The 253,598-nt window shown below is 42.6% G+C and overlaps 2 protein-coding genes across 2 annotated transcripts; both read right to left on the bottom strand.

Moving 5' to 3' along the window:
• Nucleotides 1-15,929: 15,929 nt before the first annotated feature.
• On the bottom strand, nucleotides 15,930-75,020 carry LOC126088228 (monocarboxylate transporter 13-like). The gene is made up of 5 exons (XM_049906356.1): nucleotides 75,011-75,020; nucleotides 50,860-50,957; nucleotides 40,248-40,374; nucleotides 29,439-29,582; nucleotides 15,930-16,450 (listed from the first exon to the last, which is right to left on the bottom strand). Exons 1-5 carry the CDS (start codon nucleotides 75,018-75,020, stop codon nucleotides 15,930-15,932), a joined length of 900 nt encoding a protein of 299 aa, XP_049762313.1.
• Nucleotides 75,021-81,592: 6,572 nt separating this feature from the next.
• Nucleotides 81,593-210,017, bottom strand: LOC126191458 (monocarboxylate transporter 1-like). The gene is made up of 8 exons (XM_049932335.1): nucleotides 210,001-210,017; nucleotides 193,859-193,956; nucleotides 147,331-147,457; nucleotides 129,735-129,878; nucleotides 112,857-113,333; nucleotides 100,453-100,764; nucleotides 96,015-96,206; nucleotides 81,593-82,118 (listed from the first exon to the last, which is right to left on the bottom strand). Exons 2-8 carry the CDS (start codon nucleotides 193,946-193,948, stop codon nucleotides 81,997-81,999), a joined length of 1,464 nt encoding a protein of 487 aa, XP_049788292.1. The 5' UTR covers nucleotides 193,949-193,956; nucleotides 210,001-210,017; the 3' UTR covers nucleotides 81,593-81,996.
• Nucleotides 210,018-253,598: the final 43,581 nt, after the last annotated feature.

The following is a 253,598-nucleotide window of genomic DNA, read 5'->3' as shown; positions in this document are numbered from 1 at the left end:
TACTTACAATTCACATTTAAAAAAATCTAAGCCGGAAAGGCGACGTCATGAATAGTTGTAAATAAGATGGCGAGCCGCTAAGGGCTCCTCGTACTTGAGTGAACAAGGGTTGCAACAAGACTGAAGTGCCCAAGTCAGACAGTGTGGGCAAGTAAACATGGTGTTGCTACGAGCGCCATCTAGTAGCCGCAGAAACAACCAGCCTACTGTAAATTCAAAATTAGACACATGAAATTGTGATGAAGCTGATTCAGGCGTAACGTAAGCACTAAAAATAATAGGATGAAGTTACATATTTATCTGCTTCAAACAGAGATACATTTTGGAACGTAAAAAAACATCAGTTATGACATACAAGAAAACAGCAAAGATGCAACAGGAAAATAACATTTCGGCTAACTGCATGAGGAAATCTGAATCAAGGATCAAGCAATAGCTTTATGCAGTAGAAAAAGTTTTTATTTCGTAGCAGCAGTTGTTCGTTGAGAATGAGGCCATCATGACGGGAGATATGTTTGAAAGTCTCCAATTCCTCTAAAACATCTAACCTACGCCCCTTCTTTTCGGTATGCAGAATATTGCTATCGCCTAGGGCTTTAGGCACGTGTCCAGTAACGAAGAGATGGCCGGCAAAGGATGAATTTAGGGGACTGGTGCCGTTCTTCCTCAAAAGATGTTCTTTATATCTGATGGTGAAAGCACGTCCAGTTTGCCCTATATAATAGGAAGAGCAGGTATCACAGATGATCTTATAAACGCAAGAACTCTCTGCAGGGGAGCGAATTGATTTCAAATTATGAATGAAGTTTCTCTTCAGATTATTATTAGTAGAGAAGGCAACATTGCAATTTTATTTGTTGCAAAGCATGTGCTGAATCTGATAGGAAATAGGTCCTACGAAAGGAATAGAAAAACGTTTTTTTGGGTTAATTTCAGTGCATGAGGTGTCGAGCGTGGTAGTTTTTGTTGTAATCAGGTATCACCATTCAAATTGAATGAATCGATACGTCTACAGTTATTGATTATGGGGCTGTCATAACGTCGATCTCGACCATCTTATCAGACAAATATCTGCACACGATAAAAGGCCAGTGCAGCCTGTGAAGCCATGCAGAATCCTAGATTTCAGCATATGCAAAGTGAAGATGTTAAGATGCAAACCCATCTGGAAGCAAAACTTAAACAGGTGGAGTGACTCGTCATTAATTTTTCTGACAGCCTGATGGCTGACTGGATGCTAAATGCTGATTTCCTTGAAGAGAAGGACACAATGATAGACTTTTCTGTAGAAGCATTCGTTTAATATAAAGAATCCGTACAATGGTGGTAAATTTATTAGTTTCAGACGAATGCCGCTTAAGTGGGTGCAGATGGTGGAGACCAAACCCTAATCTACATGTTTGAGCACCTTAAACACTCGCTTTGTCAGTCATAGAATAACAGTCAATGAATATCAAGTATTTCAATCGTGTCGGGTTAATGAATATCAGTGAGTCAATCCGCAGGGCATTATAACTAAATGTAGTGATCTTTTTAGTAGAAGGCAGGAGAAATTAAATGTTGTTAGTGCAAACTATAAACTACACCTCACCAAGCATTCAGTCTGCCATCACAGTCTATTTCATGGGCAAAAGGACCCACTGTTACCAAAAAGATAACCCAGATACTAAGTTGGGGAATAAATAAATCATCTCAAATTTCTGTTGTTCCAACCAAACAAATAATAATCGTCGCCATCGACATTTGTGAGCCTCAGGAGTCTGTTACATGGTAACACTGTATGAAAAATTTAGCAAATCTTTACGATCTCTGCTGTCAGGTATGTGACCAATATGACCCTGATTAGATTAATATATGCAGAATATTTCGTGAGAGCTGGTATGCCTGAAGCGCTGCCCTTAGACAGTGGTACCTCACATACAAGCGACAAGTGGGAAAGCTTTTTCCAGGACAATTACATAAAACAAACTTTTATTTCAGAATACCATCCCAAAGGTAATCGTGTCACGTGATGCTTCTGTAAATCGTTTTTATTTACGCATACTTACGTAGCATGAGACTGTGCGCAAACTAAGTGAAAAGACAATTATAGGTACCATCCAAAAGAATAGTAGATGATAGGCCAAACAGGACAACATGTTACACACCATGTGAGTTGCCATCTGACAGTCCATAAGACAACGAATGGTGTGAACTGATTCCAAAAGCTGTGTGAAATAAGCAATCTTGCGTGGGTAGAGCAGCCCTGAGGAAATCATATTTCGGTAAAAATATTACTGAGGCCAGTGATAGTAAATTCGGTGACATGGACTTCATTTGACATCATCCAAAATCTTCCCAAACAACTCAAAAATAAAGAACAGGGAATTTCTGTGGAATGGACCATATGAAATTATGCTTTCCCAACCCCCAGGATTGTATTTACTGAGCCTCCCCAGCTCAGTTTGAATAAAATGATTGCATCCGTATCAGCGTACTACAAGGGAAAGAAACGTGAGACATGATTCTTGTCTTGCACTGTACATAAATATTTCACATGGACATGAGTTGATATGATTTATGGCGTTGCATAGCAGCACTTTTCATGTTTGTGTCAGCAAGTAACCTGTTTGCTACGCATTAGTACTGTATAAGAATAACTTATGATAATAATTACGATATCTACATGTTGTTTAGCTAGACAGTCTTTTCCATAGATAACCTTACACTAGGATTAGGATACAGAAGGGCAAGGTAGTTACATTCCTTGTCGTTGTTATGTAGGTGCAACACTGATGAACGGCTGTTATGGTTTATTTACCGGTAGTTTGCTACCTTATTTTTGTTGGACGTGGCTATATCCCATCTTTCCTTATTGCAGTTTCGCGAATAAGCTCAGTGCAGAGTTTGCCATTGAAGTACAAAGTACCTGTAGAAAGTGCCATGTATGCCCACGTCCTACTTGCAAACATCTTACACATACTTAATGTGACTCTACCTGTTGATAAATAAATAATCTATTTGCTAAGAGGTGTGGCTGTAATTTAGAATTGATTTTTTTAGATCATTACTGTTCAAAGTTGTTTACTATGACAAAGTTTAGTTAGGTAAACGTGTGTTGATTTTACGCTTTTCATTGCAGACAAAGCGTTGCTAGTAAGAAATATGTACTGGGGGACTACGATGTTTAATTTGTAAGTGTACATTGCGTCTCACACCAAACGGGAGTGCATGTGTTAACTGTACTGCCAGTATGTAGTGCTTAAAGAATTCCTTGTATTATATGTTATGGTTAAATATGTGAGGTTTGTGGGTTGAAGACTATGGGATGTACACAGTTGTTGAACTTATGAACAGTCTCCAATGTGCCATAACGAACTACTTGGCATATAACTTATTGACACGCTTCCTCAATTCCATGGAAATTGTTAACCTCCAACAATTTGTTCAGGAATAGTGTGTGTGTTAGCAGTTTCAGCAGAGTGTTTGCGCTGCATTTATCCAAAAATTATGCAGGAAAATGATTGCGAGGGACGAACTGTTAATTCAAAACTTAAATATGAAGTATAAAGTGACGTGGAAATGTGTAGAACCGTCTGTGATTCTGGGATCAGTCACTCTAAAATACAGTATCAATGAGTAAAATGTAATATGCAGACTAATCTGTTGGACAAAGAAGCAATAAACATCTAGTCTACAACTTTCGACCTCGTTTTAGCGGTTAGCAGTATAAATTACACCATGAAGTTAATTTTACTGACAGTACTTGTTGTTCTATCTTGTTATGCCACCGCTTGTGTATATTTATATGATACATTAAGTGTACTGCTATGTATGTGTCTCTGTAGAGGTATGGGAGACCAGTACATTATTTGTAATTAATTAAGCTTTTTTCGTTAAATCTGTTATATGTACACTCATATACAGAAAAAAAACCGGAACGCTTTTAACGACTAGAGATGGGACATTTATATTCACAGGATTTGTACATCAGCATGTTCTGCAGAGATAATTAGTATTTGAACCGTGTCGACCGGCCGTCTCATGTTCAACACTTATATCACGGGCAACACCATCTGCCGATAAAATGAACCTTGATCAGACGTGCAGGATGCCTTGCTGCCATGTGTGTTTACCGTACTCTCAAATCAATTTGTTAGAAAGAGGGCGCATTATTGGCATGAGAGAATATGGTGCATCCATCTGGTAACCTGATGCACGTGTACAATGAAGCTTTTAAGCAGTGCAGCGTGTGTGAGCAGAATGATTCGCAGAAGGCTGTAGAACACGACGAGATGGGTCACGTTGCACCACCTAGACCACCCCCCCCCCCCCCTCATCTGAATGGCATTGCATCTCGGACCTGCGTCGTCCTCGGCTCTGGCGCAACAATGGAACATTGTAACATATCGTACACTATCAAGGGTGTCAGTCCGTCACCGTTTATTACGGCGTGGGTTACATCCATGTCGTCCACTTCTAAGGCTATATTTGACGAATGTACAGAATCATGCTGGACGACAATGGTGTACGGGACGATTTCACTGGGGACAGGAATGGCATGAGATAGTGTTTCTGGACGAATCCAGGTTCTGTTTGTTTAACAATGATGGCCACATTTTGGCGCCCCGCAGACAGGATCAGTGGCGTCACAGTCATTACATTCGTAAAAGACATACAGTGCAACTCATGACGCTGCAGTGTGGGGTGCTATTGGGTGTAACCGCAAATTAGAACTGGTGTCCAGGGTACTGTGACCAGTGTGACCTACGTGAATGACATTTGCAACCCACAGCGGTACCCTCTCTGCACAAAACCCCAGACGTCATTTTTCAGCAAGACAATGCACGACCAGATCTTGCTGCATAAACACGTACCTTCTTGGTGTCCAGGATATCAGCTTTCGCCCTGGACCGCCTGATCACCAGGCTTGTCGCCAATCGAAGTTGTGTGGGATGTGGTGAAACAACAGGTGCAGCACTGTCACCCAATGCCAACCACCGCTGATGAACTTTGATACCAGGTGAATGGCCATTCGCGCCTTACACGCACCGATGCCATCATGCATGGAAGAAGTTATCAGTGCCCATGGCTTACCCTGTGCTTACTAGGATACAAGACACTTGCCGAACTAAGGTGACTGAAATGCTAAACATTTCTGCTGAACATTGTAATGTACATGTCCTAAGAATATGAACGTCCTGTCTCTAGTCGATCAAGGTGTTCTCTTTTTTCTGAACCTGAGCGTACGGCATCGTGAGCTACACAGCGGTAAAGCAGACCCACAGTCTAATTGGCAACACTTCCTGTCGTCCCACACTGCAGTTGTCAATACCTCCCAGTGCCTCATGTTAAATCTGCATCCCAAATCGTGTATGCAACCGGAGAAACGATGCCTGATATCGCTCTGCTGTTTCGCACAAATGTCATGTTGAAGATGAAGACATTCTTCCCAGACAAAACGAGCATATTAATTTCTGATATCTAGAAGAAAACTGTGTACTGTTAAAACATTTGTGTAAAAACAATACACTGCAATAACTTGAACATTATTCATTGTACTTTAAACAGAATATTTGCAAAAACTTGTGAACTGTGACCTGAAATAAAGGTATATGAATGTCATTTTGAGATGGAGCTAAGCATAGAGTTGTGTTCTATGTTCATTGTTTTGTGTATTAGTATAGTTGAAAAAGAAATGAGGTAGAGGCTGGAAAAAGAAAACCGCTGAAGAAATCGATATATCATTGCCAAAAAAAGAAGGTACGGTCCTCATAAGTGCTGAGGCCCCAAACTCGTAGCTACGAAAACATGACGACACCCACGTGACGACACGGCAAGTATGTGCACTCGCCGACCGTCCACTGCACCCAATCGTGCTGAAAACATGGAAGAGTAAGAGCAAAGGAGCATAGTGGGTTTGCGTACAGCGGAAAGAGCGTACGAAATGAAAATTAACCGAAGTATAGTACAAGCCTATGGAGAGCACTAAATTCACGCTTTTCGTCTTCTTTTGAAGCCTCTATTTCTTGCTTTTAGCATGGTTGACTACAGTGGACTGTCGACGCATGCATGTGCTCCCTCTATCGTCACATGAATGTGAGCCAATGTCCTTCTAAAGGCGAATTTATAGTTTCAGCGCTCTTATAGAGAACACACCTTCTTCTGCAGGCAACGGCATTACGATTCATTCAACAGTCTTCATTTGGCAGCCTCTGGCTAGTTTCTTTCTGAATGAATTTCATTTTACTTTTGAAGAAATCTATTTGAAACCATGCGCCACCGAGAAATATTCTTGTAACAGTGGGTACAGTGTCATGTATAAAGAAACATTTTCGTTCATGTTTGATAAACGTTTTAACAGACTCTTGAAAAGTTGAAACCTTCATGTGCTATAAACCAACTATGATGTAGCAGTGCTATATTTTGGATGTAAACATTTGCCTGCTGATGTCTATCCTTCTATCAAAGCCATTTTTTTATATTATTCTTTTTATATTTTTCAAATAATACTTCAAAATCTCACGATCTCCATCCAAAAGACTGAACGATAACTGTAATAGACAAAGAACATTGAAACCTTAACAGTAGGCTTTCAAATACATACATTTGTCATTCTTGTGTAGTGAATGTGTAAAATTGTACACATAAGCCGTATATTTTGAAATGACAAAATGAATATCTCACTCATGGTAAATCCACGCTAATCCAGAAAGTTAGATACAAACGTAGGCAGAAAAGATCCTAAATTAAAGAATTTTTACCTACACTGGGGGCAATGTAGTATCTCAGTTTTATTTTCTGCCCTCCAACGCAGTGAAATTCATGTCAATACATAATATTAAACAGATACTATCAAGTATAATGTTGTGCAGCAAAGATTTACATTACTCGGCATGTTCTACTATCTGCTTCTCTAGGAAGTCGGAGATGGCAGCAAAGAGGTTCAGTTCTCGTTTATCAGTAAAAGCAGAAAGAGGTTTTTGGTTAGAAATTCTGCAATTACATGTGGCTTAATCAGTATGAAAATAATGTGGTGCACTCAGTTGTAATGTATTTATGAAGCAATGTATAAATACTGCATACTTGGAGAAAACTTTACGATACTCAAAGATGAACAAATCAAAGCACATTAATCTAAACTATGCTTTTCTGTCTTCGGTTGTTAATTCATTGCAAATGTCTTTCATGTAACCGAAGGATAAATAATAATAAAATTTATAACACTCCATGAGCCATGATATAGGCAGCACTGTTATTAGTCATTACTATATTTTCCATGAGATTAAAGCAAACTACAACTAACCAAAAGAACAATTAATATTTTAAATCATAAAAGAATTCAAATGAAGACAGATGTCGATTGGGTGCTAGCTGATGTCTCCTTATCCACTCAAGCAAGAATATTTTGTTCTAAGTCGAGAGTTCAGTTATTGATTTCTTCAGTCATTGTATTGTGATACCACTTACTCTGCTTCCCTGGATTGTTGCTACTGTCTTGAACGTATGTTTTGGATCGGATGTCGCCTACACGGTTCTATTCAATGTGACAGCTTCTCTATAGTTCTTATTAGCATTTCTGAGCATTGAAGATATATTTACTGCTACTGAGCGCCGTAAATCGCAAGTTCTCCAAGACAGATCTACTGTACACTTCAACTTGCACACATAGGTTGAAGTTTTAAAGACGTTTCCAAAATCAGTGATAATGGCAGTGTGTCTACACTCCTGGAAATGGAAAAAAGAACACATTGACACCGGTGTGTCAGACCCACCATACTTGCTCCGGACACTGCGAGAGGGCTGTACAAGCAATGATCACACGCACGGCACAGCGGACACACCAGGAACCGCGGTGTTGGCCGTCGAATGGCGCTAGCTGCGCAGCATTTGTGCACCGCCGCCGTCAGTGTCAGCCAGTTTGCCGTGGCATACGGAGCTCCATCGCAGTCTTTAACACTGGTAGCATGCCGCGACAGCATGGACGTGAACCGTATGTGCAGTTGACGGACTTTGAGCGAGGGCGTATAGTGGGCATGCGGGAGGCCGGGTGGACGTACAGCCGAATTGCTCAACACGTGGGGCGTAAGGTATCCACAGTACATCGATGTTGTCGCCAGTGGTCGGCGGAAGGTGCACGTGCCCGTCGACCTGGGACCGGACCGCAGCGACGCATGGATGCACGCCAAGACCGTAGGATCCTACGCAGTGCCGTAGGGGACCGCACCGCCACTTCCCAGCAAATTAGGGACACTGTTGCTCCTGGGGTATCGGCGAGGACCATTCGCAACCGTCTCCATGAAGCTGGGCTACGGTCCCGCACACCGTTAGGCCGTCTTCCGCTCACGCCCCAACATCGTGCAGCCCGCCTCCAGTGGTGTCGCGACAGGCGTGAATGGAGGGACGGATGGAGACGTGTCGTCTTCAGCGATGAGAGTCGCTTCTGCCTTGGTGCCAATGATGGTCGTATGCGTGTTTGGCGCCATGCAGGTGAGCGCCACAATCAGGACTGCATACGACCGAGGCACACAGGGCCAACACCCGGCATCATGGTGTGGGGAACGCTCTCCTACACTGGCCGTACACCACTGGTGATCGTCGAGGGGACACTGAATAGTGCACGGTACATTCAAACCGTCATCGAACCCATCGATCTACCATTCCTAGACCGGCAAGGGTACTTGCTGTTCCAACAGGACAATGCACGTCCGCATGTATCCCGTGCCACCCAACATGCTCTAGAAGGTGTAAGTCAACTACCCTGGCCAGCAAGATCTCCGGATCTGTCCCCCATTGAGCATGTTTGGGACTGGATGAAGCGTCGTCTCACGCGGTCTGCACGTCCAGCATGAACGCTGGTCCAACTGAGGCGCCAGGTGGAAATGGCATGGCAAGCCGTTCCACAGGACTACATCCAGCATCTCTACGATCGTCTCCATGGGAGAATAGCAGCCTGCATTGCTGCGAAAGGTGGATATACACTGTACTAGTGCCGACATTGTGCATGCTCTGTTGCCTGTGTCTATGTGCCTGTGGTTCTGTCAGTGTGATCATGTGATGTATCTGACCCCAAGAATGTGTCAATAAAGTTTCCCCTTCCTGGGACAATGAATTCACGGTGTTCTTATTTCAATTTGCAGGAGTGTACTTTCAATACATTAATGGAGTTTCCTGTGTTTAATCCCCATAGTGATGATCTACATGTTCGTCAAGTTTGTCTTCCTTATACAAGCTACATCCAAAACATATCAACTCATTACCTCATACAAAAACTATTTGTAGGTTCTCCAATTCCTCAAAAAGCAGTTTGCTTAATACTTGTTGGCTCAGTCATCTTTAGTCATAGGGTTTGTTAACTGAAACTGATATACATCACGTTCTCTATAATCCCCAAACAACTGTGTCATCATGATGGACACAACCTGTAGATTTGCATTTGCTTTGGGATTTGTAATGTGTTACACATGGCAGTACGCTCTAATACAAGGTTTTCTGTAGAACTGTTGAGTGTAATTCTGCATTACAGTAAAATTAAGCTCTTCAAGTATAGTGTCTAATTTAATTGTAAGGTATCTTAAACCTGTACAGAACATCTTTTTGTAACACTTTGAAAGTCAAACTCTTGAACAGCCACACAGCTTCACAGATCCAGATTAAAATTTAATGAGCTCTCTTTTGTATGATTTAGGCTGAACCGGAAAAATCGAGATACTATAGATATTACTTTATGTGCTACTGCATATTGTTTTTAACTTTAGATGTCGCAGATGTCAAGGCATGTGACTCTAAAATTTGAAGCAAATAATTTTTATATTGTGTACTGAGATGTTTTGTGTTAGTATTACATCATATTCTATTCTTTTACGTGAAGAAATCCTTTTCATATTACATCATTGAAAAAATATTATACATACATGTGTATTTCGTAATGGATATTTTTTGTATATTACAATGATTGTTGTATGTTTCTAGGGTCTCACAGGAATGCATTAATAGGCAAGTCTGTGAAGATCTTGATCAATGCTAGTCTTCATCTATAGCGTAATGTATGTAGCTGAATAAGTTTTGCAATAAACATTACAAAATTTAATGATTTAGGTCACCCACAGAAACCATGAATCTTGTGAAGGATAGGTGGTTTGCATGCCTCTGTGTTACAGATAATCGACCACAGCTGCAGCCACATAGGAGGGATATATGTGAAGAGACAAGAAAATGGTTTTTGAAGAGTGATAGCAGTCCTTTCAGTTGTTGCAGAGGCACCACTCTGCTAGGCCACCTATCACGTTGGTGTTGCAAAAAGTTGAAGGAAGGGAAAACCATGGACGTCTTACTTCCCGGGGATAGCAGCTCTACTGTATGACCCGCAGAGCTTCATCGAACCAGTTTTCAGACTGAACAGTGCAACATCAGGAACAACAACAGCCACAGCAGCAGCAACAACATCGGGTAATCTAATAAGTACATAAAGTATAACAATGTTTTATCTTTGGTATTTAATTGAATTCTTTTGGTATTACGGACTGTCTTTCCAGCAGTAACTTACACAAAGTTTAAGTTTTTTAGGAACAGCGAATAAAACTTTTTTGAGAAATTCTGTATGGTATTGAAAATTAATGCATGCCAGTCACTTTGAAACATTATTTGAAATATAGAAACTTGCATTCTTTTCAGTATGAATTTGTAAAAAGTTTGATTATTTCAAGGAAAACAAATGCACCTCCCTTGACAACTGCAAAGTATTTGATATCAATCCTTTGATTACAACTGCAAAAGTAGGGCTGCAATAGAGTTAACAAGCGTTTATGCTGCTATGATGAACTGCACTAGTTGGGTCAAGAGACAGATCCTTCCTCACGAACCTAGACACGAAAATAAATCTGACAAGCAGTGGACTGAATAAGTTAACAGAGAGGCCTCATACATTAGTTCTGGGTCATGGTTCTTACAAAATTCTTTGCAAGTTTATTTATCTAGAACTGGTTCCTTTACCAAATGAATAAAAAGCCTTGGCTCAAATTGGTCTCAGTTTATAATAATTACTCCTCACTAGCACATGCATAATCAAGAAAGCAATAAATGTCACAATAAAGTCATTAATAAAAGGCAGAGTGAAAGGAAGTGCCAATTCGGGACTAAAACTAAACTAAACTGAACTCCTCTCGAACAGGCCATGAAGACCCAACGGTACTGACCGGTCGCCGTGTCATCTTCAGCTTATAGGCGTCACTGGATGCGGATATGGAGGGACACAGGGTCAGCACACCGCTCTCCCAGCCGTATGTCAGTTTCCGAAACCGAAGCCGCTACTTCTCAATCAAGTAGCTCCTCAGTCTGCTCACAAGGGATGAGTGTACCCCACATGCCAACAGCGCTCGGTAGACCGTATGGTCACCCATCCAAGTGCTAGCCCAGCCCGACAGCGCTTAACTTCGGTGATCTGATGGGAACCAGTGTTCACCTTAAACCATATTTAAACCAGAACTAGGCTGATTTGGCGAAGTCCACAAAGAACACGTGTGATGTGAGTGACTATCGTTATAACTACACATTCTCGAAAAAGTATGGATGAATGTGCAGTGATTGCTCTGATCATCTCAGAAAGTTGTATGAAACACACACACAAATTGAAAACCCTGTTTGGAGATGGATGATCCCTCGAACGTCTGACCGAGAGTTAAATAACGGGACCTAACCAACTGCGCTCCATCCTGAGTAGCCTGGATTGCCAGATATTCCCACCACAGCTGACGAGCTGGAGAGTCGAGTCATGCATGCGGTCGGGCCTGCTGCTAAGTGTTATTCATTAGCCACAGAGTGATGGGCTGCCCCCTAAAAATGTAAGTCTGAATTTTGCTATATCTCCAAAGTCAGTGTCCTCACAGTGTCCGCTTCTCCATGTCTCAAAATCCAGAAAAACGGCTTCCACGTCTCCACCCAGAGTGTCCAAAAAAGTGTGTCTTTCCTCTTTACTCAGAACAGAACCCACACAAAAGATATTTCGCAAACAGAAGGGTCCACTAAGAATCACTGATCATAATATGTCTTAAGACCTAACGAATGTTTTATAAGGTTACCAATGAGCTGCCCTCAGAAGTAGACACCTGTGAGAAAACTAAGCTTCAAACTCCACTTCTCATATATCTTTTTATGTGCCCTGTGATTTGTTTTCCTGCATTTGAAATTTCGAAATAAATGGACATTTATTGATTTTTTTGTAGTTCACCCAATGACCTTCCTTCCCGCCTTGCGAATGAGAGAATTTCTCGCTCCATGTGGAGTTGTGCCTATCTGTCGTACTTCCCACAGGGGAGAAGAAAAAACTTTTAGCAATAAACAGCTAACAAGCTTCCCATGAGAAAGGAGACCACCCAGCGCACTGTCTTAGTTTTGAAATGTTCTCTGCTCACGCCATACTAGCGCCGAGGCAGACAATACAGTACCCGTAAACGTCTATGTGGCGCTCAGTACCCAGGTCGCTGTTCCCTGCTCCAAGCGGCCTAATGTTTGGAAGCTGATCTCTCCAAGGGAGCTCTGGGGGCTGGTCGCCTTACCACACCTATCGTGGAGCCTATCTAAGACTCCATCAGATTCCTACTACACAATGCATATCGAGCAAATAAGTAACTACACAGATAGGAGGAAATAAAGACCATTTTAGTGGCTCACTCTTTGCTGTCACTGACATCACGAATGTTATCAGCATCCAATATTCGTCAACTGACTGAAATATGACATGGATCTTAATTAACTGAATCAATTGCAACTATATATGAGGCATGGCCGTCCACCAATAGACTCATACGTTTCACAGTGACTGAAATATCATTGGACTGCGAGGAGGTAAGAAATTTCACAGAATGAAGTGACTGTAGGTTTTACAGAAAATCTTAAAAGGCAGTCAGAATTCTGAATTTAAAGTTTCAGTTTTAACTTGGGTTCAAGTATGTCATTTAATTTAAATATGAAAGTTATTAATAAGTTTCCTTCTTTTTCATGATATTTTAAATGAGGGATACAGTCCTAGAGCCGGCCGCGGTGGTCTAGCGGTTCTGGCGCTGCAGTCCGGAACCGCGGGACTGCTACGGTCGCAGGTTCGAATCCTGCCTCGGGCATGGGTGTGTGTGATGTCCTTAGGTTAGTTAGGTTTAAGTAGTTCTAAGTTCTAGGGGACTTATGACCTAAGATGTTGAGTCCCATAGTGCTCAGAGCCATTTGAACCATTACAGTCCTAGACAGTAATGTTTTCAACGTTAAGGATTGTTTGTAGATGGTGCTGTCATTTACCATCTTGTACAGACATAAGATGACGAAAACCAATTGCAAAGTGATTTAGACATGAAATGTCACGTGGCGAGTGCCTCCCGCCACGTAGACCTGATCACTCGGTGCAAGTCTTTTTCTTTTGAGGTGACGCCACTTCGACAACTTGCGCGTCGATGAGGATGAAATGATGATGATGGAGACGACACAGAAACCCAGTTCCTGAGCGGAGAAAATCTCCAAATCAGCCAGGAATCGAACCTGCCCCCCCCCCCCCCCCTCCGGCATGACAAGCCGGCGCGCTGTCCACTCAGCTACGGTGGCGGACTTTTAGACATGATATGTGCATGGTGCAAGAAGTGGTACTTTATTCTAAATAATGAAAAGTGTGAAGACACCCACTTGAATACTAAAGGAAATCCGTTAAATTTTGGTTGCACTGTAAATGACACTGATCTGAAAGCTGTAACTTCAGCTAAATGCTTAAGGCTTAGAATTACGTAAAACTTAAACAGGAACAATAACATACATAATGTTGCGGAGAATGAAAATCGAAGACTATGATTTATTGGCAGAACACTTAGAAAGTGCAACAGATCTATTAAAGAAACTTTTTACACCATGCTTGTCTGACCTCTTCTGGAGTGCTGCAGTGGAGTGTCGGATCCGTGTCAGACTGGATTAATGGAAGGCACTGAAAAAAGTTGAGAGAAGTGCAGTTCGTTTTGTATCATCGCGAAATAGGAAAGAGAGTGCTACGAACATGATACGTGAATTGGGGTGGCAATCATTAAAACAAAGGCATGTTTCGTTGCGGCACGATCTTATTGTGAAATTTCAATCAGCATCTTTCTGCTCCAACTCGAAAATATTCTGTTGGCGTCCTCTTACATAGGAAGAAATTATATTCATGAAGAAATAATAGAAATCAGAGCTCGCACAGAAAGATTTACGTGCTCCTTTCTCCCGCGCTCCGTTCGAGAGTGGAATGGTACAGAAATGAAGTGAAAGTGGTTCGAAGAAGCATCTAGTCGTGATCTGTAAAATAATCATGTAGATGTAGTTGGAGCTCCTCGTTTAAACAGTTTCTTGTTATTGAATATAAGCTTAGATCAATACAATTTAGTAAGGTGATAATGGTACCACTTTTAATGTAATATCTCACAATAAATAGACCATTATTATATGACATATTATGAGACTTACATTGTCATAGGAAAGCCATAAGGACGTATTACTCAGGTTCGTTAACATGAGACGTTGCAAGAAATTATCTGTATCATCAGGATACACAAACTGTTTCAGATACACATAAAAACTGATAAATAGTTAGTTTAATAATTTGTATTATTTACAAATGCAACAACATTCTGATGAATGTTAGCATGTTCACGGTCCAGGAACCATTATCAGATCTATAATGAGCATGGAAGAAGTCTATGTAGCAGGCTATTTTAGTATAAATTTTCAGATGTTAGGTCCATAAGTTACAATTTTGTAAGTTGGTTTCAGTTGGATAAATCTCATACAATATTCTTCATAATACACAGCTGCCTTATCATTTAGTTACTGCAGGGGAACGTTTCCAACAAGGAAAGAAGACTGGTACTTATTACCCCATCACCAATGAGGTCATTAGAGATTGGCTTTTCCAAGGGGGTAATGTAGGTGATATAAGTAACGAAAGGAACAAGGACACAGTAGAAACTTGATTTCAACTATTGGTTAAGGTGGATTAAGTATGAGAAGCCACTTACCATAACACTACTTGTAGATTAACATATAGTACCAACTTCATATGAACTCTAAAATGTGTTTTTGGTTCTTTTGTGATTAATAAAATATTAGTAGTAAAGACTAACAACGACAGACATACAATATAGATCAAAATGACAGTTTGATGTCGGTTATGTCAAAATCAGATGCCGAAACTTCCGACATATGTTATAGTTCCTATTGTATACTTATTTGAGTAAAGTTGGCATTGATTGTGACAAGTGGTTGCATGGAAGATTCCATGGTTATAAACTAATAACTACAAAATTGGTTTCCAACATAGTATGTGAGATGAATCTACCGTTTACAGAGATGATAACCAACTACATGGTAATTTATTTGGGAAATCCTACTCAGGCATTACTTGTTATGATATAACGTTTCCGGTAGTAATTAATGAAAGCTATTACCCAAACTGCAAATGTTTGTAATTGATTGCGTTTTTGCCTTTTTTTTTTTTTTACTCTTTGCGAGGAAAGGTTAACTGACTTTTACGAGGACACTTCACAAACTACCGTCAAAGTGGTAACTGATGAGGCCAGTTAATAATGACACAGGACTCAAATGTGTAACACATATTGGATCCTTTGTCTAAGCACTTTCTATTATTTCAGGCAAACAGAACGTAGTATACAGCAACATTGGATAGAACGCGAGAGGTACCTGTATCTAGCTTATTCCGAAAAAACAGTTGAGGTGGATCATGCTTCCAAATATAGACAAATAATTGCATTAGACCATTACATGAACAGCGACACAGCGTAAGAAAAGCAGTAACTGGAATTCACCCTTAATAAGGACAGCAAGATTCAGTTCAGCATACCAGCTGGCCATTGTGGGGCTGGCCCAGAGGACGCATTACTCATGTATTGCTCTATTCGGTAATGGACTGAGAATCACTAACGTCACAGCTAGTAGAGCGACAAGATGTTGAAACATATCCGTCGGTACTCACTCTGCTGGATAGGGCCTGGGTCCTCTTCGCTAGCGGGAGGTAGACACTTCTTGTTATCGACAGGTATGGCTTCGCTCATGTCGCCCAGCTCGGATGTGGCTAGTGACGCCACGGACGCGAAACGCCTCGGTTGCCGGACCTTGGGCGACTCCTTGTCCACTGCAGTGCGATCTGTGGAAGTGTCTGGCTCGCCCTTCAGCGGCTTCAGCTCACCGGCGACTAGTCGGCGCTCGGCGTGCCACTCCAGCGGCTGGTAGAGGAGGCTGCATGCCGGAAGGTGCATCGCCACGCCTCCCAGCACCAGCATGGCGCCGCTGAAGCCGTAGTTCTCCAGCAGGAAGCGCACCAGGTGTGGCATCACCATCTGCCCCACGTTGCCACCCGCCATAGACATGCCGACGGCACGCCCTCGTGCTTTCAAGAAGTATGATTTCACTGCTATGAAGCTAGAGGGCGCCACCAACCCACTGCCGAGACCTGTGCAACGACAGTTGTATTTTATTTGCTAGAAAATTTCTGTTGAGAGGCTACAGCTATGAAGACAATTACGTTGTTTTTAAAATTAAAAGTTAGTAATTAGGTTAATTATCCGAGGTACATTTTCAATTGCTTGCAAGGAGTAATGACGGTATAATAAACATACTAGCTAGGTAAAGAGGACATTCCTCACTAAAAGGATCCTACTATCACAGCTCTTAATTACAAGAATAAATTTCTGGAAATATACACTTGGAAAGAAGAATTGTGCAGAAGTGAATCAGTTTGTCAAACGAACTGGAAAGGAAGACAATCGAACCATTTGTGGAATTACAGAAGGGCTTTGATGATTAAATGGGCTTATTAGATATGAAATGAAGAGCTCCTGCACAGAGCAGACGAGGTTAAAAATACGTTGTTAACATGGAGTTGAAGGAGGTGATGGTAGGACATGTGCTAAAACACAAGGTAATAACTCTTATGTTACTAGTGGGAGCTGTAGAGGACAAAAAATGTAGGGAAAGATAGAGGTAGGAATACATCCAACAAGTTATTCAGATCATTGTGTAGTAGTCAGAGATGAAGGTACAAGAGGAGAAACCATGACAGTCAAGATCAAACTAGTCTGAACACTCAAGAAATTCCCAGCAAAAGAAACAGGGCAGCTAATTTACAGACATCTACCCACAGGCGTGTATCATCTTGTTACATGCCCGGAAGCACTTCTTCCTATGTAACATAAAATTTAATTCGATGGACTGGGGTCATGTGATCTCTGAGGATACATCATCACTCTCCTGACAGTGGAGTGTTTCTTATACACTATGAATCATCTCAGGGGGAACACCATGCTCTAGAACACTTCTGGAACGATAGCGTGATACATTGTCTTGTTGAAGCTACAGGGCACATATGACGTGCTACAGGTGAACCAACAAAATGGCTCTGAGCACAATGGTACTTAACATCTGAAGTCATCAGTCCCGTAGAACTTAGAACTACTAACCTAACTAACCTAAGGACATCACACACATCCATGCCCGAGGCAGGATTCGAACCCGCGACAGTAGCAGTCGCACGGTTTCGCACTGAAGTGCCTAGAACCAACAGATACACATTATTGGACAGTAGATTCAAATACCATAGGCTGGTGAGAGCAGATGGCACATGTTCCAGGAGCTCCACCTCACCCCTTGTTAATGACCCTCACGCGAGAATACTCCCCTATCTGTCTGAATGTTGCCCTATTGGCAAGTCGATTGCATCGTTCTGTGTGGTTCTAGAGGTAACTGTAGCCACACGTGTGAACGAACATGTACCGTGACTCACCAGTACAAGGGTGCTTTTCAATGTGCTCCCAACGTCCCATGCCCGTGTTACTGCACCCATTATAATATCTCTGCAGTTCGGCGTACAGTGGGCAGAAGTGCCTTTGTTGGTCAATGACTCCTCTATTCTGGAGGTTGGGGCGACTAAGGCCATACGAAATACATCCAGGTGAAGATGAAAGCGGGGTGTAGTGCGTTATCAGTTGAGGAGCAGAATAAACATATTGTCACGTAGAAGAAGGTGTAATTAGATGAATGACGAACACTAACTTCACTTACCGAATGTTTATTCAGCACTTGCACGTACAAGAGCCGAAGCAAACTGCCTACGGCCAGAACACATACGGTATATATACAGTCACAGAACATTCCAGTACAATGATTCTTGAGATTTGTGGGTACTCGAACCGAATATAGAAATTAAAATTTTACAGTTCAGGTGAGTGTTGAAATCACGACCCTCCATGCAACAGTCTAACATCATAGCCACTACAGCACGGTAATAGCGCCATTGCTCCCTCCATAAGAGAAAAGCGTCTCGGTGTTACGTCCTCCTAGTTCGGGATTGAATCATCGGTCCTGCATACTCCGACTCCAAATCACTGACGTTCGCCCTGGCGGTGGTCTTATAACTTCCTTTGCCGCAACGCTTGTAACTCCAACATCATGCAGTCAGTGGCCAACAGTTGTACAGTCAACACCGTGGGTGCCAAGCGAGGCTTTCGGAAGCCGATTTATGTTGAATTTGCCTCGAACGCGATTTTGGCTGTAATATGGTGCTCTTGTATTATGGAATGGCTCAAAAATGATTAATACGTCGCCAAGGAGAAATCTGAAAAGAGTCTTAAATGTCTAGAGGTGAGACCAGATAGTTGCCACGTGCCTGCCGCCACTATTGTGCCACTGCTCCACCAACTAAAGGAAATCAGATATGTATCTTAGTATGGACTAATATCTTTGTGTGCGCGCTTTTTCAATAATAATTCCAGTGATAAAAACATGTGTGTGAACTTTGGAATTGTCCTGATCATAAAACCGTTTTAGGGTCCTATCCTAAAAGTACAAAAGACCGAGTGTCTTGTTTCTGGATATAATTGAACAGTTTCTACTTTGAATATGCCAAAGCTTCAGTGCTAAAGTGTATAAATATTGCTAGTTAAACCACATGCTTCACAGGTAATGGAAAAGCCACATAATTTGACTTACAGGAAAATTGATTTTTGCTTTGAATATTACCATGAACTAATTTCTGAAGTTTTATTTGAGAATAACATTTGAATAAATTACTATATAGTGTTGAAATATAAACAAATTCAAGTTAGGTTAGAAATTCACATTAGTGTGATGCAATTTGTCTCTGAAGCAGTTACAGAATTTGCCTGTAGATACTTTATGAGCCCCAATATATTCTTTTCCATTATGAGAAAGTTAAATTAAATATTACTTTTGAAAAGAAACCTAAAGAATTTCCATAAATGAGACAGGGTAAAAAAGAGTTTTTACAGTGTTATTTATCTGCATTTGTGGTGTGTGTGTTAGTTAGACCAGGACTCTTTCCACGCCCAATTTTAGTCTCGTGATGTCATTGATAACATTGTGCTGCTGAATTAATTAATGATTGAGATAGTAATTACTATCAATAGGAGGAAAATGCTATTTATCTTTCCGTGATTGCCATTTCATACAAATGATAACTACTGCTATATACTGTTCAGTTCGTCCGGTAGTCGTAGAATTAAAGTCCCTTTTGCAAAATTATATTTAAATTTCTTGAACGTCATGTTTCAGATTATTATGCCTAATTAGGCTGGCGACCGTTTGGTATTTCATTTACGCGAATTTTACTAGTTTCATTACTTACAAAATTAAAGCCTTTCAGTTTTCTCCTAATTGCCACTTATATGAAATTCATGTTCATTAGCCTCTATCCGATAGGTAAACACAAGCTCAAATACAAAATTCCTCCCATAGGGTAACGTTAGATGTGATGTCGTTATACTTGGCGCTAACGTGCAGAAAGAACGTTATACGCTCTTCGTCGCCTTTCCGCTTGTTGCCTGTCGCTGGAGCTTCAAATTTACCCTGGGTTGCAGGATCCTTATAGGGCTTCATTCGAAGGACACGGACCGTATCTCTGATCTTTCGTCGTCTTGTGTCGGGGTCGAAATCTTCAACTTCATAAGTAACATCAGACAACTGCCTTACAACCTTGTAAGGTCCAAAATAGCGCCTGAGGAGCTTCTCAGAAAGACCAACCTTCCGAACAGGAGTGAAGATCCAGACGAGGTCACCAGGCTGGTAGACAACAGGGCGGTGGCTCGCGTCATACTTTCGGCGATCGTTTTCTTGAGCTTGCAGCGTGCAGAGTCGAACTAACTGCCGAGCTTCCTCAGCTCTGGTTAACACCTGGCCGATGTAGTCGTCGTCCACGTCATCAGGATGTAACGGAAACACAGTGTCCATCGTCGTCGTAGCCTCTCGCTTATGTACCAGGAAAAATGGCGTAAATCCTGTGGTGTCTTGCTTGGCGATGTCGTAGGCAAACGTCACGAAAGGTAGCACCTCATCTCAGTTGCTCTGCTTAACATTGACGGACATTGATAGAATGTTGGCCAAAGTCTTATTAAGGCGTTCAGTAAGCCCGTTAGTTTGCGAATGGTAGGTAGTCGTCATGTGATGAGTAATTTTGCACCGACGGTTTATGTCTGTCATAAGATTCGATTGAAAAACTTTTCCTCGATCCGTAATTAACGACCTTGGGGCACCGTGTTTTAATACAATGTCTTCCATGATGAATTTGGCTACCTCGAACGCTTCGGCTGTTTTCACGGCTTTTGTAATGGCATAGCGTGTTAGATAATCAGTGCAAACAATAATCCATCTATTTCTACCAGCAGACGTTGGAAATCGTCAGCGGAGGTCAATCCCAACACGCTGGAAAGGCGTTTCGGCTGGTGGAATTGGTATGAGGCGGCCATATGGTTTCTGAGGAACTGTCTTTCTCCTCTGGCACTCTCGACAGTGCGACATATAGTAACGGACACTCCAAAATAAACCTGGCCAGAAAAATCTCTAGCGGATCCTATCGTATGTATTAATAAACCCTAAATGTCCGGCTTCAGGTGTGTCATGGAATTGCTGTAGAACATCTAAGCGCATGTGTTTAGGAATCACTGGTAGCCACCTCTTTCGAAACGGATCAAAGGGTTTTTTGAGAGACAGTCGGCATCTTTCTTCCTCTTTTGTACACTACGGTAATGTCATACTCTTGAAGACGTAGTGACCACCTAGCGAATCGTCCTGTTGGATCCTCTACACCTGCCAACCAACAAAGAGAATGATGGTCTGTAACAACTGTGAATGGCTTTCCATAGAGATACTGTCGAAATTTGCACGTGGCCCACATTACAGCAAGACATTTTCTTTCTGTAGTTGAGTAGTTTCTCTCGGCTTTTGTAAGTGTCCCAGAAGCCTAGGCAGTAACCTTCTCTTTTCCATCCGAAATTTGCACCAGAACGGCAACGATCCCATACCCACTGGCATCTGTGTGTAATTCTGTAGGTGCTCTCTGATCATACAGACCAAGTACAGGGTCAGTAGTCAGAGCTTTTCGCAGCACATCGAAAGAATCTTGTTGAGCACCACCCAGACAAATTTAGCATCGGCTTTTAACAACTCTTGGAGTGGTCTGGCTTTGATACAAAAATCTTTGAAAAAACGACGGTAACAAGAACATAATCCGAGGAAGCTTTTCACATCTCTAATACTTTCAGGAACAGGAAATTCCGTTACAGATCTCACCTTTTCAGGGTCTAGCCGCACACCTTCGTTTGACACAAGGTGTCGAAGTATTTTGATTTCTTTTGCTCCAAAGATACATTTTCTAGGATTAAGTTTCAGTCCGCTTTGTTGGAGACACTTTAGAAAGGCCCTCAGTCTTTTTATGTGTACATCAAATGTCTCTAAGAACACTGTAATTTCGTCTAAATAACAAAGTCACATCGTCCACTTCTTGTGACTAAGAAGATTAGCCATCATCCGTTCAAAAGTTGCTAGTGCATTAGACAAGCCACTCGGCATTACCTTAAACTGATACATTCCCTCAGGGGTGATGAATGTAGTTTTCTCAATCAGCCTCATGTACTTCGATTTGCCAGTATCACGAGTACATGTCCATGGCTGAGAGAGACTTAGCCCCCTTCAGACAATCTAGTGTATCGTCAATTCGTGGAACAGGGTAAATGTCATTTTTAGTTATTAAGCTTCCTGTAATCAACACAAAAGCGCCAACTGCCATCCTTCTTTCTGATGAGAACCACTGGTGACGACCATGGGCTCTGTGAAGGCTGAATGATGTCATTCTTCATTATTTTCTCTACCTCATCGGGAATTATTCGACGTTCCGTTGCTGACACACAGTAGGCTCTCTGGCTTAGTGGTTGATGGTCTCCAGTGCTAATTCGGTGCTTCACCGTCGATTGTGTCTAATTTGTTCTTCACCTGGGATTGAGGCATTCAGAGAACTCTTGAAGAATGGCAAGTAGCTTCTTCTGTTGTTTCTTAGTGAGATCTGGTGATAGTCGAGCTAGAAGATCTTCTCTCGTAGTGGTAGCGGTATTTTCGCCCACAGACGTGGCATGGGAGGCTTCTATGATGCTCAGCTGTTCTGCAATTAACGACTCAGCGTTTTCTATGCACATGTGTCTCAGAAGGATCTGCGGTTCTCGGTGACAGTTAACTATTAACAATTCACCGATCCGTTCTTGAATGAGTCGGCAGAGGCTGGGATGACCAGGTAATTCTTCAACGGTATGCTTCTCTTACATTCCACTACAAGATCCATGGGTTCATGCGTGACATGACACGTGACAGTTACCTTTCTAGCGCTGACTGCAGGAATGATCACTTCATCCAGCACACATAGTCTCCACACACTCGGATTCGCATCTTCCTGTTCACAGTATCTCATATTGTCTAGCATAATCTACGAGCGACCCCAATCTATAATTGCCTGAGAAGCTTTAAAAAAGTCCCATCCGAGAATGGCATCATGACTACACTTTTGTAAGACGATGAATTCTAAGGGCTGTGTGTGGCCACTTATACCCACGCGAATGACACGTTTTCCTGCCGGTTTTACATTTCCCATTAGTCACCTTCAGCAAAGATGTTTTGCTGTCGACGAATACGGTTTTCTGCAACTGGTGACGGTACTTCTCCGAAACGACTAAGATGATGCTCCAGAGTCCACAAGAGCTTTGGCTGGTCGTCCATCCACGAGGATATCGACATAGTTTCTTATCATTCTTGTAGTGATCGATGGCGGAGTATTTTTCTCTTCGACGGCATCACCTCCAAGAAAGGTCGCACCCTTTAGTTTGCCAGGTTGCGGCGGCTAGGTGATCGGCTGGAGCTTCTAAATTGCGATGGAGACCTTGATCGGCGTGTTGGCGAGCGTCCTCTCCAGCAGCTATCTTGCGGCGATGGTGACCTACGTCGTCCTGCGCCCACATCTTCTTGTTCATCTCCGTCGTCCCGGAGTTGGCGTCGGCTAAGATCGGTCTGCTGTCTTCTGGCGCGGGCATCATCAAATATCCACCTCCTTTCTCGACAATAGTGCACCACATGTCCCGGTTGTCCGCAGTAGAAACATACTGGTTGATTATCCTGGGTCCTCCAGACGTCAGTCTTCCTTGGTGCCCAAACAGGTTCCTCATGCGGCATTTTAGGAATGTAACGTCGCCTGGGTCTCGACTCTTTCACCATTTTAAAGGGAAGTGAAGGACGAGGTATTGGGTTCAATGTCTGATCCACTTCCTCCCTTATGACCTCTTGAAGCGTCTCAGTATTTTGCTCGCCGTGCAATCTAAGGGCCTTCTGAACTTCCTCCCTCACTATCTGACGAAGAACACTTGTGAAATCAGTTTCTTCCCCCATCTCTGAAATCTATACGACGTTTGAAAGCCGCTCAAACTTCTTGCGCGTAATTCTTTTACGATGCATTGTCTCGATATACTGCCAACATTTTATGAAGTCGTCTGCTGTCGAAACTTCAGGAGTAGTGCTTGATACATATCCTCAGCAACACCCTTCATGACATGTGCAACCTTTTCTTCCTCCTCCATTCTAGGATCCACTATTTTACACAGCTCCAAGATGTCTTAAACGTAGGATGCTGCAGTTTGTCCTGGACGCTGTGCCCTGCACTTTAATTTATCTTCAGGCTTGCGCATCTTTCGTTGTGTTTCGCCGAAATAATTTCTCAGTTCCGCCTGGAATACTTCCCAGCTCGTGAACGTCTCCTCGTTGTTCTCATACCATTGCTTGGCAGTGCCCTCCAAGTACGTTAGCCAAACATACGATGTCATCCCATTTGTTAAATTTGGCTATACGCTCATACACCTTTAGCCACTTGTTTGGTTCTTGGCCATCGGCTCCAGAGAACTCGGAAGGATGTCCCATGTGGAGGCACACAGTTACTGTCATCTTAACGTCCTCTCCTTCTTCTGTCTCCAATAGATTGCGATCTGTTGAATATGGCTCTAACTCAGATTTCTCGCCACGTAAACGCCGGCTCTGTCGTGGCCTGATGGGAGCCACTGTGTCGTCGACAATGTGCGCTATCACAAGTTCCAATACCCAGCGTATCCACCAGAATAATGCCATGTAGAAGAAGGTGTAGTTAGATGAATGACGAACACTAACCCCACTTAACGAAGGTTTATTCAGCACTTGGGCAAACAAGAGCGCGGAGCGAACTGCCTACGGCCTGAACACATACTGTATATACCATCGCGTCTGTCACATACTTTGTTCTTCCAAAGATATCCATAGCCCGCTTTAGAAACTATCGCTGGTGGGATATTTGTCTGTGTTGTTGCTTCTTCTATAGATTCAGCTAAATAGCAAGATCGTCTGCAGAAGCCGAGCAATCAATAATCCTCAGATTATCACCCTCTCTCCCAGTTATGATTTTTAAAATTCTTTCTTCTTCTGTTATTTTCGTCAATGTCTGACCACCTTTTCTAGGACACAATTCAACATGTATGGGCACCATCCATCTTACACCAGTTTTGATCTCAAAATGTTTGAAGATTTCACCTAAAAATGTAAATTAACATTTTATATTTATCAGTGTGTCTTTTATTATTGCTGATGATTTGTTATCACTCCTAACACGTTTGAGATAGTGAATACTGCTTCTCTGTCATTCGATGGTTCTTTTGTGGACTACACAATTTAAAAATGCTTTTGATTCTAATTCTTCTATAAAATACTGTAAATATCAGATTTAAAATTTGTACAGCGCAGGATTGCCCATTTTTAAATCAAAGTTAGTACTCTCGCAATTGCTGACTCTGTCAGCTTTCCAGTCCCTTATGTAATTCATTTGAAAAAAATTTGTTTGTTACTTATAAGTTTCCAGGGTCAGTTTTATATCATTTTTTTGTGAATAGAATGACTTAATGGCTTTTCCCAATCTTCTGGTATAGCTTCTGCTTCCCAGATATTTTGAAAGCCCCCATTTAGTTTCTTTATTGTCCCAATATCTGCAGTTTTCTACATTCCCTTCCTGGTTGCCTTTTTTGCTTTAATGTTATTTTGTATTTCAGTCATGCTGGGTGGCTCTGAATTTGTGTAAAAACAGCCGAGATTTTATTGGAGAAATTTTTTCTTTATTATTTAACTACTCGATGAAATAAATTATTAGTACTTCGCAGTTTTCTTAGTTGATTAGGGCTAATTTTGTATCCACATTTTTGAAGCTGAAAGTAGGTGATCTTTTGGAGTGTTTGTTTAAAAGTTTTGTAGAAGTTCCTGATATTGTTCTTTTAGAAGTCTTCCTCAGACAGTGATGCCTCGCTGCTTTCAAAATTCCTTTTATGTGTTCTTATCTTGTTTGATTTTTGACACATTTGTTGTTTGAAGCTAATACATTCTTCACTGGTTTCTGGCGGAGTGCCACGAAAGCCAAGACCGTTTTCTAAGCAGTGATGCATTTTCACAATGTTCATTCCGCATCAGTGCTCTTTGTGTCTTTTAAGTGGTGCTGTTTCATGGGCTATTTTAACTACTTCTGTTTTAATCTCTTCTGAGTTTAGCTTTGGCCTTTCCTGTATTACATGTATGCTTACATTTACTACAGTGACAGAGATGGCGTCGTAACTTCTAACACGACGACGAGACAGTGGTTTGCGATGTTGTTATCCTATTATTATTTGATTATGTTCCACACAATTCCTCTTCAAGAACATGCCAGTGCCACAGAAAAACTATAGAATTTCATTTAGAAAAGTCTGAGTCATAAATTAGAGGGTGTAAAAATAAAAAATAAAAAATGTTCCGTTGAATGACGATATATGTCATGAAATAGACACTCCTGCGAATCAGTTCAGCAACGCGTACGAAATCATCACCTTCTCCAAAGAAATTTAAAATAATAAAAGTATTACAATTATGAATAAAAATCAGAAACACCCTTTCGGTATATTCAGGGACTCAACAGCCCTGCTCTAAGTATTAACAATATTTATTGTCAGCCATATCAACATAAAGCATCATATTACAGAACAATGCTGAAGCGGATTGCTTAAGATACCGCGTGACACAAAAGAGGAACTAAAGGAAATTAATAATATTAAAGCAGTAACGAAGAAGAATAGTTACAGCCATCCCCTTTTTGACAAATTTTTGCATATAACAAAAACTAAATACAACACATCTATCGCATCATTGTTGCCACTACAATTTGCTAAATTCAGCACAAAACATGCTCTATGTCCTTTCTAGGAAAGCCTGTTCTGTAAAATAGCCAATACCTTCAAAAGTATAAATAACAGAATATGATTTTTCATAAACAATAAGCTGCGTCTCTCAGCTATTCGTTATATGTACTTCCATTTATTCCCATAAGGGAGCTGGCAGATGCAAACTACTATGTGAATCCTGCCCAAAATACTACATTGACCAGACAGGCAGAAGCTTCGACATAAGGTTTAAGAAGTAAGTCAATGCAGTTTGGGTAAACAGTTTATGGAAAAACTCCTTTGCTGTACGTATTGCTGAACGTTCCGTGCAAAGCACTGAAAGCAAGCTACAGATTCTTCACAATGCAGTCTAGGACAATATTATGAGTATCTTGAAGAAACAGAAATATTTCCAAATAAAAGCATGTTAGCACAGAACATCCTTAATGAACAAACTAAACTAGCTAACAATCCATTTCTAAAATACTTAAAAAAATACTATCTCATAGGACACAAAAATAAATTTCGCGAATTGCTAACATAGAAATGTACCTCATATATTTCTAACATGATTTCTATGTGATAAAAGTTAATTGTAAGAACTATTTTCATTATAAAGGATTACTTCATGTGTATTTTAAAGGACAAATATGTTAAATTCTTTCTGATACATAGCTGTTATTTACCTTAGCGAAAACATGTCCTTGTTAATCACATATCTTTCGCCTCATATCTGATACCTAATGTAAACAATGAATATTTTTGCATGCAAGTGTCTTTGTAAGCTATCAGAACATAGGAATTGTATGTAAAATCGGATTATCTGTTGTAAGAGAGTTAATGGTGATCCATGTTCTACTCTACGTTTTCGTGGTGTTATAACACCAGGACAGGTTGAACATGATACTACTGCATGTTATACGTAAAAAAAATGTAAAATAATAAAAATGAAAGGTTTTAAAGTTATCAAGACACATTCACTTCAAGTACTTGTTCTAAACAACTCTTATTCAATTTCCAAATGTTATTTTCGTCAAGTCCTTTATGAATATTGGTCCGTTAATATGATTTCACATGCGGGTAGCATGGCACGCAAAACAACCAATATTTGACTAGCAGTTCATCCCGTAAAGCAGCTATCGGTTGATGAGCAAAAGTTTGAAGCATTTAGTGTCCAAAAACAGTACAATGTGGTAAACAAAAAGTTAATTAACCTATTTGCTGGTAGTTGCCCTATAGAACTTGGTACGAGAAAAGCCAGGGAGCTACAAGTGCCTCATACCTCTGGTGTCTACTATTTGATCGCAATCGAAACTACTGAAGTCGCCCATCCCGCTCTCAACTGTAACGTAGACGCACAGTAGATCTCCATATTCGATCACATTACACAACGAATTAATCGATTTGTCATAGGATTAGGAATGCTCAAAATTCAACACTATTTCAACTTGGTCATGAGAGAAATAAGTACGATGACACAGGATGAACGAACGAATACTAAGCACAGAGACTACTCATATGTTTACGAGAAACGCAAGACTGGAAAAAATCATATACAGGTACAGAAGAACAGCATGCCACGCCAAACGTTAGACATGCTAGACATGTGAAACGAAAGGTGTAGTCTTAAAGCAAGAACTGATTTCACGGTTTTGGGTTGTTCTGTGTTGTTTAGGCGACATGTTGGTGAACAAAGTAACAGCAAGAACACACCCCCGTCTGACCTGGAGATCTAGGGCTGACCTGAAACCTAAAGCTACACTAATAACTGCGAAAATCGCAACGCCATCATCTGACTAGAAACAACGTTATGGGACAGATAAAATAAATTTAAAAAGAAAACCAGGATCATTTGGTCCTAGGGATGGACAACAATCACTGCGGATGAACATTGTGAAATAACGGTCCAGATATCTATTCAGGACAAACGAAGGGGTGTTGAGCCGCCATTTATTGTCCTGCTGCGCGATCAACCGACCAGTTTCTACAACTGTTCAGAAATGAGATAGTGTAGCAGCTTCTCCACCATTCGGATTTGTTAGCAAGTGTCTAACACACAGAAGCTTCCTGACACATTAAAACAGAACTCCAGGCTGAGACATTTCGCTTTCGCGCGTAAGTGTTCACCGACTGAGTTATCCAAGCACGACTTATGACCAGCCCTCACAGCTTCTCTTGCCTTCGAAACTCGCTTTGAGTGAAAGGCAGAGACGAAATTCATTTGAACATGAACCACCAATGTTCATCTATGACAGAAGTAATCGATACAAACAAAAGTGAAGGTAAGATATTTTTGCCACCTAACTGTAAGCTGCTCTATATGTGTTGATCTTGTGGAACAATATGCTCTACTAAAGTCGTGGTGCCATATCTCACACTACTAACTTGTTGTTATTTTAGAACACTGTCCCCGGCCTTTCAGTCACCAGAAAGATCATCATCGATGATCAATGGCTCCTTTTTGGAGAAAAGAAACAGCTACTCCTTTGAATGACGAATTACATAAACTTTCTCATATCAAGAAACCTGGAGAGTGAATTGAAACAACTGTGGTCCTAAAAGTGGGTTGCCGTATCAAAGACTAAAAGTGATCCAACAAAAGATATACTTTGTTCCTGGTGGTTTTGATTTGATAGTCATACGAAATTGCAGTAATCAAAATAAAACTGATTTCAGCCCTTTCTATTTCAAATTGTCCGTTTAACAGTGATTGCAGGATAGAGTTCAGAACATAGATAAATTACTGGAGACTGGCAAAATACTGAGAGAAAACAATACAAAAACGAAAATAGGAAATCAGACAGTGAAAGGATGAGACGGGCAAGAAAAGATTAATCGGCATGGATAACTGCAAAGAGGGAATTTAATTGCAGAAGAGGAATTTTGATAAAGTGGGTAAACTGACTCACTAACCTAAGAAGATGCTGTAGGTGATAATGAACTGGATGAAGGAATTGGCGAAGCTGGTGAGGAGGATCCCAGCCACCACAAAGCAGCCCCCGCTGAAAGCCACTTGACGTACACTGAATTTCTTCAGCAATGGCCCCGTGAGAAGACCTGAAAAATATGTACATAGTTACATTTAGAAAATTTCTACGTACAAAGTATTCATTATTTCCTATTATGTGACGGCAGTTACCAATTACCATGAAAGTGTGAAGAATTTTGATTAAATTTCACAAGTAGTTTTGTTGAGAATGGTTGTTTACTATATTTACTGGGCTTACAACACACAGATGCACGTAAGCGTCGCTATCAACATGGCAGCAATCGGGGCAGTAGCCGACTGGCGAATTCACACCTCGCCGGCTGTTCGCTGCACACGAAACTACAGAAGTTGGACAAAAATATGGAATCATAAAACACAACACATTAAAATGACGAATACGGCGCCATTCAAAACATCCTCAATCGTTTCTTAATGGATAAATACAAATCCTATATATTTTCGAAGGGAATTTTATTATATTCTTACTGCAAAATTGTGACACCTTGAGGTGAGTATGATGTTTAAGGCGATCACACATTCTTCCCTCCAGAGTAGACCACTAAGGCTCAGTAATACTGAATTACAGTGATTTTGGTAATAAGAGGAAATGAGAAAATCATCCTCATGCTCAACAAGCCAGTTGTGGAACATGTCAGCTCCTGAACAGGGGGCCTGTCATCTTGGAAAACGGCATCCTCTTGAGGAACAAATATTTTACCATGACACGGACCTGAAAATCCCAGATGGTTACACTGACCTCGATAGTTCAAAAAATGGCTCTGAGCACTATGGGACTTAACATCTGAGGTCATCAGTCCCCTAAAACTTAAAATTACTTGAACCTAACTAACCTAAGGACATCACAGACATCCATGCCCGAGGCAGGATTCGAACCTGCGACCTGCGACCGTAGCGGTCTCGCGATTCCGGACTGAATCGCTTAGAACCGCTCGGCCACGGCAGCCGGCGCTTCGATAGTAATGTGGCCTTGCAAAGTAGCGGTGGGGTCCAAGAAATGGCATTATATGGCTGTGAAAATCATCTCCAAACTCCCCCCCCCCCAATGTTTCGTACTTGGGGTACAAACACGACCTGATGTTGGAAACAGTGTAAAATAACACTCGTCCGACGAAGTGACATTTATCCATTGGTTCATTGTTCAATGGTTTCTTCACCGAGTTTTCCTGTTACGGATATTTGCATGAGTGGTTCTGAAATCCGAGTTCGTCTTGAAATTACCTCCTAATTGAGCGACCTTCGTGTTGTTTTGGTACTGAAAGGGTTCGCCTCACAGTCATTCAAAATACTGAATGAGATTTTCACTCTGCATTGGAGTGTCCGCTGATATGAAACTTCCTGGTAGATTAAAACTGCGTGTCGGACCGAGACTGGTACTCGGAACATTTGCCTTTCGCGGTCAAGTGCTTGCACTTGGCCGCGAAAGGCAAATCTCCCGAGTTCGAGTCCCGGTCCGGCACACAATTTTAATCTGCTAGGAAGTTTCATTCAAAATACACTTTCGTCCGCTTTGTGAAATAGTAGATGATATTTTCCCACTTTTCCTGTATGCGGTGTAAATCTTCAATACGATGCCTCTTGAAACACCAATATTTTGGTTCTCTTGGTTACAGAAGCACCCAGCATATCAGTCTTGAAACACCAAACATTTCGGTTCCCTTGGTTACAGAAGCACTCACCACATGAGCACCAACAACTTTCCTACCTGTAGGCTTGGGCAGCACCTGCATTGATGTTGGAGCATGCTTTTCTCATAGAGTTTCCATATTTTTGTCCAACTCTACTACATCGACAAGCGCCATTAATGTAAATCGATTATGACTAACCTATCATTAGGAGTTGATATTTCAGCTGTGTCATGTTGTCAATGGAGAGTCGTGACTTACGAATTAGGTTCTGTTCTGGCTCTCAAATTCTTCCTTTTCTTTACTCGTCGTTGACATTAAAGGGCGTACTTGTCCGCAATCTCATTATGAAAGCTTTCACCAGATATTTTGTTTCATTTTCGTTTTATTTAGCACGACAAGGATAGGTCTTTCAGGTCCTCAAACACTTCTGGTCGAGAACTGTAAGTGTTGGAAACTTTGTTTTTTCCTTTTACCTATTAGAAAATATTGGCGAAAGTCTGCAACTGAAGGAATAATCTATATTTCGAAATCAGTTGTTCAGCAGCCAGAGATGATTTTCTTTTATTTAATTCTTGGACGATAGTTTTCGGCATATAATTCCAGTTTTCACGTGCGTTTTTCTGTGTACTGTCCTGTTTAGTGTGATGTTTTCAATGTATGACCTGCAGTATTAATTGCTGCCTTTACTGTAATATATAAACAACGTTCCATTTTATAATTAATTGTGAACACAACGTGCAATTTTATAGTTAATTATGACTATTTTAGCTAATATCGAATTTGGGAAAAAAAATTTACGATTTCTAGTAGTCTTCTGATATAGACACTCACACATGTTAAGCATCTCTCACACAATTTAAAATTCAAGGTACATGTTGCAATATGTTAACGTACAAAAACAAGTACTCACGAAGATATTTTGCGTATAACTGTTGACGCAACAGGTCGTCCACAGAGAACGAAAACTATTCCATAGGTCAGAGGGTATTTTTTGTATCGGAATCATTATTTGCTTTTATCACAGCCTACGAAAAACGGTCATGAAAGTGAACAGGACAAAAGAATGTAACATTCTGACAGTTTAGCGATGCTCTAGCTCTGCAAGAGCCTGGCATGTAGTAACAGCAGAACGGCTTGATTTCACTCAGAAATTGCTATTTTTAATGTTGTTACTTCCAAATTTCCCAACCACTGAAAGGGGAGCAGTTTTTTCCGATACTATTAGGAAAATGTAGTGAAACCAACACCCATCATCCTGTTAATGTTGACATATAATAGTATATCAGAGTGAAATGCAATTTATACAGTTCACAGTAACCAAGTGGTGATCGTGTCATCGAATACACGAGAAATGAATTAGATCTGACGTGTTAAATTTCAAAAGCGACTGCTTATGAGTATATCCGCGTACTTGTCACGTACTTTCTGATGCTTTTCGCCTATTGTAATTCATTTCGAGGTCTTTTTTTACAATTGTCAGACTCATTTTAATACACTCAGAAGTAAGCAAAATTTTTATATTCTTGGACATTAGCTGCCATTTACAAAAGAGCATTTGGCCTTATCCTTGCTCTTATGCTTTCCGTGAACTTGTGATGTTTATCTGTTCTGCTTCCCAGGTATCAAAATACACTCCTGGAAATGGAAAAAAGAACACATTGACACCGGTGTGTCAGACCCACCATACTTGCTCCGGACACTGCGAGAGGGCTGTACAAGCAATGATCACACGCACGGCACAGCGGACACACCAGGAACCGCGGTGTTGGCCGTCAAATGGCGCTAGCTGCGCAGCATTTGTGCACCGCCGCCGTCAGTGTCAGCCAGTTTGCCGTGGCATACGGAGCTCCATCGCAGTCTTTAACACTGGTAGCATGCCGCGACAGCGTGGACGTGAACCGTATGTGCAGTTGACGGACTTTGAGCGAGGGCGTATAGTGGGCATGCGGGAGGCCGGGTGGACGTACCGCCGAATTGCTCAACACGTGGGGCGTGAGGTCTCCACAGTACATCGATGTTGTCGCCAGTGGTCGGCGGAAGGTGCACGTGCCCGTCGACCTGGGACCGGACCGCAGCGACGCACGGATGCACGCCAAGACCGTAGGATCCTACGCAGTGCCGTAGGGGACCGCACCGCCACTTCCCAGCAAATTAGGGACACTGTTGCTCCTGGGGTATCGGCGAGGACCATTCGCAACCGTCTCCATGAAGCTGGGCTACGGTCCCGCACACCGTTAGGCCGTCTTCCGCTCACGCCCCAACATCGTGCAGCCCGCCTCCAGTGGTGTCGCGACAGGCGTGAATGGAGGGACGAATGGAGACGTGTCGTCTTCAGCGATGAGAGTCGCTTCTGCCTTGGTGCCAATGATGGTCGTATGCGTGTTTGGCGCCGTGCAGGTGAGCGCCACAATCAGGACTGCATACGACCGAGGCACACAGGGCCAACACCCGGCATCATGGTGTGGGGAGCGATCTCCTACACTGGCCGTACACCACTGGTGATCGTCGAGGGGACACTGAATAGTGCACGGTACATCCAAACCGTCATCGAACCCATCGTTCTACCATTCCTAGACCGGCAAGGGAACTTGCTGTTCCAACAGGACAATGCACGTCCGCATGTATCCCGTGCCACCCAACGTGCTCTAGAAGGTGTAAGTCAACTACCCTGGCCAGCAAGATCTCCGCATCTGTCCCCCATTGAGCATGTTTGGGACTGGATGAAGCGTCGTCTCACGCGGTCTGCACGTCCAGCACGAACGCTGGTCCAACTGAGGCGCCAGGTGGAAATGGCATGGCAAGCCGTTCCACAGGACTACATCCGGCATCTCTACGATCGTCTTCATGGGAGAGTAGCAGCCTGCATTGCTGCGAAAGGTGGATATACACTGTACTAGTGCCGACATTGTGCATGCTCTGTTGCCTGTGTCTATGTGCCTGTGGTCCTGTCAGTGTGATCATGTGATGTATCTGACCCCAGGAATGTGTCAATAAAGTTTCCCCTTCCTGGGACAATGAATTCACGGTGTTCTTATTTCAATTTCCAGGAGTGTATATGTATTCCTTCTAGATTCACTTTCCCGGCTGTAAGATTCATCCCACTAGTATATTCACCTGTGACGCTTTCCCATTGCTGTCCATATCTCACCCTACAGCTAGCACACCTTCCAATATATTTAGAGCCAAATCCAAACTGTCCACTTTCGGCTACCACTGCTGCATCATCGCGTATTGTGCCAATTTTCTGTCCCTGTCGAAATGCAACAGTTCTTTAATTCCCTCATTCACTTTTCAATCCACAAATGAACATGAGCGGTGAGAATGAACTTACCTCACACCTTTTCTGCTTTTGATTTTTTATACAAATCTGTCAGTACAGACTGTTCTAACTCGCTTTGAAGAAACAGAATGGTTTTTCCATCTCTCTGTAATCGATACCAAACTACCCGAAAATTTTAAAAAGGATTTCAAAATTCATAGCTCACCTGCGTTTTCGGCGTGCTTCTCCCCTCCGTATACTCAATACACATTCGGTTCACAGCATGTTTATATACACCATCTGCTTGTTGACGCTTCAGTAGCGACGTTTCAGAAAACGGTGGGAGTATCGCAAGCCACAGTCTTGGGCACCGTTTTAATCGTACCTACAGATTACATACGAAAAATATCCTCTGCGTATATACTCCGTGTACTCCCTGTGGCATCATTTCTGTTGACTCTGTGTGAAATATGTTTATAACCCGTTTGTTAGTGTACGATCCTGTACGTAGAATAACGCTCTCGTCACCCTAAAAAGCAGTCAAAGTGCTTTGCAGTGGTGATACCTGACTTTTTAAATTTTTTACGCCTTGTGGAAAACGTGTGACGTCGTCCATTGACTGATTAGTTGTTTCCAGACCACAGAGGTACTCATGCCTATTACCTCCTGTCACAAAACTAGATGAACAATAGTCTTTATAGGCTATGAACGGCTTAACATGATAAAACATTAGTCTTTATTGGCTCTGAATGCCATATCGGCAGGTGTCCTCCTGTGTCTGTGTCCTCTAGATTGGCCCATAACAGCTACCTCCCACACACAATCCTAATGCAAATGTTTCCATCAATTTCTATTTGACAAAGTTAATTACGTTGGTTCTTCATCGAACTCATTGACTCTGACATGCCTACCACCACGACCTGACCTGTACTCTTGCTGGTCGTAGGTGATTGCCTTGTACTGCACTGTTTGCCTTCAATTCTTGTATACCCTTCTAGTAAACATGCTTTGCATCCATTTCACTTACTTTTAACCCTTGGGTGAGTCACAGGGCCTTTAAGGTCAGAGAGTGAATTAATCATGCGTTTAATCATATTAAAATAACAAATAATTGAGCAATATCTTATGTAATCCTTAAAAATATGTCTAGAGCTAAGAAAGATGATAAAATTGTATTTAATATAGCAACGATTGTATGAAAAAGTGTATTGTAAAGGCTATGCACGTAATGTATGTAGGGGAATTTTAAGACATGTTGTAATCTAATTCTTCAGCGAGCGACTTTCTGCCAGTCTTTGAATTTTGGTACTTCTGGTATTTTTATACTGCCAATTATTACACCGACTAGACTCTAGCAACAACAATATTGGACTTCCTGCTCATTGCCGAAGTTGACAGAAGTGAAAGGGATTGCTCTGATAGCTGATGTAGGTAATTATGTTAGTTATTTTCTGTCTTTTTCTTGCTTCTTTTTTTCTCTGACTAAGTAACCATTTAGACTTCCTTTCTAACCAAGAAACGTTCGTTTCTTACAGTATGGAATCATCTAGTAGTTCTCGAACAGGACAACCTGCTTATATAATGAATGTAGGTGGTCCTAATTCTTCAACGATTATTTCCGAATGGTTGGACGATGGTGAATCTAGTATTGCTTCCGAAGTTTAAATTTATCCTGCATATCGGCTTATGTAGGGCAGCGCAGAATCTAAAGAAAGTAGTGATGAATCTTGGGATGTAAATGATGCAGGCTTACCAAGGATAGACTGGCCTGCTAATACAGCGCAGCCTGAAAATTCACATAACATAGCAAGTAAACTCCAGCCTGCAAATACAAATAAAATACCAAGCACAAAACAGCCTGAAAATGCAAGTAACGTAGCAAGTTCAGCCAAGTCTATAAACTTTTTATCGGACACTTTGAAACTCAGTGAAGCAAAGCACTAACTCCTTCTAGCAGAACGCTTAGTCATCGTATAATGAAAGATTCTCCTGGTCCTGCCAAAAGACGCTTGGAGTCATCACAAATAAAGTTGAGGCTGAAATAGTTCATTGCACAAATCTGGAAGGACGATACACAGCAGTTGTAAAAGGCCAAACATGCTGTAATGTGACAAACGAGGAAACATTTTTTGGAATGCACCTATTAACTGGCAGTTACAAATGCTGGAATGTTCCTATAAGGAAATTATCTCACAACTCTACTGGGAGTCCTGTTTATGTGGCAACTTCGTCTATAAACAACTTCGAAGAAATAAAGTTCGACGATAGACGGACCCGACAAGCTAGGAGCCAAGATGTTAATGTGATAGCTTTCGCAATGCGTGGGAACCATTCATAAGCAACTGCAGACAGAGATCACATCCAGGAGAGAACACCACAATAAATAAGCAACTAGTGTCTTTCAGAGGGCACCAAAGAACAATAAGAGTGCAGTGCTGCAACGTTCCATGCATCACGACTCCACAGTTGATGAGACTCACAGAAAGAATAAACGAGAAATCAGGTGTGGATTCTCTTGACCAAACGACTTGCGAAAGACAAACAAGGTGGTGGTAGTCGACTTTATAGGCTCATGTAATGCTTGGTGCAGCTATAGACGCTTTCTTTTTATACACAAACTAATATCCTCAATATCACAATGGAAAATCACGTAAAAGAAGGATTTCCTTGGAAGACTTGGCCCTAGAACTTAATCATCCACATATGGAGCTCAGAATCAGAATTTTAAATTTGCAAAGAAAAGTCCTGTAAGCGTTGGCTAGATGTGGCCACAAAAGTCGCTGGAAATGGACATCATCCATCAAAATGTCTAGAGGAAGATACTTTTTGCGTCCAAGTGAATTCGAAAGGTAAGTCACAAGTGTTGTTCAAAACAGACGTAGCAATGTATACAATGAAGTTAGTGAAAATTGTTTCCTGTAATGTGTAGTGCTTTGCGACAGGCAGTGTAATCTTTATGTGGATAAAATTCTGTGTAGTATAATTTTTGTTGCACCTACGTAGCGTGCAAGTTAGGTTTTTTCATTTTTTCTGTTTTGTATTTAGATGCTTTATGCATATTGATATGCACTGAATCCCATCGATGTGCAATTCCTAGTTTATACAGAGTGGTCCATTGATCGTGACCGGGCCAAATATCTCACGAAATAAGCGTCAAACGAAAAAACTACAAAGAACGAAACTTGTCTAGCTTGAAGGGGGAAACCAGATGGCGCTATGGTTGGCCCGATAGATGGCACTGCCATAGGTCAAACGGATATCAACTGCGTTTTTTAGAATAGGAATCCCCATTTTTTATTACAATTTCATGTAGTACGTAAGGAAATATGAATGTTTTAGTTGGACCAATTTTCGCTTTGTGATAGATGGTGCTGCAATAGTCACAAACATATGGCTCACAATTGTAGACGAACAGTTGGTAACAGGTAGGTTTTTTAAATTAAAATACAGAACGCAGGTACGTTTGAACATTTTATTTCGGTTGTTCCAATGTGATACATGTACTTTTGTGAACTTATCATTTCTGAGAACGCTTGCTGTTACAGTGTGATTACCTTTAAGTACCACATTAATGCAGTAAATGCTCAAAATGATCTCCGTCAACCTCAATGCATTTGGCAAAACGTGTAACGACATTCCCCTCAACAGCGAGTAGTTCGGTTTACGTAATGTTCGCACATGCATTGACAATGCGCTGACGCATGTTGTCAGGCGTTGTCGGTGCATCACGATGGCAAATATCCTTCAACTTTCCCCACAGAAAGAAATCTGGGGACGTCCGATCTGGTGAACGTGCGGGCCATGACATGGTGCTTCGACGACCAATCCACCTGTCATGAAATGCTGTTCAGTACCGCTTCAACCGCACGTGAGCTATGTGCCGGACATCCGTCATGTTGGAAGTACACCGCCATTCTGACATGCAGTGAAAGATGTTGTTGTAACATCGGTAGAACATTACGTAGGAAATCAGCATACATTGCACCATTTGTAGCGTTCTCGCTTCCCGAGCACGGGGTCCCGGGTTCGATTCCCGGCGGGGTCAGGGATTTTCACCTGCCTCGAGATGACTGGGTGTTTGTGTTGTCCTCATCATTTCATCATCATCCAGGAAAGTGGCGAAATTGGACTGAGCAAAGGTTGGGAAATTGTACGGGCGCTGATAACCACGCAGTTGAGCGCCCCACAAACCAAACATCATCATCATCATCATTGCACCATTTAGATTGCCATCGATAAAATGGGGGCCAATTATCCTTCATCCCATAATGCCACACCATACATTAACCCGCAAAGGTCGCTGATGTGTCATTTGTCGCAGCCATCGTGGATTTTCCGTTGCCCAATAATGCATATTATGCCTGTATACGTTACAGCCGTTGGTGAATGACGCTTCATCGCTAAATAGAACGCGTGAAAAAAATCTGTCATCGTCCCGTAATTTCTCTTGTGCCCAATGGCAGAACTGTACACGACCTTAAAAGTCGTCGCCATGCAATTCCTGGTCCATAGAAATATGGTAGGAGTGCAATCGATGTTGATGTAGCAATCTCAACACTGACGTTTTTGAGATTCCCGATTCTCGCGCAATTTGTCTGCTACTGATGTGCGGATTAGCCGCGACAGCAGCTAAAACACTTACTTGGGCATCATCATTTGTTGCAGGTCGTGGTTAACGTTTCACATGTGGCTGAGCGCTTCCTGTTTCCTTAAATAACGTAACTATCCGGCGAACGGTCCGGACACTTGGATGATGTCGTCCAGGATACCGAGCAGCATACATAGCATACATTTTGATCACAATAGCCATACATCAACACGATATCAACCTTTTCCGCAATTGGTAAACGGTCCATTTTAACACGGGTAATGTATCACGAAGCAACTACCGTCCGCACTGGCGGAATGTTACGTGATACCACGTATTTATACGTTTGTGACTATTACAGCGCCATCTATCAAAAAGCGAAAAAAGTGGTCCAACTGAAACATTCATATTTCTTTACATACTACACGAATATGTAATAAAAATAGGGGTTCCTATTACAAAAAAACGCAGTTGATATCCGTTTGACCTATGGCAGTGCCATCTAGCGGGACAACCACAGCGCCATTTGGTTTACCCCTTCAACCTAGACAAGTTTCGTTCTTTGTAGTTTTTTCGTTTGACGCTCATTTCGTGAGAAATCGTCCGGTCACTATCAATGGACCACCCTGTATAAGTTTTAATATAAGTTCTTATATGCCCATGTAATGAAATTCCGGAAGTTCTAATTGAAACTTATTCCACTGAAGTGAATGCCCAAAAAGTTTTTTTAAAATGTTTTCCTGTTTTATACTAACGACGGATATGTTTTATGACACTGTATTTACTCATTTATAAAAGTAATTGCTCATAATAAACGCAACAAGGCTGAAAAATAAAGGTATTTATAGAAATCTCTTGCAGTAACATTAGGCCGAAGGCTCAGCATCCACGGTTTAACAGCATTACTACAGAATAGTGATGTTGGACAGTTTGTTCTGCTTCTTTACCAAGAACCTAGTGATACCGCGTTGATCCTTTCGGATCCAAATATAACATCAGAAAGCTCCGAAAATTATTCTCATACTTTTTGTGCAAAGTAACTCACTCCAATTGCAGCTGAATTTCGAACAACATAGATTTGTTCATTTACTTCAATTTGTAATTTCTCGTATTTTGTACCCAGACACCATCCCTTTCTACCATCCATATTCTGCAGATTCTGTTTCAAGTGAAACACCTTTCCAAAATTATTTCTGTCAATAAGACATGAAGCAGTGTTTGCATTTCATAATAGACTCACCGGAGAACTGCATCACAGCCATCATGGTGTTCAAGATGACGGCAGCGCTGGTCGTGTTGAGGCCCAGCGACTGTAACTTGTCTCCAAACAGCAGGCTGAATGTTGCCACGAGGCACTGACCAGTCATCTGGTGTGTAACACAGAAAACACGGTGGTGCTGAGAATGACGGTAACATGTGAAGGCAAGGCCAAGGGGATGTCAAGAAGAGCCAATGAAGGCCTGAAAAGATGAAAATTACAAGAGCAGCTACCTGACTGGTACCGACAGAGCATCGGCCGCAGAGTTAACAATTTGTTTCCTAACGCTCTTTTCTGAGTTTTATCGAAGCACTGATGTTATGAAAACTCAAACATAACTTATGTATTACTTTACAGGAGCATGAATAACGAAAATAATTAATTATCAGTTCCTAATACTTACACATTGAAGGAGAAAGAATCGTAACACAAAGAAGTAGTTGTGCGACATATGCGAAGGTTAATAGGAGCGTTTCTACATCTGAAAGATGTTGTGTACTCAGATTCCACGCCAGTCGCATAAGAGTGCCATACTAGTGCCACTATGATGACGCAAATCAGGTTTACTTTAAATACACGCTGTAACGGTTGCGACCGTTGGTTACCTTTGAGATTGGACGTCGTGATTTCATGTTAGTCAAAAATTCATTTAAGGTCACAAAGAAGTTGTCGCAAGTCATGTATTGGTCACACTACATCAGCCGAGCAAATGCGCCATTGCGGAACATAGTCTTAGAGCCGGTCATCATACGAAATACACTCCTGGAAATGGAAAAAAGAACACATTGACACCGGTGTGTCAGACCCACCATACTTGCTCCGGACACTGCGAGAGGGCTGTACAAGCAATGATCACACGCACGGCACAGCGGACACACCAGGAACCGCGGTGTTGGCCGTCGAATGGCGCTAGCTGCGCAGCATTTGTGCACCGCCGCCGTCAGTGTCAGCCAGTTTGCCGTGGCATACGGAGCTCCATCGCAGTCTTTAACACTGGTAGCATGCCGCGACAGCGTGGACGTGAACTGTATGTGCAGTTGACGGACGTTGAGCGAGGGCGTATAGTGGGCATGCGGGAGGCCGGGTGGACGTACCGCCGAATTGCTCAACACGTGGGGCGTGAGGTCTCCACAGTACATCGATGTTGTCGCCAGTGGTCGGCGGAAGGTGCACGTGCCCGTCGACCTGGGACCGGACCGCAGCGACGCACGGATGCACGCCAAGACCGTAGGATCCTACGCAGTGCCGTAGGGGACCGCACCGCCACTTCCCAGCAAATTAGGGACACTGTTGCTCCTGGGGTATCGGCGAGGACCATTCGCAACCGTCTCCATGAAGCTGGGCTACGGTCCCGCACACCGTTAGGCCGTCTTCCACTCACGCCCCAACATCGTGCAGCCCGCCTCCAGTGGTGTCGCGACAGGCATGAATGGAGGGACGAATGGAGACGTGTCGTCTTCAGCGATGAGAGTCGCTTCTGCCTTGGTGCCAATGATGGTCGTATGCGTGTTTGGCGCCGTGCAGGTGAGCGCCACAATCAGGACTGCATACGACCGAGGCACACAGGGCCAACACCCGGCATCATGGTGTGGGGAGCGTTCTCCTACACTGGCCGTACACCACTGGTGATCGTCGAGGGGACACTGAATAGTGCACGGTACATCCAAACCGTCATCTAACCCATCGTTCTACCATTCCTAGACCGGCAAGGGAACTTGCTGTTCCAACAGGACAATGCACGTCCGCATGTATCCCGTGCCACCCAACGTGCTCTAGAAGGTGTAAGTCAACTACCCTGGCCAGCAAGATCTCCGGATCTGTCCCCCATTGAGCATGTTTGGGACTGGATGAAGCGTCGTCTCACGCGGTCTGCACGTCCAGCACGAACGCTGGTCCAACTGAGGCGCCAGGTGGAAATGGCATGGCAAGCCGTTCCACAGGACTACATCCAGCATCTCTACGATCGTCTCCATGGGAGAATAGCAGCCTGCATTGCTGCGAAAGGTGGATATACACTGTACTAGTGCCGACATTGTGCATGCTCTGTTGCCTGTGTCTATGTGCCTGTGGTTCTGTCAGTGTGATCAGGTGATGTATCTGACCCCAGGAATGTGTCAATAAAGTTTCCCCTTCCTGGGACAATGAATTCACGGTGTTCTTATTTCAATTTCCAGGAGTGTATAACAATACGGAGATTTTGGCACTCACATTCAGCTTTTGGGATAGTGTTTTTAAGGTAGAAGTTGAAATAAAATTAGCAAGTAATCTTATAAATAGAGACGGAGGTTTTTGTTTAAATTGTGGATGGAATCCAGCCCTCCCACTTTTCGATAAACAGAGGGACAGAGTTTACGATACCTCACCCGTTGATTATTAATTTCACTATCGATAACCTTTGACTGCGGTCATCTTTGATTTGTGATGAAGCTAGCGTTTACAGAGTATGATGTGTGTGTGTGTGTGTGTGTGTGTGTGTGTGTGTGTGTGTGTGTGTGCGTATGGGCACGCGTTATCTTTACGCAGTTTCTCTGAAAACCGGGGTTTTAAATTCGCATGTTCAGCAATTACTTGCCGCGGTTTTGCTTTGAAAATGGCAGGGTCATGCTCCTGCCGAAATATCAGCGGCTGTCGACGACCTCCTCCAGTTGCATTCTCATAAGTCATTTGAACATAGCATACTCAAAAATAAAAATTATGATATACAAATTGTGATACATTAAACTGTTTGTATAAATTGATAACACGCTTTAGAAAAGCGTGCCATCAGTATCATGACCTGCTCCATATCTTTGCGTCAGTGACCGTACAGCTGAAGCTGAGCAGGATTCAGTTACATGCTGGTGCCGTGAAAAGCATCACTGATGCAGGAAATGAAATTATCTTAGGTGACGACTGGAGTGATGTACACCGCTTCCTCAACAATCCACCGACGAAGAAACGTCAGTGGTCGTTGAATCAGGCGCGTATATTTGATAGGTCCCAATAGACTCACAGATTCTTAACGTTCAATTATTAGCTGTGCTCAAGCAACAACACCGAAACATGCTGTGAGCAGCAGTTCTCTAAGTGTGGCAAGAAGACAGGCACGTTATGCTGCTCGAGTTAAAAGTTCTGTCATCTAAAGCTGTTGTTGGGCTCTTTCAATCTTTGACTTTATCCTACGATTGCGAGAATACTTTGTGACTCCCATCCACATAGGGGCAGATGGTCAATCATAATGAAATCTTAGCGAATTTATAAAGTGTTTTGGCTAAGGAACGCAGGTTTTGCACCTCCTCTCTGCTGCTGGCTATTTCCCACACTGCGAGACAGTATTTGTGTCATATGATGCAGGCAGTGTAACCAGGGTTCACGATACGTCCATATGTATATAGTACTCACAAGGTAATGGAGGTGATGATTTAGCAATGACACAGTAATTGAAAACCATGCTGCATTTTCATTGGCTGACAGCATCACGAGATCGACGCGATGGGACGTTTTATTGACGTGAGAAGCCGTCGAGAGCAGTGATTTCTAACTCGAGTATTTAGGTAAAATGCATTGAAATTTCGGAAAAACGTGGGAAAGTTGCAAAATTGGTGAAAAATACGTAAAACTGAGGAAAAATATGACAAGAATATGTATAAATGAGGATAGTTACATGTTCCTTTGGGTATATGAAAATCATTCCATTCCACTCTTCTCCCGTTGTGGTGGCTCTGAGCAACGGATGTGAAACGAGGGTATTAAATAGCGTGGTGCAGCAACATATGTCGCATTCATTGAACCATGGATCATTCAGGCGATACTGTAGGAGAGAGTGCGGATGGGAATATACCGATAGTGGATCGGAATATGTCAATAGCCACTACCTATCACATCTGTGTATGACGATACAGCACTCATTGTGAACTCTGGAGACCGATCCATTTATTTGTGACTTCCAAAGAGCAGAATACCTACAGACTGTTCTAGATTGTGACTGGCTGGAAGACCTATATGTCAAATCATTTCGTGGAAGCGGCTAAATGGAGACATCTCGTGAGGATGAGACTTCAAGGGGGCTGAGGTGTCGTATTCTTGGAAGTTTAGTGGACCCTTCTAAATTGCTCTTTCTACATTAAGTGTTTCAGTTCTTCCTGCTCTGGCATACGCTGACTATTATGAAATAAAGTATGTAACATAAATAAAAGAGCCAAGGGCCTTTTAATTGTAATCATGCCCTTTACTACTCGACTAATATGCGATAACGACGATGTGGAGTTGGGGTTTAGCTACTGGGAACCTTTGGTAAACCTTGCAAAACGACACCTAGCTGTTGTGAATGTGGCCATACCATAATTTTTGGGACGCAATGCACCTATAAATGATAATCACGCTACTTGTCGGGAATGTTATGCTGTTGGGACACAAGGTTACTGTGGTTAGTGTTCTGACATACCACTAGACATGCGTGGGAAGTGAGTAGACTACTATTCCTGTAAAAAATTACGTATGTCTAGCTGTAAGAGGATAGATTTAACGTGGGGAACTGACGAGTGTATCCGGCTTAAGGAGTGGTAGGCTCATTTCATAAACATATGCACTATATACCAATGCAAGGTTTGAGCTGAATCTGTTGCAGTGTACAGACAAACAGGCAATATGGGTACAACATCATGGGTTATGCAGTCCTCTCATCGGCTCCCCTAAATAGATCCTCACATGTTCTTTGCCGCATTACTGATTGCGACATTCATTACAGTGCACCAACCCATATCAGTGAAGTCTTCCCAACCCTTTCGTCCGTGGAAGGGCTGTTGATTATCATATTCTCCAAGGCGCTTGTGTTTTACAACGCTTTTTGGAGAGAGTCTTCGTGGGATGCAACACATTCCTGAAGTGATGAAGAGAAGTACTTACAGTCTGTACTTGGTTCCGATTGGCTGGAAGACTTAAATGTTAAGCAGTTTCTTACAACTGAAGAGAATCGAGACACCTAGTCGTTGTCTATGCAGACATACCATAATTTTTTCGGACGCTATACACATATAAACGATAGTGGCACTGCTTGTCTGAAATGTGTGTGTTGGGGTCTAAAGCTACAATGGTCAGTGTTCTGATATGTCCAAAGAAAATGATGTGGGCGGGACTTTATCTGGTCATAAGGGAATATAGATTTGCCGTGTGAGCTGACGATTTCAGCGCATCGATAGCTGTATGAGACACGAAAGATTCTATGTGGAAAATTATGTCCAGTCATAAGGAGGATATGTATTTATGCAGTAATTTGAAATTTTCTGATCCACAGTTGTCAGGAGGAGGAATTTCCAATACTTTACTCACTGATGAATGTCACCAAACTGGTGCTGCAATTGTATTATTTAAGTGTGATTAAACCGATGAATGTGTGGCTGGTTTCCTAGGACGACTCCCCTTGGTGTCTGTACATGTGAGGCAGTAGCCAGTGGCTGAAACGAATTTATATATCTGGCTTAGGGCACCAGCCGCTACTGAGTTTCACTATCTGGTCAGGCTGGGTATGAGGGTGCAGTTGACCTAGCTGTGTCGCCCTCTTGGTGGGCGAATAGAGAAATAATATTCAGTATGCGTTGGTCACCCTTCACGACTTCATACACTGGGAGTATTCTCCGATTTTTACATGGATGTTTGAGCAAGTTCAATATGGCTAGTGATTGCACTGGATGATATTCTCCTCCTCCCCCATGTAAACTGATCAATTAACTTCTTGGCGGTCATGGCGACAGCCTCTGGGCGTTTGTTACGGATGGGGATGAGTGGTGGTGGTGGCATACGAAAGTTCCCACGATCTCCAATGATTAACTGTGAAAACTACTACAGAATGGATCACGGTTTAACTGTATGTATTTACAACGCGCCGTGATGACATAATTTCAGGCAGAAATTTGAAATTACAACTACCATTTTATACAGCACTACTTTCAATCACGGCCTCAAATTCCTAATTGATCATTTTATTGTTTGCGATAGTGGTATTACTAGCATACTCCAATCAAAACCCTGACATGTCTCATGAAAAATGTTTCAGGACATAGCGTAATTGAGCTGGAATTTAAAATTCTCGCTATCATTTTGAGCTACCTCCAACGAAACGGATTTCTTGCCAATTGACCGAACTATGGCAGTATCCACAAATAGGAGGTAAGGAAAATCCAGAACAGGAAAGAGTAGGGTTTGCAAACTACGTAGTTGTGGGATTGAATCCTGGACAGCCCAAGAATTTTCTACAAAATATTCCTGTCCTAGTATCCACCAATAGAAAGCATGAAAAACAATTCCACACACAGGGAATTGAATGGGGCAGTGGAACTGGACTATTTCCAACACATCCACAATCCAGCATTTTGGGGAGGGCTGGGGATTTAACAGGTATCTGCTACTTTGTTCAGGACGAAGGATGGGTTAGTGTGGTTTCAAATGACATGTGACAGATGCTCGCTGGTCAGGAAGTAACAACTTTAGAGAGAGAGAGGGGGGATGAGATAGATAGATAGAGAGAGAGAGAGAGAGAGAGAGAGAATGTGCTTTTGATAGGAGTTCCCCAGGTATCAGTGGCAAAGACATGGTGCCACTTGATGTTTCGTCTGACAGGAAGTACTTGGAGGGGGGGAGGGGCTTAAAGGGAGGACGGATGGGGAGGTTGCCCCTCAGAGAGCCCTCTGCAGGTGATACTGTCAAGCAACTCAGTGTCTGCACAGCCGTGCAAGCACAATGAGCAGCTGCTTCCACCGACCTGGTGTGGAAAGTGTGTATTTGGGAACAAATCTGGAAGTGAGTCTGCCATCAGATTTCAAGGGAAGATTACATCCAGTATCAAGCATTCCTCTGCAGGCGACCACTGCCTTCCAGTCCACTCCTCTTGACACAAAGGGTTGCTGGTGGTCTGGCTGGTGTGATACAGTGTGGCACTTGCAAGACACGATGGGGATGTTTTTTTGTCAGATACATTTAGTGCGATCTGTAACAGTGTAATTATAATTATATGCAGTGAGTATTTTATGTTGATATTGATTTCATGATGGTATTTCTTGCCTAATCAGAAATAAACAATCAGTTTACCTATTTAATTACATCTTTTCGACGTATTTTACAAGACCAGCATCTTCCAAAATTAAAAAAAACAGCATAGAATGATTAGCTTTTTTCCTGTAATATGCTACACTAATTAAATTTTATATACAATGTATTTCCACCAGCTCTGCACAGATTATGCTATTTTTCCCACCAATTCTTTCAGGGGGTATAGGGAGGTAGGGGACAAGGAAAGGGTAATGGGGGTGATGTCCTCTGTGGTGCCATTGTGCAGTATCTCAGTCAGTCACTGTATGTCAACATGAGCACATACACGAAAATTTCCCAACAAGATGACAATTCTAATCTGCAACACTGTAATTACATAACTGGGACATTTAGTTTCTGCACATAAGGTTTCCCCACCACTGAGACTGATTAAATCAGTAATCAGATGAGGCAGGGGGAATGGCAGAGAGGGTGGGCTGGGAGTGTGAGAGTGGGAATGAGTGGATGGGTGATCATTTTAATTAATTAATCAATTAATTTTTGGGGGAGGAGTTAAGTGGTGAGGTTTATGAAAGGGACAGTTTATCCCCAGGGGGTCATAAATCAGCCCCAGGGGGTCATAAATAAATCAGCACAACAATGAGTTATATGGAGGCAGCTAATTTGGACCTGAATGTATGCTTGGCCCTGAATGTTTGCATGTCCCTGAATGTATGCAACCTGAACAAACATAATGACTCAGAATTCGCTTTTCCCTACTATTACTTATTCCTTTTCAAAAAGTGCTTTTTTCACTGCACTGCTAAATCGCCTGGTCTTTGTTTTTTGTAATATGCAGATTACACCTGTGCATGTCATTGATACCTGCTGATGAACTTCAACTTTAGCAAATCTCAGCACAAAGGTGGAGATTAGAGATCTTAACAACGTAACATGTATGGAACATTATGAAATCCTAACAGGATAAAAGTGTTAGAAACCACTGTCCCACTGTCAGGCGTACAGGTCCTACAAACATTTGCACTACTGTACCAACCTCCCCAAATCTATAAAAAGCTGCACAATACTTTAAATAATTTCCCCAAAATAGTAAGTGCTTGTCTCTAATTGGTGCAAAATTGTAACAACTTGTCCCAAAATTTCAAGACACTGCCCTAACAATGTAACAAATTACCCCATGCTTCCCCAGACTGTAACAAATTGACCAAAATCTGTAGCAACTTTCCTCAAAACTGTGAACAAGGTGCATGATGTTAGTGCACTCCATACAGTACGAAATGAAGCCAAAGACATAGGTAGTATACGCTGTGGGATGGTTATGATTGCTACACAAAGTGCTCAACATGATGACTTGGAGCATTGAGACATGTTTAAAACTGTTCTTGACGAACAGTGTTGCACATTAAATTTCATCTAGACATTGCAGTATAAGTCTGTGTTAAATCTTTGTATACGTCTTGGCTTTATACACTACTGGCCATTACATGTGATTACAGTTTCAGCAAATTGGGTGCATAGATCCTGAGAAATCAGTACCCAGAACAACCACCTCTGCCCGTAATAACGGCCTTGATACGCCTGGGCATTGAGGCAAACAGTGCTTGGATGGCGTGTACAGGTACAGCTGCCCATGCAGCTTCAACACGATACCACAGTTCATCAAGAGTAGTGACTGGCGTTCAGTTGCGTGTTTAACAAACACGGGCCACGGTCGGCGAGCAGCATCTGCAGGGACGACCGTGTTTACGAGTGTGGCTGTAGTGCATTGTTGTGGTTTGGTCTAGCTGTCGCAGTGTCCGCATGTAGCGCTTGCTGCTATTGTTATTCTTCATTCGTCTCGGCACGCAGACCAACTGTGGTACACCATGTTACCAGACGTCTGTGACAGTGTAGTGTTGTAGGAAATGTGGCCATGGTGTATTCGAACTCTGTAAGGCGGAGATGATACTCTTCTATGGCGAGTGTCGACGAAATGCAGCTGAAGCCTGCGGGGTATATACAGAATGGTACCCGGAACAGAGAGCATCCAACGTGCCGCACATTGCAAAACATCTACCGCCAACTGTATGCAACAGGTATGGTCGTAGCACGCAAACGGGTCCGTAACAGGCCCGTCACAGGAGAAGCGGGTGCAGTTGGTGTGTTAGCTGCTGTTGCCATGAACCCACACATGAGTACGCGGGACATTGCGAGAGCCGGTGGACTGAGTCAAAGTAGTGTCATGCGCATACTGCATCGTCACCGCTTTCACCCGTTTCATGTGTCGCTACATCAGCAATTACATGGTGATGACTTTAATCATCGAGTGCAATTCTGTCAATGGGCATTAACAGAGAATGCGTTGCAGTTCTACCTGTTTACCGATGAAGCGGGTTTCACAAACCACGTGGCAGTGAATTTACGTAACATGCATTACTGGTCCGTGGACAATCCTCGCTGGCTCAGACAGGTAGAGCGACAGCGACCATGGACTGTAAATGTATGGTGCGGAATCATTGGCGACCACCTCATTGGTCCTCACTTCATTGCAGGGGCCCAAACAGCTGCAACATACATCGCGTTTCTACAGAATGATCTACTAACGTTGCTCGAAAATGTCCCACTGGAAACGCGTCGACGTATGTGGTATCAGCATGATGGCGCACCTGCACATTCCGCAATTAACACTAGGCTCACCCTTGACAGGATGTTCGACGGGCGTTTCATAGGACGTGGAGCATAAATTGGCCAGCCCGTTCTCCTGATCTTACACCTCGGGACTTCTTTCTGTGGGGTACGTTAAAGGAGAATGTGTACCGTGATGTGCCTACAACCCCAAGGGATATGAAACAACGTATTGTGGCAGCCTGCAGCGACATTACACCAGATGTACTGCGGCGTGTACGACGTTCATTACGCCAGAGATTGCAATTCTGTGCAGCAAATGATGGCCAAAACATTGAACATCTATTGGCCTGACATGTCGGGACACACTCTATTCCACTCCGTAATTGAAAACGGAAACCACGTGTGTACGTGTACCTCACCCCTCATGGTAATGTACATGTGCGTCAGTGAAAAAGACCAATAAAAAGGTGTTGGCATGTGGGAGTTATGTGCTGTTCTAGTCTCTTCTGTACCTAAGGTCCATCACCGTTCCTTTGGATCCCTACGTAATTCGGTGCTCTCCGATACACACGATCTAACAGCGGAGGACTGGTACTCAAGCGCCAACTTAAGGTTACAATATCTCCGGATGTAATTAACATTTTACAATGCAACAAATGGCACTGATTACGTATTTGTTTATATGTTCAGATGTGCTGACAAAACTAACCGGGTTCCATTTAAAAAAACGTAGGTTTGTGTTAAAAAACATACTTCCGTGCATTTTTTTATGGTTTATATTAACCAATCACATTAGCCCCTCTCCTCACGTTCGGTCTGTGGAATCGATTCGTCAGTATTTGATGTGGTTTACGAAATATATCCAGCGGTAATGTTAGGTGACTCACCCTGTATATATATCATGCAGTCATTTCATTACTCTGAAAGATGTTCGATAGATGCAGTACATTGTCTTTGGACTTACATTGCCGAGCGCGACCCCTAACACAATCATCCAACCCCATCCTCCATCGGGTGGAACTAGTTCATACTCCATAGTTTCCCCTCCAGTCATCTCTGCATCTGAAAATGAGAACAGGAATAATTAGCTGAAAAATCCATGTGTGTATTATGAAGTTAGATGAACTTCCTAACGAAGGCCATGCGTCCTTCAGCTCTGAGGCTTGTTTGTTGTGTACATCTACATTCATAACTCACTGACTATTAAGAAGTATGTGATAGAAGATCCATTCAATAAAACCATCTTTTAAAATATCTTCTCCTTCAGTTTGCAGATGTAGCGCGAGACTGAAGTGATAAGTCCAAAACCTAAGGCCTTCAACCTTTCTGTAAGCAAAATTACAGTGACCTTCTGTATATGCACTTAAGGTCTATGTTAAACAAACGTGATATAGGTTCCAAAATGCTGCGCAGTGTTCCTACGTAGGTCTTGCAATTGTTTTGAAAACAAACTTCTCAGTACCCTCCACATATTTGTTATTCACACGCCAAGCATATTTCGATTAAACATTATCTGAATTTTATTGTGTGACAGTTTTTACATATTCCGTTAGGTATACATGCAGGGAAAAAATAAGATATTATTCTAGGCTGCATAATTTGCAGAATAGAATATGAATGTAGATTTTCCTGGCGCATGCTGCTGACAAAATCTTGCTCACACTTGCATTCATATAGCTTCGTTCAAATTCGCGGTGTCACTCTCATCATCTTCTGGCTAAGTGTCGAGATTGCGTGTGCGTCCCATAAACAGCGTCCACCTTTTCCCCCTAAACCCTTGCATCGGTGATAAGCGTCTTATGCTATGGGGTGGAACGCATTTCGACTCTTCGTGACTGCAGGTCCACCTCGCTCCTCCCTTCTCCTTTGAGCACGCCCTGTGAGTGCAAGTGCTAGAGGCCTACGTATTCTCGACACTTCACCAACAGATCATGAGAGTGACAATCATCGAAACATCGTGGGATGTCAACAAACACACTTGAACAAATCCTGAGATGATTTACTCTGCTCATAGGAGTATTACACCAATCCACTGACTTGAAGAGTATGTGTTTTTACTATCGAAAATCTCTTTCTCAGCTAGTGAACGGGAGAACATTTCTTGCGTGCGCTGTGCAATGTGTCAACGTGTTTTAAAGGAACATTTCAAACTTATGTCTTGCATTCATTATCACTTCATGACAAGAAGTTTTGAGAGCATGGAAAACTGGTTGCTAGTTTGAAGAACCGCGTCTGAGGAGGTGCTGATGACTGTTACTTGTGATTTTTGGTTCGTAGGTAATGTGGAGAACATGCATTCTGATGCATAAGGGGCGATCTAAAAGTTCCCGTTTGAGAGCGTTGCTGCAATATCTATGCAACGTACCGCGACTCCAATGCGAATATTTAAGCCCAAGGCAAGGTATCAAGCCATTTATGTGTTTCTGAAGTGTGTGCTGTAAACGTGGCAGTGTGAACTATGGCGACGTTATTCCTAAATGCGTCTAAACAGGACCAGCATGCTGTCAATATTTTCTTGGTTTCCAAAGGACGTACAGATTACACATCCATCAGAGGATGAAGAATGTGGTTAGGGCAGCATGTCGGTCGAAAATCACCGTCGTGGAATGATGAGCTAAGTTCTATACTGGTGACGATTCGACACAAGACGACAGTCTATCTGGGAGCCAGCTTTACTCAAGTTGGAGATACTCGTGCATCCGCCCTGTGGTCCTCTCCCCATGCCATTATAACTCTTTCAATCCCTTAGAAAAGGCCTTGAAATGTGAACAGTGCCTGACAGATAAGGACACCCAGCAGGCTGTTACGGACTCCTTCAGCAGGACACAGAGTTTTACCAAACACGAATCTTCAAACTGGTGCGTCAGTAGAGTGATTGCCTCAATGCTTACAACGATTTTGCCTGATTGGCGTACCAATTGTGGACAGAACAGCCTTCGAATGTACACTTTTTGATCGCCTTTTATATCCAGTCTGCATGATACAGTGGGGTGTTACGCAAGTACATAGATCCGAAAATGGTCACATATGGTCGAAACTAGACATTTGTAGAGAAATGTGCAACTTAGACGGAAAATTAAACGACATATAAGTTTTTTATAAAATATAAGGTGCAGTACATGCCGCCACTGTAGAGACAGCTGCGGGGCTATGTTAACCTAGACAGTATCCAATCATGTCCGCACAAACAATTTCAAACCGTAGCGTCGATCACGAACAACAGAACTAAGCTCTGGTGTCATTCTATACAAATAACGTAAGCAATTATACGTCATGAACGAAGTATTGATCAATAGTGGTGTCCAGTATGTAACACAGAAGATTATAGTATACATATCATATACCTGAGAACTGTTGTAGAAGAGTATGGTGGTGGCTGTGTATCACCTCATGTTTCAGGCATGATATCCTTGGGTACAACACGGACTTGGACCAATCATGCTCACAGCTGGTACTAGGTGTAGACGTCGGGGTCTCATATCACTGGCGATATTAATTTGAGGTCTGTATATTGTCAAGACAAGATCCTCCAGCCAACTGTTCAGCACAACAGTCAGTGTTATTGCAAAGGGTTCGTCTTTTTAAACGAGAATGCTTGAGTGCTCGGCGTGCAACTCGCAAAACACATTCATCCAGCAGGAAGAACCCGAGCAAGGTTGTGTTTAGTTCAAACTTCTTGGGCGTCGTGGCAACCCTCCCCACTCACTAATGACCAGAGAACAAGTGGCACTGAAGAGTGAGACAGTGAGTACGTGAATGCGTCCTAACGGATGAAGCTGAAGTGTAAGAAATGTGAGACGTGTCTATATTTACAAGGAAGCAACAGAACACGTCTATGATGTACAAAATGACGGGAAATAGGACATGCTGCAAAACCATAACGAGACATAAATGTATGCGGACTTGTACAAATCCACTTTCAGTGCCGGCCGCGGTGGCCGTGCGGTTCTAGGCGCTCCAGTCCGGAGCCGCGCTGCTGCTGCTGCGGTCGCAGTTTCGAATGCTGCCTCGGGCGTGGGTGTGTGTGATGTCCTCAGGTTAGTTAGGTTTAAGTAGTTCTAAGTTCTAGGGGACTGATGACCAGAGCAGGTGAGTCCCATAGTGCTCAGAGCCATTTGAACCACTTTCAGAATTAATATAATGTCAGAAGTAAATCGAAGACCGCAGAAGATGGTACCGTGCCTCTTAAAATGGCTCAAATGGCTCTGAGCACTATGAGACTTAACAGCTGAGGTCATCAGTGCCCTAGAACGTAGAACTACTTAAACCTAACGAACCTAAAGACATCACACACATCCATGCCCGAGGCAGGATTCGAACCTGCGACCGTAGCGGTCTCGCGGTTCCAGACTGACGCGCCTACAACAGCTACGCCACGGCGGCCGGCCTGTGCCGCTTCGCGACACATTGTTGTTGAGGTGAGCATTCTGATGTTTGGTTCCTTGCGGTGGCTCCCCCTGTATGCCGAAGCGGACGCGATAGGCCGAAGCGGCCGCGAGAGGAGTCGGTTGTGAGTCTACGAACCGGAAGGCCCTGAGGTGACAGTAAACTGACTACGGGAGCTGGCAGTGTGACCTCCGAGTGTTACTGCATTGTTTATAAGGAGCGGCGGCGCCGTGGCGTGCTTGTTTACAGTGGTACTTGCAGCATTCAGTTTTTTTTGTCTGTCCATCTTCGGATTAGCGCCTGTTGCTGTGGATGTTCCAAACCAAGATTCTCAACGAAACCTTGGCGTACCTATAAGAGAACGCTCGAATTCCCAGGAAGGAATGTATTGTCGGTAGATTTACTTTGCTCAACGAAATATCATGTTATCATTGTTGTCTACTATTGACTCCTTAACTGCAGACTGTATTTTAGGTGGGTCAGCTCCCTACAAATAGTGGACTTGGAACTGCCGGTGTCTGCGAAGGGTTTGTTCCCAGACTCCTGGTGTTCTGACTTGGGCAAATGAAGTAGATCAGATCGTATAAGGTGCCGTTCCAAATTGGTTATAGTCATAATGAATACACCTGCGTCGATATTGGGTCAGTGCTATTGAAGTTTGTTGCTGCTGCGCGTGTTGTGTGTGAATGAGAAATAGGTCATTCATAAGGAGTGATACACTAGCCGAACATTTAACTGAGTGTTCCCTGCATTAAACCTATTCAAATTTCCTAGCCACAGGGGTGGGCAGGAAGGGTTATATTAGTCTTTAGTCTTTAATTTAAATAAGTATTTGCTGTTGTTGTTAATTACACATGACACACTACATGATGTATGATTTTGTCTTGGGGGTTTGCAAGCACAGTGGTTCACTATGCATATGGCGGTTGGGGGGGGGGGGGGATGGTGAGGACTGGTGGCTCAGCAGCATCCATCAGCACTTTTTTCTGGTATCATCTTACAGCTGACGCAACTGCACCTGCCATAAACAGGCCATGTGTCAAATTTAGAGAGGGGAAGCCCAGCATCTGTGGTGCTAAGATAGTTATGCTTGTTATATTTCACTGACATCTGGAATTCTTGAAATTTTATCCACTGCTGCCAAGGTAATGGAGAGGGACGAAGAGACCCTATAGTGGCATGTCACGACAATTTATAAAATCTGTGAGGTGGTTACCAACAACTTTGTTCACTGTTTGTTTCACATATAAATATATTATATAACTGGACGTCATGCACGTTAAACAATTAACCCCATTGTATTTTCGTAATGTATAACCCTAGGTGTCGTAAAATGTGTTATAATCCGCAAGTACTGCAGGTATAAACGAAACCGTGTTATTACACATTAGGTCCACTGAAGATGCCTTAACGTAAAAAGTGAAACGCGTCTGGAGCTAAAAAATACATTGCAGTAAGAAAACGGCATTTAAACGTATAAAATACGTACTTAAATCTATGTTTTTAAACTCTGCCTTCTGTCTAACACAATGAACTTTTTTTTTCCTATTCGTCCTAACATGTTCCGACATCTGTGTACTCTACTACAGGTTGGCAGTGGTAGCGACAAAGAGGTTAATAAAAAGCAGAATGGCTGAATCGCATTTTTAATTGTTGTTGTTGTTGTGGTCTTCAGTCCTGAGACTGGTCTGATGCAGCTCTCCATGCTACTCTATCCTGTGCAAGCTTCTTCATCTCCCAGTATCTACTGCAACCTACATCCTTCTGAATCTGCTTAGTGTATTCATCTCTTGGTCTCCCTCTACGATTTTTACCCTCCACACTGCCCTCCAATGCTAAATTTGTGATCCCTTGATGCCTCAAAACATGTCCTACCAACCGATCCCTTCTTCTAGTCAAGTTGTGCCACAAACTTCTCTTCTCCGCAATCCTATTCAATACCTCCTCATTAGTTACGTGATCTACCCACCTTATCTTAATTAATGTATTACAATGGAAAAGAAGCAAAATTTAAATAATTGTCTGCCACTTAAATTGAATACTTGGCAGTTTAGAATATATGTCTTGTTTCATTCTTTTAAAGAATATCCCTTCACAAGTTACAGTCAGCGAATACCTAGGGTTGTTTGCAACTACTTAGAAAATGATATATACAATGTATACTCTGATGATCTGAAAAATAAACTACCTTAGGACATGGACAAGAGGAAAGGAATGTGCTGATTCAGCATCCGTCAGCACCTTGCTTCCGGTGCCATATTACAGCTGACACAATTGTGTCATAAATTAGACATGTGTCAAGGTTAGGGATGGCAGGTTCAGCATTTGTAGTGCTGAAGCGGTTATGCTTGTTATGTTTCACTAACATGTGTTATTCCTGGGATTCTATCATTACAAGCCATGGTCCTGGAGGGAGACAGCCCTCCTGCCACAGCCCACCTGGACACTCTCATCATCATGCTGTCAGCCAGCTGCATGCAAGCCACCCATCCTTTGAGAAATTTCTAGTTGCCTGCTGCGCAGCAACCGTTTCTCATGTAACTGGCTTTGATACATTTCACTGCCATCAGCAACTACTATATCTTATCGTCAAGGCAAGGCCACCCTACTACCCCACCCCCATACCACTAAACCGCAAGTGTGCTGGAACTTTCGTCAAATATGTTTGCATTACTGACTTCCAAAAATTCGTTTAAGGACTGACTCACAAGACACATCGATAAATTTCCTTCGAATCTGTATATCACCTTCTTTGGTGTACTGCAACCTGCAATTTTGTTTAAAAATGTAAATAACGGTTTAGGAATTCGTGTTTCTTGATCATGAGTTTTACCGTAATTACTACTCCACAAACCCTGAAAACGCGAAATAGAATCAAGTCCTGTTTCACATTCTAGTTGCTTACTGTCACCAATAGATGGATTCCCACTTAAAAAAGTGACAAACGTTCATTCTCTCTACCATGAGTCATTATCACTGTCACCAAAAGTTGTCTGTACTGGGCAAACACATTCAAAGTTCACTCTATGAACCACACTTGGTTTAAGACACAACAGAGCCTAAAATTAATTATTTTCTATAGTGTCAAAGTATTTTGAAATGTCTTCAAAATTCGTTGGCAACACGGATCGAATGTCTACGACGTAACTGACGATAAGTACAAGAAAAAAACGCTGTAAGCCTCAAAGCAATTAATTTACGACATCTATGATGTCACAATATTCTAAAACACGTCAGGATATGAAATGATTATGTTGCAGAAATATCTACATACGTGAAGTGTGTATTCAGTCTGAGTAGAAAACGTGACGCTTATGTGGGTCATCGCAGTGTGCCTACATCAAAATTACTTTGCTCACGTATCTCGTTATGACTGTGCATTCCAAGGGTGTAAGGGGTAAAGGGAGAGTGAAGAAAATATATCACTATAACAAGTAATCGATGACAAATAATCCAAAAATGATTGGAACCTAGCTGAGGTTAGGTACAAATGAAGCATTGTAAGGCTTAAATTAATTATATTCCGACATCTACGGTACCGCAACTTCTAAAATGCGTCAGAAAATGTAATGTTTACGAATGGACCGAGTGTTTGATCCCTGTGCGAGACTGTTTAGGTACATACACGATGACTTGCGTCTTTGTTTTCAGCTACTCTGTTATGAAATGTAATTACTTCCACGATTATACGTAATTCCCCATCGATATCGCTGCAGTAGTCACATTATTTCGTTTCTGTTTTCTATGTATTAAGATGTCGATATTATCTTCTCTGCAAACCGGCCATTTCATGCTGTCACACTCACACACATACTATAATGTTCATGTACCTCACTTCGCAATATTTACAGCTATTTTGTTTGAACTTTGATAATTGGAGGTTTTAACCATGAGCTGTGTGGCTGAGTACTTGATATTAATACTATATTTCAGCTGTAGCAGCATTAAGAAATGGTAGAATCTCTCATGCCATTTTTGGTTGTGGCCCCCTAAATTGTGGAACACTACCACTTCTGCATCTGCATCTACATATCTGTACGTTATAAATAACTATTTCCGTTTAATAAGGGTTTTCGCATTTGTGTAGCACTTACAGCAATGGAGGATGGTCACACAATCGTATGCTCACGTGCAATGTCTTGTGATATGCAGTAGGTGTTTTTTGGTCATATTTTCGTAGATGTCCTGCATAATACGATAAGCATCAGACTTTGTAGGTATTTTAATGAATTACACAGACAATTTAAATGCGGCTATATTTAATTTGAAGCATCATTATCTTCCTGCCTGCATTATCTTTACACCTCCCCCCCCCTCTCTCCCCCTCTCCCCCTCTCCTATCCCTGCTTATTCTGTTGATGAATGAAAGAAACGTTGGGTGATGACATTGCACACATTATCAGACTGAATACACTTTATGTATTTAGATGCTGTTACAACGTAAACATTACATTTTATAACGTAATTTAGAATATTGCGGCATAATAGATGTGGTAACGCAGTTAATTATAGATTTTCAAAGCTTCTTTTGTACTTAACTTCTAGGTGGCCAATAATTCTTTAGCGTCTTTTAGTGATTTTTTTTCTGGTGATGCATTTTCTCCCCCTTTCACATGACACATACTTCGGAGTTCTCAATCACAGTGAGACATGTGTGGAAAATAATTTTGATGTTAACATTCTGTGATAATGTACATAAACATTACATTTTTTATAGACACTGAATACACTTTGCGCATTTAGATACTGTCACAACATAGAGATTTCATTGTCTGTTGCATTTTAGAATATTGTCACATCATTGACGTGGTGAAGCAGTTTATTAGCGGTTTACAGCTTTTTTCTTGTACTCAACTCTACTAGGTCCTAGATAATAGATGTAAACATCGCACTGTCCGTGTTCCCAACTAATTTTGCCGACATTGTTAAATACTGTGACACCATAGAAAGTGGTTAATTTTAGGCTCTTGTGTTAAACCAAGTGTGTTTCATAGAACGAACCGACAGTGAGAATAATTCGTGGTACAGAGACAAACTTCTGGCGCTTTTTTAACAATGGATCCGCCTATTGTGACTATAAGCAACTGCGATATGAAATAGGATTTGACTGTATTTCGCTTTTTCAAGATTTTCAGAATAGTGTGTAAGGCGAAACTCAAGTTCAACAAATACTAATTCCTAATTCGTTATTTATGTTTTATAAGCAAATGTCGGGTTTTAATTATTTATAGAGAAATATGCTACTACTCACCCAAATGTTCCACGACTTCGGCACGTGTCGACAGAATTCCAGGAATACGAGGTGTCACCGAAATGTAACAAGCATAACAGCTTCAGCACTGTGGATACTGGGTCTCTCGTCCCCAACCTTGACATTTATCTTGTTTACGACATGTGCAAATGTCGCAGCTGCAATATGTCACTGGAAACGAAGTGCTCACAATTTCTGAGTGAGCACTTTTCTTTTCCCTTGCCCAAATTGTAATGTAAGTTATATAACATTTTGTGAGTGGTTACGAACAACAAGAAGTATTCGCTGACTGTAACCAATGAAAGTATGTATGTTCTTTCAAAGAAGTGAAACAAGCCATTCATTGAAAACAGACTTCTGTTTAAATGCCGTGGCAAGTAATTATTTATATTTTGATTTCTTTGCCACTTAATACTGTAACTAAAAATGTTAAGCATCCATTCTGCATTTTATGAACCGAAATGTCGCTCCCACTTTGGACCTTTGCTGGAGTACATTGATGTCGAAACTCGTTACGGTACACAGAAAAAAATACATTTTGTTTGGCAGAAGGAAAAGTTTACAGACCCAAATTTAAACACTCATTTTATAAATTTAAATGCAGCAGTTCTTTCTAAAATGTATTGTGTTTTCTCGAGACGCGAAAACAGTTGAGATCCTAAGTTTTACGTAAATTAATTACTACTTACAATTACTCGTTTTCCAGGCTGAAATCTGGTTTCCTCTCATCTGGTCATAGATAAGAGGTCACACTATTACTTCACTTATGAAATATAGACACATTTTCAAGTCACATTTTTTCTCTTAATTCCATATTTCGATAAGCTAACTGCTGTAACACACCACTACTAATGTAGCAGTTACTGCAGATTTTCTTTCGAGAACTATAATTTCTGTTGTGGCAATGTTTTCATTTGATGTCTCTTTTCCGAATATCTTACGTAAATACTGTTAACCAACCGAAGGACATAATAACAACTGTTCCCTTCTGGTCTGTTTGTAGCTATGCATGTATGAATGTGTGTGTGTCTGTGTATGTGTATTTGTATGTTTCCAAGTGAGCATCAAACTAATATTTTTTTAAATATATAATATAATATTAAGATATTCGGGAGGGTAGGGTTCTGGGTAGTCAGGGACGAAACTGTAGAAAGCTGAATGCGGATCCTATAGTTGTCAGACTGTAGACCAAAAGTCATGGGGGTTTGTATGGTTGGATTTTTGGTTTAAAGGTTACTTTAACCATGGAAGAGTGAAGGGAAAGAATTGCGAGGTATTATTCTTATGATCATTTGTTGGCGTGTTGTTCTACTATCTTATCTGTTAATATAAATTGTGAGTTGTTTTACACTTAAAAGTAGTCAGACAAAAGGGTTTTCTTCTCTGATTTGGTTTCTGTATATGATAATTCTCTTTTAGTATCAGGGAGGGTCTTTTATTGTATATTTTGACTATTTTCATGTCTCCTTCTCTACAGATTGTCTTGTGATTATGTTCTCTGAGATGTTCAGCAAAAGTAGAGTGGTTTGTCCCGTATTTCCATGCTGTCATGGGTTCCTCGTATCTGTCATCGAAGTTTCTACCTGTTTGCCTCAAGTACCTCCCATCACAAGAGTTACATTTCAATTGATGTATACCTGCTTTTTTGTACGTGTATGTCTGTTGTTAGTTTTGGGATGATATTTTTTCATAGGTTTGTCTATTGCGTATGCTGTGTATATGCCTTGCTTTTGAAAATGTTAGTGATTTTATGTCTGAGTTTGTGTTTGTATGTCACTGAGTTCGATATTCTATCTTCTCTCGTATTTTCCTGCTTACTCTGCAGATTTCAACTACAGAAACGAATTATTATAAGTAGTATCTAAAAATTAGGATGTGAGGTGTTTTCTAACGTACAAGTATCGCTTGTAAAAACAAAACTGTATTTTCCATATTAAATCCACTCAAAATGCCTAAATGTAAAGTGAAAAGCGTTTGGAGCAAATAAGATAGATTGCACCAAGTAAAAGGCGTTTGAATTTGTAGAATGAGTATTTATGTACTTGCTCACGCAAACGAACCTATCAAATTTAAGTGTTTATCTATGGAGTAGAAGGACCTGTCCAGAAGAAATGATTTCAGAGTAGATTTATAATCTGCTTTGCAGCTGAAGAGAACCACAGGATTGATGCAAGAGACGTAAACGTAAAATATTTCTCAGGAAGGCTTCTGTAGTCTAAACACAGTTTTTAATCTGAAATTTTATATATATCTGAAATGAAAAGTTTGCAATGAAACTGTGTTATTAGTTTTGACTTATGGGACTGAAGAATGGAGTTTAAACACATAAAAATTAAGACCGTGCATTGGAAAGTTGCATGTTTGGTAAATATTAGGAGTGATGGGAAACACACACAAATGCATCTGAGGAAACACTGAGGTGGACGACGTCATTACGAAGATTATGGTGGAAGGTGGACAGATGATATTTTAAATCATGCTTTGACTAACGAATTTCAACAGTAACGGTAGCTGGTCGTCGTGACTGTCCACCAGTCGCTCTTTATCCTGCCTTAATGTCACTGCACACTATTGCGACAGTCTACCGGTCGCAACATCACAGATTTATCGTACAGGTGCTATCCAAGGCCGTTCTCCTCTTGTTTATGATCAGAACCAGGTAGCAACTTATCCGTGCAGCTGCGATTACGGACGGTGATAAATTCTCAACAGCTTTCAACATCAGATTATCAGTCTGCATTGGAGATGTACACTAAGGTCTACTTTATTTATCGACGCGTAAGCATAGCTCCATTCTCATTTATTAATCGCGTGTCATCATTCTGTCATTGTTAAAATACATAGTAACAATGTGTTTACTTCCTAGAGTCTGACAACAGTATCCTGCCTGCAGTGTTATAACTACAATATCGCAGAGTGCTGCAGTAAATGACGATCTAAATCACAAACAATCTTCCGGTGTGTTGCGAAGTGTACTTCGTCTGCTGCTATCATTTGCCGTCTTCTTGTCCCATTTGGGAGTCGGGCGGATGGGTTCCAAGTTAAGCCTCTGAATAAGCTCGAATTCTCTGGTTTTCTTTTCATGGTCGTTTTGCAAGCTGTGATTCCATGGGAGTGATACGTAGCCTCCCTTATTGGAAAGTACTCTCTCAGAATCATACACTTTTGAATACTGCAAGTCTTGTAGGGTCTGAGACGTGAGGTGGATGGCCATTTCTGCGATGCTTTCCCGCTTACTGAACGAACCACTGCTGTAACACACTACTGTTATTTACAACTTTCTATTTCCTACACGATTATCCAAGAAAAGGTGTTGCCGGGAACGCGTATTGGAATCAGTAATCACCTACTGCTGACAAATTTTTCAACACAGTGAGTTTTCTTTCCTTTCAACTGTTAGTTTTAGATACGGTGACTGTTACAACGTTAGCTCGCACCAGATGTCTCATAATATGTTTTAAATAGCTTCCTATTGTTGACTCTCAAAATCTTCAAAAATTTCGTCCTTTGGATAGTTTAATCATTCCAGTTTTCATCTGCCAGGAAGTTTCACATCAGTGCCCATTCCGCTGCAGAGAGAAAGTTTCATTCTAGAAATATCCCCCAGGCTGTGACTAAGCCATGTCTGCGGAATACCCTTTCTCCCAGGAGTACTGGGCACCTCTTCATTGACAGTTTGAATTCCTATGGACCCTGTATGGAGCCGTCTGTATGCAACGTATGATGGACAATGCAACTGGTGTGACGTCACAAGTTCTTTGCAGGGCCCGTCTTTCTTGTGAGTTTGGGGACAAGTCCACGTGAGATGTTCGCAGCAGCGTCGGAGCATTTCACCATAGCAAATTGCGATGGTGCTATGAATCAAAATCTGACCTTTCCTCCGTATCGATGACAAATCCTAATCACTGTCAGATACTAAATATACCATTCGTTTCTGACAGCAGAAGTATTCCATACAAAGTTTCTTTCATGTTGCCTCAGTTGTTTTGTTGTAGCATCGTAACCACATCAGGAGGAAGGTAAGCCATGGTTATCTACCAGTAACGGTAATTTCGCGTGATGTATGTGGAAGGTGCTTCCCTCTCTCCGTAGACTGCACAGTTTTTGCACTTTAGCAACCACCACACTGTCACACTGTAACATACGCTCCAACACTCATAGCGTTCGATGCGGAACGCTGATGAAAGTTTTTGTGATGCTTTCCCATTTGCTAAACGTACCACTGGTGTCGGATCTTCTTATCTCTTCCATAAATCCTACTTTTTAAGGGTCACAGACGGCATACCAGCGTGGATCAGTAGAAAGAAGTCACTATTTTATCGGTGAGCTACTTTTTCTTTGGACCTCAGCTCAGTGTGTCATCTGCCTTTGCCCTATTCGCTTCGTGTGGTCATACCACTCGCTGTACACTCCTACTTCGGCACATCTTACGCTTGTATCTGTTTCTCATGCTTGTAAGCGAACAGTTATCATCGTATTTCCCGTAAGACCATGTCACGAGTGTACCGTGAATATCACAAATCCGGTAAAACATAAATCTTCGACATCACTGCGGCTGGAAAAAGATCCTGCAAGAACGGTACCAATGACTGAAGAGAAACGTTCAACGTGACAGAAGTGCAACCCTTCGGCAAATTACGGCAGATTTCAATGCTGGGCCATCACCTAGTGTCAGCGTGCGAACCATTCAACGAACATCATTAATATGGGCTTTCGGAGCCGAAGGCCCACTCGTGTATGCTGATAACTGCACGACACAAAGCTTTACGCATCACCTGTAGCGCTCCTCTAACACCATAAAAGATCCAATGTGATACCATAATGAATACTTTTTTTGTAAGAATTTGATAGCTAGCGATGGAAACAGACTGACATTGCTACACTACACACCGCAAAAGAAGTTTTGCATCACCCCAGTTCCCAGAACTACTGAAAATAGACGTTGACTGTGGATATTGTATCACAGACATAGTCCCTTCGATTGTTCAGAGATGTCACTAAACCCACCCAAAAATGAAAACAACCATATACGAGCAGCGTCTATTAGACGGAGGGGGTCCGACAGCCGATCAGTTACAGCCATTCCACCAGGGAGGAGGTACACGGCTCGTTTTGTCTGTAGTTCAACGATGCCTAGACGGTCAGTACCGCGGTTATATCGCATCTGCATTGTTACTTTGTGCCAGGAAGGGCTCTCAACAAGGGAAGTGTCCAGACGTCTCCGTGTGAACCAAAGCGATGTTGTTCGGACATGGAGGAGATATAGAGAGACAGGAACTTTCGATAACGTGCCTCGCTCGGGCCGCCCAAGGGCTACTACTGCAGTGGATGACTATTACCTACGGATTATGGTTCGTAGGAATCCTGACAGCAACGCCATCATGTTGAATAATGCATTTCGTGCAGCCACAGGATGTCGTGTTACGACTAAAACTGCGCGCAATAGGCTGCATGATGCGCAACTTCACTCCCGACGTTCATGGCGAGGTCCATCTTTTGAACCAAGATATAATGCAGCGCGGTACAGATGGGCCCACCAACAAGCTGAATTGACCGCTCAGGATTGGCATCACGTTCTCTTCACCGATGCGTGTCGCGTATATCTTCAGCCAGACAATCGTCGGAGACGTGTTTGGAAGCAACCCAGTCAGGCTGAACGCCTTAGATACACTGTCCAGCGAGTGCAGCAATGTGGAGGTTCCCTGATGTTTTGGAGTGGCTTCGTGTAGGGCCGACGTACGCCGCTGGTGGTCATGGAAAGCGCCGTAACGGCTGTACGATACGTGAATGCCTTCCTCCGACCAATAGTGCAACCATATTGGCAGCATATTGGCGAGGCATTCGTCTTCATCGACGACAATTCGCGCCCCCATCGTCCACATTTTGTGAATGACCTCCTTCAGGATAACGACGTCGCTCGACTAGAGTGGCCAGCATATTCTCCAGGCACGAAACCTATCGAAGATGCTTGGGATAGATGGACGACGTTACCCACCAACCACTCTGAGGGATCTACGAGGAAACGCCTTTGAGCAGTGGGACAATCAGGACCAACATTGCCTCGATGAACTTGTGGATAGTATGTCACGACGAATACAGGCATGCATGAATGCAAGGGGACGTGCTACTGGGTATTAGAGGCACCGATGTGTACAAGAATCTGGACCACCACCTCTGAAGGTCTCGGTGTATGGTGGTACGACATGCAATGTGTGGTTTCCATGAGCAATAAAAAGGGCGGAAATAATGTTTATGTGTTTATGTTGATCTCTGTTCCAGTTTTCTGTACAGGTTCCGGAACTCTCGGAACCGTGGTGATGCAAAACTTTTTTTGATGTGTGTATTATAAAACTCTCGTGCTCTCAACCAAAAACTATTAAATTAGCAGTAACAGCTTAGACTCGAAGAAAACAAATAATTAAAGGCCATGGAAGTCCTTACGTACGGCGCACCAACTTGATTGTGCTAGAAACGACGCAGGGAGGAGAGGACTAACCAAGGCATTGCAGAAAACATCCCAGCATTCAGTTGTAATGACTGCAAAAAAGGTGTCGGGATTTTCCAGAGAAATTTTGATCAACACTCCTTAAAACGACAACAATGCATGCAGCGTTTTCACGTGATAATGATAGAAACATTTAGGGTATATACATTCTCTATTGGTTTCATTTGCAACAACGATCTCCACAAGAAAAAAACTGTATACAACAATGGATTCAAAATACATTTTCGTCAAATACGACATGCCAATTGTAGAACATTCATTGACGTTTACTGTTTCTCACCTGTGAATATGGTTGTTATAACTGAAAATGGTGGAGAATAAATATGAAATTGTACACCTGATGGTGCAAATGCACTCTTTCCAGTAGTCAATAGCCGTAGAAAGACACCGGTTAGAAGTTTCATAAAAGTTTAGTGGTTGTGGAGTATGATAAATGTGCCAGTATGATTTAGGGATAGGTGATCTGTTTAACGACAGAATCCAGATTTGTAAGAGAAGACGAGGAAACTCCCTTCCACCCAGTACTGCTTCTTACGTGTGTACCGTGAAATCGCATAAAGATGTCTCAAGTTACGTGACATGAAGTGAACAGCAGAAACGTGATAACTGCTATGATAATGCCTTGCTACTTTACCTGGATGTAAATGCTCAGCAGGACCGCAGCACCGGGGGCTCTGGAGATATCATTCCACTGTCACGACTCCACTCACTGTGTTGCCTGAAGCAAAATTCGCTGCGTGTTATCAACGCGGATACCACTCGAAATGACTCGTTCGATAATTACCTGTGATCAGTGAGACAATCGATAGCATGGTGAAATATGTTTGTCCTCCAGTTAATGTAGATTTGGTTCACATTTCCTACACACAGATTTCAGGCAGCAGCTCTCGCTATTATTCCTTTCACTGAGGACAGCGTATATTTTATCCTTCCTTTTTTTCCAAAGCCGGCCGCTGTGGCCGAGTGGTTCTAGGCGCTTCAGTCCGGAACCGTGCTGCTACTACGGTCTCAGGCTCGAATCCTGCCTCGGGCGAGGATGTGTGTGATTTCCTTAGGTGAGATAGTTTTAAGTTGTTCTAAGTCTAGAGGACAGATGACCTCAGATGTTACGTCCCACAGTGCTGAGAGCCATTTGAACTATTTTTTTTCCGAAGGAGCACCATACCAGCCTATGAACGTATTCTAAATGTTTCTTTACTACCTCGTTCCCACGTGGCATGGAGTTTTTCATCAGCACATATACAATAGTCGTGAGCACTGGACAAACCTGCTCCAGCTGTGTGGTTACTTTATTTAACAAGCACGACCTGTTTCGTAACGTTAGTTACCTCATCGCGTGAAGGCAGTTACAACACGATGCTGGAGTGAAATAGCTTTCCCCCGAATCCTGGAAGGCGCTGCTACGGTCGCAGGTTCGAATCCTACCTCGGGCATGGATGGGTGTGATGTCATAAGGTTAGTTAGGTTTAAGTAGTTCTATGTTCTAGGGGACTGATGACCACAGATGTTAAGTCCCATGGTGCTCAGAGCCAATTGAACCATTTGAAGCCTGGAAGGCGCTTGGCCGTCACCTGCTGTGAACACGTCTGAACTCAGGTGACAGCTGCACGTGAACTACATCCACAGCTTCACATGCCGCTGTCACCGGCCCGTAGCTAAATTTCACAGTGTGAGCAACCACGCGCCTCATGGTTCTTGTACAACTGAATATGGGGTTATAACTGTGAAAAACCAGTCGTGATTTTGAACCTGTAACACTATTTACAACTGAAGTGGTTAATTATCTGACTCTACAGAAAAATATAAAAATACAGTAAATGAAGTAAGCAAATGTGGATGCTCACAGTTGAAAAATTAGACTGACAGAAAATGCAAAATGGCAAAGCAGGGATGCATAGAGGACACGTGCAAGGCTGCAGGGGTATTGAAGCGATCTTTCGAACGAACAGAAGAGACCGAATGAATACGCAGCGCTTAGATGCCAAGCCAGTACTAAGCAAATAAAGGAAAGCTGAAAGGTGGAAGGAATATATGCATGGGCTTTACAAGGTAAATGATTTTGAAGACAAAAAATGGTTCAAATGGCTCTGAGCACTATGGGACTTAACATCTGGGGTCATCAGTCCCCTAGAACTTGGAACTACTTAAACCTAACTAACCTAAGGACATCACACACATGCATGCGTGAGGCAAGATTCGAACCTGCGACCGTAGCGGTCGCGCGGTTCCAGATTGAGGCGCCTAGAACCACTCGGCCACACCGGCCGGCTTTTGAAGACACTCTTATAGAAAGGAAAGAGAAAATAAATGAGGATAGGATGGAAGATATGATACTGCGAAAAGAATCTAACAGGGCACTGAGACTCTAGGTGGAAACAGGACTCCTGGAATAGATGACTTTCAGTCAGAATTATCGAGATCCTTGGGAGAGCTAGCCGTAACGAAACTATCGCACCTGGCATGCAAGATATATGACATAAGCGGAACACCTCAGACTTCACTAAGAGTATGTCAGTTCCAGTTTCAAAGACTTTAGGCGCCGACTGTTATGAATATTACCAAGTTACTAGTTGCTTAAGCAGTAGTGCAGTCTTTGATATTGTAAGGCATCGGTATTGTACTCCTTATTTATCGCTGGCTTCTGGACCTTCGAGGCTGAGCACGCCTTTACTCTGAGAGAGAACTGTCTTGCTGTATAATGCTTTTGCGCATAGCCCCGTCGCTATTAAACAGTATGAAGGAATTGATAGAAAGTGTAATTAAGAGTGAATGTGTTACGTCTTTTCGTAGAAGATAGGTGCTCGGGTAATTCAGTTGTTCCGAGAAGAGGCGCGCGGGATTAATAATAGGATTTCTGAGTAAAAGAGTGTATTGTGAGAGAATAAGTAATTTTGGTGGAGAAACGCTTTGATAGTAGAACGTAAATGAAAAGGCTTCGTGATCAGTTGTTACCTGCATAATCCGAATGAAAGTGCAATGTAGAAATGGTTGCTTCAGTGTGAATATAGAACAAGCCTAATTGTTACTAAGGGACTCGATGGGCGTAGGCACTGTTAGTGAAGTGCGTTACGTGACAAAGGGAAAATGAAACAAAGAAATTTTATTTGTACAACTTTAATATTTACAAAGTACACCGAGGTGACGAAAGGTGTGGGATACCTCCTAATATCGTGTCGAATCTTTCTTCGCCTGGCACAGTGCAGCACCTCGATGTGGCATGGACTCCACAAGCCGTTGGACGTCCCCTGCAGAAAATCTTGGTCCACGCTACCTCTGTAGTTGCCCATAATCGCGAAAGCGTTGCCGGTGCGGAATTTTGTGCACGAACTGACCTATCGATTATGTCCCATAAATCTTCGATGGAATTTATGTCGGGCTATCTGGGTGGTCAAATCATTCACTCGAGTTGTTCAGAATGTTCTTCAAACCAATTGCGAACAATTGTGCCCCGGTGACATGGCTCATTGTCACTCATAAAATTCCATCGTTGTTTGGGAACACCAACCCCATGAGTGCCTGTAAATGGTCTCCAAGCAGCCTAACACAGCATTCTCCCTTCAATGATACGTTCAGTTGGACCAGAGGACCCAGCCCATTTCACATAAACACGGCCTACACCATTATGGAGCAGCCACCAGCCTGCACAGTGCCTTGTTTACAATTTGGGCCCACAGCTTTGTCGGGTCTACGCTACATTTGAACACTACCATCAGCTTTTACCAACTGTTACGACTTCTGCACCACTTGTTAGCAGCAGACACAGTGGCTGCGCCAAAGACTGAGACGGCGTGGAGTTTTACAATTATTTATTTATTTATTTATTTATTTATTTATTTATTTATTTATTTAACCTGATCAGATTAGGGCCATCAGGCCCTCTCTTACATCGGACCAGTGTTTCACACATGCAGCATTTCACACATCAGAGTTACATCATGAACATAGTTTAAATGAGAAAATTAGCTTACTCTAGTGACAATATGAATAAAGAGTAGTGACTAAGACCTAATAAAGTAAATGCGGAAGTATTTTTACAACAGTTGCTATACATACAGATTATGATAAAAGCAATAATAATAACAGTAAAACAAAAAATCAAATAATAATGATGAATATGACTAAGACCTAATAAAGTAAATGCTGGCAGTATTTTTACATCAGGTGCTATACATGGTGAAAGCAATAATAATAACAGTAAAAAAAATCAAATAATAATGACAAACATGAGAAAGAGTGGCAATAATAATGAAGGTTTGTGCAGATGTACATTAATATATTGGTGTGTAAAGTAGATGTTTACTAGTATAGCGAGTTTTGGGTAAGGGAGGTTTAAGGAGGGGGAGAGAGGGAAGTAATGAGGTGAAGTGCACTCATGTACAGAGGAAGGCATTACTGTTGCTTAAGTAGATACGTCATTAACTGTTTTTTGAAGCCAGTCATGTTTTTAAGTTCTCTAACATAACGAGGGAGGTTATTCCAGAGTCGGGTTCCCGCTACTGTAAAGGACTTGGAGAAGGTGACTGAGCGATGCAGTGGAACGGAGAGGATTTTATTATGATGGGAACGTGTGTTTCTGTCATGTTGTTCCGACATGAGTGTTAGGGAAGAGGAGAGATATGAGGGACAGTGTACATTTATAAGGCAGTAGATGAGACAGAGTGTATGGAAATCTCTGCGTTTGTCTGCACGCAGCCAGGACAATTTTGCATATGCTGGTGAAATGTGATCAAAAAGTCGAACGTCACAGATATATCGGACGCAGGCATTCGTGACCAGTTCTAGACGTCGGGAATTTTCCTGAGAGAGGCCTTGTAGGATAATATCGCTGTAGTCAATGATTGGGAGTATAAGCGTTTGTACTAATTTCTTTTTCAGATCGAAAGGGAAGAGTTTTTTATATTTTTGTAGGACATGAAGGGATGCTGATGCTTTTTTGCACACTGCAGTTACGTGCTCTGTCCAATTTAGATTTTCATCAATTATTACTCCCAAACTCTTTGCTGATGGCGAGAAGTTAATATTTGTTCCATTTAGGATAAGAGGTGGTACGGATTCCCGATGTTTTGGGCTAATGAGCTTAGAGTGACCAACAAGTACCGCTTGGGTTTTAGATGGGTTTAGTTTTAGACCTATGTCCTGTGCCCAGTTTGACAGCGCATCGAGGTCAGTATTGAAATTTTCAATAGCTTTCTTGAGATTGCTTGGTTTCGCACTTAGATACAACTGAAGGTCATCAGCATACATATGGTATTTGCAATAGGTCAGGACCGATGACACATCATTGACATAAAGAGAGAAGAGTATAGGACCTAATACTGAGCCTTGGGGAACGCCTGACACTACCTGCCGCCATTGTGATTTTATATCCCCAGACAGGACGCGTTGCTGACGAGACATCATGTATGAGCGAAACCATTGCATTGCGCTTTGTGAGAAATTTAGACCGCTAAGTTTGGCTAGTAAGATGTCGAAGTCGACAGTATCAAATGCTTTGCTGAAATCTAAGAAGCAAATAATAGTCGCTTCTTGTCTGTCCATGGCAAGTTTCAGGTCATCTGTCACCTTTATCAGAGCGGATGTTGTGCTTCGATGTTTACGGAAACCTGATTGGTATTCGTCTAGTAGGTTGTTAGTAGTTAGGTAGTTGGTGAGCTGGTCATGAACTATATATTCTAAGGCCTTTGATAGTGCAGGAAGAAGGCAGATGGGGCGGTAGTCAGAGGCTGCTGTGGCGATGTCCTTTTTAGGCAGTGGCTTAATTTGTCCCAGTTTCCAGGCCTCAGGGAAAACACTTGTGATTAATGAATCGTTGAAAATGTCTGTTATAGAGGGCAGTAGTTGGTCAATAATAAGTTTTACCATCTGGATAGTGATACCATCATGTCCAGTAGATGCTGATCTAATCCGCATTATGGCTTTCTTGACAGTACTGCAAGTGACGTGCTGTAGATAGAATTTTTCTTTGCTACAGTCGTTCATCCCAATGAAGTAATCAATGATTCTCTGTTTTTTTTGCGGATCAATTTTGGTTGCAGGTAATGTGAAGAATCGGTTTAGTTCTTCAGCTGGGACCATGGGATTTTCTGCAACTTTTATTTTGCCTAAACCGAGACTACGGAGATTTTTCCACAGGATAGCTGGTCTACATCTATTGTCAGCTAATGTACGGGCATGTCTGAGCTTAGCGTTTCTCACCGCTTGACTGACTTTGTTTCGTTTCTGCTTGTATACAGCGTGATTTTCAGGTGTAGGGTGTATCTTGTATGCTCGATGTGCAGCATCTCTGAGATTCATGAGCTGTTTTAGTTCATCAGTCAGCCAAGGTGCAGGTTGCCTTTTTACTTTTCTGGTCTTTATTGGAGCATATTTGTCATATAGCTGAGTAATTTTGTTTGTGAAATCGTGGAGTTTGTCGTTTATGTCCATGAGGGGAGTAGAGGTCATCCCCCAAACTATTTTTTGTGCCTCAGTTTCGAGTTCAGGCAAATTTATGCGTTTGAGGTCTCGGTATGTAGACAGTTTTTGTTTCTTTCTAGGACATTCTAGTGAATACGTCATGGAAATGATGTCATGGGCAGACATGCCAGGCGCAGATATTTGAGAGGTGCGGATTATTCTGTTCGGAGATTTCGTTGCGAATATATCTATGAACGTGTGACTGGTAGTCGTGTGATGAGTAGGTGCCAGCTGAAGTAGCGTCATATTTGAGGAAGAAAGCATCCTCTTAAATTTCCCAGTGGAAGGACTATTGCACAGAAAATTAATGTTAGTGTCACCAGCTATAATTACATGTTCATATGACGATTCGAGACTAGAGAGGGCAGTTTCGAAGCAGGCGAACCCACCTACTTTAGGAGGTTTGTAAAGGACACATATTAAGCACTTTCTGTTAAGTGATTTGATCTCTATGAACATATATTCCACTTGTTTATCTACATTGTTGTCGGATGTGTGTAGTACTGTAGGTGACAAATCAGAGCGTATGTACGCCCCTACTCCGCCCCCTCGTCTGTTGCATCTGTCGTGCCTGAGAAAGATATAGCCATCTAGGTTTACGGAAGTTGTAGGAATACTTGGTTTCAGCCAAGTTTCTGACAAAAGTATTACGTGTATATCAGCAGTTTGAAATATATATTTGAACTCGTCGAAGTGAGCTGGCAGAGACTGGACATTTGCATGTGCAATATGCAGCTTGGTGCGTTCGGGTGTTGATTGCCCGAGGAGGCTGCCGACCGATATTTGCGGGTCGTGGTTGGCGGTGACAAGAGGGTCTGGCATGAGGAATGCGGAAAGCGTGTGAAGGAGAGGCGGGTGAGGGAGTGTCCTCCCAGTTCTGTGCAGTGAAAGCGGCCGGGAGGGGGTAGGTCCCCGGGGAGACAACGGGATCTGCGGCCAAGGTCAGCGAGGTCTGCAACGGTTATGGAAGTAGCAGTGGGCTGGCAGGGGAAGGAATTTCGCTAAATACAACGGGAGTAATCTGCACGTTATGAAATAGTGTGATATTAATTGCACTTATGAGGATAACAACTAAAGTATGATGGTGGGTTGCTAATTAAGGATGGAAGTGAGACTACCTAATGCAATAATTAACAAAATTACATGAGAAAAACAATTAAAAATGAAAATAGTTATGTGGAGAAACGAAGAGTTGATAATACAAATGCCCGCATCTCGTGGTCGTGCGGTAGCGTTCTTGCTTCCCACGCCCGGGTTCCCGGGTTCGATTCCCGGCGGGGTCAGGGATTTTCTCTACCTCGTGATGGCTGGGTGTTGTGTGCTGTCCTTAGGTTAGTTAGGTTTAAGTAGTTCTAAGTTCTAGGGGACTGATGACCATAGATGTTAAGTCCCATAGTGCTCAGAGCCATTTGAACCATTTTGATAATACAAATAATAACAAATATTACACGAGAAAAAATAATTAGAGATAAAAAAAATAGTTATTTAGAGAAACGAACAATTTGATGATACATTAGTTACGATATGGTTGACAGTGTAAACAATATAAACATACAGGTTAGTGGCAGCAAGATTAGACATGATTTAGCTTCTAAAGCACAGGCTTTCGAGTTCATTAACACTGCAAATTGTTTTCTTTCCGTTTTCGGTCTTAACCATTATCCTGCCGTCATTTGTCCATACGTTATGTAGCCCAAATTTCGAAATCGCGCTCTTCAAAATGTTTAGTCTTTCAGAGGTCAGATCCTCGCGTACTGTCAGACCCGACTTCGCGAGATTCTTCTTTGCTCTGAAGATTTCAGATCTCTTCCTATACGACATAAATTTCACAATTATAGGCCTTGGTTTTGTAGAACCTGGCGACCTACGACCCACTCTATGACTTCTGTCAATGTCACTCAGAGTCACCTGCACGCCTAGCTTTTCTTGGACAAGGTTTATCACAAGCTCATCTGTGTTCTCTCTGCTGCTCTCTGGAATGCCGAACAGTCTGAGATTATTGCGTCTCTGATATTGTTCGAGCTTGTCCGTCTTCTCGATCAATTTCTGTTCGAGCAGTCGTGCTTTCTCCTCACTTGCTTTTAAAGATGTGTCCAGTGCACGGATCTCGCTCGCATTCGCCTCCAGAGTTTTCTGTATTTTGTCCGTCACTGCTGCAGTGACAGCATCAGTGATGGTTTGAACAACGAGCCCGAGCGTCTCCTTAGCCTGCAGCGCGGCACTCACCTCAGCCTTCACGAGTGCGGCGATGTCAGCGATCCCGGGCGGAGCGGCCGCAGCTCCCGGTGTGGACTCCACACCTGCGCTGTCTCCGGCCTGGCCGTTGGCTGCACTGCGCGTTGTTCGGCGATTTTCCATTTTTAGTACGATTCCGTGTAATTGGTGCTCAGTATGTGATGTAAAATACGACACTCGGCAGTAGATATACGGCTTTAGTATATGTAGACTAGCCTAACTGCTTAAAACACCTCCAGATTTCACGTAAACTTGCGAGCCAAGCTAACGCACGTCACTCACTCGCCGCCATGTTGACTATTCAACTTTCTTTACAATTTATCCCTCGTCGTCGCCGCCCAGGCCTGCGGATCCTTCCGCCTGGCTGCTGCTGTGTAGATTCTCCGAAAATGCGCGCAACGCGCCCTGCTGATCACACTCGGGAGCCTCAGGCCACCAGTCTCCGCTGAAACCAGGATGCCCTGCGGTTGAGATGAACTCGTCGCCGCCCGGCGCCCCAGTATGGGCACGCCCACGGAGCCGCGTCGCCATGACGTCAGCTGCCGACGCCTGCTGCACCGGCGGCTCCGAAGCCGTCAGTCGCGATGTCCGCGAGGTCCCGTCATGGAAGGACCACGCGCCGTGGGGCCGGGTTGACGTGAAGTCCGGGCGTTGTCCCCGGCAGCGCCTGTGACAAAGACCGCGCTGCGGCCGGTCCTACTGGAAGTTCTCGCTGTAGTTAGTCAGCCATGGTGTCGACCGAACTCGGTCCGACCTCCAGAGCTGAAGCTGACATCTGGCGGCGAACGGATGACTCCTGCGAGCTGGAACAGACTTCTGGAATCATCACCTACGAAGACTGAACATTCGGACAAGGACCACGTCCGTCCTCTGATCCGAACTCCTTCCTAATGGCTTCTGTCTGTTGCTGCCTGCGCTCCACTATTTATATCCAGCCGGAGGACTTTTTTACCCTCGGTGGTAGCTTTTTGTTATTACTCCCGCAGTATATTGCAGCGTAACTTAATGTGCTGACCTCACTTCCCCTTACTCAGCACTCTCCAGGCTTTGCTTGGCGCTCGGTCTGTGTGCGTCCTTGCGTCAATCTATTGGTAGACTGGTGTTGTCAGGAAGGCTATCTGTGCTAGCCTACTTCGCAACGCCTCGGTGCCGGCCGTTGTGGCCGTGCGGTTAAAGCCGCTTCAGTCTGGAACCGCGTGACCGCTACGGTCGCAGGTTCGAATCCTGCCTCGGGCATGGATGTGTGTGATGTCCGTAGGTTAGTTAGGTTTAATTAGTTCTAAGTTCTAGGCGACTGATGACCTCAGAAGTTAAGTCGCATAGTGCTCAGAGCCATTTGAACCATTTGAACGCCTCGGTCACCGGAGTGCTCCTGTTTTGCCATTCTCCACTGCGTGAAGCAACACTTACTACATGGGGCCGCAACACAACGGAAAACGGGTCTTATATGACCAGACCACAGCTTCCCAGTCCCAGTAGTCTAGGGCCTAACTGATATGGTCACGAGCCCAGGAGAAGCGCTGTAGTCAATGACCGGCTAGCCGCGCGGTCTAACGCGCAGGTTCCCGAGCGGGAAGGCGTGCCAGTCCCTGGCACGAATCCGCCCGGCGGCTTTGTGTCGAGGTCCAGTGTGCCAGCGAGCCTGTGGGTGGTTTCTAAGGCGGTTTTCCATCTGCCTCGGCGAATGCGGGCTGGTTCCTCTTATTCCGCCTCAGTTAAACTATGTCGGCGATTGCTGCGTAAACACTGTCTCCACGTACGCGTCCACCATGAGGCGTTCCCGGGGCATCCACTGAGAGAGAAAACCACACAATAACCTGGGTTCGGTGTGGACCACTGAGGGCTAGGGTGGGGACGAAGCCTCTCCATTGTTTCTAGGTCCCCGGTTTAATACACATAGGTACTCGTCTGCTGCCACAGCCTATTAACGCCAAAATACGCTGGTCTCTCTTAATGGATACAATCATCGTACTTCCCACACTGATTTCTGTGGTTATTTCACGAAGCGTTGCTTGTCTGTTAGAAATGACAACTCTACGGAAACGCCACTGCTTTCGGTCATTTTGTGAGGGCCGTCGGCCACTGCGTTGTCCGTGGTGAGACGTAATACCTGAATTTTGGTATTCTCTGTACGCTCTTGAGACTGTGGATCTTGGAACACTGAATTCCCTACGATTTTAGAAATGAAATGTACCACGCGTCTGTCTCGAAATACTGTTCCCCGTTCAAAGTCCGCTAATGTCCGTCATGCGGCCTTTATCACGTCGGGTACCTTTTCACATGAATCACCTGAGCGCAAATGACAGCTCCGCCAATGCATTGCCCTCTTATACCTTTTGTAAGCGGTACCGTCGACATATGTATATGTGCATTTCACTACCCCATGACCATTGTTACCGCAGTGTTTTATGAAGCTCAGTTGCAGATGTCCCTCTAACCAAATATTTGAACAGTTTGTTCAGCATTCCACTCGAAGTGTAAATGTCTGGGAAAAATCACTCGCGACAAATAATCCCAAATAAATAGGGAGCATTATGACGGATGCAGGGATTACTGATCACAACGTCGTTGTGGCGAGACTGAATACCGTAACACCAAAACTCACCTAAAATAAAAGCAAAATATATCTATTTAAGAAACCAGATAAAAATATCAATTGACGCCTTCCTACGAGACAGCCGCCTTCCCCTCTGAACTATGTAAGCGTAGGCCGTATGTGCCTTAAATTCAAAGAAGTAGTATCGGAAGCAATGGAGTGACTTATACCAAATAAATTAATGAAAGTCGGACCTGACTTGCCTTTATACTGTTGCAGAGGCGACGAAAAGAGCAAAATCTCTAGAACTGGCGAAGCTCGAAATTTAGCGCTAATTTCAGTGCGAGACACTTTTAATAGTTCCAACAACGAAACTCTACCTAGAAATCTGATAGAAGATGCAAAGAGATTCTGGACGTGAAATACACCAGCGGGAAGACAGAATCAATACCTCCACTAAGGGATAGTGATGGTAATGTTACCGATGAAGTGCCACTGAAAGGAGTTATTAAATTCAATTTTCCTAAGTTCCTTCACCAAAGAAGACGGACGTGATTAGTCCAGAATTCGAATTAGGAACTGCTACCAACACGATTAGCTTAGAAGTAGAAGTAGATATCCTGGGTGTAGCAAGCCAGTTTAAATCACTTACTAAACGCAAGTCCTCTGTTCTAAAATGCGTACCAATTACATTCCCTTCAGAGTATGCTGATATAACAGCTCCGCACTTAATTATACACAACCTCTCGCTCTACGAAAGATCCGTATTAGAGACCGGAAACTTACACAGGTCCCATCGATACTCAAGAATGAACGTAAGAGTAATCCGATGTATTACAGACCCACATCACTCACGTCGATATGATGTGAAGTTGCAGAATATCTACTGTGTTCGAACATTACGAATTACCTCGAGGAAAATGATTTGTTGACACACAGACACCGCGGATACAAAGAATATCGTTCTTTTGAAACACTGAAAGCTCTTTATTCTCACGAAGTAATCTTGCTATCGGCAGGGAAACTCATGTTGATTCCTTATTTCTAGATTTCCAAAAGACATTGGATACTGCTCCTCACAATCGACTTCTAATCAAACTTCGTTGCGATGTATTGTCGTCTCAGTTGCGTGACTTGATTCGTGATTTCCTGTCAGAAAGGTCACAGTTTGTGGTAGAAGTGATCCCTGCCGTTCCACAAAAGAGTGTTATGGGCCCTCTGCTACCTATATATATGATTCCGGATACAATCTGAACAGCTATTCTAGATTGTTTTGGGATTATGCTGTCATTTACCATCCAGTAAAGTCATCAGAAGGTCAGAATTATTTCAGAAATGATTTAGACATTGCATTTGTATAGTACGAAGAGAATCAGTTCCCCATAAGTAATTAAAACCTTGAAATCATCCACATAAGAAAAGGAATCCGTTAAATTTCGGTAACACGATAAATCAAACAAATCCCAAAGCTGTCAATCCAACTACATACCTAAAAATTGCAGTTAGAAACAAACTGAAAAGCTCACTTAAATAATGCTGGTGGGAAGACAAACCAGAGTCGGCTTTTCGTTGACAGAATGCTTACAAGATGCAGCACGTGTACAAAACAGACTGCCTACACAACCTTTGTTCGTCCTCTTCTGGAGCTTGCTACGCAGTTTGATCCCCACCTGATAGAGGTGACAGAGGATATCCGAAAAGTTCGAAGAAGGACAGCTCGTTTCGTATTAAAGCGAAATAGGGGAGAGAGTGTCACGGATATGATACGCGATTTGGGGTGGCAATCACTATAGCAGGAGGGGCGTTCAGTAAGTAATGCAACATATTTCTTTCTTGAGAGCAGATTGATTTAATTCGAGATTCCAGTACACCGTATTCCCGACAAACCCTTTTTTTTTTTTTTAAAGAAAACCCCATTCTTCAACATAATTTACGGTGAGTGCGACGGCGATACGCGAGCATACAGTGAGGACCCGAATGTGCGCATGGTATCACTCTACTGGTCGATGTTCGAGTCAACAACTTTCTGAAGCAATAAACTCCCCATACCCCACGCACTGCTTTCTGTGGAGTGCATTCTTCACTGGACTAGGTGCGAGATCCAAGGTGTAGGCTGGATGAGGAAGAACAGTGGAATAAAGTTTTGTAAGCTCCTCTCTGGAGTGCAGACTTGTGTGAGAATCCACGTTACGGAGAAGGAGAATTTCGGTTGCATTTTTGTGGAGACGAACACATGTCAGGAGTCACGGCTGTACGAGTATGCGGCCGGCCGCCACGCGGGAAATCGGACGTGTTTGAGAGGCCTTGTTGTGATGACGACAGGCGTCTCGCCCAACGACTGACCGTGCGTTTGTTCACAGCCAGGTCTCCATAGACCTTGTGCAAGTGCCTCTTAATATCTGCGATGCTCCGCTTTTCTACCAAAAGAAACTCACTGAGAGCTCTCTGCTTGAAACATCTCCGTTACAGACGCCATTTTGAAGGCTACGTACGGCACTGCCACCTACTGGAAGTTCATGCATCTATAGGGGCTGAAGCGGGAACAACCTGCGATGTTCCACAAATTCCGCGTTTTTTCTTCCGGAATTGGGAAAAAAATATTTATTGCATTTATTATTGAACGCCCCTTGAATAACATGCCCTACTGGAAACGGCAAAATCTTGATGCTTAAGAGAGAAGGTTTAAGTTATACAGAATCGAAGGTAAACATCTTCTGTTTGATTTACATCGTCACTTACTGATACGCTAATACTGCAGCAGCAATTGGCTGAGGAATGGCAATCATCTGTGGACTTGGACGCACCAATGCGTTTTAGCAGTCAGTACAACTTTATTATAAAACAAAACTGAGCTTTTCGTTATACTCAAGAAATGCTTTAAGGAAACAATAAAACTACAACAAAACAGTAAAAAAATAAAGAAACAACAATAAATATCAAATGATAAAATAACCACAGGTGCTGAACTTCAGGCAAAGAAAAATTAAAAAAAGAAAAACAGGAAGGACGTTTTAACTTCTTTACTTAAGCTGTTGTATACACGTATCTACTTAATATAGTTTCACACGACTGGTGAGTCTTAGTCATGCAGACGAGTCTCAAAAGCTATAGATGCCAACATGCCCGACTATTTATTAGCAGACCTGGCAGTTACGAAAGCGAGCACACGTACGTGCAAGCGTCAAATTTAAAACAGAATGTTCGGTGAATGTGGTAATGGTCATTGTTGAAACTACTGTCAAGTTCTTGGGCACTTCCGTACTTAAAAAACTAACTGTCATTTGACATAGAGAAATAAAGCCATTTCGGATAACATGCTCGACATTGTGGGGGAGTAAAGTTTAAATACAGAGAGACAGGAGTGAAATTTATTCAAGTATAAGGAGGTGGAATTAATGTAGAAGTATAGAAAGGCTTACTCATGCTAAAATGGTTCACCCCGTCTGCAGCTGAATTTAGACATTTATATTGCAACAAAGCAGGTAACAGAAATGCTTAGAACAGTGACAAAAGTAAAACAATTTTCTAAGATAACGTTGAAGTGTCAGTAATACAGATCAGAAGAAAATTTAATTGACGACCTGCTGAGTAAAATGTTATATCATCAGATAAGAAACAAAAAATAACGTAAATGTTCTTGACGGGATAAGATGTGAAAAAAAGAATGTGATAAAAATAAATCTGGGACAGACAAGTTAAACACAAGATCTGCAAAAGTAAAATCGTTCATGTAACTTGTAAGCCAGACAGCGCCAGATACTTCCAGTAAAGTAATCATCGACAGTGAAGTGTCTAAACTGAAAGGACCTGCGTCGTGAATAGAACTTTATTTATTTCAATACTTTTCTTTGAATTAAAGAAAAAGATTTCAGTATTGCATTTGGACCACAGCATTCAAGGATAAAAAGAACAGTATTATGTTTCGAAAAGAAGAGCAAAGGGATAATGTTTCATAGGCCGCCAAATACGTTAGTATTTAGTAGGAGAATAGTCATTGATGCAAAACTGCGAATGTAGAATTAAGAGTCATCCTAAAATCAACGTGCGGATTATAACAATGAATCTGTGGAAATCAGGAAGGAAACCAATATTGTACCGGGTAGGCGCTCACCTACACACTGATCACCCTACTGAATACGTGTTTTGTACAATTCATACAGAACTGTCTGTTGGACTTCCATATTTATACTGTAGTCAAAGACAATAGTGTAATTTTATAATTCTAGAGATACTTTGATTTATGGAACATTTACGTCCAGATACATGAATTGCAAAGTCGTAAAATAAATATTTATTCTTCTAGTTTACATGGTAAAAACACACTGAAGAGACAGATTGATCTGGGTAAGAGCTCCATGTCCATATTTTACATTTTGTAGTTTTACAGAACTTCGAAAATTCTACAAGTATCTACAATGTACGTGATCATCATGCCATACAACCTCGTACCTCACGTACCATCGTAGGTACTGAGAAATTGGTATTGTTATTGTCCGTGAGCAGTCATACAGAAATTGGAGAGTGTAATACGATTAAATATCAAATTATCACATGTCAAACTAAAACTCGTTAAATTAACACAGTGTTTATATCTTCACTTCATAATGAGATTTCATAAGATGCTGACAAATTTGCAATAATGTTTCGTATACAAGATTCCTCTCCAATTTAAAGAGAGACACCATCGTTCTCCGTGTGGTATCTCTTCATCGCTAACTCAAGTCTTGAATCATCACTTTCGGCGGCACCAATGCACGACGCCCTCAATTAGCCAAGACATCATGGCGACGAGCATCAACACAGTCAGTAGATGAATACACAGTGGGTAGTCTCCTGTCTCGTCACGGACGTAGCCTGAAAAATGGAAGAGGGGTAAATAATATAATCACGACTCCACTTACGTTAAACCAGTCACATCAGTGGGAAAAAAGCTAACCATAAAGCCAAGTTATATAATTTCCTCAATACTTTTACAGCGCAGCGAATTTATTTGATACCCGCTAAAACTTCACTGAAGATTCTATCTTCATTTGAATGAAAATCGACCCCCTTTTTTTTTACAGAAAAAGTCGAAATGTTAAAAAAATATATTAGTTACACATTATTATGAACTTAAAATAAAAACAAAGGAGAATTGGAGGAGACTGGTTGGATCTCTCCACATACGCAACTATCATCTTATCCAATGTCCCCGATTTATATAGCTTTCGAGAACCAGCGTCCCAGGCGACTTCTTTCAACTCTGACCATATCGAAGGAAATATCTTGGATGTACAAACTGAAATTTGGTTCCCCTCAGTCGCAACATTCATGCAGCGTTCGATGTTTGAAAAATTTTGTCGGTTTACGCCATACTCAGCTACAAATATCCAAAGAGTGGGTGCGCCTATAGATAAGCTGCTTAGACTTCCTCAATTGCTTCTAAATTTTTATGACCGTAAACGATGTGGAACTATACGCGCTTTGTCTCATTTGCCAATACAAACTTCTACACTAATATATTTGTGCCAGAAGTGCATCGTTCGTCTAGTACACAGTGGTTGTGCATTCACAAGGTGCGTGCAATAGATCCCTTGCTAACGGTCAGAACATTGTTTCGGAAATCAGTTAATACGAATGCCGGTCTGTGAACACGGAACAAATGAAGTTAGGTTGTATTATATGAACTTACCTGCACAACTAGCAAGTAACTTACGAGTGTTAGGGTAATGAGTTTCTAAGACTTATGAAACTTTTTCGGTTTTATCTCACAAAAATCGCACTACACTTCATAGTTTTTTTTAATTATTTAAGAAGCAGGCTCTGTTTTTGAAATAATATAGGTTTCTTCACATGGTCCTCACTTCTGACTCAAGTATAACTGTCGCAAGTTATTGTGATAACATTTTTACACTCATGGACAGTGAAAATTGGCAACGTATAACGCGATGAACAATGGAATAATTATTCTGCCACAACACAGGTAACGAGTGAACAACCATATATGCTGATACAACAGGAACAAAGGTTAGATACTTTTAGCCACACTCAACAGCGGCAAATTTGCTGTCACAAAAGAACAATATTGGTGTCACAGGAAACGACTGATTTTTGCTCCTCATTTAGCAATACTATTTAGCCTCGGGCTTATGATCACAAGTTTTTAATATTTACTAAAACATTTAAAAGTATCACAGAAGTTAAAAGTGTCACCAAAGAATGCTCACAAGTTTCATAGTATCATAAAGGCAAGGTAATGCTTTCGGGAGTTACACCAGCAGTTACTAAGTTATTTCCGTCAGACTTAAGACGTTTTACAGGTTTTAGTGACAGATTAGTTTTTGTTTTCCTTTGTCCTAACGTGGCGGACTGTGCTCTAAATTCTGCAAAGTCTAGTGGCATTCGAGACAATCGGACCACATGTCAATAGAAATTTCCAACCTCTCTGTTGCTTTCATTTTTAAAAATCGTCATCTATAACAAACGACAGTATAAGACAGTTAAGAAAATGACACTGCAGATCATCATGTTGAGTATGACACGGCGTTAACATAATTCGCTAAATCATTCTATGCCAATGCTAATAAGCAATTGCTTAGGGTGTAGGCAACCCTCAAACTGTTTCCCCCGACTGGCTTTCACGTGCAGCTTACACTCGTATGTCGTAGTTAGTAATCAGATAACGTTAAATTTGGCTCTATAGTTCTTAGGACACTGGAATAATCGGTGGAGTACCTGAAATCATCAAAAGTAACGTACAAGTATTTGTTTTGGGAGTGGAAACATACCATGCTATTTGCTACAACTTATTTAGCAAAAGGTAATATTTATTTGCTGCCAGTCTCGAATCCTGTTCAGTCACAAAGTTTCGTCTCCAACCAACAACTGGTAGGAGGGCTTTACGGGGGAAGAGGATATAAGTGTTTAACGTCTCGTCGACGACGAGGTCATTAGACACAGAGCACAAGCTCGGCCTAGGGAAGACTGGAGAAGGAATGCGACCGCGCCCTTCCGAAGGAATCAACCCGGCATTTGTCTTAAACGATAGAGGGATATCGTGGAAAACCTAAATCAGGATGTCGAACGCGGGTTCGAACCATCATCCTCCCGAAAGCGAGTCCAGTGTGCTAACCATTGCGCCACCCCGCTCGTTGCGATCTTTACGGCTGAAGGTACAAAATAAAAAATAGCATACATGTCGATTAATTCCATTAAACTCCAGCATTTCCTTTTTCTTTTCTGAAAGAAACTTACTGGAAGAAACAGCATCAATAGTTAAAATTTTTTGAAATAAATTTTTGTTAAAAATTTGTCGATAAAAATGCACACATTTTCTGTAAAAGAGAGGTGTTTTTACTAACCAGAACTGAAACGAGACATGATGTAGCGAACATTACTTTTTCCTCATCAGGACTTTGGCAGTATTGTGTAATACGTACACTTTTCATCCTTGACCTACCAAATAGATTGTTTCTCAGTTTATCTTTTGTGGGAATGTCCTAATCTTCTCTTTCTGCATATCACAACCGTCTTCCAAATCTTATCACTTTCGTGATGAGAATCTTCATTTCGTATTGTACATTCTTTGTTGAGGAATTCGCCGTTGTTGGAATATCTCCTGAAGAAGATTTTCTACCGAAAGTTACCAAAGAAGAGAAATTTATGTTTATAAAAGAAGAAAATCACTTTGAATCAGACTGTACCTCTTTGGTTGATTTTTTTCTCCTTCGTTTTCATCTTCGTCTCCTCCTAGGATAACTGCCATCATGTTTGATTAATCAACTGTTGCAACATCATGCAAGGTTAGCCTAAATGACTCATCGGAATTCAAAGCACTGTTTATTTATAGTATTCGATGAACAAAGACGGGCGTTAAATGAAAAGAAGTTTCTGGTAAATTCTACCAACTTTCGATGTGCGCACCCTTGGTCACCCGGCACACATCCGAACGCTAATACAGTTCCTTTCATACGTTCACTAACAGTTTCACTGTACAGCAGCAGTTGTCTTCATGGGGGTACATAAACTTTGTTTTGAATATAACCCCACAGGAAGAAATCAAATGGCATGACATCCCCCGACCTGTGCGATATAGCAAAACAGAGGAACATCACCTCAGCACAGAGCGCCACATCCATCGATGTGGCAGTTGCCAGCTAAGGGAGGCGTGAAAAATTGTGCTCTTGTGAGATGGAGCTCCCCCCTGCTGAAAGATGAAAGTCAAACAGTGAGCAATCAGTTCTGGCAACACCCACAACTGTAATATGTCCACCAAGCGAGGTGGTGCAGTGGTTAGCACACTGGACTCGCATTCGAGAGGACGACTGTTCAATGCCGCCCCCGGCCATCCTGTTTTAGATTTGCGTTATTTCCCTAAATCGCTCCAGGCAAATTCCGTGACGGTTCGTTTGAAAGGGCACGGCCGACTTCCTCTCCATCCTTTCCTAATCAGATGAGACTGATTACTTCGCTGCTTGTCGTCATCCCCCAAACAAGCCAACCCCAACCCTGCAACATGTCCAGCTACACAGAGCCTATCGTCGTCTGCTCGATGAAGTAAAGATGCCATATGCCTTTTTCTTGGATATGTCGTAGTGTGGCAAGAAGCTCAGTTGGCAGCTGAGTCAATACTATCCATATAGGATGACCTAGATTGAATAGCATTAGTATTAAATATTTTTGTTGTAACTAATATATTTGAACTGTACACTCAATGCTCTGTTTCTATTCTGTTTCAAAACGAGGAAAGGCACCATAATTTGCAGTCGGCAACATCTTCGACGCCGCCGTCAATGACCGTGAGCTGGCCGCTGTTGCCCTTCGAACAAAGTCCATCGTGTATGAGAAGATCCTATCGTCGCGTGTTATCACCTTTCGACTGATATCAAATTAATGAATGAAAATAATCGTTGAATGTTTTGCAATACGGGAGAGCTATGTTTGAAATACAAAAACGTGATGTTGAAGAGCAGAACTTGATTGAACTTGATACTAAGGATATCTGTGTCAGTATATGAATACAGATGTGCAAATATACGTCGTTAACTGTGAAAGTTGACGTGTTTCTCGGTCAAGAATATTGATATATTGGAGTAAGATAAAGATGTGTACGAACTTTTTTAGTCTGTCGTCATCATGTGACGACTGATATGAGGATGGAATTTTATTGATGAATTTTGGAGGGTCACTGAATATTAAAGTGAGGTATCGATCGATATATTGCGAGTTACCAGCAGAGATGTTTGGCAGTTGGTGCAATTTTGGGAAAGCAAAGGAGTTTTATAAATCTTTGACAAGCAAAAATCTGGATCTTCCTCTCTCTCAATTTGTAGAAACTTAATCAAAGCAATCCTTTGACTTAATTCAATTTTCGTTGTAGCGACCCACTGGAAAAAAAGCCTGTTAAGGTCAAAATTTAGTACTATCCACATGTGATCGAAAGTGTTGATTGCTGTAGCACATAACGGTGTCACAACCTATTTAAAAAGGAGCTTTGCGCCACAATGTAACAGAAGACGTTCCCTTTTGGCGAATCCCTTTCCAACTCCGAACGGACATGTGACACTTCAGTTTCCCACACTCTCACACTGTGACGATTCACGTTTTCCGAGGAATGGAAAGTCGCCTCGGCGATTAATATCGATGTCCCTGCAAAGTCATCAACATCTTCCATAGCTTGCTGCGTTCGGGTACAAAACTCCAATCGATGTGATTTTTAATCTTGGTGAGTGTGTCTGTCTCCTCATGTTCAAATGGTTCAAATGGCTCTGAGCACTATGGGACTTAACTACTGAGGTCATCAGTCCCCTTGAACTTAGAACTACTTAAACCTAACTAACCTAAGGACATCACACACATCCATGCCCGAGGCAGGATTCGAACCTGCGACCGTAGCGGTCACGCGGTTCCAAACTGACGCGCTTAGAACCGCATGGCCACATCGGCCGGCTCTCGTCATGTATTACCCGTGTTTGTACGATGTATACGTGTCAATAAACGTTGCTTACAAACCCGATAAATCATTTAGGCTACCGGTAACCCTATGTAACTATAGTCACACACTCAGGAAGTGCTACAGACGATTAGAAATAACGTCATGTAAGCCTTACAATTTTCAGTTCCAGGGTTCAGAAAATTTATCTATTGACTCATGACCACGAAATCATGGTTGGGTGTATTAATTTCATATGATGGGACAAACCAGGCTTATTGCTACATTCTGGTAAGAAAAACACCTATCCCTCTTAAGGAGTTCTTCTCCCACTGAGATAACTGAAACTGAACTTAAAAGAGAGGCGTATGATGAACATGGAGACTGCGTTAGATATCCACCTAATATGACTCACAGCTACTGGTATGCGAAACGATTCCCTGTTCTTCATAATGCCGCTCCAAAATGCTCCATTGTCCTCTCTCTTTTGTTCTGATATAGAGAGTTGGTGTTCAACAAATCTTTGTGGTAGAATGGGCGTCATCCGGCTCTTCCTGAGGAATTCTGTCCGTTTTTCCTGTAAATTTCGTGGCAGTAAGGGGAGCGGGAGGCATACAACAGATCACAGATCACGATTAAACAATTTTTATTGATTTGTGCAGGGGCCATTTAGTCTGTCTACACTCTATATCGATTCCTAACACAAGCAAATGTTTGAATTTTGTCCGTTATACTCCCCTTATTCAGTTTTTGCTCTTCTTTTGAAGACGCTGAGGTTTCAAGGAGGGACATAAGTTGTGCAGAAATTTTTAAAAGAAATTTTCGCCGTTTGACTGTAGATCTGTATTCACATTTATTTCACACAATAAATATATCTATTCTCTAGGGCGATGTAGAATTTCAGAAGATGTTATTCCAACTATGACATGTCATTTAGGCAAGTCGAAAATATATTTTGAGGTTACAAATAGCACCTGAGTAGGATTATAAATCAGAAATCATGATTCACTGAAATTGCTTCTTTCCTCCAAAGGTTAGTATTATTGCCAGTATATCGCACTTTAGATAATTGCCAGTGCTGGGAGCAGCACAATACTAATCATTGCCAGTTGTTAGGTTCAGATCTGTGTCTCAATTCACGGTCTCACATTTTCCTAAATTTATTTCTGTATCTTTGAAGAGAAGTAACATTTATAAGTGAGTTGTATGCATCATGTCTCAAAGCTTTTTAACAAGCATTAACACAGAAATATAATTTATGTAAATGATCTTGCAGTTACCAACTTATGAAATATCTTATGTAAAAATCATGAAGTACCTCAACGTGTTTGCTCGAAATGCTGCCAGTCTGTGCTGAACGGTGATAGATTTTTTTTACTAGAACGAGATTTTCACTCTGCAGCGGAGTGTGCGCTGATATGAAACTTCCTGGCAGATTAAAACTGTGTGCCAGACCGAGACTCGAGCTCGGAACCTTTGACTTTCGAGGGCAACTGCTCTACCATCCTTTTTTTTCTTTATTAAACAATCATATAAGCACATAAGCACAAAAACAAAATAATGAAGTACTGGAACTGTTTGAACAGGAATTGTATTCTACAATATACTCAAGAACACATGTAAATTTACTTAGTGCAACTTTTAAGCTTACAAAACATAAAAAAAAAATTAAACTGGCAATAGCATCTTCAGTCCAGACAGAGACATAGAACCCAGACGCAAACAGACTATCTAAACTAGAATTCCAGTTGTGTCAGTTGATTCACAACCGTCCAAACTCTTCGCAGAAAGTCATTTGGAGCAGACAAACGAATAACAAAGACATGCACAGGCAACATAAATTAAGGAAAACCGTTGAGAAGTCGGGAGCAGCCTGAGGAACAGGCGTAACCCTTTATTTGTTGTGTATTTTGTCCGCTACATCGTCGTGCATGTGATTTGTGTCCTTACCGGCGTCGAGAATTACCCTACTCGCTGTTTTTCAAAAATTATGTCTAACATGTTACCAAACATCGTCCTGAAATTTGGGTAACGTTTCATCTTCCAACGTGCCGTTCTCATGTAAGCCTCGAAACTAATGAGATTATCTTCACTATTGTGATGGTATATGTCACACACTGTCCTAACAACCCATCACGGTGTTGTTCTTGGTAGCGGGAAAATGTTTCGTGTCTGGCCAGAGCAGGATGTCGGTGCAGTGGCTGGCTGGGCTGCTGCAGGTAAACAGGCCCAGCCTCTGCTCCACCCATTTCCAGTTAATGAGATGACCGCCACAAGTGACGCGATGGCGCAAGGTGTCGACCAGACCACAGCGGACGTATTTATCACTGTCACATAAGCCGATTCTATGCAACCTTTCATTAGTGGGTAGAAAATCGTTTACCACTTTATACCATGTGGACGCCACCTCAGCAGTGTGGACGGTTAAACTTATGTTGTCCCAAACTGCCTTCCAATCAACACTCGGGTATTTAAGTTCAATAGTATTCCAGACTATTGGAGATGACCGTCTTTTTAATAACAGGTGCGTCGTCGGTAAATCCTGCGTGAGATAGTTTCCATCTATATAGCTTACGTCAAGAAAAAACTGCTTGACATGTAGTTTGTAATGCATTTTACCTACATAAATGGGTGGGTGCATATCGGTGGGTTGTAAGGTTCGGAAGAGCCAACTGGTTACGCTGAGAGGTTCCTTGTGCAACAAATGGGTGACTCGTTTAATATATAACGCAGTACACTTTCGGGTAATGTCAGGCATGTTGAGTCCGCCGGCCTGTCTGGAAGACGTCAGCGTGGTGTATTTCACTTTAAACAGATGCCCTTGCAAAATTCGATAAACAGCAATGCGAGATTCACGTTTGTGACTGACGCTATGGGTATTAAATCTCTATATTCCGATAGGAGCGTCATAATAGTGCGACCAGGGAAGAATGATTGATGGTTGTGAATAACTTGCTTCATTAATGGAGACAATCTGCCGCTGAGTGCTCTGGCAAAGGTTTTGTAATCAAAACTGAGTAATGCAATAGGTCGGAAGTTATCTAAGGTTTCTCGGTGTTTGCTTTTTGGTATCAATACAATTCGACCTTTCTTCATTTCGGCCGGCACGTCACTCCCTCGCATCAATTCATTGAGAACATCTGTAAAAGCGTGTCCCATTATAGGCCAGAAACGCACATAAAATTCCCGTGGAAAACCATCAGGGCAAGGGGATTTATTCGGTGGTGAGCCAGAAATCAGTTCAAGGACTTCGCCTGGAGCAAAATTGTGCACGACCGCCGAGTTCTCCACAGGCGTGACTACGGTGGGCAGAGCACGCACGATATCGCCGCCGTCATCTCCATGTGCATCGCATTGCGAGTACAGATCCGTGAAGTACCGGTAAACTACAGTAAGGATATCACTCTGTCGGGGCAAACGGAGTCCATCATCTAAGTCCAGCTCCCCGATAAAAGCTCGCTTGCGATTGGCACGATGTTTTATGAGGTGGTACAGCGATGCAAGTTCGTCCTCTTGAAGCGATTTTGCTTTAGATGTGATCTTCAGTCCTTCAAGCTGCGTTCGCTTTATGCCTATAAGCTTCGCCTTTATTTGTTTGATGGTCGCCAGCTGCGTGTTGGTTGGTAACGTAGTCGCATAAAACTCTCGCGGAACTGTCTGGTAAAAATCAATCGTGCGCTTGACATCTTGCGCCCGTTGCCAACAGTAGTTTTTTTTTTTTAAGGATAATCGCATTTTCCGTTTGACCACAACATTCCACCAGGCTATCTGGCTCGGATATCTGCAGCACTGCTTGAGACAATCCGCCCATGTCGTGGAGATGACATCTTGTAGCGCGGCATCGGCGTGAATACAAAAATTTTGGCTCCACGGAATCCTATGCCATTTAGTATGCTGTTTGGTCAGATTTATCGTGACACAGAGGGCGCAGTGGTCGGAGAAACTAGCCGGAGTGACATCGGCGTCCAAACATGTTGGCAAATGTTCTCAGAAATATACAAACGGTCTAGACGGCTACATGCGGTGGAGGTCAGGTACGTGTACTTTACCAGGGTAGGAAATTATAGTTCCCACGCATCCTTCAGCTGCAGGTGACGCACCAGATCATGTAGTTCCCTACAGTAATTAAAGTTTGGTGATTGATCTTTCCCGTGGATCACACAGTTAAAATCACCACTAATTACCTGGGTTGGGTTGCGGCGTAACATGTAGATGATGTCTTGTTCAAAGAAGTTAGTTCTTTCTGATCTTAGAGTCGTTCCAGATGGAGCATAGATATTGACGAGGGTGGCGTCACAAATTTGGCACGCTATGCCTCTACCGGAGTCCCACATTTCAATATTCCTCACTGGGATTCCGTCTCTTGATAGAATGGCCGTACCTGTACACCCGTCCGCCGCGGTGTTTACGATTGTTGCAAATCCTGATACATAAAAACTTAAGATAGACACTTCCTATAACAAAACTCTATCAACTTCGGACTCGTAGATAGAATTGCTAATTTTAAATCTGTCCTATCTCTATTAATGTTCAGGGACAAAAACTTATAAGCTTCACTCATGATTGTCAGAGACGTATCGGTGTTGGGAAGCGTAGGAAGCCCAGTCCATCTCACCATCGGACTTCGAACCTACATCCGCAGATTTTGTACCAGGTTTTGCGCTGACTTTACTCTTTGACTTACGCACAGTCGTCCGAAGCGTCTTAGAAGGTGGCGGAATCGACGAGTCATGGCTGTAAGCAGTAACTGAAAGTCCTTGCTTCGGAACTGGTGACGGCAAGTCCGAAGACGCGGCTTCAGTAGGCTCACTGTGTTTGTTTGGTGCCGCACTGGCTGTTTGTATACAGCTTTCCGGTTCCTCGCGTTGTTTGGAAGCAGTTCCGAGGTGGCGGGTGTTTCTGTTATGTTCTACACCGCGTGCATCATCCTCTGTGTTTACGATTTGCGGTTGACTGACTTCCGACTCTTGTGCGTTGACCACCTGTGGCGAGTCGAGAAGCGGCATCGGAACGGATTGCTGTAAACACTCGACTACACTCGTATTGACAGTTTCTGTGTCTGGAGTTTCAATGTGAATTTGACGGGTCGTAGCTGAGCCATCCGACATATGCGTGTCATGCGTGGAGGCTCGTTACTCCGCGTCATCGGTTTGATTTTTTACGACCTGGTCACCGGAGCCACTACCGTCACTAGTACGTCGTCGTTTGTTACCGACAGATAATGCAACACCGGCGGCTAAGGAGTGACTGGCCACGGGTTTCTGAGGTAAGGGTGGGAAGGCGCCGTTACCGAGATCGTTGTCCTCTGACACAGATGCACTTGGTTGGGAGTCAATCACAGAAGGCGTCTGATTTTGAGTTAGGACATCAATCAGTGTTAATCTCTGACGTTGTTGCAGATTGTTTCGAAGTACGTAAACGCGCCGTGGGTAGTCATCTCGTAAATGGCCACTCGTGTTACAGATAAAACAAGTGCCTACTTGTCCATCGAAAATGACATGAGCCTTATAACCGCAAACCATTATATAGGATGGGATATTAACTTTAACGGCCGTGTCAACTGAGCGAACCCCACTATAACATTGGAGTTTGCGACGGCTCTACCATTTTCGTTTCTAATCTGTCGGATGTCACAGTATTTGGTGAGGACATCTCTAAGAAAACAATTCTCAATCTGAGGTAGCAAACTCAACCCTCGCACTTGTTTATATTCGATGTGAGCGTTAGTAATTGAAACTGTACTCACCAACTGCTCACGACGTCGGAACTCTGCTTTCCCACCAGTATTCACCAAAATTTTCTCCAGTTGTGCCTGATCTAAAAGCTTCACAAAGATACAGTATTCCGCCATGTCACAGTATGCTGTGTGGACCTGGTCGAACATGATGCCAATAATATCTACTATCCAGTCATGGATTTGTAGAGAACTCGGTTGCAAATTCCCGGAAGATTTCTCAAATGCAAAACACAGGGTACTCTTACGAGGTAGACAGGGAGCCTTAACTGCACTATATGAGCGGCCGAGACCGCCGTGAGCGAATTGAGAAGCGTGTTTACGACGGTGGTGAAGAAGCACTGAGAATATCACAGATCACAATCCAAGAATATCTATAATCACGGCTGGCGGCGCTACGACTACGCGGAAGTACCGGCACGTCCGGTCGCTGTCGCTTCCCAAGCGGAACTCTACCATCTGAGCTACCCAAGCACGACTCGCGCTCCATCCTCACAGCTTTACTTCCGCAGTACTTCGTATCCTACCTTCCAAACTTCACAGAAACTCTCCTGCGAACCTTGCAGAACTAGCACTTTTGGAAGAAAGGAGTGCTAGTTCTGCAAGGTTCGAAGGAGAGTTTCTGTGAAGTTTGGAAAGTTGGAGACAAGGTTACTGGCGGAAGTAAACCACTGAGGACGAGACGTGAATCGTGCTTGGATAGCTCAGATGGTAGAGCACTTGCCCGCGAAAGGCAAACGTACCGAGTTCGAGTCTCGGTCCGGCACACAGTTTTAATCTGACAGGAAGTTCCAGATTTTTTACTTTCTTCGCCACCGTCCCTGCTTTCCCTGGTTGATGTCATATTACCCGTTTGTTGTGCACAGGACTAATGTGTGGTGAAACGTTGTTATAAGGGCTTTTCAAAAGAAAAGGTACGGAACAACACTGTGGGTATAGCTGAAGTCTTTAGTCAAAAGTAATCACCAGAGGCCTCAGCGTAACTCCCCCTCTACTCCACGAGCCGAAGGATATCCTGTTCGCAAGGTTTCAGTGTCTGTGTTTGGAGCCAGTCCTCCACTATATCCTTCAGTTCGTCATCCGAGATCACGTGCTTTCCTTTCTGATGTTTTTTAAGTGCACCAATTATATGGAAGTCGCAGGGCAACATATGCGAGGTGTAGGGCGGCTGCTCAACCTTCTTCCATTTTTGACATGGCCATTACACTTTGTGTGACCTCGGAGACGGGTAAAAGCGAGTTGTCTTGAAGCAGAATCACTCTATCCATGAACAACCCACCCCGTTTGTTCTGGTTGGCCTTTCGTAGGCTACCGCATGCCTCACAGTACACGTCGCTGTTGATTGTTTTCCGTGCTTGAGGAATTCGATGGATATCGGGCCTCCGTCGCCGAAAAAGACGGTGATAGCGGCACAGCATTAAATTTTTTAGGGGGAGACGATTCATGCGCACAACCGCTTGGGAACTACATTTGCATCTTTAGATGTCTCACTACATTATCCCAAAGCGGCATGTGCTAACTTCAACCGGTTTGGTTGTTACGATATTTCGTACCATTCTGCTTGAACATTTACTTCTCGCAATTTCCATCCGAAAACGAATCATAATCATTCTTCTCCGTGTTCTGGTTTTCGCTCCGTACTAAGAACGGAAGTCGGTTATTCGATTAGAAGTTGCAGCATTAGGCAATTCGTATCCGTGGGTTTTTCGTCTGTTTCAGTGCATCTCAGTAAGCTATGTCGAAGAGACCGTATATCATTTCCACAAAAAGGTATTTTGTCCAGTTTCCCTTCTCTCCAGTTCTTATCAAGTGTTTTTTGTAAATCAGTGTTTTATCACATACTTTGAATATATTATCAGAGGCGTGATCGGTTCTTTTATAAGGAAAACATGTGCTTTTACAAAATCTGTAAGCTTTTTCAATCTCCAAGTCTGGGATACATTTTGTTTTAAACTTTAAGGCCGTTAGCGTGTAGAAGACAGTATAGTAGTATAATGCACTTTCAGACCTGAAAGATAACTCCATCTTAGTTGTAAAATATGCAAATGAAGCTCATAAAACTGTGAATAGTACACAAATTATAAAATACATTTATGAAATGATAATAATGAAACAGCAGTTCAATTGATAAACTGATGTAATAAAGATTATCAAAAATTGCAGAAAACATATAACATGGAGAGATATGGGGTTACTTCAGAATATCTTATTAACAATTAGTCGCACGCATCTAAATACAAATACTGAATACCAATTAGAATAAAGACAAGTCATAATGTTTTGCATTACTAGTGCTTAACAGTAGCTGCAAATCAATTATTTCAACATATTTATCTGAAAAAATGACCTTACACTTGAATATTTCAGAGGTTCATAGTCTTCTGGGCGTCATTTTGTAATTGTTTGATTGAACTTACAGAAAATTAAAAAGTAATTACCATCCTATTGGTCACATGACAAATGTGGTGTAGATTACCAACAACGAAGAGCATGTGTACTGTTTCATAAGACAGGAGTCCGGCCTGGTAGCTGAGTGGTCAGCGTGATGGAATGGCGTCCTACGGGCCTGGGTTCGAGTCCCAGCTGCGTTGGAGATTTTCTCCGCTCAGGGACTGGGTGTCTTCATCATCATTTCATCCCCATCCAACGCGCAGGTCGTCCAATGTGGCGTCGAATGTAATAAGACCTGCACCAAGGCGGCCGGACCTGCCCAGCAAGGGGCCTCCCGGCCAATGACGCGAAACGCTCATTTCTTCTCCATAAGACAGGAGAAAAGTATTCGTAAAACATCTAAAGCAGCATAGTCATAGTGAAACCAATGTCCATTTCACTACTCCTCAAGTCTTAAGTATCAACTAAGTATTATGCAATATAACCATTACATAAAATTAAATACATATGTCGGTTAGAACTGACTAAGCCTGCATTCCGGTGCGCGCGCGCACACTCACTCACACACACACACACACACACACACACACGTGTGTGTGTGTGTGTGTGTGTGTGTTTGTGTGTGTGTATGTGTGTGTGTGTGTGTGTGTGTGTGTGTACGTGAATATGTGCATGTTTGTGCACGCATTCCTGTGTGTGATGATTATTTCCTTACCTATGGCAGGTCCGACAGTAAGTAGCAGGACGCCGCAGGAGACCATGTTGAATCCTATGCCGGCCGGCAGTTTGTGCTCGGGGCACACCTCGGCCACGCACAGGTTTGTGTTGATCATGGCGGCACCTCGGGAGAAACCAGACAGAGCGTTCCATATGCACAGAGCCACCATGCCAGAAGACGTGGCTATCACTGTGGGAAAGGAGAGTAGCCAATAACAAAGAGAAGTCAATGGCAGTAGTGCATGAAAGCTACGTTCCACCTGGTATAGTAGTAGATGTAGTGTGTTAAAGTACTACCTGGCCCACATTATAAGATCACATGTGTGGGTTGCCAAAATGCAGGTGCAGGGCAATGAAATAGATGATGGATTCAAAAAAGGTGATGTCAGAAAATTCTAAAATCCTAAATTGCGAGATTAGCTCCGTTTTTTCTTTGCAAACCCCTCCAATGCAACAATGCAAGATAGCACTTGTGTTAGCAGCAGTTAAACTGAAGCAGCCAGTCAGTATGAACCTCAGGGCTACCATCTCGCCCACCTATGTCTAAAGGTATACGACTGACCTGTGTTGTGTAAATCACATTGATGTTCAGTAGTATCTAGACAATGTGAGTTGCATAGATTAGTGTCGCGTTGATAAGTATGCAAACTACCGGAACTATGTTCCGTTGTATCCTACAACCCGAATGGTATAAATTGGTGCCACGTTCAAAATTATCCAACTGACCCAAATTCATAATTTTGCGCCATGTTGAAAACCATTACTTGGTCCCAAGTTCAAACCTATATGAACATCTTGAACTTCGTAAATTTGTGCCAGGACCAAAAGTATCAAAACCTGAACTGCGTAAACTGGAACAGTCTTCAAAACTATCGAACTGGAGAACTTTTGTAAACTGGCGCCGTATTCAGAAATATATAAATGGCCTGAATTATGCATATCAGTAGATGCTTCATTGGTATCCGAATGATCTAAATTGCAGAAACTAAATAGTCAATCAAGTCGACATCTTTGAAATGATAGTTATCACTTTATGTTTGGTGCAGTATTTTTCTGAAATTACAAAAATTTATCCAGAAATGAAAGATTCTTCAAACGACGGAGAACTGTTTCAAAGTACACCCTGATCATGTATGTAGGAACAAATATTTTGCTTAAATTATTGCAACCGAGAAAATCTTGGCAATTCAGTAATTAATAGTCTTTATATTACATTACTACTTTACTACACAACAATAATCAGTAAGTGAAATCAAATTAAAAGGAAATACTATCGACAACTACATGTCAGAAGCATTTTGAACAGGAACTAATGACAACTAATGCAAATTTTAATTTTTAAGGGAGGGAAAATGTTAACGGAATAAAAAATCTCATATCGGTTGCAAATATTACATGTTCTGTGATACATGACCTGCATCTATTTCAAGGAAGAATATGGTGCATGACGAATGAAGTGCAGCTTACCTGTTTTATGTAACGGTACAGAACTGAATCGCCATAAAATTGTGTAATTAGGCAATTGACAGTATCTTCCAAATAGGTTTCGTACATTATACACCACTTAAATAAGTAGAACTCGTAAATTTGTAAACGCTTCACAAATCATAACCTCGGTCTCACACTAACTAAAACAGTAGAAGCTGACAGAAACTGCTTAAAACAGTTTCAAGTGCACTTTACTCCGCGTGATTCTAAAATCAGTCACTAGACTGAAACAGCATCCAGGATATGTAACGTGACCGTAGGTACACTTTCCTCCAGAACATTCATCCCTATAATTACTTTGTTGCCCATATCTTACTATGAAGTATGAAAGAAGATAATGAAATAAAAAATTCAAAGTAGCCGTTATGCATTATGTATCCATCAGTGCCGAAGGAAACGTCATATCATCATCATCATTATCATGGGCGATATTGTATACTACAGTATACAGACACTAAACAGTCTACCTTAAACAAAATCCTTCCTACTCTCGTATCACCTCCCATTTTTGCCCTTTTCTATGATATTCAAGTTGTTTTCCTAGATTTGGACATATTCCTATAATCCTCGCAGCCTTATGATCTTCGATCTTCCCCACTGTGTCCTTCGAAAAAAATGTAAAGTCTCTCATTTCTTCGGTACCCTTAAATTCTTCTTATTTGTCTCCATCTCTGGAGTTCAGTTCTGTTCATCAAGATACCTAATAGCCTTGAAATTGACTGTATGACTTGCCTTCATTGTCCATATTTCTGTAGCATAAGACTAACTGATGTGTAACACTTTTGACTTTTAGGTAACTTCTGTGTTCCAGATTTGGCTTCTCAGGCTTTTGAGAATTGTACCGTTTTTCTACTTCTACTACCATCTTTTTGTTACTGTCACCTCCCTCAGTCACACTGTCTACCTACTTGAACCTCTCCATATTCTCCTAGTGCCTCTCCAGTGCAATATTGTTCTTTTTGTGGTCTTCAGTCCAGAGACTGGTTTGATGCAGCATTCCATGCTACTCTATAGTGCAAGTTTCTTCATCTCCCAGTACTTACAGCAACCTACATCTTTCTGAATCTGTTTAGTGTATTCATCTCTTGGTCTCCCTCTATGATATTTCCCCTCCACGCTGCCCTCCAATACTAGATTGGTGATCCCTTGATGCCTCAGAATATGACCTACCAACCGATCCCTTCTTCTAGTCAAGATGCGCCATAAATTTCTCTTCTCTCCAATTCTGTTCAATACCTCCTCATTAGTTATGTGATCTACCCATGTAATCTTCAGCATTCTTCTCCAGCACCACATTTCGAAATCTTCTATTCTCTTCTTGTCTAAACTATTTATCGTCCATGTTTCACTTCCATGCATGGCTACACTCCATCATACAAATACTTTCAGAAACGACTTCCTGTCACTTACATCTATCCTCGATGTTAACAAATTTCTCTTCTTTAGAAACACTTTCCTTGCCATTACCAGTCTACATTTTATATCTCCTCTACTTCGACCATCATCAGTTATTTTGCTCCCCAAATATCAAAACTCATTTCCTACTTTAAGTGTCTCATTTGCTAATCTAATTCCCTTAGCATCACCTGATTTAATTCGACTACAGTCCATTATCCTCGTTTTGCTTTTGTTGATGTTCATCTTATATCCTCCTTTTAAGACACTGTCCATTCCGTTCATCTGCTCTTCCAGGTCCTTTGCTGTCTCTGACAGAATTACAATGTCATCGGTGAACGTCAAAGGTTTCTTATTTCTTCTCCATGGATTTTAATTCCTACCCCGAATTTTCCTTTTGTTTCCTTCACTGCTTGCTCAACATACAGATTGAATAACATCAGGGATAGGCTACAACCCTGTCTCACTCCTTTCCCAACCACAAAAGCGAGAAACGTAGGTTTGCCTTTCCTTAAACTATTTTCTAAGATATGTCGTAGAGCCAGTATTGCCTCACGTGTTCCAGCATTACTACGGAACCCAAACTGATCTTCCCCGAGGTCGGCTTCTACCAGGTTTCCATTCGTCTGTAAAGAATTCGCGTTAGTATTTTGCAGCCGTGGCTTATTAAACTGATAGTTCGGTAAGTTTCAGATCTGTCAACACCTGCTTTCATTGGGATTGGAATTAGTATATTCTTCCTGAAGTCTGAGGGTATTTCGCCTGTCTCATTCGTCTTGCTCACCAGTTGGTAGAGTTTTGTTAGACCTGGCTCTCCCAAGGCTGTCAGTAGTTCTAATGGAATGTTGTCTACTCCCGGGGCCTTGTATCGACGCAGAATCATATCTCCTATTTCATTTTCATCTATATTCTCTTCCATTTCTATCATATTGTCCTCAAGAACATCGCCCTTGTATAGATCCTCTATATACTCCTTCCACCTTTGTGCTTTCCCTTCTTTGCTTAGAACTGGGTTTCCATCTGAGAATTGTCTTACCAGGCAAAATAACCAAGTCATTCTGATTAATTACCTGGCCAAAGTGTCGAAGGTGGTCACATTTGTGCTATCCCTAAAAGAAAGGTGCATTATCTGACAGAAACGACTATTCTTGCTTCTTACCTCGCTTGAATTAAGAGATAAAGAGAGACAAGAGATAAAAAAAATTCAAAAAAATTATTTGCACCTCATTTGCCGAAAACCTCTATCCGTCGTTCTTCATTCACGAAATAAATGTGGTCCATTTATAGATGAACTTCCGAGTATATGTGCACACACACAAGAGACCTTCAGTAATATGACATTGTTGCCGAAATTTCGCTGCTTACAGTCAGCATAGTTTAGCAAGATATGCCTTCAGGGCTCAGTAGTTCCTCTCGGTTCTATGACACTATCTTGATCTCACAAGATACAATGTCTGATTTCATCAGACATTTCTGTAAAAGGAATCTTAGTGGAAATTCAGAAGTAATGCACATTTGTTGTTAGTGTTTTTAGCAAAGCCTGCTGTGCTGACCTGAGCGGGTGAGCCCACAGAAGACAGTACCGACGAAGAACGTGAGGCGCGGCTTGACCTTGAGGCGGTCAGTGAAGGTAGGCAGGGTGAGCCTGGCCACGAGGTCGCCGGCAGCCAACATGGTGAGGCAGAGCGCCGTGTCTGACATGGAGAGCCTCAGGTGGCGCTGCAGGTACAAGGGCAGCAGCAGCGAGAAGTTGATGGCCGCCGTGATGGTGCACGCCGAGCCGAACATCACGTTCAGGTACACCTGGTTGCGCAGCAGGTCCAGGTCCATGAAGGCGATCACACGACGCCACACTGGTTCGGGCTCTGAGAAGTCGAAGACCAAATTTGACTTCAGATTCGATATGATTCTGCCGAAAAAGTCGCAAGCATTGTTTCAAAGTGGTAAAAGTTTAGTTCAGTATTCGTAAGAGTTTAAGATGAATTGGTGTCGGGACTACGAGGGAAAGAAAGTCAATGAATACAACAGAAGGAATGAGTGAATTGGATACTGGCAGGGCGTTTAGGTTAAAAATAGAGAAACTGGAAAGTGCCTGCCATTTTCTGGCTGACTCATTTGCTGCTGATTAATTTTTTCCACCGCTTAAGATTAATTACGCCAGCTGATTCGGTATCAGAATGAGAATATGTAAAATGTAGCTCAAAGAACTGCATTCCAACAAGTAGCTAGCACATTATCCTGCCCCTTCTGAATACACTACTGGCCATTAAAATCGCTACACCAAGAAGAAATGCAGATGATAAACGGGTATTCATTGGACAAATATATTATACTAGAACTGACATGTGATTACAGTTTCACACAATTTGGGTCATAGATCCTGAGAAATCAGTACCCAGTACAACCACCTCTGGCCGTAATAACGGCCTTGATACGCCTGGGCATTGAGTCAAACAGAGCTTGGATGGCGTGTACAGGTACAGCTGCCCATGCAGCTTAAACACGATACCACAGTTCATCAAGAGTAGCGACTGGCGTATTGTGACGAGCCAGTTGCTCGGCCACCATTGATCAGACGTTTTCAATTGGTGAGAGATCTGGAGAATGTGCTGGACAGGGCAGCAGTCGAACATTTTCTGTATCAAGAAAGGCCCGTACAGGACCTGCAACATGCAGGCGTGCATTATCCTGCTGAAATGTAGGGTTTTGCAGGGATCGAATGAAGGGTAGAGCCACGGGTCGTAACACATCTGAATTGTAACGTCCACTGTTCAAAGTGCCGTCAATGCGAACAAGAAGTGACCAAGACGTGTAACCAATGGCACACCATACCATCATGCCGGGTGATACGCCAGTATGGCGATGACGAATACACGCTTCCAATGTGCGTTCACCGCGATGTCGCCAAACACGGATGCGACCATTATGATGCTGTAAACAGAACCTGAATTCATCCGAAAAAATGACGTTTTGCCATTCGGGCACCGAGGTTCGTCGTTGAGTACACCATCGCAGGCGCTCCTGTCTGTGATGGAGCATCATGGGTAACCGCAGCCACGGTCTCCGAGCTGATAGTCCATGCTGCTGCAAACGTCGTCGAACTGTTTTTTTAGATGGTTGTTGTCTTACAAACGTCCCCATCTGTTCACTCAGGGATCGAGACGTGGCTACACAATCCGTTGCAGCCATGCGGATAAGATGCCTGTCATCTAGATTGCTAGTGATACGAGGCCGTTGGGATCCAGCACGGCGTTCGTATTACTCTCCTGCACCCACCGATTTCGTATTGTGCAAACAGTCATTGGATCTCGATCAACGTGAGCACCAATGTCGCTATAGTATAAACCGCAATTGCGATAGGCTACAATCCTACCTTTATCAAAGTCGGAAACGTGATGGTACGCATTTTTCCTCCTGACACGAGGCATCACAACAACGTTTCACCAGGCAACGCCGGTCAACTGCTGTTTGTGTATGACAAATCGGTATGAAACTTTCCTCATGTTAGCATATTGTAGGTGTCGCCACCGGCGCCAACCTTGTGTGAATGCTCTGAAGAGCTAATCATTTGCATATCACAGCATATTCTTCCTGTCGGTTAAATTTCGCGTATGTAGCACTTCATCTTCATGGTGTATCAATTTTACTGGCCAGTAGTGTAGACGTACTTCCTTCTTGTGAAGAAGGGGGCGGAGGAGGTCCGTTTACTTCGAATTTCTGGGAGAGCCACTAACGAGGACGATCCCCTTTCATGTAATAAGGTGTCAACAGGTCAAATGCTTTGCTGACAGGATTTTAGATACGCTATAGTTTTCGCATTGATGCTGGGAAGACGGAGAAGAAAATTTGTTAGTCACTAGGCATATAGGCTCAATGAGGTCCACACCTAGCCTGGATAAGCGCTGCTTCACCCCTATCGTTGACTTGGACCAGTAGTTTTAATCATGCTTCGTTTGATTTTAGTGTCCTCAGAGAAATGTTTGTTTTGTGTAGTACCACGCCAGGAACTTCCTTTTCTTCGCAATTTGCTTGTGGTCTTCATCTTAGAGAATCTTCGTGCTCATGCTTCCACATGATTGATCATTACAATGCCAGATGCACTCTACTAATACCACTGCATGCGTGATTACCTCCCCTCTCCCACAGTATGATCAGTAGAACTATATCTGCTGTTTCGGTGGGTGATTCCTTGAGGCAATATCTTTCTCTTCGAGTCCTCAGTACCTTGCAGTCCACTCGTATGTGTCTCAGAATACAGCTGCAGGGTGTAGCGAGGCTGATCTAAGTGCGGGGGAGGCATCTATACGCATATGTAATTTAAAGTCCTATGCCACGTTTTCCTATCCATATGTGAAGCAAATACTAGGAACTGTTGTAGGGATTTTTATATGGTTTTCAGTAATAGATGGACTTATGCGTTGGAAGGTTTGTATATTTGATTTATTTGTTGTTTTATGAGGCAAGTTGTCCTGCTATATATACTTACAAGGGAAGTATGTAATGCGACATGTCGAAACCTGAGCTCAATTTTTTTATACGGGAAGATGATGATGATGTTTGGTTTGTGGGGCGCTCAACTGCGTGGTTATCAGCGCCCGTACAATTACCCACTCTTTGCTCAGTCCAATTTCGCCACTTTCCTGGATGATGATGAAATGATGAGGACAACACAAACACCCAGTCATCTCGAGGCAGGTGAAAATCCCTGACCCCGCCGGGAATCGAACCCGGGACCCCGTGCTCGGGAAGCGAGAACGCTACCGCGAGACCACGAGCGGCGGACTTATACGGGAAGGTTCAAATGGTTCAAATGGCTCCGAGCACTATGGGACTCAACTTCTGAGGTCATTAGTCCCCTAGAACTTAGAACTAGTTAAACCTAACTAACCTAAGGACATCAAACACATCCATGCCCGAGGCAGGATTCGAACCTGCGACCGTAGCGGTCTCGCGGTTCCAGACTGCACCGCCTAGAACCGCACGGTGTATACAGGAAGAAACACCGAAAGAAACCCAGTGTCAAAATTTTAGTTGCTAAGACGTACTGCAATTTTTTTTTGTTTTTAAATTTGAGAATTGGCAAATATGTAACTTACGAGGCGGCTGCAGGAATGTACACCCCTGCCATAGCTGAGGTAAAAAGAGCGTAGCCTTGGTTGACGGCAGAATGCTAAACGGATAAGAAGGAACAACGCGATCGTAACATCTAAAGTGAATTTCAATTTCCATTGACAGTTTCTCTGACATAATATTTTTAGCAGTTACAATTCACTGGAATTTGCAACTCATTTAATTGATATAATAAAAACAGTTGCCTTAGCGGTATCGCTAGGTGTTAACAAAAGAGATAAAACTGAATTAATTTTCGTAGTGTATTTTCATATATGCTGGCTAACAGCATTTGTCTTTGGGCAGATTTCAGAGTTCCACAATAATGTAAAATCCAGTTACCTTTCAACCTTGTGAAGATGAAATGCACTGATCAGCCAGAACATAATGACCATCGAACCACTATCGATATGAACCCATCCAGGCGATAGCAGCGTCACATGGCGAGGAGTGACTGTTAGTCAGGCACACGCACAGTGCATGTAGTATCGGTGAGAGCGTTGTCCGTGTGTAGAATGGGGAAGGCGCTCTATCTACCTGAGTTTGATCGAGGGCTGATTCTGACGGCCCAGAGGTTCGGCACAAACATTTCAGAAACTGCACAACTTGTCAGGTGTTCGAGAAGTGCTGTGGTGTCTTCAACACGCGGCGAAACCAAGGTGAAACCACATCCAGATATCGTGGGCTGGATGGCCACGCCTTATCAAAATTGTCGGACGTCTAGGCTAGGCAGACTGGTAAAACGGGACTTGCGGTGAACTGTGGCGGAACTAATATCAGACTTTAATGTTGGGCAGAGGAGAAGTGCGTCTGAACACACAGTGCATCGAACGCTCTTAAAGCAGGGCCTCCGCAGTAGACGACCCATGCATGTGGCAAACTTAACACCACAAAACCGCCAACTACGACTCAAATGAGCATCTGACCATCAGCACTGGACGTTGGCGCAGCGTCAGAGCGTTGCATGCTCTGATCAATCCCGATATCTTCGTCATGATGCCGATGCGAGGGCGTGAAGCCTTCATATTCCAGGGAACACCTCCTTGGAACCTTTACTGTGGGACAGAGACAAGCTAGTGGCCTCTCCATTATGCTCTGTGGAACATTTACATGAGCATCCATGAGTCCAGTGGAGTTCATGCAGGGCACCACGACGGCCAACAAAGGAGTTTCAATTGATGTGCTGCCCCGCCAAATCACCAGACCTGAGCCAGATCGAACACATCTGAGATGTGACTGAACGTAATGTCAGAACTCATCGCCCCCCTCCGTTACATGACTTGTGTATGCAGATGCGCTGTCGAGTCCCTCCAGCGATCCACCAAGGCCTCATTGCTCCCGTGCCACGACGCGTCGCCGCTGTTATCTGTGCCTAAGGACGACATATCAGCCGTTAGGTAGGTTGTCACAATGTTCTGACTGATCAGTGTATGAACAATGTGGTATTCAATCGAAATCGTCACCCTTCTACTGAAGACCTAAATATGTATTATTTATTAGTTAATTTCTTGGACATCCATCTGAAAGATGTCGACATCTTGTTAGAAATAACGGAAATATTAGAACGAACAGAAAATAATTGACGATGCTGCGAATTGTGGGCCTCATGATGCTAATTAAAGTCCAGAAAAAAAAGCAGAACCATCCCAGCCCGAGGAAAACATGTATGGCAATAGCTTCTAGTTTCAAAAGAAAAGCTGGGGATTTTTTGTTAAACGATGGAGAGAGAAAACGCTTAAAGCTGAGCATTGTGCAAAGCCAGTTCCATGTCGTAAAATCTGAACGTGACTTGTTGAACAGTACAACGATTTACACGAAGTACGAAATACATGCCAAAATAAAACTCATAAAATTTTGAAATAGAAGCTATTTAAAGATTTTGAACTGCTCTCAAGAGTTAATGCACAGTTACCGAGGGAGATTTACGTGGCTGGGCCCCCTGAATTGCAAGTGAGACGAACGTTACTAATTATCGGGTTTCTTCGGCCCAGCTAAACAGACGCAGGAAATTATATGGGAAAGGAAGTCGCAAAATTAAGTAGGTTACTTCAGGTAAAAGAGTAGAGGAATTGTGATTGATGACTAATACTCTAGAGAAATTCAGTCGGGTTTCGTGCAAGAACTGCACGGTGTAGACCGCACTATATCATTTCAACCGAAACATAAACAAAGTCACTTTTGCATTCGATGAATGTTATGATACCTTATTGTTTCCACAGCTTCAGGAACCTCAACGCAAATTAGGACAAAAATTTCAGAGAAAGGTACTCTTTCCTTTCAAAAATCTTGTAATCGATGTATCAAATTCTCCAAAATTGAAGAGATTTATTTTCTATATTATATCCGAAACTTCTTTTTACCAGATGCAGCAAATAATTCATTGCTTTTGTTGGCTACTTGCCCTGGAGATAACAGACACCTGTGTTTACGGGGATCACGGAAAGATTCAGCGTCACGACAAAGAAATTTTTCGACACCGTAAGGAATTTTTGAGAAAATGGTGGCTGATAGCTCTTTGTCATTTCAGGTTTATCGGCGGTATAGTATTGTCTCAACTTCAGTCACTTGTACATCACCAAGTTTTACGGATCTGATCAAGGATGCCTGGTACGTAGCACAATAAGAGAACAATAGCCACGACCGTTTCTTACTCCATCCCATTTCTTTCTAAAAAAAAAAAAAAAACTATTAATTATTGTGACTTGCTCAAAATGATTAATTATCCTCTCCCAGGTGTGTCTGGTGTAAGCAATTTTTTAATTTTTTGTTTCTTGTTTTTTTAAGTAGATACTTCACTTTTTTTTTGACGATTACTTGAAATTATCAAGGAACTTTTTCATTTTTTGTAAAATACACATTTTTCAAAAACTGCCAAAAGAACTGTGCTATAGAAATTGTTATAAAATATTTCATGGCAACATATAAAACTACTGGCTGATACAAGTCATCTGTAATGTAACATCATACACTGCATCGATTTTCTTTCCTTTGGTAGTCAAGTATGTAACAATTGCATATTCAACAGTTTAGTTGACGTTATGAGCTGGAATTATTAAAAAATTAATGATTAGAGACAGTTTTGGTCCGGTTAAGTGCTTAAAATTCGTCTTTGTGCACTTTGCACTTGACGTTACGCAGCGTGACGTGCTCTTGCCGTGATTATGTCTGATTATTCGCCGATTCGAGAGCCAAGGAGTGTGGGCTGTACAAACAGGTTATGAGCCGTTCTTTGTGCGGTAAAAATGAGTTACTTTAATAATTTCTTTAAAACGAACTTGCTGTGCGCCTTAGCAACTAAAATTTTGACAGTGTATTTCTTCCGGCGTAATTCCCCTGTGCGAAAAATTTCATGTTAAGTATGTTAGGTTTCGACATGTCGCATTGGACAATTCCCCTGTTAGTGCCACCCATGCGAAGCCGAAACGGGTCGCTAGTATTACACAATATTTATTAATATGTTGATGGCATAAAACGGTCCTTACTGACTCTATTATTTGATCTGTGACAACTACTTACCTATACTGCACTAGTACTGTTGCACAGAATTTAACTAAGTTTGTACATCGTTGGCGTAAACCACAAAACTTCATACTTTAACTGACAGCCTTAAAGGAATCCAATATTCTCACGTCATTGCCTATATTGCATCAACAGTAAGAGTTAGTTATACCGTCACAGCTGCATAGCACCTTAGGATACAACATTGTTACACCAAACCCATTGATCACACTTAATTCAAAGTGTCACGACACTATCACATATTTAGCTTCACACAGATTGCTTCACGTCTAAATAAATATACCTACGAAATCGTCTGATCGCTAGCTTTCCTCTTAAATTTAACTCGGACGTGCTACACAAAGCTCTCACATACAAATTCACGTGCGCTCTTACAATAGTTGATCACGTATGGTTTTCAAGGCAATCTTAGACCATTCTCCCTGCAGAATATTTGCGTTTTCAGTTGAGGATGATGGAGACAGATGGCGGTCAAAGCATACTCGTAATTACCTGTAATGTAGACCACTAAGGCTCAATAATATTGAGATTGGTAACTGTGATTCTCGTGCTCACAAAACCAGTCCTGGACAATGAAAGCTATGTGAACGGGGCCCCTATCATCTTAGCATCGCCATGGGGAACAAACATTGTACAATGGGATTGACCTGATCAGCCAAAATAATCACATAATCCTTAGTAGTATTGTGAACTTGCAGAGTAACAATGGGATCCATGGAATCATGGAATACTACGATATTGCTGCCCAAATCAACACCGAACCCTGCCATGTTTCACTCTTGGGTCGTAAACTGAGTGAGAAGATGGAAACAGTATGAAACAAGACTCATCCGACAGATGAAATCCTTTCATTGCTGCATAATACAGGTTTCACGACTTTGGTATGACGTTTACCTGAAAAGGGCATTTGCATAGATGATGAATGGTTTTTGAGTTCGAGCTCGCCCTGAAATGCCCCGCTTGCAGTGCGCCCTTCTTGCCGTTTTGGTGCTGACAGGGTTCGGCAGTGAGATATTCAGTTCTGCGTAGACTTTTGCAGCTAACGTTCTCTTATTCTTCGTCGCACTCATCTTCAGTGACCATCAGTCACGAGCACTCAGCACAGACTTTCGTCCGCGTTGTCACTTTCCGCTTTCTCTGTATGTGGTACAAACTACCATGTTTCCGGAAGCACGCACCATAGGAACACCAACAATTTTCCCACGTTCGAACTCACTTAGCCTCGGCATAATGCACTCACTACCACACAGAACAGTGTCCTGATCACGACCGACACTTACAATGTATCGACGACTTTGCACAGGTGAAAATGCAACAGCACAAGAGGAAACCTTGGCTAGCATCTACGTTTAAGGTGGAGTATACACATCTAGCGGTTTTTACACTTTTTGTGCAACCCCTTTACATACAACTTACATAAACATACATCAGAAGGTCTGTTGTGATCATAATTATTCAAATTTGTTAGTGGAAGCGGCTATTACGCCAATTACATCAATTATGCTTGATGTAGTATTATGAAAAGAGGAAGTGGGGGAATATGCACCACTGGCATATATAGGCTGATCAGTACTACGTAAGCTATTGAGATCGAAATTAAATGACAGAATTCCGACTACTGAAAAAGCATGTAAGGTGGCGTGATCTCCTGACCTACATTTCTTACATATTCCGTCCTCACAATGGTATTCTGCACATCAAGACGCTTCATTAGAACCTAAACTCGATATGGTAGATTCAGTTTTGTATGAATTTATGTAAGCAATATGCAAATCTAATAAGTAAATCGCAAGTGATCACCAAGGTTGAGAAAGTCGAGGGTGGCGTACACAACATGACGACCACAGGAATTTTTGTTCTAAAAGAGGCAACCAGCCTGCTGGGAGGCCCGTCCCTTCAGAGGGCTGGGTCAACAACATACCTACTTCGGCTGGAGCGACCGCCCAGAGAGAGGACAGCTTTTGCTAGAGTGAAGGGATAACGACCCCATGTTCTACTTAAAAGCAAATTCTGCTACATTGTGTGGGAGCGCCAGGAAGACACAATTTTTGATGGAGTTCTCACGGAGTTCTCACAGGAGGACAGTATACACCTAACGGAGATGCTACATGATTCCGCATTGGTCCACTTAAATGAAAAGTCATTCTCCCATTTAAAAGGGCAACGCTGATTGGCGGAATATTTCTGACGCAAAGAGCCAGCAAATGATATACCCTTGCAATTTTTCCAGAAAAAGAGGCCATTCCATTGTCGCTATTGGAGCAGGAACACATAACGAGAGCGAGTGCGCTCGTACGTGTACGCAGAGAGTGAGGAACTAAGTCTCTCCTCAGTACTTCACTGGGAGAGCACGTCTGTCATTAGTGAATCGGAGCGATACACTATATTGAGTCGCTCGCAATTAAGTGTTGTTCACTGTGTTGGCCGCAATGCTTATTGTGCAGTGTGAATACGGACAGAGTACTAATTAAATGCCTGCGAGTGAATATTGAGTGGCATCGCAGTGGCCTTGTTATCTGACCCGTGTACCACACCAATAGTTAGACTAGGGGCGGATAGCAGTCCTTGACATCATCAAGGCATATGGAGAGTTTGATTGACGAAGGTCAATCCAGATAGAAAGAGATAGTTGTGTTATTTGTCAGCAGCGAGCGACGCAGGCAGCAGTCGTCGCAGCTTACGATATTGTGCGCTACAGTGTATGCGAGCCCCATCTTTCCTCCCTAACAGTAGATTCCATTACGTTTCTCATGTGACAGCCTTGACCGTAACTAGAAAAGTTACTCAAGTTGTTTAGGTGTGGTTCTCAGCCGTTCTGCTTAGTAAATAACATTCTTAAACAAAAGGGAGAAAAGCCCCTTTCCATGCTTTGTAAAATAATAGCATTCCTATCCATAAGAAGCAATCTACTTTCCAAAAAGTGCCAGGAAATTTATTATTTTATAAGAAAAAGTTTCACTTGATTTCCAGGAATTTTTTGCAATAAAGAATATTTTTCATTCACTTAATGTTTTTCTTATACTAACTAGGAATACTCCAGTACCCAAGTATTCCACTAGTTACGTAAGAATGTAGAATATTTTTGTGTCATTTCCTTACAATGGACGACTCCAGAAGATATTTGTTGCTGAATGTTTTTCAAGCAGTTCTTGTTGGTACATTAGGAGCATCTGTCTGACTTCAGTAGTAGTGTGAGATGGAAATTGTTTCTTGCAGGAGCCAAAGGGTACCTGATGGATCAATCCATTGCGCAACTTGACAAAATAAAACGCACACACTCACAAGAAGGTTGTGCATGAATGTGCAAATCTTGACAAGTATTAGATTTTTGCAGTCAATAACACAAATAACACGAATTACAAAAGAATTTCTGAATGAAAACCTAAGATCAAAGCTGCTGGCAAGCGGAAGTCATATTTTTGATAATTTCTGTAGTAGGACCTGTTAAATATTGTCTGTAACCTTTCTTTCTGAAGAAAAATTAATGTCGTTCCTTCCATTTATATCTCAAAACGTAGAAATACAATGTGGTAACTTATACACTCGCTCCAATATCTACCAAGTTTAAGTTGGTATGGTTGCGAAGTCATACTGCGAGAGAGAGTCACAAGTTGCTAATTTAATTAATTTTGCAATGAATTTCAATTAGTTATATTTATTAGGTGGTGCTAACACTGTTTACCTTTCCAAATTTATTTAGTAACTTGTCGAAATTCTACTTTCAGACCTACAAAGCAGTTTAAAACCGTTTCGGTGCAGGATTCTCCTCACCGGAGGAGGAACACCCCTCTGAAGATGTCTAGCGCAGCTCTGGACGGAACGTTAGGAGCTGAAGAGTTTCATGGACCACGATCTTACATCCCGGAAGGTTTACCAGAAGATATGTCATCCGGTCGTGAAAGCCTTCATACTTTGACACTGTACCACACAAGCGGCAGGTAGTAAAATTGCGTGATTATGGAATATCGTCTCAGTTACGTGACTGGATTTGCGATTTCCTGTCAGAGACGTCACAGTTCGTAGTAACTGACGAAAAGTCATGGAGTAAAACGGAAGTGATTTCAGGCGTTCCCCAAGGTAGTGTTATAGACCCTTTGCAGTTCCTTATCTATATAAACGATTTTGGAGGGAATCTTCGGTTGTTTGCATATGACGCTGTCGTTTATCGACTAATAAAGTCATCAGAAGATCAAAACAAACTGCAAAACGGTTTAGAAAAGATATCTGAATGGTGCGAAAAGTGGCAGTTGACCCTAAATAACGAAAAGTGTGAGGTCATCCACATGAGTACTGAAAGGAACTCGTTAAACTTCGGTTACACGATAAACCAGTCTAAGCTAAAAGCCGTAAATTCAACTAAGTACCTAGGTATTTCAATTACGAACAACTTAAATTGGAAAGAATAGATAGAAAATGTTATGGGGAAGGCTAACCAAAGGCTGCGTTTTATTGGCAGGACACGTAGAAAATGTAACAGACCTACTACGCTTGTCCGTCCTCTTTTAGAATACTGCTGCGCGCTGTGGGATCCTTACCAAGCAGGACTGACGGAGTACATCGAAAAACTTCAAATAAAGGCAGCACGTTTTGTATTATCGCGAAATATGAGAGAGAGTGTCACAGAAATGATACGGGATTTGGGCTGGAAATCATTAGAAGAAAGGCGTTTCGCGTTGCGACGGAATCTTCTCACGAAATTCCTACCACAAACTTTCTCCTCCGAATGCGAAAATATTTTGTTGACACGGACCTACATAGGGCGGAACGATCACCTAGATAAAACAAGCCGCGCGGTCTGAGGCGCTGCAGTCATGGAGTGGGCGGCTGATTGCGGCGGAGGTTCGAGTCCTCCCTCGGGCATGGGTGTGTGTGTTTGTCCTTAGGATAATTTAGGTTAAGTAGAGTGTAAGCTTAGGGACTGATGACCTTAGCAGTTAAGTCCCATAAGATTTCACACACATTTGAACACACACACACACACACACATATATATATATATATATATATATATATATATAATAAGGGTAATCAGAGCTCGTACGGAAAGATATAGGTGTTCATTCTTTCCGCACGCTATACGAGATTGGATTAATAGAGAATTTTGAAGGTGATTCAATGAACACTCTGCCAGGCACTTAAATGTGTTTTGCAGATTATCCATGTAGATGTAGATGTACTGTCTCCAGAATGGCTATGTAGGGAAGAGTTACCGATGGCTGCAGCTGACAAGCAGTTCTCTGGGACAGCTCATGGAATTGCAGTCACTGAATGAGACTGAATGCTCAAGAAAGTTCTAGTAATTCACAGGAATCTGTTCGTTGGTACTCACTCTGTCGAACTGATCTCGTGTCCTCTTCGCCAGTGGTGGGCAGACGCTTGCTGTAGTGTACGGGCACGGCTTCGTTCACGTCGCCCAGTTCGGAGTTGGCTAGTGACGTCACGGAGGTGAAGTGCCTCGGCTGCCGGAGCTTAGTGCGATCCACGTCCACTGTAGCGCCGTCCGTGGACCCGTGTGGCTCGCCCTTGAGCGGCTTCAACTCGCTGGCGACGGGTCGGCGCTCGGCGTGCCACTCCAGCGGGTGGAAGAGGAGGCTGCCCACGGGTCCGTGCATGGCCACGGCTCCCAGAACCATCATGGTGCCGGTGAAGCCGTAGTTCTCCAGCAGGAAACGCACCACGTGCGGCATCGCCATCTGGCCAACGTTTCCACCCGACATGTACATGCCGACGGCACGACCTCGCGCCTTCAAGAAGTACGTTTTCACTACTATGAAGCCGGAGGGAGCGACCAGCCCAAAGCCGAGACCTGTCGAAAGTGAGCTGAACATAAGTACGTTTCCCGAACCCTGTAGTCCCACCAATATCAAAAAACATTATTTACAAAATTTTGACATAATTAACGCTCATTATCAGGTGGCGCAGTGGTTAGACACTGGACTCGCATTCGGGAGGACGACGGTTCAATCCCGCGTCCGGCCATCCTGATTTAGGTTTTCCGTGATTTCCCTAAATCACTCCAGGCAAATGCCGGGATGGTTCCACTGAAAGGGCACGGCCGACTTCCTTCCCCATCCTTCCCTAATCCGATGAGACCGATGACCACGCTGTCTGGTCTCCTTCCCCAAACAACCAACTTAACGCTCATTATCATAGTAAGGATGGTCGAAGTAGAGAGGATATAAAATGTAGACTGGCAATGGCAAGGAATGCGTTTCTGATGAAGAAACATTTGTTAACATCGAGTATAGATTTAAATGTCAGGAAGTCGTTTCTGAAAATATTTGTATGGAGTGTAGCCATGTATGGAAGTGAAACATGGACGATAAATAGTTTGGACAAGAAGAGAATAGAAGCTTTGGAAATGTGGTGCTACAGAAGAATGCCGAAGATTAGATGGGTAGATCACGTAACTAATGAGGAGGTACTGAATAGAATTGTGGAGAAGAGGAGTTTGTGGCACAACTTGACTAGAAGAAGGGATCGGTTGGTAGGACATGTTCTGAGACATCGAGGGATAACCAGTTCAGTATTGGAGGGCATCGTGGAGGGTAAAAATCGTTGAGGGAGACCAAGAGACGAATACACTAAGCAGATTCAGAAGGATGCAGGCTGCAGTAGTACTGGGAGATGAAGAAGCTTGCACAGGATAGAGTAGCATGGAGAGCTACATCAAACCAGTCTCAGGACTGAAGACCACAACAACAACATCATAGTAAGCAAACCATACAAGAAAGAATTGGTAAAACCTTAGCGCTCAGTTGTTTTAAGTTGGTCATTTCATTTTGGAATATAATTTTAAAATTTATTTCTCAAAACTAATATTACGTAACGAACAAAGAATGTGAGATGAAACTGGCAAAAAGTAAACCATCAGTATGTTTTAAGGAGGTGGTTCAGAACTTCTGGGATATACAGTTCTGAACTACCCATCATTTCATGCTATACATTTGAAAGCATAATCTTCTTTTGCACAGACATAATTCCACATCTAGTAGGTGCCGTGAACGTATAATGCCTAAAACAAGTTATAGTCCAAAATAAGAAGCAAAACTGGTTCTAAATTTTAAATAAATTGTCTGTCAAAACTATAAACTGCCCCATTGGTTTCAAATCCAAACTACTCATAAGAGCAGTAGTGCATAATTAATATTACAATAGCTTTAGACATACTTGGCAACGACCTTATGACAATGGATACACTGGTTCCCGTCAGATCACCGAAGTTAAGCGCTGTCGGGCGTGGCCGACACTTGGATGGGTGACCATCCGGGCCACCATGCACTGTTGCCATTTTTCGGGGATCACTCGGCCTCGTGATGCCGATTGAGGAGCTACTCGACCGAATAGTAGCGGCTCCGGTCAAATAAAACCATCGTAACGACTGGGAGAACGGTGTGCTGACCACATGCCCCTCCTATCCACATCATCAGCTGAGGATCACACGGCGGTCGGATGGTCCAGATGGGCCAATTGTGGCCTGAAGACGGAGTGCTTTTTTTTAGACATAATTTCACTGTCAATGATCTCCTAAAATCATGAAGCACATTCTCTGAGCCGACCCTATAAATGTCTCCCACAACGCATTACGTTCATAGAAGCACCTCAGCGTACCACTAGATGTCTCTTTACTGCAACGGCATCGGTGATTTCATGTTAAAGGCACGGGTACTTCAACAAAAAATAAAATGGAAGTTGCAACCGAAAACCACTGGTACCGAAAGGGTAAACAATATCGCTACTTCAGGAGATGGAAGTAACTAATATTGATCTATTCTGTTTGCCATAAAAGATTTCATGAAAGCCTGGAAACACAAAATCAGTCATGTTGTTTATAAAATTAAGAGCGAATAATCAGGATAAACAATTCAGTTGTTGTCAAAGAGCAAGAATTGTATAAGAAGCTGACTAGCGCAGAAAAAGATGGCATTTATCGCTAAAAGTAGTCTACCGTATGTAGATAAGGACTTCAGTCGATACTAACAAAAAAATTATAAAACCGTCGTATCTGTCTGTTTGTGTATTAGAATACGCTGATCCCCAAAATTAATTGACGAATTTTTGTGGGTATTTTGCAGGTACCGTGAGAGTAATTTGGAACAGCATATATGCTTTATTTCATCAAAACTGGACTGCGAAAGCATATACCGTGGTTTAAAATTTTATCTAAAAACATCATGTCTGTCTATTTGTCTGTTTGAACAAGCTAATTTCCAAGAGTACTACTCGAATTTTCATGGGGTTTTCAAAGTTAACGGGAGCTTAGCTTGAGGCAACATACAGGCTTTACTTCATCAAAATCGGATCACGCAAAAAAACATATCGTAATTTATTATTTTATATACATGAATGTGTGTTTGTTTGTGCCTTTTCGCGTCTAACCGCGGAAACGATTTTGATAAAATGTAGTACGGATGTTGCTTGAACACCGAGGAAGAACATAGGCTACTTAAGAAAGCAGTATTAGGTATTTATTGATTTGTAGAATATTACGCCAATTAGGTAAATATAGTTAATCTTTGGAAAAGCTATTTCTTCTTTCACTTTTGAACATCATATTAGTGAAAACGCTTTTGCTGATTGGTATGTACTACACAGTAAGTTCCAACATAATGTATACAATACTTATCTGTCCTCAAGGTGTTTTATCCATACTTCCATACTATAAGAGGAAGACTGCACTGTAGTTCCGTCTCTAAATTGTCCCACAGCCGGCCGCGGTGGTCTAGCGGTTCTAGGCGCGCAGTCCGGAACCGCGCGACTGCTACGGTCGCAGGTTCGAATCCTGCCTCGGGCATGGATGTGTGTGATGTCCTTAGGTTAGTTAGGTTTAAGTAGTTCTAAGTTCTAGGGGACTGATGACCACAGTCGTTAAGTCCCACAGTGCTCAGAGCCATTTGAACCATTTTTTTTTGTCCCACAGATGACAAAATGGTAGATATCGAAATAGACGACAGAGGGATAGAGAAACAATTAAAATCGCTCAGAAGAGGAAAGGCCGCTGGACCTCATGGGATACCAGTTCGATTTTACACAGAGTACGCGAAGGAACTAGCCCCCCTTCTTGCAGCGGTGTACCGTAGGTCTCTAGAAGAGCGTAGCGTTCCAAAGGATTGGAAAAGGGCACAGGTCATCCTTGTTTTTAAGAAGGGACGTCGAACAGATGTGCAGAACTATAGACCTATATCCCTAACGTCAATCAGTTGTAGAATTTTGGAACACACATTATGTTCGAGTATAATGACTTTTCTGGAGACTAGAAATCTACTCTGTAGGAATCAGAATGGGTTTCGAAAAGACGATCGTGTGAAACACAGCTCGCGCTATTTGTCCACGAGACTCAGAGGGCCATAGACACGGGTTAACGGGTAGATGCCGTGTTTCTTGACTTCCGCAAGGCGTTAGATACAGTTCCCCACAGTCGTTTAATGAACAAAGTAAGAGCATATGGACTATCAGACCAATTGTGTGATTGGATTGAAGAGTTCCTAGATAACAGAACGCAGCATGTCATTCTCAATGGAGAGAAGTCTTCCGAAGTAAAAGTGATTTCAGGTGTGCCGCAGGGGAGTGTCATAGGAGCGTTGCTATTCACAATATACATAAATGACCTTGTGGATAACATCGGAAGTTCACTGAGGCTTTTTGCAGATGATGCTGTGGTGTATCGAGAGGTTGTAACGATGGACAATTGTACTGAAATGCAGGAGGATCTGCAGCGAATTGACGCATGGTGCAGGGAATGGCAATTGAATCTCAATGTAGACAAGTGTAATGTGCTGCGAATACATAGAAAGATAGATCCCTTATCATTTAGCTACAGAATAGCAGGTCAGCAACTGGAAGCAGTTAATTCCATAAATTATCTGGGAGTACGCATTAGGAGTAATTTATAATGGACTGATCATATAAAGTTGATCGTTGGTAAAGCAGATGCCAGACTGAGATTCATTGGAAGAATCCAAAGGAAATGCAATCCGAAAACAAAGGAAGTAGGTTACAGTACCCTTGTTCGCCCATTGCTTGAATACTGCTCAGCAGTGTGGGATCCGTACCAGATAAGGTTGATATAAGAGATAGAGAAGATCCAACGGAGAGCAGAGCGCTTCGTTACAGGATCATTTAGTAATCGCGAAAGCGTTACGGAGATGCTAGATAAACTCCAGTGGAAGACTTTGCAGGAGAGATGCTCAGTAGCTTGGTACGGGCTTTTGTTGAAGTTTCGAGAACGTACCTTCACCGACGAGTCAAGCAGTATATTGCTCCCTCCTATGTATATCTCGCGAAGAGACCATGAGGATAAAAACAGAGAGATTAGATCCCACACAGAGGCATAAAGACAATCTTTCAGTCCACGAACAATACGAGACTGGAATAGAAGGGAGAACCGATAGAGGTACTCAAAGTACCCTCCGCCGCACACCGTCGGGTGGCTTGCGGCGTATTGATGTAAATGTAGATGTAGATAATGTAATACGCGCGAAAAAGTGAAGAGTTTGTGAAGTAGAAGACAAAACACATTTTTTCACATCACTGAAAATAAATTATGTTAAAAAATTATTAAATTTGTTGTATATTGTAACGTTGTATAATGCATGGCTACTTCAGTAGCACACTACATAGATGCGCGTACCTGACAAGACCCCTTCACATGCACTGATCTGCAGCATCACGGATACATACCACGTCATCATGTTTGCTGTTACTTAGGGGAGGAGGGGCATCCGGTCATTGTGCTACGCTTACCTGAAAATACAGACATGCGAGAGCAGCTGACGTTATTGCACGTACAATAGCTTACTTGCTTTCCATCACTCGTCATAAGAGAACTACTCATATGCGAGCATAGCTGCGAGTATTAGCTACATACATATAATTTGAAACCTTTAGGAAACCCTCCTACATTTTCGCTGTTCATGCTGCATAACTTCAGCATCGGAAATGATTATTTAATTTAACTTAATTTTTTATTTCTTTACTACAAACTCCATTCGCAGCACATTTTGGCCCAGTGACATGGTGCATTGTCATCCATCTACATCTACATCTACGTGATTACTCTGCTATTCACAAAGTGCCTGGAAGAGGGTTCAAAGAACCACCTTCATGCTGTCTCTCTACCGTTCCACTCTCGAACGGCACGCGGGAAAAACGAGCACTTAATTTTTCCGTGCGAGCCCTGATTTCTCTTATTTTATCGTGATGATCATTTCTCCCTGTGTAGGTGGTTGTCAATAGAATGTTTTCGCAATCGGAGAAGAAAACTGGTGTTTGAAATTTCATGAGAAGATCCCGTCGCAACGAAAAACACCTTTGTTTTAATGACTGCCACTCCAATTCACATGTCATGTCCGTGACACTGTCTCCCCTATTTCGCGATAATACAAAACGAGCTGCCCTTCTTTGTACCTTTTCCATGTCATCCGTCAGTCGCACCTAATAAGGATCCCACACCGCACAACAGTACTCCAGAATAGGGCGGACAAGCGTAGAATAAGCAGTCTCTTTGGTAGACCTGTTGCACCTTCTAAGTATTCTGCCAATGAATAGCAGTCTTTGGTTTGCTCTACCCACAATATTATCTATGTGATCGTTCTAATTTAGGTTATTTGTAATCGTAATCCTTAAGTATTTAGTTGAATTTACAGTCCTCAGTTTTGTGTTACTTATCGAATAATCGAAATTTAGTTGATTTCTTTTAGTAATCATGTGAATAACTTCACAATTTTCTTTATTCAGGGTCAATTGCCGCTTTTCGCACCATACAGATTCCTTATCTAAATCATTTTGCAAGTCGTTTTCATCATCTGATGACTTTACAAGACGGTAAATGACTGCATCATTTGCAGACAATCTAAGACGGTTACTCAAATTGTCTCCCATGTCGTTAATATAGATCAGGAACAATAGAGGGCCTATAACACTTCCTTGGGGGACGCCGGATATTACTTCTGTTTTACTCGATGACTTTCCGTCTATTGCTACGAACTGTGACCTTTCTGACAGGAAATCGCGAGTCCAGTCGCACAACTGAGGCGCTACTCCCTAGGCACGCAGTTTGATTAGAAGACGCATGTGAGGAACGGTGTCGAAATCCTTCTGGAAATCTAAAAATATGGAATCAATTTGACATCCTTGTGGATAGCACTTATTACTTCATGAGTATAAAGAGCTAGTTGTGTTTCACAAGAACGATATTTTCTGAATCCGTGCTGACTGCATGTCAATAAATCGTTTTCTTCGAGGTACTTGATAATGTTCGAATACAGTATATGTTCTAAAACCCTACTGCAAATCGATACAGGCCTGTAATCCAGCGGATTACTCCTACTTGCATTTATGGGTATGGTGTGACTTGAGCAATTTTCCAGTCTTTAGGTACGTATCTTTCTGTGAGCGGGTTGTAGTATATAATTTCTAAATATGGAGCTATTTTATCAGCATACTCTGGGAGGAACCTGACTGGTATACAATCTGGACCGGAGGCCTTGCCTTTATTAAGTGATTTAAGCTGCTTTGTTACACAGAGGATATGTACTTTTATGTTTCTCATCTTGGCAGTCGTTCTTGATTGGAATTCAGGAATATTTACTTCGTCTTCTTTGGTGAAGAAGTTTCGTAAAACCGTGTTTAATAACTTAATAACAGTGGCACTGTCATCACTGACTTCACCGTTGTTATCGCGGAGTGAAGGTATTGATTGTGCCTTGCCACTGGTGTGCTTTATATATGACCAGAATCTCTCTGGGTTTCCGAGACATAATTTCGTTGTGGATATTATGAAAAGCATCTCCCATTGAAGTACGCGCCATATTTCGAACTTCTGTAAAACTTTGCCAATCTTCGGGAGTTTGCGTTCTTTAAAATTTGGCATGCCTTTTTTTCGTTGCTTCTGCAACTACGCTCTGACCCGTTTTGTGTACCATGGGGGATCAGTACCATCACTTATTAATTCATGTGGTATATATCTGTCAGTTGCTGTTGATACTATCTCTTTGAAAACATTCCACAACTTTTCTACACTTACATGATCAGATCGGAAGGAGTAAAGACTGTCTCTTAAAAAGGCATTAAGAGCATTTTCATTAGCTTTTTTAAATAGATATACTTTGCGTTTCTTTTTGATGGTTGTAGGTGTTACGGTATTCAGCCTAGCAGCAACTGCCTTGCGGTCGCTAATCCCTGTATTCGGCACAACACTCACTATTTGTCCAGGATTATTTGTTGCTAAGAGGTCAAGTATGCTTTCGCAACCATTTACGCTTCGAGTGGGCTCATGAACTAATTTTTTTTTCTGAGAAAGCATTAAGTACAATTTCGGATGATGTTTTATGCCTGCCGCCGGCTTTAAACGTATAATTTTTCCGGCATATCGAGGGTAGATTGAAATCACCACCGACTATAATTATATGAGTGGGGTACTTATTTTAAATGAGACTCAAGTATCCTTTGAACTGTTCAGTAACTATGTCTTCTGAGTCGGGGGTCGGTAAAACGATCCAGTTAATAGTTTAGTTCGATTGTCAGGTATAACTTCTACCCATACAATTTCACACGAACTATCTACTTCAGTTTCGCTACAAGGTGAACTACCTCTGAAAGCAATAAATACTCCACCATCAACTGTATTTAATCTATCCTTTCTGAACACTGTTAGATCGTTTGAAAAAATTTCGGCTGAACTTATTTCCTGCTTTAGCCAGCTCTCTGTACCTACAACTATTTGAGCTTCAGTGCTTTCTGTGAGGGCTTGGAGCTCTGGTTCTTTCCCCACACAGCTACAACAACTTACAAAACCAATCGTTTCTACAACTACCTTACTGTGTTTTACCTGCCCACTTTCTGACGGACGCCCCTTCTGTGGTTCCCTGAGACCCTCTAACCTAAAAAACCGCCCAGTCCCTTCCACACCGCCCCCGCTACACGTGTAGCCGCCTCCTGTGTGTAGTGGACTCCTGACCTATTAAGCGAAACCCGGAAACCCACCACCCGATGGCGCAAGTCAAGGAATCTGCATCCTACACGGTCACAGAACCGCCTGAACCTCAACTCGGCTCTGCACCAAAGGACCACAATCGGTTCTATAGACGATGCTGCAGATGGTGAGCTCTGCCTTAATCTCGGAGACAAGACTGGCAGTCTTTACCGTTTCCGCTAGCCGCCCGAAACCAGACAGAACCTGCCTCGATCCAAAGCGACACACGTCATTAGTACCGACATGAGCCACCACCTGCAGTTGGCTGCACCGTGTACTCTTCATAGGTCCCGGAAGCCCCATTACCACATTCGGAATGACTCCCCCCCGGGATGCACATAGAGTGCACACTGGCTGCCTTCCCTTCCTTGGCAGCCATGTTCCTAAGGGGCTCCATTACGCGCCAATCGTTGGAGCTCCCAACTACCAGCAAACCCACCCTCTGCGAATACCCAGACCTTGTGGGCCGATAAGCTTCCTCTGGAATGGGGTGGACGACTGCATCCGGTTCAGAGACATCGTCAGCGAGACAACGCCCGAAACCTGTTCGTCAAACGAACCGGGGAGGTCCTACGATCGGTCCCTCGGAAAGTTTTTCGCTGCCTGCCAGACTTTGGAATGACCTCCCACTCGACCACGGGTGAGAGGTCAACCTCAGTGCAGGCAGTACCCGGGGAGGTCACAGTAGTGGACCGATCGGAGGACACGTGGGACGTGCTCGACCTCCCTCGCAACCCCGCGTCCGGTCCCCCACAGTGACGCCCCTTGGCAGCAGCCTCAAGCTGTGTGACGGAAGCCAACGCAGCCCGCAGCTGTGAGCGATGGGTCGCCAGCTCAGCTCGCATCTGGACACAACAATCACAGTTCCTATCCATTAATGCACTCCTCCTGTTTGAAGCTCGTAAAAATATGTAACAAGCGAACGGTGTACTCGCCTTAGCAGTAGCAGGAACTAGCGATGCGATCTCGCCGACGGTCTAACTGACCATCTCGTCTGGGAATATTCAGTCCATGAATGGCTACAAATGGTCTCCAAACTGCCGCATGTAACCATTTCCAATCAATGAACGATTCACTTGGGCCAGAGGAAAGAGTCCATGCAACTACAGCTCACACCATTATGGAGCCACCACCAGCTTGCACAGTGCCTTGTTGACAACTTAGGTCCATGGCTTCGTAGGTTCTGCGCCACACATGAACCCTACCATCAGCTCTTGCCAACCGAAATCGGAGTTCATCTGACCAGGACACGGCCTTCCAGTCGTCTAGTGTCAAACCGACCTTGTCACGAGCCCAAGAGAGGCGCGGCAGGCGATGTCGTGCTGTTAGCAAAGGCACTGGCGTCGCTTGTCTGCTGCTATAGCGCATTAACGCCGAAAGTCGCCTCACTGTCCTAACGGATACTTCTGTGGTACGTCCCACATTGATTTCTGAGGTTATTTCACACAGTGTTGCTTGTCTCTTAGCAGTGACAACTCTACACAAACGCCGCTGCACTCGGTCGTTAAGTGAAGGCCGTCGGCCACTTCGTCGTCCGTGGTGAGAAGAAATGCCTGAAATTTTGTGCTCTCGGCACACTTTTGACACAGTGGATCTTGGAATGCTGAACTCCCTAACGACTTCAGAAATGGAACATCCCATGCGTCTAGCTCCAACTACCATTCCGCTTGCACCTCCGCTAATTCGTCGTACGGCCGCAGTCACGCCGGAAACAATTTCACATGAATCACCTAAGTATAAATGGCAGCTCCGCCAATGCACAGACATCTCTACACGTTTCGTATTAGGCATATGGTCGTGTTTATTTCGTAACGAAGCGTTTTCCCTAAATAGAACTCATATAGAAGAGTCCGATAGGAGCAAAATAAATCAGAATATAAACCGAGAAGGCCTTTAATGGAGGTTCGCAGTTGGTTGCAAAAACAATCACATGAATTACTTACAGAAGAATGGAACCAGACTACTCCACTGTAAAATGTAAATGTAAATGCCGTGTGGCTAGGGCCTCCCGTCGGGTAGAGCGTTCACATGGTGCAAGTCCTTCGAGTTGACGTCACTTCGGCGACTTGCGTGTCGAGGAGATGAAATGATGATGATAAGGACAACACAACATCCATACCCTGAGCGGATAAAATCTCCGACCCACCCGGGAATCGAACCCAGGCCGTTAGGTAAGACATTCCATCGCGCTGACCAGCTACCAGGGGCAGACTACTACACTGTGATGAATATAATTAGAAATGTTGTGGTATAGAGGAACACTGAGGATTAGATGGGTATATTTAGTAACTGACATGTAGTTACCGAACAGAATTGAGGAAAAAGAAAAATTATGGTTTGTTGGATAGTACACCTGAGGCAAGGTATAATAGTAAATTTGGTAAAGGAGCGAAGTGTGTGGGTTAATAATGGTAGAAAGAAGTCGACACACGATTACAGTGTCCAGATTCTATTGGACGTATGTATCAGTAGTTATGCTGAGATGAAGATTTGCACAGGATAGACTAACCTGGAAAGCAGCATCAAACCAGCTGAAAGTAACATACCTCATGCTGTCAATCCAAGACGGAGTAGAACATCGTTTAGACTTGAGCCAAATGACCTCACTTCTGAGAGAGATCATCGATCTAATAAATACGCATGTCATACTTAAGGCCCGTTATTGCTCTTATAATACTCTCTAAGCATCGAATCTTAAAAATCTGCAAGCTAATGCCAGTCTGAGAATGTCACATGACTACGAAGAACGCATTAGTAAAAGCAAATGGTGCCGAGGACATGTAGCTTAGGCCAATTACAATCGGAAAATACTAACGTGGCCCTGTGAGTCATCGTTCAACCTGTTTACAACAACAGATAAGTCACATCTATCGCAGACGTTCAAAATGAAAACTAAATTTCGACGTGGCAGCGTCTTGGTGACGGTTACATGTCGGTCGAATTACAGCAAGAATTTTGTAGGGACCCAATCATCCATAGGTATCCAGCAGTAGTACTCACGTGAGGGCTTGCGCAAATAAAATATGTTATCATTTAGTTTAATTTTTATTGTATGGTTCTGGACTAGCCTTCCATTATGTCCAGTATGGTCGCCTCCCACAGGGTAAAATAACTCTTTTCGAAATAATACCACTGCTAAGGACTTGTAATATGCCTTGTTGTATTATATGCTTCGGAAGACAATTATCAAGAAAAATGTTCTCTACTAAACTTTTGATGTCGGAATTCACATATCTTCTTGTCGTCTAATGAACATGTGGTTGAAGTTAAACAGTGTCCCTGGCACTTTATTCACCAAATGCATCATTTTCGATGACTATCAGTATCTTTTAGAGGATAAACTCCACTGCATTCATTTAGAATCATCTTTAAGCAAACAGACTACTCTACTGTGTGACGAATTACATAAAACTGGTGTTACTAATACACTCCTGGAAATGGAAAAAAGAACACATTGACACCGGTGTGTCAGACCCACCATACTTGCTCCGGACACTGCGAGAGGGCTGTACAAGCAATGATCACACGCACGGCACAGCGGACACACCAGGAACCGCGGTGTTGGCCGTCGAGTGGCGCTAGCTGCGCAGCATTTGTGCACCGCCGCCGTCAGTGTCAGCCAGTTTGCCGTGGCATACGGAGCTCCATCGCAGTCTTTAACACTGGTAGCATGCCGCGACAGCGTGGACGTGAACCGTATGTGCAGTTGACGGACTTTGAGCGAGGGCGTATAGTGGGCATGCGGGAGGCCGGGTGGACGTACCACCGAATTGCTTAGCACGTGGGGCGTGAGGTCTCCACAGTACATCGATGTTGTCGCCAGTGGTCGGCGGAAGGTGCACGTGCCCGTCGACCTGGGACCGGACCGCAGCGACGCACGGATGCACGCCAAGACCGTAGGATCCTACGCAGTGCCGTAGGGGACCGCACCGCCACTTCCCAGCAAATTAGGGACACTGTTGCTCCTGGGGTATCGGCGAGGACCATTCGCAACCGTCTCCATGAAGTTGGGCTACGGTCCCGCACACCGTTAGGCCGTCTTCCGCTCACGCCCCAACATCGTGCAGCCCGCCTCCAGTGGTGTCGCGACAGGCGTGAATGGAGGGACGAATGGAGACGTGTCGTCTTCAGCGATGAGAGTCGCTTCTGCCTTGGTGCCAATGATGGTCGTATGCGTGTTTGGCGCCGTGCAGGTGAGCGCCACAATCAGGACTGCATACGACCGAGGCACACAGGGCCAACACCCGGCATCATGGTGTGGGGAGCGATCTCCTACACTGGCCGTACACCACTGGTGATCGTCGAGGGCACACTGAATAGTGCACGGTACATCCAAATCCTCATCGAACCCATCGTTGTACCACTCCTACACCGGCAAGGGAACTTGCTGTTCCAACAGGACAATGCACGTCCGCATGTATCCCGTGCCACCCAACGTGCTCTAGAAGGTGTAAGTCAACTACCCTGGCCAGCAATATCTCCGGATCTGTCCCCCATTGAGCATGTTTGGGACTGGATGAAGCGTCGTCTCATGCGGTCTGCACGTCCAGCACGAACGCTGGTCCAACTGAGGCGCCAGGTGGAAATGGCATGGCAAGCCATTCCACAGGACTACATCCAGCATCTCTACGATCGTCTCCATGGGAGAATAGCAGCCTGCATTGCTGCGAAAGGTGGATATACACTGTACTAGTGCCGACATTGTGCATGCTCTGTTGCCTGTGTCTATGTGCCTGTGGTTCTGTCAGTGTGATCATGTGATGTATCTGACCCCAGGAATGTGTCAATAAAGTTTCCCCTTCCTGAGACAATGAATTCACGGTGTTCTTATTTCAATTTCCAGGAGTGTATATCCCGCAAGTGTATTTCAAATTTTTGACCGAGAAATGTATTCCAGATATCTGTCAAAATAAATGTGGATTAACATGTGAAAGACTAATAGAGGTCCAACACACTAAACCCTCGTAGATGGTGGTTTTGCTTTAATAGTCATACGTAACTGACAGTAGTAAGATGAAAATCAAACATCCTTTTAGATATCAAATGAAGAGATTAACAGAAATTTCAGGACAGAGCAGGCAAACATCGATAGATTCGCGGAGACTGCCAACCTCTAACATACACACACACACACACACACACACACCACTGAGGGAGAGAGAGGAGGGGAAAAGGGGGGAGGTGAGAGAGGGAAGTACGGAATGAGAAAGAGAAAGCACTGAAAGAAGTACAGAGGATTTTAAGTAAATAGAGAAAGGAAAATTGCTTTCAAAGATCAACAATATAAGAAGGGATACAGAACTGATGATAATGACAGAAAAATTACCATTCTTCCTCACAGAGACTCTGCAACAAACACAAGGCACAATAGGTCAATATGAAAGAGATATCGGACCAAATTGATCTTATGTACAACTCTCAGACATTAAACATTTATAATAATAAAGCAGTATCTACAGTAGTAAATTTTTTAAAAAAAATTCTTAGATTCAGTTGGCCACAAATCTTTTTTCCAAATTCCAAAAGAACGAAGCCTTTACTTAGAAACCTCTGTAGTTATCAGTGAAACACTACATGGCACAAAATGAAAGGTAAATTTTAGTTGCATAAATTTTAAAATTAAAAAAGGAGCCAGCAAAGGCAGACTCTCTCCATTATTTTTCAGCACAATCTTAGAGAAGGTAGTCCAAGCGCCGGAGAAACTAAAATTACAGATTAGAATCAACCAACGAATCGAATCACGAAATTTTATTAACTCATGAGACTGCTTGTCTCTTGAAAAAGATGCGGAGATCCTACGTCAAAACATTCAAACAACACAAAAACAAATAGAAATTACTAAAGAAACGGCAAAAGAGTAGGTCTCAGTGTATTATTACGAGGATTGAATAAAAAGTAATGCCTCGATCTTCGTTAACTGGGGTTTGGATGGGAATGTTTTAATAGATAAAACGCAGAAATAATCCTTAGACTGTGATCTTTAATTACCAATATTCACTTTTCCACATAATTCCCAGCTAATTGGATACATTTCTGCCAACGATGAACAAGTTTTCTGAAGAAGTCGACGGAAGAAGTCGACACTTTGTTTCCGCAACCAAGTCTCACAGTTCTCTCAACGTCTTCATCAGAAGAATAATGGTGACCCCGCAGATTGTCTTTCACTATCGGGAACATACGGAAGTCAGACTATGCTAAATATGGACTGCATGGAGGATGCCGCAAGGTGTTGAGATTCAGTCTCTGAAGTTCTGCTGTGGTGGCACGTGAAGTGCGTGTTTTTGCATTGACATGCTGAAGGAAAACATTTCCCTTTTCCTTTCGGCCACTTGTTAGCCGTCGTTTCAGAGTTCGCAAAATTGTGATGTAACGCTCTGAATTTATTGTTGTTCCACGATCAAGGAAGTCAACATGGATAACACCATCTGCTTCCCAGAACACTGTGGCCATAATCTTTCCAGCTGACGGCTGCATCTTGAATTTCTTTTTCTGGGGCGAGTCTTTGTGTCGATATTCCATAGACTGACGTTTCGTCTCCGGGTCATAATAGTGTACCCACGTTTCGTCTCCTGTCACAATTGAATGGAGAAAGGCGTCACCTTTATTCTCGTAACGTGAGAGGAGTTCCTTGCTAATTTCAAGTCTTTGCACTTTCATTTCAGGAGTCAGCATCCGGGGTACCCATTGTGCACAGATCTCCCCATAACCAAGCAAAGCAATAATATGACACCACACGTTCTTGTGGAATGCCGATTGTGCATGAAGTTTCTCTGTGAGTGATACGACGATCGTCGTGAATCAATATGTCAACATTTTGCTTGTGAAACTCGGTGATTGCTGTCACAGGACGTCCAACTCTTTGTTTGTCACGTCGCCCAACGACGCACAGAACTCAAATCAACAATCATCATAAACTGCATTCATTCTCTGATGAATCTCCTTTGGGGTGACAACTTCTGCTGTCAAGAATTCAGTGACTGCACGTTGCTTAAATCGCATTGACCGACCGTCTGCGCAGGGTTTCATACTTTACAATGTAACAACTGTTCCGTGATAAGGCTTCCCGCCAACTGGAGCTGTAGAGAACAGGCTATGGAACAAGCCAGTGCCTGCCGCATACCAATGCTGCCAACTTTCAATCAACCCTCACTCGGCAGAGTGGCCTTTACTGCCGGAGTCCTGATGTATGTCTGCCTCTGACGCGTCTTCACAGAAGGAACGTCTGGAGTGGAGTCATCGACATGGCACCTGGGCGGTCGAACAGCCTGATCGACGTGGTGCTTCAGATTCTCGACTCGGTTCAAATGTCGAGAGTTCGGTGACAGGGGAGTACCGTAAACGCATCCTGGTGGTCTCCAAACACCGCACGTATACTGGTAATGGTAAAACACATAGCACTGTCCTGGTGCTAGATGCCATCGTGCTGAAGAAAAAAAACTGCATGTAGGGCTGAACATGGTCCCAAGGATACATACACATTTTTGTTGCTCAGTTGCGACTTCCAGAATGATGAGACCACTGCGACGAAAGCATTTCACAGACCAAAATGCTCCATCCACTGACCTGGACCAGTTACGACAACTGTTGCAGAACCATGCACGCCAACAGATATCTCTCAGGCTGAGTGTAAAACTTGATTCAGGTAAAATGGCCACCTGTCACCACTCAGTGAACGTCCAGCTACGGTATTAGTGTGCAAATTCCAGTCTTCGTCGTCAGTGAACAATAGTCAGCATGGGTGCATGAACCAGACGCCTATTATGGAGGTCCATACGCAGCAATGTTCATTGAGAGGACACTATTGGGAGACCCTTAGTTCATCTGGAAGGCCTGTTACTCAACAGTTGCACATCTATTCACCCATACTCATACCGTCGTTCACCCGTGAACATGGCCGGGCGCTGGTTTTGGATGATGTCATTTTACCATGCTCGGTATATTTTAATCACGGTTGCACCCAAACAGTATAGAAACTTAGTCGTTTTAGAAATGCTTCCATCCTTGACCTGAAAGCCAATGATATCCCCCTTTGGGCGTTAGATAAATCGCTTCGTTTCCCCATTACGACAACGACTACAAAATAACAAGAAGAAGAAGAAGAAGAAAAAAAAGAAAGAAAGAAAGAAGGAAAAGAGAGCGTGGCAGGAAAAGATTAACGGAACAGATCCAACTGCAAAGAACGAGAATAATCGTGGAAGACGCGTTTTGACAAAGTTGGTAAGTCGAATCACTGACCTATGAAGATGCTGTAGGTGATAATGATGTGGATGAACGAATTGGCAAAACTGGTGAGAAGGAGCCCCGACACTATTAGACAGCCCCCGCTGAAAGCCACTTGACGTATACTGAATTTCTTCAGCAGCGGCCCCGTGAGAAGACCTGAAAAAGACGTACACAGTTACTTCTGGAAATTTGTGGACAAGAAGCATACATGATCTCTCTAAGGGGAGCTGGAGGTGCCTATGCTTTCCATGTTAAAATCACTAAGTTTGAGGAACATTTATGAATAAACTACCAAATATAAAAATTTGAATTTTTTTTACATATTAAGTGGTTTAGTATTGCAGTTATGACAGAGGGATTTTGGAGTATCTTTTCTAGTTTCCTTCCAATTATTTTTTTTATTAATGACCCAAATTTCTTTACAAATAATTGCTTTATAATTAAACTGAAATGAAACTACTGAACATATTGCCAAATGGCTGTGTAAAATGTAAGTTTGACCACTAGGAGTGCTGTATAAAAATTTCATCTCTCTAGCTTGAGTGGATTTTGAGAAAATGTTCCTTATATTCGAAAAATTCTAGTTTGCAGGAAATGGCTATCAAAGTTTCTCAATACATTCCTGCACTATAGTATGGATTATCAGGGTCTTCTTCTTCATCCTCCAAAAGCTTCCTCTTCTGTCTTCTTTTCTGGCCTGTTGTTCCATCATACTTCATATGCCTTTCTCTTCTTTCTGCTCCTCTTATCCTTTCTCTGTCAATATTTCTTAGTGCTGGTACAGTGTTCACCCCATCTGTAAATCCTAATGCCTTCAGAACTTCACACTTCACACTGTTCCCTTGGTTGTAGGTTGCTATTGCATCATAAATGCCGAAGTGCAGTGTTTTTATGCTTACAAACACCCTTTTAGGAATCACTTTCCAAATCAAATTGTTTACGCTCTCATTAGGATTCTGCGTCTTTCCGTGTAGACATTTGTGTAACAATTCTGGCTGTGCAAAGTCATGAAAAATTGGTTTTATTGCATTTATCACAGCTGCTGGCAAACCATGTTTGTGATCATAGTCCTTTTTTGCATTATATTTGCACCAGGAATCTTTTGGGCACAGGCTGTGTTGAGGGTATTCATTGGAAGAGGCAGTATGAAGGAACAATGCCCACACTGCTTTTCGCATGTCACTAACATTACTACTATTTTGCCTTATAGCATACCCATAGTATCTCTGTAGACGTTCAATCACCTCATCAGTAAGCCTGCCTCTCCCTCCTATTGTCTTTCCATCACTGAGCTTACTTGAACCCAAAGTTTGTTTGAGCCTTCGAAGCCGTACACCTATACGTTTTTGCACATGCCCAATGCATTCCAACTTTTCAACTACAAATTCATTTCCATATGGTTTCAGTTCCTCTATAGTCTTGAAACCTTTGGAGTCACCATCCCCAAGGTAGTATTTGTACCTTCTTTTGCTTCCATGACCAACAGCATGCCTCCTATTGAAAATAAATCATGTCGTATGTGTATTTTCTCCATTACGCTGTACTGAATATAAGTTAAGCAACTTTGTATTACGGCAACGTTTTTGCATCAAAAAACAAAGCACATTGTATTGTTTCTCTTGGGTTTGCTCTAGTGTAAATGCTTATTCGCTGGTACGAGTCAACGATGGAGCCAGAAAGTGAACCTCCTGCGCATTGTTTGAGAATGTGCATTCGCTTGCTTTCACTCGTGTTCGCTTCGACGTAAAGGGCGCTTATAAATGATGAACGTTATCTGCCTGTGACAGTGCATTTCATAACATGTTCCTCACAGTCGTTTTGAAACAAAATGCTTGCTCGCAGATACCGAAATGTTGCGCAGTGCAAGTTTATTACATTCCTGTCTTACAGAAAAATATGCAGAAAAGAACGCACAACACACTTGCTATAACGTGTCACCGATTCCGCGTTGGAACGGTGGCACTGCTTGTCCAGTGGGAGCACTTCGCATTCGACATTTACTATTAACCAAGGAACGAATATAATCCAGCCACTAGCTACATCCTCCCCGGGTGACGTATTAATGAATCACGCCAGTGGCGTGGAAAGAATTGCTAGAACATTGAGAAGGAACGAATACGTTACAGGCACGTAAATAACACCGTGACCGCACAGAGCTATCTGTGCATAACAAGTTGCGAGATGGAACTCTAAAACTATCTACTGCAGCAACAACGTACCTATAGTATTGATTTGTTTGAAATTACTGAATTTTTTTGCAGCAAGAAGAGAAACATCGTAACAAAAAGAAAATAATTCTCTCATTCCTATTCAGAAACAAGGTGAATGGCGAAATTCGCTTTTCTTGAGGTGAACCCAAAAATATTAAAAATTTACCCTGAAATATTAAAAATTTAATAGGGTCCAGCGTGGAACGTATTAATTGATTAATAATTACGAGTCACTAACGGTATTATTTTAACAGTATCGTTAATAATGGCACCCCCTACCATGTTCTCAGTTCATAAATCTCTTCGCGCGTCATTACAGCTAAACAAACTCGATCCTGCTCTTTCATAGACTATGCGCAAACTGCTACTAAGGCTGCGTTACATTGGCTGACTTTTGTTTTGTTCTGGCTCTGAAAGTATTCATCTTAGATACTCACGCCCGACAATCTAGCGTAAAATGGACTTGGGAATGATCGCAAGTGCCCCCTCTAGTTACTCACGCGACGGGTATTTAAGTGTACACAGTTGGATACTACAATTTTACTCTGTGATTAATGCTCCATACTTGATTATAATTAGGAGAAACCATTACCCAGGGTAAAGTATGGTGTCAAAACACACAAATCTAACCATTTAGTTCGAAATCGGCACATCAAATGTAAGAGAACGTACTGGACACTCATCATTCAGATATAGAATCTGTGACAGTAGCGGAATGTAGACTTGCATCATAATACCATTGCAGAAGTTTCAGATGTGGTATTTGTGGAAGGTTAAAGGAAAATAATGGCAGTCAGACGTTCAAGCATATGGCAAATTGGTGCGACATACTTCTGTGAAGCACGCACTTTGTACTACTTACGTCATCACAGTTCACAAAAGAAAGGTATGTTAGGTAAATTGCTACAGTACAAGCACAAATAATGGATTGAGAACTAATGAATATTACATGTAACTGACATACAGTGGCATGAGAAAAGTTCAATGGACATTCGGTACCAAATACACTTGACCATCGCCCAAGAGGACTCTCCTACAGGGACAAACACGTGACATCACCATACCCCTTCCCTCTCCCAAAATACACCCTCGCTCCTATCCTCTTCACACCAGCCTTCTTGTGCCTCATATCACCCTTCCACTTTACCTTCCCGTGACCTCTCCCACTGATGACGGCTCTTACTAGCAGTTGCATAATGTATGAAAGAGTTGTCGCTAATACAGGTATGGATCACAAGAAAAACACTGAGATATGCAGCTCAATATATTATGAAAGACTTTGCTACATTGCCATAAAATAAAGAATAAGAAAGAGAGAAAGAGAAGAGGGATGCTCGGCGGTATGGCGGGAACTATAAATTGAAAACGTTCATTTAAGAATACCTTTATATTAAAGAAATTTTATGGCTTTTTTTCCCAGTCGTATAATAGACGTTGACTTCTAGGGTCGCACTGATACTTGGCTTCGCGCCGCGCCACATGCGGACCGCGGATTGTTCTAAAACCTACAAATCTATGGCGATATGGGCTGCCTCTTAAAATACTAATTCTATAGCTGTTTGAAAATTCAAACATTGAGACGTTGCAAAGGGCTCCAAAGAAAAATGTGTTCAACAGTCAGTTCGTCTCACGTTAAGTATTGTTGTTTGTTTGCATCAAACCAAGTTAAATGTTAATCGGTAATATCCAATACAATACCATACTGCCCTACTGCTTAGCACTGAAACAAATATTTAATTGATGTTTTATGTTATCGAGACACGTTATATCTAGAACGAGGCTATATCTGAAACAGAACTTCGATTACATTTGCAGTAGGTACTTAGACTTGTTAGAAATTAGATATTATCTACATCTAAATCTGCATGGATACGCTGCAAATCACATTTGAGTGCCAGGCAGAGGGTTAATCGAACAACCTTCACAATTGTCTATTATTCTAGTCTTGTATAGCGCGCGGAAAGAATGAACACCTACCGTATTTACTCGAATCTAAGCCGAACTTTTTTCCCGGTTTTTGTAATCCCAAAAACCGCCTGCAGCTTAGAATCGAGTGCAAAGTAAGCGGAAGTTCTGAAAAATGTTGGTAGGTGCCGCCACAACTATCTTCTGCTGTTGAATATATGTAGCGCTACACAGGCATGTTTTGCAGGCACAAAGATAAATACTAGCGCCAAAACCCCTGCGTCAGTAAATAAATTAAAAGGAAAGGTAGAAGAATGTAAACATTATGCCAAGTATTCTTTCGTGTTTGCTGTTATCTCATTTAAATCCTGTCTGCCTAATAAGCTACGAAACTAGAGTGAGACAACAGCAAACGCGGAAGAATATACATGTCATGTCATGTTTATATTCGTATTATTCTTATGCTGAATAGTGATACAGGCTGAAATGAAGCACGACATCAGACTAGATTTTTAAATCTAAGATGACTCTAATTTCTGTGCAGAATGTGATGTACTAAAGAGGCGTCTGCAAAGATTTTCTAACGGAGAAAAATTTTCGCTAAACTCTCGTTCAGAACATCTTCCATCATACGCAGTCTATTATTTGGTTCTTGTTGATCGTTATCAAAGAAAGCAGCAGTGTAAGTAACAACAAACAGCAGTCTCTTGCCATTGTTTCGCTTATGAGACAATTCCTCTCTTTTATATATCTGTACTGTAAGCCGCGGTAGCGCGCACAAAATCAAGCCATGCCACGAGCGGCGACAGGTCGTAAACACTCACTATTAGAATGCGACAAACAATGCATGACACAGTACAATAATGCAGTTTCAGCTTAGAGTGACGTAAACACCTATAACAAAAAGGACGGCACTTATCAGATCAAAGCAAAATAAGCAATCGATTCAAACCAGACGAACCACGTGAAAAAGGAAGGGTACCCGTACAAATCAGGACGGAGCGCCTGACACTTAGCAATGGCTACTTGGTAAAGCTTAACTGTTAAGCTTACGACTCGAACCAAACTACTGTAGCTTTATCCTCATCCATTCGACCTAAATTGTGTCTCATGTTACAATAGACCAACTTTGTTTCGATTTGGAGGTGCGGTCTAAAGCTTTTCTCTCCCCTTGAATTTCGAGTCTCAAATTTGAAGTGCGGCTTAGATTCGGGAAAATTATTTTTCCTTGATTTAGAGTCTCATTTTTCAGGTGCGCCTTAGATTTAGAAAGCAGTTAGCTCCTTAGATTCAGAAATTTAAGAACGATGTTGGACGGACTGATAGAATTAGCTGCTCCTTCACGTGATCTCTGAAAGAGGGAAACTAGTAAAAAGAACTGTGGAGTATTTCAGTCATTACAGAAAAATCTTAACCTTTATACTAACACTATGTTTAAATAAATAACTTTCAAATCTGTGCCTCCGTCAAAATCCAATAAAATACCAATCATTACTACAGGGCAGTTTTAGACGAGTCTTTCCGCCAGTTTATAATCAAGATTGTTAGTTACTCAGTCTGCTTACCGTGAAATGAATCATGATTTGCAAAACAGTAATATGAATAATAATCTCCTCTGTCACATAACAGTTTTAAGTCCATATGAATGGTCTGAGAAGCTAGGTACGACGTAAGAAGAAGAAAGTATAATTCATCTCTGCAAAAAATGCCAAATAAAAGGAAAATTATAAGAACTTTAAGGAGTATACTGGAAGATAGCCCTGTGATCTGCTGCCAGTGCTTTGTATTTCAGAAATTGTTGCTATATTATTATTGTTACCCTATGCATCAATTTCAGTAGTACACATTTAGCAAAACAAAGAAATATATATATAAAATGAGCATGTGAAATTATATACAGTACACAAGTTTTAAAACGGCTCAGACTACACTCGGGTGTTGATGGACTCGATCCAGCGGAGTGCCTCGTGGGATGCTTGATGGAGCTTCTCAGTGCCACCAGGGAAGCGTCTGATTGGCCATTCGTTCACAATGTGGCCCATTGTTTGGGTGTCACCACAGTCACACACACTGTCTCTTGAAAAGCCCCACTTTGTGCATGTTGTATTTGCACCTACCCTCTTCAGTCCGACATCTGTTTAACTGCACCCACACCTCCCTTGGTTGGTGGAAGCCTGGAACTGGAACTGTTGGATTGTCTACAAGTTCGTGGTTTCGGGTTCTTGTAGCTTGCCACTCACGTTTCCACTCTGCGTCCTGGTCGAATCCTGTGGATAGCATTTGGACTCCCATTTCATATGCTGGTCTTCTAGATTTGAGGCGTTTCATGTGCTGTGAGAGCAAATGGTCTAGAAGAGGGATCGAGTTGTTTTCAGAAACTTGCTAACAGAGGTTGTAAAGAGCAGCCTTTCAACGGAGCTCCCGTGGACAGATGTTTGAAAGCACTGGTAGCCAGCAAGTAAGTGTAGACCGGACTGTACCACTAATTACTCTCATAACTGAGTTCAGTTGGACGTCTACTTTCACTACGTGGGCGCTTCGGAGCCAAAATGGTGCACAGTATTCTACTGCAGAGTATACCAGTGCAAGGGATGCTCCTCGGAGGACTGATGTGGTTGCTCCCCGTGTACTGCCTGCCAGCTTTCTCACAAGGTTCACTCGTGTTTGTGTCTTCTTGGCCAAGTTGGCAAGGTGTTTTTTGTATGTCAAAGCTCTCCCAGGTATTTTGGGGTATCTGACTGTGCCAAGAGGGCCGAACTGTGGACTGTTCTTTGCTGATGAAAGGCGATTAGAGGGGTGGAACAGGCTTACCTTGGTTTTAGAAACATTTGGTCTCAGTCGGCATGTCTCAAAATACTCATAAGGTTTAGTAAGGCGGTTAATTCGGGACATTGCTATATTAACAGCTAAGTGTGAACTCTCGTTTAGCTCCATAAATGAAACTATAATCCCTTTAAGAAATGCCTTTTGGTGGATCTTATGTTCGATACGATTTTCATGAATGTAACGGCACCTATGCTTTTTCCACTCGACCCACTGCCGAAGGTGAAACCCTGGCAACATCACTTCGAGCCTTCTGGAAAATTTGAAGGACAAGGTGAGTACCGCCAGTTTAATATTGCATCTAAAGCACTGGTGGGAACACAGCAGTATGTGATTAGTAATATAAAATGGCCTCCGACTGCATCATGGTTTTTGTTACATGATAGATCTCTGAAATTCCACCCCTATCTTCAGATGCACCTTAAGCACATATATAATCGATGTTAGGTATTATTTTCCCAATCACAGTTACATTCCTATCGAAAGTAATCCTGAAACACCCACATACATGACGCCTCTTTGAAATGACATCTTACTGCTGGGCAACAGACTACCATAATGATAAATCACCGTGAGCTTCATAGACGTTTTGGATGTTCAAGGTTTTCTTCGCTAATGTAAGACGAGTCAAGAATTTGGTTAATCTGGTAGCCTCATGACATCAAAACAGTGCACCATTTCCACAGGCACAAATTTTAGTTGTAATCCCTTTTACTACAGTGCAGCAGGCACAGTACTCTCACACAGTCTGTGTAATTAGTGATTAATGTTCGCCTCTGACTTCACACTCACCAAATTGTAATTGTTCCATGTCTGTAATAAGTTGTAATTTTACATTACAAATTTTCAGCATACTTCCCCACGTTGCAGCAGTTGAACTCACATAACGGGTTGGATCCAGTTCGTAAGTTTTGAGACAGAGTGCGCGAAAATTTTCAACGGCCTCAGCCAGTAGCAAGTTATTGATTATAGGTTGGAATAGTTATTGGATTCAAATAAACACCGCACCTTACGTGTCATTAGGTATTCAAATTCTGTTATAACGGCTCTATAAATCATCAAGTTTCTGAACGTTTGAATTGACAGCGACCGTTCGTCCAACAAAACCGATTCTTCAGTAACATACTCATACGGAATCAAATCTTTCTTATTATTATAGTTAAAGTGTTAATTGGCGCGGAATTTTTTTCTTCTTATTCTCAGTTCACACTCTTTCGTAGAGAACACGTCATAAACGTCATGGAGCTACAAACCGAAATTTTATGTCGCAATGATGTTACGCTGTGATACTTTGAGTAAACGAATTATACTTATTCATGTTCGTGGCATTCACAGAAACATGGACTTGATTTATTTTGAACGTTCTATTATGCTCAGTTTCTTTCAAATACTCACATAAGTTCGTAATTAGAAAATGAACATCGTAATTCATTACATTAAGAAGCACAAGTAGCATTGTAAAATTAGGTCCGTGATTTAAATTACAGTTCCTTAGAAACTGCCAGCAACATGATAATGATCTGTCTGTTTCAAATCAGTTTGCTTCCAGCATTCCTTGCAGATGCTCCCAAATTTCTGGTGTTCGTAACGCTACTGCCTCTTTGAGCCTAGTATTCACACCTTTGTTTCCTATCAAAAAAATTTTATGCATTCGGCGACCGGACAAAGTTGTTTGTTAAACAACTCCCCCATTCAATTACAACCCTGCTGTAAGGTCTAGTGGTCTAGCAGTAAGACGTGTGCCAGGAAAAAGATAGTTTGAGGGACTGAATACCGATCGGCTCACTGAGATTTTCAGTCCGCTATTGATCTAGCTTCTACTTCTCAACGACTTGAGGAGTCGTGAAGAACGATACGTGGTTCGGATTCCGTGTTAAATTGTAGGTCACTTTTTCCCAGTTGGATAACCGCGTTGATTTAGGAACACACAACTTGCTGAAGTGATGTCCAATTGAAAGAATTGCACCTATTCATTAAGCCATACGATACTATTTCACCCCAGTAAAACTGAATCTCTCGATATATGTCACAGTGCAGTTCATGTAAAAACCACTATAATATTGTTCAAGCACTTGAATGTAGTCGGTAGCATTGGCTGTAATTTGCACTCATATCTGCATGTAAGACAAGCATTAGCTTTAATAGCTTACTACACCTGTCAAAATTTGTTGTGGTATTAAACTACGGTCACGATACTGTTTTCCAGTTTGACTTGCTAAAAATCAGATAGATGTGCAACCTACTTCTCTTTGGAATGAATGGGACTCAAACAGAGACGATGAAGAGTATTGTTACTACAAGGATGAGAAATATTGTTATTACAAGGAAGTTTCGTCGTTTACTTAAATGCAGGAGATTAGAAGATTACCGTAGCCATGATTTGAAAACGAATAACTTGCTGTTGGCTGATGTCTTTGAAAATTTCCGCATACTCTGTCCAGAACCGCTTGAACTGGATGTGACATCAGCTGGTTTAGCGTGGGATGCTATGCTAAAAATTATGAAACTGAAATTGCAATTTTCTGTGACGTACAAAAATTACAATTTGATAAGCATGGTATCACAGGTGTTATTTTTACTGTTTGCCTAGAAATTTTGCTGAAAACAACAGGCAGCAGCTTAATAGCTAGTATAATGAAAATAACATCCGATCTTATATTACGTATACACCTCGACATAATTAGTCTCTACAGCTAGACAATGAAGCAGCACATACTACTTTCTAATTCTGCGTGGCTGTCTGCAAAAATGGTGGACCGTTTCGATGTAATGAGCATACTACGGATGATTACATTTTAGAAGTAGACCACGAGTATCCTAAAAATATCGATGAATTTCACTCTATCATTATGCCAAAAAGAAATCAGAGTGTTCATAACCTTTCGAGCACTGCCAGAAATACTGCGATTTATATCCTTTACGTAAGTTCTGGGTGTATTCTTTGAATGTAACGCAAATAAAAACTAGAGTGTTAGAATTCTTCCGAGCACAGCGAAAAATATTGCAAGCTATGCCCTTTATATACATTTTGGTATACTTTTGAGCAACACACAGAAAAAAATTAAGAGCGATTGGATACTGTGGAATATTGCAAGTTACCAACTGCACGTTATTTCTTGGATAAATATGTGTCCATGTATTGATGCCACTAATATACCCAGGTAAGTTGAAACCTACATAAGTGCATGGGACGAAAACATGAGGGCATTCAAATACTTTTTAGCACTTTCAAGGTAGCTACATTGTGACCGAACTTCTCATTTTAATGGCCTCTAAAATACACTCCTGGAAATTGAAATAAGAACACCGTGAATTCATTGTCCCAGGAAGGGGAAACTTTATTGACACATTCCTGGGGTCAGATACATCACATGATCACACTGACAGAACCACAGGCACATAGACGCAGGCAACAGAGCATGCACAATGTCGGCACTAGTACAGTGTATATCCACCTTTTGCAGCAATGCAGGCTGCTATTCTCCCATGGAGACGATCGTAGAGATGCTGGATGTAGTCCTGTGGAACGGCTTGCCATGCCATTTCCACCTGGTGCCTCAGTTGGACCAGCGTTCGTGCTGGTCGTGCAGACCGCGTGAGACGACGCTTCATCCAGACCCAAACATGCTCAATGGGGGACAGATCCGGAGATCTTGCTGGCCAGGGTAGTTGACGTACACCTTCTAGAGCACGTTGGGTGGCACGGGATACATGCGGACGTGCATTGTCCTGTTGGAACATTAAGTTCCCTTGCCGGTCTAGGAATGGTAGAACGATGGGTTCGATGACAGTTTGGATGTACCGTGCACTATTCAGTGTCCCCTCGACGATCACCAGTGGTGTACGGCCAGTGTAGGAGATCGCTCCCCACACCATGATGCCGGGTGTTGGCCCTGTGTGCCTCGGTCGTATGCAGTCCTGATTGTGGCGCTCACCTGCACGGCGCCAAACACGCATACGACCATCATTGGCACCAAGGCAGAAGCGACTCTCATCGCTGAAGACGACACGTCTCCATTCGTCCCTCCATTCACGCCTGTCGCGACACCACTGGAGGCGGGCTGCACGATGTTGGGGCGTGAGCGGAAGACGGCCTAACGGTGTGCGGGACCGTAGCCCAGCTTCATGGAGACGGTTGCGAATGGTCCTCGCCGATACCCCAGGAGCAACAGTGTCCCTAATTTGCTGGGAAGTGGCGGTGCGGTCCCCTACGGCACTGCGTAGGATCGTACGGTCTTGGCGTGCATCCGTGCGTCGCTGCGGTCCGGTCCCAGGTCGACGGGCACGTGCACCTTCCGCCGACCACTGGCGACAACATCGATGTACTGTGGAGACCTCACGCCCCACGTGTTGAGCAATTCGGCGGTACGTCCACCCGGGCTCCCGCATGCCCACTATACGCCCTCGCTCAAAGTCCGTCAGCTGCACATAAGGTTCACGTCCACGCTGTCGCGGCATGCTACCAGTGTTAAAGAATGCGATGGAGTTCCGTATGCCACGGCAAACTGGCTGACACTGACGGCGGCGGTGCACAAATGCTGCGCAGCTAGCGCCATTCGACGGCCAACACCGCGGTTCCTGGTGTGTCCGCTGTGCCGTGCGTGTGATCATTGCTTGTACAGCCCTCTCGCAGTGTCCGGAGCAAGTATGGTGGGTCTGACACACCGGTGTCAAGGTGTTCTTTTTTCCATTTACAGGAGTGTATTAAGCTGTGACTGGCTGATTTTAATAGTACGCTGTGATTCGCCAGAAAGGAGAGGAGGGTAGGTAGGAAAGGGCACCGGATATATGGCACAACTTGTGTAGTTCTGCCACCTTAATTATTAATTTTCCACCCGGTAGTGTACTTAGTTTAAAAATTACACACCATGGCCGTCTCTAAAGTTTTACAATTTCTCACCATTGACACCCTTAATTTTTTAAATTTCCCACTATCTACCATCTTGGATTTTTAAATCTCCCGCCATCCACCATCTTTATGTCACGTATTCAGTGCCACTGATAACATCATTGCCCTTAGATATAGGCAACAATTGTTTTTCTCTCGGCCAATAGGCATGCGGGAAGAGATCCCAGTAGTTCATAGGATATACTACTCAATGGCATCATGACAAAATCTGAAGAAGTTGGACAACTTTGCACAACTTTTTCAGCAAGAACTCACTATAACGCATTGACTCTATGGAATACAATATTCACTAGCAAGAGTCATTTATCAAAATATAACCTTCATTTATGTAGACTGAGAGTTTATGAAATTTATTTATTTATTTATTTATTTATTTAACCTGGCAAGATTAGGGCCATCAGGCCCTCTCTTACATCTAACCAGGCATTCTACTTATTTTACATTCATATGTTTTAGTAGGCATGTTAAACTACATCTAGTACAAAAAGTGAAATAAACAATTAGAAAGGTACACCTGGAAAAATACATGCATATAGAGTTTATATTCGTAGATCATGAGTACTGTTATAATTAGACATTATTGAAGAGACAGATTTTAGATAAGAGTGCTGGCAGCAGGGAGTATGAGGGAGACTCATGGTGAAGGTAGGAGAAGAACAGAGAGACATGATGAAGAGGACATGATGAAGAGGAAGGCATCTCAGGAGCAAGATAGGAGACGCTAGCTTTGCTATTTGGCCTTGTACATTAATTTTGTGGAGAACTTTATGAGGATGATAGTAGGAAATGCTTCAACTTCTTAAAAGTAGCAGGAGATGGAATTTTGCGCAAGGTAAGGGGCAGTTTATTCCAGAGGCGGACAGCGGCAACTGAGAAGGAGTTTACAAAAGTTTTTGTTTTGTGAGTGGGCACAATTAGGATACCAAATAAGAGTGACCTCGTGTTTCAATTATGATGGCATGACAGGTTTTTAATCTCTGGAGCAAGGTACTGGGGTGCTTGCGCGACAAGGAGTCGGTGAAGTAGACATACAGTGAGGTAGTCACGCAATTTGTCCGGCCGCATCCACCCTAGCTCGGCGTATGAAGCACTAACATGATCATATCGGCGAATGTTGCAGGTGTAACGCATACAGGCATTCATGGTTAGCTCTAGCCGTCTTTTGTTTTCACTACTCATACCTTGTCGAATCACATCACAATAGTGGACGTTCGGTAGAACGAGTGCTTGCACGAGCTGGCGCTTCAAGTCCTGTGGAAATATGTTCCAAAACTTTTTGAGAGCATAGAGACAAGCAGACGTCTTTTGTCACACTGCGACTGTATTCTCCGCCCAGTTGAGATGCTCATCCAAAGTTACACCCAAGTTCCTCACTGTTTTCTGATATGGTATTGGAGTACCGTCGAGCAGAATAGGAGGTAGCCGTTCGCGGAAATCTGAACTTATTAATTTCTGATGGGCTATTAAGATTACTTGCGTCTTATTTGCATTTAGTTTAAGCCCCAAGTTTTTCGCCCATGTCACTACTGAAGACAGATCATCATTCATCTGAGCGATTGCAGTGTTTACATCTTCAGGTCTGACGCTTAGGTAGAGCTGGAGGTCGTCGGCATAGAAATGATATTTACTGGAGGACAGAACCGACGAAATATCGTTGACGTATAAAGAAAACAAAAGTGGTCCTAAGACTGATCCTTGTGTCACTCCTGAGGAAACATGTTTCCAGGAAGATTTTTCATTTACGCAGACAACACATTGCTGTCTGTCTTTTAAGTAGATTTCAAACCATCTCATTGCACTATCAGAGAAATTAAGCTGTTGCATTTTTCTGAGCAATATGTCAAATTTAACAGTGTCAAAAGCTTTGCTGAAGTCCAGTAGCGTCAATATTGTTGCCTTTCGATTGTCGATGGTATATTTCAGGTCATCAGTTACTTTAATTAGAGCAGTGTTTGTGCTGTTATGTTTACGGAAACCGGATTGAAATGTGTCATATAGGCTGGATTCATGCAAATGTTCAGTGATTTGGTCATGAACAATGTATTCAAGTGCTTTGGAAACAGCAGGCAGTATGCTAATTAGTCGGTAATCACTAGGCAGTTGCGGCTTTTCGATCTTAGGGATGGGTCGAATTATGCTTCTTTTCCATGCAGTGGGGTATATTCCGTTCACGAGGGGAAGAATTAAATATGTCAGTTAAGACAGGTACTAAGATATCGGCAACATTCTTAATCATGGTTATACCGATACTGTCATTGCCTATCGCATCAGAAGTGATTCTCATTACTGCTTTGCTTGCCGTATTTGTTGTTACATGTTTTAGATGGAAGGTATCGTTGTTAGTTATCCTGTTTGGGGATTCTTGTGGACGGTAATTATCAGCCGTAATGGTATTCACAGAGGTGCAGAGAAGAATTAATTTAATTCGTTAGCTGACACATGAAAAGTAGTTTCCGATTTTGCCTTTCCGACCCCCAAGCTACGGAGATTCTTCCATAGAGTCGTGGGCGTCAGATCGCTGCATACAAGGGAGCGAGCGAGCCTGATTTTTGCATTGCGAATGCATTGTTTCACTCTTTTCCGTAGCTTTCTATATTCTTTGAAACGCTCGGGTTTCAGATCTGCCTTGAAACGCCTGTGGGCAGCATCCCTATTAGTCATCATTTGACGTAATTCAGCTGTCAGCCATGGAGCAGGAGATTTTCTTACACGGATTGTGCACATAGGTGCATGTTTGTCATAGAGAGCAGTGAGTTTATCACCAAGTTCATTAATTTTGTCGTCTATTGTAGGTTCTCTGATCATTTGATGCCATGAGATTTCTGAGCAATCGGCTGTTAGAGCGTCAAGATCAATACGTTTCATGTTCCTACAAGTTATGTAAAGCGATTTGATCCTTGGGGGCTGCACAGAGTAGGCCAGGAATATTACATCATGTGCTGAGAGGCCAGGGGCTGATGTTTGACCAACATCTCTTACTTTGTCAGTCTGTTTCGTTGCGATTACGTCTATAAGAGTATGACTGCGCGCCGTATGGTGTGTAGGTTGTAATGGAAGAATGTTCATGCTATTGCAACTAAACAGTCTTCTTAGGTTTATTGCGGAGGGAGTGTCTCTTAGCAGGTCTATGTTCAAGTCACCCATTACGATGATATGTTCGTATTGACTCTGAAGTGAATGTAATTCCGACTGGAAGGAACTCATTGAGCTTATTTTTGGCGGCTTGTACACGACGCCAGTTAAGAATTTCCGACTTTGTATATTTATTTTAATGAACACGTATTCAGCCTCTTTTTCTTCAGCAGGATTTGGCGTACATAATACTTTCGCTTTGAGATCTGTTCATATATACGCGCAGACCCCGCCCCCTCGCATTTTTGATCTGTCTGCCCTAAGAAATGTGTACCCTGGGAGATGAATAGATGCAGAGGATATGTGTGGTTTCAACCACGTTTCGGATAAGAGGATTACGTGGTAGTTTAGTTGGTAGAAGAGGAGGCTAAGTTCTTCGTAATGTGCAGGTAAAGAATGGATGTTGCAGTGAGCTGCTAAAAGCTCTGACACGTTCCGCTGAGCAGCCTGGAGTAGGGTGGCAGACTGGTTTGTCCCTTTGTTAGGCACTACCTGCCGCGAGGGGCACTGGGCGGTGCTTCCGCCAAGTGACATAACACAGGGGTGTCCGAGATTTTGCGCGCCCTGACTCCGCGAGTACCGAAAGAAAGGCGACTGCAAGAGATTTCCTGAGGTTGCGGGAGTATAGAAAATGGATTAGTGGTATTCGATGCAAGGAGAATATGACCAAAATAGTGATGGCTGTGTGTCACTGTGTATCCTATGTCGTAAGAGGAGAAATGTAATTAGCGTATTTGAAACAGCTTAGGGTGGAAGTAAGGGAAAGGGGAGTGATTTAAGAGGCCGATGCTGCCAGCAGAGAGAAGTAAGCTTAATAATTAATATATTACCGTAGGAAGCTAGAATTAAATTGAAATTTACTAAAGTGATACTGGTAGTGATTATTGTAGGAAGCTACAATTAGATTGAAATTTGCTAAATTGATACTGATAGTGATTTTTGTTATGAACAATTGAAACCGAAGAGATGGGTGATTAATGAACTAAAGGAGAGACTAATAATTGCAATAGAACTATTACAGAATGGAAGAGAATAAACTGTGGAAATGAAAAAAGTATTAGCAGTAACTAAAAATAAGTAATGGTTAGAGCTACAGACACAAAAAAATAGTAAAATGTTAATACAGTTACAAAAACAATTAGTTGAAAGTACAAATATGGGCATAATTAAAAAGTTAACACAATTACAAGACTATATCTGAGTATAGGGCTGTTACAATTTGCAAATGGTGTTAAGTTTGCACTTTTGGCTCGAGTAGCTTCACTTAATACTATTCAGTTCTGTCATGTTTGTGACTGTCTTCTTTCCAGCTGCTGTCTTAATGATTACTTACTCTGCCATCCTGAGTCCACACATTCTGAAGACCGAAATGGGATATGGCACTGTTTAAAATCTTTACCCGTTCGTGTGTCAGATCTTCCCTTATTGTAAGCCCTGTCCTTGCTAACTTCTTCTTCTGGGTAAAGATCTCTGCCCTTTCTCGGTATGAGAAAAATTTAATTATTATTGGACGAGGTTTGGTAGCACCTGGTAGTTTTCGTCCCACCCGATGGCTCCTGTCAATGTCTGCCTTGGTCACTTCAACGCCTAATTTTTCACGCGCAACCTGTATAAGCAGGTTGTCTGTGTCTTCTTCCTTATTTTCTGCTACTCCAAACAGTCGTAGACTATTTCGCCTTTGGTACTGTTCTAGCTCGTCTGTTGCGGCAGATAGTTTCACCTCCAACTCTCGTGTCTTTTTCTCGTATTCAGACACAGACATTTTTAGTGCTGTAATTTCGGCAGTATTGGCCTCAACAGTTTCACGCATTTTGGCCAATACTGCTGCCGTTACAGTATCTGATATAGTACCTGCTATCAGATCGAGATTGTTTTTATCGCGAAGCGCAGCGTTTACCTCAGAGCGGACCAGCTCCGCTATACCGGGAGCCGCGGCCGCACCTTCCGCCAAGAGCAGACCCGCCGCACCTGCTGCTTCCCCGCTGCTGGACGCGCTGCTGTTGACTCTTCTGTTTACCATTTTCTCGAAGATATTGGCGGAGCACAGAAAAAAAATAGCACTACTGCACAGAACAATGTTGTTTACACGATTTCCACTTGTACTAGACAACAGCACCTGCGAGAACACCTTCGAATTCAACTAAAATTCGCGAGCCGAACTTAACACGTGTTACACTGCAGCCGCCATGACACGATCGGTTTCTAACTTTTTAGCAATTATCTTCAGATCATAAAATATGGTTACCGAGTGTAAACTATTACATGCTGAGCATCCCAGTAGTGACTTGATCTAACGACAAATTACTTGATTGTACAAGATGGGTCGGAGAATGCCCTGTAACACTATTTTATAATCTGAGGACGACTGCTAGCACAATCGAAACGGGTCATATCGTTTTATGAAAACACGACTGGAAAAATAGAGATATCATCGAAAGTGAAGTTTGCTTTTCCACATTATTGACCATGTTCAACAACGTGGATTAGTCAAATACCTTTAGATTGAAACTTCACATATTCTCTTTCGGATTCGTCGTAGTATTGTCAGTCTGGAGACTCAGTGAAACAGCTTTCCAAAATAATTTATGCCACTAGGTATCACTTGCAGCAGTGTTTGAAGCACACTCACCAGAGAACTGCATGACTGCCATCATGGTGTTCATGATGACGGCAGCGCTCGTTGTGTTGAATCCTAGGGACAGCATCTTGTCTCCAAACAGTATGCTGAATATGGCGACCAGGCATTGACCAGTCATCTGGAAGAAAAAATGAAATATCACCTGGTTCTGAGCATGACACGAATGTAGATAGCCAAAGTTATTCAGATAATAAGGACTTAACGATACAACAAGTAAGGGCTATAGAGATGTAAATTGGAAGGTTAACTATCTGCCTGGGACATCAAGACCACCGGTCACAGAGTTTACACTCTCTTTCCTAATATTTTTCACTAGTATGAAAGCACTATCATTCAAGAAAATTCAGACATGACTTATGACTTACCAACACGAAGACAATAAAAATAAAAATTTAGAACCATTTCCCATCAGTTCTGTGTATTCGCTGTTCCTGTGCATTTTATACCCCAGTATGTATTCTGTTACATAACGTTCCAACCGAAAAAATTCTTATATATAATTACAAGCAGTGACAACTTCACTCTTCCCGGAGTTGTTACCTCGAGTAATCGTGAATATCAATCCATCAAGAGAAATGTTATGTGGGCTACTGGTAAGTTTTCGTCAGCTTATGTAAAATAAGGAGATGGACAAAATTAAAGTCTATACTCATCCTATATATACTATACTTTGTACAGAATATCGATTGGGGCTAAGAATTGAAAGAGGAAACCGCCTGGTAGAATTTTGCGCAGTGCATAACTTAATCATAGCTAACACTTGGTTTAAGAATCATGAAAGAAAGTTGTATACATGGAAGAACCCTGGAGATACTAAGAGGTATGAGATAGAGTATATAATGATAAGACAGAGACTTAGGAACCAGGTTTTAAATTGTAAGACATTTCCAGGGGCAGATGTGGATTCTGGCCACAATCTATTGGTTATGAACTGTATATTAAATCTGAAGAAACTGCAAAAAGGTGGGAATTTAAGGAGATGGGACCTGGATAAACTGAAAGAACCAGAGATTGTACAGAGTTTCAGGAAGAGCATAAGGGAACAATTGACAGGAATGGGGGAAAGAAATACAGTAGGAGAAGAATGGGTAGCTTTGAGGGATGAAATAGTGAAGGCAGCAGAGGATCAAATAGGTACAAGACGAGGGCTAGTAGAAACCCTTGGGTAACAGAAGAAATATTGAATTTAATGGATGAAAGGAGAAAATTTAAAAATGCACTAAATGAAGCAGGCAAATAGGAATACAAACGTCTCAAAAATGATATCGACAGGAAGTGCAAAATGGCTAAGCAGGGATGGATAGAGGACAAACGTAAGGATGTAGAGGCTTATCTCACTAGGGGTAAGATAGATACTGCCTACAGGAAAATTAAAGAAACCTTTGGAGAAAGGAGAACCAATTGCATGGATATCAAGAGCTTTGATGGAAACCCAGTTCTAAGCAAAGAAGGGAAAGCAGAAAGGTGGAAGCAGTATATAGAGGGTCTATACAAGGGCGATGTACTTTAGGACAATATTATGGAAATGGAAAACGATGCAGATGAAGATGAAATGGGAGTTACGATACTGCGTGAAGAGTTTGACAAAGCACTGAAAGACCTGAGTCGAAACAAGGCCCCGGGAATAGACAACATTCCATTAGAACTACTGACGGCCTTGGGAGAGCCAGTCCTGACAAAACTCTACCATCTGGTGAGCAAGATGTATGAGACAGGCGAAATACCCTCAGACTTCAAGAAGAATATAATAATTCCAATCCCAAAGAAAGCAGGTGTTGACAGATGTAAAAATTACCGAACTATCAGTTTAATAAGTCACAGCTGCAAAATACTAACGCGAATTCTTTACAGACGAATGGAAAAACTGATAGAAGCCGACCTCGTGGAATACCAGTTTGGATTCTGTAGAAGTGTTGGAACACGTGAGGCAATACTGACGCTACGACTTATCTTAGAAGAAAGATTAAGGAAAGGCAAACCTACGTTTCTAGCATTTCTAGACTTAGAGAAAGCTTTTGACAATGCTGATTGGAATACTCTCTTTCAAATTCTGAAGGTGGCAGGGGTAAAATGCAGGGAGCGAAAGGCTGTTTACAATTTGTACAAAACCAGATGGTAGTTATAAGAGTCGAGGGATATGAAAGGAGGGCAGTGGTTGGGAAGGGAGTGATACAGGGTTGTAGCCTACCCCCAATGTTATTCAATCTGTATATTGAGCAAGCAATAAAGGAAACAAAACAAAAGTTCGGAGTAGGTATTAAAATCCATGGAGAAGAAATGAAAACTTTGAGGTTCGCCGATGACACTGTAATTGTGTCAGAGAAAGCAAACGACTTGGAAGAGCAGTTGAACGGAATGAACAGTGTCTTGAAAGGATGGTATAAGATGAACGTCAACAAAAGCAAAACGAGGATAATGGAATGTAGTGGAATTAAGTCGGGTGATGGTGAGGGAATTAGATTAGGAAATAAGACACTTAAAGCAGTAAAGGAGGTTTGCTATTTGGGGAGCAAAATAACTGATGATGGTCGAAGTAGAGAGGATATAAAATGTAGACTGGCAATGGCACGGAAAGCGTTTCTGAAGAAGAAATATTTGTTAACATCGAGTATAGATTTCAACGTCAGGAAGTCATTTCTGAAAGTATTTGTATGGAGTGTAGCCATGTATGGAAGTGAAACGAGGACGATAAATAGTTTAGACAAAAGGAGAATATAAGCTTTCGAAAAGAGGTGCTACAGAGAAATGCTGAAGATTAGATAGGTAGATCACATAACTAATGAGGAGGTATTGAATAGAATCGGGGTGAAGAGGAGCTTGTGGCACAACTTGACTAGAAGAAGGGTGCGGTTGGTAGGACATGTTCTGAGACATCGAGAGATTACCAATTTAGTATTGAAGGGCAGTGTGGAGGGTAAAAATCGTAGAGGGAGACAAAGAGATGAATACACTAAGCATTTTCAGAAGGATGTAGGCTGCAGTAGGTACTGGAAGAAGATTGCACAGGATAGAGTAGCATGGAGAGCTGCATCAAACCAGTCTCAGGACTGAAGACCACAACAACAACAACACTCATCCTTAGCACGACAATGTATGGGGTAAAGGTAATGTATATACTGTAATAGCGTTTCAGAATAACATGCCCGACCATCGGTCTTTCCTGTAGTATTCGTGGACAATACGTGGAAAGGTAGGATTGCTATGTGTGTAAATCAAAATGTAATTATTTTTAACTGTAATGTTCATTGAGCGAGACGAATTTTAGAGGCAGTAACATGTTTCCTGGTTTGGAACATCGGTTGTCGCAATTTTGTAAACGTATTTGCTATGCGCGAGGCTTTTCTTGTAGCGTCACCCACTTACTGTAAACTAAGCTAATCAGTAGCGGAGTTCATAACTCTTCTTCGAACGTTCCCTGTGTCTACCGTAAGTGCATTTCGGCAGGGATCACAGGCCGTCCAACAATATCCAATATCCTTCTCACTTACGGTACACTAAGCGAATCCCAAACAGAAGCGAAACTCACAACTCTTCTTCGAATAATCTCTGTCACTTCTGTTAATACTATTTCGGAAACATTACAGACTGTCGAACAATATTTAAAAATTGATCAGACGATGCTTATGTAAATGATCTCTTTCGTCCGAGAATTTTATTTGATGAGGATGTTTCTGATAAATTTGGGTGCCATAGCGATAGACCTATGCCGTCATTCAACCTTAAAATTAAATCGATAATCTGAAGAAGGGACAAGCGCCAAAAATTCAATATTTCTTCTTTGTCACCAAACGTGTGATAGAATATAGAGGCACATTGGGCGCTATCAAAAGGGAACGAAAACCACTCATGCGCCGGCTTAATCGGACTTGGCAATAGCGCCGGCCATTGTAGCCGAGCGGTTCTAGGCGCTTCAGTCCGGAACCGCGCTGCTGCTACGGACGCAGGTTCAATTCCTGCCTCGGGCGTGTATGTGTGCGATGTCCTTAGGTTAGTTAGGTTTAAATAGTTCTAAGTTTAATGGACTGATGACCTCAGATGTTAAGTCCCATAGTGCTTAGAACTATTTGAACTTGGCAACATATAGTTAGTTTGAAGAAGCGAACGTATCAGTTTTGAGTTCGCCTTCCCTCGACGCTGTGGTCGTGCTAGCATCTGATGTTCGCATCTGCTGTTCAGTTGCTTTAAACCTCTTGCTTGCAGTGCGTCTGAGTATTGTTCTGTGTTTAATCTCTGGCGTAGGAGTTTCGATATTACTCATTAAAGGTAAACAAGTAAGGGTCACTGATGCAGTAACTGTTCTAGATGTTTTAAAACCGTGTTAGTTGGCGTTTCTGATGTGATATCATGTTTTCTGTTGTACGCCTGCTTTTCAGTTGTTTGGTGTTTAGGTTATTGCTACAATTTCATCCACCTCTGAAAGTGATACAGTATAACCTCGTTAGCACGAAGTCGCTTAAGATGAACTTGCCGTTAATGTGAAAATGATATTGCCCCCGCCAGGAATCTTATGGGGAGTTTTATCGTTTACACGAATTTCGGTTCAGACGAACTCTTTTTCAGTCCCTAGAGTTATTAAATTTCATTACAACACAAACTTTTCATCCTGCAGTGTTTTTAAGTGTTACTTTTTCCGAAATTAATGGAAAAAAATTAACTACAAAGTTAACTACCCACTGTTGACTCGTTTCTAACGTATTCTAAATCGGCAGCTGCGATTATTTTCTCAATGGTCGGCGTGTACGGTACATGTAAATGAATTCAGTAATGTGTGCATTAACATTTAGAAACGTATTCGATGCTAGGTGTTCTTTTAATCGTAGCCTAGTCGAGTTAGACTAGTGTATAAAAATCTACAAAGGGTAACACGCGAAACACGGCAAACAGGAAACATACAACCCTAAATATACATTTAAAGCTTAAGAATATGGATGAGGTAAGCCGTAGTACAAAGAAAACAGAAATTGAAGAGCAGTTTGGAATTCCCAAATTTGCTTTATCTGTGATGATTAACAATCGAGGAAAAATCATTAATGCTGCTGCATCAGTTTCCGGAAACAAATGTAGACGATTTGGTAGCACTAAGTTAGAAGACAACGAGAAGTTACTGCTGGAATGGTTCAATCACTTGCGTGCATCTAACATACCTTTAAGTTGCCTTATGAGTCAGTCAAAAGCAAATGAGACTGTCAAAAACCTAGGCGTCGAAGTCTTCAATTGTTCTGCCAGTTGACTGTAACTGCTTCAAAAGAGACATTCATTTTTATCTGCAAAAATTTGTAGTGAAGTAAATAAAATTGATGAAGAAAGTGTGAACAGTTGGTTGCCTGATTTCGACTGAGCCAGGGAAAAGCATGCCTCGTGTGCTGTGTTCAACATAGACAAAACTGGACTTTTCAACAAACTTTCCAAATCGCACCCTGGGGATAAAAGATGATAAATGTCATGGTGGAGGACGCAGTAAACAACGTGTAACTGTCGCTCTCGTATGTACTGCGGACTGCAGTGAGAAGTTTCGTCACTGGATTATTGGTGAGTCCGTGAAACTGCGTTGTTTCAAACACATAAATATGGTGACTTTATCTGGCATCTGTTCTCACTATAAGAAAGCTTGGATCGACGACACATCATTTCGCAAGTGACTTCTTCGTTTCAGCAGTGGAATGGTTGCTCGGCAGACATGTTCTTCTTACATTGGACAGAAGTATTGCCAATAATGCACAGGATCCCATCCTAACGAATATAAGGGTTCAGTTTTTTCCACCAAATCGCGGCAGCCTCCTTCAGCCCTTGGACCAGGGCATCATTTCTCTTATGAAGAGAAGCGACTTGTAAGAGCTGCAGTTGGTGCTGCTCAAAAGAATACTGCAACCCCGATTTGGAATCTGCTTCAAGCAATAAAAACCATCGCAGCCACCTGGAATTCTGTGACGCCACGTCATATACAGAAGCGCTTTAACATAGCCTGGAGAAACAGCAACACTGATGATGTCCACGAGGTAAACGATGCCACTTCACCTGATGAATGGAAAGCACTGCAAGGATTTACTCTGGGATTGATTTTGAGGAATTCATTAGTGAAGTCGACGGTGTTACCGTATGTGTTTTTGTGGAATCTGGTATGACAAAAGCTGTGAGCGATATGCAAGAAGGATCATCGGAAGAAAGTGAGAAGGAGGGGAATACAGATACCTTTCCATCTACGCGTCAGGAGATGTTTACAGCCTTGGAGAGTTGAAAACGATTTGCTTTAACATCCTACGTTACTGCTGAGTTTACGGACTCAGTACTTGTAGTTGGTTGTGAAATTACAAGGTGTTTTCGTTCCCGTGAACTTCAGCGAACCATGATTGAATTTTTTTCAATAAAGTACTGTAACTTGTGGGTACTTGTACTTTTACAGTCACTTTGGGTGTTATAAGCCTATACTAGTGTAAAATGATTGATAGTGTAGTGTATTACTCATTATTGTTGTACTGTACATGTATAAATACTAAAATCTGTGTTTTCACTTAATACGAATTTTTTAACACAAAGTCTTGATTTTTCGGTCCTTCAGGATTCGTTTTAACGAGGTTATATTAGGAACTTGCCTAATAAGGCGGTGCGGGTGTCCTGCATCGTCCCCTACGCTATGTCAAGGAGTATGGGACCTCATCAACATCTGTATTAACTGTACTCCAGCAAAAAAGAAGAACGGTATCTGTCGTCCAGAAATACATATAATAGTTATGATGTGCAGCAAAACAAACGAATTTGTGGTGACGAGTATTCTCATTATTAGGACAAGTGTAACAATACCGTCTATGACAAACAATAGTGATGTTCGTCCCTAAAAATATAGACGTACTGAAAGGTTAAGTGTAGATGAGAAGGCACTTTACTGGAAACCTTTGTTTGATGAACGTTCTACAAGTGATCAGGACACATACTTAATGCGGCTAATGGACCGAAAATCGTCATTATGGAGGTGAGCTCAAAGGAAAAACACCACCTAAACGCGATAGCATTTTTGTTTATCATGTAATGAAAGGCAATGAAAGCATGACTTTGTTTAAAAATGTATTTAGTATTGTGTATTGCATAAAGAATAAAGGAAACTTTCGATTACCGTCATTAGTAACCGCAAATGAGGTTTCCGCGGATAACAGAGGGAGTGTGAACCTCGCGGTAATGCAATATCGTACAACATTCGCTCTTTTGTAGATGAACACATTAACGAATATCTTGTTAAAGAAACGCACTGCAGCAATCAGAATATAATGTACAGGGCTATTCTTAATGATTGACCCATTTTCAAAACTTCGTATTTATTGTAGTACAAATCCGAAATGAGCAAGCTTTATACCAATGTAAAGAGGAAGTTTCAAATTTTTTTTTTCATAATGTTTGATATCAATTTAATAAATGTAATAATTTGTAACTAATTAGTTTTTAATAATTATTTAATAATTAGAAATGTGATAAATGTTATAAATGTTCATTGTGGCCACCGTTGGCTGCACGGCAAACATCGACGCGGTAGCCAAACTCGTCCCACACACTCGAAAGCATATCTGCTATTAGCGAGTGCACAGCAGAAGTGACCCGGTTACACAGATTGTTCGGAGTGGTTGGTGCAGGCGGGATGTAAACAGTTTCCTTCACATAATCCCGTAAGAAATAGTCGTAGGGTGTGAGATCAAGAGATCTCGGTGACCAGAAGTGCAGAGCCAGGTCCTCAAGTCCCCTACGACCGATCTAGTTCTGAGGAAGGGGGTCATTCAAAAAACCTCGTACATCACTGTCCATCCTGTTAGAAAATGAAGTCCTGGAAATGTTCCATAACTTGAGGAAACAACCATTGTTCCAACATGTCCAGGTACGTGATTCCCGTTACAGTTCTATCTGCAAAGAAAAATGGTGCATAAACCGTTATACGAGATAAGGCACAGAACACAAATGATCTTCGGTGAGTCTCTTTCGTGTTGCAATGGTGAATGTGGATTTTCCAAACCCCATATGCGAACATTGTGTCTGTAGACTTTTCCACTAATGTGGAACGTCGCTCATTTCTAAAAATTACACTCTGTAGAAATGCGTCAACCTCCATCCTTGCTAGCACATAAACACAAAATGCGATACGCTTTTCCTTGTCATTTTTGTTGCGAGCCTGCACAAGCTGCCATCGGTAGGGCTTGTACAGCAAACACCATTTCAGAACTGCATACAATTGGTTGGGGTATTCCCAGTTCTCGACTGGCTCTGTTCGTAGACTTACTGAGACTGAGCACAAAACTTTCTTGAATCTGTCGGACATTATCCTCTCACTTACGCGGTCGGCCTGTGCTTTTTCCTTTGCACATACTCGTAGTCTGTTTAAATTCATTAAACCAGCGACTAATGCTTTTGCGAGTTGGTGGTTGAACACCGAATTTGATACGAAATGCCCGCTGCACTGCAATTTGCGACTCACTTTTCGCGAACTCAAGAAAGCAGAGAGCCTTCTACTCCACAGTCGCCATCTCACTCACAACTGACAGTGAAACGGAATGACGGTACTTTTGCCGCGCGAACTCTACAGGCCGCTTCTGAAACAGTCACCGCCCGCCCGTCGCCGCCACCCAAAAACTTTGAGAAACTTCCTCTTTTTATTGGTATAAAGCTGGTTCATTTCGTATTTATACTTGAATACATACGAATTTCTGAAAGTGGGTCCATCATTTAGAATAACTCTGTATTTGAATGCTGAACTAAACGTCTTTTGTAAAGCCTCTTTTGCAAAAAAACATACACACTAAGGCAGTATAATGTGACTTTTTTATATATATTACGACTATACATTTTTACGTCCTCAAATCTATATCTTTAGTACTTGTGAAGAACTAATTGCAAAGATAAAAGTCTGAACGACAGTGTAAAGCGAGCTTCTGTCACCGAAAAGCTCACTCATGTTCGTCAAGCTCGCAAGTTTTATAACGGAAAGAAATACACTATTGTTTGGGAAAAGTGAATCAACAAAACCGAGAGCTGCGATCACAATGAAATTCCCTCCGCCGATTAGGGACATGACACTACACTTCCTCTTATCGTGGTGTGTTGCAGGCCATTGCTTCTGACTGTTTCACATTTTACAAACAGTTCTATAAAACTTCTTTCTACCAATGATCCAAAGGTTCGAGCACTTGTTTCGACTTCAGGCAAAACCTCCCTTTACCAAAACTCCCTGTTCAGAAAATGTTCTATCTGAGGAAAGCCTGGCTATATGTATTCAGCATACACGACATGAAAAGAGATTCCTTCCATTTCTATGTTTATTCCGAAGGAGAATCTAAACGTGGACCTGAAAAAGTATATAGCAAGCTGTGGTTCAAAAATAAACGACTTTTCAGTGACGCCTGTGGGGGTTAAAACTTTAACAATGTAGTGCGCTTTCTCCTTTAGTTTGTTGCTGGAAGACGATTTATAAAGATTTATTGGTACTTGCCATTGCGAGGGCACTCTTTTCATCAATTTTGAGACAACGAAAAGAACAAATCAGACGACCAGACGGAATTTACACAACACAACAGTACACTGATTCTCAAGAAAGACGGGATTCAATGTTGCACTAAGTTTTAATGTCTAACTCATAATCAGTTTGAAGAAGGGAACAAATCCTCGGTTTTTAATATCGTGACGAGTCCTTGAAGCCAATGCAGTTCATCCCTCCAAGGTGCTGAGACAGTAGTTGATGTAAAGAATCTCATTTATATATTTGGTTAAAACAAACTTGATTAAAATCAGGGGAGAGTGAGTCCTTCAGGTCAATCCAATTCATCTTTCCGAGGTACTGAGATAGTAGGTTTATGTGAAGAATTTCATATAAGTATTTGTTAAAACGATCTTGAATAAAATCAAGAGAGAGTTTTTCGTATTTCCCCACAAAGGGAGGTTTTGTATTTCTTCCCTTCTTCTAACTACCAATTCGATTACCCTTAGATACTTTACGGTTATGGCTGAGCGCAGTTACAAACAACTGATTGCGTAGTCAAACGACATACAGATTTTTTTTTCCTTTCCTTATTTGTAGGCATTACGTTATTCTGTACGGGCGTGTTTTGTTTACTAGACGACGATGCCTAACTGCACCAAAAGCTTTCTGGATGTCAAGAAACGTATAGATCCTAATTTGAGAGTAACTATGAGGAAATAGGAGTCTTGAATGAAAGAGATTAGAGGTAACACGTGCATGTGAAAAATTTTGCTGGTAAACTTTAAAAACTATGTATCCATAGATGTTTAACATATTATAATGAAGTGGGTGGCGCCCGGCTGACCGTCAACAGAAAATACTGGAAGGGAGAGTGGAAAACATAAGAAATCCACAATAAAAAGCAAACAGACGTGCGACGAATTTATCAGACAACCATTAGTTATAAGAAAGGATACTGCCAGAAGAAATTTGGGTACTTCGAAGCTTTGTAGCTTAAGTTAAAATTTTAATGAAATCTAGGAGCAATAACAGGGAAGCAAACATAAAACGCATGAACAGGACGGTCCCAGGCGGGAATTGTGGAGGGAACGTCAACCACATATGAGTACCCCGATGCATGGGAAATGCCAGGGTCAAGTGCCCGTTGTCGTAGAGAAACTGTGATCGGAACTTTTTATGGAAGTGCACTTTCCTGACAAGTGCTGAATACGTACACCAAAAAATTACTCGAATATCTTGTCAGAGCTCATATTAAATAGGTTTGTTCTTTGAATTTACTGTCTAGAAAAATGTGAAGCAGTAAATATTATCTTAATATTTATATTAATAGCAGTATTCATGTTATAACTGTAATTATTATTAATTCGCATAAGACATTTTGAGTTTCACGAAATAATCATCAGAAAAATCCAAAAGAAATATTTATGTTTGTGTTTTTAACAACTTGGTAAGCAAATATGGCAAAAATTTCTAATCGTACTACTTTAAAATTTCAAGGTAGCAATTTATGAACTACGAAGTTACTGTTGATGTTAATTACATATGACAGAATACATTGTGAGGCGTAAAAATATGCGACAACAGTGCGTACGTAGATTGCGAAGTGGTATCTAATTTCAGTTTTTGTTACTCTTACGTTACTGTAAAGTAATAGATTAATTATGTTTGAATTTCGTTGGGCCGGCCGCGGTGGTCTAGCGGTTCTAGGCGTTCAGTCCGGAACCGCGCGACTGTTACGGTCGCAGGTTCGAATCCTGCCTCGGGCATGGATGTGTATGATGTCCTTAGGTTAGTTAGGTTTAAGTAGTTGTAAGTTGTAGGGGACTTATGACCACAGCATAAGATTAATAAGAGCTCGAACGGAAATATTTTTTTGGTCTTCCTTTTTCCCACGAGCCATTCGAGAGTGGAATGGTAGAGGAATAGTATGAAAATGGTTCGATGAACCTTCTGCCAGGCACATAAGCGTCAATTGCAGAGTAACCATGTAGATGTAGATGGTAAGTAACATCATTCTCGTCCAACGAGTCATCATCAAAGTTAGTTCGTTCTCAGTACTTGGGGGAGGGGAGATACAAATGTAAAACATTATACTACGACCAATTCTTGGAGAATATAATTGGCTGTTCTGTTAGACTTTCTGCTTTCGATAAAGCTGTTGTGAACAGTGTGCACCTAAGCATATGTACGTTGACAATGTAAGCGTCACAAACAGGTAGTAGGATTATTTCGTATTTTGACGCTCCGTGGAAAGAACGTTTAGTATTTAGTCGTGTCGACGGCTAAAATGATATTCTATTTTATTGTTTGAAACTGGTGCTACATCTGGAAGGGAATTTCAGATATTTATGGGAAAATTAAAACTGTTTGTTTACTTAATATTTACTACAGTTTTGTGAAATTAAACCAATATATAACAAGTTAAGCACGCTGAATTTTGATCATTGTGTTGTCTAAGATGTGGACAGCATATGCTGTTGCAAATACTGTTCAACAAACTGTGTATACAGAAGTTGATCTAACATCGTATGAGATTTTTGGAAACGTTTCAGGATTGTGCTCCCTGCCGCCGTTGGATAAGCAGCTGCAGCAGAAAGTCGTATACTCCTAGCTCATCATTTGTTACATAGTTTAATTCTTAATTTCTTTGCGTCTTTTTGGTACTTGCATTATTTAAATCATAAATTTCGGGCGTATTATAGTATTTGAGAGTTGTAGCATCGCGTTTTAGTACCTGAATAGTGTAAATTCGCGTAGTCGTCTGTCTTCTGTTTTTGTTTTGAACGGCCAGTGTCGGTTGGTCACAGTCAGTGTGCTCCCTGCCGCCGTTGGATAAGCAGCTGCAGCAGCAAGTCGTATACTCCTAGCTCACTCATTTGTTACATAGTTTACTTCTTAATTTCTTTGCGTGTTTTTGGTACTTGCATTGTTTAATTCATAAATTTTGGGCGTATTATAGTATTTGATAGTTGCAGCATCGCGTTTTAGTACCTGAATAGTGTAAAATCGCGTAGTCTCCTTCCACCGCCGAGCAGTGTGTCAGCAGTGCTCAAGTGGCAGCATTACTGCATTTACTAGGCAATCTTGTATTTTAATAACCGTTTAAATTTTGTGTCGATTTGTTTGCGCTCTGTAGATTAGTTCAGACGTTCTTTGCACAACAGTTTTTAGCATGGATAGGGACTGCAACTGCTGTGTTCGGATGCAGGCTGAGTTGGCATCCCTTCGCTCCCAGCTTCAGGCAGTGTTGGCTTCGGTCACACAGCTTGAGGCTGTTGCCAATGGTCATCACTGTGGGGGCCCGGATGGGGGTTTGTCGGGGACAGCCAGCTCGTCCCACGCATCCCCCAATCGGACTACGACTGTGGTTGCCCGGGATACTGCCCGCATTGAGGCTGATCCCTCACCTGTGGTAGAGTGGGAGGTCGTCTCAAGGTGTGGCAGGGGGCGAAAGACATTCCGGAGGGCTGAGCGGAAGGCCTCTCCAGTTTGTCTGACGAACCGGTTTCAGGCTCTGTCTCAGGCTGATACTGATCTTCGGCCTGACATGGCTGCTTGTCCTGTTCCAGAGGTTGCCCCTCAGTCTGCAAGATCCGGGCGGTCGCAGAGGGTGGGCTTACTGGTAGCTGGGAGCTCCAACGTCAGGCGCGTAATGGGGCCCCTTAGGGATATGGCAGCAAGGGAGGGGAAGTAAACCAAAGTGCACTCCGTGTGCATACCGGGGGGAGTCATTCCAGATGTGGAAAGGGTCCTTCCGGATGCCATGAAGGGTACAGGGTGCACCCATCTGCTGGTGGTCGCTCATGTCGGCACCAATGATGTGTGTCGCTATGGATCGGAGGAAATCCTCTCTGGCTTCCAGCGGCTATCTGATTTGGTGAAGACTGCCAGTCTCGCTAGCGGGATGAAAGCAGAGCTCACCATCTGCAGCATCGTCGACAGGACTGACTGCGGACCTTTGGTACAGAGCCGAGTGGAGGGTCTGAATCAGAGGCTGAGACGGTTCTGCGACCGTGTGGGCTGCAGATTCCTCGACTTACGCCGTAGGGTGGTGGGGTTTCGGGTTCCGCTGGATAGGTCAGGAGTCCACTACACGCAACAAGCGGCTACACGGGTAGCAGGGGTTGTGTGGCGTGGGCTGGGCGGTTTTTTAGGTTAGATGGCCTCGGGCAAGTACAGAAAGGGCAACAGCCTCAACGGGTGCGGGGCAAAGTCAGGACATGCGGGGACCAAGCAGCAATCGGTATTGTAATTGTAAACTGTCGAAGCTGCGTTGGTAAAGTACCGGAACTTCAAGCGCTGATAGAAAGCACCGAAGCTGAAATCGTTATAGGTACAGAAAGCTGGCTAAAGCCAGAGATAAATTCTGCCGAAATTTTTACAAAGGCACAGACTGTGTTTAGAAAGTATAGATTGCATGCAACAGGTGGTGGCGTGTTTGTCGCTGTTAGTAGTAGTTTATCCTGTAGTGAAGTAGAAGTGGATAGTTCCTGTGAATTATTATGGGTGGAGGTTACACTCAACAACCGAGCTAGGTTAATAATTGGCTCCTTTTACCGACCCCCCGACTCAGCAGCATTAGTGGCAGAACAGCTGAGAGAAAATTTGGAATACATTTCACATAAATTGTCTCAGCATGTTATAGTCTTAGGTGGAGATTTCAATTTACCAGATATAGACTGGGACACTCAGATGTTTAGGACGGGTGGTAGGGACAGAGCATCGAGTGACATTATACTGAGTGCACTATCCGAAAATTACCTCGAGCAATTAAACAGAGAACCGACTCGTGGAGATAACATCTTGGACCTACTGATAACAAACAGACCCGAACTTTTCGACTCTGTAAGCGCAGAACAGGGAATCAGTGATCATAAGGCCGTTGCAGCATCCCTGAATATGGAAGTTAATAGGAATATAAAAAAAGGGAGGAAGGTTTATCTGTTTAGCAAGAGTAATAGAAGGCAGATTTCAGGCTACCTAACAGATCAAAACGAAAATTTCTGTTCCGACACTGACAATGTTGAGTGTTTATGGAAAAAGTTCAAGGCAATTGTAAAATGCGTTTTAGACAGGTACGTGCCGAGTAAAACTGTGAGGGACGGGAAAAACCCACCGTGGTACAACAACAAAGTTAGGAAATTACTGCGAAAGCAAAGAGAGCTTCACTCTAAATTTAAACGCAGCCAAAACCTCTCAGACAAACAGAAGCTAAACGATGTCAAAGTTAGCGTAAGGAGGGCTATGCGTGAAGCGTAAAGTGAACTCGAAAGTAAAATACTAGGTACCGACTTGACAGAAAATCCTAGGAAGTTCTGGTCTTACGTTAAATCAGTAAGTGGCTCGAAACAGCATGTCCAGACACTCCGGGATGATGATGGCATTGAAACAGAGGATGACAAGCGTAAAGCTGAAATACTAAACACCTTTTTCCAAAGCTGTTTCACAGAGGAAGACCGCACTGCAGTTCCTTCTCTAAATCCTCGCACAATCGAAAAAATGGCTGACATCGAAATAAGTGTCCAAGGAATAGAAAAGCAACTGAAATCACTCAACAGAGGAAAGTCCACTGGACCTGACGGGATACCAATTCGATTCTACACAGAGTACGCGAAAGAACTTGCCCCCCTTCTAACAGCCGTGTACCGCAAGTCTCTAGAGGAACGGAAGGTTCCAAATGATTGGAAAAGAGCACAGGTAGTCCCAGTCTTCAAGAAGGGTCGTCGAGCAGATGCGCAAAACTATAGACCTATATCTCTGACGTCGATCTGTTGTAGAATTTTAGAACATGTTTTTTGCTCGAGTATCATGTCGTTTTTGGAAACTCAGAATCTACTATGTAGGAATCAACATGGATTCCGGAAACAGCGATCGTGTGAGACCCAACTCGCTCTATTTGTTCATGAGACCCAGAAAATATTAGATACAGGCTCCCAGGTAGATGCTATTTTTCTTGATTTCCGCAAGGCGTTCGATACAGTTCCGCACTGTCGCCTGATAAACAAAGTAAGAGCCTACGGAATATCAGACCAGCTGTGTGGCTGGATTGAAGAGTGTTTAGCAAACAGAACACAGCATGTTGTTCTCAACGGAGAGACGTCTACAGACGTTAAAGTAACCTCTGGCGTGCCACAGGGGAGTGTTATGGGACCATTGCTTTTCACTATATATATAAATGACCTAGTAGATAGTGTCGGAAGTTCCATGCGGCTTTTCGCGGATGATGCTGTAGTATACAGAGAAGTTGCAGCATTAGAAAATTGTAGCGAAATGCAGGAAGATCTGCAGCGGATAGGCACTTGGTGCAGGGAGTGGCAACTGACCCTTAACATAGACAAATGTAATGTATTGAGAATACATAGAAAGAAGGATCCTTTATTGTATGAATATATGATAGCGGAACAAACACTGGTAGCAGTTACTTCTGTAAAATATCTGGGAGTATGCGTGCGGAACGATTTGAAGTGGAATGATAATATAAAATTAATTGTTGGTAAGGCGGGTACCAGGTTGAGATTCATTGGGAGAGTCCTTAGAAAATGTAGTCCATCAACAAAGGAGGTGGCTTACAAAACACTCGTTCGACCTATACTTGAGTATTGCTCATCAGTGTGGGATCCGTACCAGATCGGGTTGACGGAAGAGAGAGAGAAGATCCAAAGAAGAGCGGCGCGTTTCGTCACAGGGTTATTTGGTAACCGTGATAGCGTTACGGAGATGTTTAACTAACTCCAGTGGTAGACTCTGCAAGAGAGGCGCTCTGCATCGCGGTGTAGCTTGCTCGCCAGGTTTCGAGAGGGTGCGTTTCTGGATGAGGTATCAAATATATTGCTTCCCCCTACTTATACCTCCCGAGGAGATCACGAATGTAAAATTAGAGAGATTAGAGCGCGCACAGAGGCTTTCAGACAGTCATTCTTCCCGCGAACCATACGCGACTGGAACAGGAAAGGGAGGTAATGACAGTGGCACGTAAAGTGCCCTCCGCCACACACCCTTGGGTGGCTTGCGGAGTATAAATGTAGATGTAGATGTAGATTGATACCACTACATTGACCAACATTTCAGGTAGGAGGTGGCAATGCATAATCTTCTACGTTAGTAACGTAATGGGTGTTGTCGAGTGACTAATATAGCTTTTTATTTCGCAGGAGAACTTTTGTGAAGTTTAGAATGTGCGAGATAAGTTACTGGTGGAAGTAAAGCTGTGGGCACAGATCGTGAGTCGTACTTCTCGAGTTCCAGCACACAATTTTAATCTGGCAGGAAGATACATATTAGCGCACACTCCACTGATGAGCGAAACTTTCATTCTGGAAGTTTTTTGTTTGTTTCGATCGTAGGTCTAGTTGAGGTTACCATTTGTTCTTATATACCTGATAAACATAACAAAAGTAGCGAAGAGAAGAACAGAAGCTTATTCTACCAATATTATTGCTGTCTGTGGACTTCACGCTTTGCTCATCCCTGACCTACACAAATTCCAGAAAAAATTCATCCAGTTCCATAGCACAAGAAACATATTAAAATTAAACAAACAGTGTACTCAAGATCATGTAACTCGAAATCACTATTTGTAGCTATAACTTTCGTAACATTTCTGCAGAAGCACATAAAACTAGGTCAGAAGCAGAGATCTTGGTTATGTAATGAAATTACGAAGCAGTATGCAAAAAATTTGAACTAAACAGAAAACTATAGATTTTGCACTTGCAGATATCAAAAAGGTTACAATCCAGTGGCACATGTTAAATAAAACAGAACAGAGAGCTAAAAAAACAGATAGACTAAAACAAAAAACAAAAAAAAACGAATTTCATTGTCCTCATGAGAAGAGTGCTGAAGGAGAACTCTTTCACATACACACATCCATATAGTCAAGACACATGACACACACATTTTACCCGAGAACAATGAATCTCACTCGCGCACTAAAGTATGAAGTTGAAAAAAAATAGAGAAGGATCTTAAATATTAGACTAAGAGGAATAAATTAACAAATGCAGCGGGAGAGGAAAAGTACATAACGTAGCACAAGAATGAAAATGTAATTGAGATTTAATCAGGAAACTGATAGAAAACAAGCAAAGCGCATAATCAAAAAGAAGGAAACTCATAAAAACAAAGAAAGATAGTAAGAAAGCACTATCGCTTATGTCAACACAGAAAGAAAACTAAATAGTTGAGGACTGGCTACAAAAGAAAGTAATACTATAATATACAGGCGTACATGGATAAACCAAGAGAGCTATTTAAAAAAATGATGAAGTACATTCTCCCAGAATCGCTCATAGTATAACGTTTCACCTTTTTATCCAGCTCCCCCAGGGTACGAGAGTCCTTGACTGTGAGTGTTAGATTCACAACTCCTATACCATTTCATTACCGAGTTACATGACAGAGCTATATTTTTATTAGAAATGAATTTTGTTAGGATTGTTGTAAATGACAAAAATCATTTTCGTAATTTAGATTTTAAATGTTAGTCTTTTTATACAATTCAGTAGATTCAACTTCTTTCACCATTCCCTTACCAAATATGCACTACTGGCCATTAAAACTGCTACATCACGAAGAAGACATGCTACAGACGCGAAATTTAACCGACAGGAAGAAGATGCTGTGATATGGAAGTGATTAGCTTTTCAGAGCATTCACACAAGGTTGGCGCCGGTAGCGACACGTACAACGTGCTGACATGAGGAAAGTTTCCAACCGATTTCTCACCTACAAACAGCAGTTGACCGGCGTTGCCTGGTCAAACGTTGTTGTCATGCCTTGTGTAAGGACGAGAAATGCGTACTGTCACGTTTCCGACTTTGATAAAGGACGGATTGTAGCCTATCGCGTTTGCGGTTTATCGTATCGCGACATTGCTGCAGGCTTTGGTCGAGATCCAATGACTGTTAGCAGAATATGGAATCGGTGGGTTCAGGATTGTAATACGGAACGACGTGCTGGATCCCAACTGCCTCGTGTCGATGGCGGTCGATATGACAGGCATCCTATCCGCATGGCTGTAAAGGCCGGTTCCCACTAGAGCGCGGCAGCGCGGCGTGCGGAAACGGCAGCGGCAAGCGTTTTCCGCGTTGACGCGGCGGCTCGCGGAATCGGCGTTCCCATCTGGAAGCGACAGACGTTAGCGGTAGCCAATGACGGACAGCCACTGAGGTACGGGGCAGGACCCACTGAAACGCGCGGTGCGTTTGAAAAACTATATCTAGTTGGGTGAAGACATACCAATTTTTCATTTTCTGTACAATGTACTCTTTCACATATTCCATTATGCACGTTTTCTCATTTCACCATAAACAGATTTCATGACTACCGTTCATCATTGTTCACGATCTAGCACATTGCTTAAGAATCATGAAAGAATAATACATATTTGAAACAAAGTTTTCGAAACCAGATTTGAAATTATAAGACATTTCCCGGTGCATACGCAAACCTACAGTACTTTATTAGTTACGAGCTGCAGTTTACAACTAAAGAGACAGTAAACGGTAGCAAATTAAGGAAATGGAACTTGAATAAGTCAATACCCACAGTTTTTCGATAATCTTAAAGTTAGCGTAATGCAACGACTGACTGAAACAGAGGAAGGAATACGCTAGAATACGAATGGATATCTTTGAGAGAAGAAGTGGTGAATGCAGCAGAGTATGAGAACGGGAAGAAGGTACAGTAGAAATCGTTAGATAAAACATGAAATATTAAACCTGACAAGAGGGAAAAATATAAAAATGCAGCAAATAAAGTAGGCCATTGGAAATAGAAATGTCTAAACATGACGTTGACAGAAAGTCCAAAATTGCAACGTGATTTTGCACTTGGAAAACATAAGGGAATGAAAATGAGAAAGAACAAAGAAAACTTTGCTCAAAGGAGAAGCAACTGTCAAGAACTCATTTGGCAAGCCAGAACTAAGCAAATAAGAGAAGGCTACATAGTGGAAGGAATATGTAGACAGGAGAGGGGGAGGGGTTGTACAAACTAACATAAGTACAATGTTAGATTCCTGTGAGATGTCTGAACATTCAAGGCAATTCTGATCCTACCACTTAACTAAGTAGACACACTGAAGAACAGCGAAACTGTGTTTATAGCATTTGCATGTTTAGAGAAAGGTTTTGACAATCTTAATTAAAACATTCTTTGAAGCTCTGGAGATGTCATCGATAAAACACAGGGACACAAGATTATCTACAACTTGTACAGAAACCAAACTGCATTTCTAAGACTTCACTGACTTCAAAGGGAAGCAGTAATTGAGAAGGCAGAAGTAGAGAGGATATAAAATGAAGACTGTGAATAACAAGAAAAGCGTTCTGAAAAAGAAAATTTGTTCACATGGAATATACATTGTAATGATTGGGTACTATTTTACGAAGGTATTTGTGTGGAGTGCAGCCTTGTAAGTGAAACGTGGGCCATGAACAGTTCTGTCGAGAAGACAATGGACGCTTTCAAAACGTGGTGATCAATAAGAATGCTGAGGATTAGATATGAGGATCGTGTAACTAAAGAAGAGGTACGGAATTAAATAGAGTAGGAAGAGGAAATTACGGCACAACTTTGACTACAAGAGGAGTAAGTTGACAGGTCATATTATGAGGCGTCAAAGAGTGAGGACAAAGGGGTTGGGTGATAGTATTCTGATAATAATCATTTGTTCAAACGCTATTCTACTATTTTATCTGTTAATGTAAGCAGTGAATTTAGTCTTCCATGCACTCCTCCACAAAACATTTAAACCAAAACTGTAATCAGCTGAACACCAAACCTTTCAACCACTGTCTGACAACTACTGCATTCACTTTCAACTTTCTATAACTATCACAGGCTAGCCCCACACATATACAGATATAAGGAGAACAGAAATAAACAAACAATTTCAGCATATAATTCTTTAGGTTGGCAACATGTTCATAAACAAACCAAACAGGAAGGGGCATGAGGTGAACACACTGTAGTTACGACTTCAAATCAGTGTTTTCGGTAAAATGTCTACAGCTAGTGACAGAAGAAAAAAGAGCGAACATGAAAATGTGCTTATGTTCCATAATATAAGTTTTAGTTCAACCTCCAGCATGTGACCAGGTGAGGGGAAACGTGTATGTCCGCCAAAAACTCGATTCACTGTAAGTAATCAGTTATGCATTTAAAACAAAACTGAATCATTCTAGATTCCACAGAAAATGCCTTAAAGTAAAAGGCGAAACGCGTCTTGAACCAATAAACAATAAAGTACACTCGATAAAGAAAAAAAACGTTTGTTACTTACCAAAGGAAATAATCAATAGCTGTAGATACTTAGCAAATTACATCTTATGACATACCAGAAAATTAGTTTCTGTTTAACTTCTCATTCCACACGCTATTAAATGCTGTTTAAAATAAATCATCTATCCCTTCTGAAAAACTGTAGTTTCTTTCATATCTCGGTAGATAAACAGATTTTGGATATTTATCATGCGACGAAATACATGACTTTTTACAAGTTATAGTTTGCAAAAAAACGCTTTTAGATTTCTTGAACCGTTTACGAAATTTGCAGTTGATACAACCACATGGTTTACAACGAGCAGGACGAAGTATCGGTCGCGTCGCGAGCGACCCACGCGCGGTCACCGCACAGCCCGTCCGCCGACATACCATTCAATATCTCGAGAACGGTGATAGCTATCGATCTGCTCTCAGCTTTAAAAACAGTTTCGATATGTTGACTAAATTTCATACGCAATAATGTATTACCTAAAATGAACTGTACGCAAAGTCCACGCAATGCGTTTTTACCTCTGCACACTCATTAAAATTTCGTGTAAAGGTTTACGTAAATGCGATGCAGCAAGTAACCACGACGAATATCGGAAAGAAATTCGGCCCTTTATCGAGAGAAGATATCAGGCTGTAACATGCCCAAGAATCAAATATTTCTACCGAATAGTTTCCTTGGAATCGGATGATAAGTATTTCATAGCTGCCGCCGCGTCCGCGCCAGCGGTTCGGCGAAAGTTCTTGTGGCCCGGGGTTGCGTACCTGACGTCACGCTCAGCGCGTTCTGTGATTGGCGGCGCGCACCTGGGGCGCGTCACGCGGCAGCGGAAGCGGTTCGACATGGTCAAACCGCGACGCAGAGCCCGCCGCGCCTTGCCGCTGACGCCGTTTCCATGGCAACCACGCCGCTGACGCGCGGTTTTGACGCGCGGCAGCCCTACTGGGAACCGGCCTTAACGGATCGTGCAGCTACGTCTACATTCCTGAGTCAACAGATGGTGGCGTTTGTAAGACAACAACCATCTGCACGAACAGTTCGACAACGTTTGCAGCAGCATGGACTATCAGCTCGGAGACCATGGCTGCAGTTACCCTTGGCGCTGCATCACAGATACGAGCGCCTACAATGGTGTACTCAACGACGAACCTGGGTGAACGAATGGCAAAACGTCATTTTTTCGGATGAATCCAGGCTCTGCTTACAGCATCATGATGGTCGCATCCGTGTTTAGCGTCATCGCCGTGAACGCACATTGCAAACGTGTATTCGTCATCGTCATACTGCCGTATCACCAGGCGTGATGGTATGGGGTGCCATTGGTTATACGTCTCGGTCACCTTGAAACGTCCCCTTAGAACCATTTATACATGGAACGTCCCCTTTAGAACAATTTATACAAGACTGTGCTTAACCTGGCACACAATAATTTTAGCGCAACGCAATCTGACTATCAAAAATCCCTGCAAAAGAATGGCCCTGACAAACATTAAACTATACCTTTCACAAATCACTTACCTCACAAAAATCTTCGTTGCTCGAACTACTGCAATACAGCGAGTGCCACTACTGCCAGCTAAATAAAAGATACAAACTACGGAAGGCACTAACTACTGATAGTCTTAGCAAATGAAAGATTCTAATAGAGAACAAACAATGTATTTACCTCAAGATTCATAATATATACAGCAGTTCATTACATTTTTCAAAACTCCGCCATCTCTCTCCCCACATCCACCACTGCTGGCGGCTCACCTCCAACTGCCCAACGCTACGCGCTGTTCACATCCAGCTGTAGCAGTTCATGACAACAATGGCAGACAACAATGCAAACTAGCCACATACTGCACACAGCACAGCCAGTGATTTTCATATAGAGCGCTACGTGGCATTACCCATATAAAAATCTAAACAGCCTACTTACAACATCAAACTAATCTTCACCCTCATAGAGGCTTTCAATGTATTCTTTCCACCTATCTGCTCTCTCCTCTGCATTTAACAGTGGAATTCCCGTTGCACTCTTAATGTTAACACCGTTGCTTTTAATGTCACCAAAGGCTCTTTTGACTTTCCTGTATGCTGAGTCTGTCCTTCCGACAATCATATCTTTTTCGATGTCTTCACATTTTTCCTGCAGCCATTTCGTCTTAGCTTCCCTGCACTTCCTATTTATTTCATTCCTCAGCGACTTGTATTTCTGTATTCCTGATTTTCCCGGAACATGTTTGTACTTCCTCCTTTCATCAATAAACTGAAGTATTTCTTCTGTTACCCATGGTTCCTTCGCAGCTACCTTCTTTGTACCTATGGTTTCCTTCCCAACTTCTGTGATGGCCCTTTTTAGAGATGTCCATTCCTCTTCAACTGTACTGCCTACTGAGCTATTCCTTATTGCTGTATCTATAGCGTTAGAGAACTTCAAACGTATCTCGTCATTCCTTAGTACTTCCGTATCCCACTTCTTTGCGTATTGATTCTTCCTTCTTCATCACTACTATATTGTGATCCGAGTCTATATCTGCTCCTGGGTACGCCTTACAATCCAGTATCTGATTTCGGAATGTCTGTCTGACCATGATGCAATCTAATTGAAATCCTCCCGTATCTCCCGGCCTTTTCCAAGTATACCTCCTCCTCTTGTGATTCTTGAACAGGGTATTCGCTATTACTAGCTGAAACTTGTTACAGAACTCAATTAGTCTTTCTCCTCTTTCATTCCTTGTCCCAAGCCCATATTCTCCTGTAACCTTTTCTTCTACTCCTTCCCCTAAAACTGCATTCCAGTCGCCCATGACTATTAGATTTTCGTCCCCCTTTACATACTGCATTACCCTTTCAATATCCTCATACACTTTCTCTATCTGTTCATCTTCAGCTTGCGACGTCGGCATATATACCTGAACTATCGTTGTCGGTGTTGGTCTGCTGTCGATTCTGATTAGAACAACCCGGTCACTGAACTGTTCACAGTAACACACCCTCTGCCCTACCTTCCTATTCATAACGAATCCTACACCTGTTATACCATTTTCTGCTGCTGTTGATATTACCCGATACTCATCTGACCAGAAATCCTTGTCTTCCTTCCACTTCACTTCAGTGACCCCTACTATATCTAGATTGAGCCTTTGCATTTCCCTTTTCAGATTTTCTAAATGGGAATAATCGAAAATAATAATAATAATAATAATACCCCCAGAAACTGAAAGGATGCCACGCTGGGCCGTGCGGTTCTAGGCGCTACAGTCTGGAGCCGAGCGACCGCTACGGTTGCAGTTTCGAATCCTGCCTCGGGCATGGATGTGTGTGATCTCCTTAGGTTAGTTAGGTTTAATTAGTTCTAAGTTCTAGGCGACTGATGACCTCAGAAGTTAAGTCGCATAATGCTCAGAGCCATTTCAACCACTTGATGCCACGCTGCACCCATATGCAGAACGTAGAACGCGATTGTGAGGGGGGGGGGGGGGGAGGATGGGGAGATGTTAAAAGGAAAATAATAAACCACTCTCCAGAAAAAGTTATAAACAGGAAAGTCTCAGTTTAAGGAGGGCCTGGACTTCCGGTTAGCAGTATATACTCGCATTCATTAAATGTGTTATTTTTCTCGTGTATACTAAGTGAAGCCAAAGGCCTTACTGCGATGGTAGCACCGATCTCCACCAGGTCAAGCACTGCCGTGTTTGGATAACACTTAGATGGGTGACCGTCTGGGTTTCTTGGCAAGTGGAGAGCACTCAGCCCTTGTGAAGACCATTGAGGAGCTACTTGACTGAGAAATAGCAGCTCCGTTCACGAAAACTGACAATGTTCGGGAGAGTGTTGTGCTGACCACATGCCCTACGTAACCGTATCGAGAGACGCCTATCGTATGAGGATGACATGGCGGTTGTGATGTACCTTTGTGCCTTCCATGACATGATCGGGTGGATGACATGTGAAGGTGAGGCCTGGAAAAAGTCAGTTCACTAATTTAAGCCGTATCAGATGCTATATACTTTCATCTTTGAATCATTATCTCACTCACACAAGAAAGGTAGCTGCTGTTACAAGTTTTTAACATCGCTCGAATAATCGGCAAGCACAAACGACAGTCATCTGCTATCACAGGTGCAGCCTTGTACTGTTTGTCTCTTAACTAACTGTGAATTATTACAGGCCACGTTGTAAAGCAAATTGTGTTTTATTATAAACTTATATTGTTTAGATCTCTGGAGTGTACAAAATTATGCAACACGTTCCGTATGACTCTGTCACTGATCTACATTGTTCTCATCAGCGAAAACTGGAAACCAAACACTGCGACATGCAACGAAAGAGATTGAATACGCCGAAGTATCTGAAAGCGTTAAAAGTTGACGGAATGACCCACTTCCCAATTCCGTATGTATAAAACCAATACGGACTTGTAGCTGTCACGCCTTTGCGCTTACTGCTACGTATTTTAACTGTCAATAGCTCAGTCCCAATGGTAAGAGGCAGTAGTGAATTCACGTAGTTAATATTTGAATCCAGCACAGCTGCCACAAGCTCAGCTCACTTTTACTCCACTCCTACCCTCGCCATTGCACCACATTAACTAGGTGCTACGTGGACCTTGCTAAATTCACTTGCGTATACATTTTTGACCGTTACTCGCCAGTATTTACCTAATGAATAGTACACTCCTAACCGGACTATTTCCCTAAGAGCTGTGATGATTGAACGGGTTCGATCCACGGCCTACAATGCCCTACAGTTCACACGGTAACACTGCCTACCTGACCCACTTAACTTGGTAGTGAGCTTATGTATCCAATCACCACTGCTAGCAGCAGTGGATAATCCTATCAGCACGACGAGAGCAGCAGACTTACCGTCGAATCCTCCTGAAAATACTTATAACTACGGTCGCCAGCTCTGAAGGAGCAAAAGAATAAATCAATTTTTGGGCTCGTTTCAAAGTGAAATGGCTTGAGTTGAATTTAAACTTAATTCTGAATATTACTATTTCTGATCATTCTAGATGATTCTACAAAGCAAATACTCTCTCAATTTCTGTGAGGTGGCTTGGTAATTACTACCCAGACAGGTTATGCAACTTTGGTTAACAAAATTCTATCCTTCAACTTATTTAATGATTTTGGATATTACTCTTTGGACCATTGATACAGAATTAGTTAAGTGACTTTACTTGAAAGGTTGCTCAGAAAAATTTAAGTAACTGTAAATAGGCGACTAATTCTGGTGTGACCATTGCTCTTTTCAACATTCTTATACGCTAAAGTATTCTACAACCAAAAGAATTGTAAATGAAAGAGGCGATGGTGGCCTCAGTCTGATTTCACTATACTATGTTTGAGGTTACTACACTTTACAATGAACAACATGCGTCATAATTTTACTCATTACTATATTCTGTCCTCTGCACTTGCATAAAAGAAAACTGGTATTCTCCTTTTACATGTATACAAAGTTCGACTTAACAATTGCAAGCAGTCTTGCCTTGGGTAGACGTGTTGGTGCTGGTGGTGAGATGCATGTGGCTAACGCAGCTCTTCACGCTTCATGCCCTTAATGGCGGCTGGAACTACGAGCTGCAGCACTCGTATAAGCTACTGCACGTCCGCCATAAAATCTGGGCACAGGAACTCTTACAATCAGCCCCAGTGGCATAGAGGCGGCTTCAACAACCATTCGTCGCGTTTTACTCCAAAAACGGCGACGATATTCGCCTCTTCGCTGTTGCACAATCACTTTTGCGTGAGCACAGTTACGCATGTCCGATCACGTCAACACTCCCCAGGCCATTCCATTGTTCAGTCCCTGTGTCTCCAGCTACCCCTAGCTACGCTCGTATCACCAAGAGTGGGGGCGTTCCCCTACCACCTTTTTACCGAAATCATTTAGTATTTAAGAATATTTATATTTACTACCCTGGAGTCCATACCAGTCATAATAATTTACTACTAGCGCTTTACAATATTAAATTATACAGTAATAACTTATAATTACCAAGAAAAAGAATAAATTTGACTCTGAGAGTTTAGTGCATTGTCTGACAGCGCTAATTCCCAGTTTCGCCAATAGATGGCATCAGGGTGCACTCCCTGGCAGTCTCACACAAGCGCGCCCGTTTCCGACGCGCGGGCTCCAAATTACTGTCAGCCCACCATCATTTCAGTTCCGTTACAAACTGTCCAGTGTGGTGCAGCGCGCAGACAGCGCGGGGACTATAGTGCAGGGTGTGGCATTTAAAACCGGCCCTTAACGTAACCGACACTCGTCTTCCGTCAAATGAGAATAAACCCCTCCAGGATTCCCAGATAGAGGTAACAGTTCACTGTCATCTCAAAGAATGTTGATCCCATAGCACATTTGTCGGAAATGACACACCAAACACCAATCTTCTCGTTAAGCAGGGGTACCTGGTGGATCGCTTGTGGATTTTCTGTCGTCCAATACCGGTTGTTTTGGAAATTTATGCACCCAGACAAGTGTAACCACGCCTCGTCACTCATGACAAGGTTTACTGTTATATAATTGCTTGCATTAAGGCAGGTTATTCTTCACTGACAATAATCGAACAAATGTTCCCCCTTTAAATTTCTGCAAGTACAGGGTTATTACAAAAGATTGAAGCGATTTCACAGCTGTACAATAATTTTATTATTTGAGATATTTTCAAAATGCTTTGCACACACATACAAAAACTCAAAAAGTTTTTTTAGGCATTCACAAATGTTCGATATGTGCCCCTTTAGTGATTCGGCAGACATCAAGCCGATAATCAAGTTCCTCCCACACTCGGCGCAGCATGTCCCCATCAATGAGTTCGAAAGCATCGTTGATGCGAGCTCGCAGTTCTGGCACGTTTCTTGGTAGAGGAGGTTTAAACACAGAATCTTTCACATAACCCCACAGAAAGAAATCGCATGTGGTTAAGTCGGGAGAGCGTGGAGGCCATGACATGAATTGCTAATCATGATCTCCACCACGACCGATCCATCGGTTTTCCAATCTCCTGTTTAAGAAATGGCGAACATCATGATGGATGTGCGGTGGAGCACCATCCTGTTGAAAGATGAAGTCGGTGCTGTCGGTCTCCAGTTGTGGCATGAGCCAATTTTCCGCGGGCTACGCGTGAAACTTGCCCGCACGCGTTCAACCGTTTCTTCGCTCACTGCAGGTCGACTAGTTGATTTCCCCTTACAGAGGCATCCAGAAGCTTTAAACTACGCATACCATCGCCGAATGGAGTTAGCAGTTGGTGGATCTTTGTTGAACTTCGTCCTGAAGTGTCGTTGCACTGTTATGACTGACTGATGTGAGTGCATTTCAAGCACGACATACGCTTTCTTGGCTCCTGTCGCCGTTTTGTCTCACTGCGCGCTCGAGCGCTCTGACGGCAGAAACCTGAAGTGCGGCTTCAGCCGAAAAAAACTTTATGAGTTTTTCTACGTATCTGTAGAGTGTCGTGACCATATGTCAATGAATGGAGCTACAGTGAATTCATGAAATCGCTTCAATCATTTGTAATAGCCCTGTATTTGTGTGCAGGGATCTGAAACATCCGCGCCAATTAATTTACAAGCAAGCGTTTAATGGGAATGTAATAACCCATCAATCATGTCTGTGACATTTCGTATCTATCTAATTAATAGGGTTTTGGTAACCGATTTTCAGAATCTATAACATGGAGCGTGTTCCTTGTGTAATAGCTGCTTCATTTACATCTCATGTCCTATGCTACATAACTCCGTGTATCACACGGGGACAAATCTTGGCAGTGTTTTGAAGCAACATATACTTTAGTAAGTTTCTAAATGTCAATAGGCATCTACAGTAACAGGGAAGGAAGTATATTATTCTATGGCTTGTTTTGTATACTGATTCTCTATTCTTAACTTTAATGTGCGTATGTATTGTAATGTGAACGTTAAGTCAACCGAATAATGCAAATGACGTGGTTACGTAAACTCCATCGTATGAAAAGAATCGCCAAATCCATATGAACTTGTACAACTATTTCCAGTTAACTTATATTAAAAGTAATTATAAAACCAAGAATTGTAGTCTAAAGAAGCTATAATGTATTGCTTAAAGGTAAATAATTTTATTGCGTCCTAACAACGATGTTAAAATGGCCCTAATAAACTTCGTGGCACTGAATTACAAAATACACTACTGCCCATTAAAACTGCTACACCAAGAAGAAATGCAGATGATAAACGGGTATTCATTGGACAAATATGTTATACTAGAACTGACATGTGATTAACTTTTCACGCAAGTTGGGTCCATAGATCCTGAGAAATCAGTACCCAGAACAACCACCTCTGGCCGTAATAACGGCGTTGTTACGCCTGGGCATTGAGTCAAACAAAGCTTGGATGGCGGGTACAGGTACAGCTTCCCATGCAGTTTCAACACGATACCACAGTTCATCAAGAGTAGTGACTGGCGTATTGTGACGGGCCAGTTGCTCGGCCACCATTGACCAGACGTTTTCAATTGGTGAGAGATCTGGAGAATGTGCTGGGCAGGGCAGCAGTCGAACATTTTTTGTATCCAGAAAGGCCCGTACAGGACCTGCAACATGCGGTCGTGCATTATCCTTCTGAAATGTAGGGTTTCGCAGGGATCGAATGAAGGGTAGAGCCACGGGTCGTAACACATCTGAAATATAATATCCACTGTTCAAAGTGCCGTCAATGCGAACAAGAGGTTGAAACGTCCCCTTAGAACCATTTATACATGGAACGTCCCCTTTAGAACAATTTATACAAGACTGTGCTTAACCTGGCACACAATAATTTTAGCGCAACGCAATCTGACTATCAAAAATCCCTGCAAAAGAATGGCCCTGACAAACATTAAACTATACCTTTCACAAATCACTTACCTCACAAAAATCTTCGTTGCTCGAACTACTGCAATACAGCGAGTGCCACTACTGCCAGCTAAATAAAAGATACAAACTACGGAAGGCACTAACTACTGATAGTCTTAGCAAATGAAAGATTCTAATAGAGAACAAACAATGTATTTACCTCAAGATTCATAATATATACAGCAGTTCATTACATTTTTCAAAACTCCGCCATCTCTCTCCCCACATCCACCACTGCTGGCGGTTCACCTCCAACTGCCCAACGCTACGCGCTGTTCACATCCAGCTGTAGCAGTTCATGACAACAATGGCAGACAACAATGCAAACTAGCCACATACTGCACACAGCACAGCCAGTGATTTTCATATAGAGCGCTACGTGGCATTACCCATATAAAAATCTAAACAGCCTACTTACATAGCCCACATGCTCCCCACAAAAAATTTTACAAAATATTTTTGGGCAGTGGCCAATAAAGATTTGATAAAATTTTTCATAATTACAATAACAAAGATATCAAATGCACACACTTATTGATACAATGTTGGTCAACAGCTAAAATTTTTTTTCACAGTCAATAAAGACAGTCCTGATCATTCATCATAAGAGTAAACCTGCAGTTTGTTTGCTCAAAGTCTGAGCAGTAAAATACAATGCACACGGAAGTAGTGGATTTCCATGCAGTCTTGAAGAAGTAGTATTGTCCTTCCAACGGTAAGACAGTGCTGACTCTTGACATGCTGACAGGTAATGGGCCACAACAGAGCAAACCCACAGCAGAGTCAGTCGACGTTTCGAAGAATATTGGTAGGTAGGTCATCACAGAGTAGACCCACTGTAGTCCTGGTAGAGATTGTGGTATTGGTGGGCCACCAGAGGTGCAGACCCACTGTAGTCCTTGTAGAGATGGCCAGCAGCCATCTGTTGCGACTGTGCAGGTGCACAATCACCATTGAAGTGTCTTGCGGATAATAGAGCAAGTCCATAACCACCACTTGTGCACTCACAAAGTTTTTGGAATTGTCCTTAGAACCAGCAATGCTGTTATCCAGTCCCTTGCTGAATTAGTAACACACGTGCAAACACTATCAGTCCCTACTTCTCACATATTGTCCATATACTATGACCAACAGAATGTGTGCAGTGAAATGAATGCTTACAAGTTAATAATATGATGAACTGGTGTCAATTACAATTTTATGACGTAAGAATACAATTACAAAGGTACAAAATACATCATTAAAAACATAACAATACAGATAACATTTGTAGTAATAGGGGCTTTACAAAAGAATAGAAATAAACATATACATCAGTGTTACAGGAATGATGACATGAGTACAAAAATAAAAGATCAGAATCACTTTCGAAACATCAATTTCACACATGAGCATTAAAACAAAACAGAATAAATAATGTCTAAGCATCATTACAAAGAAAATAACAGAGTATTAGAAAAATTCTACAACATAGCTCTCATCAGCTAAACACATAAAGACAGGAAAAACACAAATACACAAGGGTACACAAACATATAGCGGAATAATAGAAGGAAAGGACAGGGTTTGTTTTACTGCAGTATTTTCAAAACTTTCTTTACTTCTCGGAGATCTCCCTTCATTCATCATTATTCCCAAAAAGTCCTATCTATACCTCCTTCCTGTATTCTATTCATATTATTTCTGATTGTACAATACTCATTTGGGCCCAATCTTTTTCATATCACTTCGCATTGCATTCTTTACCTATTCTCCATAGTCAGTTTCTTATATAGTCTACCCCCTCTTAAGCTAACTTAAATCTACTGAGCTCAGATATATATACCAAGGGACGAGGCAATGCAGCATCACATAACACAGTTAATATAAACAGCAATGAAAAAAAAAACGCAGATTTGCGAAGCAAGCAGCATTAAGAAATTAGCAAAAGTCAAATTCAATAACACTATACCTGGCAAAACAGTAGCAACTTATACCTAGACATGACATAGCTCAAGCAGAATAAATATTACAGTAAAAACAACAGTGCAGACAAGGGAAATGTCTATTCACATCTTAATGTCTATGTAATTAAAGTGGTGCACCATAACAACTTATTGTAAAAAAAAATATTACCATGTACTTGAAAAGAAAATTATGTGTTACTGTTACTAGTTCCTTCTTATTGTTCTTCCCTTTCCAAGTGCTCCTTTTTTAAAGAATGTGGATCATAAAATAATTATTTAATAGATCTGTTGACAGAAAGAGTTCACATTAGCAAATGCATCTCAGTTTATTTTATAAAACTAATGCTGCAACACAGCTGGAAACCAGATATTAAATGAAATAAGCAACTATGAAAAGCAAAGCATAAAAATATCATTCAATAGTCATGTGGCATTTCGTAAGTCAGTAGCACTCAACTCTCGGAGAAAGACACTTGTCATAATCAGGTGTGCAGATGTACGAATATTTCCCATCAATTCATAAGCATTTCAATAATTAGCACAAAGTGCGAGTAATCATATGTTTTTAAGTAACGAGGGTGTCGCATTAGCGGTGAAAGGCACACCTTAATGGCTTGTTCTCCAGGTGTTTGACACAGCTGTGTGCCCACAACGCATTACAAAAATCATATGTTTTCAAGTAACGAGCGTGTCGCATTAGCGATGCCCTCTACAAAGGATTGTCAATAGCATGGTTAACCCCTTTTTTGTTTTTCTACCTGTGCTTCCGGAAAGGCCCTCACTCTAATGGCTTGTTCTCCAGGTGTCTGACACAGCTGTGTGCCGACGACGCACGTGCAGGTGGTCACTTTCTTACGGAAATATTTACGACAGCAGTTTCCGCTGCAGTGACAGTCTCATTCACGCATTTACACACACATTTCATAACTCTTAAAGTACGATTCTTGGTTTCCAACAACCTTTTTCACAAGTCAAGAGTCCCTATCTTCTATTCATTATTCATATACATATAAACAGGTAATCACCTTCCTCATATATGGTAGCATCATCTTATTGACATAAACATACCTCAACAGCATAATACACATCGTCGTCGTAATAATAACATCATAACACCTCAGTCAAATCTCAAAAACGTCGTAGCTTTCTGCAATTGTTTCAAAACCTAAAGAAAATTCTCTGCTCATTTCAGTAGTGTCATCTACCTCAAACGTACTTTAAAAATTATGATCTCATACCAAAATACATCATTCAAAGCTCTCATAGTATCACAATGGTACCAAAAAAATATGAACAGTGCAAAAGGTACAGACAAAGTACAATTTCTTAAGTGTGAAGTAATCCAACTCTGTAATTGCGTAAACATGTGTCACTGACGTAGTAAAAAGATGTTTGTTTCTCTGTTAAATGATCAGATAGGTGTGTAATTTATGTGTTAGAGAAATATGGTACCGATGTGTTAAATTGTATAAGCAAATACCATATTAGCTAGGGCTCCTTGTGCTTGCCAAACACATGGTACACAAAGTAGGCGTGTACCCCCCTGAGGTTTATTGTAATTGTATCCTCAGGTATTACAGCTTACAGCAATGAAATGAAATGTGTCACGAAAAACTTTCTTTGTAATTCAAAAATCTCTAAAAATAAATGTCTTAAGTACAAAATTAATCACTCAAATACGTGTCCAGTAGCGCTAAATGTGCGTCTTGCTCTAAGATAATCTCTGGGAAGTGTCGTAGTTATTGTCCTCCGAAAGCTAAGTTCTGCAGAAGTCAATGTACTTACCTCATGATAAACAAAGTGAAATGCTTTGCGTATAGATAACTTAGTTATTATGCTTATTGTTGCGATGAAGAAATTACTGTGCTGTAAAGTATTGTTGTGCTACGGAAAAGGCTGTCTCCTTGTAGCAATAGCACAAAAGTCACCACTAAAACATGTTTTACTTTACAGAAGAATTCAGAAAAACTGTGCAGATATCAAACAGATACACCGCAAAAGCAACATTGTAAATTGTCACTCATTAGTAACGTCGTGATATAATCGTGTAGCTGTCACACAAACCAACCACTGTGTCATCTGGCATTTCACAGAAAGCACCTCAAATCCAGAATCCACTCGTAAGCAAACCAAAATGTTGCATGAAAATTTCATTAGCAGTGCTGGTATATGTTCTAAGTATGTAAGCCGTATATTCGTTACGTAATCGTGCAACTAACAAGGAGGAATGTATAAATAACAACACTGTGTCGTTTGTTCGCAATAACAATGCATTCGCAATTACTTGTCTAAGTTACCTATGTTCTTGACTAGATGGTTAGTTAACTTTAAAAACATAGTTGCATGTTAACAGTTTCTCAGTGGGACAAATTGTACAAGTAGCGTGAAGTGACAATTGCAAAGACTAAGTTAAAAAGCAGATTATCTGTCAATAAATGGTTTTACATGAGAAATGTGGTGTAATCTTTTACCCTTTGCTCTTCTCAGTACGCAGAGTTTCAACTTGAATGCAAGTATCATGCGGTATTCGTCCGTAAAGAATACGGGAAATTTACTCAAGGTTAGCGTCAATGCTATTTTTCTCGGAGCCAGCCGGCGCACGCAGCTGCCTGCGGTGCGAGTCATTGTCTGTTTCTTTGTTGGCGCGCGCCGTTATTGGGATTAGGAGGCCTAACTTCCACAAATTCGCCTTGCCGAGAGGGCCCAGCTCTGTTAGAAACCCGCCAGTTCTGATGCAATTCAGGTCTGTCGTTACGATCATATCGTCTGTCGTCATGTCGGTAGATTCCATAGTTTCTTTCTTGTCGGTCACGTGGTGGAGAATTTCTCCTTGAATCATAACTACGCGCTGGACCGTTGCGTCTAAAGTTATTCTGTCTCCCTTGATAATAGTTATTTTGGTTCCCATATTGTCTGTTTCTCTGATTGTCTCTGTGATAGTCATTACCGCGGAAAGGTGATCTTTCCCTGTAACTATTACTCTGCCAGTGGTTGTCATATGGGTGGTGTCTGTTTTGGTCACGATTTACGTTGTAAGAATAGGTTTGTCGTGGCCATTTATTGTTTCTGCCGTCACGGAATTGTGACGGATGTGACCTGTAATGATTGTTTTCCTGTTTTCGAATCCCGCGACTGTCTGTGTCAATTTCCAGTTCTTGTAACAGTCCCTGAAAAGCTTCAATGTCGTCTTTGCAACGTCCTGCTAAAATAATATGTCTCAAATGTTCGGGCAGTTTGATTAAGCAAATGCAGATGAGTTCTGAGGGGCTGTATGGGTTTGACAGGTATTGATTCTTGTGCAACATGTCTTCAAATATTTGACAAGACTGGAAAATTCAGATTGTTCAAAGTGTTTCATCATCATGATGCTATGTTTTACACGGTCTTGTGTGGCTTGAGACCAATATGCTGAGAGGAAGGCGTGGTAAAATTCTCCTTCACTGTGACAATCGTGAATGACCGATCGCATTCTTACAGCTGGTTCATTCTCCAAGTAGCCACACATAAATTCTAACCTGTGCTCCAATGACCAGTTGGGAGGAAAACAATGAGAGAATTGATGGAGCCACGCTTGTGGATGAATGTCGTTGGCAGAATTCTTAAATGTTTTGAATTTACGTGTAGTAATGAACAGCTTATAATCAAAATCATCGTGTCGGCGAGTAGCATATCGGTCATTGTTACGTCGTGTCGGCGATTCCATCTCAAAATTCGGTGTACCTTGCCAATTTCTTTCATAATTACCGAAAAGCCCTGTGTTATTATTTTGTGGCTGTTCCGTATTTCTATGTCCGTCTTCCCTTATTGGGGCGCGAGTGTCCTCTGAAATACGTAATTCTTGTATTACCTGTGTCAGCTGATCTTGTACTTCCCGCATTTCTCTTTTGTATTGCGTATTAATTTGATTCTGATTTTGTTTGAATTTTCTTATTTGTTCATACTCTTCTGTGTCAGTGAAGGCTACGGGTCTTGTGTCATTCAGATCATCATCTACCTTTGTAGATAAGTTAGTGACCTGATCCGAAAGTTCAGCTACTTTCTCCGATAGTGAACACATTTCCTCAGTGTGTTTTTCTGAACCAAGTTTCAGAGTGTCCAATTGTGTTGAAATCGAATCTACTGTGTTCTTTAAGTTTTCCTGAGTTTTTGCCAGTTGCGTAACTGAATCGGTAGATGCAACTGAGTCAATTTTAGCCCACAAGGTCTCATGATTTTCATGAACAATGGTTTGCAGCGCTTTTATGGCTGCTTCGTGATTCTGTAATGCATTTTCATGCCGCGAAAAAATAGGTTGGAAATGCTCACAAATTTGTGTTTTTACGTCATTACAGACTTTTTGACATTTCGATTCGATGTTATGTAACTCAGTAGTTAAATCTTCACGTGTTTGTTCAAGTGTGGTGTCTAACTTCCGAAGATTTTGTTCCATTGTGTCTAACTTTTGCTGTGTTTGTCTCTGGTGTTGTTCCACTGTGTCTAACTTTTGAAGCTTTTGCTGTGTTTGTCTCTGATTTTGTTCCATTTGTTGCATTAGTTGTAATAACAATGCATTAGTGTCTGGAATCTGTTCCTCTACTCTTTTCGGCAGTGCATTTGCACCGGCAACATTCACATTTTGACAAGCTGAAAATGTGTCTTGACTTATTTGAGAAAACGGTGAGGACGCAAAACCTGAATCTACAGTATTTGCAAAATTGTGTCCTATCATTTCGGATTCCTGAGGCGAGCTGTTGCCGACCGATCGATCGACAATGCTTCCCTGTTCACTACCTGTTTCACTGCCTACGCCATTGTCTGACGCCCGCTCCATTTCCCTATGCACAGTTACCAAATTACTACTTTGAATATTAGTTAACTCATTACATGGTGGGGCCAACACACTGCTTTCGTCTTCACTGTCATTTCTTAGTTTACTTTGGAGCCGAGTGTTACGTTTTTCACACGCCATTATTGTCACAATATTTCACACGATGACACAGAAAAGCACAATTTGAATAGTAAAAATAAGAGAACACATTAACATAGCACTGAAAATAATATCTAGTTAATTGCAGCAGCGAAATACTTGGCGCAAAGCTACATGCATGCCACAACTGTTTTACTGTACAACAATGAAAGACTGCAACTACCAAGGAGATTCTCTCTACAATTACGCGCTAAAGCTACACTAAATACACAAACTACAAGAAAAAATCAGAAGATTCCAGTGAGGTATCCTAGGCTAAGGGTCGACATATGAAACGTCCCCTTAGAACCATTTATACATGGAACGTCCCCTTTAGAACAATTTATACAAGACTGTGCTTAACCTGGCACACAATAATTTTAGCGCAACGCAATCTGACTATCAAAAATCCCTGCAAAAGAATGGCCCTGACAAACATTAAACTATACCTTTCACGAATCACTTACCTCACAAAAATCTTCGTTGCTCGAACTACTGCAATACAGCGAGTGCCACTACTGCCAGCTAAATAAAAGATACAAACTACGGAAGGCACTAACTACTGATAGTCTTAGCAAATGAAAGATTCTAATAGAGAACAAACAATGTATTTACCTCAAGATTCATAATATATACAGCAGTTCATTACATTTTTCAAAACTCCGCCATCTCTCTCCCCACATCCACCACTGCTGGCGGCTCACCTCCAACTGCCCAACGCTACGCGCTGTTCACATCCAGCTGTAGCAGTTCATGACAACAATGGCAGACAACAATGCAAACTAGCCACATACTGCACACAGCACAGCCAGTGATTTTCATATAGAGCGCTACGTGGCATTACCCATATAAAAATCTAAACAGCCTACTTACAATGTGATAGAAGAAGAAACAGGAGTCGATTTAGAAGAGATAGGGGATCCAGTATTAGAATCGGAATTTAAAAGAGCTTTGGAGGACTTACGGTCAAATAAGGCAGAAGGGATAGATAACATTCCATCATAATTTCTAAAATCATTGGGGGAAGTGGCAACAAAACGACTATTCACGTTGGTGTGTAGAATATATGAGTCTGGCGATATACCATCTGACTTTCGGAAAAGCATCATCCACACAATTCCGAAGACGGCAAGAGCTGAAAAGTGCGAGAATTATCGCACAATCAGCTTAACAGCTCATGCATCGAAGCTGCTTACAAGAATAATATACAGAAGAATGGAAAAGAAAATTGAGAATGCGCTAGGTGACGATCAGTTTGGCTTTAGGAAAAGTAAAGGGACGAGAGAGGCAATTCTGACGTTACGGCTAATAATGGAAGCAGGGCTAAAGAAAAATTAAGACACTTTTATAGGATTTGTCGACCTGGAAAAAGCGTTCGACAATATAAAATGGTGCAAGCTGTTCGAGATTCTGATAAAAGTAGGGGTAAGCTATAGGGAGAGACGTATCATATACAATATGTACAACAACCAAGAGGGAATAGTAAGAGTGGACGATCAAGAACGAAGTGCTCGTATTAAGAAGGGTGTAAGACAAGGCTGTAGCCTTTCGCCCCCTCTCTTCAATCTGTACATCGAGGAAGCAATGATGGAAATAAAAGAAAGGTACAGGAGTGGAATTAAAATTCAAGGTGAAAGGATATCAATGATACGATTCGCTGATGACATTGCTATCCTGAGTGAAAGTGAAGAAGAATTAAATGATCTGCTCAACGGAATGAACAGTCTAATGAGTACACAGTATGGTATGAGAGTAAATCGGAGAAAGACGAAGGTAATGAGAAGTAGCAGAAATGAGAACAGCGAGAAGCTTAACATCAGGATTGATGGTCACGAAGTCAATGAAGTTAAGGAATTCTACTACCTAGGCAGTAAAATAACCAATGACGGACGGAGCAAGGAGGACATCAAAAGCAGACTCGCTATGGCAAAAAAGGCATTTCTGGCCAAGAGAAGTCTACTAATATCAAATACTGGCCTTAATTTGAGGAAGAAATTTCTGAGGATGTACGTCTGGAGTACAGCATTGTATGGTAGTGAAACATGGACTGTGGGAAAACCGGAACAGAAGAGAATCGAAGCATTTGAGATGTGGTGCTATGGACGAATGTTGAAAATTAGGTGGACTGATAAGGTAAGGATTGAGGAGGTTCTACGCAGAATCGGAGAGAAAAGGAATATGTGGAAAACACTGATAACGAGAAGGGACAGGATGATAGGACATCCGCTAAGATATGAGGGAATGACTTCCAGTACTAGAGGGAGCTGTAGAGGGCAAAAATTGTAGAGGAAGACAGAGATTGGAATACGTCAAGCAAATAATTGAGGACGTAGGTTGCAAGTGCTACTCTGAGATGAAGAGGTTAGCACAGGAAAGGAATTCGTGGCGGGCCGCATCAAACCAGTCAGTAGACTGATGACCAAAAAAAAAAAAATTCGCATTTAAGAGAGCGTTTGCACTTAAATTCCTTTATGATGATTGTTTATGTTTTTTCTGAGCCCAAATTTTCTTCATGTGTTCACTGTGTTGTTTCTTTCGCTCCGCTGTCCATTTTCATCCTGGTCTCTTCTGTGTTGTGGTGTCAAATTTATGTATTTTGGTGATGTTCCTGAATTCAGTTCTATTTTCTGCATCGTTTACTGTTATGTGTGCTTGTCTGAGGTCCTCTTCAACTTCTTTTACCCATTTTGTTTTTCCCCTGCCTGAGTTGATGACTTTAAAAATTCGCTTTGTAATTCTGTTTTCATTCATCCTGTGGATATGTCCGTAGAACTGCATTCTTCTTTTCCTTACTGTATCCTTAATCTTGTCTGTGTATTTATATAATTCTGATGTTGGTCTCTTCTTCCAGATTCCTTGCTCTTGTATCGGGCCAAAAATTTTCCTGAGAACTTTCCTTTCTTGTTTCTCTATTTCTTTGATTTTAGTTTGCCCACCTATTTGTGTTGTTTCAGATGCATACAGTGCCTCCGGAAGTACGACAGTGTTGTAGTGGCTCAATTTTGCGTTAATGGGTATGGCCTTTTTGTTATAATAGTTCCACGTGAGTTTATATTCTTTCTGTAGTTTATATTCTTTCCTCATTGGTCTTTAGGTTGATCCCTGATGGCTGGATTATTTCTCCCAGGTACTTAATATGTGGTAATTGTACGATTTTCTGATGGTTTGTCACAATAGGCAATTTGTCTTGTGGCACTCTTTCTATGTACTGGGTTTCCTCATATGAGATTTGCAGGCCAGTTCTTTGTGCAATTTCGTGTAACTTCTCTATGGCGTTAGTGGCTTCTTTTCTATTATTTGTGAGGATTGCAAGGTCATCCGCAATAGCTAAACACTTCACATTGAATCTATTATCTTTTCTAATGCCAATTTGGATTCCTTTGACTTCTTTTTCCCATGTCCTGATAATTTTTTCAAGAATGATATTAAAGAGTAATGGTGAAAGTCCGTCACCCTGTCGCACTCCAGTTTGGATTTCAAATGGTTTCGAGATATCCCCCATAAATTTAACCTTGGAGACTGTGTCAGTTAATGTTTCCCGAATGATTGCTCTTGTCTTTCTGTCAATGCTGAATTCTTCCAGCGTCTCGCAGCTGTCTATTGAGTCGTAGGCCTTTTTAAAATCTACAAAAGTAACCACTGTGTTTCGGGTGTTTCTCATCTGGAGAATCATTTTCAGATTCCAGATCTGCTCTATGCATGATCGTCCCTTGCGAAAACCAGCCTGGTATTCTCCTATTTGTGGGTCAGCTTGTTCTTCTAATCTATTCATGAAAACTTGTGATAGGATTTTATATGTGACAGGTACGAGTGAGATACCCCTGTAATTATTTGGTTCAGTTTTGTCCCCTTTTTTGTGGAGTGGATGCATGAGTGCGCATTTCCATTCAGAAGGGATTCTGGGAGTATTATTATTATTATTATTATTATTGTTGTTGTTGTTGTCTGTATTTTATTATTAGCTTCCTATGCAAGTCTATCAGGAGCAAACGGCTGGGCTGCACAGGGAGCGGTGATTTTGCTCCACGATAACGCGCATCCACACGTCTCGAATGTCACACATAGTGTAATGGTCAAGTTCAAGTGGGAGCAGATTGAGCATCCACCAACAGCCTGGACTTGTTGCCCTGAAACTGTAATGTGTTTCGTGCGAAGAAAAAAAAAAAGAAAAGAAAAAAGAACTTGTAAATGAGAGGCGCTTCTAGTCGGACGACGAACTGACGAACTGGAACTGTGACGGACTGGCTCCTGTCATAGCCACGGGAATTATGAGACCAGGCAATCCTTCGCCTCATGAAATAGTAGGATAACTGTACACAGGTTTCTGGTGATTAATTTTGAATAAAGACTTCATATGTAACCGTAGTGTTCTTCCTTGTCTTTGCTTTTGAGTACCCCTTACAGTTTGTTGTAGATCACAGAATTTACTACAAATCGAGGGTTCTAGATTTACTGAGACAATAATCTAAATTGAGTGTGAAACTCGTCCTTCTTCGTGATTTCAACTTGATTACAACTGGTTAAGGTCTCTGGCTGAAAGGAACGTAGATGATGCTGTGGTGTATCGAGAGGTTGTAACAATGGAAAATTGTACTGAAATGCAGGAGGATCTGCAACGAGTTGACGCATGGTGCAGGGAATGGCAATTGAATCTCAATGTAGACAAGTGTAATATGCTGCGAATACACAGAAAGATAGATCCTTTATCATTTAGCTACAAAATAACAGATCAGCAACTGGAAGCAGTTAATACCATACATTATCTGGGAGTACGCATTAGGAGTGATTTAAAATGGAATGATCATATAATGTTGAGCGTCGGTAAAGCAGATGCCAGACTGAGATTCATTGGAAGAATCCTAAGGAAATGCAATCCGAAAACAAAGGAAGTAGGTTACAGTACGCTTGTTCGCCCAGTGCTTGAATACTGCTCAGCAGTGTGCGATCCGTACCAGATAGGGTTGATAGAAGATATAGAGAAGATCCAACGGAGAGCAGCGCGTTTCGTTACAGGATCATTCAGTAATCGCGAAAGCGTTACGGAGATGATAGATAAACTCCAGTGGAAGACTCTGCAGGAGAGACGCTCAGCAGCTAGGTACGGGCTTTTGTCAAAGTTTCGAGAACATACCTTCACCGAAGAGTCAAGCAGTATATTGCTCCCTCCTACGTATATCTCGCGAAGAGACCATGAGGATAAATTCAGAGAGATTAGAGCCCACACAGAGGCATACCGACAATCCTTCTTTCCACGAACAATACGAGACTGGAATAGAAGGGAGAACCGATAGAGGTACTCAAGGTACCCTCCGCCACACACCGTCAGGTGGCTTGCGGAGTATGGATGTAGATGTAGATGTAGATGTAGATGTAGGTATCACGATATAATGCGAATTTTATACAGAATCTAGGTAGTTTATTTCCGAAATTATCCGAGAGAAACTGCCGTATTAGGTTACTTGAGGTGACATTACACCATAATCTTTTGCTAAATGTCTCTGAAGAACAATCGGGATAATTAACGTCGCTAAAAACAATTGGTTTGATCATGTACCACTTGTACAATCATACTTCCTTCGCATCATGTCAGTCATAGAAAGATCAAGAGCAAGGCTGGGGTCCTATTTTTATATGTTAATAAGTAGTTCTTCTAAAAGAATTAACCCAAAAGAATGGAAAGGCACTGGAGGACGGGTATGCAAACTGTTCAAGGAAGGCCATGTTAAAAAAATTTCAACAGGTGTTGAGCATTTAGCTTTGAATTCCTTTACTCACATCTAGATCGGTAATATTTTGTAAAAACCTAGTAAAAATCTCCTCGGCAATACCATGACAAACTGACGTTTCATATTTTCTTGAAATTAAATGGCTTACATTCCACTTGACGCCAGGAAACGGTAGTGTCATAAATGACGGAGAAAATGAACTATGAAGAGGGTCTGTGTCACCCGATTACTGTCGAACACCTGTCAGAGCGGCAGTATATGAATTTCCCTCAGTCAGATTGTTCCTATAATGAGAACACAATCTCTCCGGTGTTCATGATTTTGATCTGGCAAAAAGAGATGAGTTTTCCATAGTTTCTAAAGCTCTGAAGCAACAAACCAGGAAAGTAACTCTGAAAAGAATACGGGCGTACAGCCGATTTCATTCCTCATCTTTTCCCCCGTCTCAGCTTGCTACCCCTATGTTTACCTAGTCATCGACGGGACGTTAAAACCAAATCTTCATTCCGTCCTTCCTTCATCACCTAAGGATTCACATCATTCCATAATTGCCTTTTCTCAGATGGAAGAAAACACAGTGGATTCAAGAAAATATTTCGTTTAATTTATGACTTTCCGCGGAAAGTCCTAAGGATAGTGAGTTCTCTAGTCATAGTAATTTCACTGTTGTACCCGAAGCAGCAGATAACAAGTTGAATTTGATAACTATTTATTTAGCGATGAAACGAAAAGCATATTAATTGTGGTTGTATTAGGACACCACTGGCAACCGTTGACGAACCGTAGTGGAAAGCCTTACGTTAAAACACAAAGGGTTTTTTAACTGGTCTCCTACAAGTTACAACACTTTCATATTGTTATAAACATAAATAACGACAATTGTATACAAACTCCGGTTTATTAAATTGTTCGTATGTATTTACAACACATATTCCAACAGCCAGCCACGAGTCTCGTTACTAGCTTCATGTCCTCGCGTCAGTGACCGTCCCACTTTCGTCTTTCTTCAGCTTACACTTAATCTATATTCTGTTCATTTCATCCTGTAATTCTACACTTTCACAGACGATGGCAATCACATTAGCGAATCTTAACATCGATATCCTTTTGCCCTGAATTTAAAGCCCATTCTTGAACCGTTCTTTTACCTCCGTCATTGCTTCTTCGATGTATAGATTGAACAGCAGGGGCGAAAGACACATCCCTGCCTTATGCCCTTTGTAATCCGTGCCCTTCATTCTTGGACTTCTACTCTTCTTTTTCCTCTTGCTTATGTTACAAATTACATATTAATTGTTTTTCCCTATAGCTTACCCCTATTTTTCTCAAGATTTCGAACATCTTGCACTATTTAACACTGCCGAACGCTTTTTCCAGGTCGGCAGATCCTATGAACGTGTCTTGATTTTTCTCCAGTCTTGCTTCCATTGTCAACCGCACCGTCAAAACTGCCTCTCCGTACCTTTATCTTTCCTAAAGCCAAATTTTCTTTTCCATTCTTCTGTGTATTATTCTTGTCAGCAGCTTGAATGCATGAGGTGCTGATTGTGCGGCAATTCTCGCGCTTGTGAGCTCTTGAAATCTTGGGAATTACGGGAATTGTGTGGATGATGTTTTTCCGAAAGTCAGATGGTGTATATCGCCAATCCCATACATTCGACACACCATTGTGAATAATCGCTTTTTTGCCATTATCCATACCGATTTTAGAAATTCCGATGGAATGTTATCTATCCCTTCTGCCTCATCTAATTTTAAGTCTTCCAAAGCTCTTCTAAATTCTGATTGTATTAGTGGATCCCCTCTCTCTTCCCTATCGTCTCCTTTTTCTTCTTCTATCATGTCACACGTCATCAGATATGTCCTTCACCTCACAGAAGCGGCTCTCAAAGTACACTTTCCACATATCCGCTCTCTCCTCTGGATTTAATAGGGGAATTCCCGTTCCATTTTTAATATCATCATCCTTGCTAGTTATTTCACCGAAGAATGTTTCGACTATTGTATATGCTGAGTCGGTCCCTCTGACAATCATTTCTTTCTCGATTTTTTCTGCTAGTCGTGGTTTCTTTGCAGTTACCTTCCATCTGCGCTTGTTTTTTCTTCTCATTTCTGTGATTGCCCACTTTCGAGATGTCCATTCCTCTTCATCTGAACTGCCTAATGAGCTATTCATTATATCAGTATCTACAGCCTAAGAGAACTTCAAGTCTATCTCTTCATTCCTTAGTACTTCCGTATCCCAATTATTTGCGCATTGATTCTTCGCGACTAGTCTCTTAAACTTCAGCCTGCTCTTCGTGATTACCTGATCGTGATCTGAATCTATATTTGCCCGTGGGTACGCCTTAAAATCCAGTATTTGATTTCGAAATCTCTGCCTGATCATAATGTAATCTTACTGGAATCTTTTTGTATCTCTTTGCCTTTTCTGAGTATATCTCCTACTCTTGTGGCTCTTGAACAGAGTATTCGCTATAGCCATCTGGAATTTATTGTAGAACTCAATTGGTCTTTCTCTTCTCTCGTTTGTACTACGAATCCCGTATTCTCGTGTAACCATTTTTCCCATTCCTTCCCCTATAGTCGCATTCCAGTCCCCCACAACTGTTACTTTTTCATATCCTTTTATGTACTGAATTACCCGTTCATTATCCTCGTACATTTTCTCTATATCTTCATCCTCTGCTTGTGACATAAACATATATACCTGAACTATTGTTGAGGGGTTGGTCTGCCGTCGATTGTTATAAGAACAACCCTATCACTGAACTGTCCACAATCAGTTACTTTCTGTCTTATCTTCCTATTCATAACTTAGCCTAATCTATTTATACCGTTTTCCGCTGCTGATGTATAACCCTGTACCTGTCTGACAAGAAATCCTTGTGTTCATTCACTTCATTGTCGCCCACTGTATGTAGATTAAGCCCTAGCATTTCTTTTTCAGTTTTCGTGGGTTACCTGCCACGATCAAACTTCTGACATTCCATGCCCCGACTCCTAAAATGTTATCATTTCGTTGGTTATTTGGTCTTTTTCTCATGGGCACCTCCCCCATGGCAGCCCCTCCCAAATATCCGAATGGGGGACTAGTCCGGAATCTTTTGCCAATGGAGAGATCATCATAACAAATTTTTAACTACAGGCCACAAGTCCTCTGGATACACATAATGTGTCTTTAATACAGTGGTTTCCATTGCCATCTGCGTCATCATGTATGCGATCATTGTTGATCCTTCCTCCTTTTAGGGGCAGTTTCTCTCCCCAAAGACAAGAGAGTGGTCCCACCCCCTGACCGCTCCTCCGCCTTCTTTGACAAGGCTGTTGGCAGAGTGAGGGCGAGTGCTTATGGCGAATGTATTCGATCGCCATTGCTGATGATTTTTATCCTAATATTTAAGCGTGGATGAGGGGAGAGGGGTTGGGGGGGGGGGGAGAGGGAGCTCCGAACTCGTGACCGAAGCAGCCCTTTTGATTACTAATAAAGGACGCAAATCTCTGACCATGGCGCACGTGGCATCAAAGCTTGCTGTGTGTGCTTTGGTCTTGCTTAACGTCAGATGGAAAAGGAACGGAAACGGATAAAGGTAACACCATTTGGAATATCGGAACACTTAAATATTCCACAGCACTGTAATACCGGTAAATGTGGTTCCAGATCTTGGCACATATTTCTAAGGAGGCTTCCTGATAAAATGCTTGTGGTAACAGGATTGTAAACCTTTCAGTAACAGTTCAGTAATTTTAACGTTAAGACATCGAAGTTGTTGTATTGTACCTGAACTCACTCATACTTGGATGCATCGCCTAACGACACACATCGCCTTCAGGTTTCCGAATCGACATTTTTTGCTGCGTGGGAGAATACAAGCGCAGTGAATTTAAGAGTCAAGTCACAATACCCCAGTACGCTTTTCTTGCGTGCTGTTGCTGTGATTGACCATGATGAAGGAAATAGGCAAAAACAAGAAACGGAAACGAACTCCCAGTATCTTGCTAGCGTTTGATCCATGTGTTAAGTGTAACCAAAATACCAAAAAAAATTTAAGCGGCTATTAAGTGTGGTTTACTGGACAATAGCTTACAGCAGGAAAGTCAAACTTTTGGCCTTCCTTCAGTGGGAAGGAAGCCTTCCGTGTGTGTGTGTGTGTGTGTGTGTGTGTGTGTGTGTGTGTGTGTGTTTGTGTGTGCGTGTGTGTAAATAAATGTTACTCCTTAATTATCTGAATTAAAGAATCTTTCACAGTTGTCCCTTACAGACCTTGTCATGCAGTCTCAAAGTAAATCTATTTACTTACGTTGGAGAGCGCTGCCCCTAAAACAATCATCCAGCCCCACCCTCCATCGGGTGGAACTAGTTCATATTCCACAGTCGCCATTCCCGTCATCCCTGCATCTGAAACAAAAGAACAAAAATATTCACCAAATGTTCCTAGGGGAGGACATACGTGGTTGAGCTGTGACTTGCTGAAATATCTGTTGCATTCATTTGCATCCATTCTTCGCTAATCATTATGAAGTGGTAGAGAGCGCTATTCATTACATCATCTTTTAAAATCTCTTTTTGTTCCATTTGCAGGTGTAGTATGACTACAGTTACTTATAAGTATGCTCTTCAACAACAGTCAGCTGCGCATATTAAAATTAGTGGTCGTTCCACCACAGCTACATCCTAAAGAGTTTTCAGATTTACTGATCAAGACTGATTGTGTACCTTATTTAGTCTTTTACTGGAAGGTAGTTAGTCTCTGAAATCTGTAAGAAAGCAATGGCGTCTTTTAATAGGTGGAATAATATAATTTCGTTGTTGATTATCGATTATTAAAGAAAAACCGATCGCAACCACTAGCAACAGACTCTTTGATGATAAACTAATTTGGCCATACGTAAATCTTATTTTTTTTACACTTAAGACATGTTTATAACAATAGCACAGATTGCTAGTTGATTCCGTAGACACCATATAATCCTTCCGATATTGTATTTTAGGTTTTATGTAAGAACTGAATTCAGAGAATGTTGAAACCTGGCGTGGGCGGATAAATAAGACACTACAGTGCCTGAGTTGTTCAGAAGTAAGACGGAATGGTCCTTCATGCATGCATGCATGTCAGAAGCAACAAGCGCTGCGGTGACTACAGCCGTTATGAAATACATGATATGTATTCGCATTTGCGAATACGAACAACCACCAACTGTATAATGGAATAACGACAATGGAAATTTGTACCGGACTGCGACCCGAACCCTGATTTCCAGCTTTAAATGCATGAATGTTCAAAGGAAAATTCCGTCGTTCTTCTTAACAACACAGACGCTGCAATATCGTACAAGTCAAATTTGTTATTGCACTGAGCTTTCTTTTCATTGGTGCTACTTTTTTAACCATGCAATTTTTTGGAATGATGTGTGTTCAAAACCCTATTGTACTGATGATTCAACCCAGCCCTCTCATTTTCCTGTTCCACTACACTACCGAATATAAATTTCAATGTTATGACTTCTTCTCGGAAGGTGTTTGTATGAAACGTAGCATTGTACAGAAGCGAAACGTGGACGATAAACGGTTCAGACAAGAAGATGGTTCACATGGCTCTGAGCACTATGCGACTTAACTTCTGAGGTCATCAGTCGCCTAGAACTTAGAACTAATTAAACCTAACTGACCTAAGAACATCACACACATCCATGCCCGAAGCAGGATTCGAACCTGCGACCGTAGCGGTCGCTCGGTTCCAGACTGTAGCGCCTAGAACCGCACGGCCACTCCGGCCGGCTCAGACAAGAAGAGTATAGAAACGTTTCGAATGCGGTGCAACAAAGGAGTGTTGAAAATTAGGTAGTTAGGTTGGACAATTAGCGAGGAGGCGCTGAATGGAATTGTTGAAAAATGTAGTATGTGGCCCAACTTGAGTAAAAAATCAGCTCGGTTTGTAGGACTCTCTCTCAGGCACCAAAGAATTTGGCAACTATAACAAGTATCGGTGGGCGGTGGGATATAAATTCCAGACTGTAGAGGGGGGTTAAGGCTAGAACACAGAAGTAGGTTCTAAGTAGGTTCAAACGGTTGAAGATTTCGATAGTTATATGCAGAAGTGAAGAGACTTGGATAGGATAGCCTAGTGCTGAAACCAGCATGTAACCATTCTTCGGACTGGAAATCACAACTACAATAACCTTCAATTATGCGTCAGTATTTCCAGCCACTTTGCGAGTAAAATGGAGCTGTCAAGTGGACAGTTTGCACTGCTGGCCGAACAAGTGTTTTGAAACAAGCTAGTTACCAGTCATCTTGACCAATTGTCCATCTAGCAACCAAGCATATTTCGATTAACAACTGACTGCCTGAAATTTCATGCTTAGTATTTCAAGTAGTTCCCGATGTTTTTGAGCGTAACGTTTAGCGTACTCTGCCACTTAGATACGCAACGACAAAATATCCACTACTGGCCATTAAAATTGCTACACCGAGAAGAAATGCAGATGATAAACGGGTATTCATTGGACAAATACATTGTACTAGAACTGATATGTGAATACATTTTCACGCAATTTGGGTGCATAGATCCTGAGAAATCAGTACCCAGAACAACCACCTCTGGCCGTAATAACGGCCTTGATACGCCTGGGCATTGACTCAAACAGAGCTTGGATGGCGTGTACAGGTACAGCTGCCCATGCAGCTTCAACACGATACCACAATTCATCAAGAGTAGTGACTGGCTTATTGTGACGAGCCAGTTGCTCGGCCACCATTGATCAGACGTTTTCAGTTGGTGAGAGATCTGGAGATGTGCTGGCCAGGACAGCAGTCGAACATTTTCTGTATCCATAAAAGCCCGTACTGGGCCTGCAACATACAGTCGTGCATTATCCTTCTGAAATGTAAGGTTTCGCAGGGATCGAACGAAGGGTAGATCCACGGGTCGTAACACATCTGAAATGTAGCGTCCACTGTTCAAAGTGCCGTCAATGCGAACAAGAGGTGACCGAGACGTGTAACCAATGGCACCCCATACCATCACGCTGGGTGATATGCCAGTATGGCGATGACGAATACACGCTTCCAATGTGCGTTCACCACGATGTCCCCAAACCGGATACGACTATCATGATGCTGTAAACAGAGCCTGGATTCATCCGAAAAAATGACGTTTTGCCATTCGTGCACCCAGGTTTGTCGATGAGTACACCATCGCAGACGCTCCTATCTGTGATGCAGCGTCGAGGGTATTGGTCTCCGAGCAGATAGCCCATGCAGCTGCATACGTCGTCGAACAGTTCGTGCAGATGGTTGTTGTCTTGCAAACGTCCCCGTCTGTCGACTCAGGGATCGAGACGTGACTGCACTATCTGTTACAGCCATTCGGATAACATGCCTGCCAGCTCGACTGCTAGTGATACGAGGACGTTGAGATCCAGCACTGCGTTCCGTATTACCCTCCTGAACCCACCGATTCCATATTCTGCTAACAGTCATTGGATCTCGACCAACGGGAGCAGCAATGTTGCGATACGATAAACCGCAGTCGCGATAGGCTACAAGCTGACCTTTGTCAAAGTCGGTACCGTGATGGTACGCATTTCTCCTCCTTAGACGAGGCATCACAACAACGTTTCACCAGGCAACGTCGGTCGACTGCTGTTTGTGTATGAGAAATCAGTTGGAAACTTTCCTCATGTCAGCACGTTGTACGTGTCGCCACCGGCGCCAACCTTGTGTGAATGCTCTTAAAAGCTAATCATTTGCATATCACAGCATCTTCTCCCTGTCGGTTAAATTCCGCGTCTGTAGCACGTCATCTTCGTGGTGTAGCAATTTTAATGGCCAGTAGTGTTATATTATTCCAGGTTCTATATTATTATTTAAAATTTTTCTCAGACGTTACGTCTGGTCAAAAATGGAAAGTGACGCGGACCTTGATCAAGCGTGACTTCCTTTTAACTGTACGGTATACGTTATATTGCATTTAGGAACTTTCGGGTAATTGAATATGTATCAATAATTACGGATTTCTGTAGTTGTATATATAAGATGGATGTAGCTGTATTGCATTGATGTACTGGTGGGTATTGTGTGGTATGACTCCTGTAGTTGATAGTATAATTTGTATAATGTCAACTTTATCCTGATGCCACATGTCCTTGACTTCCTCAGCCAGTTAGATGTATTTTTCAATTTTTCTCCGGTTTTCTTTTGTATATTTGTTGTAATGGGTATGGATATTTCGATTAGTTGTGTTAATTTCTTCTTTTTATTGGTGAGTATGATGTCAGGTTTGTTATGTGGTGTTGTTTTATCTGTTATAATGGTTCTGTTCCAGTATAATTTGTATTCATCATTCTCCAGTACATTTTGTGGTGCATACTTGTATGTGGGAACGTGTTGTTTTATTAATTTATGTTGTATGGCAAGTTGTTGATGTATTATTTTTGCTACATTGCCATGTCTTCTGGGGTATTCTGTATTTGCTAGTATTGTACATCCGCTTGTGATGTGATCTACTGTTTCTATTTGTTGTTTGCAAAGTCTGCATTTATCTGTTGTGGTGTTGGGATCTTTAATAATATGCTTGCTGTTATATCTGGTGTTTATTGTTTGATCCTGTATTGCAATCATGAATCCTTCCGTCTCACTGTATATATTGCCTTTTCTTAGCCATGTGTTGGATGCGTCTTGATCGATGTGTGGCTGTGTTAGGTGATACGGGTGCTTGCCATGTAGTGTTTTCTTTTTACAATTTACTTTCTTCATATCTGTTGATGTTATGTGATCTAAAGGGTTGTAGAAGTGGTTATGAAATTGCAGTGGTGTAGCCGATGTATTTATATGAGTGATTGCTTTGTGTATTTTGCTAGTTTCAGCTCGTTCTATAAAGAATTTTCTTAAATTGTCTACCTGTCCATAATGTAGGTTTTTTATGTCGATAAATCCCCTTCCTCCTTTCTTTCTGCTTAATGTGAATCTTTCTGTTGCTGAATGTATGTGATGTATTCTATATTTGTGGCATTGTGATCGTGTAAGTGTATTGAGTGCTTCTAATATTATTATTATTATTATTATTATGTAAATCTGTTTCCCAATACTTGTGAACAGGACAGTGCTTGCTGTGTATACTGTTCAGTCTGTCGACATGCCTTGAGACGTTCTTTCAAGCTTAGATCGTACACACATTCTCAGCTTAGTACAAGGAGGGTCGTTAACACGCAAAGTTGCCCGACGAATTGGCGAACACCACAGCGACGTCGCATTATATCTCGAACGTTATTCTGAGACACATGACACTAGAGAAGAACATATTAGTCAGCTGCAGATGACCGGTACCTACAAAATACAGTTTGTACAGGGATTTCACAAAACTACGGAAGCACAGCGAGAAATGCATGCTTGAATGTAAGTGCCGATACTAGCCAAGACACCACATTGCGTTGTTGTATTTGACTATGTGTGCACCTATGCAATGTCTTAAACACGTTGCAAATGTCAGTCAGGGTCAGAACAGTTTTCCGTGGAGTTGTGGATCCGTTATGCCAGAGACAAATTAATTCGTACGTGTGCAAATAGTCGTTGCTCTTATGGCGGTTGCTTCTGTAACCAAGTGTTTGGTGATTCAAAAGGTACCGTAATCAAAGATTTCTACCGCATACAGGGAGTGCCGATGAACATAATATGCTACGTCATAACGCGAACAAATATGTGCGTTCAGTGATAGCGATAGATTAGCAATAAATAGGAGTGTTATGAAAAACAAAAGAGGACGACAGCTGCAGTCACTGCAAAACTGTGTGTCCCACTCGCAAATCTTGTCAGCAACAAAACAATTCATATCAGCGCACACTCCGCTGCACAGTGAAAATCTCATTCTGGAAACATCCTCCAGGCTGTAGCTAAGCCATGTCTCCGCAATATTCTTTCTTCCAGGAGTTCTAGTTCCGAAAGGTTCGCAGGAGAACTTCTGTGAAGTTTGGAAGGTAGGAGACGAGGTACGGGCGGAAGTAAAGCTGTGAGAACTGGGCTTGAGTCGTGCTTCGGTAGCTCAAATGGTAGAGCACTTGCCCGCGAAAGGCAAAGGTCCCGAATTCGATTCTAGGTGCGGCACACAGTTTTAATCTTCCAGGAAGTTTCATATCACCACACACTCCGCTGCAGAGTGAAAATCTCATTCTGGAATACGAGGGAGCTCCACAAGCAAAGAACTGCAGGAGAGATGGAATCCCAAACCAGTTATTAGTGATACTCAATCCCGTAACAGGAAATCGTGGTGCCCCAAAGCCCTAAAACGTGGGCTATGCACCAGTCATTAGGTCGAATGTGTCTTGTTTCTCACAGTTTCAATTTTCTGGCCGAGTTTACGCTCCAAGAGTGAAACATTGTTGGCGTTCAGTGACGATTTGGGCAGCCATATGTTGATATTCGATTAGTCTCACGGTTACTCTGCATAATTTACCGCCCAAGTTTATGTGACCATTTTGGTTAATCAGTTCCATCCCTTGGTACAATGTTTGTTCCCCAATGTTGCAGCTCTGTTCAGGGACGACAGGGCCCCCATTCAGACAGCTAGTATCATTTGTAAGTAGGCTGCAAGTAGATTGTTTAGGAAGTAGGCTGTAAGTAGGCTGTTTAGGTTTTTATGTTGGTAATACCACTTAGTGCTGTGTATGAAAATCTCTGACTGCGCTGTGTGCATTCTGTGGCTGGGTGGACTCATTGTTGGAATATTCGCTAGTCTAGTGTTGGGCTGTTCGATGTGAACAGCGCGCAGCGTTGGGCAGTTGGAGGTGAGCCGCCAGCAGTGGTGGATGTGGTGAGAGAGATGCCAGAGTTTTGAGAGGTTACTATAAGGTGACGATCTGGACGTGTGTACACCAGAAAAAGGAAATTTGTAAAGATGGATGTCATGAATTGATAGATATACAGGGTATTACAAAAAGGTACGGCCAAACTTTCAGGAAACATTCCTCACACACAAATACAGAAAATATATTATGTGGACATGTGTCCGGAAACGCTTAATTTCCATGTTAGAGTTCATTTTAGTTTCGTCAGTATGTAATGTACTTCCTCGATTCACCGCCAGTTGGCCCAATTGAAGGAAGGTAATGTTGACTTAGGTGCTTGTGTTGACATGAGACTCATTGCTCCACAGCTCTCAGCACATCAGTACGTAGCATCAACAGGTTAGTGTTCATCACGAACGTGGTTTTGCAGTAGGTGCAATGTTTACAAATGCGGAGTTGGCAGATGCCCATTTGGTGTATGGAGTAGCACGGGGCAATAGCCGTGGCGCGGTGCGTTTGTATCGAGGCAGATTTCCAGAACGAAGGTGTCCCGACAGGAAGACGTCCGAAGTAATTGATCGGCGTCTTAAGGAGCACGGAACATTCCAGCCTATGACTCGCGACCTAGAACGACGAGGACACCAGCAATGGACGAGGAAATTCTTCGTGCAGTTGGCGATAACCCTAATGTCAGCGTCAGAGAAGTTGCTGCTGTACGAGGTAACGTTGACCACGTCACTGTACGGAGAGTGCTACGGGAGAACCAGTTGTTTCCGTACCATGTACAGCGTATGCAGGCACTATCAGCAGCTGATTGGCCTCCACGGGTACACTTCAGCGAATAGTTCATCTAACAATGTTGCAATCCTTATTTCAGTGCAAATGTTCTCTTTACGGAAGAGGCTTCATTCCAACGTGATCAAATTGTTAATTTTCACAATCAACATGTGTGGGCTGACGAGAATCCGCACGCAACTGTGCAATCACGTCATCAACACAGATTTTCTGTGAACATTTGGGCAGGCATTATTGGCGATGTCTTGACTGGGCCCCATGTTCTTCCACCTACGCTCAATGGAGCACGTTATCATGATTTCATACGGGATAATCTACCTGTGCTGCTAGAACATGTGCCTTTACAAGTACGACACAACATGTGGTTCATGCACGATGGAGCTCCCGCACATTTCAGTCGAAGTGTTCGTACGTTTCTGAACAACAGATTCGGTAACCGATGGATTAGTAGAGGCGGACCAATTCCATGGCCTTCACGCTCTCCTGACCTCAACCCTCTTGACTTTCATTTATGGGGGCATTTGAAAGCTCTTTCTTGTCTACGCAACCCCGGTACTAAATGTAGAGACTCTTCGTGCTCGTATTGTGGACGGTTGTGACACAATACGCCATTCTCCAGGGCTGCACCAGCGCATCAGGGATTCCATGCGACGGAGGGTGGATGCATGTATCCTCGATAACGGAGGACATTTTGAACATTTCCTGTAACAAAGTGTTTGAAGTCACGCTGGTACGATCTGTTGCTGTGTGTTTCCATTCCATGATTAATGTGATTTGAAGAGAAGTAATAAAATGAGCTCTAACATGGAAAGTAAGCGTTTCCGGACACATGTCCACATAACATATTTTCTTTCTTTGTGTGTGAGGAATGTTTCCTGAAAGTTTGGCCGTACTTTTTTGTAACACCCTGTATATATGATGACTTTTGAACATTATTAATGTAAATACAATGTTTGTTCTCTATCAAAATCTTTCATTTGTTAAGTATGCCTATCAAATAACGTGAGAGTTTTTCCAGCACTGTCATTCATAATTTTTAAAGGGGGACGTTTCACATTCAGGACTGATTTTGCGAGCATGGGGTGAATTGTCGCCAGCACTCTGGGCACCACAGTCATTAGCCCTCTGTACTGACTCGCTTATCTGGTCTACTTTGGAGAGAAGAGTGCGTCATAGCTATCCACTTCCATCATCATTACGTGAAGTTTTCCACCATTTTGCAGGAAAAATGGTATGAGATTCTGTTGAAACAGAACCTGTATTTATCCATTCAGCGACGACTTGAAGCTGTTTTGTAAGCAAACTGGTTCTCTAGACCGTATTAAGTATGGTAATTTGATGTATTTTTGTCCACGCCCTGCAGGTAACCCGAGGACACTGTAACATAACTTGTGCTCTACCGTTTTGGAGAAAAATGGGAGGACTGTGTGGATGCAATCGTGTCCACATGATCAGTGCTGTCATTGTGACCCCTTGGCTTCTGCCACGTAGAACACGAGTGGGGCTTGGCAACGCCCATACAAAAAATGTGGGCAATGAAGTACCTTGAGTGGAACCTGGATCAATGGTGTCCAGTTCTTATCACCGACGAAAGCGGGATATGTCTGACGCCTGATGTTCGTTGTACAATAGTGTAGTGGGCGACACATACCACTGCATGTTTCAGGCATTCAGTCTCATGGATTCAGCGGAGAGGTGGGGCACCCATGTTATGGGCCAGTAACATGTATTGATGTTGAACTTCTCGTAGCATTGTCGAGATTACTTTGAAGGCTGAGTGGTAGCCAGAAAGATCCTTCAACCTACTGTTCAGCTGAGACGTCAACATTCTGGCAAAGGCTTCGTGTATCAAAACGAGCGCTCCGCCTCGAACTCGTAAACAGATTTCTCCAGGAGGCAGACTCGACTGAGTATGCTTGTCTTCAGATGAACTTCGTCGTGCGTCGTGCGAACCCTCCTTACAGAATGAAGGAACTAAGAAGGGCCATCGCCGTCGACGAGTGGGACGTTTAGATGTCCGCCACATTCTACATAACATCCTAAGGAGTATCCAAGCATGTTACGCGCACAGATCATGAGGAGTAGCAACACGGCATTGTTACTGTTTCAGAATCATGGACATTACAACAAAGTTTGTCATTTTATTGTAGCCACCAGCACTTTATATATGTCACTGTCACCTGTTATCAAATATTCTCACACGATGAAGGAGATCATTTCGTTCTATGGATGAAAATGTGCGATAAAAGTTGAAGGTGGTGTATAATAGATGTGGAAAAGTATAAAAACGTAGAATAAAAAAACAAAACGTACCGATGATGCACGACAGAACAGATAAAAACGCTTAAATCTAAACGAGTATCGGAATTAACGTAATTTCAGAACTAAACAGAGGTCTAGAGAAGATGAAGCATAAGTATCGAGACTTTTTTTGGTAAATATGAAAGGAAATACATTGTCTCCTGCAGAAGGCAGAGTTTAAAAACGCAAATGTTTATATTTATTTATGGAGTAGATCAGATGTCCAGAGGAAATAATTTCGGATTAGCTTTTAAATTTGCTTATGAGCTGTAGATAACCACTGGATTGACAGCAAAAACGTGAGATTAAAATTGGTGAGGAAGGTTTCGGTGAACGAAACTGAGTTTTTAAATAGGAGATAGGGATTTATTTTAAAAGGAAAGTTTGTAATGGATATGTATTATCAGTTCTGAGTTACGGCGATCAAGACTAACACGGAAAGCGTTAGAGGTTGAGCAATGGAGAGTTGCATGTCGGAAAATACTAGGAGCGTCGGACGACAAATAACTGCATCAGGAAAGAGACTGTGGTGAACGACATTGTTACGAATGTAATAAAAATCATGTGTATGGGATATGTAACCAAGAAAACTGTTCTTTGGCGGGTTCTAAGAGATTAAAAAAGTATGGCGGAAACTGAGTAAACGAAATTGTAAAGCATGCAGGAAAAACATAACTGCGTGAAAGCAGTATATCGTGGAGAAGTTTGGAGCAACCAGTTGGCCGACATTAACTGCGAAATGGCTGCCGGTCGTGGTGATTGTGCTCTAAACAGTCTCATAATAGCGTGGGTAAATGTCACTGCAAACCGCTGTGGCAGGCTCTCTGTTACACGTGCTCTCAGGCTTATCATTCGAGACCTATAACGAGCCTCTCTTGTGGTGATCAGCCACCGGTAGCAACTTATACAACTGCGATTACAGACAGTAATAAATTCTTAATACCCTCCAACTTCAGAGAATCGAACTGCAGTGACACCTGAACACCGATGTTCTCCGTCAGCTGTCGAGTACGCATTACACCAAAAGCTACTGCTGAGAATGTGCGTATGGTTTCTATCAAATCCCACATTGATGACAAACTTCTCTACACAGTAAGTTTTCTTTCATTTCCACTGTTCGTTTTATGTATTGCAATGTACACAGCGTTAGTCTACAGAAAATGTCTCGTTATATGTATGAAAGAAATACTATTGGTAAGTCTTTAATATCTTCCAACACTATCAGCGTTTTGGCAGATTAATCTCTTACAGCTACCTATTTTCTGTCCTACCTGGCACGTGCAAAACACAGTTTACTATCACTTAAGCTGCCGGTGACGTAGAGACTGGTGGAACGAACAAGAGGTTCCTATAGTCAATGCTATCAGAGTTCTTGAATAGAATGGCTAGCCGTAGGCTATTAATTAACCGCCAACAGGTCAGGGAACAATCCGGATCGAAAACCGTAATCACAGAAAAGGTGAACCCTTTTCGTCGGGCGTAACAAAGACTAGGAAGAAGGGGGATTCTATGGACAAGCGTCGAGCCGTGGACGCAGTGGATGGGCCTACGTGACACGTTATCATAGGCAGCGGTGCCCTCTGCGGAAGCAATAGTGTCTTCGGTATGAATCACAAGCATCTCTGAGCATTCCTCCATATCAACACTCGAAATCAACGGGAAGGGCCGACCGCGGTGGCCACGCGGTTCTAGCCGCTGCAGTCCGGAACCGCGCGACTGCTACGGTCGCAGGTTCGAATCCTGCCTCGGGCATGGATGTGTGTGATGTCCTTAGGTTAGTTAGGTTTAAGTAGTTCTAAGTTCTAGGGGACTGATGACCTCAGATGTTGAGTCCCATAGTGCTCAGAGCCATTTGAGACATTTCAACGGGAAGTCGGAATCACTATCATATCATAACAGATACTAAATCCATCATCTGCTTGCGATAAATGGCGTATTTTATCTAATATGTTTTTCATAGTGTCTCAGTCGTTGGTTTACTCTAGCAGCGAAAATAAACCCAGAAATGTGATGTACATATATAGATACGCAACAAGTAAAGGCTTACAATTCGCCGCGCGGGATTAGCCGAGCGGTCTAGGGCACTGCCGTCATGGACTGTGCGGCTGGTCCCGGCGGAGGTTCGAGTCCTCCCTCAGGCTTGGGTGTGTGTGCTTGTCCTTAGGATAATTTAGGTTAAGTAGTGTGTAAACTTAGGGACTGATGACCTTAGCAGTTAAGTCCCATAAGATTTCATACACATTTGAACATATTTTTGCTTACAATTGCAGTGAAACTGGATGATATATTATTGAAGAGAAAGAGCTTCACAAATTGAACAAGTCAATAAAGCGTTCGTCCACCTCTGGCCATTATGTAAGCAGTAATTTGGCTTGACGCTGATTGACAGGGTTGCAGGATATCGTCCTGAGAGGTATCGTGCCAACTCCTGTTCAACTCGCACGTCAGATAGGCAAAATCCCGAGCTGATAGGAGGGCCTTGCCCACAAGGCTTGAAACATTCACCATTGGAGACATACATGGCCATCTTTCTCGTCAAGGCATCGTTTGAAAAGCACGAAGACAAGTAGTAGAACATCTCGATGTGCGGAGGCGGGCACCATCGTGGTGAAGCGTAAGCACACGATGGTTTGCCATGAAGAGCAACAAAACGGGGCGTAGAACGTCGTTGACTTAACTTTGTGCTGTAGGAGTGTAGCGGATGACAACCAAATGGTCATGCATGAATGAAATAGCACCCTAGGCCATCGATCCTCGTTGTCGGCCCGTATGACGGGCGACAGTCTGGTTGGTATTCCACCACTGTTCTGGGAGTCTCCAGACACGTCTTCGTTGGTCGGTGGGGCCTGGAATCTCACTGACTTCAGCAGAATTGTCTTCAGTTATGAATATCGCTTCGAAGTGAGCCTGATGACCAACTAAGAAGTGTCAGGGGATGCCCCGGACAGCAGAGGTATACTAACCTGAATTTTGCTCACCACACTGCCCAACAGCCAGACGTGATGTAGAATACAGCAGTGAGTAGCCATGATGTTTTTTGCATATCCATATTTCGGTCAATGTGCGGTCTCTTGCAGTGTAGTAAATGTGACTAAAATCTAGATATGCAATAAACACCACTGCGACTCACAGTTGTACCCTTTCCTATTTGAAATGAATACTGGCACTAGGCACAACAGTGTCCCTATAGAATAAAACATGATAAAACCAGGAGTGATGGTTTGTAGCGCAATTTCGTTTCCTAGCAGGATCCCTTTGGTTGTTATCTGCAGCACCCTTACAGCACAACGTTACGTCGAAGATATTCCACTTTCCGTTTTCTTTCCCTTCATAGCAGGTCATCTTGGGCTTTCATTTCAGAGAGATAATGCCCACCAGCACACGGTGAGTCTCAACTGCTAGTTTTCGTGCTTGTGAAACCCTACCGTATCCAGCAGTCTCGTCAGATCCCATCACGATTAAGAACGTTTGAAGCGTTATGGGCAGGGCTTTCCAACCAGCATTTTCACGATGTATCGCGCCAGTTGGCCAAATTTGGCATGATATCTCTTAGGAGGACATCCAACAACTGTATCAATCAATGCCAAACCAAATAACTGCATGCATAATGGCCAAACGTGAGCCAACACGTTATTGAGTTCCTCAATTTCGGAATCTCTTTCTCTTGAAAAAATCATCCAATTTCCCTGAATCTGCAATCGTTTCTTTGTGTGTAGAAGTACGTCACGCCTACCAGTTTGTTTCCCATTCGGGTAATTCCTTCGTGGTGCGTCGTTTTTTTTTATGTTAGAGTGCACTTTAGCTGGGAAGTAAACTATCGTTATCTATCAGTCATGCTAATTTCACGAGATATATGTGGAAGGATGTAATATGAGCTTCACTGTTCTTGGAATGAGTACTCTTTGAATTTTATTAGCTAACAGCACTGTAATGTGACATGCAGCACTTGTGTCGTCTGCCACTGTGGGATGATGACCACTTGTGTGATACTTTCCCACTTGCTAAACGAACCATTGACCTTGGATCTTCATTGTCTCTTCCATTAATCCAATCCGATAAGTGCCTCAAACTGCAGACCAGTGCTCAAGTGTTGCTAGTACGATATTACTTCGTTCGTCGCTTATCTACATTTGCTTTGGATGCTGCCCTAGTGTGGCAAGTGCCATCCCCTATAATTACCTTTTTATAACATTACTACTCGTTCAACACGAGTAATCCTACACCTACTATGGTTTTGTCTGCTTCTAGTTCTTGTACGTGATCAGTATTAACTACAGTTATAAGGGGCAGTAAAATGAAAATGTGACAGATGTAAAAAAAGTAAGTGAACTGTTTATTATTTCAAAAGTAATCTGAGTAACTGTTAATATCGCATATTTATCCCTCCGTGAGACAAGACGTTCAATGGCTTCATGGAAAAATGTTTGCGCATACCTACTGAACCATGAGTGAACACAGGCGTGCACCTCTTCATGCGAAGCTATTTGACTGCCGCGGATGTCTTTGTTCAGGGCTCCAAAAATTAGGAAACCGCATGGGGAGAGATCGGGACCGTACGGAGAATGCATAACAGCTTCCCAGCAGAGCTTCTGCAATGTAATCAATACAATCTTGACAATGTGGGCGAGCATTAGCCTGCATCAGAATGATGCCTTCCGTCAACATTCCTGGACATTTGGACTTTATGGCACGGTTCAGTTTTTGCAAAGAGAGCACCTACCGCTGTGCTTTAATTATGGCGTCGTGGTCCAAAAAGTCAATGAGAAGCACGCCCTTGCAGTCAAAGAAAAAAGTCATCATGACTTTCCCAGAGCTGGCGCGCCTATTGTTTCGACTGCGCTGCAGAAGTTCCCGCTGGAAGTCCTTTCCTTACGCATCCTCCAAACAGTCCCGACTCCTCACTAAGCAATATTTATATATTTTTAGAGTCCTGAAGAAAGACATTGGCTGCCGTCGATTTGCGTCGGACGAAGAGCTGCACATCTGGGTAGAACCGTGTTCGATAGGCCACAGCAAATGTTTTTCCATTAAGAAATTGAACGCCTCGTCTCACAGTGGGATACATGTATTAACAATTATGGCGAATATTGTTGAAATAACAAACATTTTACGAACTATTTTCATGTGTCTAGTTTTCATTTGACTGCTCATAGAATAACGATAATAATTCTTTCCTGTAATGTACGCACCGTTGTTTCATTTGTCTGACCGATGGTCAACAGTGGCATGTATCGCTCCTGTTCAGGGGTCCGCACAATACATCACAGTCTTTTGGCTTTATGGTTTCCTTGTGTACATCATCCGTGAAAAGTGGGAAGGAGCTCCTAACGATATATTTGTTTCGTTAAAATACCGGATGATCAAAAAGTCAGTATAAATTTGAAAACTGAATAAATTACGGAATAATGTAGATAGAGAGGTACAAATTGACACACATACTTGGAATGACATGGGTTTTTATTAGAACCAAAAAAATACAAAAGCTTCATCTGATCAGAATAGCAATAATTAGCATAACAAAGTAAGACAAAGCAAAGATGATGTTCTTTACAGGAAATGTTCAATATGTCCACCATCATTCCTCAACAATAGCTGTAGTCGAGGAATAATGTGAACAGCACTGTAAAGCATGTCAGGAGTTATGGTGAGGCATTGGCGTCGGATGTTGTCTTTCAGCGTCCTCTAAGCCAATAATCGCACGGACAGAGGTCTGGGGACCTGGGAGGCCAAGCATGACGAATGTGGCGGCTGAGCACACGATCATCACCAAACGACGCGCGCAAGATATCTTTCACGCCTCTAGCAATGCTTTGTGTTTTTTTTTTTTGTTCTATTAAAACCCCATGTCATTTCAATTTTTTTGTTCTATTAAAACCCTATGTCATTCCAAGCATGTGTGTCAAATTTTACCTCTCTATCTACATTATTCCGTGGTTTATTAAGTTTTCAAACTTATACTGACTTTTTGATCACCCGGTATATCGAATACTATAGCGTTACTATAGCACTATAAAAGATCCAATTACGTACCCCAGTGAGCTCCTTTTCGTGTGAGAATTGAATAGCGAGTAATGAAAACAGATTGACTTTGTTAGACGTTTCACACTAAATTTCCCTGTACTATCAAGGTCGTTATACATGGTACATAAAGTCGGTTGGACGAGGAAGGAGAGACAAAACTGGTCATGGCGTTGAAGAAACCATCCCAGATTCCGTTGTGATGGCTGCGAGAAACTTTGAGAGGTTTTAAACACTATTTTCCAGCTGATATTTTAACAAAAACCCCTAAAACGAGTACAGTGCAATAGCTTGTGGCCGTGATAGTGATACACATATTCAAGGATGACGAAGAAAGGTTAATATATGAGTTTAATGTCGGGAAGCGTGGTCTGATTAACGACAGACTCAAAATTAGTAATGTAAGACAAGAAAATTTCTTCGCATCCAGTATCGTCTCTTCTACGTCTTGAGCTGTCGCACAGATGTCAAGAGAAGTCCAAATAGTGCCTAATGAAGTGAAGAGCAGAAACGTTAAAATTACGACGGTAATTCGTTGCCATCTTACCTGGAAGTAAATTTACAGCTGGCTACATCAGTGTGGGCTCTCGAGACGCCATTCCACTGTGATGACTCTGCTCACTCTGCTGCCTGAAGCAAAGTTCGCTGCGTATTATCAACGCGGACTCCACTTGAAGTGACAGGTTCGATAATTACCTTGGATCAGTGAGACTAATCGATAGTACGGCGATATTTTGCTGTCCACTGTACATACCGTTAATGTAGGTTCACTTCACACTTACTACAGACAGATTTCACGCAGTAGGTCTCGTAATTTTCCCTCCGTTTCACCGAGGACAGCGTATAGCTGTATTCCTTCTTGTTTAGAATGTGTAGTGTGTCAGCCTATAAATTTAATTGAAATGTTTCCTGTTTACCTCTTTCGTAGGGGAGTGGAGGTTCTTCGCCAACCAATATGATTATGATAGTCGTTTGTGTTGGACACACCTTCATGGTTGAATTTCTCTTCGTCGGTGAACGACAAGATCGCAGCGTAACGAGTTTGCATGGTGCCACACTCATAAAACTGCTGTCCAAATTCAACACTGGGAGAGAATTCGAGCATGATAGGATGAATCTTCCTGTATGTGACACACTGAAACTCTCCAACCCGTGGTATTTACTATCAGATAATTTATTTCGTCTAGTAATTTGTCGAAAAGTTTTACAGCAGTTTGTTTTACATCTTTTTGTGCCAAAGATAGGTTAAGTAGAGGATACTGCAAGTCTTTCTTTCATCTGGTATTATAATCATGAATGTCAAGGTTGTTTTTAAAGTGATTCATGCTGTTGAGAACAAATTTCATTGCTGAGTAAATGTACTGTGAGGCTTTTGTAAGAATACCTAACCTTTTAAACGGACGTCTACAAGATGTGCGACTATGAGCTACACATATTATTCTTACCACTTTCATTTGAGCAGTGAATACTTTTAGCCTAAGTGTTGAATTACTCCAAAATATTATTTCATTTGACATCAGAGAATGAATGTATTCAAAGTATGTTAGACTGCCAGTTTCTATACCCTCAGAATTAGAAATTATTCTGATTGTAAAAGTTACTGAACCTAGTCGCTTTAGGAGATCCAAAATATGAATTTTCCAATTAAGATTCTCTTCTGTATATACACCAAAAAATTTAGTATGCTCTACCCTGGCTACTGACTTCTGTTGGTGTGTTATATTAATTGAAGGAACTGTACTCCTCGCAGTAGAAAATTGGATTTACTGCGTTTTTCCAAAGTTTAGAGCAAGCCCGTTCGCAGAAAACTAACCATTAACTTTTCCAAACACATTATTTGTATCATTTTCTATTAGAGTTTCTTTCACTGGATTGATAATGATGGTTGTATCATCAGCAGACAGTGTCAGTTTAGTTTCTTGTTTCAGATAAGAAGGGAGGTAATTCAAAAATATCAAGAACAAAAGGGGACCCATGATCGAACCCTGTGGAACACCTAATGTAATTTCACCCCAGTTACATGTTCACACAAGCGTGGCCATTTCGTCTTGATTCACTGTAAAATCTTAGTTCAATAGACAAAATACTAGTCGCTGTCCGCTATGGAGAGCTAGTATGAGACAGGCATTGGGCGGACATGTGAGTCTCCACAGCTGACAGAAGGGGTGACGGTGATGTGTTGCGTATGTGCCAGCCTGTTGTATGGAACCAGCACTATAAGCGGGTGGACGTGTAGATAAAGAATATAAGAAAGGACCTTTCATGCTTGAAACTACCTATGAACTAAGTTAATTAACTGTCCAGCTTGTCTTTAACGACATGGAACATGACATAATAACAGTGGTCGGGAAGAGATTCCAACCAACGGGGAGTGGAGACCAGTGTCACGTCTTGTCTTTTGTGTCGAATTGTTTGTGCTCTCTGCAAATTAGTTCAAATGGCTCTGAGCACTATGCGACTTAACTTCTGACGTCATCACTCGCCTCGAACTTAGAACTAATTAAACCTAACTAACCTAAGGACATTACACACATCCATGCCCGAGGCAGGATTCGAACCTGCGACCGGAGCGGTCGCTCGGGTCCAGACTGTAGCGCCTAGAACCGCATGGCCACTCGGGCCAGCTGTATATTAGTTCAGATGTTCTTTGCACAACAGTTTTTAGCATGGATAGGGACTGCAATTGCTGTGTTCGGATGCAGGCTGAGTTGGCACCCCTTCGCTCCCAGCTTCAGGCAGTGTTGGCTTCGGTCACACAGCTTGAGGCTGTTGCCAATGGGCATCACAATGGGGGTCCGGATGGGGGTTTGTCGGGGATGGCCAGCTCGTCCCATGCATCCCCCGATCGGACTACGACTGTGGCTGCCCGGGATACTGCCCACATGGAGGCCGATCCCTCACCTGTGGTAGAGCGGCAGGTCGTCTCGAGGTGTGGCAGGGGGCGAAAGACATTCCGGAGGGCTGAACAGAAGGCCTCTCCAATATGTATGACGAACCGGTTTCAGGCTCTGTCTCCAGCTGATACTGATCTTCGGCCGGACATGGCTTCTTGTCCTGTTCCAGAGGTTGCCCCTCAGTCTGCAAGATCCGGGCAGTCGCAGAGGGTGGGCTTACTGGTAGTTGGGGGCTCCAACGTCAGGCGCGTAATGGGGCCCCTTAGGGATATGGCAGCAAGAGAGGGGAAGAGAACCAATGTGTACTGCGTGTGCATACCGGGGGGAGGCATTCCAGATGTAGAAAGGGTCCTTCCGGATGCCATGAAGGGTACAGGGTGCACCCATCTGCAGGTGGTCGTTCATGTCGGCACCAATGATGTGTGTCGCTATGGATCGGAGGAAATCCTCTCTGGCTTCCGGCGGCTATCTGATTTGGTGAAGACTGCCAGTCTCGCTAGTGGGATGAAAGCAGAGCTCACCATCTGCAGCATCGTCGACAGGACTGACTGCGGACCTTTGGTACAGAGCCGAGTGGAGGGTCTGAATCAGAGGCTGAGACGGTTCTGCGACTGTGTGGGCTGCAGATTCCTCGACTTGCGCCATAGGGTGGTGGGGTTTCAGGTTCCGCTGGATAGGTCAGGAGTCCACTACAAGCGGCTACACAGGTAGCAGGGGTTGTGTGGCGTGGACTGGGCGGTTTTTTAGGTTAGATGGCCTCGGGCAAGTACAGAAAAGGCAACAGCCTCAAAGGGTGCGGGGCAAAGTCAGGACATGCGGGGACCAAGCAGCAATCGGTATTGTAATTGTAAACTGTCGAAGCTGCATTGGTAAAGTACCGGAACTTCAAGCGCTGAAAGAAAGCACCGAAGCTGAAATCGTTATAGGTACAGAAAGCTGGCTGAAGCCAGAGATAAATTCTGCCGAAATTTTTACAAAGGCACAGGCGGTGTTTAGAAAGGATAGATTGCATGCAACAGGTAATGGCGTGTTTGTCGCTGTTAGTAGTAGTTTATCCTGTAGTGAAGTAGAAGTGGATAGTTCCTGTGAATTATTATGGGTGGAGGTTACACTCAACAACCGAGCTAGGTTAATAATTGGCTCCTTTCACCGACCTCCCGACTCAGCAGCATTAGTGGCAGAACAACAAATTTGGAATACATTTCACATTAATTTTCTCAGCATGTTATAGTCTTAGGTGGATATTTCAATTTACCAGATATAGACTGGGACACTCAGATGTTTAGGACGGGTGGTAGGGACAGAGCATCGAGTGACATTATACTGAGTGCACAATCCGAAAATTACCTGGAGCAATTAAACAGAGAACCGACTCGTGGAGATAAGATCTTGAACCTACTGATAACAAACAGACCGGAACTTTTCGACTCTATAAGTGCAGAACAGGGAATCAGTGATCATAAGGCCATTGCAGCATTCCTGAATAAGGAAGTTAATAGGAATATAAAAAAGGGAGGAAGATTTATCTATTTAGCAAGAGTAATAGAAGGCAGATTTCAGACTACCTAACAGATCAAAACGAAAATTTCTGTTCCGACACTGACAATGTTGAGAGTTTATGGAAAAAGTTCAAGGCAATCGTAAAATGCGTTTTAGACAGGTACGTGCCAAGTAAAACTGTGATGGACGGGAAAAACCCACCGTGGTACAACAACAAAGTTAGGAAACTACTGCGAAAGCAAAGAGAGCTTCACTCCAAGTTTAAACTCAGCCAAAACATCTCAGACAAACAGAAGCTAAACGATGTCAAAGTTAGCGTAAGGAGGGCTATGCGTGAAGCATTCAGTGAATTCGAAAGTAAAATTCTATGTACCGACTTGACAGAAAATCCTAGGAAGTTCTGGTCTTACGTTAAATCAGTAAGTGTCTCGAAGCAGCATATCCAGACACTCCGGGATGATGATGTCATTGAAACAGAGGATGACACGCGTAAAGCTGAAATACTAAACACCTTTTTCCAATGCTGTTTCACAGAGGAAGACCGCATTGCAGTTCCTTCGCTAAATCCTCGAACAAAAAAAGGCTGACATCTAAATAAGTGTCCAAGGAATAGAAAAGCAACTGGAATCACTCAACACAGGAAAGTCCACTGGACCTGACGGGATACCAATTCGATTCTACACAGAGTACGCGAAAGAACAGCCGTGTACCGCAAGTCTCTAGAGGAACGGAAGGTTCCAAATGATTGGAGAAGAGCACAGGTAGTCCCAGTCTTCAAGAAGGGTCGTCGAGCAGATGCGCAAAACTATAGACCTATATCTCCGACGTCGATCTGTTGTAGAATTTTAGGACATGTTTTTTGCTCGAGTATCATGTCGTTTTTGGAAACCCAGAATCTACTCTGTAGGAATCAACATGGATTCTGGAAACAGCGACCGTGTGAGACCCAACTCGCTTTATTTGTTCATGAGACCCAGAAAATATTAGATACAGGCTCCCAGGTAGATGATATTTTCCTTGACTTCCGGAAGGCGTTCGATACAGTTCCGCACTGTCGCCTGATAAACAAAGTAAGAGCCTTCCGAATATCAGACCAGCTGTGTGGCTGGATTGAAGAGTTCTTAGCAAACAGAACACAGCATGTTGTTATCAATGGAGAGACGTCTGCTGACGTTAAAGTAGCCTCTGGCGTGCCACAGGGGAGTGTTATGGGACCATTGCTTTTCACGATGTATATAAATGACCTAATAGGTAGTGTCGGAAGTTCCATGCGGCTTTTCGCGGATGATATTGTAGTACACAGAGATTTTGCAGCATTAGAAAATTGTGGCGAAATGCAGGAAGATCTGCAGGGAGTGGCAACTGACCCTTAACATAGACAAATGTAATGTTTTGTGAATACATAGAAAGAAGCATCCTTTATTGTATGAATATATGATAGCGGAACAAACACTGGTAGCAGTTACTTCTGTAAAATATCTGGGAGTATGCGTGCGGAACGATTTGAAGTGGAATGATCATATAAAATTAATTGTTGGTAAGGCGGGTACCAGGTTGAAATTCATTGGGAGAGTCCTTAGAAAATGTAGCCCATGAACAAAGGAGGTGGCTTACAAAACACTCGTTTGACCTATACTTGAGTATTGCTCATCAGTGTGGGATCCGTACCAAATCGGGTTGACGGAGGAGGTAGAGAAGATCCAAAGAAGAGCGGCGCGTTTCGTCACAGGGTTATTTGGTAAGCGTGATAGCGTTACGGAGATGTTTAACAAACTCAAGTGGCAGACTCTGCAAGAGAGGCGCTCTGCATCGCGGTGTAGCTTGCTCGCCAGGTTTCGAGAGGGTGCGTTTCTGGATGAGGTATCGAATATATTGCTTCCCCCTACTTATACCTCCCGAGGAGATCACGAATGTAAAATTAGAGAGATTCGAGCGCGCACGGAGTCTTTCAGACAGTCGTTCTTCCCGCGAACCATACGCGACTGGAACAGAAAAGGGAGCCAATGACAGTGGCACGTAAAGTGCCTTCTGCCACACACCGTTGGGTGGCTTGCGGAGTATAAATGTAGATGTAGATGTAGCATTCTTTGAAAACAATGGCTGAAAATGATAAACCAAATGACAAGAGTGGTGAAACTTCCTGGCAGATTAAAACTCAGGAGAGCTTCTGTAAAGTTTGGAAGGTAGGAGACGAGATACTGGCAGAAGTAAAGCTGTGAGGATCGGGCGTGAGTCGTGCTTCGGTCGCTCAGATGGTAGAGCACTTGCCCGCGAAAGGCAAATGTCTCGAGTTCGAGTCTCGGTCGGTGCACACAGTTTTAATCTGCCAGGAAGTTTCATATCAGCGCACACTCCGCTGCAGAGTGAAAATCTCATTCTGGGGACAAGAGTGGTCTTTACGGTGGGCGGAGACGTTTGAAGGGAAATGTTGACGTAATCGGCAGTTGGCGCTATAATCTGTCCACCATAAGAATAAACCTGGGCTAAACAAACACAAACGCAATGATTGGTCAGAAACCGCAGCACACGTACACTGGTGTTGTTACGCTCTTGGAAGCAGGTTCTACTTATGTATTAGATCTCTTATTACTAAATTATTCGACAATTACGTAGAAAACGTTTGAGTCAATTTACTAAAATGGCTAATATGGAAGGACTACAGAGCCCTCTACTCCTTGTGGTGAGGACGCCGTTGCCATGGATCATAAAGCGTGTATCAGGTGCCCTCTAGTTTGTGTAGCGAGGACGCCGTCGTCATGGTAGCAGCTGGTGTGTTCGTATGGTGCTATCTTTGCGCTGGTAGCGGTATGTCATGGCTCTTCATCCACAGAGAAGTTGTCACTTCACTTATTTGAGGCTGTGGATATATCGACAATCAAGGATTGTCGGATCGTGCAACCACGTCTCGATCCCCGAGTCAACAGATGGAGACGTTTGCAAGACAACAACAATCTTCACGATGTAATGATCCCGATAGGAGGGAAAAGAAGTATGGAAGTATATGATACTAAAGATAAATTACGATTTTTCAGTAAATTAAACTCAAATTAGTTAAATTTTGTGTGCGTGTAATTATGATGCAATGTTTTTCAATGTCATTAATATATAATACACTCCTGGAAATTGAAATAAGAACACCGTGAATTCATTGTCCCAGGAAGGGGAAACTTTATTGACACATTCCTGGGGTCAGATACATCACATGATCACACTGACAGAACCACAGGCACATAGACACAGGCAACAGAGCATGCACAATGTCGGCACTAGTACAGTGTATGTCCACCTTTCGCAGCAATGCTTGGCTGCTATTCTCACATGGAGACGATCGTAGAGATGCTGGATGTAGTCCTGTGGAACGGCTTGCCATGCCATTTCCACCTGGCGCCTCAGTTGGACCAGCGTTCGTGCTGGACGTGCAGACCGCGTGAGATGACGCTTCATCCAGTCCCAAACATGCTCAATGGGGGACAGATCCGGAGATCTTGCTGGCCAGGGTAGTTGACTTACACCTTCTAGAGCACGTTGGGTGGCACGGGATACATGCGGACGTGCATTGTCCTGTTGGAACAGCAAGTTCCCTTGCCGGTCTAGGAATGGTAGAACGATGGGTTCGATGACGGTTTGGATGTACCGTGCACTATTCAGTGTCCCTTCGACGATCACCAGTGGTGTACGGCCAGTGTAGGAGATCGCTCCCCACACCGTGATGCCGGGTATTGGCCCTGTGTGCCTCGGTCGTATGCAGTCCTGATTGTGGCGCTTACCTGCACGGCGCCAAACACGCATACGACCATCATTGGCACCAAGGCAGAAGCGACTCTCATCGCTGAAGACGACACGTCTCCATTCGTCCCTCCATTCACGCCTGTCGCGACACCACTGGAGGCGGGCTGCACGATGTTGGGGCGTGAGCGGAAGACGGCCTAACGGTGTGCGGGACCGTAGCCCAGCTTCATGGAGACGGTTGCGAATGGTCCTCGCCGATACCCCAGGAGCAACAGTGTCCCTAATTTGCTGGGAAGTGGCGGTGCGGTCCCCTACGGCACTGCGTAGGATCCTACGGTCTTGGCGTGCATCCGTGCGTCGCTGCGGTCCGGTCCCAGGTCGACGGGCACGTGCACCTTCCGCCGACCACTGGCGACAACATCGATGTACTGTGGAGACCTCACGCCCCACGTGTTGAGCAATTCGGCGGTACGTCCACCCGGCCTCCCGCATGCCCACTATATGCCCTCGCTCAAAGTCCGTCAACTGCACATACGGTTCACGTCCACGCTGTCGCGGCATGCTACCAGTGTTAAAGACTGCGATGGAGCTCCGTATGCCACGGCAAACTGGCTGACACTGACGGCGGCGGTGCACAAATGCTGCGCAGCTAGCGCCATTCGACGGCCAACACCGCGGTTCCTGGTGTGTCCGCTGTGCCGTGCGTGTGATCATTGCTTGTACAGCCCTCTCGCAGTGTCCGGAGCAAGTATGGTGGGTCTGACACACCGGTGTCAATGTGTTCTTTTTTCCATTTCCAGGAGTGTATTTCGATCCAAGAGAGATTGAAGGAGCAAGGTAAGTATATTTAAACTGTTTTAACACGAATATTTCATTAGGAACTGTTATGTTTTGCTCACATAGGCTTATTCAAAGTGTCAACATATGTGACTACGAAATTGCTTGTTTTAAAATTTGGCCAGGAAAACCTGATTATTCATTACACTTAATACGAAAAAAAATAAGTTTAATAATACTTTTGTACTGTATACCCACGTAATTTACAGATTTGCACTTTTTAACCCCAATATTATGCAAATGAGAAAGGTCATATTCAATTCTTTGTAATCCAGCTATTTCACTTGGTTGACACTTGTAATTATTTGTAAAATGCACCATTTAAGGTTTTGATGTAAACACCTGAGCACCAGAAGCATTTGTAACTATTTCATGTAAATAATTCAATTAATAACAATTTCATTGACAGTAAAAATAGAGATAATTTGTTGATCTCTTTGGAAGGTTATAAATACGAGCACTGTCAAAGACCGGCAGGCAGTTGGCTCAGTGTAGTTGTGAAAGTCACGTCGGTCAGTGTTTTTAGTGCCAGCTAATTCCATTGTATGTAAACATATGTGGATCGCAGAACGAAAGAGGTTGATGCACAAGATGTAACTGTTTTGTCAGAGATGCCATGTAAACTTTACGTGTGTTTTTTAAAGAGGAATTAAAACATGTGATGACTTTTATAAAACTACTAGATGTCTCCAGCCTTACCTTTTTAAAAAAATCCGGACCTCTTATAAATATATAATACCCTAGACAACAAAAGTGAAGAGCTATAAACTTTACGTTTGAAACAGTATTATTCAGCGTTGACGACCACCCTGTGAAAATCTTTGAAAAGTTTTGATGAGAAGTTATGTTCTCCCAAAGCATGTGACATTTTATTTACTAACATAAAATTCTGTTTTCATCATATTAAGGCAAGGGGCCGTTACAATGAACAGTTCGACGACGTTTGCAGCAGCATGGACTATCAGCTCGGAGACCATGGCTGTAGTTACCCTTGACGCTGCATCACAGACACGAACGCCTGCGATGGTGTACTCAACGACGAACCTGGGTGCAGGAATGGCAAAACGTCATTTTTTCGGATGAATCCAGGTTCTGTTTACAGCATCATGATGGTCGCATCCGTGTTTGGCGACATCGCGGTGAACGCACATTAGAAGCGCGTATTCGTCATCGCCATGCTGGCCTGTCATTCGGCGTGATGGTATGGGGTGCCATTGGTTACACGTCTCGGTCACCTCTTGTTCGCATTGACGGCACTTCCGTGGACGTTACATTTCAGATGTGTTACGACTCGTGGCTCTACCCTTCATTCGATCCCTGCGAAACCCTACATTTCAGCAGGACAATGCACGACCGCATGTTGCAGGTCCTGTACAGGCCTTTCTGGATATAGAAAATGTTAGACTGCTGCCCCTGGAAAGCATATTCTCCAGATATCTCACCAATTGAAAACGTCTGGTCAACGGTGACCGAGCAACTGGCTCGTCACAATACGCCAGTCACTACTCTTGATGAACTGTGGTATCGTGTTGAAGCTGCATGGGCAGCTGTACCTGTACACGCCATCCACGCTCTGTTTGACTCAATGCCCAGGCGTATCAAGGCCGCTATTACGGCCAGAGGTGGTTTCTCATGATCTATGCACCCAAATTGCGTGAAAGTGTAATCACATGTCAGTTCTAGTATAATGCATTTATCCAATGAATACCCGTTTATCATCTGCATTTCTTCTTGGTGTAGCAAGTTTAATGGCCAGTAGTGTACTTAGCGATGCAGCTTAAACATTATACCGTACATAAAACTTTGTATACAGAATTGTAACTGAGTAAATTAAAGTATAAAAACAACCTGGAATCGAACCCAGGACCTCTCCAACAGACTGAACCGCAAACTATCGCAACCGCTACACAACAACTAGCTCTTAATTTCGGTTACTAATCAGTGTGTTAATGTGTCCATTTAGGGTAGTTAGTCATGTAGTCAGTCATTCTTCCGCATTTATTGGCCGTAAAAAGTTCTTGATCATGTACGAAGCATGTGTATTTAATTTTTTGATGACAAAGTCGAATGGTCTTCTGCCTATTCACGTGTATTCGAAGAATGTGTCTGGTGATCTTCGTAATTGGTGATATTTATGAAATTCTCCATGGAGATTCCTCCCTTTGTAAATTTGATGCACAGCTTCCCTTTCCGTTTATATATTTCAGTAAACCTAATTCTGTAGCCTTACTCTCCAGCTACAGTATTCTACAGGTCAAGGATGCCGTTTTATAGAAACAGCTGGTTGACTCTAAGCAGCCATTTTGTAGAGCGAGATGGTCGCTCGTAGCAGGACACCCGAGGTTTTCGCTCAATGCTGCTGCTTGTCGCTGGAGCTTCGCATATCCAGAAGTCGCTCGCTGTTGGTCGCTTCTGTTGCTCACTTAGGAAACGGCCTTAGGTCCGACAACACGGCTTTCTATTCCAGCAACTCAAGCCATAATAAAAAGTATTATTAATCTATGGTCAGGGATGCTTTGTCAACAATGAGTAGCATCGCCCACAAAGAGTTTATTCTCGCAATCAATTTCTTTGGCTGCCGCAAATACCTTAATTCTCAAGCGCGCCAAGCGCGAAATTCGTTGAATTACCATCTGTGCCACGAAGCAGTCAGCATAGGTGATAAATACAATCCATCTCTAAATCAGCACATTTGTTAAGTCGTTTTGTGTCATTACACTCATCCGTTTTGCGTCCTAAATCAACAACAATGAAGTGACAACAACCACGTTCACATGGTGCACGCTTAGCCTCCCGGTTCGACGAACGTTCAGGATCCCTACTGCATATCGAGTGGTACTTAATGTCACCTGATCTTAATCTCATGCAATATGTCTGGAACTAATAGGAAAAGCGATGATACGAAGAAGCCAGTATTCCTGTAATGCAACACCTTAACTAGATGCAATACTTTCTGCTGAGTATGTCATACATGCAGAAACATGTAGACTCTGTCTTTCACCGATCTGAGGCCATTATCAATGGTAACAGAATGGTACAGTAGAGTAAGACGACCCAACCTCTTAGGCGAATAAAAAAATGGGTAGCAACTAATTTCTACGGGAAAAATGTGCCGTAACTATCGTGGCATAGCTGAGATCATGCCATGCTCCGCAGATGAGGATAATGCTGAAGGACCTTTCTCGCTGCCAGCGAGAGGGCGCAGAGAGTAGCAAAGGAGCATGCTGCTAGCCCAACTGGTGTCGACGAAACAATAATTAAACGAAGACCCTAGGCAGCCGACAGGCGTCGATATACATCAACGGAGACGGTTGAAGATGTGTGCTCCGATCGGGACTCGAACCCAGGATATCCTGCTTACATGGCAGACGCTCTATCCATCTAAGCCACCGAGGGGACAGAGGATAGTGCGACTGCAGAGATTTATACCTTCCACGCTCACCCTGTGACCTCCATTCCCAAATTAATGTCCACACACTACATTCGTAGTGCCCCTGCCCATTACACTCATTACTCGCGGCAGACAATCTTACTGAGTCTCGTAAGGGTTCGGGCAATGCGTGTGCATCCACACAGAAAAAGAAGGTCAATGGCCAGTTAGCCTTGACTATATGAAGATGGAACGGGCAGGTACTTTTTTCAGTTTCTATAGTAATGTTTTACTACAACTTTAATCTTGGCACAATTCAGTGCACCTTTAACCCATACGGACACAGACTCTGATTTATTTACTTTATGGCGATTCCTTGTCCTAAGAACCAAAGGCATTGTAGACATGTAAAAAGATGAAACTTTATACACTGTAAGGCACGAACGGCTTCGCCCCCTAAATTTAAGCGGCATTACACTTACTAATACCATCTTCATATACTTCAGACTAACCGACCATTGACCTTCTTCTTCTGTGCGGATGCACACGCATTGCCCGAACTCCTACGGGACTCAGTAAGATTGTCTGCCGCGAGTAATGAGTGTGAAACGTCCCCTTAGAAAAATTATACACGACTGTGCTTAAACTGACACACAATATTTTTTGCGCAACGCAATCTGACTTTCAAAAATCCCTACAAAAGGATAGCCCTGACTAACATTAACCTATACCTTTACAAATCACTTACCTCACCAAAAATCTTCGTTACTCGAACTACTGCAAAACAGCGAGCGCCACTACTGCCAGCTAAATAAAAGATTCAAACTACGGAAGGCACTAACTACTAATAGGGATAGTCAGCAAATGAAAGATTTTAATAGAGAACAAACAATGTATTTACCTTAATATCATCAAAAGTCATAATATATGTAATTTCAAAACTCCGCCATTTCCTTCCACACATCCACCACTGCTGGCGGCTCACCTCCAACTGCGCAACGCTACGCGCTGTTCACATCCAGCTGCCGCTGCCCAACACTACAATGGCAGACAACAATGCAAACTAGCTACAGACTGCACACAGCACAGCCAGTGATTTTCATACTGAGCGCTGCGTAACGTTGCCAATAAGAAAATATAAACAGCCTACTTACATAGCCCCCATGCTCCCCACAAAAAATTTTACAAATTGTTTTGGGCAGTGGCCAATAATGATTTGATAAAATTTTTCATAATTACAGTAAGAAAGAAATCAAATGCACACACTTATTGATACAATGTTGCTCAAAAGCTAAAATTTTCTCACAGTCCATAAAGATAGTCCTGATCATTCATCATAATAGGAATTACAGTTTTTTTTTCACAAAGTCTCATTAGTAAAAGAAATTGCACACAGAAGTAGTGGATTTCCATGCAGTCTTGAAGAAGTAGTGTTGTCCTTCCAACGGAAAGACAGTGCTGACTCTTGACATGCAGACAGGTAATGGGCCACAACAGAGCAAACCCACAGCAGAGTCAGTCGAAGTTTTGAAGAATATTGGTAGGTAGGTCATCACACAGTACACCCACTGTAGTCCTGGTAGAGATTACAGTATTGGTGGGCCACCAGAGGTGCAGACCCACTGCAGTCCTTGTAGAAATAATGGTACTGGTGAGTCAGCAAAGGTGTAGACCCACTGTATTCCTTGTAGAATTAATGGTATTGGTGGGTTATCAAGGATGCAGACCCACTGTAGTCCTTGTAGAGATGGCCAGCAGCCATCTGCTGCGACTGTGCAGGTGCACAATCACCATCGAAGAGTCTTGCAGAGAAGATAGCAAGTCCATAAACCACCACTTGTGCACGCACAAAGTTTTTGGAATTGTCCTTAGAACCAGCAATGCTGTTATCCAGTCCCTTGCTCAATTATTAACACACATGCAAACACTAACAATCCCTACTTCTCACATATTGTCCATATACTATGACCAACAGAAACGTGTGCAGTGAAATGAATGCTTACAAGTTACTTAATGTGATAAACTGGTGTCAATTACAATTTTATAACATGAGAATACAATTACAGAAATACAGAAAACATCATTAAAGAACATAACAATACAGATAACATTTGTGGTACAAGCTTTACAAAAGAATCGAACTAACATATACATCAGTGTTACAGGAATTATGACATGAGTACATAAATAAAAGATCAGAATAACTTTTGAAACATCAACATTACACATGAGCATTAAAATAAAACAGAATAAATAATGTCTAAGCATATTTACAAGGTAAATAATATATTATTAATGCAAATTATATTTGAGGCTAACAGTATTCCTCATCATAGTGAATGTAGCTGAGTATTAGAAGAAGAAAAAATTGTATGAAACTACACATAGACAGGAAGAAAACAAATACACAAGGGTACACAAACACATAGTGGGATAACACAAAAGGAAAGGACAGGGTTTGTTTTACTGCAGTATTTTGCATGGAGATCTCCCTTGCTTCATCATTATTCCCAAAAGTCCTATCTATACCTGCTTTCCGTACTTTTTTCATATAACTTCTCAATGCATTTCTTCCAATTCATTGCAACTCATTCTCTTATATAGTCTACCCCTCTTAAGCTAACTTAAATCTACTGAGCTCAGATGCTAAACTGAGGGACGAGGCAATGCAGCAGCACAAAACAATTAACACAAACAGCAATGACAAAAAAATTCAAATTGGCAAAGTAAGCAACAATATTACAACTAATATAAGGCAATGAGCAGCAAACAAGAAAAATAAATCAGTAGTAAACTGGCTTAACAGCGTAATACAAAGTCAAATTCAGTAACACTATGCCTGGCAAACAGCAGCAGCAACTTATATCTAAACATGACATAGCTCAAGCAAAAAATATATTACAGTAAAAAAGGCCATGTCACATCTTAATACTAGAGTGATGCATCACAATTTATTCTACAAAAGAAATTACCAAGTACTTGAAAAGAAAATTGTGTATGCAATTCCTGTGAAGGGAAATGTCTTTTTGTACTCCTTCGTTTTTTAAGTACATCTTAAAGTTAGTATTTACTGGATCTGTAGGCATAAAATATCTATATTAGTACATCTATAAAATTTTATTTCAACCAATGCAGCTGCAGCTAGAAACTTGATATTAAACAAAACGAGTAAATAAATACATAAAGCAAGTCATATGGCATTTCTCTCAACTAGCAAGACAATAGCCGTGAAATGTTTCTCATCACTTCATTAGGCATTTTAGTAAATATCATAAATTAAGAGTTCCACAGTATAATCATATGTTTTCAAGTTTGAGCGTGTCGTATTTGCGATGCTTTCTACAAAGGAAGGTCAATAGCGAGGATAATGACCTTCCTTTTTTTTCTACCTGTGCCTCAGAAATGCACACCCTAATGGCTTTTTCTCAAGGCGGCTGGCACACCTGGCCGCTCACAACACATTACGTCATGGTCACTTACCTTTCTTACTGAAATATTTACGACAGCAGTTTCCGCTAGAGGGACAGTCTCATATAAAAATTTCACAGGTCGAGAATTTACATTGCAAATGTATAGAAACAAAATCCTATGAATATAACAGTGTTCAAAAAGTTTTTGTCGGCATTGTGATACATTCATGCATTTACACGCATTTCAACTCTTAAAGTACGATTCTTGGTTTCCAACATCCTTTTTCACAAGTCAGAGTCCCTAACCACTATTCATTACTCCTTACCTTATTACACATATAAATATTCGTCGACCCTTCTTCAATGTTTCATCATAACACATATGTAGCATAATCAAATTCCTCATATAGCATCAGCTTATTGACCATAAACATACCTCAGCAGCATAATACACATCGTCGTCGTAAAAATAACATCATAACACCTCAGTCAAATCTCAAAAACGCTGTAGCTTTCTGCAATAATGTCAAAACCTAAAAAAAATTCTCTGCCCATTTCAATAGTGTCATCTACCTCAAACGTACTTTAAAATCATGCTCCCTTACCAAATACATCATTCAAAGCTCTCATAGTATCACAATGGTTCCGAAAAAATATGAACAGTTCACAAAGTACAAACAAAATACAATTTCGTAAGTGTGAAGTTATCCAACGGTGAAATTACATAAATATCTGTCACTGATGTAGTAAAATAAATGTTTGTCTCTCTCTGTTAAATGATCAGATAGCTGTGTAATTTGTGTGTTAGAGAAATATGGTACCGATGTGTAAAGTTGTATAAGCAAATACCATATTAGCTAGGGCTCCTTGTGCTTGCCAAACACATGGTACACAAAGTAAGCGTGTACCCCCTGAGGATTGATGTAATTATACCCTCAGGTGTTACAGATTACAGCAATGGAATGAAATGTATAACGGAAAACATTTGTAGCACTGTACTTCAAATATCTTTAAAAATAAATGATTTAAGTACAAAATTAATCACTCAAATACGTATACTGTAGCGCTAAACTGTGCGTCTTGTTGTAAGATAATCTCTGTGGAAGTGTCGTAGGTATCGTCCTCCGAAAGCTAAGTTCTGCAGAAGTCAATGTACTTACCTCATGATAAACAAAAGTGAAATGCTTTGTGTATAGATATCTTAGTTATTACGCTTATTGTGGTGATGAAGAAATTACTGTGCTGTAACGTATTGTTGTGCTACGGAAAAGGCTGTCTCATTGTAGCTATACCACAAAAGTTACTACTAAAACATGTTTTACTTTCCAGAATAGTGCAGAAAAACTGTGCAGATATGAAACAGAAACACCGCAAAAGCAACATTGTAAATTGTCACTAATTAGTAGCGTCGTGATAAAATCGTGTAGCTGCCACATAAACTAACCACTGTCTCATCTGGTATACCACAGAAAGTACCTTATATCCAGAATGTATTTTCAAGTAAACCAAAATGTTGCATTAGAATCTCATTAGCAGTACCAGTATATGTTCTAAGTATGTGAGCCTTATAGTCGTTACGTAATCATGCAACTAACAAGCAAGAATGTACACACACAATAACACTGTGTCGTCTGTTCACAAAAACAATGCATTCGCAATTACTTGTCTAAGTTACCTATGCTCTTGACTGGAAAGTTGGTTAGCTTTAAAACATAGTTGCATGTTAACAGTTTGTAAGTGTGACAAAGAGTACTAGTAACGTGAAGTGAAAAATTTTATAGCAAAGACTAAATTAAAAAGCAGATTATCTTTCAATAAGTGGTTTCACATGTGAATTGTGGTGTAGCCCTTTTTCTTCCTAGTATGCAGAGTTTCAACTTTAATGCAATTATCATGTGGTATACGTTGGTAAAGAATACTGGAATTTTTCTCAAGGTTAGCGTCTATGTTATTTTTCTCTGAGCCAGCTGGCGCACGCGGCAGCCTGTGGTGCGAGTCATTGTCTGTTCCTTTGTTGGCGCGCGTCGTTATTGGGATTTGGAGACCTAACTTCTACAAATTCACCGTGACGAGAGGGCCCTGCCCTGTTTAAATCCCGCCAGTTCTGATGCAGTTCAGGTCTGTCATTACGATCATATCATCTGTCATGATGTCGGTAGATTCCATAGTTTCTTTCTTGTCAGTCACGTGGTGGAGAATTTCTCCCTGAGTCGTAACAGCGCGCTGGACCGTTGCGTCTAAAGTTATTCTGTCTCCCTTGATAATAATTATTTTGGTTCCCATATTGTCTGTTTCTCTGATTGTCTCTGTGATAGTCATTACCATAGAGAGGTGATCTTTCCCTGTAATTATTACTACTCTGCCAACGGTTGTCATACGGGTGGTGTCTGTTTGGTCACGATTTGTGTTGTGAGAATAGCCTTGTAGCGTCCAGTTATTATTTATTTCATCGCGGAATTGCGGCGGATGTGACCTGTAATTGTTGTGTTCCTGTTTTCGCGTTCTGCGACTGTCAGTGTCAATTTCTAATTCTTGTAAGAGTCCCTGAAAAGCTTTAATGTCGTCTTTGCAACGTTCTGCCAAAATAATATGTCGTAAATGTTCAGGCAATTTGATTAAGCAAATGCGGATGAGCTCTGAGGGGCTGTATGGGTTTGACAGGTACTGATTCTTGTGCAACATGTCTTCAAAATATTTCACAAGACTGGAAAATTCAGATTGTTCGAAATGTTTCATCATTATGGTGCTATGTTTTACTCGGTCTTGTGTAGCTTGAGACCAATATGCTGAGAGGAAGGCATGATAAAATTCTCCTTCACTGTGACAATCGTGAATGACCGATCGCATTCTTACGGCTGGTTCATTCTCTAAATAGCCACACATAAATTCTAACCTGTGCTCCAATGACCAGTTGGGAGGAAAACAATGAGAAAATTGATGAAGCCATGCTTGTGGATGAATGTCGTTGTCAGAATTCTTAAACGTTTTGAATTTACGTGTAGTAATGAACAGCTTATAGTCAAAATCATCGTGTCGGCGACTCGCATGTCGGTCATTGTTACGTCGTTTCGGCGGTTCCATCTCAAAATTCGGTGTGCCTTGCCAATTTCTTTCATAATTTCCGAAGTGCCCTGTGTTCTTATTTTGTGGTTGTTCCGTATTTCTATGTCCCTCTTCCCGTACCGGAGCGCGAGTGTGCTCTGAAATATGTAATTCTTGTATTACCTGCGTCAACTGATCTTGTACTTCCCGGATTTCTCTTTTGTACTGTGTATTGATTTGATTTTGATTTTGTTTGAATTTTCTAATTTGTTATACTCTTCTGTGTCAGTGAAGGCTACGGGTCTTGTGTCATTCAGATCATCATCTACCTTTGTAGATAAGTTAGTGACCTGATCCGAAAGTTCAGCTACTTTCTCCGATAGTGAACACATTTCCTCAGTGTGTTTTTCTGAACCAAGTTTCACAGTGTCCATTTGTGTTGGAATCGAATCTACTGTGTCCTTTAAGTTTTCCTGAGTTTTTGCAAGTTGCGTAACCGAATCGGTAGATGCAACTGAGGCAATTTTAGTCCACAAGGTCTCATGATTTTCATGAACAATGGTATGCAGTTCTTTTATGGCTGCTTCGTGATTCTGTAATGCATTTTCATGCCGCGAAAAAATAGGTTGAAATGCTCAAAAATTTGTGTTTTTACGTCATTACAGACTTTTCGACATTTCGATTCAATGTTATGTAATTCAGTAGTTAAATCTTCACGTGTTTGTTCAAGTGTGGTGTCTAACTTCCGAAGATTTTGTTCCATTGTGTCTAACTTTTGAAGATTTTCTTCCATCGTGTCTAACTTTTTAAGATTTTGCTCCATTGTGTCTAACTGTTGCTGTGTTTGTCTCTGGTGTTGTTCCATTGTGTCTAACGTTTGAAGCTTTTGTCCCATTTGTTGCATTAATTGTAATAACAATGCACTGGTGTCTGAAACATGTTCCTCAGTGCTTTTCGGCAGTGAATTTGCACCGGCAACATTCACATTTTGACAAGCGGAAAATGTGTCTTGACTCATTTGAGAAAACGGTGAGAACCCAAAACCTGAGTCTACAGTATTTGCAATATTGTGTTCTGTCATTCCCGATTGCTGAGGCGAGCTGTTGCCGACCGATCGATCGATAATGCTTCCCTGTTCACTACCTGTTTCACTGTCTACTCCATTATTTGACGCCCGCTCCATTTCCCTATGCACAGTTACCAAATTACTACTTTGAGTATTAGTTAACTCATTACATGGTGGCGCTAACACACTGCTTCACTGTCATTTCTCAGTTTACTTTGGAGCCTAGTATTACGTTTTTCACACGCCATTATTGCCACAATATTTCACACGACAACACAGAAAAGCACAGTTTGAAGAGCAAAAATAAGAGAACACATTAACATATCACTGAAAATAATATCTAGTTAATTGCAGCTGCGAAATACTTGGTGCAAATCTACATGGGTGCCACACCCATTTTACTGTACAACAATGAAAGACTGCAACTACAAAGGAAATTCTCTCTATAATTACGCGCTAGCAACGAACAATAGCTACACTAATTACACAAACTACAAGAAAAAAATCAGAAGATTCCAGTGAGGTATCCTCGGCTAAGGGTCGACTTATGAAACGTCCCCTTAGAACAATTTATACACGACTGTGCTTAAACTGACACACAATACTTTTAGCGCAATGCAATCTGACTTTCAAAAATCCCTACAAAAGAATAGCCCTGACTAACATTAACCTATACCTTTACAAATCACTTACCTCACCACAAATCTTCGTTACTCGAACTACTGCAAAACAACGAGCGCCACTACTGCCAGCTAAATAAAAGATTCAAACTACGGAAGGCACTAACTACTAATAGGGATAGTCAGCAAATGAAAGATTTTAATAGAGAACAAACAATGTATTTACCTTAATATCATCAAAAGTCATAATATATGTAATTTCAAAACTCCGCCATTTCCTTCCACACATCCACCACTGCTGGCGGCTCACCTCCAACTGCGCAACGCTACGCGCTGTTCACATCCAGCTGCCGCTGCCCAACACTACAATGGCAGACAACAATGCAAACTAGCTACAGACTGCACACAGCACAGCCAGCGATTTTCATACCGAGCGCTGCGTAACGTTGCCAATAAGAAAATATAAACAGCCTACTTACAAGTGTAGTGGGCAGGGGCACTACGAATGAAGTGTGTGGACATTAAGTTGGCAATGTGGGTGTCACGGGGAGCGTGCAAGGGATAAATCCCTGCAGTCGTACTATCCTCTGTGCTCTCGGTGGCTCAGATGGATAGAGCGTCTGCCATGTAAGCAGGAGATCCCGGATTCGTGTCCCGGTCGGGGCACACATTTTGAACCGTCCCCGATGAGGTATATCAACGACTATGTAGGGTCTTAATTTAATTATCATTTAATTCTAGAGCGCTGCATGGTCACCGATGATATCTCTTCTTTCGGACATGTCCGAAAGAACAGATACCATCTTCATATGGTGTTGACGAGCTGATGACCGGGACAACCGAGTGTAGTGTGGGCTGGAAGAACGGAACAAGTCCTGTAGTTGGAGTAACGGCCAAGGAAGGCGCTTGGAGGCTGGCAGCTGAGTGGGAAGACGACAAGGTGATAGCGGCGCTTACTGCTGCTTGAGAAGTCTGTGATTGGAGTGCACGGGCATTCACTAGACGTTGCGCTGCGTGCGTTGGGCTCAAAACCACTATAGCGAAACGTTCGTATTTACTATTCATATGCATGTGTGGCGTCTGTTCTGTTGGACATGTCCGACAGAAAATGATTGATAATGTTGCTGTAAGTATAAAATTTCGACTCCAACCACTATTGGGCACCAAAATAGTTCCATGGTGATCGTTGAATGTTTCAGATGAATCGGGGCTCGAACCTGGATCTCCCGCTTAATGAGAGCGGTTATCTTAACCGCCGTGGCCCCCTGGACACGCTTCTCATCCGAACCAAATTCTTAACTTGTCACACGCTAACAGAATCCACTGTCCATTCACCTATATCCTCACAACGACTCCTGTATTCCTGCACAGGGCTCAGAACCTGCTGTGCATCAGCAGTGAAGTTACTAAGACGACCATACCTGTAGATATATTATATACACATCTGTGGTGTCCATTTGTCGGGCATATCCTCTTGCGAGAACCCAGGCGTCGCTGTAGCAAGTAGGTGTTTGGACAGAGGACGCTGTTAGCATGTGACAAGTTGAGAATTTGGGTCAGATGGAAAGCGCGTCCAGGTAGGCCGAGGCAGTTGAGGCAATGGCTCACATTAAGCGGGGGATCCGGTTCGAGTTCCGGTCCAGCACAAATTTTCAACATTCACCATAGGATTAATCCGATGCTCGACTGTGGCTGGTGTCGGTCTTTCCTTCAAGACACTCGTATATGTCAGCCCTCTGCTTCGTTGTTTTGACACTGAATTGCCTGAATGCGCCACCCGGAAGTGCATGTGGAATGTTATGGAATTTGGAAATTTGTGGTAAGGTCTTATGGTCCCTAAGCTTACACACTACTTAATCTAACTTAAACAAACTTACGCTAAGGACGACACACACACCCATGCCCGAGGAAGGATTCGAACCTCCGGTGGGGAGAGCCGCGCGGACCGTGACAAGGCGCCTAAATTCATGTGCTGCAGTGCAGCACTGGTTTAATGTTCCAGTTTCTCAATATGTTGCCTCCTGGTCTTTTGTTCGAGGATTTCTTTGCCTGAAGTTTACTCTGTGTGCGAACCTCATTATTACATTGTTGTTTATGGTTTATTTTATTTGCAAATAAGCCCATTAGGACTAAGCCAAGTTCTTTGAGGTGGGCGTCTGTCCTCCTTTGTGCCCATGTTTCTTTAGTTCTCCTCCTGTGGGCTTTCCTTCTCTCTACAGACCAAGTTATGCCAGTCTTCTTCGGTTTTTCCTCATGGTCAACTTGACATTTGTAAATTTTACACCAGAAGACTTCGCTGTTTTGGAAATATTGTGGAGTAATACCTACTAATTTCATATAAGTCTTGATCTCGACAACCTATTCCATTGTGTCGGTATTGTCTTTGCTCCTTTTATCACAAAAATCGGCTGTTTGTTTCGTAAGTCCATCTGGGGTTATTCCTTTAATGTCTCCTTAGAATATTAATCTGTGTTTTCTAATGTCTTTATGGATGCTTGTGTATTGTTTTATTTTCTAATAGCTTCTGAATCGATATTGTTCATTTAGATCTGAATCCAGATCTTTATTTACAGTTACCCTTTCCTTTTTCTTATTGTTTTCAGTGTGTGTTTCCCTGATCAAAATTAGTGTTTCTGATACATAATGTAATTCTAGTTTAACTAGTGTTTTGTAATGTCTTAGTTTTGTGAGCTTGGAAATATATCCATTGTTGTAAATATTTTGGGAAATTGTCATGTGGTTTCCGTCTTTTGGCATACGCTTTCATTAGCTCTTGTTTCAGTTCCATTTCCCTGAATGGTTTCACCGACATATTTGATTGTGGAAAACGTTTTATTTATCATATTTCGTTGTCATGAATTATGGTGCTTTTTGTTGCATGTCATGATCTCTGACTTTCCAAGAGATATACCGAAACTTTTCCTGCAGTTTCTTTCAAGAGTTCAGTCTCTTGTTGGGCTGATGAACGGTCGCGAGTTAATTTTGATAAATCGTTTACATATGTTAGGCGGCCTATAGGTAACATGCCTCTACCTAAAGTCACACCATCCTTACTGACTACAAAAGAAGAAATACAAGACAACCTCTTCTGCCGGAAAAGTGGACAATTTTCTGGGACTGTGATGGCGTCATTCTCGTGGATGTGATGCCAAGAGGGTCAACCACCAAATCAGAGGCATACGTGAAGATTCAAGAATCGTTTCTGTCGTGTTAGATCAGACAAGAATCCAGCAGAAATATTGCTCCAACGGTGGACGCCCACACATAAGTCTGAGAACCCGGAAACGCATCGCCAAATTGGGTTGGACATCACTGCCTTATCCACCCTACAGTCCAGACCTGGCACCCTCGGACTACCATCTCTTTGGGTCGCTTGAAGATTCTCCACGGGGAACACACATTGCAGAAGACGAGAGTGTCAGTCAAGCAGCGAAAACATGGATATGCCTACAATGACAACTGATTTAACGAGCAGGGAATACATGCTCTTCCACAACGTTGGCATACGGCCATAGAACGTGATGGAGACTACGTAGAAAAATAGGACATGGACAAGATATGTTGATGTATATTACCATCAAATTCTGACTCTTAACAATAAAAATGTTCTGAGAAAAAAATGTGGGGCATTACTTTTCGAACGACTCTCGCAATATCATTAGGAGCAGAAATTGATATAACAGGAGTAGGATTCGTCATGAACAGAAAGGAAGGGCAGAGGGTGTGTTACTGTGAATAGTTCAGTGAAAGGGTTGTTCTCATCAGAATCGGCAGCAAACCAACCACGAAAATGATAGTTCAGGTAGGGTGTGTGATGACGTCACAAGCAGAAGTTGAAGATCGAGAGAGAGTATATGAGGATATTGAACAGGCAATTTAGTACACAAATGGAATTGAAAATTTGATAATCACGGGAGACTGGAATGTGGTAGTAGAGGAAGGAATAGAAGAAAAGATTACGAGAAAATAAGTTCTTGGTAGAAGGAATGAGAGAGGAGAATATTTAGTACTGCAGTACTCTGTTCAAGAATCACAAGATGAGGAGGTATATTTGGAGAACACCAGGAGTTACAAGAAGATTTCAGTTCGATTACACCACTGTAAGACAGAGACTCCGAAAACAGATATTGAACAGGAGCAGATACAGACTCATATCACAATTTAGTAATGACAAACAGTAGGCTGAAGTTTAAAAGAATAGTCAGGAAGAATGAATGCGCAAGGAAGTGGGATACGGAAGTATTTACGAGTGAAGAGATAAGCTTGAAGCCCCTTGACAATATATTGCAGTAAGCATTTCAGTTGAAGAGGAATGGATATCTCTAGAAAGGGCAATCACGAATGCTAGAAAGAAAAACACAGGTACAAAAATGGTAACTGCGAAGAAACGATGAGTAATAAAAGGAATATTTCAGATGGTCGACAAAAGAAGGAGGTAGAAAAATATTTAGGAAAGTTCAAGAATCTGGAAATACAAGTCATTTACGAATAACCTAAAAAGCAATAGTATGGAAGCTAAGGCGAAATGACTAAATGATAAATGTGAAGAAATCGAAAAAGAAATGGTTATCGAAAGGACTGACTCAGCGTACAGAAAAGTCAAAACAACCTTCGGTAAAATTAAAAGCAAGGTCGGGAACATTAAGAGTGCAATGGGAATTCTACTGTTAGAGGAGAGAGCTGATGGGTGGAAAGAGTATGAGGGGGGGGGGGGGGGGGAGTGGGAGTTTTCTGTTGAATGGAGACAGGAAGAGATAGGGGTAGAAAGGGAAGAGACTGGAGATCCATTATTAGAATCCGATTTAAAAAGACCTTCGGACGACTTAACATGAAATGACACAGAAGAGATAGATAACTGTCCACGAGAATTTCTAAAATAGTTGGTGGAAGGGGCAAAAGAAACGACTCCTCACATTGGCATATAGAATGTACGAGACTAGAAATTTACCATTGCACTTTCAGAAAAGTATCATCCACAAAATTCCGAAGATAGCAACAGCCGACAAGTGCGAAAATTATCGTACAATTAACTTAACAGCTCATGCATTACCGCTGCTGTGAAAAATGATAAACAGAAGAATGGAAAAGAAAATTGTGGATGTACCAGATAAGAATTAGTTCCGCTTTAGGAAAGTTAAGGCACCAGATAGGCAGTTATCATGTTGGGGTTGATAATGGGAGCAAGACTGAAGAAAAGTTAAGCACATTCATCGGATATACGGACCTGGAAAAAGGGTTGGACAATGTTAAATGGTGCAAGATGTTCGAAACTCGGAGAAAAATAGGGGTAAGCTTTATGGAAAAACGGATAATATACAATGTGTACAATAGCAAAAAGGAAACACAGACTGGAAGGCCAAGAACGATGTTATGACATTAAAATGGGTGTAAGACGGGTGTAGTCTTTCGCACACACTATTCAGTCTGTACATCGAAGTTTTAATGAAGGAAATGAAAGAAAATTTGAAGAATCAGATTAAAATTAAAAGTTGGAAGAATATCGGTGATAATATTCGCTAATGACGTAGATATATTCAGTGAAGGACAATTACAGGATCTGCTGAATGGAATGAGCAGTCTAATGAGTACTGTCTCTGGGTTGAGGGAAATCAAAGAAAGACTGAAGTGGCACAAATGAGAACAGCGTGACACTTATCATTAGAATTGATGTTGACGATGTATACGATGTTAAGGAATTCTGCTGTCTAGGTATCAAAATTACCCATCAAGAAAGGAGCAAGGAAGAGTTGGGGTACACTGATTCCGCCCTGGGGGGGGGGGGGGGGGGGAGGGGTACGGGGTGACGGCAGGAATGGCATCCGGCCATCCCTAGCACTAACGCTGCCAAATCCGCTGTAGCCACGCCGACCCTGCGATCGTTGCGGGACTATGGCGTAAGAGAAAGAAAGAAGAAAGAAATTACTACATTAACCATTGCAGCTGCATACTTTCTTAATGGCTAATACTATGGACAACGTTAGTATTTGCTACTCATCTACACTACAAGTATACTGAGAAGCTATGACCTCTACAGCGTTATTTGTTTTTTTTTTCTTTTCCTTTATTTATTTTCAAATCCCCCCGAATGGGGCGGGCTGGCAGCAGCTTAGTGCGCTGCTCTACAGCCTACAGACTTATATTTTAAAAAACGGAAGAAGAAAAGAAACAAGAAAAACAGGCGATAAAACGGTGATGTCAAGTGTAAAATGGCGGAAAAATAAAACAGAAAGCAAAAGGGGTTGGCAACCTTAATAAAAGACACAGGAATCATACAAGTAACATAGTACACACACAATTAAAAAAAACACGGCGACAGTCTGGTTTCTGTTTGCAAGAGATAAAAGGCACACCCAGCGACAGTATGATGGCCGTTCGCAACACTTCCCAAAAAACACAACACGGAACACTCACTGTAAAACACTCACTGTAGAACACTCAATGTAGAACACTGCACGAAAGTGGCGGCACAAAGACGAGACTCCTGAGCCAAAGGCAGATGGGGTGGGGGGGGACCTGGAGGAGGAGGAAGAACAAGGAGGAAGGAAAAGGGGGGTAATCAAGGAGGGAGAGGATTAATAAAGGGGGAGAAGGGCAGACGCGAGAGGGAATGAGAGGAGGCAGAGGAGGGAAATGTAAAAGGACTCGGGGGAGAGAAGGGGGCAAAGAGAGGGGAGGTGGGGAAGAAAGTGGATGGAAGGGGGGAGAGGGAGCCCGGGAAAAGGGCAGAGGAAAGGAGGGGAAGTGAGGATCAGAGTTGATAGCAGGGATAAATCGAGGGAGAGAGGGCATCATCCGGGAGGGGGAGTTGATGGAAGCCACCTTGGGAAAGGAGATGTAGGGTGTAGAGATGGAGGGTAGGGAAGACACAACAGAGAAGACGTGGCAGGGGGCAGGGATGGGAGAGGAGAGGAGGAACCAGGGGGTGAGGGGGTTCAAGGCGGCGGGAGGTGTAGAGGATGCAGATATGTTCGAGGAATAGGAGCAGATTGGGGAAAGGAATGAGATCATAATCTGCGTGGGGACGGGAGGCGTATACAGAAGGCGAAGTTGAGTGCATGTCGCTCAAGGATCTGGAGGGACTTATAGAATTTTGGGGGGGGGGGGCAGATACCCAGGCAGGACTGGCATAACAGAGGATGGGACAGATTAAGGATTTGTAGGTGTGGAGTATGGTAGAGGGGTGCAACCCCCATGTCCGGCCAGAGAGGAGTTTGAGGAGTCGGAGGCGGTTGTGGGCTTTGGATTGGATGGAGTGGAGATGAGGGATCCAGGTGAGGTGATGGTCAATGGTGAGGCCCAAGGTAGGTGAGGGTGGGGGTGAGGCAGACAGGACGGGCGCAGACAGTAAGGGAGAAATCCAGGAGCCGGAAGGAGCGTGTGGTACGACCTACGATGATTGCCTGGGTCTTGGAAGGATTGAGTTTCAGGAGCCACTGGTTACACCATGCAGCAAAAAGGTCAAGGTGATTCTGGAGAAGGCGTTGGGACCATTGGAGGGTAGGAGCGAGGGCGAGGAATGCGGTGTCATCAGCATATTGCAAGAAGTGTACAGGAGGGGGGGGGTTGGGGCATATCTGCCGTGTACAGGAGGTAGAGGAGAGGGGAGAGGACAGAGCCCTGGGGCACACCTGCAGAGGGGTAGAAGGTGTGTGAATTGGCATTATGGATGGTAACATAGGAGGGGCAGTGGGAGAGGAAGGAGGCCATCAGATGGATGTAGTTGATAGGAAGGGCGCAGGTTTGGAGTTTAAAGAGGAGACCGGGATACCAGCCACGGGCGTAGGCCTTTTTGAGGTCAAGGGAGACAAAAATGGCAGAGCAACGGGAGTTAAGCTGGAGGGAGAGGAGATGAGGCGGCGGAGTTGGTCATCAGCAGAGAAGGAAGGTCGAAAGCCACATTGGGTGTTTGGGAGGAGGTGGTTTTGGCGGAGGTGGTGATGGATGCGCCGGGAAAGGATGGATTCCAAGAGCTTGCTGAACACCGATGTGAGACAGATAGGACGATAGGAAGAGGCATCAGATGGAGGCTTGTTGGGTTTGGAGAACATCTGGATACGGGAGGTTTTCCACAGGTCGGGATAGAAGCCAGTGGCAAGGATGATATTGTAGAGGGTGGCAAGGATGGAAAGGAAGGACAGAGGGCAGTGTTTGAGGTGGCGGTAGGTAATGCAGTCGTGGCCGGGAGCAGTGTTGCGTTTAGTGTGGAGTGTGAGGCTGATGTCCTGTGTAGTGATGGGAGTGTTAAGTTCAGATAGTGGTGTGTGGCCCAAGTACTGGAAGCTCGGAGCAAGGGGAGGAACAGAGGTACTCGTGCAGTCCATGACATCAGGGAAGAGGGAATAATCAAAGTGGGGATCATCTGGGATGGAAAAAACATCGGAGAGGTGAGAGGCAAAGTGGTTGGCCTTACTGAGGTTGTCAGGAAAGGGACGGTCATTAAGGAGGAGAGGGTACTGGGTGGTTCCCAGTAAGGCGGTGGAAAGCAGACCAATACTTGGAAGAGTTTATGGGGAGCATGGTGTTGAGTTGTGTACATGTCTGGCGCCAGGCACGGCGTTTCTTCACAGTAAGCAGGTTGCGGATGTGTCGTCGTAATTTCCGGTGGTGGGTGAGTGTATACCGGTCACGAGTGCGGAGAAAAGAGCTGTAGAGGCAGCGGGACTCTCGAAGGAGAAGGACGGCCTGTGGAGGCAGGGTGGGGTGGTGAGGGTGGATGGCTTTGGTGGGGATATGGGTGGCGATGGCGTCAGATAAGGTCTGGTGCAGGAAGGCAGCAGTGCGAGAGATGTCATCAGGAGATTGAAGGGTAAGGTCGTGGCCGTCAACCTGGGTGTGAATGGAGTACCGGTAGGCATCCCAGTTGGCACGGGAGTAATCATGGACAAGTTTAGGAGGGACGTCAGGGCGAGGAGCGTTGCGGGGATGGCGACCATTAGAGATAGTGAGGAGAACAGGACCATGGTCACTGCCAATGAGGTCAAGGACATCTGCGGTGATGCGCTCAAGTAGGTTGGGAGAGGCAAGGACCACATCAGGAGTGGTGTGGGATTCGGGTCGGGTGTGCTGAGGCAGGGGAACCAAGTCTCCCTGCAGGGTGGTGAGAAACTGATGCCACCGCTGGGGGTCGGCAGGATCACGGCTGTGAATATTGAGGTCGGCAGTAATCACGTAGGTGGAGAAGGTGCAGTCAATGTGGGCCAGGACATGGCACGGGATGGGGGTGCGAGGGCGGACATAAATGGTGGCACAGGTGATGGTAAGGGTGGGGAAGGAGAGGCTGGGGGTGAGATGCTCAGCAGGATTGTTAAGGAGAGGTTGGGGCTGGACAGGGAGGTGCTTGAGGTGGCCTACAGCAACTCCACCACGCGCCAGAGGGTACAGGTTATCAGTGTGGTGAAGGGTGTAAGGAGCCGTGGAGATGGAGATACGGGGTTGAAGGAAGGTTTCATTTAGGATGAAGGCATCCATGCAGTGCTGACGGAGGGTGTGGAGGAAGAGGAGTTTGTGGGTGTGCAGGGAGCGAATGTTGTGGTACAGGAGACGGTAGGGTTGTTGTACCATGTGAGGGGAGAGTTAGACGAGGGTGGTGAGGGGGGTGAAGGTGAAGTGGGCCTGGTTGTGGGAGTATGTGGCATAGGTGGTAAGATGGAAGATGGAATGGGCAGCAAGGGCGATTTGGGAAAGAGTGTGGGAGCGCTGGAAGGGGTGGATGTTTTGGAGCACAATGGTGATGAAACGGATGATGTCCTCGGCAGTAGGTGGAGGGTGGAGCGAGTTGTTGGGGTGGATGGGGTCATCAACAGGATGGACAGGGACGGTGAGCTCAGGGGTGACTGGTGGAGGTTTCGCTTTACACTTCGAGGAGTAGGTAGGATGTGGTTCGTTGCAAGTGTTGCAGGAGGGGAAGAGGTGAGGTTGGGGTAATTCTTGAGGAAGTGTGAAGCTTTGCAGTGGGGACAAGTAGGGGGGTTCTTGCAGGCAGAGGTAAAGTGGTTGTTGTATGTGAGACAGCGTTGACAGCGGTAGGAATGGACTGGGGAACGGGAGGGGTCCACCTTATGACGGCGATTGTAGATGAGGGCTCCCTTGGTGAGGAGGCGGACAATGGAGGAGGAGGATTCGGTGAATATCCGCATGAGAAAAGTCAGCCCGGCATCATTGAAGATGCGATGGGCCGAGCGGATTTCAAAGTCGGGCCGGGAGTTGAGTTCCGCCAACACCTCAGCCTCGGTGATCATGGGGCTAAGCTTCGTGATCACAGTGGTGAAGGTTGGCAGACATCAGGGAGGTTGAGGCTGATGGGGAGAGAACGGGGTGTGGTAGGGGGTGAGGGTTGCACGTTGGCCAAATTGGGTATGGGCGATGCGGGAGAGGAGATCGGTGTGGAAGGAAGCATTGGGGGATTTAATGAGGACCAAGTCCTTACGAGGAATCAGAAGGGAGATGGGGCATTGGGGTAGTATTTCCGGATGGTGAGGGTGAGGGAGTGGGCATCAAGGAATTGAGGGTCAGGATTGGAGAGGACAAAGGTGTGGGTGGCAGGCGTGGTGGGGGCGGGGGTCGAGGTCGCGTCCATGGGGATTGGGGGTTTTTTTGGAGGAGATTTCGGGGGAAGGGTTAACATTCGGGCGCTTTGAAGGTTTCGTGGTCACGATCGGGTGGAGAGGGGGCTGGGGGACGGGTTGCAGGGGAGATGGCGGGGGCAGGACCAGCCTGAGCAGCGGATGACGCAGACGGAGGGGGCGTGGGTGTCACAGAGACTGTGGAACGTCGAGCCGAAATCCGTGCTGGCTTGGAGCCCGTCGGAGTCGGTGCAGGGAGTGGCGGAAAGTCAGTAGCTGTCGATGGGGCGACAGTGATAGGGGAGGAGGAGTTGGGGGTGGTTACAGCCGAAAGTGGCGCAGGGGTGGGGTGGACAGGGAGAGAAGGAAGGACGGGAAGGGGGATGGAGTATGAGCTCCATGTGATGGTGGTTGGAGCAGCAGAGGGAGAGGTGAAAATGGTAGTGGTGGTGGGTTGGGACATGGTGGTGGCGCGCGAGAAGGGCGGCGGCGGCGACCGGGCAGCGGCGGCGGCGGCGATCACCGGCAGGCGGCGACGACGACGGCGGCGACCAGGCGGCGGCAGCAGGCAGTGACGGAACGGCGGCGGCGGCGGTGGCGGCGGCGAGGAGGGGGGGGGAGGAGGAGGAGGAGGAGGAGGAGGAGGAGGACTGGACGGCGAGCAGTAGTGACGGCGAGCAGACGGCACGGCAAGGAAACGGAGGGGCTCTTTTACGTCGAAGATACACCCTGAGAGTAGCCAAGGCAGTGCGAGTCCTCGATGAAGAAGTGAGGGAATCCAACCCTCGAATGCGTTATTTGTGTGCCAGCAGATCTTATAAACCCACAGTGTTGGCCTGACCACCGAGCTAATCCCATTGGGTGTACTCCTGGCTCTAGGCTGGCCCTATTACTTTATGTCACTGCTGTCCCAAACGTATTAATGGTTGCTAATTACCGTCTACATTGTATTCTAAAGCTACTACAGAATAAAACCCGAGATCACATAAGAAACAGATTGACCGTCCTTACGGCGGAACAGGCAACCATAAAAATATATTTCCCGTCGATCAACAGATGTCGCAGGTGACGCTACAATGCTAACCGACCTGTCCATGTCGCGGAATTGGCAACGCTGTATCTTCGGTGACGTGAACGACGCTGATTTGTGTTCGGCTAGAGCACTGCGCGCGAAATCCATTCGTCACACACCTGACTGTAGCTCATGATCGGCTGTGGTTTCTCCCGAGTTTTCAATCGAAGAATGTAGAATAGCTTCTGTAGTTCTACAAACTAAGTTTATTCCTACTGTAGGGATATTTCTCACAATCATATGCGAAATGAAATAAATGAAAAGTAACATACAAATATTTCTCGCGAATTACTGTTTAAATACAGACTGTATTGCAGTCGCATAGGTTTTACACTCGCCTTCCATGCCATCTATTTCCTCTTTGTTATACAGCTCTTCTGATACAGCTTATGAAAATCTTCTCAACGTCTTTGAAATTTAATCAGTTAATTTACTGACAAATATTGCACCTAGCAGTGGGTTTCGCGTCCTGACATTACCGACATAATTATTTATTTTCATAGAGTATCTATAGGGATTAGGTGAGTTATAACGACAATATATTTTTCACTTTGAGACTGTACGTAAGTTTAAGAAACAGATTTTGCATCCTTTCTAATTATTTCTGTAAGCGTTCTTAAGTATAATCACATTTGCATATGATTAGTTGCAAACGAATATAATTTCATGTACGCACTTAACAACGATATCTTCGAAAAAAATTAATAATCTTAAATTTTAAATATCGTGAGTAAAAAACAAATTCTGTGATGGTAAACATCTTAACTTTGCGGTCAGCACATCTACTATGGTCAAAAGCAGTACTGTTTTGCTCAGATTTAACACATTACTTCTTTCTAGTTAAACGCAGTAGAGTGATCAAGGAAAGGCAACGAAACTTATTTGGGCAACTTAACGGAGAATCTTTATTTGGTACTTAAATACAATACGAATAAACTACATATTTTTTTATAATTTTCAGTTTTGAGACAGTTCTCCTACAATTTTAGTTCAGGATTTGTCCGTCTACTCCTTCCACAGTTGATATACTCGCAGGCCCTCGGCAAGACGACTTGATCCACGTCAGAAACAGCTGTACTTTACAGACGCCAAATGGTGGAGAGCTGCACCCGTTCGGACTATGTTGCCACATATTTCGCACAACGGAGTGCCTTCTAGTGGTTGATGCCACAAGGTGTGACGCTGTTGCCGCCTGGTGGCTGTTCCCTGACAATGGTTGCCTGCTAGACCAAGCGATGGGACAATCTGTTTCTTCCGTGATCTGGGCGAAAACTCTAAGTGCTATTGCTAGTCTGGTATTTGTGACACAGCTATCACCACCCCCACCCCCCGATCCAGGAGCGCGGCGGATCTCAACCATAACAGCGATCGCCCATTCCGCGGTCCTCACGTGAAATGTATATTAGCGGTAGTAGAATCGTTCGGCATTCAGCCTCAAATGCCTGGTCTCTATAGTTCCTCAGAGGTGTAGTTGTCTCTCTCTCCCAGAGTTCCCCATTTGCATTCACGAAGCATCTCCATAATACTCGCGTTATGACTGAATCCACTGGTGACAAATCTAGCAGCATGCTCTGAACTGTTTCAGTGTTTTCCTTTACTCGGACTTGGTGGGGATTCCATACACTCGAGCACTACACAAGAATGGATCGCAAAGGTGTTCAGTACGCGCTCTCCTTTGTAGGTGAGCTAAACTTTCCTAAAAATTTCCCATCAAACCGAACTTGACCATTCACCACTCATCATTCACTGCTACCGTCCTTACATGCTCGCACCATTTCACACCGCTTTGCAACATAACGCCTAGATATTTAATTTAATTAAAGCAGCGCACTACAAATATTGCTTTTACATGAAACAGAACTTCTGTCTGATTCATCCTTTATTCTTCTGCTGTCACTCGACGATACTTCCTTGTGCACTACGGTGCTCTCAGCAAACAGTAGCACATTCCTGCTCACTCTGCACGTTAGATGATTTGTAAACAGTATATAGAAAACAAGCACTCCGTCATCAAGCCACAAGTGGCCCATCGGGACCATCCGACCGCCGTGTCATGCTCAGCTGAGGACGCGGATAGGAGGGGCGTGTGGCCAGCACAACGCTCTCCCGGTCGTTACGATGGCTTTCTTTGACCGGAGTCGCTACTATTCCGTCGAGTAGGTCCTCAATTGGCATCACGATGCTGAGTGCACCCCGAAAAATGGCAACAGCGCATGGCCACTCCCTACAGTGCTTAACTTCAGTGATCTGACGGGAACCGGTGTATATACTGTGGCAAGGCCGTTGCCTATATACACTCCTGGAAATTGAAATAAGAACACCGTGAATTCATTGTCCCAGGAAGGGGAAACTTTATTGACACATTCCTGGGGTCAGATACATCACATGATCACACTGACAGCACCACAGGCACATAGACACAGGCAACAGAGCATGCACAATGTCGGCACTATTACAGTGTATATCCACCTTTCGCAGCAATGCAGGCTGCTATTCTCCCATGGACACGATCGTAGAGATGCTAGATGTAGTCCTGTGGAACGGCTTGCCATGCCATTTCCACCTGGCGCCTCAGTTGGACCAGCGTTCGTGCTGGACGTGCAGACCGCGTGAGACGACGCTTCATCCAGTCCCAAACATGCTCAATGGGGGACAGATCCGGAGATCTTGCTGGCCAGGGTAGTTGACTTACACCTTCTAGAGCACGTTGGGTGGCACGGGATACATGCGGACGTGCATTGTCCTGTTGGAACAGCAAGTTCCCTTGCCGGTCTAGGAATGATAGAACGATGTGTTCGATGACGGTTTGGATGTACCGTGCACTATTCAGTGTCCCCTCGACGATCACCAGTGGTGTACGGCCAGTGTAGGAGATCGCTCCCCACACCATGATGCCGGGTGTTGGCCCTGTGTGCCTCGGTCGTATGCAGTCCTGATTGTGGCGCTCACCTGCACGGCGCCAAACACGCATACGACCATCATTGGCACCAAGGCAGAAGCGACTCTCATCGCTGAAGACGACACGTCTCCATTCGTCCCTCCATTCACGCCTGTCGCGACACCACTGGAGGCGGGCTGCACGATGTTGGGGCGTGAGCGGAAGACGGCCTAACGGTGTGCGGGACCGTAGCCCAGCTTCATGGAGACGGTTGCGAATGGTCCTCGCCGATACCCCAGGAGCAACAGTGTCCCTAATTTGCTGGGAATTGGCGGTGCGGTCCCCTACGGCACTGCGTAGGATCCTACGGTCTTCGCGCCCCACGTGTTGAGCAATTCGGCGGTACGTCCACCCGGCCTCCCGCATACCCACTATACGCCCTCGCTCAAAGTCCGTCAACTGCACATACGGTTCACGTCCACGCTGTCGCGGCATGCTACCAGTGTTAAAGACTGCGATGGAGCTCCGTATGCCACGGCAAACTGGCTGACACTGACGGCGGCGGTGCACAAATGCTGCGCAGCTAGCGCCATTCGACGGCCAACACCGCGGTTCCTGGTGTGTCCGCTGTGCCGTGCGTGTGATCATTGCTTGTACAGCCCTCTCGCAGTGTCCGGAGCAAGTATGGTGGGTCTGACACACCGGTGTCAATGTGTTCTTTTTTCCATTTCCAGGAGTGTAGAAAACAAGAGCAGCCCTATAACAGTTCCCTTGGTCACTCCCGTCTCTGGTGAACACTCGCTGTCGGGTCCTAATACTTAACACGTCTTCCAGCCTTTAACATATCTGGGAATTTAATCCGTGCGCTTGGACCTTCGTTAACTATCTCCGAGGGGGAGGGGTGGATTGTGTCAAACGCTTTCTAGAAACCAAGGAATATGGAATCTATGTTTCGCTTCATCTATGGTTTGCAAGATAACGAGCGAGAAAAGGGCAAGCTGAGTTCCGCACGAGCAGTTCTTTCTAACTCCGTGCTGATTTGTGGACAGATGCTTTCCTGCCTCAAACAAATTGATTATATTCCGACTTAGAATATGTTGAAGAATTCTGCAGCATACCAGTATTAAAGATATTGGGCTGTAAAATTTTGAGGTTCATTCTTCTGCACTTCTTGCATACAGGGGTCACCTACACTTTTTTCTAATCGCTTGAGACTGTGCGCTGGGCGAGAGATTCGCCATAAATGCATCGTAAGTTAGGAGCCAATGCCGTAGAGATATTTCTCTAAAAACGGACTGGGCGGCTTATTCTTTTACTTGAGTTGCTTCTCAACGCTAGGGATGCCTATTTCTATGTTCTCCGCAGGAAAGTCTGTGCGACGGCCAAACTAAATTTAAAACTTCAGCTTTCGTTTTGTTGTTTTCTATAGTCATATCTGACTGTTCGACGAGTTACGGGATAGAAGTCTTCGACCCGCTTAGTGATTTTGCTTAGGACCAGAATTCGACTTCCCGGCAAGATCTTTCATTAACGTATTACAGAGGAAGTTGTTGTACGCTTCGCGCATCGATCTTTTTATAGACGCGTAAATTTCTACTAAATTTTGCCTGTCGACATTTCGTCGTTCTCTTTTGTCCCTAGGTTGTAACAAACTCTTGTCTGTCCTAGCATTTTCTGAATTCAGTTTTTAAGCTGCGGTAGATCTTTTCCGTCCGTAACCCAAGTACTCGGCACACATTTCTCCGGAACAAGCTTTACAATCAGTTTAAACCTTACTGGTAACTCCTTAAGGTTCGCTGTATTGGAACAAAATGATGCCCATTCATTGTCAAGAGCACTAATCATGATCACAAAATAATGCCCACTCATTGTCTAAGTAGGATTCCAACAACTGCTTATCTGCTATTTCCAACATAATTCCTCTCCTGGCCATCTTAGTGGATTTATCGACTATAGTAATCAGCGACGCTACAATAATATCATGATTTCTAATCCCCGTCTATAAACTGACAATGTTGATGAGGCCAGATCCGTTTTTAGGTACAAGGTCTAAAATATTTCCATTGCGTGTTGGTTGTCGAACTTGTTGGTCAAGACTTTTTCGGAAAACGTATGTGCCACCTGCACTGAATCCATAGATGCCTCAGACTATACTAGATAGGTTAAAGTCGTTTTCAACTAATACTGCATGATAGGGTTACATCCGCGCTACTGAGCTTAGACTTTCTTTGAATGATTCTACAACTGTTACGGCGGAATCGAGTCACCAGTAGAAACACTCGTAGGTTATCTTGAGTTCATCTACGCCGGTTACTCATGTCCAGATAATTTCAGAGTTAGACTTAATTTCAATAGAGACAATATTCTTGTCCACTGCAATGAACACGCCCCCGTCTATGGCGTCTTTCTGTTATACGTTCCAGGCATCGTTAAACATTTCGGAGCTTTCTACTTCGGTTTTCATCCAGCTTTCGGTTTCGAGAATGATTTGAGCGCGAGAACTTTCCTGGGGAAGGGGGGGGGGGGGGGTGCACATACACAACAATACACAACCAACTAACCACATCCAAATATGCTCACTGTTTCACATTCTCTTAAAATTTGCGCAGCATCGCGTTAGAGTGAAAACTCCATCTTTCAAACTTTGGTACTACATTTATCATCGAATAAGTTTGAATCCTGCTATCGACGTGTGCCTTACATAATGGCGTTTTGGTTTACTGTTCGTAGAATAGCGCAGAGGCGGGATCCACTTCAGCAAATGCAGGAAATAAGCAAAGGCGAAGGAGGAAGTGCTGCTACCCTCGACCTATTCATCTGGGATGGAATTGAGGAGTAGATGGGCGAGACCACATTTGCTATTTAGTTATTAATTTCTGCTGCTTGTGAGTGTTCTGTCTCTTGTGCCCGTTCCCAGAGCCATTTAAAATTGTTCCCACTGTTTCTTTGTTTGCACTGGTCCACATGCGAAATTTTATTTTATTTTATTTTATTTTTTTACTGTAGAATCCGAGTAAGATGAAGAGTGGAACGGGATCTCTTTTTGTTGACAATGGAGATAAACTTTCTTTCTGTTTTACAAATATGGAAGGAACATTTCCGCCAATTCCTTAACGGTCTAACACTCTAACTTGTGCAAGAGTACTCGTATATAGTGTAGTCAACACAATCAAATGATTATTCTTTAATGAATAAAACCTGATCTAAACCTTTCGTGTAGCCCTATATCGGACCAACAGAACATCTTGTAATTTCCGTTCAACTCTTTTTTGGAGCCAAATTGAGAATCTCTAATGCGTATCATGTGTTACTATTGCCTCGTGCGCTGCCCCCCCCCCCCCCCCCCCGCCCCCCCCACCAAAAAGCTTCGATAACACTCATACAAGGGTATTTATGTGTAAACATCTACATCGTATTAGTCTCTAACTTTAACAGGTCCCGACACTCGGATGTATTTTGATATTCTCTCCTAATAGCTGCGTTCCAAGTTCATTCATGTCTGTAAGTCCTTGTCTTCAATACGGCACCCTTCACTATTTTCAGTGTTATTATGTGTGCTATACGATCTGACGGGTCACTCATAAGCTAACTACTCACATTGACCGCCTCAAATTGAGCACAATATAATTATGGAAATGTCTTCCACTGTGCTTCATATCTGCTTGTCATTGAACTTCTCTATACGTTATGTTATAGCGACGGATTCGTCGAATCCCTCCAGAACGAGCGTAGTCGATGGTGAGTGTATTTACCCGCACGTTTGCTCTATCCTGCGCTCGCTCGTTTCTTGCTGTTCCACATGGTAACTAGGAGTTGCTCGCCGAGATTTGAAAGTACGGTTAATAGTATCATGGATGGAGATCTTCAACTGTGGAACGTGTGCGTGCTACTTTTGAAAACTTACTGCTTTCCTCTGCCTTCGTGGTCGAGTGTTTACGTCTTTAGAGTTGGCACATTTCTTACTTCTACTGCTTTGGTTTGTGGATGCAGCCAAGGACCGGAGTAGGAAGATATTGTGAGCACCTTTTATGTGACTAAAGCATTGGTTGTGTTCTGGGAAACACTTGTTTTTTGAGCGATGCTTTGTCATTCAGATTTAATTTTGGTTCTTGCGCGTTATGCTGTCTAACTTGCATTAGTTACCGTCGTATTGGTCTGAGTCCTCAATATGGATCAGCATTCCAAGCTAGTAGCGTATGCCTGAGTTACTTTAAACCTAGTTGTAAAAGGCAATATTTTGTCTGAAAATCTTTTACTGTTTGGTGCACTCATGGTTGGCCGTTAAAAAATTAATATTTTTAAACTGTGTTTTTTTTAAAGATTCATCTGTTAAAACTGCTTTTTAAGTGTCTGACTCCTTTCAAACAGTTATGGGTTAAACTGCCACAATTATTTTCAAGATTGCTGAGCCAAAACACATAAAAAGTTATATTGTTGACAGCGAAAATCGAGAGGACCTTATGAGATCAGTCGGCGCCCGATCTGCAGTTCGTTTCAGTTGTTATCTTGTAGCTACGTGGTTTTAAATATTACCCTGTGCATGTTTCAGAGAACATAATCTGAGCTGAATAAAGAAACCGAGCGATGTCTGGACTAAGCTCATCCTGCAGACCTTGCAAAGCATTCATGAGTGTACGTCATGTATAATTCCCAAAAGATGTAAATTTTCACCCTCAAAAACTACACACTGGGTTAAAATCCAAACGAACGCAAAATCTCCAAGATTGCCGATCTTTTACAGAAGCTCGAAATTTAGCGCGGACATCAATGCGAGATGCTTATAATAGCTTCCACAACGAAACTTTGTTTCGAAACCTGGCAGAAAATCCAAAGAGATTCTGACCGTAAGTAATGTATGATAGCGGCAAGAAACAGTCAATGCCTTCTCTGCGCGATAGCAATGGAAATACCATCGACGACAGTGCAGCAAAAGCAGAGTTACTAAACACAGTCTTCCGAAATGCCTTCACAAAAGAAGACGAAGTAAATATTCCGGAATTCGAATCGAGAACAGCTGCCAACATGAATAACGTAGAAGTAAATATCCTCGGAGTAGTGAAGCAACTTAAATCACTTAATAAAAGCAAGTCTTCTGGTTCAGACTGTACACCAATTAGGTTCCTTTCAGAGTGTGGTGATAGAACATCTCCATACTTAACAATAATTTACAACCACTCGCTCGAAGAAAGATCCGTACCCAAAGGCTGGAAAGTTGCACAGCTCACACCGATGTTGAAGTAAGTTAGTAGGAGTAATCCACAAAATTACAGACCCATATCATTAACGTCGATATACAGCAGGATTTTGGAACATACACTATTTGATCAAATGCATCCGGACACCCAAAAAAACATACGTTTTTCATATTACGTGCATTGTGCTGCCACCTACTGCCACGTACTCCATATCAGCGACCTCAGTAGTCATTAGACATCGTGAGAGATCAGAATGGGGCGCTCCGTGGAACTCACGGACTTCGAACGTGGTCAGGTGATTACAGGTAGCTGTGTCATTAGTCTGTACGTGAGATTTCCACACTCCTAATCATCCCTAGATCCACTGTTTCTGATGTGATAGGGAAGAGGAAACATGAAGGGACACGTACAGCACAAATGCGTATAGGCCAACCTCGTCTGTTGACTGTCAGAGACCGCTGACAGTTGAAGAGGGTTGTAATGTGTAGTAGGCAGACATCTAAGTGGACCATCACACAGGAATTCCAAACTGCGTCAGGATCTACTGCAAGTACTATCACAGTTAGGCAGTTGGTGAGAAAACTTGGATTTCATGGTCGAGTGGCTGTTCATAAGCCATACATCACGCCGGTAAATGCCAAACGACGCCTTTCTTGGTGTAAGCAGCGTAAACACTCGACGGTTGAGCAGTGGAAAGACGCTGTGGGGTATGGCGAATGCCCGGTGAACGGCATCTGCCAGCGTGTGTAGTGCCAACAGTAAAATTCGGAGGCGGTGGTGTTATGGTGTGGTCGTGTTTTTCATGGAGGGGGCTTGGCACTATCACAGCACAGGCCTTCATTGATGTTTTAAGCACATGCTTGCTTCCCACTGTTGAAGAGCAATTCGTTGATGGCGATTGCATCTTTCAACACGATCGAGCACCTATTCATAATGCACGGCCTGTGGCGGAGTGGTTACACGACAATAACATCCCTGTAACGGACTGGCCTGCACAGAGTCCTGGCTTGAATCCTATAGAACACCTTTGGGATGTTTTGGAACGCCGACTTCGTGTTAAACCTCACCGACCGACATCGATACCTCTCCTCAGTGCAGCTTGACGTGAAAAATGGGCTGCCAATCCCCAAGAAACCTTCCATCACCTGGTTGAACGTATGCATGTGAGAGTGGAAGCTGTCATCAAGGCTAAGGGAGGGCCAATGCCAAACTGAATTCCAGCATTGCCGATGCAGGGCACCACAAACTTGCAAGTGATTTTCAGCCATGTGTCCGGATACTTTTGATCACATAGTGTATATAGCGTTTGAACATTATGAATTACCTCGAAGAGAATGGTCTATTGACGGATTTAGGAAACATCGTTCTTGTGAAACAAATAGGTCGCTTAAATTGCGTGCTTATGGAATATCGTCTCACTAACGTGACTGGATTCGTGATTTGCTGAAAGAGAGGTCACAGTTCGTCATCGAGTAAAATAGAAGTGATAAATGGCATTCCCGAGGTAGTGTTACAGTCCCTCTGCTGTCCCTTATGTATATCAACGATTTAGGAGACAATCTGAGAAGCTGTCATAGGTTGTTTGTAGATGATGCTATCGTTTATTGTCTAATAAAGTCATCAGAAGACCAAAACAAATTGCAAAACGATTTAGAACAGATATTTGAATGGTGCAAAAATTGGCAATTAACTCTAATTAGTGAAACGTGTGAAGTCATCCACACGAGTTCTAGAAGGAATCTGTTAAACTTCGGTTACACGAAAAAATAAGTCTAATCTAAAGGCCGCAGATTTAGCTAAATAGCTAGGAATTACACTAACGAACAATTTAAATTGGGAAGTACACAAAGAAAAATGTTGCTAGGAAAGCAAAAACAAATACTGCGTTTTATTGTCAGAACACTTAGAAAATGTAACAAATCTACTAAAGAAACTGCCTACACTACGCTTGTCCGTCCTCTTTCGTAATACTGCTGCGCGATGTGGGATCCTTACCAGAGAGGATTAACGGAGAACATCAAGAACGTTCAAAGAAGAGCAGCACGTTTTTTATTATCGGAAAAAGGAGGGGAGAGTGACGCGGGCATGATTCAGGTTTTGGAATGCCCACCATTGATACCGTTTTCCGTTGCGGCGGAATCATCTCACCAAATTTCAATTACCAACTTTCTCCTTCGAATGCGAAAATATTTTCTTGAAACTGACTTACATAGGAAGAAACGACCATCATAGTAAAATAAGGAAAATCAGAGCTCCCGCGCGCCGTACCGAGAGTCGAATAATAGAGACTTATTGTAAAGGTGGTTCGATAAGCCCTCTGCCAAGCACTAAAGCGTGATTTTCAGAGTATCAATATAGATGTAGAAGTAGATGTAGATAACATTTTCCACAAAAACGATATGCCACGATTAACGAACACGGCCCTTACAGTAAATTATGTCAGCACGCACAATCCCTAGCATAACTAGAGGCAAATTGCTTACCTCACGTCTTGTAAAGATGTAGCTGTCGTCACAGTTGCTTTCTTCTCCGCTGCCGCATGCTCTGACGCGCATGCAGTAAATGGATTTTGTTTCTGTTTACAGAAGCAAAAAAACTCTAGAAAAAAATTCTGAGATACTTCTATCATTACTCATGGCAAATTTTCCGCATGATAATAATTCTCAAAAGACACCGTAAAAATCTCCACGCGATCATAGAATCAACATCAGATCGCACAAATATGCTTTCCGGGGCAACTTTAACAATTAATTCCGTCTTTGCGCGGAGTTGCACTTCACACACTAATTTGCGTGTTGCCACCTCGAAAACCGGTCGTAGACTGCCACGGATTAACACATCACACTAGTACGTCATCGGAGGCAATTTTTCAACAAACTGTTTCGTCTTTACATGAGAGCAGACTTTGTACACGGATTCATGTATTACCTGCTCGGAAACGGATCGTGATCTAGTGGTGAACTATCTTAGCAGTTTGACACCTGCCCTGTCAGGGCGTGTTTGTGATTGCTCCATCCTTCACATCAATAAGCACTTAACGGTAGCTATGATAAGTAATTAGCGTTTCCTGGTGATCTGAGTGATATTGAAGTTATTATTAACAATTTATCAGTGCAAGCAGCGTTATCAGAACCGTTGTAGCTGTATATTACTATTCGCTACTTGGCGCCCAGCGTTGTAGGTGAATCCATATCGTGTCTCTCTGCTCCAGTGCGATAAGGCTTTTTCTCGCCCAATCATTCTCACTCTATGTGACCAATGGCGCGTCTTTCAGTGAGTCTGCCTTGTGATCTTACGTACTCGCTAGCCTCCAGTAACCAAATCTTCCTATACTGTGCATTAAAAACATAACAACATAAATTTAATAAACGTATGAGGGATGTGGCATAAACGCCACAACCTCAAGTCTGTGCCTGATTATTAACCAAATGCATTTGTTTTCATATCCTTGAGTTGAGATTTAACACTGGTAATTAACTCATCTGCCGAAAAAAAGAAACTTTTCGTGATACATGTAAATTCTGTCATTATCAACGCTCACACTGTTTATCAGTAAAATGTTTAAAAGATTCATTAGTAACTTTGAGATCGTTCTTCCATTATCTTCACAGAAATTCAGTTGTTCTTTATTGTAAATATTGCTTAAATTCAGCTGAAGCGAATATATGTTGTAAAAAAATCTGTCTTCATTCTGGGTGTGTTGAGTTCAGCACCTTATCGTTCCCAGATGTATGCTACCTGTCTTTTTAATGCTATTGCTTTCTGTCCACAAGATCGGAAACAAAAATTTTGTACAGCACTGTACGACTCAGGTTGATTCAGTAACCATCCTTTTTCAAGAGTATCAGTAAAAAAGTTAAAATGAGGTCCATGCACAAAGTTAACTTGATGTTGCAGGAACCACTCACTTGCACCAAACCTCCAGAAATGTCTCAGTTTAGCCAGTGAGTCCGTAGAGGATGGTAAAAGA

Source organism: Schistocerca cancellata, chromosome 6, assembly GCF_023864275.1.
Source record: "Schistocerca cancellata isolate TAMUIC-IGC-003103 chromosome 6, iqSchCanc2.1, whole genome shotgun sequence".
Classification (NCBI taxonomy): Eukaryota; Metazoa; Arthropoda; class Insecta; order Orthoptera; family Acrididae; genus Schistocerca; species Schistocerca cancellata.
This window is presented reverse-complemented; position numbering and strand designations above follow the sequence as displayed.

Coding starts and splice junctions, on each gene's coding strand:
- LOC126088228 (XM_049906356.1), bottom strand. Junction 29,583..40,247: donor GGCTGTGATGCAGTTCTCCG/GTGAGTCTATTA, acceptor CATATTTTTCAG/GTCTTCTCACGGGGCCATTG. Junction 16,451..29,438: donor CACCTACAGCATCTTCTTAG/GTTAGTGAGTCA, acceptor GTCGTTGCACAG/GTCTCGGCAGTGGGTTGGTG.
- LOC126191458 (XM_049932335.1), bottom strand. CDS start 193,948: ATGACGGGAATGGCGACTGTGGAATATGAACTAGTTCCACCCGATGGA. Junction 100,765..112,856: donor CACGAGATCAGTTCGACAGA/GTGAGTACCAAC, acceptor TCGACTTCTCAG/AGCCCGAACCAGTGTGGCGT. Junction 96,207..100,452: donor CTGTGGGCTCACCCGCTCAG/GTCAGCACAGCA, acceptor CCTTTCCCACAG/TGATAGCCACGTCTTCTGGC.